The sequence below is a fragment of the Myotis myotis genome, unplaced genomic scaffold (assembly GCF_014108235.1).
Source record: "Myotis myotis isolate mMyoMyo1 unplaced genomic scaffold, mMyoMyo1.p scaffold_m19_p_22, whole genome shotgun sequence".
In the NCBI taxonomy this organism is placed as follows: domain Eukaryota; kingdom Metazoa; phylum Chordata; class Mammalia; order Chiroptera; family Vespertilionidae; genus Myotis; species Myotis myotis.
The window spans coordinates 2,034,873-2,279,660 of NW_023416327.1; the positions used below are offsets into that span (position 1 = coordinate 2,034,873).

General features: G+C 50.5%; 3 protein-coding genes, 1 long non-coding RNA gene and 2 pseudogenes across 12 annotated transcripts; 4 read left to right on the forward strand and 2 right to left on the reverse strand.

The window, feature by feature from the left end:
• Positions 1-30,044: 30,044 nt before the first annotated feature.
• On the forward strand, positions 30,045-67,980 carry VIPR2 (vasoactive intestinal peptide receptor 2). Its single transcript, XM_036355516.1, has 13 exons — positions 30,045-30,195; positions 32,624-32,723; positions 45,275-45,391; positions 45,976-46,073; positions 56,214-56,311; positions 61,393-61,534; positions 62,003-62,153; positions 62,731-62,791; positions 63,131-63,200; positions 63,625-63,716; positions 64,829-64,958; positions 65,036-65,077; positions 66,250-67,980. The coding sequence occupies exons 1-13, from the start codon at positions 30,133-30,135 to the stop codon at positions 66,421-66,423; spliced, it is 1,338 nt and encodes a 445-aa protein (XP_036211409.1). The 5' UTR covers positions 30,045-30,132; the 3' UTR covers positions 66,424-67,980.
• Positions 67,981-92,732: 24,752 nt separating this feature from the next.
• On the reverse strand, positions 92,733-153,816 carry DYNC2I1 (dynein 2 intermediate chain 1). Of its 8 annotated transcripts, none has more exons than XM_036355445.1 (25): positions 152,986-153,816; positions 151,474-151,527; positions 150,291-150,684; positions 148,772-148,863; positions 137,425-137,733; positions 136,468-136,523; positions 134,299-134,353; positions 129,785-129,853; positions 127,842-128,052; positions 125,036-125,138; positions 113,570-113,699; positions 111,950-112,061; positions 110,732-110,820; positions 109,313-109,442; positions 106,798-106,967; positions 105,952-106,114; positions 102,016-102,129; positions 101,868-101,929; positions 101,407-101,458; positions 100,302-100,362; positions 98,310-98,409; positions 97,996-98,127; positions 95,749-95,972; positions 93,616-93,754; positions 92,733-93,162 (listed from the first exon to the last, which is right to left on the reverse strand). In XM_036355445.1, exons 1-25 carry the CDS (start codon positions 152,998-153,000, stop codon positions 92,893-92,895), a joined length of 3,306 nt encoding a protein of 1,101 aa, XP_036211338.1. In that variant the 5' UTR covers positions 153,001-153,816; the 3' UTR covers positions 92,733-92,892. The 8 variants fall into 8 exon arrangements, 6 of the variants coding, with proteins under 6 accessions (XP_036211338.1, XP_036211341.1, XP_036211342.1 ...); XM_036355450.1 differs by lacking the exon at positions 93,616-93,754 and adding an exon at positions 131,428-131,493 and having other exon boundaries at positions 92,826-93,162; XM_036355446.1 differs by lacking the exon at positions 93,616-93,754 and having other exon boundaries at positions 92,828-93,162; positions 152,986-153,815.
• Positions 121,505-121,975, forward strand: LOC118679083 (annotated as a pseudogene).
• Positions 153,817-159,305: 5,489 nt separating the features above from the next.
• Positions 159,306-161,151, reverse strand: LOC118679036. The gene is made up of 2 exons (XR_004975095.1): positions 160,804-161,151; positions 159,306-159,667 (listed from the first exon to the last, which is right to left on the reverse strand). It is a non-coding gene; the product is annotated as an uncharacterized LOC118679036 (long non-coding RNA).
• Positions 161,152-161,300: 149 nt separating this feature from the next.
• Positions 161,301-240,792, forward strand: ESYT2 (extended synaptotagmin 2). Of its 2 annotated transcripts, XM_036355260.1 has the most exons (23): positions 161,301-161,734; positions 187,466-187,507; positions 188,537-188,671; positions 189,734-189,810; positions 191,317-191,389; positions 191,591-191,680; positions 201,194-201,249; positions 206,198-206,318; positions 207,228-207,404; positions 209,331-209,413; positions 210,255-210,303; positions 211,351-211,440; positions 211,825-211,920; positions 217,591-217,653; positions 221,216-221,290; positions 222,021-222,107; positions 226,922-227,071; positions 229,012-229,397; positions 230,441-230,539; positions 233,300-233,431; positions 236,975-237,080; positions 239,399-239,448; positions 239,535-240,792. In XM_036355260.1, exons 1-23 carry the CDS (start codon positions 161,423-161,425, stop codon positions 239,578-239,580), a joined length of 2,595 nt encoding a protein of 864 aa, XP_036211153.1. In that variant the 5' UTR covers positions 161,301-161,422; the 3' UTR covers positions 239,581-240,792. The 2 variants fall into 2 exon arrangements, with proteins under 2 accessions (XP_036211153.1, XP_036211154.1); XM_036355261.1 differs by lacking the exon at positions 217,591-217,653 and having other exon boundaries at positions 161,302-161,734.
• LOC118679071 lies at positions 181,672-183,880 on the forward strand (annotated as a pseudogene).
• Positions 240,793-244,788: the final 3,996 nt, after the last annotated feature.

The following is a 244,788-nucleotide window of genomic DNA, read 5'->3' on the forward strand; positions in this document are numbered from 1 at the left end:
TAAATATTTAGCATTCTTCAAATCAATACTTTTACATTTAAGGATATATTTCAAACAAAATATAAGGCATTTTCAATTAATAGATTAACTTCTATCATCTAGACTTCATACTAGGCATACTCAGAGTAACATTTCAGTATTATAAATTTCAATACTTTTAGATGATTTGAACTTAAAAGTTTTAAGTTTCCAGCCATAGCTATTTATATGTAAACTTGACTATCAACTTCCTGGTGGTACTTGCCTTAGGGCGGGAAATTTCAAAAGAGCTACTTTAAATCGCCTTGGGAAGCCTATCTGCATTTCTTTCTCAGGTTCATCTTTGCCATTTTTAAGACCAAAACAGTCTCGGGTTTTTATTCTGTACTCAGCAAAAGGTCAAGTTCAGCTCAAAACTATGCGCACTCGTTTTTAAACTGGCCTTTTCCCTTTACATGTGCACAGAAATCCCGGATGCATTTTTAAATTTGTAAAAGCTTTTCAGTTACAAGAAGGACTTTAATTTTAGAACACTTGGGGAGGGGGCGTCCACACTGGATCGCCACGTGCTTCTTCTTCCCTTCCCCCACATTCTGCTTTTGGGGGAAGTTTCAGCAAATGACTCAGATGGCGTATTTTTCCCAAAGTCATGCTTATAGAAAAAGACATTTTAAATTTTTTCCTATTTTGTTTTCTAAAGTCATGGCTAGCACCCAAGGTTATCTTAGCCAAAGTTTGGTTGTCATAAGATGTTCTCCGGTAATTTTTAAATAAAACATTAAGTAATCTCATTGCGGGAGAGCTTGTAACTCTGCTCTCTCTTGCCACCTTTGAATCTCTCCACACCAGAGGCGGATTCAACAGCAGGGTTTCATTTCTTATTACAGATTTTAGATTCCAAATACAAATTAAGTTAAGAAAACACATTAAGATGACCATGGCACTATTTTTTCAGCCTGATTTTAAGGAGTACCTTTTAATATTCCAATTTCTTTATAATTTGGCCTTTTTGCACAGGTGATTTTATTAACGGCAAATTTAACATTTCAGGATTAGGACATGGAGGTGGAGGGAGCCATGAAGGCCATTTCTCCCATTTTTTTTTCCTTTCTGCTCCTCTTAAGGAGCGGAGGGTGCAAGGGGGAGGAGATCCATTCTCCTTGACCTCTCCTAAAGCCTCTAGGAAATGAAATGCCGTGTTCCACAAGGGGAAACAATTTTTGGCAAGTTCTGATTTTTTTTGGCAAACTTTTAAGATTTAATGTACCTTTTTCAATAAACCAAGGGTTATGTTCTATAATAACATGCAAAACTATAAAAGATTACCTTCTAAAATTTTAACACTTTAAACATGCTAATCAAAAGTCTATAATAAACCATGAGCAAAGGTTAGTGACGAAAGTGAAAAAATTCTTTAAATCTTTCTTTTTAACCCGAAATCCTCGAGCCTTGAGGGACTCCCTGAGCCCTCTGAGAAATTCTTAAATCTTTCTCTTAACCCTTACTCCCCGTGTCCTGAGGGACTCCCTGAGCCCATCTAGAAATACCTCATGAGAGTCCAATGAGTTGCCCATTATTTTGGCTGGGTAGTTCTCAAGATTTCCTCCTCCACGTAAGCCTCTGGGACGTATAAACCCCATGCCAGGTCAGCTCGGAATTTCTTAAACCTCTGGTGATCCTTATGTAACCGCTCTCCTTTTACCTTACGGCCTCTGCTCGCGTGTCATAGGTCGGGATGTATAAGCCCCATACCAGGATAGCAACCACTAAGACTTAGCGAGCTCAGAGTTTGCCAGAGAGGGCGACACAGGTCGGGCCAGAGAAGAATTACTCTTCCAAGTGATTCAGAGTTTTCACTGCCGGTTTCGGGTACCCTTCACTCTTCCCCGAACGGCGAGGTGAAGCGCTTATTAGTGGACTGGAGGGAGATCAAGAAAACTAAAAAGGCCAGCCAAAGAGGGTGAAGGCTCTCAAGAGGTATTTTGAAATTCTTGTTTGAAAAGTTTCGTCTGCTTACCTTCACAACGATCTGTCTCACGGGTGGGTGAAACCGTGGCGATCAAGATGCCGAGTCTTCACTCACGAGTCAATACTGCGCGGCGACTCTATGGGGTGCCTGGCCAGGCGCTTCAAGCAGACGTTCTCGCAGGGGGTCCCCAAGTTGCCACGCTGGGCGCCAGACTGCCCCGACCCGTGGGACAACAACGGGGGAACGAAGAGACACCCTAGGAGAATGAAACAAACAAGGGACACGAAAGAATGGAGGCAAGACAAGTTCTGATCAAGCCTCAAACTTTATTCTCACAGCGGCAGGATATATACTGTTTTGGGGAAGGGGGGTGGGTAAAGGGGTCTATGGGCAGTAGCCTATTACTAGAGATTTATTAGGCTCCTGATGGCTGTGCTTATCAGTGGAGATGTGTGATTTAGCAGGCTCCGGATGGCTGTGTGTTTATCAGTGGAGATGTGTGATTTAGCGGCTGTGTGAGGGTAGTTTATCTTTAACTGCTGGCCAATTTGCAAGACACAGGTGGTTTCTGGTAATTAGGAGTTTCTGGAGGAACCAGAAACTTATAGTTCTTAAGATGGCTTTGTTTAAGCCAATATCTTTAATGGCTCCCAACATTATATCTACCTGGGTCACTGTTGGGATCGTATTTAATCGCCATTGTTACCTCTGTGGGAGCAATACCTTTTGCTGCTGCTTCAGATTGGGCTTCCTTTTCTACCTCATGTAGCATCTTGTACGATTTTGTTAATTCATTTATTTCATGCATGAGGTTGTTGATGTTGATCATGAGTCTTTCTGAGCAGCCCTGGTTTTCTGGCACTGCTAATCTTTTACTTGTAGCTTCGGCTGTATCCCAAATATAGAGTTGAGCAAACTTCCGAGAAACACCATCCGAAGGGTGTAAGGTTCCGGTACGGTGATAGACTGGTCCGTGTATTCTAAAACAGCATGGCCCATATCCTGATGGCGATGCGATAGTTGCACCCATGGAAGCAAAAGCAAAAGAACTATTTATGGGATGAATATTTTCCATCAAATTTTTACTGTCAGAATCTTTGTTTATCATTAATTTTTAAAAATATGCCGGGCATTCTAGAAAATTTATATCATTTGGACAGACTTTGCCTTTGCTGCAACATCGAGTAGATTTTCCATCAGATGGTTTTTCATCAGAGAAATTTAGTGATGGACAAAATTCACATCGAACAGTCATTCCACCACAGCTATGTTCAATAATTGTATCCTCATTTACTTCATTTTCGCTGTGAAGGCAGTTCCTACCAGTGTTGCAGAAGACCGGGTTAAAAACCACACTTTGAGAAAGGGAGTTACATTTTATTTATAAATCCTGCAAAGGCCCAGAGAAAAATGTGTCTTTCAAATTCTGGGCCCCCCAATATGGAGGAAACTTCTCTATTTATACTTTTTCCAGTCCTTTGTCTCCCGAATTTGGAATGAGACTTCCGGGCCCTCTGAGAAAGCAGGCCTGTGTGCTGGGAAGGGGCCAGGAGACCATATCTCCAGGCCTGGCCTGGTGCCAGCACTGCCAGCTCTGTCTGGGGCACAGTTTACGGCCTCTCTGGAAGGGGAGTGGTCTTGTTTTCCTTATTATTTAAGACAGAAGCCAAAATAGCAGGGTTGAAATTTCAAACCGCAGTTTTTATATAAGATGGGTGCTTCACCAGTATTGGTAGTATTTGTCGCTGATAGTTTTTTAGACATATTCTATCAATGACGACACTTTTTCTCGTCCGCAGAAGTACATTGTGCCAACAGTTGATCTTCAGACATATTCTGTCCACAATGCCGGCTTCTTTCCACTTCAGATGTACAATTGGGGCTGGATGGCCAGGGAGGGACCCCAGGAGATTGCCCTGCCTGGAAGAGATCGCAAGAGGGCTTCAGGGCGTGTACAGCCCCGTCTTGCCCATTCCTGATTGGGGTGATTGCGGCCATCTCGCCCAGTCCCAATCAGAGCAATCGGGACTGGAAGCCCCAGCTCGCGCCCGCAGCCTCACAGCCCAACAGCCCCACCTGGCACCCTGCCTTGGCCTGGTGCCGCTCCCTCAGCTGCTCCACCATCCCACCTGCAGGGCGATTGGCAGAGTGATAAGACGGGCTCCCTCAGCACCTGGAAGCCAGGTGGTGGTCCCGCCCCCACCACTGCCACTGGTCGCAGTCTGCTGTGGGGCAATCAGCAGGGTCATGGGGCCCCCACCCGGCTCCCTCAGTTTCCCACTCGCACCCGCCTTGGCCTGGCACTGCCAGCTCACCTGCTCCACCATCACACTGTGGTCACGCTCTCATCAGAGCCCATCGTGGTAGGCAGCGCCTCCACTGCTGCCCAATGCCAGCGCCCCATCACCAATACCTGCCATGTTCTGTGCCCCCCCCCTCCCCCGGTGGTCAGCACACATCATAGCGAGTGGTTGGACTCCTAGTTGAGGGAACAATTTGCATATTAGACTTTTATTATATAGGATGGGTTTTGGATTTTGTCAAATGCTTTTTCTGCATCTATTAATATGATCATGTGATTTTTGCATTTCAATTAGTTTATATGATGTATCATGTTTATTTATTTGTGAATATTGGACCAGCCTTGCATACCTGGATTAATCTCACTTGATCATAGTGTATAATCTTTTTAATATATTTCTGGGTCTGATTTGCTAATATTTTGTTGAGGATTTTAGCATCTGTGTTCATCAGGAATATTGGCCTGTAGTTCTCTTTGTTTGTAGTGTCTTTATCTGGTTTTGGAATTGGGATAATGCTGGCCTCATAAAAGGGGTTGGAAGTGTCCTCCCTCTTGGATTTTTTGGAATAGGTTGAGGAGTTTAAGTGTTAGTTCTTCTTTGAATGTTTGGAAAAACTCCCCTGTGAAGCTGTCTGGACCTGGGCTTTTATTTGCTGGGAGTTTTTTGATTACTGCTTCTATTTCATCCGTTGTTATTGACCTAATCAGGTTTCCTGATTCTTCCTGATTCAGTTTGTGGAGATTGTATTTGTCTAGGATTTTGTCCATTTCATCCACATTGTCCAGCTTGTTGGCATATAATTTGTTCATAGTATTTTTTACATAGTATTTATATTTCTGTAGTGTCAGTTGTTAATCACTGCTTTCATTTCTGATTTTATTTACTTGGGTCCTCTCCCTTTGTTTCTTTTTTTAAATATATTTTTATTGATTTCAGAGAGGAAAGGAGAGCGAGAGAGAGATAGAAAGATCAATGATGAGAGGATTCCCTCATTGATCAGCTGCTTCCTGCAGGCCCCCTACAGGTGACTGAGCCTGCAACCCAGGAATTGAACCTGGGGCCCTTCAGTCCACAGGCTGATGCTCTATCCACTGAGTGATACTGCCTAGGTCTCTTTGTTTCATGATAAATCTAGATAAAGGTTCATCAATCTTGTTTGTCTCTTCAAAAAGCCAGTTCTTGAGGACAACCAAGATGGCGGCATAGGTAAACACCTGAATTTGCTGCTGAGCACAACCACATTAAAACTACAACTAAAAGACAAAACAGATACCATCCAGAACCACAGTAAGGCTGGCTGAGTGGAAATTCTACAACTAGAAGAAAAGAGACAAGCGCATTGAGTCTGATAGGAGGTGCAGAGGTGTGGAAGAGCAGAGGTACGGAGGTGTGGGCAAAAGGGGCTGGCAGCTGGGTACTCCGTTGTCTTTTTCAATCGGGAGGGAGAAACAAGCTCCCAACTGCTCTGAACTCCAGTTCCGGGTGAGAATTTGGGGACCCAGACTCATACAGAGAGAAATTGGACTGTCTGGCGTCGGGCCAGAACGTGAGGGCGGCTTTCTCACAGACGTGCTCGCAGCGGTCATTGTTCCTGCACAGGGCCGCAGTACACAGACCCCGGGACCTTTCTGAGGCAGAGAAGACTGGCAGACATTGTGGTTTGCTCCTCCCTGGTGATTCCCTGAGACCCTGTGGGGAGCTGATATAGGGTTAAGCCTCGGACTGACCTGTGGGCAAAGTCACAAACAATTCCCAGCTTAGAGGGCACAGTCCTCTTAGCATAATTAGGCTTGACCTTGTAACACTCCCTAGATCTTATCTGGGAAGCTAATGGGCTGAGGAAGTGCAGGAAGTATAACCATGGTCAAAACAAGTGAAACTCACAAGAACTGTGTAACTAATGGAAACCACTACCTTGTTTACCTCTCACTATAAAATAAAGGCTCAGCTTGCCTTGGGATCTCTCTCTCTGAGGCCTCAGCCAGGCACAGGGAAGATCCACGGAGACTAAGGAAAGCTAGAGAGTTCTGAACGCTGTCTCCGTGTAAAACATTCTTCGCTGACTCCGTCCACACCTTTGGGAACCCCTGGACTCGCTGGGGCTGGCCCCCAGCATATGGCGCCTGAACAGGGACCCCTAGGTAAGCCCCCCACACTCGGGATGGATAGGACTCCACCATAGGGTGCTGCAGACCCCCCTATAGAGAATAAGTAGGGTAAGAAGGTGGATAGTACAGAACTTAGATTGAGAAGATTTGCCATACTTAGTCTAAAGGAAAAAGACTCTGTATTGATCTTTTAACACATATGCTTGCTAGCAGAGGAGTTACGGTTACTCCTAGTCAGACGGAACGTTTTATACAAGTGTGTCCATGCTTTTCTGAGGAAGGAAAGGTGCCGGAAAGGTAAATGTAGAGGCATGGGAGAAGGTAGGCCCAAGGAGCCTTATCCTTAACCCCACTGCAGCCTTTCCACCCCGGGAAAGCGCAGGATTGGCAAGCTCTCCCTGGGGTGATAGATCAGGACTCAGGTAATAGCGGAAAGCGCCAATCCTACTCTTAAAATGGATAGAAGAGAGCATTTGGGGTTTTTCTTTTTAATGCCTGCTTTTCATTGAGTAAATGCATTTTACTTAGTTTTAACACATCAAGTTAGCTCTCCGGATCTGTAAGTAGGCTGGGAACGTTTTCTTAACCGGGGCAGGATTTGGCTTTAAAAAAGTACATTCGGGTTTTTTTTTAAAAAAGTAAGAAACTTTATGATCAACTATTGATTTGCATGCTTAAGGAGTTAAAGTTTCAGAAGGTAGTCTCTTACAGTTTTTGCATGTTATTATAGAACATAACCCTTGTTTTCTTGAAAGAGGTACATTAGATATTAAAAGTTTGCCAAAAAGTTAATCAGAACTTGAAAAAAAAAAAAGAGTGCCATGGTTACCTCAATGTGGTTTCTTGTTCAAATTAATATCTTAATTTGTGTTTGGAATCTAAAATCTGTAATAAGAAATGAAACCCCACTGCGGAATCCACCTCTGGTATGGAGAGATTCAAAGGTGGCAAGAGAGGGCAGAGCTGTAAGCTTTCCCACAATGAGATTACTCAATGTTTTATTTAAAAATTACCGGAGAACATCTTATGACAACCAAACTTTAGCTAAGATAACCTTGGGTGCTAGCCATGACTTTAGAAAGCGCAATAGGAAAAAATTTAAAATGTCTTTTTCTATTAAGCATGACTTTGGGAAAAATATGCCATCTGAGTCATTTGCTGAAACTTCCCCCAAAGCAGGGAAGGGAAGAAAGAAGCTCATGTGGCCATCCAGTTTAGATGCCCCCTCCCCAAATATTCTAATTTAAAGTCCTTCTTGTAATTGAAACGTTTTACAAAATTTAGAAATGCATCCAGGATTTCTGTGCACATGTAAAGGGAAAAGGCCAGTTTAAAAACGAGTGCGCATAGTTTTGAGCTGAGCTTGACCTTTTGCTGTGTACAGAATAAAAACCCGAGACTGTTTGGGCCTTAAAAATGGCGGAGACGAACCTGAGAAAGAAATACAGGCTCGTTTCCCAAGGCGATTTAAAGTAGCTCTTTTGAAATTTCCCGCCCTGAGGCAAGTACCACCAGGAAGTTGATAGTCAAGTTTACATGTGAATAGCTATGGGTTTGCTTCTTGACTTCCCCAGCAGGAAAATTGTAACCATTTTGAAATTTAGCAGCTATGCCAGGCTTATTGGCTGGAAACTTAAAACTTTTAAGTTCAAATCATCTAAAAGTATTGAGATTAATAATACTGAAATGTTGATCTGAGTATGCCTAGTATGAAGTCTAGATGATAGAAATTAATCTACTAATTAAAAATGCCTTATATTTTATTTGAAATGTATCTTTAAATGTAAAAGTATTGATTTGAAAAATGCTAAGTATTTAATTTGCTACCTAAGATTTAAAGCTCTGAAAGTTTAAGGTCTCTTTTCTTGCCATTAAAAAGTTTAAAGCTACACCCTTTTTTAATGGAGGGAGGGGTAGACACCCCTTCCCCTAGCAGGCGGGTAATCCAATTCCCGCCAGCAGCCATCTTTAGGAATGTTAATTTGCATTTCAATGGCTACACCTTTTGCTAGCCTACTTTCCCAGAAAAGGTCAAGCAGCCAAGAGGTGGCTCCTTTGAAATCAGCTTTCCGCCAGTAGTCATTTTTTAATACCTACAAGTTTTCTTCTCAGTTTCCCCGGGCAGAAAAAACATGGTTTAAAGTTAATTATTAGATTTTAAAATTTATTCTTAAAAATATAAAAGTGTAGTTAATTAAAGAACTGCTAATATTTGACTTGTAAGCTCTGAAAGTTTAAAGTGCAAATTGAATTGGTAGAAATTAATTAAATATCTAATGTATAACTTGTTTTTGAAAAAATAAAATGTGTTTTCTCTGAAATAATCAGGAATTCAAAATATGTTACTCATTGGTCTGATTAAAACAAAAAAAAGGGGGGGGGGAGAATAATGTTATATGTTAGACTTTTTGGAAATACATTGCAGAGGGTTGTACAGCAGCCAAAAGGCATCAGGCCTCCTGTACAATAGCCTCTGCTGACTTAGCCCAGTGGAAGGACACAAACCAGACAAGAGTTTTACCAGCTCTAGTAATGATGTGGGGAAGAGGTTATGTTTTATATCTTTCCAGAAGGAGCAGCCTCTGCCTCCCTCCTGGGACCGTCACCCCTGGGAGGCTGAGTTAGCACACCTGACCAGTGCCTATCTGCAGCAGATGTGCAGCCCTGAGCTGGAACCACCTGTCCATTGTAAGGATTGCGTGTGCCTCCTATTTGTCTGTCCTTATGTCCCAGCTTTGCCCCACATCTCCTTTCCTTTTTCTTTTTTTCTTAATCTGACTACTTGTTTGCTGGTTCTCTGGCCTTTCTCCTTCTCTCCTGAACACAGCCTTTTCTAGAATCTCCCTACCCTACTGTTCCAGGAAGGGCACCTCCCTTTTCTGCCGTGACTGGGAGTGTCTGGTATATGCCCCATACGTGGAGTTGTCTTGTACCAAGAGCCTGACATCCTGGGCTGAGAAAGCCCTGTCCCGGGCCCACAGCTGTTGCCTGAGTTCTCTGTTCTTGCTGAGGTCATGGTGGCTGGTACCATGGATCTGTCTCTCGCCCAATGGAGTAAGCTGGGCCCTCTCTGGAGAAGAAACCTGGGTTTCCCAAGATATGTGATCAATGCCGGGGCCCCGCCAGCAGGCGAGGGGATCCCAAGGCAGTTGCTGGGCATGGAGGCCACAGGGGCATAGGCTACCAAGGAGACAGAACTGAACCTCACATCACCCTACTTGGTCCAGAGATGGCTGGTAGTCAAAGACGGGTAAGACCCCACAGGGTGGGGCAACCTAAGACAGGCACAGCCGGGGGCCAGTAGGAGAGAACTTGGGGTTCAACAGAGGTGGGGCACAGATCCTCACCCCAATTGTGCAGGTGCTTGAACACTCGCCCCTTCTGAGGAAGGTCTCCTGCCCCCATGGCTGCTTCTCACTTCCCATGTCCAGCCCAGATCGGGACCCAGATAACACAAAGAGACTTGGCCCAGCTCAGATCGGGAACAGAAAGAGACTTGGCCCAGCTCAGATCGGGACCCAGGTAAAGACAGAGACTGGCTGACAGCAGCTGCCCTCTCACTGCAACAGGACTTGTTTCCCATTTCTACCTTGGACCACAGGGAAAGGGGCAGCTGAAGGAAAGGGCTGTGTCAGGATGCTGCCTCCTTCCTTTCTTCTTCCTCTTTTTTCTAAACACTTCCATGCCTTGTAGTTCTTTTGCTTTCTCTTCTTTTTCTCTCTACTACCCTCCATCTCTGCCTCATCCTCCTCCTCCCCAGTATCATCCATTTCAGCTGACCCAGAGGTCACAGTTGACTCCTCCCTGGACACCGACACCATCATCAAACGCGGCCCTGATGGACCCTTTGATCCAGCCGTACAACACGGTGACACTTCGGGAAGCCCGTCGCCAGTGACACTGCCCGCTAGCCAGATCAACAAGGACAACCAAACCACCAACTTGGGGTCAGCTAAAGAAGTTAACAACTGAGGCCCAGCAGATGGTAGAAAAGCAAGAAGTGGAAGCTACTCTCTCAGCCAAGTCGGAGGACTCTTGAGTAAATCGGCAAAAGAAACTTTCATTTGGTAGAAAAATGTTACTGTGGTTTGATTTCTCACTTATTGCTGTTTTGCATTGCCATTGTTTTATTATTATTACTAGTTTTAAAAATGTTATGTTCAAGTTTTAAAATGTTTTGGGTTTTGCATTGGCATTGTTTTGTTATTGTTTTTTAATAGCCAGAGTTTTGTTCTTGATGCTTAAGTTTGATGCTTAAGTTTTACTGTCATTTTGGTAGCTTAAAAACTCTCATTATAGTAGCTTAAAAAATAAAAGAAGGGTGAGATGTGGGGAGCTGATATAGGGTTAAGCCTCGGACTGACCTGTGGGCAAAGTCACAAACAATTCCCAGCTTAGAGGGCACAGTCCTCTTAGCATAATTAGGCTTGACCTTGTAACACTCCCTAGATCTTATCTGGGAAGCTAATGGGCTGAGGAAGTGCAGGAAGTATAACCATGGTCAAAACAAGTGAAACTCACAAGAACTGTGTAACTAATGGAAACCACTACCTTGTTTACCTCTCACTATAAAATAAAGGCTCAGCTTGCCTTGGGATCTCTCTCTCTGAGGCCTCAGCCAGGCACAGGGAAGATCCACGGAGACTAAGGAAAGCTAGAGAGTTCTGAACGCTGTCTCCGTGTAAAACATTCTTCGCCAACTCCGTCCACACCTTTGGGAACCCCTGGACCCGCTGGGGCTGGCCCCCAGCAAGACCCCACCCCACCCAATTTACAACCCCACCGAAGCTGTGCACAGAGGCTTTTGCATATGAATGGCCTGGCCTTTCTCTGCCTAAAAACTTGGGCAGACTCAGTGAGTGCCAAAGCCCCACTGAAGCAAGTCCTGCCCCATAAGGGTGTCTCCAGCACAGAAGTTCTCCGATTGTAGATACAACTGGTCCTCACAGCCAATTGGCCTGGAGGTCAATTCCTCCCAGTGACACAAACAGCAATCAAGGCTTAACTACAACAAGACTGTGCATACAGCCCACAAAGGGGTACACCAAGAGTGTCCACCTCAGGTAATTAGGGAGGCTGAGCCACTGGGCCCTATAGGACACCTAGCACACAAAGCCACTCTATCAACACAGGGACGCAGCCAAAATGCAGAGACAAAGAAACAGGTCACAAATGACAGAAATGGAGGAAAACAAACTACTGGATATAGAGTTCAAAACCATGGTTATAAGGTTACTCAAGAATCTTCTAGAAACCTCTGAGAAATATATTGAGACCCTCAAGGATATGAAAAAGGACCAATTAGATATTAAGCATACACTGACTGAAATAAAGAATAATATACAGAGATCCAACAGCAGACTAGAGGATCCCAAGAATCAAGTCAAAGATTTGAAATACAAAGAAGCAAAAAACACCCAACCAGAAAAGCAAAAGAAAAAAAGAATCCAAAACTGTGAAGATAGTGTAAGGAGCCTCTGGGACAACTTCAAGTGTACCAACATCTGAATTATAGGGGTACCAGAAGAAGAGAGAGAGCAAGATATTGAAAACCTATTAGAACAAATGACAGAAAACTTCCCCTACCTGGTGAAAGAAATAGACTTACAAGTCCAGGAAGCGCAGAGAACCCCAAACAAAAAGAATCCAAAGAGGATCACACCAAGACACATCATAATTAAAATGCCAAAGGCAAACAACAAAGAGAAAATCTTAAAAGCAGCAAGAGAAAGACAGTCAGTTACCTACAAGGGAGTACCCATACGACTGTCAGCTGATTTCTCAACAGAAACTTTGCAGGCCAGAAGGGAGGGGCAAGAAATATTCAAAGTGATGAATAGCAAGAACCTACAACCAAGATTACTCTACCCAGCAAAGCTATCATGTAGAATTGAAGGTCAGATAAAGAGCTTCACAGATAAGAAAAAGCTAAAGGAGTTCATCACCGCCAAACCAGTATTATATGAAATACTGAAGGGTATTCTTTAAGAAGAGGAAGAAGAACAAAAAGGTAAAGATAAAATTATGAACAACAAAGTGACAAATATATATCTATCAACAAGTGAATCTAAAAATCAAGTGAATAAAAAATATGATGAACAGAATAAACTGGTGAATATAATAGAATCAGGGGCATAGAAAGGGAGTGAACTGACAATTCTCATGGGGAAGAAGGTATGGGGGGGGTGCAGGAAGAGACTGAACAAAAATTGTACACCTTTGGACAAGGACAGTGGGGGGCATAAGGGCAGAGGGTGGAGTGGGAACTGGGTGGAGGGGAACTATAGGGGGAAAAAGAGAAACAACTGTAATAATCTGAACAATAAAGATTTATTTTACAAAACAGTTCTTGGTTTCACTGACTCTTTTGTTTTGTTTTTTGTTTGTTTGCTTGTTTTGTTTTTTAGGCTCTATGTTATTTATGCCCTAATCTTTATTATTTCCTTCCTTCAACTTACTCTGGGCTTTTCTTGTTGTTCTCTTTCTAATTCTTTAAGTTTTAGAGTTAAATAGTTTATTATTAATTTTTATTGTTTGTTGAGGTAGGCCTATTGTGCTATGAATTTCTCTCTCAGGACTGCTTTTGCTGAGTCCCTGAGATTTGGGGTTGTTGTGTGCTCATTTTCATTTGTTCCCAGGAAGGTTCTGATTTCTTTCTTGATCTCATTGGTAACCCATTCATCCTATATAATAAAAGGGTAATATGCAAATTGACCCTAACAGCAGAACGACCAGAATGACCGCTCAACCAGTCACTATGAGGTGCACTGACCACCTCTAGGTTCCTTTCCCCAGCCTGAAGGCTCCAATTGCCCAATGGCAAACGGGGATCTGGGGGTGGGTGTCAGGGGATGCGGGTGGTGCCAGGACAAGGCCTCCGCCCCGCCAGTCACCCCACACATAGAGGGCAACCCATGGTGGGGGTGGGAACAGCCGATCTCTCCGTCCCTTCCCCCATCCAGCAGGCTCTGATCACCCAATGGCGAATGGGGAATTGGGGGTGGGTGGCGGTGGGGAGCAGGGCCAGCTGCAGGCAGCCGGGAAAGATGGCCCTGATTACAGGCCAAGCCTAGGGACCATGCCTGCACACGAATTTCATGTGCCGGGCCTCTAGTTGTTTAATAACATGCTACTTAGCCTCCATGTGTTTGAATGTTTTTGAGTTTTTTTACTGTAGTTGATTTCATTCCATTGTGATCTGAGAAGATGCTTGACATGATTTCAATCTTCCTGAACTTTTAAAGACTTGTTTTGTGTCCTAACATGTGGTTTATCTTTGTGAATGATCCATGTGCACTTGAGAGGAATGCAGATTTGGGGTGAAATGTGCTATAAATATCAATTACATCCATCTGAACCTTTAGAGTCACTGTTTCCTTGTTAAGTTTTTGTTTGGAAGATCTATCTAGTGAAGTCAGTGGGGTGTTAAAGTCCCCTACTATGACTGTGTTGTTGTCGATTTCTCCCTTAAAATCCTCCAGAAGTTTTTTTTTTATATGTTTAGGTGCTTCTATATTGCATACATATATGTTAACAGGATTATATCCTCTTATTGGATCAATCCCTTTAGTACTATGTAGTGACCTTTGTTGTCTCTTGTTGATGGCCTTCATGCTATTCCCTGCCGACCTGTAGAGTTTCTGGTGAAAAATCAACTGACAGCCTTATGGGAGCTCCTTTGTAGATAACCAATTGCTTTTCTCTTGCTGCTTTTAAGATACTCTCTGTCTTTAATTTTTGGGATTTTAATGATGATGTGTCTGGGTGTGGGCCTTTTTTGGATTTTTCTTCTTGGGGTCCTCTGTGCCTCCTGCACTTGTGTGACATTTTCCTTCACCAGGTTAGGGAAGTTTCCTGCCATTATTTCTTCAAACACATTCTCTACCCCTTGCTCACCTTCTTCCCCTTCTGGCACACCTGCTATTTGAATATTGTTATGTTTCACATTGTCCCACAGCTCCCTTAAGCTTTTTTAAATTTTCTTTTTGGTTCTCTAACTGAGTGATTTTTTCCTGCCCTGTCTTCTAATTCACTTATCCAGTCCTCAGTTTTCCCTAATCTCCTGTGCATTCCTTCCAATGCATTCTTTGTTAGTGCTGTGTCATTCTTCATTTCCAATTGGTCTTCTTCCATAGTTACTATATCTTTTCTCATGCTGTTGAGCACAGGAAACTGGGGTTGCTGCCTTCCAAGCTCAAACCCTAGAGCCTCCAACCCTGGATCTGCTCACACAGCTCTAGTCCACTGTGCCCTCCCTCTGCTGGAGCCCAAGGTGAGTGGCTGCACCTGAAATTTTGGGCATTGGCCCTTTAATAGGGTGCCTGTATTTCCAACTGTCTTTAGCTGGTAGACAGCAACTCTGCTGCTTTTCACAGCCAGATGTTATGTGGGCACCTTTTTCAGTTCTGGTGCTCTGTGCTGGAGGGCCCAGTTTTGGGTTTAGACCCTAGAGTTCTCAGTGGGAACTTCCACAGCAGAGATGTCCCTCTGAAACTTCAGCTTGTTTCTGTGGGAGCCCAGCCAGCCCTTTCACACCTCCGCCCCTCCTACCAGTCTCTGTGTTTGGTTCTTATGGTGCTCTCCAGCCAGTCTTCAGTTGATTACTCAGGATGGTTTTCCTGTATTTTAGTTCTAATTCCAGATTGGTCCTGGGAGAGTGTCAGTGTCTCTATCCAGTATTTTAAATTCAAAGGCTAGTGAAGTAATTAAATATGTGGAAGATGAGTTTTGCCTCTGATGTTTTTTGAACTCTTCTTTGTCCCTCTTGCAGGAAAAGTGTTGAAGTCCCTGCTGTTTCCAGAGTGAGGCTGAAGAAAACATGTCCACTTGTGGGAAATTGTTTATTGCCTTCACTATTTGATAAGCATAGACAGAGAACCCCCCGAAGGCTGGGTGCCTTTGAAGCCCTAGCAGAGGTCGGAGCTAGGTGCCACCTCTGTTTGTCCAGACAGTGGTAGCTGAAACTACTCCCCCAATTATTATTATGTAAATCCTTTCTGATGGACTAGCCAGGGGTCACCTGCCTAAGGGCTATGCTATGGGTGCATCCCAGAATCAATAAAAGCTTGGTGAGGCCTGAGCATGGGAGGAAGTCCTTCCCCTTGAGTTGGACTTGCCCGCCTGGTCTCCCAATATTTCCAATTATCTCTTGTCTTTTCATTTTCATTTGTGTGCGGCTCTGCTTCCAGTTCCTGAACCCTGATCCACGCGGGACGTGGGAAGGAAACACACAACATCTGGCGCCCAAAACGGGAAAACTGGAAGTGAAGGTTTCGCTAGAGCGAAAAAAGGAAGTTTCACCAAAAAAGGTGAGGAAGAAAGAATTCACCGAGAAAAGGTGTGGAAAATTCACCGAGAAAAGGTGTGAAAAAGTCACCGAAAAAAGGTGGGGGAAATCCACCGCACGAAATGCCCAGGATCAACTTCAGAAGTCGCGAGCTATAAGTAGGCTGGGAACGTTTTCTTTTGCCAGGCTAACGGGGCAGGATTTGGCTTTAAAAAAAAAGTAAGATACTTTATTATAGACTTTTGATTTGCATGCTTAAGGAATTAAAATTTTAGAGGGTAATCTCTTACAGTTTTTGCATGTTATTATAGAACAGGGGTGGGCAAACTTTTTGACTCGAGGGCCACAATGTGTTCTTAAACTGGACCGGAGGGCCGGAACAAAAGCATGGATGGAGTGTTTGTGTGAACTAATATAAATTCAAAGTAAACATCATTGCATAAAAGGGTACGGTCTTTTATTTTTTTTAGTTTTATTCATTTCAATAGGGCCGGATCCGGCCCGTGGGCCGTAGTTTGCCCACGGCTGTTATAGAACATAACCCGTGGTTTCTTGAAAAAGGTACATTAGATCTTAGAAGTTTGCCAAAAAGTTAATCAGAACTTGCCAAAAATTGTTTCCCCTTGTGGAAAACGGTATTTCATTTGCTAGAGCCTTTAGGAGAGGTCAAGGAGGATAAATCTCCTCCCCTTGCATCCCCCGCTCCTTAAGAGGAGCAGAAAGAAAAGAAAAAATGGGAGGAATGGCCTTCATGGCTCCCTCCACCTCCATGTCCTAATCCTGAAATGTTTAATTCTCCGTGAATAGAATCACCTGTGCAAAAAGGCCAAATTATAAAGAAATTGGAATATTAAAAGGTACTCTTTTAAATCAGGCTAGAAAAAAAAAAAAAGAGTGCCATGGTCATCTTAATGTGGTATCTTGTCCAAATTAAAATCTTAATTTGTATTTGGAATCTAAAATCTGTAATAAAAAATGAAATCCCGCTACCAAATCCACCTCTGGTGTGGAGAGATTCAAAGGTGGCAAGAGAGAGCAGAGTTATAAGCTCTCCCACAATGAGATTACTTAATGTTTTGTTTAAAAATTACCGGAGAACATGTTTGGAACACCTAAAGTTGGCTAAGATAACCTTGGGTGTGTGGACGGAAGGGGCCACATGCTGACCTGACAAGCTCAGCCTGGCCCCCTGGAAACATGAGTTTCCAGGCAAACATGAGTTTGCATGGCAGTTTTGCAGACCTAAAGTAACCACAAAGGATGCTCTGAAATTAAACCTTAACTAAAAGCAGTTATGGTGGGCAGTTACGTCCTAAGCCGATATCTTCACTGATAAGGTCAACCTTTACCGTAACTGAGCCTATAAGTCTTTTTGAATCTATGATAACATACCCTTGGGATGTCTGGGTAACTTGTGACTTCCCTGTATCTGGAGCCCCTTGGGGCACAGCCAGGTGTGCTGAGCCCAGGATAGATGCTGCAGATTCTTTCATTTATCATGGTAATTGTTCCTGCACCCACCTAAGTATGTGTCCATCATTTTACTTTTTATCCTATCACAGAGGTTTCCCTGCTTCGCTTAATCCCACCTCCTTAAATCTGTCACCAATGAATTTCATGTATAAATACGGATGTAACCCCGCCATTCTCCGGAGCACTATCTCAATTCGTTGAGGTTCTGCTTCCCGGCATATGTCGACAGTTTGGCTCAAATAAACTCACAAAAATTCTTTACAGGTTTCAATGGTTTTTTTTACGTTAACATTAATTGGCATAGTCGGCAGGATTCTAAAGAGGCTCACCCAGGACCATCCCTTGGACTTTGACTCGGTGCTAGGATCCAGCAAAGGGCCCATGGAGCCTGCCAGTTCTCCGCCCATTGGATGAACGTGGGTGAGTTTTCTCTTGGACCCAGAACCTTCCCTTCCTTTGGTCGAAGGTCGGACTTTATTTGAGCTGTTTTAAAATCCTCGAGGTGGAACCAGGGGTTGCTAAGACCCCAGGTTAAGGGTTCACAGCGGAACCCAGGGTAAGGCAGGATTGGAGGAAAAAATGGGAGGCTGGGTTTGATTTTGGCTTTTTAATTAAAACGGCTTTCTGAGAGTCTGAGCAAAAAAGAAAACCTTCTCTGTATAAATGGCTTATCTAGGGGGCCACCTTAAGGCTTGGTCTGCCTGGGCCCTACACCTTTCCTGTGGTTTTAGACAGCCGGGAGAGAAACTGAGGCCACATTTGACCCACTGCATAACATGTCTAGAAAGTTTGCTCAGACTACAGATATTCAATTAATAATAAAAAAAATTAACATGGGAAATTGTGCCTCCAAGGCCAGAAGCTCCTGAGACACCAGCCTTCATTTAATACTCCTGATAGGAAGCCTTTACTTGCAAGTACTTTAAAATATTAACTGAGAAATGGCTAAAATGCAGTTTGTTTGTGGTACCTATGTTAATATTTTGCATGCAGAAATTAGAAAATGCCGGCTCTGAAATTAAACTGATGAGTACATGGGAAGCATATCTTAATTTGGAAATTAGAAGCTTCTAGAGAAAAGCATAGGAAAAATTTATTCTAATAAGATGGAAATTAATAAAATTTTAGAGACTGTCTCAGAACTATTCTGAAGTTAATTAATGTGTACACCTTGTTTTTCCTTTAGCCCATTGTTTGTTTGTTTTTTGAATAGTCCATTGGGAATATACTGAAATTCTAGAGAGGGGAAGTTCCTGAACCAGGGACAAAAGACACTGCTTTGGTAGTTTCTAATGCTGGACTTTCTTTGCTGTAAACTTTAGTGTGTTCTGTGCACCTTGATGTTTTTGTGTCTTTGTTGTAGTGAAATAGGAAAAAAAAATTTAAAATGTCTTTCTATTAATCATGACTTTGGAAAAAATACGCCATTTGAGTCATTTGCTGAAACTTCCCCAAAGCAGGATTTGGGGAAGGGGAGAAAGGAACACATGGCGATCCAATATGGACGCCTCCTCCCCAAGTATTCTAATTTAAAGTCTCCTTGTAATTGAAAGTTTTATAAAATTAAAAAAAAATGCGTCTGATACTTCTGTTCACATGTAAAGAGAAAAGCTGGTTTAAAACTAATGAGCGCAATTGTCCTGTTTTTGGACATTTAGATAGAGTTTTGAACTGGAGTCTCTTCACACATGTACAGAATAAAACCCAAGACTGATTATTTCCTAAGAAAAATGGCGGATTTTACCCAAGAAAGGAATAGAGGCTGGTTCTAGCAACAAGATTGGTATTTTTCCATAATAAAGTGATTTTTGAAATGTTAATGAAGCCTGTTCCAAAGTTAACTCTAAGACCTCCAAAAGAAAAATTCGGTAAAAATGTCTCTGTTACAAAAATCTGCCAAAGTAAATGCCTTAAATAATAATTGGATTTGAATCTCAAGAAATTATGTAGCTACAAGTTTGCTTCTTGACTTTCCTCAGAGAAAAATGGTCGTTTTAAAGTCAAGGGCTGGGCCAGGCCTGTTTGCCAGCCTCAGGTATGGTTTTCCAGAGCTGCTGGGAACTTGAGACCTTAAAGTTTACTGAATCAAATGATAAAAACTTATGTCTATGCATTTTGAAGTGACATAATACATAAAAATATTGATCTGAGTGTGCCTCATACGAAATCTAGAGGGTAGAATTGAATCAGTTGGTTGATTGTGTCTCATATTTTTGAAGTTTATTCTTAAAAATGTTACTGATTAAGAAATGCTAAAAATTTGACTTGCCAGCTAAAAGTTTAAGGTTCGGATTGAATTGGGAGAAATTGTGTAGTTGTGGTATTTTTAAAAAAATAATTTTGGCTTTCTCTGAAATAATTAGGAATTCAAAATGTGCTACTTATTGGTCTGATTTTTTAAAAAAGGATTAACTCTGTGATCTCAACTGAAATTTTAATACAAAAACCAGTTTAAATTTAATTGCAAAGAACAGTGTAGAAAGCCACCACTTTTGGCTGTGTGACTTGGCAGCCGCCATGTTGGCCACATGGATGCCGCTCCCCCGGGGGCCGCCATCTTGAAACAGCAAAGGCCAACCCCTCCCTTTGAATTAGCCAATCAGGCAGAAGGAACTTGCAGAGATTCAGAGCCAAGTTCAAACAGGAAACTCTCAATGGAGTAGGGTAGCATGTGTCCCATTAGGGACTGGGCAGCCAAGAGTCAGGATCCCCGTGGGGGCGTCTGCCAGTGATGCTCTGGCATTTGCTTTTCACAGATTGGGAGTTTAGGAATTATTTTCAATGCTGAAAACACTGCTTGCAATAAGCCATGTGCCTCATTTTAAAATCCTACATATTATTTATTCTTTATGTGCTGAAATCCTAATTGAGTCTAAAGGCATACAAATTTTATATTCTCCATGTCATTTTACAGAGATTATTAGTTACCAAAAAAATTGTTGTCTTGGAATGTTAAAAGCAAAGTTTTTATCAAATCTATAACCATGCCACTTTTAAATTTTGTCATTTGTGGACAGCTTTATTCTGATGCATTTGTAGGTATATTATATGTTTGGAAAAAAAAATCCAAAGGACTCTGACTTAATCTAAATTGCAGGCTTGTAAGCAGGTCATATTTTTGAACTGGATGAAGATTTATAGAAATTCAAGGAATAACTGAATTCAAAACCTACTGGCAAAGAATCAGGATAAACAAAAATAACTATGGGACTAAATGAATTAAGGATAATTATTCTTATGACTGTTTAAAATATTGTTGACTTTTAAATCTTTTGTTTCCCAAATATAAGGAAAAGTAAAGAGCAGACATTCTGCATTGTAGGAACTAACAAATTGGTAACAGATTCATTTCACAGTGCACTCCCGGGTGACGAAGATTTCAAAGATCATGGCTTACAACCAGGAGATTTGGTGTGTTGGAAAAGATACCAAATAAAAGAATCTCTCCAACCTCATTGGAGACGACCTTACCAGGCACCTGACTGTGAATGGACATCTACTCCCATCTCTGACACCCATCTCCATCTGGAGCACAGATCAAAGACTTTTCAAGGACGAGAAACAGCAGAGGTCTTTCAAGGATGAGAAGTTGCTGACCACGGAGGCAGACAGCTATCCCAAGATGACTTCAACAAGGCCTGTATACTCACACACTGATATTGCTTGCTGTGGTGATTCAAAGTTTTTAATGGGGAATGTTATCTGTCTTTATTCTTTAAATATGTCTTTGTTTTAAAATTATTTAGCTAGTGAAATTTCTGTTTGTGTCTCTTAAAAAAATATGAATGTATTGCTAATCTGAGGAATGTTAATTATTTACATGTCACCTAAAAATTAAGGCTGAGTTCTAACTAACTGGAAAGTATGGCTTAGGTGTGATGGAGGAAGGTAAAGAGAAATAATTAATGGAAGGTCTGAGGCATAGTTATGCATTTTTGAAGGACACAGACAGAAGATTTGAAGGCTAATTTGAAAGTGTGAAATTTGTGAAGGTTTTGTATGTGATGAGAAGAAAAAGAGAAATGTTGAAAGAAAGTTGAATGCATGATAGGCCAGTAAGCTGGAACAAGTAGAATAGGGAAACTGAGCAGAAATCCTGTCTTCCTTAAACCAAGGACACTTGGGAGTAAATGATTTGCATTTGCCTCCCTAAACAAAGGTTAAATCGTTTATGTCAATCTGATTAGCATTAATTGCTGTCCACACCCAAGGACAAATGAAGTTAGAAAATAAGCCTTATTTTGATTAGTTCTTTTAGAATGTATGTTAAGGAATTTTAAAATTGCTCAAACCTTGCGACCTTGGGTCCGGTTCTGCGTGTGTAAGAAGGGACAGAGTAAAGTTTAGCAGCAGGAGCGAAGAGGCAGGCAGGGCAGGAGCAGGCCAGAAGAAGCCGGCAAGGCCATCCAAACCACCCAGCTGCTATTGGCCAGAGCCGCCTGAGGCAGACCTCCTCGGACTGGCAACAGCTGACTCTGACTGGGACAGACTGGGCTCTTTCCAAATGGGCCCCCATGAGCCGATGGTCGAAATGAAAATCGGGGGCCAGACTGTGAACGTTATGGTTGATACAGGAGCAGAGCACTCGGTAGTTACTCAGAAGGTAGCTCCCCTCACCATTATTGGAGCTACCGGGACCACAGCTGCAGACTGTTCTGCCGCCCCCGCTGATGTCAGTTAGGCGGCCACCAGGTGGTTCATGAATTCCTGTATTTGCCAGAATGCCTGTACCCCTTTCTTGGACGTGATCTCTTACAGAAACTACAAGCCACCATATCCTTTGAGGGGGACGGAGCACACTTCACCGTGGATCCAAGGAACCCAGACCCGGACCCATCCTCCCCTGGCCGCATTCTTCTAGCCTGTCCTCTCTCAGATGAATATCTCTTGCAGGAAAGGGCCAAGGTGACTCTGCTTACTTGGGGAAATTACGTCTCTTTCCCATGGTTTGGGCAGAAAACAACCCCCCCGGGGTTAGCAAGTCATCAAGCACCTGTAGTAGTCCAATTGCAAGCCACCGCCACTCCAGCTCGGGTTCGGGAATTCTTAGGGGCAGTTGGATACTGCCGCCTGTGGATACTGGGGTTCGCGAGATTGCTGAACCTCTGTGCTCAAGTGGTGGGGAGGCACAGCCGTTAAACTGGACAGAAGTGGAACAACAGGCTTTTGAGGAGCTAAGGAAGGCTCTCGTCTCAGCACCTGCCCTAGCTTTGCCAGACGTCAGGAAGCCCTTCCGCCTCTACGGGAGTGAGGTAAGGGGCATTGCCAAAGGGGTTCTCACCCAGACTCTAGGTCCCTGGAAGAGACCTGTGGCCTATCTGTCTAAGAGACTGGACCCCATGGCAGCAGGATGGCCAGCGTGCCTCTGGGCAGTGGCCGCCACAGCATTGCTGGTAAAGGAGGCAGATAAGCTGACTCTGGGCCAGGATGAATGTACCCAGTACCAAGCTCTTCTCCTGGACCAGCCCTGCATCTCATTCTGTAAGACACTGGCCATCAACCCTGCCAGCCTGCTCCCAGATGATGATCCAGAGGAGCCATCCATGACTGCATAGAGGTAACAGACGCAGCTCGCCCAGACTTGACAGATGTCCCGTTATCATCACCGAACAAGGTACTGTTATGTACAAGATGGGACAGTGGGAGGTGGTAGTCAGCCTAGACTGCCCAAGGAAACCGAGCTGCAGACCAAGCTGCCAAGGAAGCCGCCCAAAAACAAGTGGGGCCTTTACAAGAGAAGGTATTGGCAGAACAGAAGCATGCTACCAGAGGACCAAATGGTTGGTGGACTCTACCAGATGGCAGGCTGTTGGTCCCAGAGGCTCTAGGTCGGACTTTAGTTGCCCAGTTACACCAGGCTACCCACATAGGTGTCACCAAGACTTCTGAACTTTTGCGAGGCAGGTCACAGGTAAATGCAAGGTAAGAGGGTCCCCCTGGGAATTCAGGCCTGGGGAAACTCCCCAGGAGAGCATTGGGAGGTAGATTTCACAGAGATTAAGCCACCGACATCAGTGAATAAGTACCTGCTAGTTTTTTATAGACTCTTTCTCGGGATGGGTTTAAGCCTATGCCACCAGGACAGAAACTGCCTATACCTAGATTTGGGCTATCAGCAGTTATAGGATCAGATAACAGCCCCGCCTTGTAGTCAAGGTATCTCAAAGTACAGCTAAGGACTTAGGCATAAATTGGAAACTCCATTGTGCATACCGGCCACAGATTCAGGGCAGGTATGAACAGGACTCTAAAAGGACTTTAACTAAATTTATCCCAGAAACCGGTGAAAACTGGACCAACCTCCTACCCTTTGCCTACTTACAGGCCAGGTGTACCCCCAACCGGGAGGGGTTCTCTCTTTTTGAAATCATATTTGGTAAACCTCCCCCTATCCTACCCAAAGTTAGGGGAGAAATTAAAAGTTAAAAGTCATAACCGTTCCTTGCTCAAGTCCCTTGCAGGCTCTGCAGTATACCCAGAGAGCCACCCATAAGCTTGTTCAAGACGCCCTGCCAGTGCCCACCTCGGACCCTGTACATCCTTTCCAGCCTGGGGACTCGGTGTGGGTAAAGAAGTTCAGGACCCAAGGACTCACCCCAACTTGAAAAGGATTATACACTGTCGCCCTGATGACGCATCCAGACCTGGCTACACCACTCCCAGCTCCTGCACCAGGAAACGGCCTTGATCCCGGCAGCCAGCGCCTCACCCGTGAGATCCCTAGCCTGGGCTCCATGCAGGCCAGGAGGAGGCTCAATGCCGCAGGAGGGGAACTGCACTTCAGTGAGGACAGTACTGACGGGGACCGTGGCGCTAGGGCACTTGGTAACTGTAAGAACATGTTTTTTCTAGACAGTGAGAAAGTCCAGGGACAAGTGGGGCTAGATGCACAAGGGGACAGAAGAGCAGGAACAGAATAGAGAATGCCCCTAAAAGAAGTGGGGTGAGTAAATGAAAATTAAATGTGCCAAACTGGCAGTTTAGAAAAATTAATTCGGTCAAACTACTTGTAGTTAGGGGGCAGTACAATCCCCTAACCAGTAAAGATGAGTCCATGATTTGACTCATGTACATAAAACCAGTGGGGAATGAAGTATGGTACCTATTTGCTTTGCTTAACAGTGGAAAAGTTATTTTGATTTTCTGAATTGTATACATCATCCCATTCGATTGAATGACTATCCCATTGGTTGTTATCTTACTGGTTTTGGAAAGCACATTCTTCTGTACCTGGGAAACAGGACAGCGCAATTATCCTAGGTCGTTTTAGTGACCACAGATAATGCATTCCGGTTGACTCAGTGGTCCCAAGGCCAGGGCAGTGCAATTACTCTAAATTTAATAAATTCCTGGCAACTCAGTGGTCTCAAGACCCAAGGGCTCTGGATAAGGTGTTTCTGTCAATTCAGTGACCCTGAGACCCAAAACTGTAATTAACATGCTTAATTCTGCTTCTGTAATCTGCTTTTTTGGGAGCCAGGTTCCTCATTCCAAACCCTGGGATGTAATCAATACCTTTGTGACTTTTGTGTTCATGTAAATGTTATACTAGATGCAGAAAAGCAAAACTTAAGACAAACAGCAAAAACACTCGGATCATGATGGCTCAAAATTAGAAATGATCCAGAATACTTTTTAACCAGGACGTATAGGACCTGACTGCCTCCCATTTACCTGCCCTTTTTTAAATAATAATAACTCGACCTTAAATGCCATCTAAGGTTATGGTCTTGCCCCATCTCCAGTGGTCCACCTGTTCAGCAAGACATGCTGACACTGAGACATCCTAGGAATGAGCCTTCCTAGCACCGTGGGACTCCATTATCCAACCAAAAGGTTGGTCATCAATGCATCCTTTGGATTGATTTATGACCAAAAGGGGGATGTGTGGACGGAAGGGGCCACATGCTGACCTGACAAGCTCAGGAGAGGCCTGCATGGCAGTTTTGCAGACTCGGAGACCTAAAGTAACCACAAAGGATGGTCTGAAATTAAACCTTAACTAAAAGCAGTTATGGTGGGCAGTTACGTCCTAAGCCGATATCTTCACTGATAAGGTCAACCTTTACTGTAACTGAGCCTATCTGTCTTTTTGCATCTATGCAATCGTACTCTTTAGTATTTACCCAAATGAACTGAAAACTTACGTCCACACAAAAACTGCTCATGAACGTTCAGAGCAGCTTTATTCATAACTAGAGCCCTGATGCACGAAGATTCATGCAAGAATAGGCCTTCTTTCCCCTGGTTGCTGGCACCGGCTTCCCTCCAGCACCAGGGGTCCAGGCTGCTTCACTCCAGCTGCTGCTGCCACCCACCAGGACCCGGGCTGCTTGGTTTCTGCCACTGCCAGGCACCCAGGCTGCTTCACTCCAGCCGCTGCCGCCACCCACCAGGGGCGTGCTCTGAGCCACGCTCCCAGCCATGATGTGGCCGCTAGGAGCACGCCCCCACCCCCTGGTGTGTGTCCGCTGGGGCTGGGGGCAGCACCGGTCCCCTCCCGCCTATCTGCAGGCACAGCTCCTCCTGGGCGGTCCTGATGCCTGGCTAATTTGCATATTACCTGTTTATATACTGTATATAGATTGTTAAGACTCAGAAGCAACCAGGATGTCCCTCAGCAGGTGATGGAGAAATGGTGGTCCTTTCAGGCAATGGAATAGTGTTCAGCTCTAAAAACAAATGAATAATTGAGCCACGAAAAAACATGGAGGATCCTTACCTGTATACGACTGAGTGGCAGAAGCAGAAGTGACTGCAGGCTGCGTACTTCACTGTGGATTCCAACTCTGACAGTAGAAAAGACAAAACTGCTGACAGTACACCATGAGCCTGAGTTAGTGACAACACAGGCTCGTCAACTTTAACCACATGTCTTCATGCGGAGTGTGAATAAGGGGCAACTCGGGGAGTGGGTACAGGAACCCTACTTTCCACTCAGTTTCGCGGTGGACACCTAACTGCTGTAATAAAGTCGATGAACGAAGCCACGGTTTCCCACGCATCTGACCCACCACCGCCTTCCTCTGAGGACCCTGAGGGACAGGTCTCTGCAGTTTCTGAAGGCCTCTGGCCAGGGCGAGGTTACCCAACAGAGCATCCAAGGCGCTGGGTGGCTGTGTTGGCATTTGGCCCACAGGCGAGCACAGCTCTGATTAAATCCAGGGTTGCCTGCCAGGTGGGTTTGGGGGTTTGGCCTGAGTGCTCCTGCTGGGGGGCTGCAGTGACCCTTCAGCTGGGCCTGGAGAGGAGCTGAGCTCCCAGCAGGCTGCCTGCTTGGCCAAGCACAGGGTGGGTGTCATTTTCATGACACGGATGTTGGCTCGGCTTGAAGGTCTTTCTCCCAAGAGGCCCATCTGGACAGGGAAGGCGATCCCAACAGGAGAGAGCCTGTGGGAGCTGCAGGCACCTGGAGGGGCGCCCCTGCAGGTAGGGTGCCCAGCAGCACTGGGTGGAGAAAGGGGCCTGGCTGTGCCAGTAAGTGGGGCTTCCTGACCCTCTCCTAACCCTGGAGGTGGAGCAGGCAGAGACCCTAAGCTACCGCTGTGTCGGCCCCTAACCTGGTTCAGGGCCCCACACAGGACTGGGCTGGGGAAGAGCCTTTTTGTTTAAAGGGAGCAAGGGCTCTGCTGTCCCTTGGTGCCGGCAGTTTAAGATCCAGAAGAGAGAGCATCCCAGAGAAGGGCTCAGGACTGGGGCTTGAAAATAGGAGGGGCTGGAAGCCACTGGGCGGACATGCCCTGACGGCGCTGACCTGCGGAGGCTGGCGGGTGGCATGGGCGTCCATCCTGCAGGCAGCACAGAGCAGGGCACCCCGGGCTGCACTTCTCTGTGGACTTAGGAAAGTTTGCGAAGGCTTCCCACGGGCACGCAGCGTGTCTCCAGGACCACCTCGAGCAGCAGGGCACATTGCTAGGAACTCCTGGGCCATGCGGTCGAGGCGACAAGCAGCCCTGTTCACAGAGCAGCCGAGAGTGGTGGCTGCCAAGGTGCCAGGAAGCTGGGCGCTGTGGGAACTGGGAGCACAGAAGACAGGCTCTCAGATGCTTCCAGAGCCCAGGAGGTACGGGGGGGGGGGGGGCAGACGGGGTTCCAAGCGTGTTCCCTTGACCACCTGCTGACACCCCCTCCCCCGTCACAGCTGTGAGTGGGCAAAGGACCCCACGCTGCCGTCCCCTCCGACACCCAGGCTTCTTGTTGGGAGAGGAGCAGAGCGCCCAGCCTTTTAAAAACCACCGGCAGGAGAGCCAGGCCGGTGGCGAGTTCTTCACAGGCGCAAGTTTTAAATGGCCTCACGGGGTGTGGACACGTCCCCTCCATCCAAGCAGATGTGGTCCCCAGAGCTATTCATCCAGTGGGGCAGAGAGGCCAGAGGGCCTCAGAGTGTCGGTTACAAAGTGACTCTGCAGCGCCCTCGCTGTCCAGCTCCTGGCTTCCAGCTCCCTGGCTGGATCCAGGGCCCGAGCCCGGCCCAGGGCAGCACAGGACCGAGGCCACTTCCACCACCAGAGATGCGCTCCTCCGTGCTCTCAGCCCAGGTGTGGCATGCCAGGAGAGGGAGCTGGCCCGAAGCCCTCCCGCTGCCTCAGCGCACGCGGCTCAGGGCTGAGTGCAGGTGTGGTCAGAGTGAGGGGAGCTGGTGGGGCCTGGAGACTAGAGCCTGGCCGGGACCTTGAAGCATCTGAGGGGGGACACGGCCACACCAGCACCCCGGCCCTGAGGACACAGGCGCCCCTGCCAGGGGAAGGGGGGACTCCTGAAGAATGGTCATGTACTCCAAAGAGACAGTCACCTTCAGTGACAAAGGTGAGTCCGCCCACCCCAGCAGCCACGGGCTTCTCAGGAAGGTGGGGAAGGCAGGCTCTACAGAGCGTGTGCTGTCACTAACCCGGGGCGCTGCGGTGCTGGGTGTGCCCTCTGTGAGGCCCAGTGACCTCCCATTTGTTCTCAGGCCCCTCCACACTCCCAGCGCTCAGAACTGCCCTGCCCCATCCCTCCTGCCCAGGGCTCCCTCCCAGGACGCCTGCAGGCCAGCCTGGGGTCAGCATCAGTGGTCCCTCCCGGCACTCACTCCGCCCCCCCCTCCTCCGCCCGCCCTGTATCCCATTATTTCACACGTTTCCTGGCGCTGCCTTGTCTGCTGGACCACAGACTCCACAGCGAGGGTCCTGTATCTCCTGAGGTCAGGGCAGGCTGTCAATCACCCTGACTCTCAGCTCCCTGAGGCGGAGGATGGGAATCACATGGACAGACGGACAACCAGCTCAAAGGAGCTCCGTGGCTGGTCCAGGGAGGAACTGTGTGTAAAAGAAATGTTTGCCCAGTTGAACCCAGTCAGTGCCAGCTTCCAGGCCCCAAGCCACATACCTGGAGTCCAGACCTTGGCCCTGAATGCTGTTCCCACCAGACAGACAGGTAGATGACACATAGATGGACAGACAGACAGACAGGTAGACGATGATAGACAGATATGGATGGGTATTTAGGGGGTAAGTGGCCACAGAGAACAGAAGTGATACTCGGTGAGGGGAGCGCTCACAGCCCAGCGGGGATAAAGACAGAGGGTGCTGCTGTGCCCATCTTGTTCTAGCTGATGTGTAAGTTTGAAATTGTTTCCAAATAACTTACAACCACAACAAAAATTACCTGTTTTGTTTTTCATTTATGGTGATTTTCATTTGCTGGATAACAAATGACCTAGTTACAAAGCTACACGGATCCTCCCAGCGTTCGCCTGTGCCAGCCCTGGAGGCAGGTCCCGCCCCGCCCACCCACCTCTGGGCCCAGGTCTGGAGCTCTGCAGGGACAGGACAGAGACCTGCCACCACGCTCAGCCCCCCCCCCCCACACACACACAGACACACACACAGACACAGACACACACACAGACACACAGACACACACACAGACACAGACACAGACACACACACAGACACACACACAGACACACACACAGACACACAGACACACACACAGACACAGACACAGACACAGACACACACACAGACACAGACACACACACAGACACAGACACAGACACAGACACACACACACACACAGACACACAGACACACACACACACAGACACACACACAGACACAGACACACACACAGACACACACACAGACACACAGACACACACACAGACACAGACACACACACAGACACACACACAGACACAGACACACACACAGACACAGACACAGACACAGACACACACACACACACAGACACAGACACACACACAGACACAGACACACACACAGACACAGACACAGACACAGACACACACACAGACACAGACACACACACAGACACAGACACACACACAGACACACACACAGACACAGACACACACACAGACACAGACACACACACAGACACAGACACACACACAGACACACACACACACACACAGACACACACACAGACACAGACACACACGAACACACACACACACAGACACACAGACACAGACACACACACGAACACACACACACACACGAACACACACACACACACGCACACACACACACACACACACACACGCATCCAATTTTCTTAATTTTCAGTTGCCCCAACACAACCTCACGGGTTCCGCAGGCAGCCCACCATCCTAACTGGGTTTCTGCGTCTTTCTTGGGTGTCTGGGCTGTTCAATGAGGAGCCTGCAATAGGCACATGTCCTCCGCGGTTCAGCCGGCTGGCTCCCTGTCCCAAGCGGGTGGAGGTGTCACTCCCAGCCCCTCTCTCCGGACCTCTCCGCTCCGACTTGGCGGCAATGCGCGCCCTTGGCCACCGGTGCGCATTCCTCACCTGCTCCCCCGCTGCTGACCAGGGAGAGGGGGGGCCTCGGGAGAGGGAGCGCGGGGTGGAGGCGGGGGCCGCGGGGCGGGGCGCGGGCCAGGGGCGCGGAGGGGCGGGACCAGAAGCTCAGGCCGCAGGCGGCAGCTGCGGGGTGTGCGGTCCAGGGAGCCGCGAGCTGCGCGCCCATGTCGAAGCCGCGGAGCCGAGATGAGGGCGCCGGCGCTGCTGCCGCCCGCGCTGCTGACCTGCTGCGGCTGGCTGCTCGCCCCGGTGAGTGCGCCGCGCGCCCCGACCCCCGACCGCCGCCCCGCTCCCGGCCCCCCGCCACTCACCCCTTCGCCGAGCCCGGACCGCCGCCCCGCTCCCGGGACCCCCCTCCCCACTCACCCCTTCGCCGCGCCCTCCCGAGTCCGGGCAGCAGGACCCCCGGCGCCGCGAGGAACCGGACAGGAGCCGGGCGGGAAGCGGTGACCGCCTCCTCCCTGCCGCCCTCCCGGACCTGCGGGACCGGGACCCCGTGGGGCCGTGCGTGGGGATGGGCTGCGCCACCGGCGGGGGCGCGTTTCGGAGGGAAAAGGGAGTCTCCCGCCCGGGAACCTGCTGCTGGTTTTGCTGTTTTCGTCTCAGCGAGACGCGATGGGCCCAGGAAACTTTCCTGTTGGAATTATTCTGCTTTGATTTTGTTTATTATTATATAAGAGCAGGAAATGATACACTGAACTGAAATTTGTTCAATCTGTGCATTATATTACTTCTCAAGAATCGTCCTTTTCTTTGAAGACCTTTTAAAAAAAGCTGTAAGCTGCACTGCCCGGGGGTCACAGCCGGGTGGGTGGTCTCTAGTGATTCACGCACCTTCTTAGCGCTAAGAAGCTGGAATTGCCAGACATTTTTGGATTTAGGGGTGTGAACCTACACCCCCTGTGCTATAAGGCATCCATCCCCGCCCCCCAGTACTCAGTGTTGGCTGGAGCTGGGCCAACAGTAAAAGCGGAATTTTGTTCAGACGTCCCCAGCCAACCCTGTGAGTACTGGGGACGCGGGGGGGGGGGGGGGGGGGCGGCGGGGGTCGGCGGTCGGCGGTAAGAAAAGAGAGAGTCTGGGCCGCTGCACAGAGGACCGCTGTCCAGGTCAGCGCTTTGGAAAAGGCAGTCGCTTGGGTGGGAGCACAGCACAGGCACAGAGGAGGTGCCGTACAACTGTGCGCCTGAAACCTGTATAATTTTGTTAACCAGTGTCACCCCAATAAATTTAATAAAAAGGAGGAGCTAGTGTTAAAAGTACCCAGAATTATGGCTAATGTTGCTTTAACTTCTCAGATGCCCCAGAATAAGTGATCGCTCTTCATGTTCCACGAATGTCAGGCATTATGTCTTTTAATGCCTTAACAATTTTTTTTTCTTTTTTAAGTCAATAGAATGTCCCTAATCCTGAAATTTAAACCCACGACTGTTTACATGGGAAAAGCGTGGCCGATGGGAAGCCAGGCCTTTGTCCAGCTGGTGGCTGCCCAGTGCTGATCCTGGGGAAACCAGCTTCGGGCTTTTTTAAAAGATGCAGATGGACATGCTGAAAGCATCAGCATTCAGTTTCCTGTCCACTTCTCTTAGGAACCTTGTTCCTGGCGGGAAGCTTAATGGACTCCTTTCCATAGGGTTATCAGCAGTAGGATAACGAAACAAGTGGCTAGAACAGCCGTGGGCAAATTACGGCCCGCGGGCCGATCCGGCCCGTTTGAAATGAATAAAACTATTGAAATAAAAGACCGTACCCTTTTATGTAATGATGTTTACTTTGAATTTATATTAGTTCACACAAACACTCCATCCATGCTTTTGTTCGGCCCTCCGGTCCAGTTTAAGAACGCATTGTGGCCCTCGAGTCAGAAAGTTTGCCCACCCCTGGGCTAGAACGTGCCCAAGCGCATGACTTTCTTTAATAAAAGCAGAATTTTGTTCAGACGTGGGAGGGGTGCCCAGCCCCGGCCAACACTGTGAGTACTGGGGCAGGGGCGGGGGGGCCTCTGCACAGACAGAGCAGCCGTGTCTCAGGACAGAGGCCCTTAGCCAGCGCGGCCTCTCTCTGTGTCACGTCTCAGCTCCTCAAGGTCGTGTTCAGTGGCAGGGATGTGACTGCCCACCTGCCCTCTGCCCACCTCCCCTCTCATCTTTTTCGAAAAGCTCCTGCAGGCCGAGCGCTGAGGTGGAGTTTCTAACGTGACCTGCAGCCTCAGGATGAGGTTATCCTGACGGGCCGTGCTGTGCTGGGAGGCGGCCCTTACCCACGGCTGCTGGCTGCTGGGCAGCGCTGCTGGGGGTGGTCTCGCCAGTGAACACGGATTCACTGTCAGTAAATCAGGGCTACAACACGGAGGACGCGAATATTGAAAGGTTATTGGGTTAAAGAGCTCTATTGCCGCCAAATCGTACACTAACAACATGCCATGCGCTCTGTGAGTTGCTTCCTGTTCAGAAGACGTGCTGTTAGGTTTTATATCTGTGTTATGTTTCCTTCACAAAGGAAACAGTGTAGCTTTTCAAGATAATGCTGCCAGAAACATGCAGGTGATCGCTTTCAAATGAGTGTTAGTTTGGAAGCAGTTTAACACTCCAGTTTGGGGGTTTTTATGAACATTTGCTTGAGTGTCCGCTTAGGGTGGAATTTTTACTTATTTCTGTTTTTTTAAAACCTTGACCAGGTGAACAGCGTTCACCCCGAATGCCAAATTCATCTGGAAATACAGGAGGAGGAAACAAAATGTGCAGAACTTCTAACGGCTCACACAGAGACACACAAAGGTAAGGCGGGCTCGGCGAGTGAGGTGCCCGTGATGGGCACCCTGGCAGGCAAACAGCTCACACCTCACTCTGCAAACAGGTGCTTCAGGTCACCTGTATCTTTTTAAAAAGGTCTATTTTCAGGCTTTTTAATAAACTTCTGGTAAAACTCATATGGAGGGGAAGTCTCTCACATAAACTTTTAAAAAGAAAGCTTAAGTCCTTAACAGAAACTGTTTCCATGGTTTGAAACAATAGCAACTGTTACTAAAATAATTTCATGAATGTAGCCATGCTTTATAAAAGCAACTCCGTTTTCCAGGAGTGTTTATCTGATTTCTTGTATTTTAAATTCTTAGTGACATCACAGATAATTTTGGTCCAGTTAAAAACAATGGAAACTTATCAGAACTCAAACAGGAAAAGGAGATTTTTGTTCTCCTGAAGACAGGCCTAGTGTCAATGCAGTGAACATGGTGGTTTTATTTCCTTCCGATCAGAGCAGAGATGCCGGGCAGCAGGCCCTGAGCTGACACATGCACATGGTGTAGCCACAGAAGGTCTGGCGTGACCACAGGTTATAAACAGTAGCAAGACCTTCCTCATTCGGCTTTCCTTCTCTCTGGTCTGTGTCATTAGTTTATCCTCTTCAAGGAAAAAATTAAAGTCAAAGTAAGGCGATGTATTAGAACAGCCGGTGGGCTGGGAGGAGCACAGGCCATCGCTGGGAGGGCTCTGTGCAGACCGGGCTCCGTGCAGACCGGGCTCCGTGCACACTGGGCTCCGTGCCGACGGGGCTCCGTGCACACTGGGCTCCGTGCCGACCGGGCTCCGTGCACACTGGGCTCCGTGCCGACCGGGCTACGTGCAAAATGGGCTCCGTGCCGACCGGGCTCCATGCACACTGGGCTCTGTGCAGACCGGGCTCCGTGCACACCGGGCTCCGTGCAGACCAGGCTCCGTGCACACTGGGCTCCGTGCCGACCGGGCTCCGTGCAGACCGGGCTCCGTGCACACCGGGCTCCGTGCACACCGGGCTTCGTGGACACTGGGCTCCGTGCAGACCGGGCTCCGTGCACACCGGGCTCCGTGCACACCGGGCTTCGTGCACACGGGGCTCCGTGCAGACCGGGCTCCGTGCCGACCGGGCTCCGTGCACACTGGGCTCCGTGCAGACCGGGCTCCGTGCCGACCGGGCTCCGTGCAGACCGGGCTCCGTGTAGACCGGGCTCCGTGCACACCGGGCTCCCTGCACACGGGGCTCCGTGCACACTGGGCTCCGTGCACACTGGGCTCCGTGCCGACCGGGCTCCGTGCACACTGGGCTCCGTGCAGACCGGGCTCCGTGCCGACTGGGCTCCGTGCACATTGGGCTCCGTGCCGACCGGGCTCCGTGCACACTGGGCTCCGTGCCGACCGGGCTCCGTGCAGACCGGGCTCCGTGCCGACCGGGCTCCGTGCAGACCGGGCTCCGTGCAGACCGGGCTCCGTGCAGACCGGGCTCCGTGCACACTGGGCTCCGTGCACACCGGGCTTCGTGCACACTGGGCTCCGTGCACACCGGGCTCCGTGCACACTGGGCTCCGTGCACACCGGGCTTCGTGCACACTGGGCTCCGTGCAGACCGGGCTCCGTGCCGACCGGGCTCCGTGCACACTGGGCTCCGTGCAGACCGGGCTCCGTGCACACTGGGCTCCGTGCCGACCGGGCTCCGTGCAGACCGGGCTCCGTGTAGACCAGGCTCCGTGCACACCGGGCTCCGTGCACACGGGGCTCCGTGCAGACCGGGCTCCGTGCACACTGGGCTCCGTGCCGACCGGGCTCCGTGCACACTGGGCTTCGTGCCGACCGGGCTCCGTGCACACTGGGCTCCGTGCACACTGGGCTCCGTGCACACTGGGCTTCGTGCCGACCGGGCTCCGTGCACACTGGGCTCCGTGCTGACCGGGCTCCGTGCCGACCGGGCTCCGTGCACACTGGGCTCCGTGCCGACCGGGCTCCGTGCACACTGGGCTCCGTGCCGACCGGGCTCCGTGCCCACCGGGCTCCGTGCCGACCGGGCTCCGTGCACACCGGGCTCCGTGCCGACCGGGTTCCGTGCACACCGGGCTCCATGCAGACCGGGCTCCGTGCACACAGGGCTCCGTGCACACCGGGCTCCGTGCCGACCGGGCTCCGTGCAGACCGGGCTCGGTGCACACTGGGCTCCGTGCAGACCGGGCTCCGTGCACACCGGGCTCCGTGCCGACCGGGCTCCATGCACACCGGGCTCCATGCAGACCGGGCTTCGTGCACACTGGGCTCCGCGCAGACCGGGCTCCGTGCACACCGGGCTCCGTGCACACTGGGCTCCGTGCAGACCGGGCTCCGTGCAGACCGGGCTCCGTGCACACTGGGCTCCGTGCACACCGGGCTCCGTGCAGACCGGGCTCCGTGCAGACCGGGCTCCGTGCACACTGGGCTCCGTGCAGACCGGGCTCCGTGCACACCGGGCTCCGTGCCGACCGGGCTCCGTGCACACCGGGCTCCATGCATACCGGGCTCCGTGCACACTGGGCTCCGTGCACACCGGGCTCCGTGCCGACCGGGCTCCGTGCAGACCGGGCTCCGTGCACACTGGGCTCCATGCAGACCGGGCTCCGTGCCGACCGGGCTCCGTGCAGACCGGGCTCCGTGCACACTGGGCTCCATGCAGACCGGGCTCCGTGCAGACCGGGCTCCGTGCACACCGGGCTCCATGCAGACCGGGCTCTGTGCCGACCGGGCTCCGTGCACACTGGGCTCTGTGCACACCGGGCTCCATGCAGACCGGGCTCCGTGCACACCGGGCTCTGTGCACACCGGGCTCCGTGCAGACCGGGCTCCGTGCACACCGGGCTCCGTGCACACCGGGCTCCGTGCACACCGGGCTCCATGCCGACCGGGCTCCGTGCACACCGGGCTCCGTGCACACCGGGCTCCGTGCAGACCGGGCTCCGTGCCGACCGGGCTCCGTGCACACCGGGCTCCGTGCACACCGGGCTCCGTGCCGACCGGGCTCCGTGCACACCGGGCTCCGTGAACACCGGGCTCCGTGCCGACCGGGCTCCGTGCACACCGGGCTCCGTGCAGACTGTGCTTCCTGCTGACCGGGCTCCGTGCAGACGGCCCTGCCCAGTAGAAACAGTAGAGGAGCCACTTGGGTAGCTTTGGATTTTCTAGGGGCCACATTAAAACAAGTAAAAAGAAACACATGCGATTAGTCTAACAAACATGTTATGTGCCCAAATATGTCTAAATTGTTACCATTCCCACTGCTGATGAATATGAAATGTTAAGGGGAATTTTTACATTTTCTTTTGTGTCACGTTGGGACCTGCCGCTTGTGTTGGTGCCGGCCTCGCTCGGGGCTCCTCGGCCTGAGGACGGGTCCGCATCCTGCGGTGCCGGCGGCCACGCCTCCTCGGGGGCTCGCTGTGTCCAGGGAAAGGCTGAGGGAGCCGCTCAGCTCACAGCAGACAGGGACTCGGTCCTGAGCAAAGCCACGGACTGACCGTCGGTCCTACAGGATCAAAGAGACATGGGTCCCGCCAGCTGGGGCCTCGTGACAAAGCAGTCGTCATGTCCACTGGGTCCGCTCCCTCAGTGGAATCCCGGAGATGTAGGAAGAGGACAGACTGAGAGGAGACAGAGTCGGCGGTTAGAATCACCTAGTTCGTGGCCAGGGACCCCACCTCCTCTCCCCACACCCTAGTGCAGGTGGCGGTCGAGGGTCCGGCAGAACCCTCCTTCCTGTAGGTAAGCCTTTGTGAAGCCTCAGGGGTGGGGCGCCCCCTGACAGCAGCTGAGCTGTCCACAGAGGGCTGGGAGCTGCCCACACATGGCATGGATTTGCCCAGCGCAGCCATGAGAGAAAGCACTTCCAGGCTCTGCCTTCTCCTCCCGGGCAAGTATTTGAGTCCCTGCAGCCGCTCCCGGACACACCTCCCAGGCCCATTCAGCTGGACACAGCCACTGCGGAGACGGGCAGGAGGGGTGTCGCCGTGACATCGCAGCCCGCGGGAGTCAGTTTTATGGCTGGTAAACTCAGCACACAGCCGAGCCCTCAGAGCTGGTGCAGGGAGGCTCCTGGGAGAATCTCAGTGTTTCCTTCCTCGTTTCTCTGATCTCCCGCCTTCAGCAAGCACGTCTGGTCAACAGTAGCGCATTGTCCCCCGGGGGGCAGAGCGATGCCCAGGACAGTCCCTGAGGACACCTCTCAGAGGGGTCAGGTGGATGGGCTGCCGGTGAAAGCCTGTGCCATTGACGCCGGACGGATGCTGTGGGGGAGACACGGGCAGGCTCAGGGCGTGAAGTCCCTGCCGCCCGCGATGGGATGTTCTGGCCCACAATCACGATGTCATGCAAGAGACACTTGAGTTCTGGCCGCCTTGGTTTCTGGTTGGCGCGTGTGGATGGGTGTGGCATGCCGCTAACCTGTGACTCTGTGGGGAGCACAGCTGTGAGCCCGGGGCTGTGGCCAGCGGTTCAGGAGTGCGGGCTGTGGGCACAGGGCCAGGCGAGGGCGGCTGGCCCAGGAGAGGAGGGGAGGTGGCGGTGTGCGGGTGGGCAGGGGAGCCGACGGGGGCGAGGGATGTGGTGCAGGGGGGACAGGTGCTCCTCAGCCCGCGCTCATTACTCTGAGGAAATGCAGGCACCAAACTGTCCAGCTTCCACTTTCAGAAAACATTAGAAATGCAAACTTTACATAAAATATTCCAAGCTCTTAAACGTGTGCAAGCGGCACTTAACCAGCTCTGTGAGCGGGTGGCAGGCAGGCCTGTGTGGCTGCGCCTCCCTGGTGCAGGGGACCAGCCTGCAGTCGGCTCAGCACCTTCCCTGTCCTCATGCCCACCTCCCCAACCCCCCACCCCCCGCCTCGGGCACCAGCTGGGAGGCTTCGGCCTTCTCACAGTGACAGGCCCGTCCTTGGGCATTTCCCTCAGCGAAGGCTCTGGGCGTTGAGGTTGGTGCCGCAGCGGAGGAGGCACGCGCAGCTGGCCCCACCTTCCCGCCGGCAGGAAGGGCACGCGAGCAGCTCAGGACTTGGGTGCAGAACTCCTTTTGTTCTTTCACTGCTAATGCTGCTCAGCCCAGATGCCAGGGGCGTCAGTAGTGCTGACCAGAATGGAGACCCTGGAGACAGGAAGGCAGCCCCGGGAGCGGCGTGTGCCACGCCCTCATAACACTGCTGGATGGATGTCCTGGACCGATCCTGGACGTCGCCAAGCCCTGACATAAATATAGGGGAGATTACCCGTGAACACAGGGGGGAGCCTGCCCCACCCCCGCCCCCTCCCCCTCGGAGTCCCAGCCTCTGGGCCCCACTGGGCCTCCGCGAAGCTCCCCAGCACTGCCCACCAGAGTTCCTGTGACACAACCGAGTCCCAAGTCGGCACGGACGTGGGAGGGACGGTTTTGAGAATCTTCACTGTATTATCAGGAAGCAGGGATGGATGGAGGTGACACAGCGAACGTCCTGGGGTAAAAGGCACTCGCATCCTGGAAGCAGCTTGCACCTGCTCAGCTTCCTGAACAGGCGGTTGCGCCCCAGGCCCCCCGAGGTGTGTCCTACAGCGCAGGCCTGACCAGGGCCCCACCACAGGCTTCATCGCGTCTGCTCGGCACAGCTCCTCAGCACATTTGGATGTTCAAGGTTCCTTGCCCTCAGGGTGTTCTTCAAACAGACAGGTTCAAACTGGTTCCTCTCTGTTCCTATGAAAACCCTTGGCTCAGGGAGCAGCTTCAACGTCAGTTCCAGTCCCAGGACATGCTCCCCACAATAAGCCTTGCCACCTGCAGACTCGAGCCCTGAGGTGGTCACGCGGCTGCTCTTTGTAGCGCCCAGGGGAACGGGCCCTGGTCTTTCCTGGGAACTAACCACTTGGGGGTCCAGGAATGGTCAGGTGTTGAGGGGTCTCTCAGCAGAGAGTCAAATTAGCCAGTGTGTGCACTGTCCTGTGCAGGCCCAGGGCAGAGTGGGCCTGAGGCAGAAAGCCCAGGAGGACACGGGGTGGGTCTACAGCAAGCGTGTCAAGCTCAAAGGCTAACACGGCCAAACATACAAGGTGGAAGTGTGTGTGGCCACATAAAAACAGAAGCTTCAATTTTTCACAGAAACATAGGTTTATTTCAATAGAGACATGCTGAATACAAAGGGCTGAAATAAATGAGTCATTGTTAACATAAAATAATAGAACATTTTAATAAAAATTAATATTTTTTGAATGACAAATACACATCTATCAACAAGTGAATCTAAAAATCAAGTGAATAAATAATCTGATGAACAGAGTAAACTGATGAACATAATAGAACCAGGGGCATAGAAAGGGAGTGGACTGACTATTCTCTGGGGGAAAGGGGTGTGGGGGTGCAGGAAGAGACTGGACAAAAATCGTGCACCTATGGATGAGGACAGTGTGGGGGGTAAGGGCAGAGGGTGGGGTGGGAACTGGGTGGAGGAGAGCTATGGGGGGAAAAAAGGAACAACTGTAATAATCTGAATAATAAAGATTTAATTTAAAAAAAATTAATATTTTTTCTTGAACATTAACTTACCAGACACTGAATAACTGCACAAATTAATAAGCATAATGCAAATAAACCTATTTTTCTTGTTCTCCGAAAGCAAATTATTTCCTGTTGTGCACACGAAACAAGTCAGTATAAGACTAAGGAGAGAACCAAGATGGCGGCATAGGTAAACACCAGAGATTGCTGCCTCGCACAACCACTTCAAAAATACAACTAAAAGACAGAACGGACATCATCCAGAACCACAGGAAGGCTGGGTGAGTGGAAATTCTGCAACTAGAAGGAAAGAGAAAAGCACACCGAGACTCAGAGGAGGTGCGGTGCGGAAGTAAAATACTAAGGTGCGGAGTGCATGTGGAGCGGGCTGGCGGCTGAGGTCACAATTGTCTTTTTCAATTGGGAGGGAGTCTCAGGCTCTGAGCTCCAGTTCCGGGCAAGTCTCTGGGGACCCAGACTCATGCGGGAGAAACGGGACTGTCTGGCATCAGTTGGAACTCGAGGGCAGCTTTCTCTCAGGGGCCTCTGAGGACAGGCCTGAGAGCAACCACACTGCTTGCTCCGCCCACCCTGTTGATCCCTGGGACCCCCGCCCCGCCCAAGCCCTGCACAGAGGCTTTTGCATATGAAAGGCCCAGCCCTTTGTAATCTGAAAATTACTTAACAAACTACAGCTGCCCCAAGGCCCCAGGGCAACTTGCATTGCTTTACAGCTGGCTTCTGCTGGGTAGCCTCAGGCAAAGGCTAAATTAGCACCTCCTTAGATCCAAGAGCCAGTGTACCCAGTGGTCAGAGTGGGACCATCCAATTACAACTCCACAGATCCATAAGGGACACACTCAGGGGGCAGACTCAGTGAGCACCAAAGCCCCACTGAAGCAAGTCTTGCCCCATAAGGGTGTCTTCAGCACAGAAGTTCTCCCACTGCAGACACAGCTGATTCTCACAGACAATTGGCCTGGAGGTCAAATCCTCCCAGTGTTACCTACAACAATCAAGGCTTAACTACAACAAGACTGTGCACAAAGCCCACAAAGGGGTGCACCAAGAGTGTCTACCTCAGGTAATTGGGGAGGCTGAGCCACTGGGCCCTTTAGGACACCTAGTACAGAAAGCCACTCTTTTGACACAGAGAAGCATAAAAAATGCCGAGACAAAGAAACAGGACACAAATGACAGAAATGGAGGAAAGCAAACTACTGGATATAGAGTTCAAACCACACTTTTAAGGTTTTTCAAAAACTTTCTAGAAACCGCCAATAAATGTAGTGAGATCCTCAAGAAATCTAGTGAGACCCTCGATGTTGTGATAAAGGACCAACTAGAAATTAAGCATACACTGACTGAAATAAAGAATATTATACTGACTCCCAACAGCAGACCAGAGGATCGCAAGAATCAAGTCAAAGATTTGAAATGCGAAGAAGGAAAAAACACCCAACCGGAAAAGCAAAATGAAAAAAGAATCCAAAAATACGAAGATAGTGTAAGGAGCCTCTGGGACAGCTTCAAGTGTACCAACATCCGAATTATAGGGGTGCCAGAAGATGAGAGAGACCAAGATATTGAAAACCTATTTGAAGAAATAATGACAGAAAACTTCCCCTACCTGGTGAAAGAAATGGACTTACAAGTCCAGGAAGTGCAGAGAACCCCAAACAAAAGGAATCCAAAGAGGACCACACCAAGACACATCATAATTAAAATGCCAAGAGCAAAAGACAAAGAGAGAATCTTAAAAGCAGCAAGAGAAAGAAAGTCAGTTACCTACAAGGGAGTACCCATACGACTATCAGCTGATTTCTCAACAGAAACTTAGCAGGCCAGAAGGGAGTGGCAAGAAATATTCATAGTGATGAATACCAAGAACCTACAACCAAGCTTACTCTACCCAGCAAAGCTATCATTCAGAATTGAAGGTCAGATAAAGAGCTTCACAGATAAGGAAAAGCTAAAAGAGTTCATCACAACCAAACCAGTATTATATGAAATGCTGAAAGGTATCCTTTAAGAAGAGGAAGAAGAAGAAAAAGGTAAAGATACAAATTATGAACAACAAATATGCATCTATCAACAAGTGAATCTAAAAATCAAGTGAATAAATAATCTGATGAACAGAGTAAACTGGTGATTATAATAGAATCAGGGACATAGAAAGGGAGTGGACTGACTATTCTTGGGGGGGGGGAAGGGTTGCGGGGGATGCGGGAAGAGACTGGACAAAAATCGTGCACCTATGGATGAGGACAGTGGGTGGGGAGTGAGGGCGGAGGGTGGGGTGGGAACTGGGAGGAGGGGAGTTATGGGGGGAAAAAAAGAGGAACAAATGTAATAATCTGAACAATAAAGATTTAATTTAAAAAAAAAAAAGACTAATGAAGTGGCCATCAGCTGCTTAAAATATTCGTTGCTAGTATTAGTGGAGAGAAATGGTGCACCTGTGCGTAAGGGAAATGAACGCAACATGATTACAGTAATCAATCATTAGTGAATGTTGTAGTTTGTTATTAATAACTAGTGGCTCGGTGCACAAATTTGTGCACAGTGAAAGAAAATTAATTAGAAGAAATATTTTAATATTGCTATTTGCCCTTTCTCTGTAATAGAAGTGTCAACCAAATTCACGATCGGCAATGGCAGATGGAAACACACATGTGCAATTGGCGGCAGCAAGAGCGTTATATGTATCACATATGCGCGAGCCTTTTATAAATATAGAATAAACTTGCTTAATTAGACCTGTTTTCTAATGTAGCTAAACTTTTTCCAGCTCAGTGAAGCACCCCAACAGGTAATTGTCAGAAATACAGCAGTAAATATCAACATGAAGCAGATTATTATTGTAGATCACCCAGGGAGAACAAAGGGTGAAATATTTAACTGCAGCAGTGTTTGACTATATTCTGCGCAGTGAGAAAACCTGAAGTCATTTTCAAGGTTCACCATTTCTTATTTCTTTTCAGTCGGGTCAAGTTTCTAAGCTTTCTAAATCTCTGTTTTCCGGCTAATGAAAAGAAAATAGGATTCCACTGAGTCTTCTATCTACCTACTCCAGGACTTCTGTGAGGATCAAATGAGATGAGGCACAGGAAATGCTTCACAGACATTTGGTTAAAGTGTAAAATGTTTCCACCTGGCTATAAAGCAAGTCGTGTTCCTGGGCTGAAGAAACTGCAAGGAGGCTAGTTGCGAGGGAGAGGAAGCTGGGTGTTGCTATGTGATGTCATTACTGTTTCTGGACTGTGGGCTGCATTTTGCACCATGGGGTCTGGGCAGCGTCGGATGCAGTTTGGTGGGCTGTTGCTCTGGGGTGGTGGCAGGGCCTTTGTCCCACTTGGAGGAAGCCGAGTATTGCTTTGTGGGCACCAGGTCCACAATGCCATTTCTCTGTGTGTGTCACGGCAGCTCCTGCATTGAGCATCTGCCCCCTGGTGGTCAGTGCACGACATAGCAACCAAACAGTCAGACACTTAGCCTATTAGCCTTTTATATATTGCTAGAGGCCCGGTGCAGGAAATTCATGCAAGAGTAGGCCTTCCTTCTCCTGGCTGCCAGCACTGGCTTCCCTCTCAGCCCAGGCTTCATCTGGGAGGTCGTCTGGAAGAATGTCCGGTCTAATTAGCATATTATGCTTTTATTATTATAGATAGATTATGTATAATGGGATATTGTAAAAATTAAGTTATGAAATTTTTATTAAAATGTTTCTTACAGGCTGTTATATTGGCTTTGCTACAAAATATTCGTTGTGGGCTGCATGAGGCCTGCAGGCCATGAGTTTGACATGCTTGGTCTATAGGCCCCGAGGCCCTGAGGGAGATGGCTGCGCAGGGTGCACGGATCTCCTGCGCAGGAAGAGGTCATAGAACAGGGCACCCTGTCTGTGGTCTTTGGACACCCAGTGCCCACTAACCTAGGGCATCTGCTGTGAGGGGTGCATGCTGTCCCGCTTCCCAGCCCCGGGCTGGAGGACAGGCCTGTGTTTACTGCTCTGGGCGCCTCCCTGAAGGGACAGGGCAGCAGACAGCACCTCCTCCGGGCCGCCTGCATCCTCCAGCAGCGGAGTCTGCTTGGCTGGGAGTCAGGTTCCAGCAAATGGCCAGGTTCACGGGGAAGGACATAGCCGCTTTTTAAAAAGGAACTTGCCAACCCCATTGGTGAGTCACTCCATCTGGCTCTGAGGCCTTTAGGTCGGTGGCAGGCTGGGGTTCTGGGATAGGAAGCAGCCAGAGGCGCTGACCAACCTGGAGGTCACTCATCTTTCTAAAGACTGTCAGGTCGGAGGACCTTGGGCATCTCTTTGTTCAGCCCCTGGTGGGCGGAGAGGAGGCCCCTCTGCTTCCATCCACGGAGGGACTCAGACCCTAGCCGTCCAGACCCTCCTGGTGGCAGAAAGCGTGTGGGAACATCTGCTCAGCTTTGCTGCTGGTTTTTATCCGATTCAGGTTAAAAGGACGGAGGTGACTGAGACCAGCAGGCAGAGGGGCCAGCTGGAGGCCTTGCTGGACCGCGCGCGTGGCCCTGCAGCCCAGCCTCACTCCTCGCTCTCTCTGGGCCCTTCACTCGTGGCCTCCGTGGCCAGACAGGCCTCCCTCGGGGGACTCTTGGGACTTGGATGTAACTCCTTAGGGAGGACATCCTCACTGTCGCTCCCACCACACGTCCCACGACGGCCCCAAAAGCTGTTTGGTCCCTCGGGAGGTAGTGGTCCCTGCATGCTGACTGTAAAGCTGTTTTCCTGTGCAGTCGGCGGGGGGTCTGGCGCGGCCGTCACTGTTAGATTCTAGTTCACACTTTACTCTCTGTTGACGAGTCATGCCTGGGTTTACGTCACGACTCACCGTCACACAATGTCGGCCAGCATTCATGGGAGGGGCCTTCCCTTATCGCTGGACAAGGACAGGACAGGTCCAAGCCCTGGGGCACCTGTTAAGTCTGAATAACTAGACTCCCAAGGAACTCCCAACACTGTTTATGTCACAAATATTCTGGGTGTTGGTGGCTTGGAAATGGGGGTAATTGTGCTGAATCCACACCATGGAATATCAGGAAGCCTTTAAACATGAAGGTGCGCAGCATGAAAACACGTGTGACTCATTGTGAAGCAGGAGCAAGAAAGAGGTTGGTACATACAATGCCCTGCTTTGTAAAAACTTCGATGTGTACATGGCATATAACATGTCATAACGGCCCAAAGACAGGCCCCTCCCAGAGCTGGGACCAGGCGCCCTGCACCGGGGCGCGCCAGGGTCACTTCCCCAGCGGCCTCCCCACTGGGGAGGGCGGCTGAGAGGGCTGTTTGCGGAGAGGGTTTCTGTGGAGGGGGTTTGAAATGTTGCCTGTGGTTTATCACAGCTCAGCAACTGGGCTCCTCTTGGGACTGTACTCCTGGCTTTGGTCGGGGCCTGGCCGTGGCCACCTGGACGGAGGTATTGGGCTGCCGGGTGTTTACGAGTAAGTGCCCCCAGGTGACCGGCCGCACCAGGTCCTGCACAGGAGGGAGCTCCTCGTCAGCCCTGCTGTTTGCAGGCGGGGGCTCCGGGAGGGGCGCTGTAGTGGCGAGGCTCGGGGCACCTCTGCACCCCCTCCATCCCCCCCACCCCGAAACTCTGCTTGTGGTTCTGGGTGGAGGGGTACTGGGGCATTTGCTCTTAAAAGTGGCCTGACATCTTGGTGACAGAAACAGGCCCAGGGGACCCTGAGCCCCCAAACCTGAGACACAGAGATGCCTGTTTGATCACATCAGCAGGAAACATTTACTAATTCTATTGGCGCTCAGAAGGACTGTGCGGCTGGCTCACTCGGGACTTCCTACCACAGACCCAGTGGTTTTGCAAAGCCAATGAGAAGGAGCACACAGCTATGGCTATTCTCAGTAATATCATTGGTGCATGTTTATTTCACAGAAAAATAATTTGCAAGATAATTATCTAATGAACAGGCTTTCTGTTTGCAAAGCATTTACACAGACCCAATCCTCTGGGGCCACTGTGCCTCTGCCCCTCACCCCCGCCCTGCAGCCTGCAGCGGAGTCTGGGACAACCTCACGTGCTGGCGCCCCGCAGACATCGGCGAGACCGTCACGGTGCCCTGCCCCACGGTGTTCAAGGTGTTCAGCAGCCTCCACGGAAAACCAGGTACTTGGTCCGTGCGTGTCTGAGGGGCGCCTGGCGGTCGGCTTCTCCTTCCCTGCGGCCCCTGGGTTTAGGCGCAGGAGAGCTTCCGGCTGGGTCTCCCTCAGAGCAGCCTTAGGGGGAGGCGCCAGACCCGCAGACCAGAGCCCTGGAGTGGGTGTGGGGCAGGCAGGGGAGTGCAGTAACCTTGGCCATGACCCTGGAGGGAGGGAGGCGCGGGGCGTGAGGCTGGACGGCAGCGGCCTCGGCCCTGAACGGGCTCTGAGACGCGAGCACCTGCCTCCCCCTGAGTCTCCAGCACCTGGGAAGGGGCCTCCAGGCTTCCTCGCTGCACGGCCTCTGGGCCGCTCCCCGGAAGGGGGTTTGGTTTGGCCTCATCTTAAACGGCCCGGATTTTAGTAACATGAAGAAATCTGTCTGGAAACATAGACAGAGAAGAGCCTGGAGTTGGGAGGCTGCGGGAACCTGCTGTCGTCCTGGGCAGGTGTTCAGGGTATAGACTCGGAGAACAGACCGCTGGCGCCTGTACAGTGTGTGTGTGTGGGGGGGGGGGGGCGGGGGGCGGACGCCGGCACTCTCCCTTCCAGGGAACATCAGCAAGAACTGCACGAGCGCGGGCTGGTCACAGACCTTCCCGGACTTCATGGAGGCGTGCGGCTACCGTGACCCCGAGGACAGGAGCCAGGTGAGGCCGAGGCCCCGCTGCCTCTGGGGGACCCTCTCCTCGCCCGGCAGCGCTGCCTCTCCTGGGCCGGACGCCAGGTCGCCCGTGGGTGGGGGCAGGAGAGACAGCTCTCTCCACTGGCAGCCGTGCTGGGCGGCTCCACCTGCCTGAGATGAGCCCAAGAGCATCCTCTCGGCCGCGGGGTTTCTCTGCCGGGTTACCCTCCTCCTCATGTGGGCGGTGGGAGCCCTGAGCGGCGGAGGCAGATCCCCCGTGGCATCTCTGTCGCCTGGAGGCTGAGTCTGTCCGTCCGCTGGGCGGCTGCATCCTGGCCCGTCCCCTCTGCAAGCACCACAGGGCTGCACAGGTTCAGGGGCCAGGAGGTGGGAGCACAGGTCACAGGTCAGGGAGGCAAGGAGGGGGAGCACAGGTCACAGGTCAGGGAGGCAAGGAGGGGGAGCACAGGTCACAGGTCAGGGAGGCAAGGAGGGGGAGCACAGGTCACAGGTCAGGGAGGCAAGGAGGGGGAGCACAGGTCACAGGTCAGGGAGGCAAGGAGGGGGAGCACAGGTCACAGGTCAGGGAGGCAAGGAGGGGGAGCACAGGTCACAGGTCAGGGAGGCAAGGAGGGGGAGCACAGGTCACAGGTCAGGGAGGCAAGGAGGGGGAGCCCAGGTCACAGGTCACAGGTCACAGGTCAGGGAGGCGAGGAGGGGGAGCACAGGTCACAGGTCACAGGTCACAGGTCAGGGAGGCGAGGAGGGGGAGCACAGGTCACAGGTCAGGGAGGCGAGGAGGGGGAGCACAGGTCACAGGTCAGGGAGGCGAGGAGGGGGAGCACAGGTCACAGGTCAGGGAGGCGAGGAGGGGGAGCACAGGTCACAGGTCAGGGAGGCGAGGAGGGGAGCACAGGTCACAGGTCAGGGAGGCGAGGAGGGGAGCACAGTAGCCTTCCTGCGGTCCTGTGGCCTCCTAGCACCAGCACCGGCGTGCAGGGTGGCTTCCCTCGGCAATACCGGCCTCCGCCTCGGTCTCCCCCTGGTCCCACTGTGAGGGCGCCCCCAGCAAGACTGTCTGTAACACAGTGGGGCTCCTGAGGCCCTGCCTCGTGGAGCCAGGGCGTCCAGCTGATGCACCCCATCCAGTTTGAAGAGCTGTTTTCTTCTTAAACATTTCATAGATTCTGCAAATTTCATGAACACACAGTCCCTAACGGATTAGAAAGTCAAAACAGTTTAATGTATGAAAGTGGAGAAAACAACGGCCCAAAACCAAAACGATTGATTTTTTTTCCTGATGCAGCTTCCATGAATACTTTGAATACATGGTTGTTTGGGGCATTATTTCAAATGTGAAATCTGTGAGGTGCGTTCGCCCCGGGGCCAGGCCCATCCAGGGCAGGGGCGGGCCTGTCCGTGCCCGCCGGCTCTCAGTCCCCCTCACCTCACCCCTCACTTCTTCCCAGACCCAGGATTTCACTTAGGTTTCCTGCTCACACACAGCCAAACTCTGCCCTGGGTGTTTCGTGTGCAATCTTTGTTGGGTTAATTAAGTTCAAGGGAAAACAAAACAGCTTCCCCAAAAGCCCTCAGGGACAGCAGGCCCACAGCACGCGGGCACCTCTGCGGGCGTGCCAGGCGGTGCTCCCGGAGGCTCTGCAGTGTGTATGAGTTGCCACGGCTCTTGACTGAAGAACACATCTGCTAAATTTAGCTGAGAGCTGTCTGGCATTCCAGCCGACCCATGCATCAGGCGGACACATTTCTTCCATATTATGCCATAACCCTAAAAATACGGCCGCTTGCTCCCCGCAGCTTCCAGACACTGCCGTGACTCCCGCTCACCGCCACTGTCCCCTCCGGAAGGCCCCTCCCTGACCTGGAGCACACCACCCGCACCCTGTGCTCTGTGTCCCTTCGGGACGCGCCCGCCGGTGCCCAGCCGCCTGCGCGGGAGGCGGGAGAGGGCGGACTGGAGTGTCCTCGGACCTCACGTGGCTTCTTGCGGTGGCCGAGCTAGCTCAGCCGTGGCTCGGGCAGTGTCTCTGCTTCGCTTCACGGTGAAGGCAGAGGAACGGCCGGCCGCGGTGCTGAGGGCCAGTGAGCGCTGTCCTCATGCGCGGCTCCTCCGGGCGGGGTGGCCGGGAGGGAGCAGGGACCGGGGGTGGACAGGACAAGGCCGGCAGGCGACTCGGATGGGATGGGGGTGGTGTCCGCGAGGACCGGCCTGCACAGAGCCAGTGTTCACACTGCCCGCTGCCCGCGCCGCACAGCCTGGCCCCCCGGGAAACAGCCGCCAGGTCCAGGCGGAGACCTGGCCAGCACGCGAGAGACAGTTCAGAAGAGTCAGGAGGCGCCATCGTGAGCCACGCTGGTCTGATTTCAGTGGAGCCAGAAGAAAGACGCCCTGGACTCGCCTGGAGGAAGGGGTCTTCCTCAGCTGGAGAGACTCGCCGCCCCCAGGATGGGGGCGCAGGCGTCCCATGGAAGGTGCTCGCCCAGGAGGGAGATGGAGGCCCGAACCAGAGCTCAGCCTCGCCAGGCGGGACTGCGCACGGAGCGCGCGCTGAGAGGGTGCAGGGAGGCCCAGGGGCTCAGCCACTGTGAGGGGAACCTGAGGGCACAGCCGCCAGCGCCCCACTTGGACCCAGGCTCCCCTCCTTGGCTGGAGGCAAGGGAGCCAAAGCTGAGCCCAGAGCCCAGCTCTGGGGGAGCCCCACACTTTTCGGGGTGGCGTCCGGGGGAGCTGAAGGCTGGGCTCAGGCCTCTGGCAGTTTGTGATGCTGGGCCCTCGAGGTGCAGACCGGACGGAGGCAAACCTGGACCTTCAGGGGAGAAGGGCTGTGACAGTCACTCCAGGGCTGGAGATGCTGGCCGCTGCCGCGTCTCGGGGGAGGGCGCCCCGGGCAGGACGTAGGCTCATGCAGAGTCCATGTTGGGGACTGGACGGGGACTCAGTGTGGGGTCAGCCAGGGCCTCCGTGGGGGCTGGCAGCGTGAGGGGACCGGGAGCCCATCGCAGGCGCCCCTGCAGCAGGGAGGGCTGAGGAAGGAAGCAGCCCTTCCCCGCTCCCCCACCTGGGTGTGGTCCTAGGGGACACGCATCGAATCAAAGTCTCACACATGGAGCCCTGAGAGCGTCTGACTGGCAACGCGGTGCCATGACGAGGACCCGCCGGGAGCCCGGACGCCGGGAGCCCACGGGCGCCGTCAGGCCCACACGCTTTCCGCACGTTCACAACCTCCCCTGAGCCGCCCGGTGTCCGTGTGGCCTGAGCTTAAAGTGAGCCCTGGCTTTAGGAAAAAGAACACGTTAAAAATAGAGAATTAAGCATAGAAGTAAATGTTTGCTCAGGATGGCAAATGAAGTCACAGGTTATGGGGCGTCGAACCCAAGAGCCCTGGCTGAGAGCCCGCGGCCACTCGCACTCTCCCCAGCGCGTGTTGCTGGCGTGGAACCCGGGGCCTGGCGCCTCCTGCTCCGGCTTGGTTCTGATCTGGCGGCTGTTTTGGGCCAGAATTTGTGCTGCAGGTTTGAGAAGAGGAGACGCCTCGATCTGTTCAGTGGAGGAGAAAACAATGGGTGTTGGGGTGCCACCTGCTTGGGGACGACGGGGCCTGGATATTTCAGAGGCCGTGTCCTTGGACAGTTGTGTCTGCAGAGAGCAGGCAGCAGCCGCCGCCCGACACACATGCCACGTGAAGGAACCAGCTGCTAGTCACAACCCCTCAGTTAGAAAATAAAGGGAAAATGGACAAAAACCTAAATTAGAATTTTAAGGACATTTTCCGAACCCTCGCCCGTCATCTGCTTTTCTCCTGAGACAAAGCTGGGAAGCAATGCAGCCAGGACGTCAAAGACTGACAGCTCCCCCACCTGTCACCTGGGAGGGAAGGCACCTCCTAGGGCTCCCACAGCCTCTCTTCTCTGCCAGGACCGAATCCCGGGAAAAGTAAGGGAGAGGAGAGCACACATATGTTCACACTCACTCACCCACACAGTCACACACACACTCACCCACACAGTCACACTCACACACCCACACGCTCACACACACACTCACCCACACACACTCACACACACACTCACCCACACAGTCACACAAACCCACACGCTCACACACACACCCACACAGTCACACAAACACACGCTCACACACACACAGTCACACACACCCACACGCTCACACACACGCTCACCCACACAGTCACACTCACACACCCACACGCTCACACACGCTCACCCACACAGTCACACACACACACCCACACGCTCACCCACACAGTCACACTCACACACCCACACGCTCACCCACACAGTCACACTCACACACCCACATGCTCACACACACGCTCACCCACACAGTCACACTCACACACACACTCACCCACACAGTCACACAAACCCACACGCTCACACACACACTCACCCACACAGTCACACAAACACACGCTCACACACACACAGTCACACACACCCACACGCTCACACACACGCTCACCCACACAGTCACACTCACACACCCACACGCTCACACACGCTCACCCACACAGTCACACAAACACACGCTCACACACACACAGTCACACACACCCACACGCTCACACACACGCTCACACACACGCTCACCCACACAGTCACACTCACACACCCACACGCTCACACACACGCTCACCCACACAGTCACACTCACACACCCACACGCTCACACACGCTCACCCACACAGTCACACTCACACACCCACACGCTCACACACACGCTCACCCACACAGTCACACTCACACACCCACACGCTCACACACATGCTCACCCACAGTCACACTCACACACCCACACGCTCACACACACACACACACACAGTCACACTCACACACCCACACGCTCACACACACACACACAGTCACACTCACCCACACGATCACACACACGCTCACCCATAGTCACACACACACCCACACGCTCACACACACACTCACCCACACAGTCACTCACATGCCCACACGCTCACCCACACATCACACCCCCCACACGCTCACACACACACCCACACGCTCACACACACACCCACACGCTCACACACACGCTCACCCACAGTCACACTCACCCACACGCTCACACACACGCTTACCCATACAGTCACTCACACACCCACACGCTCACACACGCTCACCCACACAGTCACACACACCCACACGCTCACACACACTCACCCACAGTCACTCACACACCCACACGCTCACCCACACAGTCACACTCACACACCCACATGCTCACACACACGCTCACCCACACAGTCACACTCACACACCCACACGCTCACACACGCTCACCCACACAGTCACACTCACACACCCACACGCTCACACACACGCTCACCCACACAGTCACACTCACACACCCACACGCTCATACACTCACCCACACAGTCACACTCACAGGCTCACAAACACACCCACACAGTCACACACCCACACGCTCACACACCCACATGCTCACACACACGCTCACCCCCACACACTCACCCACACAGACACACACACTCACCCACACAGTCACTCACACCCACACGCTCACACACACGCTCACCCACAGTCACACACACACACACACACACGCTCACACACACACCCACACAGTCTCACACACCCACACGCTCACACACACGCACCCACACAGTCTCACACACCCACACGCTCACACACACGCTCACACACACAGTCACACTCACCCACACGTTCACACACACTCACCCACACAGTCACACTCACCCACACGCTCACACACACACACAGTCACACCCACACGCTCACACACACACACACACACACGCACACACACTCACAAACTCACCCACACGCTCACACATGCTCACCCACACAGTCACACTCACACACCCACACGCTCACACACACTCACCCACACAGTCACTCACACACCCACACGCTCACACACGCTCACCCACACAGTCACACTCACACACCCACACGCTCACACACGCTCACCCACACAGTCACACTCACACACCCACATGCTCACACACACGCTCACCCACACAGTCACATTCACTCACCACACAGACACCCACACTCACCCACACGCTCACACACATGCTCACCCACACAGTCACACTCACCCACACGCTCACACACACACACACACACAGTCTCACACACCCACACGCTCACACACACGCTCACACACACAATCACACATGCGCGCACACTCACACACACAGTCACACTCACCCACACGCTCACACACACACCCACACAGTCACACTCACCCACACGCTCACACCCACACTCACACAGTCACACTCACCCACACGCTCACACCCACACTCACCCACACACACACACACACACAGTCACACTCACCCACACGCTCACACATGCTCACCCACACAGTCACTCACACACCCACACGCTCACACACGCTCACCCACACAGTCACACTCACACACCCACACGCTCACACACGCTCACCCACACAGTCACACTCACACACCCACATGCTCACACACACGCTCACCCACACAGTCACATTCACTCACCACACAGACACCCACACTCACCCACACGCTCACACACATGCTCACCCACACAGTCACACTCACCCACACGCTCACACACACACACACACACAGTCTCACACACCCACACGCTCACACACACGCTCACACACACAATCACACATGCGCGCACACTCACACACACAGTCACACTCACCCACACGCTCACACACACACCCACACAGTCACACTCACCCACACGCTCACACCCACACTCACACAGTCACACTCACCCACACGCTCACACCCACACTCACCCACACACACACACACACACAGTCACACTCACCCACACGCTCACACATGCTCACCCACACAGTCACTCACACACCCACACGCTCACACACGCTCACCCACACAGTCACACTCACACACCCACACGCTCACACACGCTCACCCACACAGTCACACTCACACACCCACATGCTCACACACACGCTCACCCACACAGTCACATTCACTCACCACACAGACACCCACACTCACCCACACGCTCACACACATGCTCACCCACACAGTCACACTCACCCACACGCTCACACACACACACACACACAGTCTCACACACCCACACGCTCACACACACGCTCACACACACAATCACACACGCGCGCACACTCACACACACAGTCACACTCACCCACACGCTCACACATGCTCACCCACACAGTCACTCACACACCCACACGCTCACACACGCTCACCCACACAGTCACACTCACACACCCACACGCTCACACACGCTCACCCACACAGTCACACTCACACACCCACATGCTCACACACACGCTCACCCACACAGTCACATTCACTCACCACACAGACACCCACACTCACCCACACGCTCACACACATGCTCACCCACACAGTCACACTCACCCACACGCTCACACACACACACACACTCAGTCTCACACACCCACACGCTCACACACACGCTCACACACACAATCACACACGCGCGCACACTCACACACACAGTCACACTCACCCACACGCTCACACACACACCCACACAGTCACACTCACCCACACGCTCACACATGCTCACCCACACAGTCACACTCACACACCCACACGCTCACACACACGCTCACCCACACAGTCACACTCACCCACACGCTCACACCCACACTCACCCACACAGTCACACTCATACACCCACACGCTCACACACACGCTCACCCACACAGTCACACTCACCCACACGCTCACACCCACACTCACCCACACACACACACACACAGTCACACTCACCCACACGCTCACACATGCTCACCCACACAGTCACACTCACACACCCACACGCTCACACACACGCTCACCCACACCGTCACACTCACCCACACGCTCACACCCACACTCACCCACACAGTCACACTCATACACCCACACGCTCACACATGCTCACCCACACAGTCACACTCACACACCCACACGCTCACACACACGCTCACCCACACAGTCACACTCACCCACACGCTCACACACACACTCACCCACAGTCACACTCATACACCCACACGCTCACACACACACTCACCCACGCAGTCACACTCACCCACACGCTCACACCCACACTCACACACAGTCACACACACCCACACGCTCACACACACGCTCACACACACACTCACCCACACAGTCTCACACACCCACACGCTCACACACACGCTCACACACACAGTCACACACACACGCACACGCTCACACACACACTGTCACACTCACCCACACGCTCACACACACACTCACCCACACAGTCACACTCACCCACACGCTCACACACACACTCACACACAGTCACACCCACACGCTCACACACACACACACACACACACACACTCACACAGTCAAACTCACCCACACACACACACATGCTCACCCACACAGTCACACTCACACACCCACACGCTCACACACAGTCACACTCACACACCCACACGCTCACACACACTCACCCACACAGTCACTCACACACCCACATGCTCACCCACACAGTCACACTCACACACCCACATGCTCACACACACGCTCACCCACACAGTCACACTCACTCACCACACAGACACCCACACTCACCCACACAGTCACACTCACTCACCACACAGACACCCACACTCACCCACACACTCACACCCACACGCTCACACACATGCTCACCCACACAGTCACACTCACCCACACGCTCACACACACACTCACCCACACAGTCTCACACACCCACATGCTCACACACACGCTCACACACACAATCACACACATGCGCACACTCACACACACACAGTCACACTCACCCACACGCTCACACATGCTCACCCACACAGTCACACTCACACACCCACACGCTCACACACACGCTCACCCACACCGTCACACTCACCCACACGCTCACACCCACACTCACACAGTCACACACACCCACACGCTCACACCCACACTCACCCACACAGTCACACACACACACGCTCACACACACACACACGCCCACACACACACCCACACAGTCATACTCACACACCCACACGCTCACACACGCTCACCCACACAGTCACACACACACACACAATCACACTCACCTTCATATGCTCACACACCATAGTCAACACTGACATGCGCAGTCACATGCTCACACACACACACACTCACCCACATGCTCACACACATGCTAACACAAACACATGCACACACATGCTCACACACACACCCACATGCTCACACTCACACACACATGCTAACACAAACACATGCACATGCTCACACAATCACACGCTCACACAAACACACAATCACAGTCAAACACACAATCACACTCACCTTCATATGCTCACACACCACAGTCACACCGACATGCGCACAGTCACATGCTCACACACACTCACACTAACCCACATGCTCACACTCACACACACATGCTAACACGAACACATGCACACACACACTCACATGCTCACACAATCACACGCTCACACAAACACACACAATCACACTCACACACATACTACAGAACATAGAAAGAGGAACATTTTCTTCCTCCCTGGTTTCTAATTGGAAATTGGAAATGGGTCATTGCTGTCGGCGGGTGGGCTTGGGGAAGAGTATGGGGTTCAGCCATGCCCCCCGTCTTTTACTGCTGGATTCTCCTCTCTGCCTTTGGTATGAGTCATGGCATTTCAGAACCCTGTGGTCATCGGAGTGCTTGTATATTCCTGAGGTTAAAATGTTCACTTGGAGCTGAACATTTTCTTGTTGAAAGAAACATTGAAAGCACAGCAGGTGTTACTCCGGAGTGCAGACCCTGTGGGGACAGGGCTGGGCCGGGGGCCCCAGCCTGGGGTCTCCTGGAATGCCCTGCACACCCCTTGCTGTCCCTTCGGACAGACCTGCTTTACAGAACCATCCCAAGTCACCCACCGTGAACTTAAGGGAAAGGTGGTGTTGGAAGAGGAAATGTCACCTTGGGGTGGGATGGAGGTGGTTGGGAGGAGGGCGGCTCAGGCCGTCGGCAGCCGAGAGCAGTTCCTGAGCGAGCAGCGTCCTTGGCTGGGAGCTGCCCGGCCCCGCTCACAGGTGCATGTCTGTCTTTGTAGATCACATTCTATGCTCTGGTGAAGGCCACCTACACCCTGGGCTACAGCGTCTCTCTGGCTTCCCTTACTACAGGAAGCGTGATCCTTTGCCTCTTCAGGTAAGTAGCACAAATGAGCAATTCTGCAGGAATAGGAGATGGGGTTGTCCGTGTATGACAGCTGAGCCCATCTGGGGAGGAGAGGAGGCCACGGCCAGAGCACTCTGTGCTGAGCCCTGGCAGCGCCCGCCGTGCCAGAGTGAAAGGCCATGCCAGCGTCTATGGTTTTATTTCACTCTCCTGCACTCCTTCCACTGGCCTTCCACCGGCATTATTACCAAATACAGCGGCTGTGCAAATGCTGCAAAACACAGAAGCAGCACTTGCCATTGGGCTGTCAGTGTTCCACTGACAGACACTGTAATGTGTTTGAGAATAAAAAGGTGGGTCCAGATTGCCTGGGTTCAAATCCTGGGTCCGTCTCTTAGCAGCTGTGTGACCTTTGGCACATTACTCAACCTCTCTGTGCATCTGTAAGCATGGGTTCCAGTGGAACCCACATGGCATGTGGCAGGCTCTCTACATTTGGCCTGTGTTTTCCATGTAGTGTGGCACCATCTAAACCTCTGCAGCCTCGTTAGTAGCGAATGGCATATGTTGTTTGTCAGGGTGTAGGGTAGGGACTTTGGTCCTACAACAGATGCTTCTGTCTAGAAAACGCTACCAAGTGTATTTAGGGTTAAACCCATGTCAGGCATCATTGGCATGAAGCAGAAGGAATGATATTGAGCTTATTTTAACAGGGTCTCGATCGTCACATATCTGATGACTTTTTGCTGAGATACAGTTCACATATTGAGATGAATACATGATACAACAGGTGGAACGTCTTTAGAACCTCACACACTGGAGCAGATCTATGCTGCCATTAAATAAGTGAATGAAGAATAGAGCTGCGGCATCAGCAAATGGCACTAAATGGTACTTACCATTTTTCAGGCCTCTCACCTATATCAGGTGGCTGGTAATTCTCAGAAAAAAACATGTACTTCGAAAATGTGAGCAACATCTATCATATTCTAGTTCTTTAAAAAAAAAAAAAAAAAAAAGGCTGGTCCACATGAGCCTTTGTGTACTATCTTCTATGTTTTACTACATATATGGATACATTTTTAAATCTTCATTGTTGAATGTATTACATACGTCCCCTTTGTCCCCCCATTGACCTCTTCCAGCCGTTCCTCCCAGGCCCTCACCACCCCATTGTCTGTGTCCACGGGTTATGCATACGAGCGTACAAGCTCATTGGTTGATCTCTTCCCACCCACCCTCCCCCGCCTTCCCTCTGAGGCTCAACAGTGTGTTCCATGTTTCCATGTCTCTGGGTCCATTTTTGTTCATCAGTTTATTTGTTCATTAGATTCCACATGTGAGTGAGATCATGTGATACTTGTCTTTCTCTGACTTAGCATAATGCTCTTCAGGTCCCTCCGTGCTGTTGCAAACGGTAAGTTCTTTCTTTTTCCCGGGCGAGTAGTACTCCATGGTGTGGATGTACCACAGGTTTTTATCCACTCGTCTGCTGATGGGCACGTGGGCTGCTTCCAGACCTTAGGGGCTGTAAATGGTGTGCTGTGAACATAGGGTGCATACCTTCAAATTTTTCAGCATAAAAAAGAAAGGGAAATGTTAGGAAAGGAAGCTGACTCAGGGTAACAAACTAGAAAGAAATATTTCCACCCTAACTGGTTTGGCCCAGTGGATATAGCGTCGGCCTGCAGACTGAAGTGTCCCAGGTTCGATTCTGGTCAAGGGCACATACCTTGGTTGTGGGCACATCCCCATTAGGGAGTGTGCAGGAGGCAGCTGATCGATGTTTCTCTCTCATCGATGTTTCTAATTCTCTATCCCTCTCCCTTCCTCTCTGTAAAAAAATCAATAAATATATATTTTTAAAAATAAATATTTCCCCTTATTTTCCAAGAGCTGAACAACCCCATGTTTTTGTCGTCTGTGGTTGCATTCAGATTGGCCTGTGCGGGGTGTTTACTGAGCCAGACTCCCAGTGTTTGGGAATTATCAGAAACATGGAAGTGACTCTTTCAGAGGCTGGAAGTGGCTTTATGCTATGAATCAGCCCTCTGTGCATGGCCATCGGCAGTCCCTGCTGTGAGACCTCTTGGTTACACAGATGCGAGCCGTGGCATCCTCTGCTGCTAACAGGGCCACGACGGCTAGAAACGGCTCCCAGGGCTGAGCAGACTTCGGCTCTGCCCTGGCCTGGGCACGGAAATGCTGTTCCCTCCCTGTCTCCATCTGCCGGGTGGATCGGAGCCACTTCCCTGGACAGCTGTGGGAGAGGGGATTCTAAACTCCCAGAAAGAGAATTCTGTACTTTCTATCATAGCCCCACACACATCAACCTACCACCTCCTGGTTTTATGCAGAGAGAAAGGGGGCCACTTCCCAGGTGCCTTGTAGGCGTGGGTGCAAGCACAGGCCTGGCCCTCGCTGGGGTCATGGCAGGGGCTGCCCTGAACGTGTCCTGTGGTCCAGGCATTTGACTTGACAGCTCTGATCCCTACCGGCCCACAGTAACAGCCGCGATCGCCAGTACGTCCTGCACGCCGTTTACAGGTGTTTGCAATGCAGTCCTCACGGCCTCCACAGCCGAGCGCGCCCAGTGCCCGGTGGCCCCGCTAGCGGAGGAGGCCGTGTGCCCGTGCGGAGGCTGAGCGCGGCCTCCCCGCCGTGGTGGGCGCGGTCTCCCAGTCCGCTCCAGCGTCACGGAGGAACAGGGCGCAGCCGGCTTATCTGGAAGCCACACTTTGCTCTCGTGTGTGTTGTTTTTAATATGTTTTTATTGATTTCAGAGAGGAAGGGAGAAGGAGAGAGAGAGAAGCATCAGTGATGAGAGAATCCCTGATCGGCTGCCTCCTGCACGCCCCCCGCTGGGGACTGAGCCCACAACCGGGCACGTGCCCCGCCTGGGAATCAAACAGTGACCTCCTGGTTCTTAGGTAGACGCTCAGCGGCTGAGCCACTCCGGGGTCCATCCGTAGATCCGAACTCAGAGGTGACATGTTTAGATGAGTGATGAGTGACAAAGGACGGAGCTCGGCAAATGGGATGTGTGCGTGCTCGGCGACAGCGATAAACCCACACCCACTCGGTGGGAAGAAACAGGCGAGAGCGTGGGCAGGAGGAGAAAAGGAGTGAGGCAGAGGAGGCAGTTTGGAGAGACGAGCGCCACCCCCGCCCCAGAAGCCCCGGGAACAGCAGCATCGCTGTGGGGACTTAGCCTTGGGGAGCTGGGCCCACAGCAGTCTCCCCGTGAGGGGCAGCTTCCGGGTTGCCCTGGAGACACCCAGAAAACTCACTTTGTACTCGGCGTCCTCACTGACGAAGGTTCCACGGAGTTTTGAGCCTCCGGGGAGTGCGGGGCTCCCGGCAGCTCGGCCTCTGCGAGCGCGCGCCCAGGGAGAGTGGACGCTGGTCGCCAGGAGCACCCTGCGGCGGCCGGGCCCAGGCCAGCGCCCGAAGCAGCTCAGCCGGTGCCTGTGATGCTTTGTCGCTCTGCGAACGTGTGTTGGAGTCATGCAAAGAGCACTCCTCTGTCTGTGGGTTCTCTCACATCTTACAGGAAACCCATCCATCCTAAGTGCACACCTAAGATATGTGTTGTTTATACGTGTACACACTTACGGCAATGCTTACTTCACACGTATGCTACATGTACTGGTCGTAGACTATGCATGGGTTCAGTCTCTCTAGATCCTGCCCACTGATTTCCCAAAGTGGTGGCCTCAGCCATGCCCACCAGCTGGGGGGAGACTTCTATTCATGCCGCATCCTGTCGCCACCTCTCTCCATCAGTTTTAAAACTAGCCGTCCAGGTGGGTCTATAATCATAACATAAAATCGTGGGTTAATTTGCATTTCCCTGTGGTAATGAGAGCATGTGTTTGGAAATCTTTTCTGTGAGCACTGTTTGGTGCTGGCTCGTTTGCTATTTGTGGTGTCTCTTTATAAACGTGCTGCTAGGAGTCCTGCAGCAGGTCCTGCCCGACGCGGTGCTGGGAGTTGTCTCCCGTCTGTAGTTCGGCTTTACACGCTCTTACTGGGTCTTCTGAGGAAGAAAAGTTGTTGGTTTTAATGACGTAATTCTTTGTTGGCTTTAGGTCGGTGCCCCACGTCCTGTTTAAGAAATCGTGGGCATATTCTTTTGTTATCAAAGAGACATTTTATTCTCACTTCTCATGGTGAGGTTATCGTCCATCTGCCATTTGGTTTAGTGTGTGGCACGAGGCGGGGTCGGTCCTGCTTGTCTTTCCAGAGGCCCATCAGGGTGTCCGAGCGCCCAGTGCACACGGCCTGACGCTGGGCTGTGACTGCGTCAGCACCAGCAGGCCCGACGCCCTGCTGTCCGCTTGTCTCCCTGCCCGTCCCTGCCGTCGACGCTGTGATTCCTGCGCCTTCACCTGAATCGGGATCCTGCTGGTGGGAGCCTGTCACCTTCCTTGTTCATTAGGGAGAGTTTGGCCGTTTGCACTTAGGTGTGAATTTTTAAAAATCAGCTTGTCAGTTGGCATTTTAAAAACCCTCTGCAGGGTTCATTTTGATGGCATTGAATTTATAGATCAGTTTGGATAGACTAGTTAGTATCTTTATAATTTTGAGTCATTCAATCTGTGATAATAATAGATCCTCCTATTTAATTTTCTTTCATTTCTTTCAATAATGTTTTGTGATTTGAGGTAAAGTCTGCCTCTCTTTTGATAGTCATTTGTAGGTATTTGTTTATTTTGTTTTATGTATTTTGTTAGATACCATTCCATTTCTTTTTTTCTTTTTTTTTAAATCCTCACCCGAGGATATTTACAGAGAGAGGGAAAGACAGAGAAATATTGATTGGTTGCCTCCTGCATGAGCCTCGACCAGGGCCCGGGCCGGGGAGGAGCCTGACTGCCACTGAGGTACATGCCCTTGACCAGAATCGCACCCGAGACCCTCTGTCCTCAGGCTGACGCTCTACCCACTGAGCACACCAGCCAGGGCTCATTCCGTTCCTGGTTGCTTTGGGGAGGAGCTGATTTCTGCAAGTTAATCCTGCTCAGCAGCCTTGCTGTGCCCATGCAGGGGCTCTAACATTCCTGCAAATTCACCAAATCCATGTCTGAGCATCTCCCTCCTCCCCACAGGCGGCTGCACTGCACCCGGAACTACATCCACCTTAACCTGTTCCTCTCCTTCATCCTGAGGGCCATCTCGGTGCTGGTCAAGGACGACGTGCTGTACTCCGGCTCCAGCACCCTGCACTGCCCCGACCAGCTGGCCTCCTGGGTAAGGCCGTCCGGGGGGTCCTCAGAGGGAAGGTGGCCCTCGCAGCTGTCGGGGACCATTCGTTTGCTGGTTTCTCTTTACTTGCTTGTCTCTTGTGAAGAGAGGACAGTGGAAAAGAACAGAGAGAGAAGGGAGGCTGAGAATGGGACGAGGTAGAGGAGGCAGAAGGCAGGCAAGGAGCTGGGGCCACACATGCCCACAGCTCAGGGTTCAGGCTACTGTCGCTGGGGGACTGCATGACACCTGCCATGTTTGTGTCACCTTCCAGTGAGCTCTGTGCGCGGGCCGGGATGCGAGGGCCTCTCTGTGAGATGCACCCGCTGTCTGCGCCTCTGCTTCGTGTCCTGCTTCCTTACACGAATGCGGGGGGGGGGGGGGGGGGGCGGAACGCACTGTGTCCCATGGCGGCTGTGCCCGCCTGAGTGTGTTTCTCTGAACGGGACATGCTCTCTTGCTCTGACGTTCCAGGTGGGCTGCAAGCTGAGCCTGGTGTTCTTCCAGTACTGCATCATGGCCAACTTCTACTGGCTGCTGGTGGAGGGGCTGCACCTGCACACCCTCCTGGTGGCCAGCTTCTCCCCCGGCCGCCGCTTCCAGGCCTATCTCCTGATCGGGTGGGGTAAGGCCGCCCCGCCCACCAGCTGCTTGCTTGCGTGCCTGGCGCCCCTCAGCTGCCCACGAGCCCTCCAGGTCCCTGCTCCTGTCCCCTCGGGAGACACTGTGCTGCCCCAGGAGGTGCCCCTCGGGCCACTTGAGGAAGAGCTTTGCCAGGACAGCGAGGTCCCTGCAGCCAACGTCTCCAGGGAACCAGGGCCGAGTTAGGCTGGCCACGTCCACTGCTGAGCAAACCCAATGTGGGAGCCAGACAGGGCCCTGAGGAGGCACACCTTTAGCAAGCCGGCCCCAACCGGGCTCAGGAAGGCGGTCACGCCAGAGGACACCCACTCAGAGAGGGGCACCCCTCCTCCAGCCTGTGGGCACGTCTCCGTCCACCACACTTGCCAGGCATACTCACATGGGTCAGGCCGTGCAAGGTCAGCTTTCAGACACGTATGGTGTGACCGCCAGTGCGTAACAAGGAACACGCATGAACCCATACGAGCTTGTGAGGAGTTTCTGCCTCATTTCCTGTGGACAGCCCTGGTCCTGGGCGGCCAGGCAGCGAGGGGCTGTGGGTAACGGGCGTGTTTCTACAGGCATCCCCGCCGGATGCACGGGGGCGTGGGCCGTGGCCAGGCTCTGCTTGGAAGACACAGGGTGAGTGCTGGGCCTCTCGCTGGGAGCAGCACGGACGGTTCGCACTGGGCGCCACCTCCCGGTGTTCCTCACTGACCCCGCCTTGACCCACATGTCATGGGATTTTCGTGGGACTTGACCCACCCCTCGGGCTCCTGTGTGACCCTTGGTGTCACCTCTAAACATACAGCCGTGCCCCCGCACGGGCCTTGGCAGCAGGAGGGACGGACAGACCGGGTGGCGTCTGTGGGGAGGGCCACTGTCCTGCTGCTCCGGGGAGGGCGTCCCCCGGGCACGCGTCCTCGAGGCTCCACGGACAGACTCGGTGGCGACGTCATTTTCCTTCTCGCCTTCCTGCAGTTGCTGGGATACCAACGAGCACAGTGGCCCCTGGTGGGTGATCCGAACCCCAATTCTAATCTCAATTCTCGTAAGTAACCTGGCACGAGGCATCAGCCGCCCTCGGGGGGCCACACGGGCAGGGCCAGCCAGGCCTGCGCGACCTGGAAATGGCTATCCATCGGCCTTCCAGAGCCGCTCACAGGAGGGGCGCCGCCAGTCCTGGCCTCAGCGTCCCTCAGAAGGAGGCCTCAGAGAGCCTCCTGTGTCCTCCCGTGGGGGCCGCTGGGGCCACAGCCTGACCAAGGCCATGTCAGGGAGGAGCTGGTTCCGTTTGTCCTTTCACGTCTCCACGTTAATTTACGTGCCTGGCTGCAGCCGGGTCAGAGTGCAGGATGCAGAGAACAGACCGTGCCTGGCGGGACCCGGGGCAGCTCCAGGTGGGCAGGGCTCTGGCCCCAGCCCCGCCTCCGGTGCGAGAAATCGAGAACAAACGTTTGTCTCTTTTTGTGCAGGTCAATTTTATCCTTTTTGTGAGTATCTTACGGATTTTACTGCAGAAGTTGACGTCCCCAGATGTCAGAGGCAGTGAGCAGTCACAATATAAGTGAGTCTTGTTTCCATGGGCCCAGCTTCCCTCAGGGTCTCACAGCCTGGAAACCCAGAGGGAGGGGGCAAAGCCAGTGTGTGGGGAGCAGAACGGGCTCCAGGCACGGAGTCCTGGGTCTGGCGGCCCGTGGTGGCCGGCCGGGCAGCTTGCCAGGGCGGGGCCTCAGCGTGGAGCCTCAGAGCCCGCGCTGAGGTGTTTGCCACTGGCCTGTTTTCCATCTGACTTTTCTCCATGGTCACACTGCATTTGTATTTTATGTCTCTCTAGGCCCAGTGCATGAACACGTGCACGGGTGGGGTCTGGCCAGCTCACCCAGATTGGGCGGAACAGGGCCAGGCCTGCCGGTGATTGGCTGGTGGGTCCTGCCCCTGAATGGGGTGTGGGGGCCAAGGGGGGGCCAGCAGCCTGGGGGAGGGGCCACAGGGGGGTTGGCCAGCCGCCCTGTCCTCGACTGGGGTAGGAGAGGCTGATCGGGAGCGGGGCGGCGGGGGGAGGGGCCGCGGGAGGCTGGCCGGAGGTTCGCTGGCCGCAGTGGGCATCATAGTGACCGGTCATTCCGGTGGTCACGGCATTCTGGTCACTGGCATATGTAGACTCTTCCTCCCCCTCAGACCACAGTCTGTGCTGGCACTAGTGCCGGGCCTCACACTTCACAATGAAGATGATTCTGTGAATTCCTGACGAGAACCTGTGAGGGAGCCTGAAGTGCCCACTGGTGTAGTGCGGGCCCAGCCGCCAGCTGAGGTCAGGCGGGGGCTGGCAGTGCAGCTGAGAGCTGGGACCCTGGCAGCACCGCTGCCCAGGGTGGGCCTCACTGGCCTCCTTCCAACCCGGGGCGCGGAGCCCGATGGGGTGCACACCGCTGGAGCCGGCGAGGGGAACAGTTGTCACGAAGGTGGTGAGGGCTCAGCGAGTCAGGGGGAGAGTCCTCCAGGGCTGTCACCGGGAAGTGCTGCGAACGTGTGTACAGACACTGGGTGTGCCGGGCGGACAGACCGAGGCATTCCTTCTCTGCTGCCCCCCTGGCGCTGGGCTTCCCCGTGGGACAGTGACGGGTCAAGGGGCGTCGCCATGGTCACACCCGGCCCCGCTCGGTGCTCTGTCTGCAGGAGGCTGGCCAAGTCCACCCTGCTGCTCATCCCGCTCTTCGGCATCCACTACACGGTGTTCGCCGTGCTGCCCGCGGGCACCTCCTCCAGATCCCGGCTCCTGTTTGAGCTGTGCGTGGGATCCTTCCAGGTGCGTGCGGGCGGGGCCGCGTCCATCCGTCCTGCCGCCCGCTGAGGTGGAGGCGCTGACCACCTTTCTCCCTGCAGGGCCTGGTGGTGGCCGTTCTCTACTGCTTTCTCAACAGCGACGTGAGTCCTGAGCTCCTCAGGGGCCAGTCCACACATGCGGGTTGTAAGGGGTTCCCTAAAGTCCCCCCAACCTGGACACTGCCAGCGACTGTGCCAGGCCTGTGGCCCGCCCCCCTCCCCCGCCCCAACAGCCAAGGCCGAGCCCTCCCTCTGCACCATCTGAGCCCCTCCTTCTTGGCGTGGCCTCTCCACACCGAGCATCGACGACACCGTGAGCCCAGAGCGGCAGGGGGGACCCACCAAGGGCACCTGCTCCCTAAGCGCCTGCCCAGGGCGTTTCTCTCAGGCGGCCCTGCCCTCTGCTCTGTCCCGGAATGTTAATCATTTCCATGCTCCCTAGTGACACCTGAGCTGCAGGCACCTTCCCAGACTGTCCCATGGCCCCCCTTCCCCTCCCATGAGGACCCACACTTCCCCACCTTTCTGCCAAGTTCCACGTCCTGAGTCCCCACCCAGCCACAGCAACTGGGGTGACAGTTTCGGCCAGGCCACCCAGCTCCTGCTCTTGAACCCCCCTCTCCATTCACTGCTGCTGTGGCCCCTCTGGGCTCTCCAGTTCTGCAGAGGGCAGAGCAGGCAGCCGCCGAGCCCCCAGCACTGAGCCCCTCAGAGAGGGTGGCGACTGCGGGGGGACAGGGGTGCAGGCAGCGCTCACACAGCCCCAGGCGCTGGCCCCTGGCCAGCCCAGCCCTGCCTCCAGCTTTCTCCTGCTGGTGTGGAGGGCCCAGCACAGCGCCTCCCAGAGCCCAGCCATGGTCACCTGCTCTCTCCGTCCTCACACCTGCCGGCCCCTCCACACCAGCCTGTCCTCTTTCTCCCAACTCCCCTGACACAGGCTCGCTGGGGCTCTGCCCACACTCCCATGGGCCTTTGCTGAGGGTCTAGATTGCTGTCTGGGGTCCGGTGGGTCCACCACTGTCAATAGACTGACAGTGCCTGAAACCAGCTCCCAGCCGCGGCTCCCACAGTCAGGACTTTCCTCGGCCCCTGGTCGATGTCCCCTTCCCTGTCCGCCCTCTCCCTGAGCCTGTCCCGTGTGTCCGTCTGAAGGAACATGGAGGGATGGCACCAGGAGGGGCAGAGGAAGAAGTGTGTTCTGCGGAGGGCACCCCTGCCTGGGTGCACCCCGAGCACCTCCTGACTGGCTCCTCTTGCTTTGCCCGGACCCCCAGGTGCAGAGCGAGCTGAGAAGGAAGTGGCAGAGCCTGTGCCCACGCCAGCCCTCGGGGTGGGGCGACCGGCTCCACAGCCTGTCCATCTCCAGGAACGGCTCGGAGAGCACCCTGCCCTCCCACCGCGGCTCCCACTCCCCGTCCTTCCTGCAGATTGAGACCTCGGTCATCTAGCGCCGGCCAGCCCGCCCGCGAGCCGCAGCCACGTGGGCCCGGGCGCCGGGGAAATCAGCACCGGCTCAGCACCCTGCCCTGCGCCGGCCCAAGTGGAACCGGCCGCCTCCTAACTGGACGGGGTCTTAGATCGAATCATCGTTAAACTCCTGCATTTACTAGTAGCTGGCTTTGTTCATCACGTTAGGCTGTGTAGATGGACCCGTTTTCAAAGAGAATAGGGGACACCGAGTGACCCCTGAGCGAGATGTGCTGGCCCCACCGCTGTGGAAGGCTTCCCAGCCTGGATGTCTGTCCTCAGCGGGAGCCGGGCCCCTGCAGGCCCATCCCTGCCCCACCCGGTCCCCGGGGGCTGCGCACTCAGGAGCCAGCAAGGACTTCCCTGAAGCGGCCCTGCAGGCCCGGGGGACCCCCTCTCCTGCTTCGAGGCCACAGCCGCGGGGAGCAGCGTGCCCCCTCAAGGGGTCCTGCTTGATGAGGCCCCTCAGCACTAAAGGGACACTGCGGCGTTACTTCAGGCCCCTCACCCAGCGGCTCCTGGCCATTGGGCGACACCAGAAACACGGAGAAGCCTGGTCTCCTCATGGACATAGCCTGACTGCCCTCTCTGTGTAAGCGGAGAATTGTTTCCTGCGAGAAGTGTCCGGAGCACCTCTGTGCAATGCTGGCAGATGCGGCCCTGGCTGCCGGTCCGCCCACCTGGTGAACTTGGGGGCGCGTCTGGGGAGCGGCGGCCACAGGGCAGAGGGCAGAGGACTGTGCGACCACCCCCAGCCCAAGTGCCTGGCCTGCTGTGCGCGTCTTCACCCCGTTTACCACACGGCCCCCTTAGCATGGAGGCCGTGGATCCTTCCCATGCATCCCAGACCTGTGAGCACGCGGCGACTGGGATGATGGCGGGAGCGGCCGGGGAGGCCAGCAGGGATGCCCCTGGGCTGCACCCAGACACCCCTGAGCCGGGCCCCTCTCAGCCATCCAGTGTCACAGACGGGTTTACCTGGAGCCGGGCTGCGCCCGGGTCACCGGCTGACAGTGTTTCCCTCAGCGTCACCGCGGCCCACAGAGCCGCACGAGGCCTCTTGCCCGGGAGCGGGAGGGCGCTTTACTGACAGTCGACAGGAGCGCGTGATCAGCCCGTCTCGTTTTAAAACGTCGTAAATGTGTATGTGGCCCTGTGTAAGCAGCTCAATAAACCTGATGTCATATCTGTCCGTGTGTCAGAAGCCGCTCAGAGCCCGGGGGCCTCACACAGAGGACGGACCAGCGCCCGCATCTGAGGCAGCGCTTGGACGAGGAGGGAGAGGTCGGGGGCCCGCGCCCCGCATGGCCGTTGGACGAAGCCCTGCCGCCCCCGTGCTGGTGCACCTGGCAGGGCATCCTGCTGGGCGAGTGCCCAGCCCTGGCCCTCGGGCTCCCGGCCATCCTCGGTCTGCGTGTAGTCACCCCTCCACAGAAGTCAAGCCTGTGAGTGGACGCCGGTGAACATGTATGTGCGTGTGTGTGCACATCCGTATGTGTGCATGTCTGTGTGCAATCCGTGTGTGTGTGCACATGCGTGTGTGTACATGTGTGCGTGCATGTCTGGATGTGCACATCCATGTGTGCATGTCTGTGCACATGCATGTGTGTGCACATCTGTGTGTGTGCATGCCTTGAATAACCCCTAACCCCATTTCTGCCAGAAGCAGAAAAAAATCTATTTCTAAAAAACTCCATGCCCAACCAAACTGCTTCATTTCAAATTGAATAGTGCCCGCTGCTAAAACTTAAATGGTCAGGAGAGGGTTAGATGTGAGTGGATGGACCAGCCGCTGTGATTTTCCTAAGAGCAAAGCAGGTGGGAATAAGGAGAGAAGGCGGGGTCCAGCCTCGCTCCGGCCCCTGCTGATCAGCACTGTGTGAGCAGGAGGCACCTGGTGGCGGGCAGAGGGGGCAGCCTGGCGCCCTGCTCATAGGAGTGGCAGGTGGTTGTGGCTTTGTCTCCACGTTACAGATTGTACCGAAGAGGCTCACGCCTCAGTTACTACCGAGAGGGTGGAAACGCTGAGTCCGCCCTGCCACCCGCCTCCCTCTGCAGGTAAGTGCTGCGAGTGACCACACTGTTCCCAGGGCGTCCCTCGACATCCGTGCAAACCTCTCCCTCTGTCCCTCTCCGTATCCTTTTTCTTCATGGAAATTAGGTCATGTTGTATAGAAATTTCGGCCACCAGCTTTCTCAGTTAAGACAAATGGTGTGGGCCGTGCCTGCACCGGCTGCTCTGCTTGTAACAGCGGCACAATATTCCACAGGGACTCGGCTGCGGGGGCCCCGTCCCGCCCGCTCTGCCCGCCCCGGTGACAAACATCTGAGTTGTTTTACCAGTGCTTTGCGTTGGCCCACCTGTTCCCACAGAGCAAGCCCGGAAGTGGACCCGTCACTGGGCATAAGCGTGGGCTCTGGGCGGTGCACCACCCCAGGCTGCAGTGGCTCCTCACCCTGACACCGCGCCCTGTCCCCGCACACGCGGCCGCCATCTGCAACCCCGAGGCACAGAGCCTCCCAACGCGGCCTTCGCTCCAGCTCTGGCCTAAGGATTAGCCAGGGGTGGGCAGACTTTTTGACTCGAGGGCCACAATGGGTTCTTAAACTGGGTCCGAGGGCCGGAACAAAAGCATGGATGGAGTGTTTGTGTGAACTAATATAAATTCAAAGTAAACATCATTACATAAAAGGGTACGGTCTTTTATTTCAATAGTTTTATTCATTTCAAACGGCCGGATCCGGCCCGCGGGCCGTAGTTTGCCCACGGCTGGATTAGACTCTAAACTGAGCCCCACCTGCTGCAGGTTCTCTTCCTGGGAAACGGGACGCAGCTCAGAGAGGCTGCGACGTGCGTCCTCGCTGGCCCCCGGCCGGCACGCTTCGCTGTGGATGTTACAAAGGATTGAGGGCGCCTTTTATATGAAAGTGTCCTTGGGAAGATGGAAAGAAAAAGACTCTCGCTTCCTTTATCTTCTGAAAAGGTTCAGCAAGGACAGTGGGGAGGAGGGTGAGGGGCGGCGGCGCCTCCCGCATGGAAACAGCACTGCCCGCATAGCAGGCCCAGCAGGGGCACCGAGCCATTGTTGGGATCTTTTCTGAGCTGACGTCCAACACCTGGAACCGAGGAACAAGGAAATAAACTATGGTGACGTGGTCAGAGCAGTGGAGACTGGCAGGCCAATCTCTCCTTTTGAGGTTAGGGTTTCTCACATGTTGTGCTGCTTGAATCTAAGAAATAGCACAAAAACTCAGGCTTTCATGGTTTAAATCATTACAATTATGTCTCTAAAATATGCAAGGTTGGTGATTTTCAAATAACGTAATTCCAATCCTCTCAGATATACTAGTAAAAACTGTCACACCCAGGAGTCCCCTTACAGAGTGGCTCACAATTCTGCAGGGGTTTTGTTGTTATGGTTAATCCTCACCCAAGGATATTTTTTTCTATTGACTTTTTTTGAACTATATTTTTATTGATTTCAGAGAGGAAGGAAGAGGGAGAGATAGAAACATCAATGATGAGAGAGACTCACTGATTGGATGCCTCCTGGATGCCCCCCACTGGAGATGGAGCCTGAAACCCCTACATGTGCCCTGACCAGGAATCTAACTGTGACCTCCTGGTTCATAGGTCAATGCTCAACCACTGAGCCACACTGGCTGGTCTTCCATTGATTTTTAGAGAATGTGGAAAGGAGGAAGAGAGAAAGAGAGAGAGTGAAACAGCGGTGTGAGAGACACATTGCCACACACCACAACCCAGACTGGACCAGCCTGCAACCCAGGTGCGTGCCCTTGACCAGAAATGAAACCTGTGAGCCTTCAGTGTGCAGCCGACCTCCAACCTCTGGGCCCCGGCCAGGACAGCGCTGCAAATTTGACAGAGCAAGTTCCCCCAGGGAACCAACCTGCAGCGAAACCTTGGCTCCACCTGTTCTCAGCTCTGCAGAGGCCGAGACGTGTCCGGCACAGTCTGCACGTCTGTCCGACGCACACAGGAGGCGTGGCTGGCGCTCCCGGCGCTCAGGTGCCCACCTCCTCAGGAGGGGCGCCGTCCCACCGTCTTCCCCTCCTCCAGGGCCCGCGGGTCGCTCCAGGCTTGTGGGGAGGCCCGGCAGGAGGAGGGGGGTGGGGGCCTCCCTGGGGGGGGATGGCAGTTAGCAGATGGCACAGGAGACAGCGAGTCTCCCACAGACAGTGGCCTCGTGTGAGTAGAAAACACAAGTGGAAGACTTGAGTGACTTAGTTCCTATGATGCTGGACTTTGCTCTGTGGGTCACGGGGAACGCTGCCTGGGTCCGAAGGGGTGGGTCATGGGTCGACTGGCACATCGGGCTCGCTGTGTGTCTCCTTACCTGTCTGTGTGTCCGTCTAACCTTGGGCTGCACATGGCCTTGCAGGAGACAGGCCCGGGATCAGCCAGGAAAGAAGGGCTTCAAGGAGAAGGTATGGGGCTGAGGGGTCACAGGTTCTGGCAGCTGGGGTCCTGGGGGCGCACTCGCCTCAGCAGCCAGGCAGCCCAGCACTGGGAGCAGGGGAGCCAGTGGGCCTGGCGAGCGCCCAGGGCCTGGAGGCAGCAGGGCATTTGCACAGAGAGGCCCGCAGCCGCAGGACAGGTGCAGCGGCCGGGCCGGCACTGTTCACGGGTGGAGACCCTGGGTTTGCTGACCGCAGGCCAGACCACAGCTGTGGGCCTGAGAGGCACTGCGAGCTCAAGCAAGGTATGTCCCCACTGACCCCCAGGCCAGGACTATTATGCTTTGGGCTTATTTTCTTGAAAAATACATTGGAAAGTATTTAATTCTATCAGAAAAAAAAACTAATTTAAAATGAAGAGACTCCTATTTGTCCAGCAAGTGGCTTGGGCTCCTCGCAGAGGTGTGGTTGCCATAGCAACCAGCATGGTGCCTGCCTTCTCCCTCAGGGAATCTCTGCTTTTGTCCTGACCAGGTCTGTTCATGGCTGGTTCTGTTCAGCACCGCCAACGTCAAAGGAAGCACCTTCCCAGCCAAAACGCTCCCCCCCCCCGCCGCCCTCCCGCCCCTCTCGCCCCGGTCCCTTGTAACCAGCCACCGAGGGTGAGGTGGGCCGCCCCTCAGGGTCCGAGCTGCTGCACTGGAGCCCTGGGCAGACCTGGCTGGGGTCAGCGGCCCAGGCCCGTCAGGCCAGACATCTCCTCACTCAGGCTCATCGCCATAGGCCCCAACTCCAGGCCCCGCCAGCCATCTGGGGGCTGGGCTGCGAGTGGGCGGAGGGACTGAGTGCTCCCCGAAGCCAGACCTCCCGGTAGCCCACACGAGGCCCCGCCCCTGCCAGGTGCTCATGGTGCCTGGCATCGCCAGCAGGGTCTTGAGGCTCCTTGGAATGGGGAGGGAAAATGATAAAAATTCATCCTTAAAACCAAAAAGGAAAAAAGAATGAACAGATGCTAGTACTTCACATTGTAGATAAATATAAATCTCAGAGGGACTGAAGAGTTAAAATACACTAAAACCAAAACCAGAGATATTCGGAGGGGTGGGCCTACAGAGAGAAGGTAAGTCTTTCTGTCCTGAGTTGAGAAAGGTCTTCACCACACAAACGCTTCAACGCCCTGCACAGCGATAAAGGCCACAAACTAAATTAAATGGCGGAGAGAGCAGAACAATATTTGTGAGAACTAAGAAAAGGAGTTGGTGTTCCTGAGGTCCCGTCAATGAGGGGACCTCAATGAGGTCCCGTCCTCGAGTGATGCTGGGTTCTGCCGCGCGTCCCAGGGCGGGAGTGGCGCTGACAGGATGCAGCTGGTCCAGAATTTCAAGGGAGCAGCTCAGTGAACACAGCGATGCCTAGGAATGCTGTGGTTCTGAGGAGACACTCACTCAGAACCTGGCCCGGGAGGCAGCGCGGCGTGAGCCCTAACTCGCAACTCCACCCCAACACGCCCACTTACTGGGGTGCAGCTTGACCAAAGACATTTATGAATTTTTTATGATAAAAGATAATATTTAGGAGATTAAGTTTTTAAAAGTACTCACATTGTATCTAGAATCCTTTGTTCATATAAAATGCATTGCAAATACCAAAAACAAATACACAAAAAGTTAAAGGGATTCTCCCTAGGGAGGGGTATTATTCGTTCCCATGATGCTCCTTCTCTTTCTAAGATGTAAGTTCCCGAACCATGTGCTCAGCGGTTGAGCTGTGAACTATGAACCAGGAGGTCACAGTTTAATTGCTGGTCAGGGCGCATGCCCAGGTCCCCAGTAGGGGGCGTGTAGGAGGCAGCTGATCAACGATTCTCTCATCATTAATGTTCCTAACTCTCTCTCTCTACCTTCCTCTCTGAAATCAATAAAGATATATTTTAAAGAATAAAAATTAAAATGTAAGTGCCTTCCATGGAAGAGGCAAGGTCCTTGAGCTCTGGGAACAGAAAAGTGGACAAAACCAAGAGCCTGCTGTGCTGTGCTGCATATCTGGCACTTTGGCCAGACAGGTCATATTGTGTTGTCTGTTCCTAAAACACATAGATAGGAAGGTACTGACATCAGGCCAGGCCTTGAGATATGGTCTCCTGGCCCCTTCCCAGCACGCAGGCCTTCTTTCTCAGAAGGCCCGGAAGTCTCATTCCAAATATGGGAGACAAAGGACTGGAAAAAGTATAAATAAAGAGAGTTTCCTCCATATTGGGGGCCCAGAATTTGAAAGACACATTTTTCTCTGGGCCTCCACAATATCCTATCTAATAAAAGAGAAACATGGTAATTAGCGTACAACCGCTACCCTTCCCATTGGCTAATCAGGGCAATATGCAAATTAACTGCCAGCCAAGATGGCGGCCAGCAGCCAGGAAGCTGGAAGCTAACATGAGGCTTGCTTGCTTCAGTGACAGAGGACTCCAATGTTCCCTGCCTGCCGCTGCCGGCCTCTGAGCTGCAACTCTAAGCAACTATGTTACAAATATAGAAGCTAAACAAAACCCCAGAAACCTGCTTTAGTTGCCGGGCTTCAGCCAGCAGGATAGCAACATTGTTTCAAATACAGAAGGTAAACAAAGGCCAGAAACCTGCTTTCAGCAGCGGAGGCTTAAGAGCTGGAGCCTCAAAGCTAAAGCTGGCTCAGAATTAAAAATAAAGAAAATAAGGAGCAGTTGGGAGCTTCAGTCACCCCCAGCCTGAAAACAGCCCTCAGCCCCTCACCCAGACTGGCCAGGCACCCCAGTGGGGACCCCCACCCTGAAGGGTGTGTGACCAGCTGCAAACAGCCATCATCCCCTCACCCAGACTGGCCAGGCACCCCAGTGGGGACCCCCACCCTGATCCAGGACACCCTTCAGGGCAAACCAGCTGGCCCCCACCTGTGCACTAGGCCTCTATCCTATATAGTAAAAGGGTAATATGCCCCCCAGCACCGGGATCGGCGGAGCTGCGAGGCCTCCTGGCACCAGGATCAGCGTGACAGGGGGCAGGGCCCAAACCCCCTGATCGCCCTGTGGCTCTGTGTGTGACAGGGGGCGGGGCCACAACCTCCCTATCTGCCCTGCTCTGTTCCTGACAGGGGAAGGCGCCCCAACCCCCTGATCAGCCCTGCTCTGTGCCTGATAGGGAGGAGCTCCCCAACCCCCTGATCGGCCCTGCTCTGTGTGTGACAGGCTGCGGCGCCCCAACCCCCTGATCGCTCTGTGGCTCTGTGTGTGACGGGGTGCGGTGCCCCAAACCGCCCCCCCACCCCCGACGGGCCCTGCTCTCTGTGTGATGGGGTAGAGCCATAACCTCCCCATCGGCCCTGCCCTGAGTGTGACAGGGTGCAGCACCCCAACCCCTGATCCGCCCTGCTCTGTGTGTGACAGGGGGCAGTGCCCCAACTCCCCTATCGGCCCTACTCTGTGAGTGACAGGGGGGAGCTCCCCAACCCCCTGATGGGCCCTGCTCTGTGCGTGACAGGGGGTGGCGCCGCAACTTCCCCATCGACCCTGCCTTGAGTGTGACAGGGGTGGCGCCCCAACTCCCCAATGGGCCCTGCTCTAAGCCCGACCAGGGGCTGCACCTAGGGATTGGGCCTGCCCTCTGCCACCTGGGAGCAGGCCTAAGCCAGCAGGTCGTTATCTCTCGAGAGGTCGCAGACTGCGAGAGGGCACAGGCCGGGCTGAGGGACCCCCCCCCTTCCCCCGGAGTGCACAAATTTTTGTGCACGGGGCCTCTAGTTTAATATAAAATGTAACTCCTGTAGTCTGGGCTGCAGTTCAGCCTCTGCTTCGGCAGGGTGCTGTAACTGTAGTCAGCTGGCCAGCTAAATAAAGGCTCTTAAATTTAAATTCTGAGTCAGAGGTCTATCTCGCTGAGTGAACCCACAACATTTGGAGGCCCCAGCGAGATCCCCGGCAGGGGTGAGAGGGACCCCTTATTTAGGGCAGGAGGCTCTCCCCTGGCAGGAGAGAGAGGGACCCCCTATTTAAGGCAGGAGGCTCTCCCCCATTTATTGCCGGGCACGCAAAGAGATACCCCACATCCCTGTGGGGAACGACTACCAAGGAGGCCTCCAGTCTCCGTCCTGGGTTCCAAGGAGGCGGAGGAGACTCCACCCAAAACTTTCAATTCGAAAACCAAGCCACCTGGACTCTCGAGAGAGGTAAGGGAGACCGGTCGTTAAACTGGAATTGGGACATCCCATGGAAGGACCTATATGGAGGGCTGGATGCAGCAGTACTCCTGGTCCTGACCCATGGCCACGACGGTGGCTGGGGTCTCTGGTTTGTACGGCTGTAGGCTGCACCGGTTTGTCTGTCTGGTATTTGTTGTCTAGTGTTTGTGTTGTCTTTGTTCTTTGTTGTCTTTGTCTTTGTCTTTGTCAAAATGGGTCAGGGTCAGTCGTCTCTGTCGACCCTCTACCAGTCTGGTCCACTCCGAGCGAGTGGAAGGGGAGCTTGATCACTTCCCAGGAAGCCATAGAGCTCCCTTTGGCAATTAGTCAGGAATTAGTTGGATTGCTTAAACTCTGAGTAAACATTTGGTAGAAGTAAAAACTCAGACTGTCTGGTATATGAATGTAAGTGTGAGAGTCTGTGTGAAGCAAAAGCTACTTTGTGCTGTCTGACTGTACACATGAGAGTATTTGTTATCTTTTTCTGTTATTTTTTTAAAGATAGGGCAAACCCTCCTTTAAGGGGAAGACAGTAGAGAACTTTTAATTGCTTTGCTCTGATGTATGATTTTGCTGTGTTAGGTTAAAATTTTAGAAGTCTAAGGTTAATTTAAAGGTATAAGGTTGCAACCCAGAAAAGTTTAAACGAAGGCTTGTTAGGTTAAGATTAGTACATTTTCTCTTTACAGTAGGTCTCTGTTGGGGACAGCATCCGCTCTAACTGGGGGAGGAAGAGAGCTGAAAACTGCTCTGGAGCGGGTGTGAGATGGAGTAGTGGTGGTAGGATTCGCTAGATAGGGTGGTAGGCTCTCAGCCTGCTGAGATGGAGGAGCCCTAGGCTGGTGGACAGGAGGATAGTCAGAGAGGTCAAAAGTAGTAGAAGAGGAGAAGGATTTGAGCCTCTGGGGCTTAGTGTAAAGAAAGAAAAATCTAGGATGGAGAGCAGCTAAGGAAATGGTTAATGCAGAAAAGAGGGGGGCCATCGGCAGGGAAAGCAGACCAGAAGTTTTGTTGATTTTTACTTAACTGAACTATGCTGGACTCAGGGCTGCAAGCTGCTACTAAGCACAGTAAGTTTTTCTCTGTCCCGTTTTGTTCTCTTTAACCCTTCCAATACTAAATTAGACTGATACAGTATACTTGAAATTGCATAGGGAAGGAAGCACCTGCTCTTAGTAATCTAAGAAATACTGGCTGTAAAGGATTGAGGTTTCTAAGAATAAGGAATTACTGAGTAGAAGGTCTGAGGCATGGTTATGCATTTTTAAAGGACATAGAAGGTTTAAAGGCTAATTTGAAAGTATAAAATTTAGAAAGGTTGTGTATGTGATAAGAAGGAGAAGAGAAATGTTGAAAGGAAATTAATCAAATGGTACAGGCCAGTAAGCCAGAGAGAGTAAATAGTTATGCCAAAGTACTTAGAGGGGACTGATAAAAGAAATACAACAGTTACTATTTTGTTATAACTCTGGAGAGTCCTTAAAAAGGACTGACAAGGAAAATCAGAAGATCTTAAGGCAGGTCAGTGGCTTTTTCTCCTTATGTAATTCCTCCGAAACTTGGCAATGCTAAATACAGTCATGGCAATACATTTCTTAGCATAAATTCAATAATACCGGTTTCCAATAGTGGTTTTATTGACCAAAAACTTTGACTGGAGTACCATATTTTAAAGAGCCCTGTCTGAGCTCTGAAGACTTGAAGCCAATAAGAGTGCCACGGAGAAAGCCTGGTATCTTGCTTGGTAGCCCTGAAAATAGCTGGCGCTGGAGCGTCAGAACCATGCCCTACCATCACTGGCGGTTGGTCAGAGTAGAAGGGGAGCACGAAACCCCCACGCACTCTGGGCCATGACGAGTAGGAGGGCTATTAAGATGGGTCTTAAAGCAAGGACAATGGGCAGCAGATACTGCAGGCAGGCCTGATGGCGGCTGTATGGCTTGGCTTCCTGGCCCTATGGGGCACATTAAGATTCAATCATGAAATTCCAGCAAAGGTAGTCAGTTACCATTCTTGTTGTGTTTATGCAAACAATCAGGCCAAACTGAATACAGTAAATAAATTAGCATTTTAATAAACAGAGGGATAATTTTAAGGAGAAAAACTCTATTTCAATGGAGGTTATTAAAACTGAAATATTTTCTTTCCCTCCCACCAGACCATTTGTTACAGTTTGTCTCTGCCAGGTCACAAGCCCACCTCCTTCTGTGCCCAGGCCTCATCACCCCTCTGACAGACAGCAAGGATCTCTTGGCTCTGAGAGATACTTCTGACCCTCCTCAGCACAAAGCAGTTACAGAAGAAAATTCAATGCCCATTTTCCCTGAAAGAAGTCAGAGCCAGGATCCTTGAGGTAATATAATAGGCAGTTAGACAGACATGAGCAGAGCAAGGACGATGGGCCAGCTGGCACTGCCGGGTGTAACTACGTCTTTCCACCTCTATGTATGTAAGACAAGGGGACTCCCCAGAAGCAGGAGGGAACTAGGCTGCAGACGAAGCAGCCCGGGAGGCTGCCCTAAAACCAGTGGGGCCTCTACAGATTCTAGTGACTCTTCCAGACCCTGAACTACTCATCTCACCAGTTTACTCACGTTCTTTCAGGCTTTACAGTCTACCCAGAAAGCAGACCAGAAGCACGTCCGAGATGCTCTGCCTGTATCCGGTTCATCCCTTCCAACCTGGTGACTCTGTTTGGGTAAAGAAATTTGCCACCCAAGGACTGACTCCTACCAGGAAAGGACCGCCCCCACAGCAGTCAAGGTCGACAGGAACCTGATGTGGCTTCATCACACCCGGCTTAAGGCAGCCCAGGCAAAATAGAGAGTCCAGGACTCTTCGGACCCTCTAAAGATTACTCCTGGCCCTTATCTTATAAACAGGCGCACTGGCTTTATTCGGCAAAGAATTAATTCTCCTAAAGGGTCAATATAACTCCCTCCCCAACAATGACCCAAAAGAGTCAATGATTTGACTCATGTACATAAAACCAGTGGGGAATGTGCTGGGCTGCGTATCTGGCACTTTGGCCAGATGGGTCGCGCTGTGCTGTCTGTCCCTAAAACACACAGATAGGAAGGTACTGACATCAGGCCAGGCCTTGAGATACGGTCTCCTGGCCCCTTCCCAGCACGCAGGCCTTCTTTCTCAGAAGGCCCGGAGGTCTCATTCCAAATTTGGGAGACAAAAGACTGGAAAAAGTATAAATAAAGAGAGTTTCCTCCATGTTGGGGGGCCCAGAATTTGAAAGACACATTTTTCTCTGGGCCTCCACAGAATTTAATAATAAAATGTAACTCCTGTAGTCAGCGCTGCAGTTCAGCCTCTGCTTCGGCAGGGTGCTGTGACTGTGGTCAGCTGGCCAGCTTAATAAAGGCTCTTAAATTTAAATTCTGAGTTGGTGGTTTATCTCGCTGAGTGAATCCACAACACCTTCCTCTGAGAGACCACAGTGACAGGAACACAGTGCCCCGAGTCAGGGCGTCCACGCTCCCTGTGCCATCAGAGGCAAGGAGGATGGAGGCCCCGGCCTGATATTATAATCAGAGAGAAGAATACAGTGAACATTCCGGAAATGAAAATTCACGTGAGCTGCAGGGTTTTGCTGCAAATCTCAGCTCCTCAAGGCCACAGCACCCTGCCCGGGTGTGGCTGTGCCCGGGAAAGGAACAGAGAGCAGTCGATGCATATTCATCAAGATATGCATGCAGCAGGTCGTGGCCCTCTCCTCGTAGTTTAAGTGGAAATGATAGCTTATCATTTTGATCAACAGAACTTGTCTCTTATGAAGTGATTCCCACCCGGAGCTAATCGCAGGCACTGGCTTTATTCATGCTCCACAGCCGAGCCTGTGGGGTCTGCCCCTCCACGCATCCCCACGCAGAACGGAGGCTACGCTCCAGCCTGAGGGAGTGGCAGGTGAGGGTCGAGGGAGGGGAAGAAGGGCAAGCTCCTGTCTGACTTTAGTGATAAATAAAGCATTTGGTTGCCTTAGGTCTGTACTCACATAGCATCCCTGTGATACTTCATGCACGTGGCTTCAGGGAGAGGAGCGCTCTGTTCCAAAGGGGCAGGGATGAGCAGGTAATTTTGGAAATAGTAACCTATGTATTTTCTCACAGTCGAATCTCCTTCATATCATTCAGGTTGCCATCCGTTAGATTTTGTGACAATTCAGATAAAAACTGTGGAGAGTATACCTGGCCATAGTCATTAAACTTTAAATCACTCCTCTAAATTATATCAACTTTTTGTGAATTAAAATACTTCTAAAAGCATTAAAACAAATTACATTTAAAGGCCAAGAATCAAGCTATCCTCAAATTTCTCTGCTAAACTATATCCAGATTTTATACCCAGCCAAAGTCTTTCTCCTGTGTGAAGACAGAGATGATATAAACATTCAGAAATGTAAACGCAGATGCCCCCGGGACTCCGGTTTCTTTTTTAAATGAAGATGTATGCGGCAGCCTGACAAATGCAGAAAATGGAAAATCTCAAGAAAGTCATGGTATTGAAAAAACCCTGGCCAGCACCAGGTCAGCTCAAATAGAGAAGACCTGAATAATTAAATTGTGCTGTTAAATTAAATGTAAATGTGAAAACAGTCTCAATGTTGAATTACATTAGATTCTATAAAATAACAGCCATGATCATTTAAACAGCAGCTATTACACAAGCGCTGGGCAGGGAGCAGGGACGGGCGCAGTGATACATGCGCCTCCGGCAGCCGGCACAGGGGACCTCACTATTGACCCTGTCGCGGGGGAACACAGGCGTAAGGATGCCTTTAAAAACTAAAAGCCGCCCCTGCTAGGTGCTGGCCATGGTAAGTATTACATGGAAAACACAGAGAAAGCTACAGGCAAGAAAAGCCAGTCCACACACACAGAAGCCGCCCGCAGCCTGGTGGGACGGTGGGAGCAATTAGAGCAGCGTGACTTTAAATCCCTAATCAGTCAGTTTCTCTGTGGAAGAATAAACTTCAGATTGCATCTAAAAACAAAACCCAACTATGTCCTACTTTTAAAAATCACACTAAAGTAAATGGCATGAAAGCACTTCTACGTTGACACCTTGGCAGAGTGCAGGCACACACAACGAGAAGTTCCTCAAGGGTGGACTCGGGAATGAGGAGGGTGGACACAGCGCGGGGGCAGTTGCTCCCTTACAACCATTTCCTAGTGCCCCCTGCACACGCACCCTGTATTTCTGAGAGGCCCCAGGGGGAGCTGCTGGCCCCCCAGTTTCACCTGCTGACCCTCTGCGGCCCCTGCGGCCCCTCAGCACCCGCGGCAGCTGGGCCCGGGGCCCTGTCGGGACTAGCACTCGAGTGGCCACTGCTCCGCTGGGCGGGTCAGGTCTCCGCGCTTCCCACCACTGAGGACGGGGCCGGGGACCAGAGGAAGAGCCACTGGCTGGACCCATTCCCTGAACACACCCACCCCGGCAGCAGCAGCGGCACGGCTGGCTTCTGAGCAGGGCGCCTGGAGGAACGCCAGGGAGGGCTCTCGGGAAGGAGGGCGACCTCGGCTGCTGTGGGGGGAGGGGGTCTGGTTTCCGCGGGTATTTGGTGGGGGTCAGGCGGGTGACCACAGCTGGCGAGACCTCCCGAGACCCTGTCTCCTGAGCCCGCTCTTGTCTGAGAGTGTTTACTTTAACTGCTAGCTGAGCAAACTATTGTTCAGATAAATGGATTTTCAGGTGTTTGAAGCAAGCCATGCAGCTACTTGCAATTTCATCCTCCCAGGCGGTGTTCCCTGGGAAAGCGGAGTCCAGCTGCGGCCGCGCTCTGCCCGGGGCTCTGTCTCACGAGGGCTGGAGCCGTCCCTGACCCCGTTCGCCCTCCGCGCAGCCCCAGGTGACCTGGCGCAGGGAGCACAGCAGGAGCAGGTGGAGGCACCTGAGGAAACGCCCTCCGTCTCTGAGGTGCTGCCGTCAGCTGGGACAGACCCTGCCCAGGCCTGCCAGGTGCAGGCACAGGTGGCGCCCGGTCCATCAGCAGGCGAGGGGCCCTCAGGGCCACCCAGGCTCCCTTCCTGGTCTGTCTTCCTGCTCCGTCCACCCCGTGGCTTCTGGGGCTGCAACTCACTGTCCGCAGTGGTCTCTGCGTGTCCCCTGGTCAGAGAGAGGCCGGGTGGGTGTGTGGTCAGGAACCACAGCTGGGCTGGCCCGGGCTGCTATTTACAACAGCGCAGAGCCCGGCTGGCTCCTCAAGTGGGGCCTGTGTGCTGTGGGGCCCAGACCGCACAGTCACGCAGAGGATGTGTCCGCGCTGGGTTCTCACAGAGAGAGCACGGGCTGTGGCCATTAAAGAAATGCCCGAACCCGAAGCAGAGAGGCCTGGGACAGCCTCAGCCTGACACACCTCAGTGTGGGGGTGGGGGTGAGAAGAGATAAACCAAAGCACTTATCTGCACACAGAGAAGCCTAAGTGACCCAATGACTGAACGGCCAAATGACCAGTCGCCATGACGTGCACTGACCACCAGGGGGCAGACGCCCAACGCAGGAGCGTCTGCCCCCTGGTGGTCAGTGCGCTCCCACAGCAAGAGCACCGCTCAGCTGACTGGCAGGGGCCGACACAGGGCTCACTACTGGCGAGCGCCCTTGGGCAGCGTGAGCCTCTCCCTCGGGACTGACGGTGGGAGCCTGCCAGGGGCAGCGGGCTGGATGGGCGGGAGCTGCGCAGCACCAGGCCTGGGCTCGGGCTCGCCCGCCGCCTGCTGCGGTCCGATCCCTGCAGGCCTCGCTGAGAGACCCCACCGGTGCACAAACCCGTGCCTCAGGCCCCAGTATACTTATAAGCATAGTCCATGGACACGGGCTGGGTGAAGACCTGGGGTGGTCGGGGCTGGGAGGAGGAGGGGCGGTGGGAAGCGGGAGTATCTGTAATACTAGCAACAATAAAACAGACATTTAAAAAAATAGAAAAAATAAAGAAATGCCGGAATCTTCTCAGGGGAAATGGTGAACTGTGCAGAGAAACAGGGCGTGGCCCCAGGAATGCATTTGTTTTCTCTGAATTCCGGAGTCCAAGGGGACACACTGAATTTGTAGACACAGAGCAGCTGCCGGAGCAGCTGGTCCCGCAAGTCCAGCCGGGCCGTCCCTCTTGGAAGCCTGGCAGACCGCAGGCCTCCGTCCGGCTGGCGAGCAGCTGATGGAGCAGATGCAGCCGGCCCTGCACCGCGATGCCCGAGGGGCCGGTGCTGACGGGAGCCGGCACCCAGCACCCACAGGAACAGGCGTCAGTGCAGCTGAGGGGGCCGCACACAGAAAACACATTCATGCCGCCCTCCTCCAGTCACCCCACAGCCTGGACGGAAGGTGCTATCATTAACCCCCTTTCACAGACGAAGAAACCAAGGCTCAGAGAGGGCAGGCAGCTCGCCTGGGAGTGCCCAGCACATGCGTCAGCGGGGAGCTGGACCACAGCGTCTCGTGGCGGAGAGGGTGCGTCTCGCTGAGACACAGGTACTGGGTCAAAGGCTTTGCTTTGAGGTCGGGACACCCATTGCAGGGAGCAAGGGCTTTGGTGAAACGGCCCATTTTCACAATGGCGGCATAGTAAATATGGACGTCACTCTTCACCATATTTCTGGGCTGCCGGGACACCCCACCCAGTCCTAATGAGTGACTCAGCCAGCACACACTCGTGGCGAGAGCGAGAGTGACCACCTGCCTGTCTCGCCCCTGGCGCCTGTGCCATTGGGGGCCCAGGGTTGCGACTTCTAACAAATGACCCCCAGCTCCTCGGGCTTTGGGGACACCCAACCTGTAGGGGGGCAGGAGCCTTGCTCTGAGTCTTCTCATCAGAGTGAGAAGCACACGAACTTTTCTCCAGGATTTATGGGGCCACCAGGAGGCTCTGGCCTAGTGCCCTTGCTCCGCTTCTGCCCGAGAGCTGGTGTGGGGGTGCTGCCCGCTCGCTCAGGCAGCCCTCTGCAGGGGCCTTGCCGGCATGACCCCGGGGACAAATGATGTCCCTAATTTTCTAAGAAGCCATCTGTAATTAAATCAAAAAGGCAATTCTATACTCAGCAGAAGTGAATTCTGGGCCAGCAACTTGGAACTACAAAATCATTTCAAATAAAATCAAAAACCATCCCAAGATGTGTCAGCGGCTGGGGGGGCCTGAGGGAGGAAGAGCAGCTTGGAGTGAAAGCCGTGCGTGCAGACTGGCTGTCCCGGCTGCTTTTCTCTGCTCAGCCTACAGGGTGCTGTGCTATTTCCGGGCTTAACAGTGGCCTCTCTGCCGGCCGGTGTGGCTCAGCGGTTGCGAATCAGCCTAGGAGCCGGGATGTCACGGTTCAATTCCCCACCAGGGCACAGGCCTGGGTTGTGGCTCGATTCCCAGAAGGGGGCGTGCAGGAGGCAGCTGATGGATGGTTCTCTCTCATCGATGTTTCTCTCTCATTCCTCTCCCTTCGTCTCTGAAATCAATAAGAATATATTTTTTAAAAAGGGGGGGCCTCTCTGAGAGATCACGGGAAGGCTCAGCTCAGCCATGACTCCGCCCCCTGCCTGGAGGTCACACGTGCCTTCTGGGGACTCACCCCCAAGAGCAGGGCTGAGTCAAGGGAAGTCAGCCTCACGGAGGAGCAGGCTCAGAAGTCACCTGTCAAAACGCCCAGGAAACATGCAAACGTGCAAGTCGCTCTGCCCGTCAGTTAGTGATGAAATAACGTCTCGTCTGTGCGACCACAGGCGGCAGAGAGGAGGGAGGTTCAAACTCCTCTCTCGTCTCCACAAGGGTGTTCACGTTTGACACCCTGCCTTCCTGGTGCCCTGGACACCGGGCTGCCCACCCACAGGAAACTGACAAAAATCTCACACTCTGCAGAGTCCGAGTGCGACAGAAAAGAGCCGGGCCGTCTCATGAAGGTGGCTCATGAGTGCGGACCAGTGAGGGTTAGTGTCAGCACAGGGAGCTTCCCAACGAAGAAGCAACAGGACAATACGTTTCTTGGAGGCCACGGGCCCCTCGTTTGGGTGGGAAGGTTGGCCACTAGAGCTAGCGCTGCGGCCCTGCCCTGATGACCTCATGCGAGGCCCGGCTGGCTTCCCGTCCCTCAGAGGGGACACTCCGAACGGAAGGCCTATATCTGACACCCAGCTTTGCAGGCCCTGCCCCTCCGCCCCCACAGGGTCACAGCCCCAGGTAAAGGGAGGGTGTGACGTCACCACCACCCACACACCTGCTTTGGGGAAGCAATTTGAAATGAAGCGTTTACCAGACAGTTTCTTCGTGAAGGAAACTGTGACGCCTTGAGCCGGCTTGGTCTGTCCGTCAGACACTTCTTGAGAGCCTGCTGGCCACGAGGGCCTCTGGCTCAGAGCCTAAAGCCAGTGGGACTTCAGGGGCTGCCCTCCTGGCCTAGGGTTTCTGGTTTCCGTGGCCATGAAGGGCTGTGGGCCCTGTTTGGTTCCTGCGCAGATCTCTGTCTGCCCCTCTTACTGGCTCTTCCTGCGCCTGCCTGTCCAGGGCACTGATCTCATTTGGGGGGGCCCATCCTCATGACCTCATGACCTCCAGCAATTCTCAACCTGTGGGTCGCGAACAATGAAAACACATCCTGCATATCAGATATTTACATTATGATTCATAACAGTAGCAAAATTACAGTTATGAAGTAGCAACAAACATAATTTTATGGTTGGGGGTCACCACAACATGAGGGACTGTATTAAAGGACCGCGGCATTAGGAAGGTTGAGAACCACTGTGAGTCGGACAGTGTGGGGGCAGCGGCTCCAGCGGACGGTGCCTCGATCACACGTTCTGCTCCTCTTCAGGGCGAGCACTCCCCCCGGCTTTAAAGTGAGCCACGTGTTGCTTCGGGCGGTGCAGGGACACATTCGGGCGGGGCGCCCTCGGGCGGCGCGGGGACACCTTCGGGCGGGGCACCCTCGGGCGGTGCGGGGACACCTTCGGGTGGTGCGGGGACACCCTCGCAGGAGCTGCGCACGCCTGGCTGTCGCTGAGGCACGAAGCGTAAAGAGCTGCAATGATCTCTCCCCAGCCAGGGCGGAGGGGCGGGGCGGGGTGCAGCTTGTTCCCCAAAGTGCTTCCCACACTCAGTGTCCCGCGCTTGCGTCCTTCCCATCAGGTGGATGAAAATGGCGCCTTGTTTATTTGGCAAAATTCCCAAAATTCTAGCAAGTATTTCTTTTCCTGACTGTCCTGCCAGCGTCGTTCTGATTCTGGGGGAGCGTGTTCATCTTCTCCTCTAGGCCGAGCACAGTCTCAAAGTAAGGAAACACACCTTTCATCTCACACGTTGCAGGTATTTTTCATCTTAGCCTTTGTCTTTTCATTTTATTTTTGGCATTTTTGTTGCACTGAGCTGTCTATTTTCGTCAGGGTTTCTGTCATTCTTAGATGTGATTTTACCACATACCAGAAAATGTGTTCTTCCAGTAATGACCTCTCTCTTTATGTTGAGGCCGGTGGTCAACATTGAATGTGTTTGGATGTGCGCAGGGATGTCGGTCCCAGTTCACACTCAGAGGCACCCAGCAGGTGCCCGGCGCCTCCCAGCAACACCGGTTGTGTTTTGGAGTCAAAGGCTCAGAGGCAGCGAAATGTCTCTCTCTTCTGGGTCTGCGTCAGGGTAACACCTGCAAATGCGGAAGGGACGTGCACGGACTGTGTTCCCGAAATTCATGTGCAGAAACTGATCCCCAAGATGATGGTATTTGGAGGTGGGGCCTCTGAGGGGTCATGAGGTCATGAGGGTGGGCCCCCACAAATGAGATCAGTGCCCTATGAAAGGGCCCCAGGGGCCAACTGGCTCTTCCCAACCTATGGCCCTGGATCTCAGATGCCCAGACTCCCACACTGAGAGCGACACATGTCTATTGGTATGTGCTGGGTCCGTCTGTATTGGTTACAGCCGCAGAGCAGACAGATGGTGGCTAGATGTTTAGCTGCGGTGGTTTCCACACCAGCACAGGCGTACCCCGACATGCCAACGAGCACCTGCCACGGCTAAGGCGTACCCCAACATGCCAACGAGCACCTGCCACGGCTAAGGCGTACCCCGACATGCCGACGAGCACCTGCCATGGCTAAGGCATACCCCAACATGCCAACGAGCACCTGCCACGGCTCAGGCGTACCCCGACATGCCGATGAGCACCTGCCACGGCTAAGGCGTACCCTGACATGCCAACGAGTACCTGCTGCGGCTAAGGCGTACCCCGACATGCCGACGAGCACCTGCCACAGCTAAGGTGTACCCCGACATGCCGACGAGCACCTGCCACGGCTCAGGCGTACCCCGACATGCCGATGAGCACCTGCCATGGCACATGGCCCTGATGCAGAGATGGAGCCAGGCTTTTACCTGGGAAGGATCATAAGGTCCTGGAAGGCAAACAGAACCGCATGGCGACCCAGCAGCGCTGCGCACGCACCCAGACCTGGAGGCTTCCCAGAGACGGTCAGAGGGGAGGCCCCTCCGGCCTGGCCAGCCGCCCACCACCTACCTGCTTGCTCGGAGGTGCCGAGTCACCGAGCCTTTTCTTTCCGCATTGTTGTGTTAGAATACAGAAATGTTTTTAAAAGTTTTAAAATGTCTAAAAAGTGTTTAAAAAGGTCTTAAAATGTTTGAGTTAACTTTCTTGAAAGTTAAAGTGTGATATTAAGGACACATTCCCCGCTGCCCTGAAGCGTGTGTACCCCATAGGTAAGGATTTGAACTCCAGTTACTGACTCAGAGTGACTTGCCAAGATAACCACTTGTGTGAGTGAGGTACTCTCCCCAGATAACCCCATGTAGCCCTCGCCCTGTTTGCGATTAACATGTGCGCATTGACGTAATTCACTGATAGCCACCTGAACTGCTGCGGGTGCGAACAGGCTTTAAAAATGGGTCCTGACCAGCCAACAGTGCTCGCCTGTCGAGACAGCCACAAAAGCACGTCCTTTTGTCAGTCCAGCAAGCGACACCACTCCACATACTCTCTGCCAGACAACAGAAGAACAGCTAGTACCTCCTCACTGAGACGCTACCAAGCTCTTGGGTGAGTAACACCAGCCCCTGCCTCCGGCCCGGCCCGGCCCAGCTGCCAGACCCCAGAGGACAGCACCACCGGGATCCCACCAAGCCTGTACCCGCAGCATCAGGAACTGTTGTGAGTGATAAAGTGCTGTGTGATTTGCAACTGCATGTGTTTCAAGTGGTGTAATTCCTCCGGCAGTTAGTTGAATCATTTTGCGTATGCTTAAAACTGAAATTTAAGCTTCTGGTCTTTTGGGTCCTAGGCCTGCCCTTGGTCCTGCTTGCGTAGCGTAGCCTCTTTCCTAGCAAATACTTGGATGTCCCAACACCTGCAACGGTTAAAGTTTATCTCAAGAGGCGCCTCAGATAAACACCCCAGATCCTTTCCCGGGATCTCCTTGGGACACACATCTACACTGTGGGACTGTCCGCCCAGCGGCAGCGGCAGCTTACTGCTCCCTGAGGCACCTGGGATTGCTCTTCCCACCTTGAGCAGAAAGTGGCGTTTCGAGGTTAAATTTTTCATTAGAACTTTAGAAAAATGAGGGGAGACGAGTACCTTGTTTTGGTCAAGCAGCCACAGAAGGCTCTGTCTCAGCGTGAAGAGGCCCCACAAGGAGCATCACCAAAGCCACGGTGGGCCGGGGGGCAAACCCGGGAAAGGCAGGCAGCCTCCGGCCAGATGGCTCTCGGGGTGGTTCCTGAGTCAGGGAGGGGCCGGGTGAGGGGAGAGCAGGAGGGCAAGGAGTGCCCCCAAACCTGAGGTTCTGCTTGAACTTGGTGCCCAGTTCTCACCCTCTGGCTCCTGCCAGTCATGGAGAGATGGAGTCAGGCTCACAGACCCCAGAGGCGAGGTCTCCTCCAGCACACGCAGACCCCGCCGGACGCTCCCCCCCCCCCCCCTCCCCGCATCCTGGCTGTCATCTGCGAGTCAAGCCTCACCACCACTCCATGGCCGTCGCTCGGCCGCAGGGGTAGTTCTGGAGAAAGCCCAGCACAGCTTGTGGGTACACAGCCAGATGCCGCTGACCTGGCCCGGGAGCAGCGCACCTTGGAGGGAAAGCCGAGCGCACAGTGGCCCCCAGACGCTGCCAGAGCCTTCCAATGGCATGCTCACTGTGAGTCCCTCATTAAACTTAACATGGATTTTTAATTAGAGGAGGACATTGAGGCTCCGGCCGCCTGGGCGGGTTTGTGGACATGTTTTCTGAGTAATGAAAATCCAGGCTTCATTTCCAAGGACTTGAATCTGAGTGCCGCCTCATGGACAGGATGGGCCAGGGCTGTCCCGAGAGGAGCCAGCTTCGGGGACCGGGAACTTCCTGTGTCCAGCAAGAGCCGAGTTCTGCCCTGGCCTCAGGCCCATCTGGAGGGGGGTGGCCCTGCGGTTTCTGGGCTGACTGCTCGGGCCTCTGCTGCCACATTCGCATGGTGATGAACCGGAATGAAAACGCCCGAGGAGGGTGAGTGGGAGGCCGCGCGGGAGGTGTGGGCGGAAATGCTGTCCTGCCAGCAGTGAGCCGGGCCTTCCTGGGGGGACAGTGTCTCAGCATCTGAAGACCCCCGTAGTAGCCGGGGCCTCTGGGCTGAAGTGGGTGCAGGGCGGGTGTGTGGCCTCGGCTGGCCTCGGGGAAACTGAGGACACTGAGTGATGTCCCTCTGGGGACATCGGCCTCCGAGGATGCCCTCCCTCCCTTCCATCCTCTCGGTCCTGCCTAGAGGGCAGTGGGGATGGTTTGGGAGTGAGGCCGTGCCACCCAGGGTGCATGATGGGGGCGCTCTGTCCACCCATGTCCATGCCAGGTGCACTGTTTGCTTTTGCCACGTCAAATGTTGGGTCCTTAAGGACATGCCCGCTGAGTTTCCTCCCAGCACGGCCAGGCCCTGTGGGCAGCAGGATGTGTTGACAGGGAGACAGACAAAGGGCCTCCGTCCCTGAAGAACTCGTGTCCACGCAGCGTCCGCCTCTTCCCTCTCAGAGGGATGCTCTCCTCCGTCTGGGCCCTGGGATTCCTCCTGGGTTTTCTTTAACATAAACAAAGAAGCTGTCGCTCTTTGCTGTGGGGCTTTGGGGCCAGTCGGCCTGGAGTCCACGAACGGCAGTGTGGAGGGCCAGCGCTCGGCGGCCCCACGCTGACGGGGGCTGTCCACCAGGGGCCCACAGCCTGCCCCCTGTCTCACTGGGAAGACTGACAAGTTAACCCAACCTCTAATCCCAGCGGAGTGTGCGCACAACGCTCTGCAGGGCCTCTGCCACCACCATGAATGGCGGCGCTGCCCGGGTGTCAGCAAATGGGCCCTGGCCTCAGCTCTGCCCCGCTCCCAGATCCTTCCTGGCAGGAAGTCTTGAGCCAGGTGGCCACCCAGAGCACCTAGTGAGGGTCACCCACAGCACCTGCTGTAGCTCACCTGGACAGATGGCTTTCCCTTCAGGTCTGGGCTGGCTGGGGGAGCCAGAGGTGCTTCGGCACACCAGGAAGGCACTGGGTTGTGCAAACACTGAGCCACTCCTTCCCTCAAGGCCCGAAACACCACCCCCCCCCCCCCCCCACACACACTCCTGCTCTGCACCCCAGGCCCACTGCTCAGCACTGACGGGGCCAGGCCTGACCCCTTTGTCAGGCCAAACCTGGCTGCAAGCTCAGGGGTGCCATTCGCAAGTGCTCCCTCTCGGGGCTCATGGAGTTCCCTGCGCCGCCCTTCCCCAGGCCCCTGCTTTCTCTTACAGTTGGGGCGAAGGCTCTGGAAGGAAGCTCTTGGCAAGACACTCACCATGGTTTCCATGTGAATCCGCGTCAGCCTCTGTAGTGACTCCTGGGAACCTCAGTGAGAAGGTCAGATACTTAGACCAATTATCAATGTTCTGTTGTTTGGTCAGAGAGCCACAGGGCTGGCCACGGGGGCTGAGGCGCCCACAGAGGAGGCCCCCCCAGGGCAGGCCCCCCATGAAGAGGTGCCCAGGAGGAGACACCGGGGCCCATGTCCTCAGGGGAACCTGTGGGGCGCGGATACAGCGTTTGGACAGGTTCAAGCCTCGGACTGATGAGAGGACACAGTCCTCTCGTGGCCACATGCAAGTCCCAGCTTGGAGGGCAGAGCCTGCCCAGCACAAATATAGCTATGGTTGTGAGCTTGAACCTACGGTCCGAACATGTGGCCCCATGTGCCTGAGTGACGCGGGCTTGATAGAGTTCAGGTGCATGTAGTTGAGTAGGATTGAAACCCAGGAGAATGTTGTAAACATCTTGACCACGCCCTGACTTTGCCCCGTGGAATCTGCTATAAAATAAAAACACGGCTGTGGGCCGTGGTGCTCTCTCCATCAGAGGGGGCAGCATCCCACCCAGCCTCAGCTCTATTCTCGTCTGCCTTTTCTAATCCTTCGCCGCCCTACTCGGTTCACCCGTGGCCGTGCGGGCGCGGCACAGAGCCGAGCTGTGGAGGAAGGAGGGCGGCAGAGGCGGGTGTGAGGCTGGATCGCTGAGGGCAGCAGCAGGGAACCTACCATCGATCCCCGTCTGTACATGAACTTCCAGTCTTCAAGAGCCCATGAGTCTCAATGGTGGCCCTGGAGGTGGTGAGCTGAGCAGGACGCATGCAGCCCAGGAAGGAACGGGGCCGCTGGAGCCTCGGCTGCAGAGGAGAGCAGGCTCCCCGTGGCCCTGGTCCCTCGGAACCCATGGGAACCTGTCCCTGCGCACTGACAGCAGGAGGAAAACCCTGGTGGATTTGGGGCAGCGTGCTGGCAGGGTCTCCAGCTTTCCTTGCCAGCACTGTCCTGCGTACCAGCTGTCCCTTGCTGGAGTCCCTGGCTGCCAGGACTGCCATCCGGGGGACACCTGCTGCCGTTCACGCTGTCGTCCTGCCACACAGGCCCACCCTGCAGGCTGACCTCGTCCACCCAGGCCCCCTCCGAGCTCCCATGTTTACGCCCGAACAATGCCTGGCCTAGAAACACAGCCAGAGACTTCACTGAAGTTTTGTTACCTTCTGTGATAAAAGGCAAATAAATGTTCTGTCATTTTAGAAGATGAATCCAAGTTGATGAGCCTAGCAACATGGGCAAGCCATGCAGTGGGGAGTCGCCCTGACCCGTGCTGGGCTGGCTTAGTGCCCGGTGGGCTAAAGCATTAGGCACACAAATAAGCTCGGAACTATGTAGGGAAGCCACACAGTTCAGAATGGACTCTCTCAGCTCCGTGTTTTTAGGGACTCCTGAGAGGGACGCTCGCAGAATCGCAGACCAAATTGCCTGGTGACTCGGAGGGAACTCACAGCCACCAAGCAGACAGAGATGTGCCTCCGTGCTGGGCTGCGCCCTCGCCTGGTGTCCTCCTCTGGGTGGCGGGTGGCATTGTTTCCTGTTTCCTCTGCTTTCTGAGGGAAGACGGCCTGTCACCAACCCCCTGGAGGAGAGCAGACCCACTGCGATGTGACCAGGACTCACGCCTGAAGGGCCTGAGGGTGAGGCAGGGCAGGGATAATGGGCTAAATACAGAAACCTCACTCGCGACTTCAAGTCTAGATCCCAGCACACGACTGTGTGACCCAAAATGCACTTGAAATTTTAGCAAAAAGTCACCTCCTCGGCAGGATTTGGGAGCCTTGCAGGCCCCTGGACCCCACATAGCTCCCTCCCTGGGCACATCTCTGGCTGCACCCCTACCTGGCACCTCCCAGAAGGATGACTGCAACCACCTGCACCCCCAAGGGCTCCGACCTTCCCTCAGAACCGAGCACACACTGGAGCCGCCAGAGGTGCCACTCACAGCAAGCCCTGCCGCTGTGGCTGGGGGCGGGGCGGGTGGGCCTGGTGGCATGCAGCAGCTAGCGCCTCTGAGCAATGTCAGGGCCCAGCGCCCAAGCACTTACCTCCCAGGAAAAATGAATCAACAAAAGAAGAGGGTGTGGAGCCACAGTGGACAATACCTGAGACTTCGTGGGCACAAACACAGGAGGTGCAGAGAGAGAGGGACGAATGTAATTCTAATTTAAAGCAGAATCTGAAAGTGAAACACCTACAACTCATGTCCACCTTTAAATAGCCCAGACCAGTCTGTGCGCAGGTTACAGGGAGAAAAGAGCAGGGGTGGCCTGAGGGCTCCAGGCGCCTGCACGCCCCTCTCCTGTCTGGAAGCGACTGTCCGCGAGCGTAGGGATGCGGGGGGAGCCGAGTCCAGCGCTGCCTAACAGACCCACCGAGCATCCCCTGAAGGCCAGGCTCTGCAGCAGTGCTCGGGCTCGAGGACACCCAGGCAGGGAAAGGCCTGCGCCCGGATGAAGTCCCGTCTCATGCATGACTAAGAGAGCAGCTCATGGGAACACATGTTCATGGTGGACTGTTTACAATCTGGTAGTAGCCCAGCCAGTGTGGCTAAGTGGCTAAGTGGCTGAGCATGGACCTATGAACCAGGAGGTCATAATTCAATTCCCAGTCAGGGCACAGGCCTGGGTTGCAGGCTCGATCCCCAGTGTGGGCTGTGCAGGAGGCAGCCGATCAATGATGCGCTCTCATCTTGATGTTTCTCTCTCTCTCTCCCCCTCTCCCTTCCTCTCTGAAATCAATAAAAATAAATAAATAAATAAATAAATAAATAAATAACCTACAGTAGCGAATGGGTAATATTTTAAAGCTGGTCTAAAAATAAGCAGAAATATTCTCAGGAAAGAGTGTACTGGGCATGACTGTATTTCCTTTGAAGTTCAGGACACACTACAAATGTTTCCATTCAAAAATAGTAATTTATTTACTGGGAATATAACTGACATCCTGTAAAATGAATTAATTATGTACAGAATACATGTGTTCTCCTGCACACTACACACGCACATGGGTGACAGGCCCCTCTTGGACTGGCCCTTCACGTCTGGGTCCCCATGTGCTGTCCCCCGACAACGCCAGCTGCTCACCCCCTAAAGCGCTTTCTGCAGAAGCAGCCGCAGTCTCCTCTGCTCGTCCGCCACGGGGGTCGCCCACTTCCGCTTCAAGAACTGGACATCCATGTGGCCAGAGGCTCTGGCCAGCACCAGGGCCAGGAAGCCGCCGCTGGTCCTCTCTGGCTCGCCCACGACCGCCATGGCCACCAGCCTGGAAAAGAGGCTGCATGACTGCGAGGCTCCTGGGGCGTGAACGAGAGTCTAACCACCGCCATGAGTCAGAACGAGCGTCAGAACAGAAGCCAGCACAGGGAAGCCTCTAAAACCCATTTTGAAAACTTACTCCTGAACGAGAGTTGCTGCACGACCGCTGGTCACCGTCACTGTGAAGCATGAAGGACTTGCTCCCCGGACAGGCAAACCCACAACCCTGGGCTGCAGGCAGCCCTGCCCTGAGACCAGACCGGCGGCGAGAAGCCTGAAGCCACCCCAGCAGCCCCATGCGCCCGCGTCCTTCCCATCCCCATCTGTCCAGGCCTCAGAGACAGTCTGGTCCTTCTGCTGGGCCCCAGGTCGAGAGCCACCGCATCACTGAGGGGTGGGGCAGGGAGAATGAAGCCCTCCTGAGCCCACAAAGGAACAAATCTTGAGAATTTCCACCTACTGAGTATGTTAAGACTGCTGCTTGGTTATTGCCACAAGCTGGGAACTCCAGGAACGATGCAGCAGGGGGAGGCCAGGGAGCCGGGAGAGCTCGAGGGCAGCACAGCAGCTCCCCCTGAACTCTGCAGACATGGTGAGACCTGGTGCGGAAACGCCACTCAGCACTACCAGGCCCGCTCACTACTATTTGTTCTTAATCCTCACCCAAGGCTATTTTTCCATTGATTTTTCTCCAGGGAGAGTGGGAGGAAGGGGAAAAGAGTGAAAGGGAAAGAGAGAAACATCGATGTGAGAAAGACATCAACTGGGTGCCTCCCGCATGTGCCCTGGGAGTGAGCCTGAAACCCAAGTACCTGCTCTTAACCAGGAATCGAACCCAAGACCCTCTGGTGCTCAGGCCACCGCTCCAACCACTGAAAACACTGGCCAGGGTTGTCAGAGCCAATTTAATGTGCTTTGAAAAAACATTAAAATAAAATGTGCTTCAGATCTGGGAGCCCAACAGAATCCAGGCAAAGAGAGCAGAAAACAAAGCAGCGTCGGGTTTGATCCTGGCCGCCCAGGCCACAGTGCGCAGCGTTCATGATAACCTGAACTTAACTCTAAAAGGGGCAAATGCTTCCTTCTCTCTAAACTCCTGCCCTTAAAACTCTAGAGCAGCGGTTCTCAACCTGTGGGTCGCGACCCCTTTGGCGGTCGAATGACCCTTTCACAGGGGCCGCCTAAGAGCATCCTGCATATCAGATATTTACATGACGACTCATCACAGTAGCAACATTACGTTATGAAGTAGCAACAAAAATAATGTTATGGTTGGGTCACAACATGAGGAACTGTATTTAAAGGGTCAGAAGGTTGAGAACCACTGCTCTAGAGACAAATAATTGGGCACTTTCTTTGAATATTATCACTTCTCTAACTTAAACACTGCTTGCTGCTAACCTCTGAGGCAGGCGGTGTCTGGGAGAATGTTCTAGATCACGTCTGCCTTTTCTCCACTCCCTCGGTCTGCGCTGCTCCCTGCTGGCAGCCTCGGCCCAGCTGACTGACTGACCACCAGCCATGCAGCGGGGCAGGGGGGGGGGGGGGGCGGTTCAGGTTCGGGTCAGGCACAGTCGGCCCCAAGACCCCACGTCCTGAGTCTCTGCCAGACCTTCCTCCTGCCCACCCAAAGCCCCGCCTCCCTCTGGCACACACCTGGCCGTGCCTCCTCGCTTCTCCCCACCCCCCTGGAACCTCATTTATTTTATTGTGTTTCTCACCCATCTGGCCCCTCAAGGATGTGAGCCCACGGACTGGTCCGCCACATACCCTGGTGCCAGGCGAGCAGCAGGTGCTCAATAAATATTTGTTTTATTAAGTAACTGACAAGCCTTTTGGAATAAATGACATGCATATTATGTGTTTAGAAGTGAATCGCAGTCTGGATTTTGATGATGTATTTTTTAAATAATTAGAATAATGTATATACCTAGTGCTTTTCAGATCTTATCAGTGTGTCCCTCACACCCAGCAAGCAATTCTGTCTCAGTCACTCTCCAGCTGGGTGGTCCCCGCCCGCCCCAGGCACCTAGAGCCGTCGCCGTCAGGCAGTTACTAACGAGAAGTACAAAATCTCGGGGAAATAGTGAGCAGACAAGTGGGTCAGGAAAGAAGCCTTCACAGAGAAGGCTTTAGAAATAGTTCTAGTTTCCATGAATAAAACAAGACCATGATCATCTCCACATCACCGGGTCCACACAGAGGCCACACGCTGGTGCGACGGCGCCCCACTGTGGGCGGAGGAATGCGTCCACGCGACAGGTGTCAGTGACTGACTCCCAGGCATGGGTGCGGGACACTAGATGGAGGGCGGCAGGTGGTACATACGGACCCTGAGGGCATGACCAAGGAGCCCACGCGTTTCTTCTTTTCTTTACTGAAGAGCAATGATGGGGAACTGGCGCCGTGTGAATTCTTTAATCCATGGACTACTCTGGACTAAATTGGAATCAACATACCTTAAAGTGGTTTGTAAATTATCACTTAAATTGATACCATAGAAGCATTCCTTAAACAACAGAACACATGCTAACGTCACTACCGGGCAGCTCTGCGGGGGGGACTGGCGGCCAGCACGGTCCCTCACACCTACCTGTCCGGAGAGATGGGCTGCTTGGCCACGGGACCCAGGTCGCTCTTCAGGAGGTCCCAGATGTAGATGCAGGAAGTGTCGTCCTGGACGAAAAACACCGCTGGCCGGGTCGGGGACCACTGCAGGCCGGTGACGGCGCGGCCCGCGGTGCCGAGGCCCCACTGCAGCACCGGCCGCTCGGACGCCAGCTGGTGGAGCCTGATGCTCCCGTCGCAGCAGCCGGCCTACGGGCAGGAAACCAGGTCACGGCTGCTTCCCTCCAGCCAGCCTCACGGTGGGAAACACTTCCAGAGCGTCAACATTTTTCAGTTCGTGCAGCAAAAGTATCTTTTTATTTTTGAAACATAGAATTCTAACATTAAATCTGTCCTAACAAACGACAAAGATAAGAATTCACCTGGGAGGCTCTGGGACATTTTGTACTCCTGTCCCTTCCCAAAGTGGCCAATACGCAATGAATTCCGTGAATGTACAAGTAGGGGTTTATTTTTAGCAAAGTTGGATCTCAGTGATTCAAACACAGGGCATTAAGATTGGCTCCATGAAAATCAATAAGTCATCTTTAAAAAGATATGCATACATTTGCACCAATAATATAGTGATACATCCCCTTGGGTTGAAATTTCCATAAAATAAAACGTAGCTGGTTTAGTAAAAGACCAACATTTAGCTAAAAAGAGAAGCTTGTGCTCTATATACTAAGTCAGTCCATAAACAAGGCAGAGGTGCGGACGGCATCGCGCGAGGCTCAGGGCACTCGGGGGCCTGAGCACGTGGCCTGCGGTCGGTGTGTCCTGCACAGCGAGCACTTCTCACTGCCCGGATCTTGGTCTCCACGTGCTTTTTCCTAACAGGAGCCGGACTCCCTGGAGAAAGGGCTGACTCCAGGAACTTACCACGCCAAAAAGCAAAAAGGGCTCACAGAATGATGCCAGAGAGCAAAGGACCAGTTCCAAGGACCCCCCAGGGATGCTCTGAACAGAACAGGGGCAGCAAATGGCTGTAAGCCACTGAGGAGAGTAAGGAGCCATGTGCCCACACCTACGTTACACATACATGCCTCCATACATACCAATAAACATGCCTGCCTACATGTACACCTAACATACATATTTACGTACTCCTACCTAGCAGAAAAGACAGATAGCAAACTGGTAAACATGGAATTACCTACAGGATGCAAAGCCACCGTCGGAAATCACCAACATCAGATGGCAGCGAGGATCATGAATGGATGCAGGTAAGAATGTGAGCACACAGATGCGGAAGTGAGGGTGCAGGTGAGGAGGGTGCAGGTGAGGACGGAGGCAGGTGAGGACCTGAGGCTGCAGGATAGGATGGGTGCAGGTGGGGAGGGTGCAGGTGGGGAGGGCGCAGGTGGGGAGGGTGCAGGTGAGGAGGGCGCAGGTGGGGAGGGCGCAGGTGAGGAGGGCGCAGGTGGGGAGGGCGCAGGTGAGGAGGATGCAGGTGGGGAGGGCGCAGGTGAGGAAGGTGCAGGTGGGGAGGGTGCAGGTGAGGAGGGCACAGGAGGGGAGGGCGCAGGTGGGGAGGTGATGAATGGCAGGAGCGTAGCAGAGCATCCACTGGTCTCCCCGCGGAATGGTCATTATCAGAAAGGGAAGACAGCACCTCCTCAGTGTTCCCACCTTACCCAGGAGCCATCAGGTAGGCGAAGATGGAAAACGGAGTCTAACTCGCACACACTCAAACTGAGGAGCGCCGTTCAGGTTGTGAGAGACTGAAGCGACGCAATAGCAGAGGAGACGCGTGACCGGGGAGGTTACTGCAGCCACTCCCACTGGTGGGGGGAGGGGGGGGCACTGCACTGGCTTCCTGCTGATGCGGCTCTGTCACCAGAGCAGCCATCACTCAGCCACTTAGGGTGGGAGTCCCGCCTGCACCTCTGGGAGGACTTCAGGACTAAGTGCACCCGCAGGAGAGGGCCGAGCCGGGAGGCAAGGGTGTGCCTGTGGGGTACCCACAGGCTGGGCAGGCAGGGACCCCCTGCTCCTCCTGGGAGTCCCCTGTAACACTGAAACTAGGTCAGAACGCCAAGTGTCAAGAGGTCTAAGTAGCCATGTGATGACCTGCACAGCTGGGAGGGGCTTTCAGGAAACCTCGCGGTGACACGCGCGGACCGGCCGTCGGGGACTGAGGCGCAGTGAACAGCTGATGCTAAAAGCCGATCCGTCCCTCCAGGGGCTTTGCTGCCCCAATGGAACCGGTGCTGAAACACAGACTGCTCACCAAGAACGCCGGCTCTCCGAAGGGCGAGAAGTCCACCGCGGTCACCTTCACCGGCCTCTCGCCGTGCTGCTGGGGTTTGAAGAATCTGGGAAATACTCTCAGGTCCTGTCTGGAGCCATGGCCGACAAAACCCTGGTGATAAACATACAACAGTGACGAAAGCCAAGGGCAGTACAAGGGTGGGTAAAGCTAGTCTTCTCGAAACAGCTGAAGCAACATTGTAAAAGCAGTGAATTCATCTTTAGTGACGACACTGATCAAGCAACTCTAGGAAAGAAGAAGGGTTCCAGAATGAAGTTTAGAATATTCCTCACCATGTTGGTGCCGACAATAAAGTGATTAGGATCTGAAGGCAAAAATTTAACATTCAGTGTTTGTGCAGCTCCCCAGCGTCCGTCGCCTTTGTGGGAAAGGCTGGAAGAAACAGCAGAGGTGAGCGGACGGGCTGGAACCGCGGGCCATGACGGCGCAGCACGCATCACACGTGTCCTGTGACTGCTTCCCATGTTCTGTGCTCTGGATAGTTTCCTCAGATACGTCTCACATGCCATGCTACTCCACATTCTCCTCCTTTATTCTCACGGGTCAGTCTCGCTTCTAGAACTCTCTTAGATTGTGCCGTCATCTCCGCCTGCGAACCCGCGGGCTGTGCAGCAGGGTCTGTAACCTCTCCTTCAGCTGCACTGGTCAGGCCTGTGATGCTGGCGTCTCAGCTGCGGACTCTGAGCTTGGGGTTTCAAGTCTCCTCCTCCGCTATCTCCTGGGCTGGGGCGGGGCTTTCTGGTTTCTCTCTCATGAAGGGACAAGGACCCCAGTGCTGTGCGGGGTCCAGCCCCACCTTCCAGCCTCGGGCAAGCCCGCAGCACGCAGCCCGGCATGGGTGGAGCCACAGCAGCAGCGGGGCCCAGGGGCCCAGCCTCATCCTACACACACACACACACACACACACACACACACACACACACACAGACGGGCTGCCCCTGGCTCCAACCTCCACCCTGGACCTGGCACCGACAGGCGTTCCTCTCATTTAAAGACTTGTGTGCATAGTTGTAACAGCAGAAACCGCTCTGCCTGCGCCAGAAGCAGGAATCTGGCCACGGTCTCTCTCACCCACACTCAGGACTGCAACTGTCAAACGCAGACCCTCCTATCACTCGCAGAACAGAGCTGAGCCCGCCCCTGCCCCCCGCCCGCCAGGCTGCCCAGATCCTGCCTCAGATCCACTCCTCATCTGTGTGGGACCTGGACCCCGAGCCAGGCACTGGAGAGGGCAGGGCCTCCCTCTCACCATTCCTACGACCTTAGCTGAAAGGCACCCTCATCCCCATGACGGCTGCCCGGCCCTGACCCTGACCTTCCACACCAATCCCTGCAACAGCCCAGGCGTCTCCGCTCCAGTCCCCGCCTCTGTTCCACACTTTCCCTCTAAGCCCCAAACAGCTCCCGATCGCCATCAGGAATGGAGGACCGTGGAAACCCTCATGCAGCAAACACTGACTCATCCTTCTCTGGACGGCAAGCCTCCAGGTCCTGCCCTCACTGTGTCATGGCCTCATGCCCTGGCTCCACGTCCTGCTCCTGCTGATCAGACACTCCTGGTCCACCTCCCACCTCAGGGTCACCTCTCCAAGAAGTCACCAGTCACCCCACCATCACTCTGAGCTCCCACAAGCATGTGCATGTCCCACAGAGCGAGTCACGCATGTGCCATACCCATGGTGGACGAGAAGACATGCCGCCACCCAGGGTCACTCCCTCCTCAGACTCCCGAGTTCAGTGACGGATGGGAGAGAGGGCACAGGACCTGGCAAGGTCACTCGGGAGCTCCCAGGCCAGGGCCGTCTGCATCTGCGAGACAGTCACCTGCCCCTCGCGGCCAGGTCTGTGCCTCTCCCCTTTGTAGGCACGGGTCCCGGGGGACCACCATGAACACCCCTCTCACTGAGCGCTATTCCCCTGACACCGGGAGCCCACCTCCGTAACCACGGGGACTACGTGCCTGCGTGCTTACAAGAGCCCTGGGTCCCACCAGCCCAGGGGCCACCCTGGGCACGAAGGACTGGGGTCTGTGACCACCGGTCCTGTTTGACTTCATGGTTGTATTAACACTGAGTGAAAAATAGTCACATCGCACCGATCTGTACGATGGACCATATTTTGATCAAAGAAAAGCAGGTGGCTCTCCATTTGCGATGTGCCTTTACACTGACTCATGAATGACCAGGCATTCGGCCATCATCTCTGTCGCCTCCCCATGTGGGACATGGGCCTGTGCTGAGGGGCTGCCTCCCGGGGGCACTTACCTGTCGCTCAGCCGAGTCACAGAGCTGTGCACCAGCTTTATCCTCCCTCCGGGGATGAGCCCTAAAAGCAGGGAGACGGGGATAGATGTGCCTCTGAGGACAAGCGGCCAGTCCCTGGAATCCCGCTTCACCGCTCCACACCTGCATCAGGGGCAGACCGGGAGGCAGGAGGCACCCGGGGGCAGGTGCGGTTCCTGAACGCCCTCGGCACTCAGCCAACAATAAGGGTCTGCAGTCAGAGCCTGGGGAAGGGCTGTGAGTCACGGCCAGGAAGCCCTTGCCTCTCAGACCTGATCCGGCAGCACACTGAGCGGAAGACACATGAATGAAAACCAGCCTCAGCATCCCCCGCGCCCTCGCAGCAGCACAGGCCGGGCACCCCCCTCCGTGCCCCTGCCTCCTCCCAACGACTCGCACACCACCCTTCCTTCAGCGTCATCATGGCCACAACCTGCCCCTCAGCCAAGCGGTGGCTTTGCTTCCTGTCTATTCCCAATACCATCTTCCCGTTTGTCATTACTGCATCTTGAAACCCAAATTCTGGGCAAGGCACTGTCCTCAGTGTGCCCATAAGTAAGCTCAACCCGCAGACGAAGCCAGGAGACTGCCAATGCTGCCGTCACAGGTGGGAAGCCAGCCAGGCCTGAACGCGCCCTTCTGACCTGAGCCCCGGGGCTCTCAGCCCACACTCCCCATCCACTCACCTGCTTCCTGGCACCTGGGACGGGACCAGGTTGCTCAGAGAACGCTCATCAGTGCAGGACTGGCTCCCACCACAGTGGGTGCTCTCTGACCGGCCCCCAATCTAATGCACGAGCTAGAGCCTGGACCAGACACTGGTCCCTGATGTACAACATAGGGATTCAAGGGACACAGGCATCAGGGCACGAACGCGCTCGGCCTTGCCGCCAGCACTCGGCCCGCACGCCCTTCCTCACTGCGGCTGAGTTGCTCACACAGTGGCCGATGAGGTTGCAAGACACGTGACCTTCATGTTCATCTTTCAGGTAGCCAACCACTTATTTTCCAAGTAGTTAATGCTATCTTTAGTCTCTCATTTTCAGCAAACACTGACAGAAATTCACTTTTTTCATTTAATAGTTACCTAAATCACTTATCGAACCTGCAAGATCTGCCTTTGGTAATTCAACAACCACCTAAAAACAGAATATTGAGATGACCATTAACACATTTTCTAATGAGGAAGCCATCTAAGCACAGCACAGGTCTCACAGACACCAGCTGAGCGGGTGCTGGAAGCGTAACTGCGCCAGGCAGAGGGCCTCGCTTCAGAATCATCCCTGCGACGCTGCCGGCCCTCCCGCCCGCGCCCCTCCCTGACATCAGGCCAGTGCCTCGCCTCGGAGCATCACACGTCCTTTACCCTCATCCCTGACAGCCCATCCCTGGTCCACATGCGTCCGCCCCCACAGGACCCACAGCTCCTGGGACACTGCCCTGCCCTGCCTCCCCGTCACGTGGCCCTGGCAGCCTTCTCCCCAACAGCCACACACTGCTCCCAGAACCTGGGAGTGCAGGGGCGCAGTGCCCGCGTGCCCCACTCACCCACACGTTGAGAACCCCACTCTCGTCCAAGGAAGCGATGTGGAACGACAAACCCGACATTTCTAACAGAGAGAGAGAAATGGCTCAGCGAGGAGCGCACAGGCCACAGCCTGAGTTCGGGGTTCGAGGGCGGTGCAGGGTCGCGTACCTTCCTGAGCAGAAAAGGGCGAGAGGACAAAGCTCTGTTTCCTGTGGCCAGATGCCGCGACAGGCTCGATGGCTTGCAGGGGACTGCGGTGGTTCACAGGGGTGAGGACGCCATCTGGGGAGGCACAGCGCCAGGGAGCGATACGTTAGAGACACACTGCCGTCGGGGAGGGGCAAACACAGGTGCTTCTGAGACACATGCTCCCCACGGGACCACGCTGAGGCTCCCCGGGGCCACTGCCTTCCGCATGACCACGGAGCAGACCACAGCCCCCAGCCACCTGTGAGAGGAACAGCACATCCCACCTGCGGGTGGAGGGCCCTGGGACTCCCTCCCAGGGGGTGTGGGTCTCAAGGACGGACGGAGACCAGAGAGACAGCTCAGCTCCCAGGGCAGCCACCTGACGGGCAGGGCAGCCTGGAGCTGCTGCTTTGGGAGGGAGGGGCCACAGAGGCGGCCATGGAGGGGAGTCCGGGCAGACTCAGCCCAACCCTGTCAGACCCCCAACACCTGCGCTGACTACAGCCCCGGCCTACACACTGTCCAGGAGAAACAACCAAAGTCCACAAGGGCTCCTGTAAAAACAGTCAAAGCATTTAAGCCGATGAAAATTCTCCCCTGACAACAGACAGGAAACAGAAAACGCAAACTCTACCCTGCATCTCACCTCCTCAAAAAGCACGTATGTAAAACAAACACACACACAGAAACGCCTGGAATCAGAAACTCAGAACAGAAATTTTAACAAAACGAGCAAGAAATAAAGAGAGAGCGGGGGCTGAGCTCAGCAAAGATGACGCATAAACGACAGGTCTGTAGCCGATGGGCAGGACGCAGGCGGTGCCGAGATGTGGCTCGGACTTCTCCTGAGGTCCATGGACCCCTCACTCCCCGGAGCCCACTGAAGCCTCGTAGGTTTGGGGACAGGACATGGTGGTGAACTCAGAGGTTAACCAGTAACATGGCAGCACATGTGAAAGGTGTCTATTCCAACAGCATCACACTGACGAGGATCCTATTTTCCGCCAAGGGCTGTTTGGATATTAATAACATCATCTGTGGGCCACACCAGATCATCCACTTAAACATCAGCTGCTGTATTGGGTCAAACATTTAATGCCTTGGCCGGGCCAGCCCAAATGACTTCGCGGGCCTTACACGGCACATGGGCTGGAGGTTCCCCACCCATGCTATAGACTCACACATTCTCCCTCAAAGGGGCAAAATTGGTTGTTAGGAGACAAAAAAAAAAATACTTGCTCTTTTTATGTATAAAACACAGACACACATACAGTAAGATATGCCATGCACGTGTGGTGCTGACTCTCCTAGAGGGCTGAGCAGGAAAAGGAGTGTGAGAGAGTGAGAAGACAAGCCCTAGCGGGGAGGAAATACTTGTGCAGACACATCTGATGAAGGGCTGGTGTCCAAAATGCACAAAGAACCCTTACAACTCAGCCATGAGAAAGCAATGAATCCATTTAAAACGTGTAGAAGACCTGAACAGACACATCTCAGACAGAAAGCAAGCAAGCACCTGAGGCGCTCCACACCCCGTGTCATCCGAGAGCCACCGTGAGAACAGCGGGAGGCTGCCACACGCCTGTCCGTGGGCAAAAACACTGACGGCCACGTGCCGCCCGGTGCAGACACCCAGAGTGCCTGCGAGGAGGCCATGTGGTGTGAGCATGCGGAGCCCACAGAGCCGACAAAGCGCCTGGTGTTTCCTGGAGGGAACGGCCGCTCAGCAGCGGGAGCTGAACTGGGAGCTCACAAGAGCACAGGGGAGCCACAGAGACGCGACACGAGGAAAGAAGCCAGACGCGAGGGCGTATGCTCCACAGGGCCCTCGCACCTTCCATCTGGAGAAGCGGGACAGAGACAGAACGGACCAGTGATGGTGGGGAAGGGGGAAGGGCGTCAGGGTGGGGACAAGTGAGAGTGAGGACAATCGGGTGAGGTCCTGTGAGTGGGAGAGCCCTCATCTCTGAGCAGCAGCGGTGGAGGGTGAGACGGCATTGAACACGATGCCTGGGAAGCACTGGAAAGAGCCCACACACAAGACTCTGCCAAGTAGTGGGGTGCTGCTGAGTGACTGGTTGGTTTTGATTGCAGTTGTGCTTGTTTGCCTATGGTTATGGTTGGTTGTTTGTGGTTGGCTAGTTGTGGTTGTGTGGTTGTGTGGCTATGGTTAGTTGTGGCTGGGTTGTTTGGTTATAGTTGATTGTGGCTGTAGCTGGTTAGCTGTGGTTGCTTGGTTGTGGCTGTATTGGTTGGTTGTGGTTGCGTGGTTGTGGCTGTGTTGGTTGGTTGTGCTTGTTTGATTGTGGCTGTGTTGGTTGGCTGTGGGTGTGGTTGCGCGGTTGTGGCTGTGTTGGTTGTGTTTGTTTGTGGCTGTGTTGGTTGGTTGTGGTTGTGGCTGTGTTGGTTGGTTGTGGCTGTGGTTGTTTGGTCGTGGCTGTGTTGGTTGGTTGTGGTTGTGGCTGTGTTGGTTGTGGTTGTGTTGGTTGGGTGTGGTTGTTTGGGTGTGGCTGTGTTGGTTGATGGCGGTTGTTTGTTTGTGGCTATGTTGGTTGGTTGTGGTTATGTTAGTGTGGCTGTGTTGGTTGGTTGTGGTTGTGTGGTTGTGGCTGTGGTTGCTTGGCTGTGGTTGTTTGTGGCTGTGTTGGTTGGTTGTGGTTGTGTGGTTGTGGCTGTGGTTGTGGCTGTGGTTGCTTGGCTGTGGTTGTTTGTTTGTGGCTGTATTGGTTGGTTGTGGTTGTGTGGTTGTATTGGTTGTTTGTAGCTATGTTGGTTGGTTATGGTTGTGTGGTTGTACTGGTTGGTTGTAGCTGTGTTGGTTGATGGTGGATGGTTGTGGCTGTGTGGTTGTGACTGTGTTGGTTGGGTGTGGTTGTTTGCGTGTGGCTGTGTTGGTTGGTTGTGGTTGTGGCTGTGTTGTTTGGTGGTGCTTGTGGTTGTGTTGGCTGGCTGTGGTTGTGTTGGTTGGTTGTGGCTGTGTTGGTTGATGGTGGTTGTTTGGGTGTGGCTGTGTTGGTTGGTGGTGCTTGTGGTTGTGTTGGCTGGTTGTGGTTGTGTTGGCTGGTTGTGGTTGTGTTGGTTGTGGTGGTTGTGTAGTTGTATTGGTTGGTTCTGGTTGTGTTGGTTGTGGTGGTTGTGTAGTTGTATTGGTTGGTTGTGGCTGTGTTGGTTGTGGTGGTTGTGTAGTTGTATTGGTTGGTTGTGGCTGTGTTGGTTGTGGTGGTTGTGTAGTTGTATTGGTTGGTTCTGGCTGTGTTGGTTGTGGTGGTTGTGTAGTTGTATTGGTTGGTTCTGGCTGTGTTGGTTGGTTGTGGTTGTGGCTGTGTTAGTTGGTTATAGCTGTGTTGTTTGGTGGTGCTTGTGGTTGTGTTGGTTGGTTGTGGCTGTGTTGGTTGTGGTTGTGTTGGTTGGTTGTGGCTGTGTTGGTTGGTTGTGGTTGTGTGGTTGTGGCTGTGTTGGTTGGTTGGTTGTAGCTGTTTGGTTGTGGCTGTGCTGGCTGGCTGTGGTTGCTTGGTGTGCTCACAGTTATGGTTGCAGCTACAGCTGCCTGACATGAAGTATTCTTGGGGTCCAACCAAGGATGCTGCAGGTCCTGTTGTTCCAGTTCCTCTCGTCCCCCCTGGTGGAGGTAACTAAGCCAGGAGCACACTTACCAACATGCCTTAAGCTAATTTAAAACTAGAAACGTCATCTCACTGAGGATTTGGAATCCACACATTAACAAGAAAGATGTTATAATCTGTTGGCCACAGGCTAACTGTGGCCTGGGGGCATTTTTGTTTTCCTTTTTGTCAAAGGCCTCTTTTGCTCATAGGTCAGACCCCATCCTGTGGGGTAACCAGAACCATAAATGCCAAGATATTTCAGACACTCCTGGACTTGTCTAGACACCTAAGGCCGGCGGGCCTCACTGACCAGTGGAAAACGTGGCTGTCCTGAACGTCCAAAAGCAATCGCTCAGCTTCACATAACGATGCATCCGAGAGTCTTCTCTCAGGTCCCACACGATGACCGAGCCGTGCACGGTTCCAGCAAACAGCAGGAAGGCCTTGAAGGGGCTCAGGCAGCAACAGGTGACCTGGGAGGACAGAGAGCTCTGCTGCCACGGCGCCCGGGGCCTCCCCGAGAAGCTGCAGACATGAAGCAGGTCTGGGTGTGTCTGTGTCGGCTTTCTTACTGTGCGCCAGGCCCCACTCAGCCCCATCAGCAAAGCCAGCTTCTGTCTCTCCATTTACAGCCTGCATCACCAAAAGTTATCGTCAAGCCCCAAAACTGACATCAGTAAAAGTTATTGTTCTCTACTGTTTTGGTGAAATCAATGATTCTGAGGTCAAGGAGCATGTAAACAGGGTGACCTGTGTGGCCACCAGACCACGGCCTGTGAGCCAGGGGCCAGAAAATGCATGAGACTACAGACTCAATCTCAAGCATTAAGAAACCTCTACCATGTCCAGGACCCAGACAGCACAAGCAACAAGTCCACTCTGAACCAAAGCCGTGCCCAGGGGCCGTGTGTCCACTCGGCCTGGAGCCCTAACTGATACCCAGTTCCCACAGTGTGTGCCAACCAGGCTTCACGCTGTGGGTTTCTTCTGAACTTAAAATTTTTAGAGTCAAAACAGACCCGCTCATGTCCTGTCAGAGCTGCACAGACAGAGCTGAGGGAGGCTGGGAGGAAAGGGAAAGGAGCTGACAAGTCCCGCCCTCCTGCTCCCTGCGGCCCGCAGGCGCCCACCTGCCCGCCCTGCTCCCAAGTGATACCTGCGACTCGCACACCAGGACCTTCTGCGGCCCCGAGGGCTGCCAGATGTCCCACACGCAGAGCAGGTGCCTGCGGTCCAGCGGGGGCGCGCAGGCCTGGTCAGGAAGCCCGTGAACGGACACCACTTGCCTCTGTGCCGGAGAGGCGTGCAAGCTGGACACGTTGCGATCTGGGGACAGAATACGACAGTGCGCAGCATGGGAGGGTCTGCCAGAACCAGGTCAGATAACACACAAACATGTCAGTGCATTTCAGCCTCATGAGGCAGCAGACATGGCCTTTCAAAGCTCCACATGCCTGAAATGCGGGTGGTCAACGGCCACTGCTCTACAAGAAAACTGTCAAAGCTGACATGTGGTTTTGCTAAAAAGTGATCCTTCAAACTCGGTACAACGCCGCCCGGAGCCAGGCCGCCTCAGTGGGCCCCGCAGTCCCCGAGGTGTCACCCCGCCAAGCAGCTCCGTCAGGGGCCCTGCCCCACTTTGTTTTCTCCCAAGAGCTTGTCCAGTTCAGCCTACTGCACACGTCACTCATTTAGCAAGTTCACAGTCTGACCCACAAGGACTTCTGTCCCCTGCTGACTCTCACTAGGCCCGCGACACTGGACACACGCTGCACATGGGCCAACGCAGGAACGAGGGGCGCCCGCCGGCACCACGCTGCAGCGCCGGCGAGCATTCCTGGGCGCGGAAGCATCACTCCTTCCGAGGCCTCCTCACAGGTGTGACCAGCGAGCCCCAGACACCTGTCATCCACTCTCCCTTCCTCTGTCACCTCAGAGTTCATTTTACCAAAACGCAAACCCACGAGGAATCCCTCCCTGTCCTCAGGAGGGTCTCCACGCCCTCCAGAGGCCAGTCCTGTGAGGACACGCACGCTCATGTCCCCCACGGGGGACTCTTATGCCAGTGGCACTTGTACCAGCGCCTCCAGGCCTGCCGGTGCGTCACTGGGCAGCTCGGGGAGAAGAGGTGGTATGGTGCGTGCACACGTGTTTTGAATTCCACAGATACAGTGATTTACTATTTCCCGACAGGATAACTCATATCTTTTAAAAATAAAAACACCGCCCCAAAACACAAGCTTTTTAAAGCTAAAATGCCATTTTTGTTTATGTGAAACCCCACGCAGCGACGGACAGAAGCACCCCCCGACTCGCCGCGTCCCTCCTGCGCGGCCGCCTGCGGCCATCGTTCCACCGCGGAGCAGTGACCAGCCTCAGGCACTGACGGACTGCGCAAATGCAGTTTTTAAAACGGATCTAAACCATTACATGTGACCACCCTTCACGTCTGACAAACGTTTTGTGCTTTGAGGCCACGGGCTACCTGTGGGTCTACGGAGCGGAGCCGGCGCAGGCCGCGCGGCCTCTCAGCGCTGCGCTGCTCGGGTCTCAAAGGAACCAGGCGGCGCCCGAGCAGGGGCGGGTCCTGGCGCCTCAGCAAACACGCACACACGCACGCCGCACGCGTCTCAGGAGCGCCCGCCCCCCCCCCCCCCCCGCACGCGTCTCAGGAGCGCCTGTCCGTCCCCCCCCCCCCGCGTCTCAGGAGCGCCTGTCCCCCCCCCCCCCGCGTCTCAGGAGCGCCTGTCCGTCCCCCCCCCCCCCGCGTCTCAGGAGCGCCTGTCCGTCCCCCCCCCCCCGCGTCTCAGGAGCGCCTGTCCTCCCCCCCCCCCCCCCCGCGTCTCAGGAGCGCCTGTCCGTCCCCCCCCCCCCCCGCGTCTCAGGAGCGCCTGCCCCCCCCCCGCACGCGTCTCAGGAGCGCCTGTCCGTCCCCCCCCCCCCCCCCCCGCGTCTCAGGAGCGCCTGTCCCCCCCCCCCGCACGCGTCTCAGGAGCGCCTGTCCGTCCCCCCCCCCCCCGCGTCTCAGGAGCGCCTGTCCGTCCCCCCCCCCCCCCCGCGTCTCAGGAGCGCCTGTCCCGTCCCCCCCCCCCCCGCGTCTCAGGAGCGCCTGCCGTCCCCCCCCCCCCGCACGCGTCTCAGGAGCGCCTGTCCGTCCCCCCCCCCCCGCACGCGTCTCAGGAGCGCCTGTCCGTCCCCCCCCCCCCCCGCGTCTCAGGAGCGCCTGTCCGTCCCCCCCCCCCCGCACGCGTCTCAGGAGCGCCTGTCCGTCCCCCCCCCCCCCCCCCGCGTCTCAGGAGCGCCTGTCCGTCCCCCCCCCCCCCCCCCCCCGCGTCTCAGGAGCGCCTGTCCGTCCCCCCCCCCCCCCCCCGCGTCTCAGGAGCGCCTGTCCGTCCCCCCCCCCCCCCCGCGTCTCAGGAGCGCCTGTCCGTCCCCCCCCCCCCCCGCGTCTCAGGAGCGCCTCCCCCCCGCGTCTCAGGAGCGCCTGTCCCCCCCCCCCCCCGCGTCTCAGGAGCGCCTGTCCCCCCCCTCCCCCCCCCCCCCGCATGCGTGGGGCAGCAGAGCTGCAGGCTGAGCTCCGCCCGGCTGCACCTCACGTCACACAGGCGGCCCGAGACCACGACGTCAGCGTCACGCGTGGTCCCACTTAGGCACCGGCAGGAGGCTCTTACGCTGGAGGAAGGGCAGGCTGGTGTTCAGCTGCCAGGCGCTGTCGCTGAGGGGCAGGGTGCTGTCCTGGGCCCCGGGGTCCCGGCTGGGGGCAGCTGCCACGCGGTCCTCTTCCAGCAAAACTGCAACCACCTTCCAAAGACAGTGAGGGCCCGAATCAACACGCTGCCCGCTCACCTCCCCCGCATCTCACAGGAGCGGCCCCCCGCCAGGCACCAAGGAAGAGACAGGGTGCAAGGACCCTGTCCTGCGGGCACAGCAGGGGAACAACTCCTCAGGAAGCTGGGATCTCAGGGCACACGCCACTGTTTATGGCAGAGACTCTGCTAAAGTACCAGGACGAAGACACGTCCCGCGCAGGCCCCACGGTGCTCTCCCTGCGCTACGGGGACCCAGGAGGCGCAGGGAGCCGGCACCGCTGCCCAGCCGCCTGCCGCGCCGCCCTGCGCTGCCGGCCCTCAGCCTCCCGGACGCACACCGGGGAGCCGCCCTCAGCGTGTGGAAGGACTCACTGGAGGGGGGACAGCGGGCAGGCCAGCCTGAGCCCCGCGCCAGCTGCTTTACGCCAGCGGAGACGCGGGGGGCCAGGAACACAGACTCCCGACCCGAGGGCATTCGGAAGAGCAGGAATGTGGGTCCTTCTCTTTGGAGACTCAGAGGCTCGCGGGCCGTGTGGGCACTGCCCGTTTCACAGCAACAGGGAGGGTCTGTGGGGCTCAGAGGCGGCAGTGGCCGCGGCCTGCAACTGCGGAGGCGCCTCAAGTCCTCCACGTGCTCCCTGTCTCTCATGCCGCTTGACGTTTCCATGGCCAGTTTAAAAGTCATAAGTTTCTTAGTTTCAAATACTCTAGAGCTGTGGTTGGTAAACCGTGGTTCGCGAGCCACATGCGGCTCTTTGGCCCTTTGAGTGTGGCTCTTCCACAAAATGCCACGTGCGGGCGCGCACGTACTGTGCAATTGAAACTTCGTGGCCCATGCGCAGAAGTCGGTATTTTGTGGAAGAGCCGGTATTTTGTGGAAAAGCCACACTCAAGGGGCCAAAGAGCTGCGTGTGGTTCACGAGCCGCAGTTTACCGAGCGGCAGTTTGCCGACCACTGTGCTATCCCAGCGGTTCTCAACCTTCCGGCCCTTTAAATACAGTTCCTCATGTTGTGACCCAACCATAACATTATTTTCGTTGCTACTCCATAACTGTAATGTTGCTACTGTTATGAATCGTCATGTAAATATTTGATATGCAGGATGGTCTTAGGCGACCCCTGAGAAAGAGTCGTTCGACCGCCAAACGGGTAGCGACCCACAGGTTGAGAACCGCAGCTCTAGCGCTATGTCTGCCTTGCCAACTTCATTTGTGTTTTTCAGTCGTTTTTTATGTTAGTTGGTGGTGACCCAGGTGACGGGCCACGTCCCAGGCACCTACCTGGCAGGCCGCCCGGAGGAAGCTGGACAGTCTCAGCGTGTCCACCTTGGGCACAGCCGCTGCATCCGAGGGCTCCCTGCTCTCACTCCCTAAAAAGTCACAGAAAACAGCCAGGTGGGCTCTAAGCAGCCAGGTCAGAGTGCAGAGGCACATGAACATTAGGAAGCGGGAAGCGGAACTCAGGAAGTCCACGGTTACTCTGGATCTTCTCTAAACTGCACCTGATGGAGGAGGCTCGGCGATGAGCACACAGGTGCTGGGTCCCAGCACCGCTCACCTGAAACTCGTCACCTCGTGAACCGCTGTCCCCAGTACATGTAACTGAGAAAACCCACTGCATCTTGTTTCACATAAAGTCTGTGAACGGAACCCTACTTACAGACGTTAAGGAAAGCACAGGTGGACAAAAGTAGATTGACAGCTGTAACACAAATAACCCACTCATAATGAGTACTAATACAAGAAACTCTGTTTTGCGTGCTCACAACTGTAAACTGCCTTTGCCCACCCCTGAGCTCACGGCATCGGTGACGGTGTGAGTGTCACATGTCGGTGCCTGATTTCTTAGGGGGAGGCTTCCTCGGAATCAGCTGCAACAGGAAGGGGACATGGAGCACACAGGTCACGGAGGAAAGCCGCGAGCGTGGAGCCCGCCTTGGGGACCTGACATCTGTATTGACGCCACGTATCTGCAACCACACTCGTGTAGAAAATCTCTATTGTCAGCTGGTTGATTCCCAGAATCAAGAGTTTGCGGTTCGATTCCCGTTTGGGACACAGGACCGGGTTGCGGGCTCAATCCCCGGTAGGGGGCGTGCAGGAGGCAGATGAGTGATAATCGATATTTCTCTATCATCGATGTTTCTATCCCTCTCCCTTCCTCTCTCTCTAAAAATCAATGAAAAAGACATTTTAAAAAAATTAAAAACAAATCTCTATTAAGGAGAACAGGTTACCCCAAGTCAAAAGCAAAGCGCGCTCGAAGCGAAGCCCTCACGAAGCTGCGTGTTTGGAGGGGACTCTGCCCTGCTGACCGGCCCAGCTGGTGCTCAGGCCGCTGGTTTGCCCCACCGAGAGGGCGTGGCACTTCCAGCAGGTGCGAACCACCACCCCCGGGAGAAAGGCAGAAGGAGAAAGAACAAGCGATGCACTGAGCATAGCACCACAGGCAACGTGAAGAACCCGGCTCTCAGCAGGGAGCCCCTGCGAGCTGCTTACCCCCCGACACGGCCGCGCCTTCCCCGGGGTGCTGAGTCCACGCCTCCCTGGTCTCCATCTCCTCTGTCTGGATGTCTCGCTCCACAGTCCCTTCATTGCACTGGACGTACGCCTTCAAAACAAAGGGCTGCGTGAGCACTCAACCTCAAGTAATGCCTCGTTACTGACAAGAAAAACGTTTGTTCTCAATGGCAGTCTTCTTGCTCTTGTCAAAAATAACTATCATGGCCTAAATACCATCAAGCAAAGGCAGTCTGGGTCTTAAAAGTTTGCTGTGTTTAATAGGCCTGACTTTCTAAAGGGCTTTAAAAAAGTCACATCAAACAATTCAGCTTTGGTGTAAAAAACTACTGAGGAGCCCACCAACATCTATTTTTTAAAGAACATACTGACTTTGCAAACCAAAGGCAATCTAGCCCTAGCGGTTTGGCTCAGTGGATAGAGCATCAGCCCACGAACTGAAGAGTCCCAAGTTTGAATACAGTCAAGGGCACCTATCTTGGTTGCAGGCTCGATCCCAGGCCCTGGTCGGGACACATGCAGGAGGTAACCAATGGATGTGTCTCTCTCACATCAATGTTTCTCTCTCTCCCCCTCCCTTCCACTCTCTCAAAATATCAGTGGGAAATACCCTGGGGTGAGGATTAGCAACAGCAAAACAGGTGCAGTAATGCGCGTCGTTACGAGCAGCTCTGAGATGAGGAAAGGGGCAGAGGAGAGTCAGCAGGACTCGCCCAGCAGCTCCTGCAGGGCCATCCCGTGACCTCCTCCTATTGTCACCGACTGAATGGACCCAAGTATGTGCCCAACCGCACCAACAGGACATAAGAAAATGCAAGAGACAATCCCTGCCTTCAACTTCGGGAAGGGAGGGCGAGTTAGTGACTGCAGCACAACAGGGAGTCAGCTGTGTGGCACGGAGGTGGCGGCTTTGGAATAAGAGAGCTCAGTGTAAGTCATGAGGGAAGGCTTCACCTCAGGCCTCGACCCAGGCCATGGACACTGAGAAACACACGTGTGACAGGAGGGGCAGGCTCGGTGACAGAGAAAACACAGGTCAGTGACGGGGGCCTCGCACAGTGAGAGGGCACACAGGCAGGTGAGGGGGCCTCGCACAGTGCACAGTGAGAGCGGGCACACAGGCAGGTGAGGGGGGCCTGGCACAGTGAAAGCGGGCACACAGGCAGGTGAGGGGGCTTGGCACAGTGAGAGGGCACACAGGCAGGTGAGGGGGCCTGGAACAGTGAGAGCGGGCACACAGGCAGGGGACAGTCAGGGCATACAGGGGGAGGTGCAATGGAACAGAAAGGATGGGACGAGGTTGAATCACTTCAGGGGGAGCATGGGAATCACTGGGTGCACAGCACTGGGAGGCCCTGCACTATGACAGTCACACCCTCACTGGGACCCGAGCAAGGGATCCAGGGGACATTCTGCTCCCCATGCAGCCACACTGGGAGCGGGGAGCTGCCCTCCGTGTGGGCTTCTGTGGACACCTGCACACCGTTCAGGTTCACAGGCACCACGTGGTGAGTGAGGGGCCCTTCTCCCTCCCTCCTCCTCCTCCGCACATTCCCTGCCCTCAAGGTCCAGAGCGCAGTCAGTACCTGCTGTACTCACCTGCTTGGTGTTTTTTCTCCCGAAGTTCCTGATGTACATGTCATATTCATTTACTGGCGGCAGATCCAAGAAAGAGAATGTGAATGAAAAGTCCAGGTCAATGAGTCGAAGCAACTTCGTGCTGCGTGTCCTGGAAAATAAATTGGAAACAGACAAGTTAAACTGAGCAATGCACAGGGGCATGCGGGGAGCCTTTGGTGAGACAGAGCTGCTGTCCAGGACTCACCTGTCAGTGTCTGTCTGAGGCATTTAGCAGTCACGCGCGGACCAACGTGAGAGCATCATGAACCATGCTTCCCGAGTCAACACAGAACCATGTCAGGCTACGTCCCTAGAACTGTCACGGAAAGCAATTCACTTCACGACTTCGTGGGCCTGGACCAGCACTGCCTTTCTGTGATGTCGCTGTGCTGTGGCCTGAAAGGGCGTGTCATGTTCGTGCTGCCCACGGTCCTTGAAGCGCACACCTGTGTCCCACGGGACTGGACCATGCAGTCGCCTACAGCCAGCCGCCCTGCTGCCCACAGGCCGCCCAAACCCTGCACTTGGTCTTCCTCGGCTCACAGACTCCTATTTGACCGCCGGGCTGGTCTCCTTTCCTTCCGGACGCTAATGCCGGCGCCAGGCTCCCGGGCACCCCATCGCAGCAGCTCTGCTCTCCTCCCAGCTGGTGCTCCACCCACAGGTGTCCTTCCCACTCACTCAGGGTCATTACCCAAAACACCACCTTCCCGTCACCTTACTCCCTAGCCACCATCCCATCCTCCCAACTTACAGCTCCAGTCCGCCATCCCCACACATCTCCCAACACGGCACCCCCAACAGATGACCCACGGCTCACGCATGTAAGCCTTCACGGACATGAGTTGTCCACAGTGCCATCTTTTACCCTCAGTGTTGGTGGTAACGGCCTTTCCATTCCTGCTGTTTGAGTCTTTGTGTCTGGCTTTCTCTTTTCCCTTAAGTCAGACTTCTTAGGGCTTATAAATTCTATGAATGTTTTTAAATAATTCCTTTTGGCTTTGACAGCTTCCAATTTTATGGATTTCTGACATTATCTTCTATTATTTTGTTCCTTCTCATTTCTTACCGTCCTTTGCCCTATTGAGATAGGTATGTGGACATTGGTTTGCAGCCTTTTCCATTTCCAATGTGTCTCAGAATAGCTTTAACTGCATCCCACAGCTTTTAAATGCTGTTTTCCTTTATCTGTGGAAAACAGTTTCTAATTCCCACTTGACTTCTTTGACCCACAGCTTTTTGGAAGTATAATACTTGATTTTCAAACTTTGGGGTATTTTCTAATTACCTTTTTATTATTGATTTCTAGCTTAATTGCACTGTGGTCAAAACACATCTTCTGTATTTTTTCAATCCCGTGTCCAGAACATACGATTTTTTGAGAATGTTTCTCTGTATTCTTCAAAAGAACATAAAAATTGCACTTGCAGGTATGTGTGTTAGATGTAGTTTAACCACGCACTCAAACCTTTGTGCCTCCACTAAATTTCTATCAGCTGCCAAGGGACATGCACTGCCAATGCCCACCTGTGTCTGAGGCACCTGTGTGCTGCCCAGTGTGCCCTGTCCACTCTGTGCTCCAGCACTGGGTGCATTCAGGCCTCCTGGCAGGCTCATCTGCTGAGCTGACCCTCTCATTGTTATGAAGTGACTTTCTTGTGCTCTTCCTGCTTTCAAGTTTTCTTTGAAGTTAGTGACATCAGCATTGTCTAGTTAGTGTTTGCTTGGCATATTTCCTCTGTCCTTTCTGAACCTTTCTGTGTCCTGATATGTAAGGTTTGTCCCTTGAAAGTCACATATCTGGCAGGTCCCATTCAACATCTTTGCATCACACCCTTGAGACGCCACAGGGACCTGACTCTTCTCCATCTTGACGAGCCTGTGGGGAACTGGTTTCCTTACACGTCATTTCACTCAAGTCACAGAGCTACTGATGATGTGAAGTGAGGCCGTACTGTGCTGAGTTGTTTTTCTCCAGTTCATTAATGTGTTAGGCAGGAATTTGTGGTTCTGGTTTAATCTCCCATCTTCCTGTTGTTGTCTCTGTTCCATGACCTTTGTTCCTTTGTTGCTCCTTTCCTGACTACTTTTAAAAAAATATATGTATACATATTTTTATTGATTTGAGAGAGGAAGGGAGAGACAGACAGAAACATGAATGATAAGAATCAGTGATCAGCTGCCTCCTGCACACCCGCTACTGGGGATCCAGCGGCAGCCCCGGCATGCACCCTGACTGGGAATCAAACCATGACCTCCTGGTTCATGGTCGACATTCAACCACTGAACCCCACCAGCTGGGTTCCTGACTACTATTTGATTAGCCACATGTTGTTGTTTTTTATAATTCCATTAACTCTTCTACTTGCTTCTTAGTTATACATTTTTTTCATTATCTCTTAATGGTTACCCTAGACATTTCAACAAGCATTCCTGACCTATTAAAGTCTACCTTAAATTAAATACTTTTACCTCTTCCTGTCGGGACCTCATCACGATTTATTGTCGCCCTTCCCCTGCTCCAGTTCTTGGACTACGTCAAGGTAATTTAGTCCCATACACCTTTCAACCCCACGTGCAGTGACATGAGTTCCTACTTACACCTGCTGACCTTTCTTTTGCCACTGTTTCCTAGTTGAACCCGTGTGTTACAGGCAAGCATTCCTCTGCATTCTCATCACATAAGTAGCATCAGTTTTTAAAACCTCGCCTATTTCTAGAGAAGAAACTTACCACATTATTGTTTGAATAGCCACTTCTCTGACTGTTCACAGATGTAATTTATAGTGTGTGGGGGGGGATTGAGGGACAGTTAGATCTTGCAGGAGTCTCGGGGACTGGCAGGTCAGACTCTCATGGAAGGGGAGCCCCTGCTACTGCCACAGGCACCCCAGGCCAGGTGTAGCTTTGGCGCAGAGCCCATGCTTCTGATAGAGGGGAGCAGCAGAGGCCAGGAGCGCAGCCACACTGACACCAGGACTGGCTCAGACACCATCCCGAATCAGCGCAGGGAGCTGCTTACCAGCCATAACCCATGTGGGCCCACCATCACGCCTGGGCGTGAGTGGCATGGTACCGCGGACTCCCAAATGTCTGCAGTGAATGCACAACAGAGAGGCTTCCTGCGCCGTACCTCCTTGCTTGTGCACCCGGACCCTGCAACCCAGGACCCCGCACTGTGAGTACAAGCCAGGGGGACCATGGACCCCACCCCCACCCCAGGACCATGCTGCCAGTCTGACCCAAAGCCGCCTGACACACACCCCACTCCGGGCCCCAGGAGAGCACTGCCGCTGCAACCTGGAACCACATGGAGGGCTCAGCCCCAGGTCACAGGTCAATGCTATCATTGCAATCCGGAGACACTCGGCACATGCCCACCCTGGGCCACAGGACTGTGCTGCCGGTGCAACTCAGTGTGCCCAGCCACTGGTCCCAGGACCGCATTGCAAGTGCACTGCCAAGAGGGACCTAGGGCGCCACACTGCCGCAGGTGCCAGGGTGGCACAGTGAACTGCACACCAGAGGGCTCTGGCCCCCACAGGGAGTCACACAATAGAGGAACTGTGCACGTGCCCCCACAACCCAGAGCATCTGCAGCAGACAACTGAGGGACCAGGACCATGGTAGAAGTGGGTACAGCTCAGAGCAGAGACAATAAAGGCATGAGGTTCAGGCAGACCCAGCCTCTGGGCTAACAAGTTCCAGACCATTGGACCTCTAGGGACTTTAACCCCTTGGACCTTAATCAGGGTGCCCAGGGCCAGAAAGAGACAGCAAAAATGGGAGACAAAGAAACAATCCCCAAAGGAAAGAAAAGGAGAACTCATCAGAAAAGAAACTAAATGAAATGAAGGCAAGCAATATGTCACAGAAAGAATTCAGACCAGCCCTAACCAGTTTGGCTCAGTGGATAGAGCGTGGGACTGTGGACTGAAGGGTCCTGGGTTCAATTCTGGTCAAGGGCATAAATCTTGGTTGCGGGCACATCCCCAGTAGGGGGTGTGCAGGAGGCGGCTGATTGATGTTTCTCTCTCATTGATGTTTCTAACTCTCTATCCCTCTCCCTTCCTCTCTGTAAAAAATCAATAAAATATATATTTTTTCAAAAAGAATTCAGACCAAAGGTTATAAAGATGCTCAACCATCTGGATGAGAAATTCACCAACATGTGTAAAAATCAAGAGGAAATGAAGAATGACATCGCTGCAATGAAGAACACAATGGAAGGTTTCAACAACAGACTAGAAGCAGCAGAGGACTGAATCAGCGAGTTAGAAAATAGGATAGAAAAAACACCCAATCTGAAAAGCAATTGTAAAAAAAAGCAGGAGAGTTTAAGGGAGGTTTGGGACAACATGAAACGAAGCAACATCCTCATAATAGGGGTGCCAGAAGGACAAGAAGAGGAGCAAGGACTAGAAAACCTATTTGAAGAAATAATGACAGAAAATGTCCCTGACATGGGAAAGAAAAAAAATCACACAAGCACACAGAGTCCCAAATAAGATACACCCAAAAAAGACCACACCAAGACACATCACAATTACAATGGCAAACGTTAATGACAAAGAAAGAATCTTGAGGGCTGCAAGAAAAAAACAGAAAGTTCCCTACAAGGGATCGCACATTAGACTATCAACTGATTTCTCAACAGAAACACATCAGGCCAGAAGGGCATAGAATGGAGTATATAAAATAATGCAAAGCAAGGGACTGAATCCAAGAATACTCAATCCAGCAAGGCTATCATGCAAAATTGAAGGGAAAATCAGGAGCTTCACAGACAAAAAAGGCGAAGGGAATTTATTACCACCAAGCCAGCAATGCATGAAATGCTAGAGAGAATGTTGTAAAGAGAAGAAATAGACAGGGAATAAGGAAAACAGGAATAGAAAATAAAAATGGCAACAAACTACCTATCAATAATAACCTTAAATGTAAATGGATTAAATGTTCCAATCAAAAGACATAGGGTAGTTGAATGGATAAGAAAACATGCCCCATATATAAGGACTCACACAGACTGAAAGTGAAGGAGTGGAAAAAAATATTTTAAGGCAAAAGGAAATGAAAAAAAAAATTGGAGTAGCAACACTTATATGTGACAAAAATAGATCTCAAAGTGAAGGCCATAACAAGAGATAAGGAAGGTTACATCATATTACTAAAGGGATCAATACAACAAGAGGATATAACTCTGGTAAACATATATGCACCCAACACAGGAGCACCAAAATACATTCAAAGAAAACTTCAGGAAGATATCAAGGGAGAGATCAACAACAATATTATCACAGTAGGGGACTTTAATACCCCATTGACATCACTGGATAAATCTTCTAGACCAGGGGTCCTCAAACTTTTTAAACAGGGGGCCAGTTCACTGTCCCTCAGACCGTTGGAGGGCTGGAGTCGGAGAGTGCAGCGCACATTCCACACATGCACACTACGGGCCTGGGACGAGTCGGCTGCTAAGCAACAGGCAGCGGCTGCAAAAACACCCGGCAGGCCAGATAAATGTTTACAGCGGGCCGCATGTGGCCCGTGGGCTGTAGTTTGAGGACCCCTGTTCTAGACAAAAAAAAAATTAACAAAGAAACAGCAATCCTAAATGACTCAGTAGATCAGATGGAACTAATTGATATCTTCAGAACATTTCACCCCAAAGCTATGGAATATACATTCTTCTCAAGTGCACATGGGACATTTTCAAAGATAGACCGCATATTAGGATACAGGCTAAACCTCTTCAAATTCAAGAAGACTGAAATCATATCAAGCATCTTCTCAAATCACAATGGCATAAAATTAGAAATCAACTATAATAAAACCAATAAAAAAAATCAAACACTTGGAGGCTAAATAGCATGTTATTAAACAATGATTGGGTTACCAAAGAGATCAAAGAAGAAATTAAAAACATCCTGGAAACAAATGACAATGAAAACACAACAATCCAAAATCTATAGGACACAATGAAAGCAGTTGTGAGAGGGAAGTTCATAGCTATACAGGCCTACCTCAAAAAACAAAAAAAAATTAATAATAAATTATCTAACCTTACAACTTAAAGAGTTAGAAAGAGAGCAACAAGAAAAGCCCAGAGTAAGTAGAAGGAAGGAAATAATAAAGATTATAATGGAAATAAATGACATAGAGACCAAAAAATGATACAAAAGATCAAAAGAACCAAGAATGGTTCTTTGAAAGGATAAACAAGATTGATGAACCTCTACCCAGGCTCACCAAGAAGCAAAGAGAGAGGAGCCAAATAAACAAAATGAGAAATGAAAGAGGTGAAGTAACAACCGACCCCCCAGAAATACAAAGGATCGTAAAAAAAAAAATACTACAAACAACTCTATTCCAAAAACTAGACAACCTAAATGAAATGGACATATTCCCAGAAAAATACAATCTTCCAAAACTCAATCAGTAAAAATCATAAAATCTGAATAGGCTGATAACTACTGAGGAAATTGAAGCAGTCATCAAAAAGCTTCCAGCAAACAAAAGCCCTGGTCCGGACAGCTTCACAGGGGAGTTTTATCAAACATTCAAAGAAGAACTAACACCTATACTCCTCAAAGTATTCCAAATAATCCAAGAGGAACACTTCCAACCTCTTTTTATGAAGCCAGCATTAACCTACTCCCAAAACCAGATAAAGATGCAACAAAGAAAGAAAACTATAGACCAATATTCCTGATGAACAAAGATGCTAAAATCCTCAATAAAACATTAACAAATGTCATCCAACAATTTATTAAAAAGATCATGCACAGTGACGAAGTGGAATTTATTCCAGGGATGCAAGGATGGTACAATAGTCGCAAATCAATAAATGCGATACATCACATAAACAAACTGAAAGACAAAAATCAGATGATCATATCAATAGATGCAGGAAAAAAACATTAGATAAAATGCAACACCGTTTCGTGATAAAATACTCTCAGCAAAGTGGGAATAGAGGGATCATAACTCAACATAATAAAAGCCATATATGACAAGCCTACAGCAAACATTATACTCAACGGGCAAAAACTAAAACCATTTCCCCTAAGAACAGGAACAAGACAGGAATGTCCACTTTCACCACTCCTGTTCGACATAGTACTGGATGTTCTAGCCATAGCAATCAGACAAGAAGAAGAAATAAAAGGCACCTGTATTGGAAAAGAAGAAGTAAAACTGTCATTATTTGCTAATGACATATTGTACATAGAAAAATCCTAAAGACTCCATCAAAAAACTACTTGATTTAATAAATGAATTAGGCAATGTAGCAGGTTACAAAATTAACACTCAGAAATCAATGACATTTTTATACACCAATAATGAACTTCTAGAAAGAGAAACTAAAAAAAATAATCCCATTTACCACTGCAACAAAAAAATTAAGATACCTAGAAATAAACAACTATAGAGGTAAAAGACCTGTACTTGGAAAAATACAGGAAAAAAGAGATAGAAGAAGATATAAACAAGTGGAAGAATATACCGTGTTCATGGATTGGTAGACTCAACATCACTAAAATGTCCATACTACCCAAAGCAATCTATAACTTCAACGCAATCCCCATTAAAATCAATGGCACATTTCACAGACCTAGAACAAACTCTCTAAAAATTTGTATGGCGTGAAAAAAGACCCCGAATAGCCGCAGAAATCCTGGGGGAAAAACAACAAACCAAAGTTGGAGGGATCACAATACCAGACATCAAGTTATATTACAAAGCCACTGTTCTTAAAGCACCCTGGTATTGGTGCAAGAACAGACACATAGACCAAGGGAACAGAATAGAGAACCCAGAAGTCGACCCAAGCCATTATGCTCAATTAACATTTGACAAAGGAGGCAAGAGCATACAGTGGAGGTATGCATGGGGCTGGACTGACCTGAAAAAATGTCTGGATTTCTAGAAGGCTTGAGATGCTCAGAATGCATTGACTGGGGGGAAAACGCAATACTATTGCTTCCATTGCTGCTGGTGTTCTATTTTTTACAAGCCGGTGGATGGTCATAGACGCAGCTGTCATTTACCCCACGATGGAAGAGTTCAACCATTCATACCATGCCTGTGGCGCTATAGCAACCATTGCCTTCCTAATGATTAACGCAGTATCGAATGGACAAGTCCGAGGAGACAGTCACAGTGAAGGTGGCCTGGGTCAAACAGGTGCTCGCATTTGGCTGTTCATTGGTCTCATGTTGGCCTTTGGCTCTCTGATTGCATCTATATGGATTCCCTTTGGTGGTTATGTTGCTAAAGAAAAGGCTGTAGTACACCCTGGAACTGCTGTCTTTTTCCAAAATGCCTTCATCTTTTGTGGAGGACGGTTTTAAGTTTGGCTGCACTGAAGACTCGTGGCAGTGAGACATCTGACTTATTGCACCTGTACAACAGCCCTGAGTGGGTTTGTTCTGTTGTGTTTGTTTTTATTTTAATAGTCACTCCCAATCTTTTGTCATGACATTTTCTAAACTTATTTCTGAGTGTAGTCTCAGCTTGCATTAGTATTACATTTAGTGATACTAAAATCATGAGAAATCGCTATTTAAACAATAACAACAAAACTCTATTGTGGTATGCATTTGATTAACTTATCAAATGTTAAGGAAAAGTATTCCACGTGAGTAAGTTTTGTTAAGTTTTATCATGGTATAATTGTAAAAATAAAAAAAAATTATAAAAGAAAAAAAAAAGAGCATACAGTGGAGTCAAGAAAGTCTCCTCAATAAATGTGGCTGGGAAAATTGGACAGATACAGGAAAAAAATGAAACTAGACACCATCTTACACCATACACAAGAATAAACTCAAAGTGGATAAAAGACTTAAATGAAAGATGGAAAACCATAAAAATCTTAGAAAAATCCATAGGCAGCAAAATATCAGACATACTTCATGGCAATCTATTTACTGACACATCTCCTGACCTAGGACAATGGAAACTAAGGAGAAAATAAACAAATGAGACTACATCAAAATAAAAAGTTTCTGCACCGCAAAAGAAACCATCAACAAAACAAGAAAGCCCACTGCATGGGAGAACATATTTGCCAATCTTATCACTGATAAGGGTTTAATCTCCTAAATTTGTAGGGAACTCATACGACTTAACAAAAGGTAGATAAACAATTCAATCAAAAAATGGGCAAATGACCTAAATAGATACTTCTTGAAAGCAGACCTACAGAAGGCCAAGAGCCATATGAAAAAAATGTTCAAAGTCACTAATCATCCGAGAGATGCAAATCAAAACAACAATGAGGTACCATCTCACACCTGTCAGAATGGCTATCATCAACAAATCAACAAATGACAAGTGCTGGAGAGGATGCGGAGAAAAAGGGAACCCTCGTGCACTGCTGGTGGGAATGCAGACTGGTGCAGCCACTATGGAAAACATTATGAAGTTTCCTCAAACAAGTAAAAATGGATCTGCCATTTGACCCAGTAATCCCACTTCTAGACTATATCCCAAGAAATCAGAAACACCAATTAGAAAGAACATATGCACCCCTATGTTCATAGCAGCACAATTGTTCATAGCACACAATGGCTAAGATTTGGAAACAGCCTAAGTGCCCATCAGCAGATGAGTGGATTAGAAAGCTGTGGTACATCTACACAATGGAATGCTATGCTGCTGTAAAAAAGAAGGAATTCTTACCATTTGCAACAGCATGGATGGAACTGGAGAGCATTATGCTAAGTGAAATAAGCCAGTCGGAGAAAGATAAATATCATATGATCTCACTCATTTGTGGAATTTAATGAACAACATAAACTGATGAACAAAAATAGAGCCAGAGACAGAGAAGCATCAAACAGACTGTCAAACCTCAGAGGGAAGGCCGGGGAGGGTGGAGGTGGGGGAGAGGGGGATTAGAGGGGGTAAGAAATCAACCAAACAACTTTGTGCATATGAGCATAACGAATGGACACAGACAATGGGGGGAGAGTGAAGGCTGTGGCTGGGGGGCTGGGGGAGGTTGTGAGAGGACAATGGGGGGAAAGAGGCATATGTAATACTTTTAACAATAAAGAATTAAAAAATATTGAATGAGATAACATATGCAAGGAATGTAGCACAGAACTTGCCTATAATAAACAATAAATAGAAAAATAAAGAAGATGTAACTTATTTTCATACATTTAATGACAGCCTAGCGTTTTCTACTGTGTCCTCACCATCCTGGGTCCCTCTGGTGGAGGCGGGGAAGCAGGTATGGGAATGGGCTGGTTTCTCTGCCTTCTCTGGCTGGGGTGGCTGCCCAGCCCAGCTCCCTGTCCTGCAAAGGGGCCCACAGTCCTGCCCAGAGGCTCAGTCTCAGCACCTGTGTGGTCATCTGCGTCACACCCTCACGTCAGTGCTCCGACGGTTCCTGTTTTCCTGCCTGGATCTCCAGTTGAACTGACTTCTAGTGATATTTAGCTTTGTATACTCACTTATTAAAACAGTTTGTGCATTAGGGATAGTAGACCCCTATCATTTTGCAAATATATTTTCCCAATTGGTCAATCACCTTTAAATTTGGTCAAGTTTATGGAGTACTGCACCTTACAGAAATTTAACATTTTATCTGCTTTTTAAAAAATATATATTTTTATTGATCTCATAGAGGAAGGGAGAGGGAAAAATAGGGAGAAACATCAATGATGAGAGAAAATTATTGATGGGCTGCCTCCTGCACGCCCCACACTGGGGATCGAACCTAACAGCCCCGGCATGTGTCTTGACTGGGAATCAAACCGCGACTTCCTGGTTCATAGGTCGATGCTCAACCACTGAGCCTCACTGGCCGGGCTTAATCTTCTTTTATTCTCAGAAACTCCTTTCCTGTCACTGAGAAAACCACTATGTTGCCTGTGCTCTTTTATTCACTTTCCTCTTTACCTTTTATCCATTTGGAACTGGCCCTGGGGATACTGTAGGGCAGGTGGCTCTCTGCCTTCGCGTTGCTAGTTAATGCACTAAACTGACATCGAGTGGCATCGGCGCTATGCAGTTTGGATTCTCCTCCTCTGTGCCTTATTCCCTTACAGCACGATGACACACATCGATAAAGTGTCCCTACATTTTCCTCAAAAACTCTTAAATTATTATTTATCATTAAGCTATTCATGTTTCAGCCTTTGATTTTTTTTTTCTTTTTCAATCTTTAATATGATTTTTGACCCAGAATAATTCATGTGATGCGCGTGAGTGGGATTCTGCCTCAGCCAAACTGGGTGCCTCCCGTAAGCGCAAATCCCGCACGTTAGAAGCTGCGCATTGGGACACAGCGCACCTGTGCTCACATGACGGGCGCCAAGAAGCAGCGCAGACAAAGAACGCGCAGTCAGCAGTGAGACAAAGCTCCATTTTAAAAGTGTACTGAAGAAAAACACTGCAACTCCACAGACTCCGCCAATTCCCCAGGGCACCTACTTTTGCTTCAGGGCCTGAGTCCGACTCTTTTGGCGTTGTGAGGCGGTTGCAAAATCCACAAAAATTCCACACACAGGGGCTCTGGAAGGTGAACTGTTTGCATCTGTACAGAAAAAAAACAACAATTTTTTGAAACAAATATTTCAAGCAAAAAATGTCAAGTATAAAATTTTTAGAAGCATATTTAATAATTGTAGCCCATGACTAACATTACTTATAAACATTGTTCACGAGCAGTTAAGAGACCGCCTCTGCTACTTTCATGTAAAACTTTCAGTCAACAAAGCAAAACTTAGTGTGTATGCGCCAATCACACCAGGGAGAGTTAGCAATATTTCAGAACCCCTCTACCATGCAGTCTACACTTCTCCCCACTCCCCGGCCCCTCCAGAATGTATGCCCTAATCAGGGAGCTAGGACATGAACATACAAGCAGCAAAAACAGAGACGGAGGCAAGTTAATGTTGACCCTCTACAGCAGTGGTTCTCAACCTTCCTAATGCCGCAGCCCTTTAATACAGTTCCTCATGTTGTGGTGACCCCCCAACCATAAAATCATTTTCGTTGCTACTTCGTAACTGTGATTTTGCCACTGTTCTGAATCGTAATGTAAATATCTGATTGCAGGATGTATTTTCATTGTTACAAATTGAACATAATTAAAGCATAGTGATTAATCACAAAAACAGTATGTAATTATATAGGTGTTTTCCGATGGTCTTAGGCGACCCCTGTGAAAGGGTTGTTCGACCCCCAAAGGGGTCGCAACCCACAGGTTGAGAACCGCTGCTCTACAGGCTCAAGTCCAGGGCAGGGCCCAGACTGAAGGGCGGTCTTGGTGGGAGCTCCTCCCACTGCCCTCCTCCCCCTCGGCCCTCCAAGGATTTCTGTGGTTTCCTGTGCAGATTTACTGCCACACTTGTTTGTTCAAATGTTTATTTCAATTGCATCTCATGCCCTCCAGCCGTTTTATCGGATCCCCGGGGCCCATGGGCGGGAATGCGCGGGATCTGGGTTGGGAGTCCTGCCGGTCACCTGCTGTGACCACGAGCAGGTTGTTCGCGGCCCCTTTCTCCTGTGCTGTGCGACTTCCACACAGGACAGTGCGACATCCACACAGGACAGCACGGCACGAGGGTGAACGCAGGCGTGTGGACGAGCACGTTCCGCTCGCTGTACCACGTAGATGCCAGGAGCCTCCTGAACAATGAGGAGACTGGACGATGTTTCACGGCACAGGGTTAAGACGGGAATGAAGGCATCTTGCCACACGGCTCACAAATGCCAGGTGTCAGCACCCTCACCAACCAAGTACACAGTTCACCTCTCAGAGGTTAGAAACGCTTTCAAATGCCTCGGCATAACCTCATGCCCTGGAAAAAGGTATTTACCGAACGGTTTCCTACTGCCCTGAGAAGGCAGCGAACAGGACAGTCAGCACAGGCGCAGCGGCAGCGCTCCGCAGTAACGCCAGCACAGCTGGGGCTGGGCAGCAGGACACAGGGAGTGGCCCCTCTCAGCCCAGGTGGTGGTGGCTGTTAGCACTAACAGTCACTGTGCTGAAGACAAGCACCTTACATGCATTAGCTTATTTAATTAACTCTCACAGCCCTAAAGAAGGCCTTGCCCTTATTTTGCAGGAAGGAAACTGAAGCACAGAGAGGGTAAGGTCCCACTCAAGACCACACAGCTAGTGACAGAGCCAGTGCCATTGAGGCCACTCCACGGCCCCTACCACAGGCAGGACGGCGCTCCGCTGGGCCAGGCTGGCTCAGTGTTAAATGGGTCCTGGAGGGCAGCGCCACCTGTCTGGGTAGCAGTGTAATCATAGTGAATAATTCTTTCAAATAAAAAAATACAACAAAAATAATGTCTTAATGGGGGTTCTAAATTCTTGTAAATCAAGCTATTAAAGCCCACAGTGCCCGGAACAATAAAGGACATGAATAAAATTTTTAAAAAAAGGTAATTCAAGGGTCTGCTAAGAAAACCAGGAACTGCAGAACAAAAGCTCGCAGGCTCTCAGTCACACCACAGCAGGCCCCCAACCCACACCTGCTGCTGCAAGGCGAGCGTCACCACCGCCCCGGGACAGCTGCTCCGGCTTCAGAGACACAGGTTAGCTGTGCATTTGGAGAACAGTCCATAATACTCAGGTTTTCTGCCTCTACAACAGGCACAGATGTGAGGGTAATAACCATTCTGCTCGACCTTCACTGGATTATTGCATCGCATCAACTATTAGTCATAATGAATTGTACCTATTACTTATGACTTGTTTTACTAGATAATTTACGGAGTGCACCATCCAATAACGTTAATACTGTCCTAGCTGACACGCTGTGTTAATTGTAGTATAAATTTATCAAGAGGCTACGGTTCCCTGTGATTTAGAAATATTTACTCCTGCTCTTATAAGTATCATTATTATAACACAATGCCAAGAATTTCTGAGCAAAACACACTCTAACGTCACAAAGAAACCCCCTGAAACACACTCAACGGGCCCCATTCTGAACCTTCCCCACTGCGCCGGCTCTGCGGGTGCGCCTGAGCCTCCGGTGGACACGCGAGGTCGGTGGGCAGACTGACAGGCGGGCGGGATGAGCAGGATGTGACCCACGTGAGCACCTCTGCACCGACCGTGCACAGCCACCCTCCGGCCCACCTGGCCCGGGCCCGAGCAGAAGGCTGTCGGAGCTCCCGCTGCAGACGCCCCGCACACTGGTCTCTGAGTGCCGCCTGACGGGAGTCGCAGGGACGAGGCCCAGCTCCCGGGGGCACAGACAGCAGCCCCACCACGTACCGGCCCCTGGCTCCCTCTCCCGCTCCGGTCGACCTTGCTTCTGAAACAGCTTCGACGACAGCTCGCCAATCCTTTCATTTTCTGCATTGATGGCGTTTTGAATTTCTTGTATCTCCTTTTTTCTGGCTGGAGGAAGTTCTTCCATTTTCTCTCTTGGTTCTGGCTCATTCGTGCTATCATCATCACAAACCTCAAAGTCATCTTCATAGTCCTACAAACAATAGTCATGTTTCCGAAAACTTTAAGACAAACTGACTTTAAAGAACACAAAGCAAAAGGTGCAATTTACCATTTAAAATAGACAGCCGCCGCCGGCTCCTGGCGGGCAGAGAGGACCCTTGCCTGTCTCTCCCCTTACATTTGTCAGGCAGACATCTCTAATCCAGCTGGCTCCCCTGCCAGCTCACCACATCTTCAACTACGAGATATTTTATACAAACCCATGGTAACCACAAAACAAAACCCAGAGCTGGGGCCAAAACATTAAGAAAGAGGAAATGAAGAAAAACATCACAGAAAACCATCTGACTGAAACAGCAGACAGAAAGGAAAGGGAAAAGAAACGGGGTCACAGAGCGGCCAGGGCACAAAGGGTGAAAGGGCTGCAGGGAGTCCTCGTGTACCGGGCCTCACCCCAAGCGTGAATGGCTGAACTCGTGGATTAAAAAACAAGACCCACCAATATGCTGCCTTGCAGAGGCCGTCACACCTGCAGGCGCAAACTGGCTTCCAGTGAGGGGAGGCGACACTCCCAGCAAACAGTGTCCGGAGAAAGGCGGGCCGAGCCACATTCGTATCAGACAAACAGATTTCAAGACAGAAGAGATAACACGATGAAAAGATGGACATGTATACCGATAAAGGGGACAATCCATCAAGAAGACATAGCGTTTACTAATAAATATGCACCAAAGATACTTTCAAATGATACTTCCAACAAGGATTACTATCCAAAATGTAAAGAACTCAACAACAACAACAAAAAATCTGCTTAAACAATGGGCAGAGGATCTGAACAGACGTTTTTCCAAGAAAAACACACAGATGGCCACAGCCATATGAAAAGATGCTCCATGTCACTAGTCATCAGAGAAATTCAAATCAAAACCATGAGATACCACCGCACACCTGTCAGAATGGTTCTATCAAAAAGACAAAAATAACAGGTGTGGTGAGGATGTGGAGAAAGGGACCCTGTGTGCTGCAGAAACAGCGTGGAGTTTCCTCAAAAACTAGGACTTGATAGACCATATGACCCAGCAATCCTACTCTGGTTACTTATTTAGAAATATGAAAACGCACTCATACATCTATGCACTCCTGTGCTCGTTGCAGCATTAGTCACAATAGCCAGGACACGGGAACCACCTGGCCATCGGTAGATGATTGGGGAAAGAAGACGTGGTGCATGTACACAAAAGAATGCGACTCAGACATAGAAAAGATGGAATACTGCCATTTGGGACAACATGGGTGGCTCTTGAATGTATCATGCTAAATGAAATAGGCCAGACAAAAAGGACAAAAACCATATGATTTCACTCCTATGTGAAATATAAAACAAAAAAGTAACAAATGAACTAACAAAACAAACTCCCAGGCCAAGACTATGAGGATGTGTGTATTATATATGCTCTACATATACACACACATACAAATATGCATTCATATGCATACATGTATACACCCCTGCATACATGCATATACATATATATATGTTTGGATGCAGTGCACTTAACAATGAATTATAATGTCATTCAATTACATCATATTGGTAAGCATTAGTAGACATATAACAAACTTTTTATAGATAACAGACCTGAATCAAACAGATATGGAATCTTAAGAGTAGTAAAGAGAGAAAAAAAAACTGTTATTATACTTAAGCTGATTTTAAGGACAAATTATGTTAAGCCAAGAAAAACTTTAATGTTTATACATACTTCAAAATCATCTTCAAAATTGGCCATGTAGTCAACATTTTCTAAGTCAATGTCTTCCTTTTCAATTTCCTATAGGTAAAAATCACACATAACAAAAAAATCAACCATAAATTTGAATCTTGCAAATAGGTTGGGAAACCACATGTTGTCTGAGATTCACTTGAAATCACTAACTTAAAAATGTATTTATAAAACTAACAACCTACCTCCAAATTCTTTAAGAATTTGCGAACTAATTAATTAGTATGACCAAAAAGAGAAAGCAGTTAATAAACATATGCTTTTTGAGAAACTTTTGTAATTCTGATGGCTAAAGAAAAAAAGTTTTATACAAAGAAATTCCAAACTTTAGCACTGCCTCTCCCTAGTCTATGTCCTACCCATGAATAGATCCCTATGTTTGCAGTCAGGAGCACACTCACACACGCACGCACACACGCACACACGCACACACGCTCGGCAGCCCGTGTGAACTGCCGCGTGCTCCCGTGGCTGAAATACAAGAACGAGGTCTCCGGTGTGGCGCTTACTCGGCACGCCCCCCACCCCTTTCCATCAGGGAAGACAGGCTGCCCTTCAGCACCAACTTCAGCACCTGCAACTTGGGGATAAAGAGAGGGACCCGCCGGTGGGCGGTGTCTCAGTCGTGTCCTGGAGGCCGCACAGTCACCGGAAGGCCACCTGGTCTGGGTCTTAAGGATGAGCAAGGGCTGCAGGAATACCTCAGTGCCCGGGGCTGCGGAGAGCTATCTAGAGCAAATAGTTTAGAGGAAAAACTGCCCCACGAAAAGGTCCTCCTGGCACATGGTCATGTGCACTCACTACACTGTAGGGATAGCACACGACATTTACTGCACAAGTAAGTAGGACGCCTGCTGACGGTCAGACACACCGGAGCCAACACCAGGCCCAGCGCTGCCCTGCTGACCCACCGCGTGCAAGCTGTGCGACCCGCGTGCCGGCACCACGTCCGACAGTCTGCGCCCAGCAAACACGCAGTGCCCACCACGTGCCAGGCCCTCTGCCAGGGAGGACAGGTGACATCTCACTTCTTTGCACAGCTAGAACCAGCTGGGGACAGTGACAAGACGGGCCATCACAGGAGTCTGCCACGTCGGCAGTGTTTCCCCGTCAGTTTTGGAAAGAACTTCTGTGATCGGTCCTTGCGGTAAGAGGGCATGCCACTGCTGTGGTCCCTGGAGCAGCATCCATTTCCCAAGTGACCTGTGACCTGGAGTCTCTCTCCCTGACATGGCCTGAATCTCATGTTTTGTGATGTCTCAATTCAGTTGCTTCAATTCTCCACAAACTTTTGAACTTAAATGCAGAGCAAGGATGAGGAGACTGGCCACTCACGCATCCTGAACCTGTTCCCTGCAAAGCGCTGTGCAAAGCCTCTCCCGGGCCTGCGGAGGAAGGCCCTGCACTCAGCAAGCCCATCTCCCCGCAAGCCCCGAGACCAAGGCTGCCTGCGACCCACCGAAGGGTTCTCAGACAAGCGAACACAAAGGTCATGCTCAGACCTCTTCCCCCTTCATTCTCGCCTTCTGCTATCCAGAGGAACACTCACGCCCCTAATGAAATGATGCTGGGAGCGAGGGAACACGAGTGCGGTATGTCTGCATCACAAGAGCACCCCTTACCACAGTGCCCTCACCTCCTGGCCTCGGAGCCAGCTTCCACACGGCGGGGCCCTCATCGTGGCTGTGCTGGGGGACAGAGCACAGCCAGGTCAGCAGCCAAAGGATGGTCTCTTGGGCACCCCCAGGCCCACCTGCTCCCCACCTCCCTGGAGGGGCTGCCCTCAGTGGTACTGTGCCTCGGTCTTTTCTCTCGGAAGTGAGGAGATGATGGTGCCTACTGCCTAGTGCCAGTGTTAGGGGCGGGTACAATGAGACTGCCCAGCATGGGAACAGCTGATGGCCAGCTCTGCTGTGGTCACTGGTACAAGGAAGACAGGACTCCAAGCACCATAGCCCCAAACTACTCAGTGCATAACACTGGGGCCGCACAATATCACCAGGAAGGAAACAGAGAGCTTTCATGCAGCTCTCTGCAGGCTGTAGGCTCTCTGCAGACACAGGCGTTCCCCAGGAGGCCAGGGCAGTGCCACAGACAGAAGACCCCCAGCCCAAGGAGCTGCCCAGGTCTCCAATGTCACTCCTGCAGGCTTTAGGTCGCTCCTCCGGTAAAAAGAACGTAAATGTCTCTCTGATCATTTCTTATATTGATTACATGTCAAAAGGATAATGTTTAAGAAATAGTGGATCGCACTGAAACCGGTTTGGCTCAGTGGATAGAGCATCGGCCTGCGGACTGAAAGGTCCCAGGTTCGATTCCGGTCAAGGGCATGTACCGGGGTTGCGGGCATATCCCCAGTAGGAGATGTGCAGGAGGCAGCTGATCGATGTTTCTCTTTCATCGATGTTTCTAACTCTCTATCTCTCTCCCTTCCTCTCTGTAAAAAATCAATAAAATATATTTTTTTTTTTAAAAAAAGAAAGAAATAGTGGATCGCTCTTGTCAGTTCGGCTGTGGGGACTGAAGGGTCCTGGGTTCGATTCCAGTCAAGGGCACATGCCCAAGTTGCAGCTTGATCCCCAGTAGGGGGCGTACGGGAGGCAGCCAATCAATGATTCTCTCTCATCATTGATGTTTCTATCTCTCTCTCCCTCTCCCTTCCTCTCTGAAGTCAATAAAAATATATTTAAAAAAATAAATAGTGGATCATATATTATTAAAACTAATTCTGTTTTCTTTTTATTTTTTTACTGGGACTACTAGAAAATTTTAAATTACAAATGTGGCTCATATTATAATTCCAGTGACCCACACTAATCTAGAGCTTACCAAAAACTTGGGAGACATAAGGAAAATATTAAATCTATATGTTTTCATCCAACAACTCTACTTCAAGAACTTTATCCACAGAGAGTATGGGGGGCTGTGCCACTAGAAATGGAGCTTTTCCACATGACTGGGAGGAACAGCCGGCTACATGGGGGGTGAGAGGGCAGGTGAAACAGAAAAAGGTGCTAAGGTCCCAAATACACATCAACATGATTGAAAAGGATTTCATGAAAAAAAAGATCCTATGGGAATTAGTGTGGGTCAGGCTAACTTTTCCTCAGGTGTGGTCATAGCTGGAGAGTGAGTGACCCACCACCCCCAAAGGGCCCACACGCTGCACAAACTAGTTCATGTAAATTGTGTGTTTCTGTGTACATGTATGAAATAACAGAGGCCAAAATCTGCCATATTATCTATAACTAGAGGCCCAGTGTACAAAATTCATGCATGGGTAGGGTCCCTAGGCCTGGCCGGCGATCAGGGCCCATCAGGGCCTTCCGGCTGCCGGCCAGGGCCTCCTTCCCTCGCAACCTGCACGCTGCCACTGCAAGGGAAAGAGGAGGCAGGGAGGTGGGGAGGCAGGGAAGCAGGGAAGCTGATCATCGGACAGGCCTAGGGACCCTACCCGTGCCCAAATTTCGTGCACTGGACCTCTAGTATATAGATAACAAAAAGCCTAGGAAAAATGGTTTCACAGCATTGTAACTGGTGTACCACTGCAGCTACAATAATCATGATGAAAACTGTTCCGTGTCTACTCTTCTGACGGCACCAACATGGAGGACTGGGAAGGGCGTGGTCTCTGATTCTCACCGTGCTGATACCACAGTGACAAGAGGAAGAACTTCACTCCCAGGAGAAACGGGCCATGAGGTCACCTGACCTGGGCTTCTCTTTGGGAAGACTTCCGTTTTTAAAAAATATATATTTTATTGATTTTTCACAGAGAGGGAGGGAGAGGGACAGAGAGTTAGAAACATCGATGAGAGGGAAACATCGACCAGCTGCCTCCTGCACACCCCCCACAAGGTACATGCCCTTGACTGGAATCGAACCCGGGAACCTTCAGTCCGCAGGCCGACACTCTATCCACTGAGTCAAACCGGTCAGGGCAAGACTTTCAACATTAATGCAATTTCTTACTCACCATAGGTCTGCTCAGACTTTCTATTTCTTCTTGAGGCAGTTTCAATAACTTACACCTTCCAGGAATGTGTCCCTTTCACCTGGCTGTCAGGCTAGATTGGAATGCTGTTGCTGCATCCACTAGTGAGAGTGGGTGCTGCAGTCTCAATGACACACAATTTTCTATTTCTCCCTTTAATTCTGTCACTTTTGCTTCCTGTATTTTAGGGCTCTTTTGTGAAGTATGTGCTCACAGATAATTGTTAACCTTCCTGCTGAGCTAATTATTTCATCCTTATGAGACGTCCCTCCACCTCCCGATACTCTGTGTCCAGTCCCTTCTGTGACACCAGCACAGCCACTCCAGCTCTGTGACAGCTCCTGTTTGATGGCTTCTTGTCCATCTTCTTGCTTCCAATCTCTTTCAGGTTTTTAATCTGGAGTGTTTCTTATGTGCCTCCAGGAGCCACATTCCAGTGACCCAGCAGGCAAAGCCCGGCTAGCCTTACTGCACAGAGAGGTCGGCCTGACATTCTTACCTTCCTTCTCGAGTCTTTATCTTTCCCACTGCTCCTCACTACATCCTCTGCATGCCTAGAAAGAAAATATGATCAAAACCAAAATTAATTAAAAAAAAATAGATCGTTTTAGATGCCAGCAAAGGCTCTTCTCAATATTTGACAAGATGAAGTACTCCTGTAAATGGCAAGTTTTCAAAGTGCGCTTTATCAGAACTGCAAACACCAAAGTGTTCCTAGCACTTTTACTATTTCAGGAGTAATCTAAAACACAAAATATCTTCAGTGGAGAGAAGAAACTGGGTTTTAACAAACTTGTGTATGAATCTCCAACCTTATACAAGTTCTAGAAAATTCCTATAATTTTATTAGTCAATCCCAAATGTTATTTTATGCTTAATATAATAGTTGGATTTCCAAAAGAAAGATTTACCTTACAATATTCTATTTGTTAATCATATGCTATATGTTAGTTGGGACCTAAAATTAAGGCTTTCAAATTTTCAAATTAATTCTCAATTTTCGGAACTTACATTCACCCCAATTTGCTGTAGCATATGGTCGAGGAGGCCCACAGCTGAGCACAGCTTCCCTGTGTGTTCCAGCAGACTGGCAGCACAAAGGCCAAGAATTTGCACACCTGGGTTTAAGTGCTAGCTTTGCTCAAACTTGTAAAAATTTGGGCAAGGCATTTAGCCTGAATTTTCCTAATCTGTGAAAACGAATTGTCAAATATGGCTGCCATAAAGAACAAACTAAAATCTACAGCTTATATACAAAATGAGGTTATACATAAACTCTAATCTGTAATCTTCACAAAACCCACACAAAATAGGTATCATTTTTGTGAAGAAAAGGCTCTGAAGGGCCCCCAACATCCCAGAGAGAGGCAGACCGGCCACTCCTGCCGACTGGTGCCAACAGCCTTGCTCTAATTACTGCAACCAAAGACCTGGGGCTGGGGATGGGGGGCCTCTCACATGTTTATCGGATGAGGACCAAGAGCCCTCCTGCAGACATTCTTCCCTCCAGGCTGGACGGCCCCCCATGGAAGGGCCATCTTCCAAATGAGTTACTCCCCCAAAGTGAGTTCTGATTCTCTAGCTTTGATGAGCAAATACAAAAAGGCAGAATAAGAGCTATAATTTGTAGCAAGTCTCCAGGTCCCTAGTGTACTTCAGGCATGATTTGGAGGACTGAGTAAGTAAAGTATGTCTATCACTTATTGCCATTTCCTGGCTATAATTAGGCCCAATAAGAAAAATTCAGCATTCATCGTGTTATCTATACTAATAATAGAGGAATATACAAATTGTCTGGGATACTGTCATAGTAATAGTAACAACCGAACAGCAGGCTGCGTGGGGCAACCAGGCCAGCAGGGGGGTTAGTGAGGGACGACCAAACGACTGAACCAGGGGTGGGCAAACTTTTTGACTCGAGGGCCACAATGGGTTCTTAAACTGGACGGGAGGGCTGGAACAAAAGCATGGATCTAATACATCCACTGTGTGAACTAATACATGATAACACCGCTGCTGGTGAAGGAGCGGAGGGGAGAGCAAGAGAACCCTCCGCTCTTTCGGCTCCGCGGGCCGGACAGAACAGCTGAACGGGCCGGATCCAGCCCGCGGGCGGTAGTTTGCCCACGGCTGGACTGAACAGTAGGCTGCGTGGGGCAACCAGGCCGGCAGGGAAGGCAGTTGGGGGCAACCAGGCTAGCGGGGGGGGGAGGGGGGGGCAGTTAGAGGAGACCAGGCCGGCAGAGCGGGGCAGTTGGGGACAACCAGACCGGCGGCGGTGGTGGGGGGGGCAGTTGGCGGCAACAGTTGGGGGCGACCAGGCCGGCATGGGGAGCAATAAGGGGCAACCAGAATGGCGGGGAGCGCAGTTAGGGGTGACCAGGCCGACAGAGGGGGGCAGTTGGGGGCAACCGGGCAGGCAGGGGGCGGGGGTAGTTATGGGCGATCAGGCAGGCAGGCAGGTGAGCAGTCAGGAGCCAGAGGTTCCGGATTGTGAGAGGGATATCTGACTGCCGGTTTAGGCCCAATCCCAGGGATCCCCCGAGGGGTCCCGGATTGGAGAGGATGCAGGCTGGGCTGAGGGGACCCCCCCCCCCCGGCCTTGCATGAATTTCATGCACCGGGCCTCTAGTGCATAATAATTAGCCAAAGAACACGTATTCCTTACTGGCCACCTGTCCCATCTCTCTTTGAACTGCCACCCTGGTTTCTGTGTTCAACATTCTGTAAAAGAAAAAAATTTCATAACCATTAATTAGCACATCAAAATGAATGGACTGTAATTAATAAACTGTAAAACAAGTATGGACTCAAAATTTAGCAGCAGCAGCTATGCCATACGTATTTTTAGTCAGTTAGGTAATTAAGAGGGATGAACAAAAGTAGCTATATTAAAAGGTGATTATGTAGTAGCTTAGTAAGTAATTGAAAGTTATACTTATCAATTTCATATTCTTTTTAGAAAAGTAAGACTAGTTCCTTACACTGCTTAAAATTAAACTTTCAAATATATGGAATGTGGCTATTTCACAGATCTATGCACCTGTAGAAAAAGAATTTTAATGATCTTCTCTTACATTAACAAATGGTTTAAAATAAAATGCATTAGATTGTAGAAATGGCCAAGGATAGGCAGGCTGACAGGGGGCCCTGGCCGATGTTGTTCAGTAGTTAGAGTGTCGGCCCACGCACCAAAGGGTCAATCTCTGGTTGAATTCCCGGTCAAGGGAATATATCTGATTGCAGGGTCGATCCCTGGCCCCAGGGAGGAAACCAATCAACGTTGTCTTTCTCGCATCGATGTTTCTCTCTTTTCCCTCTCCCCCTCCCCCTGTTCCTTGCACTCCTTCTAATAATCAATGGAAAAAATAACCTCGGGTGAGGAATAAATAAACAAATAAAAAATATCAGCTTCCTCTGTTAAATTTCAAAATTTTATGACAGATTTCTGAATGCGTCAAAAATGCTTCCTACCTCCTAGGTCAGGAATCTCTATGTACTGACCATGCAACACAGACATGAACCATGTCTTACACGGTGGTGACTCAGCACAGTCCCGCCCGGGCTATAGTCAGCTGTGCTCCTGCTACAGGGTGCCCAGGGCAAGCAGCACCAGGACACGCACCTTGAGCTCTCTTTTCCTATGCTCCTCTTTCGATGACCTCTCTTTTCTGTCCATGCTACCTCGGTGCCTCTCGTCATCAAAGTGCAAGCCTTCTTTATGTGCTTTCTCTTTGTGTCTTCTCTCCCCTTCATTTTTGGAGAGCGAGTTGCTTTTTTCTTTTGAGTACTTCTCTCTCTTTTCCCTGGTGCTGCTTTTATCACGATGCTTCTTTCCTCGGTCAGCCTCTTTGTGCCTCCTGTGTCTTCTTTCGCCCTCCTCTTTATAAAGCCAGTAATTAAGGGGGTTGTCCTTGCTGTCACCGTACTGCAACTATGAAAGGACACGGGGAAGGTGCATGAGCACAGGAGACGCACACACTGTCTTTCGTGCATGTTCTGACAAAGGCGAGGAAGGCCAAACCACACTTCCCGCAGCCCTCTCTCCTGCTGCAGGGACCTTCCACACACTCCCTGACGACACGCTCCACAGAGAAAAACCGCTGCTTCCCTGGCTGCCCACCTGCAGGTGGCACAGCCCTGCAGCCCACCGCCCTCCTCCTGATGTGGGGACAAGACTCAAATCCCTGTACATCCAGACTTCTCTATGGGCCCCTCATCAATCTGTCATCCCCCCAACTCCAGCACATCCAGGCTGCACCAAGAGCAGGCTCTCCTGTGACAATCGCTCCATAGGCTGCCCCACAGGCTGTCTCTGAGGCAGTTCACACCCCTGGGCCTCACACACGGGGACATTTAAGACCAGGCGCCGTGGTTTCGCCATCACTGTACCTCAGACCACGTGGCTGCTCAGTGGTAACATGACGCCCACCTCCGGCCGTGGTTGCTGGTACGCAGGACATGTTGTCAGTGTGTAGTGTTTGGGCTCAAACTCCCAGCTCTGGGAGCACCATGACCCCACAAACCTCTGCTCGCACCAATTAGCACTCCCTGGTCGCCTGCTCCAGGTCCAGGCTGTTGACTGTGTGGCTCCCCCTCGTCCCCATGCCCCATGCTTCTCTCCTCCGGTGGTCGCTGGCAGTCCCCATGCCCCCACCCTGCTCATCTCCAGGGGACACACTTTCCAAGAAAACATGCAGATAAGCCCTGGACAAAACTCCTCAGTTTCATCAATCAGATGCCTGATTGATGAATAAATTCTATGGGATTAAAGATTCAAGTGCTAAAATAATTATAAGGACCCAAAACAAAACACAGGTGACTATTCAATTATAAGGACTCAAAACAAAACACTTGGTGTGGGGAAGGTGCACTATACTTCGACCACTTCATAACTTTAAACTTAAAGTGTGAAAATTCCACAAATGAAATTCAAAAAACACAAAGAGTAGTGACAACAATGAAAAGCAGAGTTAATCCTTAAAGTGCCCTTAAATGAAAAGGACTTGAGATTAAAGTGGAGGTGGAGTAAGTAGATGCTGCACAGACACACTCTCAAGACTAAACTGGAATTACAACTAAAATCCAAAAAGCTTCCTGAATAAGCAACAGAAGAGACAGGAGAGAACCCTGATACCTGAGGATGAAAAGTGGAGACGGCATAGAGACTGGAGGGGGGGCAGAGACTGGTAAAAGGGCTGGACGGGCTCCCACAGACAGCAGATGAAGTCCCGGAGAGATATCTCAGCTGTGGGGGGAGCCACTGAGAACTCTGGGGTCTAATCCCCAAGCTGGGCCCCCAGCAGAGAGCACCAGAACTAAGAGGGTACCCACCTAACATCTGGCTGTGAAAAGCAGCGGGCTGCTGTCGGCCAGGAAGAGAGCTAGAAATTCAGGCATTCCCTTAAAGAGCCAACACACAAAATTCCCTGTGTAGCCACCCACCTTGTGCTCTGGTAGAGGGAGGGCGGACTGGACTGGAGCTGTGCTAGAAGCCAGGATCAGGGGCTCTGGGCAAAGAGCTCAGAAGGCAGACACCGCGGTTTTCTATGCTGAGTCATTCCCTCATGCTATGGAGGTCATCTTTCTCAGGAAGACATTTGCTATACAGATGGCTTTGCCTGGGGGAAGAGAGTTGACCCACCCTATTGGAAAACACCTTGCCCCACAGAGCAGAGAAGAGACTGAGAATAACAACTATCCTCCAGGTAGAAGCAATTGCCCCACCCTGTTGAACAAAACTCTCACCACACCTGTAGACAATTGCCTGAGCGCAATTCAAGACAAAATCCTATCAATCTGTAGACAGAGGCAATCTCTAGAGCAGCGGTTCTCAACCTGTGGGTCGTGACCCCTTTGGGGGTCGAACGACTCTTTCACAGGGGTCGCCTAAGACCATCAGAAAACACATATATAATTACATATTGTTTTTGTGATTAATCACTATGCTTTAATTATGTTCAATTTGTAACAATGAAAATACATTCTGCATATCAGATATTTACATTAGGATTCATAACAGTAGCAAAATTACAGTTATGAAGTAGCAACGAAAATAATTTTATGGTTGGGGGTCACCACAACATGAGGAACTGTATTAAAGGGTCACGGCATTAGGAAGGTTGAGAACCACTGCTCGAGAGGCTTTGAATCTTTGCCTGATCTAATTAGTAAGAAATGGCGTTTGACACTGTCCTACACTAGAGATTGAGAGGAGAAGCAGATCTACCTAATACATAGCCACAGGCAGCCAAAATGAGGAGACAAAGAAACAACCCTTAAATGAAAGAACAAGATAATTCTCTAGAACAGTGGTTCTCAACCTTCTGGCCCTTTAAATACAGCTCTTCATGTTGTGACCCAACCATAAAATTATTTTCATTGCTACTTCATAACTGTAATGTTGCTTCTATTATGAATCGTAATGTAAATACCTGATATGCAGGATGGTCTTAGGGCAGTGGTCGGCAAACTGTGGCTCGCGAGCCACATGCGGCTCTTTGGCCCTTTGAGTGTGGCTCTTCCACAAAATACCATGTGCGGGCGCACATGTACAGTGAGATTGAAACTTCGTGGCCCATGCGCAGAAGTCGGTATTTTGTGGATGAGCCACACTCAAGGGCCAAAGAGCCGCATGTGGCTCGCGAGCCACAGTTTGCCGACCACTGTCTTAGGCGACCCCTGTGAAAGGGTCGTTCCACCGCCAAAGGGGTCACAACCCACAGGTTGAGAACCACTGCTCTAGAAGAAGAGATAAATGAAATGGATATAAAAAATTTATCTGATATAGAGTTCAGAGTAATGATGATAAAGATGCTCGGTAGTATGAGATAAGATATAGTAACCATGAAAACAGAAATAAAGAATGACACAGCACAAATAAAGAAGACATTGGAAGGAATACACAGCAGATTAGGGGAAGCTGAGGATTGAATCACTGAATTAGAAGACAGGGTTGAAAAAATCTATCAGAGAACCAAAAAGAAAAAAAAGAATTTAAAAACAGGAGAACAGCTTAAGGGAGCAATGGGACAACATGAAACATAGCAATATTCAAATAGCAGGTGTGCCAGAAGAGGCAGAAAGAAAGAGATATAGAACATGTTTGAAGAAATAATGGAAGAAAACTTCCCTAACCTGGTAAAGGAAAAAGTCACACAAGTTCAGGGGGCACAGAGAACCCCAAGCAAGAAGAACCCAAACAAGCCCATGACCAGACACTTCATAATTAAAATGCCAAAAATTAAAAACAAAGAGAGAATCTTAAAGGCAGCAAGAGAAAAGCAAAATGTTACCTACAAAGGAGTTCCCATAAGACTGACACCTGATTTCTCATCAGAAACTCTACAGGCCAGAAGGGAATGGCATGAAGTACTCAAGGTAATGGAAAGCAGGGATCTGAAACCAAGATTATTATATCTAGCAAGGCTATCATTCAAAATAGACAGTCAAATAAAGAGCACCCCAGACAAAAAAAATTTGAAAAAAGGTTAACAGAGTACATCATCAACAAGCCAGCATTACAAAAAATGCTAAAGGGACTGCTGTAGTGAGAAGAAGAAACAGAGAGAGAAACCTAGTCATACAGAATTAAAATGGCAATAAATAAGTACCTATTAACACATTGTATGCGGGAAACGTATTTATACGTTTTATGTATTTATACATTCTATCAGTGTAGTAGAGCGCGGGACACGTATTAATACGTTTTTTATAGACTAGCGGTAGAATGCGGGTAATGTATAAATACGTAAAGTTATCGTAATTTTACTGAACGTTGCCATTTGCACAAAAAAATTACCAAAAATGGCCCGCGCCACCTGTTAGCGCGCGGTGAAAACCACCCGCAAACAATGTGTTAATAATAACCCTAAATGTAAATGGATTAAATGCTCCAATCAAAAGGTATAGGGTAGCTGAATGGATACAAAAACATGATTCAACTATATACTGTCTACAAGAGACCCACCTCAGAACAAAAGACACACACAGGATGAGAGTGAGGACTGGAAAAAAGTTTTCCAGGAACATGAAAAAGAAAAAAAAGCTAAAGTAGCAATACTCAGAGCAGACAAAATAGACTTCAAAATGAAGGGTATCACAAGAGACAACAAAGGTCACTACATAATACTAAAGGGATTGATCCAACAAGAGAACATAAACCTGATAAACATATATGCACCCAATATAGGATCATCTAAATATATAAAAAACTTCTAACAACAATACAGTCATAGTAGAGGACTTTAACACCCCACTGACTTCACTGGATAGATCTTCCAGACAAAAAAAAAAAAATTATCAATGAAACAGTGACTCTAAAGGACACACTGGATTAGATGTATTTAAATGACATTTATAGAATATTTCACCCCAAAGCTGGAGGATATACATTCTTCTCAAGTGCACATGGATCATTACCAAAGATAGACCACAAGCTGGAGCACGAAACAAGTCTCTACAAGTTCAAGAAGACTGAAGTCATATCAAGCATCTTCTCAGATCACAGTGAAATGAAATCAGAAATCACCTACAGTAAAAACACCCAAAAACATTCAAACAGATGGAGGCTAAATAGCATGTTATTAAACAACTAGTAGCCCGGTGCACAAAAATTTGTGCACTCGGGGTTGAGGGTGAGGGGTGGGGCCAGACCCCTCAGCCCGACCTGCACCCTGTGTCCTGTTCTGGGACCCCGGCCACTCCTGGACTAGGCACAGGCCTACAGGCTTGGGGCGGCCTGGCTCCTGAGGCCCCATTTTATCCAGAGAACAAAGTCGGTGTTTGTTGGGGGTGAGATGTAAGCTGGCAAGGTCCTTGCACCTGAAGGGGCTAGCAAGGCTGGGACCCTTACCCACACAGTTTTCCCAGACTTGTTTGGATGGCGATTATCAGTAGAATAAGAGCAACCTTTGCAGAATGAGAATAGCCTTTCACGGCTTACCAGAGAGTCTGTAACTATTTACTGAGATATGCTGTACTGAGAACTTGTCTTTCTGTTCTGTCCCTCCCTTAGAGATTAAGAGGAACAAAGAATACATTCCTCTTGACAGACCTCCTATTCAGTGTGTTGTGTATAAATAGGATTGTATAGCTAATAAACTTGCTTCAGTTCCTCAAGAACTGGAGTCCTCCCGACCCCGCTTTCCTGTCTTTCTTTCTTTTTCTCATTTCCCACCTCCCTGCCTCAGCCCAGCTCAACCCTGTCAGGCTGGCCCTGACAGGTGTTAGTTACAGCCCTCACCGAACCCAGTACACTGCATCTGTGCATACAACTGCCTCGTTCATGTGCCTGCTTTGCCCTACTGAATTACTAACATCTTGAGGACATAGCTCTGTCTTATCCTGCTTCACCTTCAGTGCCTGGCCTGGTGCCAGGGACCTGAGAGGGTTTGCTGAGTGAGTGAATAATGAATGAGTGAATGAGTGAATAAATGAGCGAGTAAGTGAATGAGCAAGCAGCTAAGGGGCGGGAACTTCTGCCGCGTTGCCATAACAACATGGCAGAAGTCCCCCCCCCCCCCCCCCCGCTGCCTGAAGCCCACCCCGGGAAAGTTCCCGCCCTGCTCCCAGCGGCCTGGCGCCCCTCTCCTGGCTGCATACTGAATTACTAACATCTTGAGGATATAGCTCTGTTTTATCCTGCTTCAACTTCAGTGCCTGGCCTGGTGCCAGGGACCTGAGAGGGTTTGCTGAGTGAGTGAATAATGAGTGAGTGAGTGAGTGAGTGAGTGAGTGAATGAATGAGCGAGTAAGTGAATGAGCAAGTAAGTGAATGAGCAAGCAGCTACCAGTTGGGATAGTTCACACTCCACTCTGGGCTGCCTGACGCAAACCCCGGGAAGTTCCCGCCCTGCTCTCAGCGGCCCAACTCCCCTCTCCCGGCTGCATAGTTCATGCAGGGCAAAGGCGGCCCGGGTGTGCGTGTTGGCAGATCGGTGCATTAGCACCTGCCAGCCTCGGATCCCTGCGGGAGGGCCGTTCGTGGGCGTGGCCGGTGGCAAATCTGTGCTTAGCACCCACCAGCCCGGGATCCCCACGGGAGGGCGTGGTCGGTGGCAGATCGGTGCATTAGCACCCGCCAGCCTTGGATCCCCACAGGAGGGCCGTTTGTGGGCGTGGCTGGTGGTGGATGGGTGCATTAGCACCTGCCAGCCTCGGATCCCTGCGGGAGGGCCATTTGTAGGCATGGCCTGTGGCGGATTGCTGTGGTCTCGCCCGCCAGTCCTGGGTCAGGTCCCATACGGGCCACCTGCCGCCTGGGTTGCAGATAGCAGGCCCGGATGGCAACGGGGCAGGCAGGATGGCACTGTCCCGCCCTGCCTGCAGTATGCAAATTAGCCGCCATCTTGGTTGGCAGTTAACTTGCATATCATCCTGATTAGCCAATGGGAAGCGTATCGGAGGTATGGTTAATTACCCTACTTGTCTTTTATTAGGATGAATGGGTTACCAACAAGATCAAAAAAGAAATAAAAAACTTCCTAGAAACCAATGAAAATGAGCACACAACAACCCAAAATCTCTGGGACACAGTGAAAGCAGTCCTGAGAGGGAAGTTCATAGCACTACAGGCCTACCTTAAAAAACACGAAAAATCAACAATGAACTATTTAGCCCTACATCTTAAAGAACTAGAAAGAGGACAATAAGAAAAGCCCAGAGTAAGTAGAAGGAAGGAAATAATAAAGATTAGAGCAGAAATAAATAATATGAAGAGTAAAAAAAAAACACAAATAAAAAAATCAATGAAACCAAGAACTGGTTCTTTGAAAAGATAAACAAAATTGATGAACTGTTAGTCAAACTCATCTAGAAACAGAGAGAGAGGACCCAAATAAATAAAATCAGAAACGGAAGCAGAGAAGTAACCACTGACACCACAGAAATACAAAGGATTGTAAGAAAATACTATGAACAGCTATATGCCAACGAGCTGGACAATGTAGATAAAATGGACAAAGTATTAGAAAAATACAATCTCCCAAAACTGAATCAGGAAGAATCAGAATACCTGATTGGTCCAATAACAACTGATGAAATAGAAGCAGTAATCAAAAAACTCCCAGCAAATAAAAGCCCAGGTCCAGACAGCTTCACAGGGGAGTTTTACCAAACATTCAAAGAAGAACTAACACTATACTCCTCACTCTTCCAAAAAATCCAAGAAGAAGGAACACTTCCAAACTCTTTTTATGAGGCCAGCATTATCCTAATTCCAAAACCAGATAAAGATACTACAAAGAAAGAGAATTACAGGCCAATATTCTTGATGAACATAGATGCTAAAATCCTCAACAAAATATTAGCAAATTGGATCCAGCCATACATTAAAAAGACCATGACCAAGTGGGATTTAATCCAGGGATGCAAGGCTGGTACAACAGTCACAAATCAATAAACGGGATACCTCACATAAAGAAATTGAAAGGCAAAAATCACATGATCACATTAATAGATGCAGAAAAAGCATCTGACAAAATCCAACACCCATTTTTTATAAGAACTCTCAGCAAGTCGGAATAGAGGGAGCATATCTCAACATGATAAAGGCCATATATGATAATACTACAGCCAACATCATACTCAGTGGGCAAAAACTAAAACCATTTCCCCTAAGAACAGGAATAGGAAAGGGATGTCCACTCTTATTCAACATAGTATGGAAGTCCTAGCCACAGTGATGAGATAAGAAATAAAAGGCATCCAAATGGGAAAGGAGAAAGTGAAACTGTCATTATTCACAAATGACATGAATACATAGAAAAACCTAAAGACTCCACCAAAAAACTACTAAATTTAATACATGAATTTGGCAATGTAGCAGGATACAAAATCAACACCCAAAAATTGATGGCATTTTTATATACCAACTAGAGGCCCAGTGCATGAAATTTGTGCACAGATAGGATCCCTAGGCCTGGCAGGCGATCAGGGCCAATTGGGGCCTTCTAGCTGCTGGCTGGGCCTTCCTTCATTCCACGCCCCACCCATGGTCAGCATACGTCAAGCAAGTGATTGAACTCCCGGTCTCCCAGTCAAACTCCTGAGGGAACACTTTGCATATTAGCCTTTTATAGATAGGAGATATGAATTCTCAGAAATAGAAAGTAAATAAGCAACCCCATTTACCATTGCAACAAAAAAAATTAAATACGTAGGAATAAACTTAACCAAAGAGGCAAAAGATCTGTATTCAGAAAACAGATCTTTTTTCAAGAGGTTGAAAAAAGAGAAAGAAAAAGATATAAACAAGTGGAAGAATATACTGTGTTCATGGATTGGTAGAATCAACATCATTAAGATGTCCATACTACCCAAGGCAATCCACAGATTTAATGCCATCCCCATTAAAATACCAACAGCATATTTCACAGATTTAGAACAAATACTCCAAAAATTTATATGGAGCCAAAACAGATCCCAAATAGTTGTAGCAATTTTGAGAAAGAAGGACAAAGTTGGAGGAATCACAATACCAAATTTCAAGTTAAACTACAAAGCCACCTTAATCATAACAGCCTGGTACTGGCACAAGAACAGGCATATAGATCAAATAGAGGCCCAGTGCATGAAATTTGTGCACTGGTAGGGTCTAGCAGCTGCCAGCTACCATCGGGTACAACCTCTCTTCCCCTGGCCGGCCCCGCCCCCTGGTCATCATACTCCCAGAAAAACTTCTGGTCAGGGGGATAATTTGCATACTATACTTTTATTATATAGGTTGGAATAGAAGAGAGACCCCAGAAATTGACCCAAGCCAATATGCTCAATTAATATTTGACTAAGGAGGCAAGAGCATACAATGGAGTCAAGGCAGTCTCTTCAATAAATGGTGCTGGGAAAATTGGACAGATACTGGCAAAAAAATGAAACTAGACACCATCTTACACCATACATAAGAATAAGCTCAAAATTAATAAAAGACTTAAATGTAAGTCATGAAGCCATAAAAACCCTAGAAGAAATAATAGGCAACAAAATCTCAGACATCTCTCATAGCAATATGTTTACGGTATAGCTCCTAGGGCAAAGGAAACTAAGGATAAAATAAACAAATGGGACTACATCAAAATATAAAGCTTCTGAACAGCAAAAGAAACCACCAACAAAACAAAAAAGGAGCCCACTGTATGGGAGAACACATTTGGCAATGATACATCTGATAAAGGGTTAATATCAAAAATATATAAGAAAGTCATACAACTTAACAGAAGGAAGACAAACAACCCAATGAAAAAATGGGCAAAGGACCTAATAGACACTTCTCCAAAGAGGACACACAGAAGGCCAAGAGACATATGAAAAATGCTCAGTCACTGATCAGCAGAGAGATGCAAATTAAAACCACAATGAGATATCACCTCACACCTGTCAGAATGGCTACCATCAACAAATCAACAAGGGACAAGTGCTGGCGAGGATGTGGTGAGAAGGGAACCCTAGTACACTGCTGGTGGGAATGCAGACTGCTGAAGCCATTATGGAAAACAGTATGGAGTTCCCTCAAAAAATTAAAGATGGAACTTCCATTTGACCCAGTGATTCCACTTCCAGGAATATATCATAAGAAACCCGAAACACCAATCAGAAAGAATATATGCACCCCTATGTTCATTTATACTAATGAAAGGGTAACATACTAATTAGACCAGGTTGACCAGACATCTTCTGGTTGTCAGTCCTCCTTCCGGACAAAGCCATGGTGGCGGGGTCCAAGGCAGAGGCAGTTAGGGGCGATCAGGCCAGCAGGGGAGCAGTTAGGGGCGATCAGGCCAGCAGGGGAGCAGTTAGGGGCGATCAGGTCAGCAGGGGAGGGCAATCAGGTGTGATCAGGCCGGCAGGGGAGGGTGGTTAGGGGCGATCGGGCCATAGGAGAGGGCGGTTAGGGGCGATTAGGCAGGCAGGCAGAGGGGTTAGGGGGTGATCAGATAGGCAGGCAGGCAGGTGAGTGGTTAGGAGCCAGCGGTCTAAACCGGCAGTCAGACATCCCCCTAGGGTGCCCGGATTGGAGAGGGTGCAGGCCAGGCTGAGGGACCCCTGCTCCATGCACAAATTTTGTGCAATGGGCCTCTAGTAGCAGCATAATTTACAATAGCTAAGATCTGGAAACAGCCCAAGTGCCCATCAGTAGATGAGTGGATAAAAAGCTGTAGTACATTTACACATGGAATACTATGCAGCAGTAAAATAGAAGAATCTCTTACCCTGTGAGACAGCATGGAGGGATCTGGAGAGTATCATGCTAAGTGAAGTAAGTCAGTCAGAGAAAGACAAGTGTCACATGATCTCACTCTTATGTGGAATCTAAGTAACAAAATAAACTGATGAATGGAGTGGACCCAGAGACATGGAAGCCTGGAACAGAGTGCAGAGTCTTTGAGGGAAAGTCGGGGAGGGTGGGTGGGTGGGAGGTAATCAACCAAGGACATTGTATGCATATATGCATGGCCCATGGACACAGACAATGGGGCGGTGAGGGCCTGGGATGGGCTGGAGGGGATCTATGGGGGGAAAAGAGGACATATGTAATTCTTTCAAAAATAAAGCATTTTTTTTTTTTTTTTAAAAAAAAGGACTCCACTAGAAAGGGAACAAATGCAGCAGGTGGGTTTGCCACAGGTATCAGACATCAGCTTGCAGGACACACCTGCCACAGGAGTACAAATGCCACGCGCCCGTCCTCCTGAGTCAGGACACTGCCTGGGACACATCTGCTGAGGACACAGGGACAGGACCCTGAGGACATAAGTAACTAAAGCCTTTATGTAAGGCAAATGGGGGCGTCTACATTTACCCCGATCCAGCAAGTTCGCTTCCAGAAATGATTATAAGGACATAATTATGACTTAATGCAGAACTTACCCCCTGGGTGTCTTCCCAAGCCTCAAAGTCTATGTTACAAAATTTCCCCAATGCCTCTAACACTAACATGTCATTGCTTTGCAGTGGTTGGGGCCTGGTATGCATACCTTCCTTTCTCGGTATCTTCTTTCTCTCTCTTCATCTCCTCTTTCAGAGTTCTCATCTCTCCTCTCATTCTCGTCAGTTCTTACTTTACTTACTATAAAAAGAAAACATACTTTTATTGTTTGTTTTTTGTTGTTAATCTTCACCAGAGGACATTTTTCCATTGATTTTTTTAGAGAGAGTGGAATCGAGAGGGAGAGACAGAGAGAGGAACATCAATGTCGATCGGTTGCCTCCCGCATGCGTCCCAACCAGGGCCAGGGATTGAGCCTGCAACCGAGGTACGTGCCCTTGACTGGAATCAAACCCAGAACCCTTCAATCCACAGGCCGACGCTCTATCCACTGAGCCAAACTGGAGAGGGCAAGAAAACATACTTTGAACATTCCCAAACTTCAGACATCTTGCTGCAGTCTTTGTAAATACTGCATTACAAAATTATGTATTAACACGTGAAAACATATTCTTCTATTAGACCACATTCTACAATCTCAAGAATGGAAAGTCCTGGAATCTAAACTAAAAATGAATCTCGGAGAGGCAACAGGGGTGGGTGGGTGGCTAGGAAGAGATTAACCAAAGACCTTGTATGCACATGTGCATACCCCCTGGACACAGACATAGTGCGGGGAAGGCCGGAGGAGGGGTGGGGGGGCTACAAGCGGTCAATGGGGAAGGAAGGGGGACATCTGTAACACTTTCAACAATAAAGATAAATTAAAAATTAAAAAATCACATACAAAAATGGAATAAAGGAGACAACAGTGGCACCTGCTAAGGAGGCAGCCTGGCAGGTGCAGCCTCGCTGCTGGAACTCAGAGGCACCGGCCCAACGCACGCACCTTCCAGCCCTGTGTCGCCAACAGAGGTGCTGGGGCAGCACAGCGTCCAGAAAAACACCCGCTGGGCGGACATTCCCGCCAGTGCTCAGCTGCAAGAGAGTCAATGCGACCTCTGGACGAGTGGAGGAGGACGCCACCTACAGCCGGTCACTGCCCCCCCACCCGTGAGAGGCCAGAGAGACGGGCAGAGCCCCACACACCCGGTGACAACACACACAGCTCCCTCCAATAGTGAAAAACTAGACTTTCACTTTTGAATCTGCCAAGACAAAAGTCATTAGGCTTAAAATGAAGAGAATCAACATTTTCAACGATAAGGACAAAATTAAACATTCGGACAAACTGGTAAATATTGCTTAAAATAAAACTGATACTTCTGAGAAACTCCTTTACCAAAGAGCATAATGTTTGTTTATCTAGAATGTGGATTGAGATTTACGAAGATAATTAATCGGGAATGTTTCAATAGTAAAGCTCTAGCACAGGAGAAAATCGTTACTCCTTTCATTCACTGAAATGAGTTCTAAAATACCCAAAAGGCAACCATCTTGCAAAGCACACAGTTCAGCAGGGGCACAACCGAACGCAAAGCCAGGGCGAGGCCGACGTGGGGAGTGAGCCCCGCAGAGGGGCTCGCCCACATGCCTGGCCCCGGGACGGCCACAGCCCAGACACGCACCTGACCGCATCCTGTGCTCAGGCCAGTGGTGCCTGGCCGCCGGCTTGGGCTCCTCCCTCCGCACCCGGTGCTCTCCCTCACGCTCCCGGCCCCGCTCCCGGTCTTTGCCTCGGCTCTGGTGCTTCTCTGTGTCATGCTCTCGGGCCTTGTCCCTCAGCTTCTCTCTGTCCAGGTCCCGGGCGTCCCTTCTCCTCTCCCGTGGCTTCTCCTTGTCTCTGTCCCCACGAGGATGCTCCCTGGAGCCATGGCGGTCTCTGTCTGCCACCCTCTCCCTGCGCTTGGCATCCCGGTCTGGGTCCCTGGGCTTCTGCTCCTTGGACTCTGGGGCATCCGTTTCCAAGTCCTTATGTAGCTTCTTTTCCTTGTGTTTCTTATCTTCTCTAGGAAGTGTCGACTGTGCAGCCAAAGCAAGAAAAGGAAGGGTTTTCTGAGCGTGACAGCCTCCAAGCCACCAGCTGCCACGTGTCCTGCTCTCCGCCAGCAGGAAGGGCAGGAGAAGCCCCCACAGCCACAGAGGTGTCACACTTCACATTTCTATGACTGCAGACCAGCGCCCACTTGGGAGACACAGTCCCATGTGTTGTCAAGTCAAACCTAAAACACTACCCAGATTAGAAAGAAACAGGATACTGAAGGGGAAAAAAAGAAATAGCAGAATAAATATGCAAATCAATGACTAAATGGCACACAGGAGTGGCTTGTGGAAGCCCTGAGGTGAGCCTTGAGAACTCACAGCTTCTTTCAGTTTAGATTTTCATAAAGAAAAAAACACATAGAGAACAAGGTACTGAAGCTGTGTCAGTCTCTGAGACTAGGCCCATCCAGGTCCTACTCAAGAACAAGGACCTTCCTTATAAAACTCTCAGGGGATCTCTCTCAATCCCCAAGCCTCTCTCCACGCATGTACACACACACACACACACACACACACACACAGACACGCACAATGCACACACCACACATGTACACACACAGCCTAGGCTCTGAACCATGAAAGAAGCCAGAGTTGGTGACATGCAGGCTGGGCTAGGAAACCCTTTCCCACCACAGACCCAGAGCTACTAACCACATGAGTCGAGAACACCCCTGAAATGAGACCACGTGGGAGCAAAGTTGTGTAGGGCTGAGAACCAGGAGAAACTCTCCAATCAGACCCCAGCTCAAATCTTTGAAATACATTTACCCAAAGGTGTTTTCGGAGGTCATCTGCTGTCCATGTTTCATCTTTGGTTCTTCTCTAAAAAGCAAAGTATAAAGTTGGAATTTTCCAAGTTTAAAATAATCATTTGGCAAGCTCTAGTAAGCTGCTTTTCATAAGGCCATTCTAGTCAATGGCAATTAGCCCTGAATACGCAAGAATTTACTGTCTATCGACCAGAATAAATGGTAACAGATATACAGATTTTTAAAAAGTATTCACTAGTCTAAAATGACCTATAAATTATTACGGAATGTGTTTCTTTGGCTACTTCACAACATAAATGTCCATTCTGCCTCAAGGCTCTGCGTAAGCATAGGCAACACAGTCCCCCCTTTTCCCGGCCCTCTGCGGCCTGTCAGTGCAGTCCCAACACTCAGAAAGCTTACTTTAAGGAGGCTGGTGCTTCATTCATAAATATGAAGGGTCAGGCAGGCATTTAAGAAAAACCAACATCAGAAAGAGAAGAGTCACCCTGGCCGGTGGCTCAGTTGGTGAGACTATTGTCCTGTACACCAACAGGTTTCGGGTTCGATTCCCCATCAGGGCACATACCGAGGCTGCGGGTTTCCTCCCTGGCCCTGGCGTGGCAACCTATCAATGTTTTTCATTGATGTTCTCTCTCTCTCCCTTCCTCTCTCTCTAAATTCAATAAAAGCATATCCTTAGCGGGGATTTTAAAAAGAGAGAGAAAAGAATCAAGACAAACAAATAGAGAAAATGACTCAAGAAAATGAACAGAAGTATTTATTTTATTTTTGTAAAGGCATAAGAGTTATATCCTCTGGAAGATATTAAAAATCTTTTAAGCACAAATTAAAACATGCTACAAAAGAAGCAATATGAGAACAAGAATTCTTAATATTAAATGTAACAAACTAAAACATTTACGTAAATAAAGCTAACGATAAAGCTGGAGAAATCCCCCTAATATATCTATATTTTTAAAAAGGCAAAGAGATGGGAAATACAAGCCGCCAGTCCAACACTTAACGAGAGACTGAATCAGAGTTCTAGAGAGGACGGAGGGAAAAAAAAGGGAGTGGGGGGGGGGGGGGGGAGAGAGAGAGAGAGAGATCCCCGAACTGAAGGTAAACGAGAGCTTTCCTTTTGAAAGTGATCATGAAATGTCAACAACAATGACATTCTCGGCCCATCACACGTAGGTCTGCAGTGGATCCTGCGCATGTAATCATATAACATGATTGGTTTTCAGATTTAAAAATCAACCTACTAACAAATCACCTTACGCTACAGGATAACTTAAGAAAAGGAGAGGGAAAAGGACAGAAGACGGAGGTCGGGGAGCCTGTGCACGTTAGGCGCTGGGTAAAAGGAGGCGGTAAACCGCACACGGACCCCGGCCCATCCGAGTCCCCGAGGCTAAGCGGTCACGGGAGTCCGGCCCGAGCCCAGGGCCGCCGGGTGCCGGGACACTGGGGAGCCTGGGCCACCTAACCAAGGTCCGCGAACTCCCCAGAGCCCGTGCGCACCCACCTTCCCCGGCTCCATCGCCGCTCGCAGGGGCGTCGCCGACTCCTAGCAACCAGCGCGCGGCGACCCGAGCGCCAGCTACCGTTGGCCGGCCTGCGCCGCGGCCTCCCCAGCGCGCATGCGCGACGCGGCTCCGGGCCACCGGGAGGCGCGAGCAGCAGAGCGCAGAGCGATCGCTGGCTGGGCCCGCCCCGGCCTGTGGCGGCGGTCAGATGCCCGAGGACGCGGGGCCGACCCCGCTGCGGGGCCGGCAGGAGCGGGGCGAAAAGGGAAAAAGGAGGCTCGGCTGCCGGGTCAGCTGCCGCGTCACCGGCTCCACTGAGCCGGGTGGCCCCTGGGTCGTCGGAGGCCCGGCCTGGCTCCCGGAAAGGCGGTGTGTCCGGGCCGGGGAACGCCGGGCCTCACTGGTCTGCCGTCCGTGATGGAAAGGGCCTTTCATCTGGATAAGGCTTCGCACTTTACAGACCGTTTCTCCGTGTGTTGTCACTTGATAAAACACTTGTAAGAATGGCAGGAGTCGATGCATTTGAAAAAGCAGTCGTGAAAGGATGACTTTTCATGCGACACGAGAGGTGAGAGCTGAATCCTGAAGGCGAGTGGCCTGCCTCTCGGGTTGATTCTCTCGTGCGGGACGGGGCGGGGCGGGTCCCACTCCTGTGAGGGGCCACGTAACGCACACCCAGCTGTTCCAAACGCTGTTTTCCACTTGTTTAGTATACAAATGATGCTTACAAAATATTACACTTAATGTTCACACACACACACACACACACGCACGCACGCACACACATACACACGCACACGCACACTCACACACGCGGGCACACACACTCACACACACGCACACACACTCACACACGCGCGCGCACGCGCACACTCACACACTCACACGCGCGCGCAAGCGCGCACACACGCACACTCGCATACTCGCACACACGCACACACACGCACACACACATATATACACACGCACACTCACACACGCGCGCACACACGCACACACATATACACACACTCACACACACATATACACACACGCACGCACACACACGCACACACACACACACACGCGCGCACACACACGCACGCACGCACACACACGCACACACACACACACACGCACGCACACACACGCGCGCGCACGCGCGAGTCAGTTCTTGCCCTGGCCGGGCAGGTGACGGGCAGAGCAGGGTGCAGACACTCGAAGTTTGGGCTCAGTCCCCGCTCAGGGCACACACCAGAAGCAGCCATGAATGCATGAAGAAGTAGGACAACAAATCGATGTTTCTCTCATCTCCTTCCTCTGTCTCTAAAATCCATAAATAAAAATGTTAAAAAAGAGTAAACTTGAAAATCATGTGTTAAGCAATACTTCAGTCTGTACTTTTGATATGGTTTTTCTATAGATACAAATTTTATTTTTCAGACATTGTATTTTTTAGTTATATACTATTATGAACCGGTTTACAGTTTTATGGACCCATCTATGTGTTCCAGATACAAAGGCCGTTTACTCAGTCCCTTGCCTTAGACAAAGTAACAGATCCATTAAGCTTTTTGTATTTAATTATACTCTGGTTTTTAACATACCACTCCTACCTTTTTCATTTCTACTCATCCGCACTTAAGAAAGAACATAGAAGGAAGTTAGGAAAGGTAATCTTGGTGATAGCTATGATTTATTCAGGGACTGCTCCAAGTGAGGCATTTAGTAATTCATTTAGTTCTCCTAGCATCCCGCAGGAGCTAGGCATGTTACAGCTTTTCAGAGGAGAAGTCTGAGGACCAGAAAGGTTAATTTGCTTGCCTGAGGGCACACAGCTAGGGTGGTGGGTGATCTGACGCTGAATCATTCTCTTTACCACTGTGTCCTTCCGTCAACAAGAAAACAGTGGATATTGTTTCCACCTACACCCATACTGCAAGAATGACCCTCCTCCCTCACCTCCCAAGTGCAATCACTAACTCTTGTCAAGATAATATGTCTTTGTCAATATTTTTTCATTCTAGCCCCTACCAATCCATTCTGCATTGCAGCCAGTCATCTAGCACATGAATCTCATGGCCCTCCCTGCCTCTATCTTTTTCATCACCAAACAGTCACCCAAATGCACCATATTCACAGGCTTTGCAAATGCTAGTTCCTCTTTCTCACTATCTCCCCCGTGTTTGCAAAATAAATGCCTATAGATGAAGATAAAACAATGTTTCCTCAGACTTCTTAAAACAATTATTTTCTAAATAACTCACTTGCCAATCAAATATTACATTTTATCTTGTAATATTATCTTTATTCAGGGGATACCTTACTGAGTTCATGTGATGATGTGGGACTATAGAGTGCTAGAGATAGCTAAAATACAGTCTGGGCCTCCAGGAGCTTGTAATTACTAGGAGAGAGAAATATGCACACAACTACCAAATAATCTGAATGAGAGTCAGAGTGGCTTGCACCTCTACAATGAAACCTCTGTAAGGGTATAGGGGATGCAGCTGGGACAGGGAGAGGTAGACAAGATGGACAGAACAATTGATCAGGCCCAGATCTACCAGATCTAGGCAGGAGGGGATCTACAACAAAGTGGAAAGAATTGAACTTAAACAGAAGGCAGCACTTTTAAAAATATATTAAAAATATACATCTATTTTTTATTGATTTCAGAGAGGAAGGGAAAGGGAGAGAGATAGAAACACCAATGATGAGAGAGAAGCATTGAACGGCTGCCTCCTGCATGCCTCCTTCTGGGGATCGAGCCCGCAACCCGGGCATAAGCCCTTGACTAGATTTGAACCCAGGACCCTTCAGTCCAGAGGCCGACACTCTGTCCACTGAACCAAACCAGCTGGGGCCAGAAGGCAGCACTTTAATCTGAAACCAGAAAGGATGAGAGCAGAGGCTGAACTTCACAGCTTGTTGGTGGTGGTGGTGGTAATCCTCACCCAAGGATATTTTTTCCATTGATTTTTTTTTTTTTATTTTTAGAGAGAGTGGAAAAGGGGGAAAGAGACACAGAGAGAAACATTGCTGTGAGAGACACACATTGATTGGTTGCCTCCCACAGGGCCCAGGCCCGGGGATAGAGCCTGCAACCGAGGTACCTGCTCTTGACTGGAATTGAACACACGACCCTTCGTTCTGTGGGCGTACGCCCTAACAACTGAGCCAACCCAGCGAGGGCCACAGTTTTGTTCTAGAACATGCACAGTGATGCTCCCCTTTCCTCTGAGAAACCAGAGCCTTTCATTGGAAAACTTTGCAAAAAGAGAAGGAAAGAGGTAACATGAAGGTCATGGAGATTGAGGCGTATAAGGAATAAAATACTAGTGAGGACCTAGGGGCTGAGCTGGGCCTGTTATTGACTCAGTGCAGACAGATGCATTCTGCCTCTGGTGTGACCACATGCAGGGACGTGGGCTCACAAAGGCAGCTGAGGCCAGGAGGCTGATGGACACTTCTCTTCGATGTATTTTACATCCCTAGGCCCCGGGTCAAAGACTTCATCACAGACGTGCAGGATTCCTTATGTGGCTTGTGTTCACACAAGTCTTATCTATAGGATGTGATTCTACAACTCTAGAGAAAAGGCTCACGCTCCTTTGTGTTAACAAGGCAATTGCTGGTGAGGCCGCAACTGAGTCATGAGTGGAGGGTGGCATCTGAGCATTAAACAGTTGCATAGGAAGAGAGTCGAGACCCACCATTTTACACATAGCGGTGAGCAAAAGTAGGTTGACAGTTTTTCATATGGAAAATAGTGCAATAATCCTATATAATAAAGAGCTAATCTGAAAATGGTCGTCATGCCCTCACATCCTCACACCATCACTCTGTAACTGCTCAGACACTCAACACTTGGGAGAGAGGAATGGGGACCAGCCAGGCACAAATGAGTTCGTGAGAGAGGAATGGGGACCAGCCAGGCTGCAGCCTGGGAGAGGGTCAAGCCGTCCGCCCATGGTCCTCTGTGGCTGCGGCCGGCCCAAGCGAAGCTGGCCCTGGTCCTGGGTGCCTGCGACCGGCTGAAGGAGGGAATCCTGGGTCTCTGGTGCAGGGCAAGGCAGAGGCAGTTAGGGGTGATCAGGCCAGCAGGGGAGCAGTTAGGGGTGATAAGGCAGGCAGGCAGAGATGGTTAGGGGCGATCAGGCAGGCAGAGGTGGTTAGGGGCAGGCAGGCAGGCGAGCGGTTAGGAGCCAGCGGTCCCAGATGGTGAGAGGCAGTCGGACATCCCCTGAGGGGTCCCAGATTGGAGAGGGTACAGGCTGGGCTGAGGGACACTCCCCCCCCCCCCGTGCACGAATTTTGTGCACCAGGCCTCTACTCTTCTATATAATAGCCTAGGTCAGTGGTCGGCAAACTCATTAGTCAACAGAGCCAAATATCAACAGTACGATTGAAATTTCTTTTAAGAGCCAAATTTTTTAAACTTAAACTATATAGGCAGCTACATTGTTATTAACTTAATTAGGGTCCTCCTAAGCTGGCCTTTGCTAAAAACGTCCTCAACCTGATTGAGGTATGTTTGCTGAGGTCGGCCCCTTCCAACTCCCCCATCCTCAACTCCTGCATGAATCGCACGAGCCTGCCCCACGCTGCGCATCCCATTGCTGGGCTGACCGACACCCCCACTTCTTCTAACGCCACTTCTTCAAAACAGACTCGCCCAGGCCGAAAACCGACTTCTGCGCATGGGCCACGAAGGTTCAGTCGCACTGTACGTGCGCCCGCACGTGGTATTTTGTGGAAGAGCCACACTCAAGGGGCCAAAGAGCCGCATGTGGCTCGCAAGCAAGCCGCAGTTTGCCGACCACTGGCCTAGGTGACCGTCGGGCCCTCCTGCTGTGATGCCCTCGTGCCCTCACAACCCATCAGCAGGAGGCTGCCTGCGCAGCGGGTGCGCGCTGGCGGGGGTGGGGGGGGTGGGGGGGTGGGGGGGTGGGGGGGGTGGGGGAGGCTGTGCGAGGAGGCAGAATAGGCCCTTGATGTCAGGGAGGGGTGGGACCTGAGCGCTTGGTGTGGAGGGAATAGGACAGGCTCCCTGGGAGGGAGCACAGAGTGGAGCTGCGAGCAGAGCTGGTTGTGTTCAGGTGCAGTGGCCTGGCTGAGAGGGAAGGGGCGAGCAGATGCTCTGAGTGCAGTCACCATGGACCACCCGGATGAGGGGCCTCCTGCCAAGGCCTGCCGCCTGAGCAGCTCGGAGCCCTCTCAAAACGAGGGGCTGCTGCTGCTGCCGCCTCCGCCGCCACCACGGCTCCTGCGACTGCCCCTGCCTCCACTGGAGCAGCGCCGAAGCTCAAAGAGGAAACGGAAGCGGCACAGGTGAGGCTGACAGGCAGGGGATGGATTGCGCCTCACTCTCCCCCGCCGCCCCCCTGTCATTCTGGAGGAGGGGGGAGCGGGCGCACTTCACCCTGGGTGCCAGGTGTTGCTACTGGGATCCTGATTTTGAGTCTGGGTGTGGGGAGGCGCCCCCTCCCGCGGAGAGCCTGGACACATTCTCTCCTGAGGAGGTTGTGGGGGGACGCCTGGAGATGGACATTCAGGTTACGGAGCCGGAGCCATAGCCCAGCGGCTTTGGTGGAGAGGCCCTAGACACCTGTAGCAGAGGGGGATGGGAGCACCAGGTGTTAGCCGGTCTACAGAGAAAGGAAGAGGCCATTATCACAGTGGAAGATGACAGAGAGGAGGTGAAGGAGAATGTGAGGAAGAAGAGGAGGAGGAGGAGGAAGCAGAGAAAGAGGCCTGGCGCTCGGGGAGCCTGCGGCTCCAGCCTACCTCTTTGGGGCATTCCATCGAGGAGCCCCAGGGTCCCAGGTCTCGCGCGATTTTGCTTGTCAGATTACTAGTTAATAAATAATAATACAAGAACAAACTGTTTCTCGTCCTCACAACTGTAGCCCTACTATTGCCCATCCCTGTATTTACAGCTTACATAATGTACTTTAGTGAAGAGCAAGAAAGGGGAAACTACTTCCTTTGTTTGAGATTTAGTCCCCTCCACTGAAGTTGAGTGTTCTAGACCCTAGAGCAGAGGTTCTCAACCTGTGGGTCGCGACCCCTTTGGCGGTCGAACGACCCTTTCACAGGGGTCGCCTAAGACCATCCTGCATATCAGATATTTACATTACACTTCATAACAGTAGCAACATTACGTTATGAAGTAGCAACGAAAATAATGTTATGGTTGGGTCACAACATGAGGAACTGTATTTAAAGGGCCAGAAGGTTGAGAGCCACTGCCCTAGAGCAAGGTTTTTATGAGAAATGTATTTATGTCTCCATAGCAACACATACACATGCACACATAATTATATACAGACTCAGATGAAGGGAGGAGAGGTTTATTCATTCAGTACTTGCTATGTCAGGCACTGTGCCAGCCTGATGATACGCTGATAACCCTAATAAATATGATTCTTGTCCTCAAGGAACTTAAAGCCTAGTGGAATTACTAATGAGACTTTGGCAAAGAGGAATGCATGCCAATGCTTCCCCCCACCTCAAATTCCATGTTAGGAAGTCTGATTCCTCCAATCTAACAGGGCTGATTGCAGCTTAGCCTTTAGTTGGCAGTCCTCTTCATCTCACACAGCAAGTGGTCTGTGGGATAGCACTGTTTTGTCCTGAAGGCGCCAGGCTTTGTCCCTGCAGCCACTGTGTAGTAATCAGGTTGTCATTCCAGAATCCCTGCAATATGGCAAGGAAGAACGCATCAATCACAAATGTAAAAACAAGCATGCTCGATTTCTCTCCTATAGCCCCTGCTCTTCCTGAAGTTGGTAATTCAAGGCTACCAGTAACAAGGTTTAAAGATTAAGAGGGTGTAAAAAACAGCCCTGTCGATACAATTTAATTAAAATTTCCTTGGAAGTCGGTGCATGTGCTGAAGGACAGTTAACTAGGAAGTATTGGCTGAGTTTCCTGGAAAATAAAGTGATCAGGGGCTGCTGTGCTGCTCAGAAATCACGAGCCAGGTCTAAGCGAGTCCTTTCAGCGCTGAGTCGCCAGGATGTGACCGTCTTCCCGAGAAGCTGAGCAGCATCCTGCCTCCAGCTGAAATCCCACTTTCCTGTCTGCTTCGCATCCCACACATTAGCTGGGGCCGAAATTCCCGTGTTTAACACTCAGGTAATGATGGGGCAGAGGCCATGTGCTCAGAAAAGTGCCTTCTTCCCGAGCCCAGGCCCCTGCTGGCCACGCCCAGGATTTAACAAGACCCGACTTGCGCCTGGCCAATCGGCAGGGCCCACAGCGGGCTCCCCTCCCCTCACTATTCTCACGGGTGGCACTCGGTTTCCGGTCGCTGCGTGGACTGGAGGCCCGGGTCGGGTTAGCTAACTCAATAAAGGACCTTCTGCTTTTGCATCGGACTGACTCCCTGGCATGGTTTCTTGGGGATCTTGAATTCTGGGCATAACAGTAAAAGGGTCCCATCCTGTTGAGTTTTTCTCATGTCTTAGCTGGCTGCGATTTCCAAAACAACACATCTTGCCCTCGCTGGTTTGGCTGAGTGGCTAGACTCAGAGCCTTGGCCTGTGGACTGAAGGGTCCCAGGTTCCGGTCAAGGGCACCCGCCCTGGTTGCCAGCTCGATCCCCACTAGGGGCCTGCAGGAAGCAAGGATCCATGGTTCTCACTCATCATTGATGATTCTCTCTCTCCCTCTCCCTTCCTTTCTGAAATCAATAAAAAAATATATTTTAAAAAACACACAAAAACAACACATCTTTATGCTGTGGCATCATCCGCACGACTAGAGCGGTAACTGCTTTGCTTTACGTTTTTAACCTGTTAAAAGTCTACGAAACAGCTAATTCCCCAAACCTGCAGGTGGAAGGAACACGCAGGAGCGCGCACTTCTCCTTCCACACCAGCCCTCCAGGAGCCGCGCCCTGGCCGATCCACCGGGCTCCGGCCCCCCAGGCAGGCGACAAAGCCGTCCCCAAGCCCAGGGCGCTCCGCAGTAGCCGGTGCCGCAAAGGCCACTGCCACGCCGCCAGCCCGGCCCGCAAAACTGCTCCGCAGGTAGGTAGGCAGCCGGACATCCCGGGCGCCGCCCGCCCGGACCCGCGCAGTGCGTCCCACGCTGGGCTCCGCCCACTCCCGGAGGCGGGCCCACCACCCGGTGAAGTCCGAGCGGCTAGCCCTTCCAGGGCCGCCCACACCGCCCCACCCACTCAAAGCCCCGCCCACATCTGCCTCACCGGCGCGACGGCCTCACGCACCGGCCCCGCCCACCCCAGGAGCGACGTGCCCCCAGCCCGGGCCCCTCCCGCCTAGGCCCCGCCCCACCGCCCTGCGCGCTGACGTCACACGCCGCCTGCGGGCGGAAGCGCGCCCCGGCGGTAGCGGAGGCGCTGTGCCCACAGAGGGGCGCTGGCGCTCGGGTGGAGGCACCTCAGCTGGGACTGGACGCGCTGGCAGCGCGGCTGGGCGGCAGACGATGGGCGACGCCGGGGGCCCGGGCCCGGTGGCCGGCGCTGCACGGGCCGAGCCGGCTGGCTCGGCGCTGAGCGTGGACGTGGTGGGGCTGTTGGCGCAGCTGGCCCGCAGCTTCGCGCTGCTGCTGCCGGTGTACGCGCTGGGCTACCTGGGCCTGAGCTTCAGCTGGGTGCTGCTGGCGCTGGCGCTGCTCGCCTGGTGCCGGCGCAGCCGCGGCCTCAAGGCCACGCGCCTGTGCCGCGCGCTGGCGCTGCTGGAAGACGAGGAGCGCACTGTGCGCCTGGGGGTGCGCGCCTGCGACCTGCCGGCCTGGGTGAGTACGGGTGCCCGAACCCGCGTCCCGCCCGACCCGCTTCCTTCTCCACCTCATTCCTGCCCTGACCCTGCTCCTACGCCCATTCCTGCCTCCGTCTGGGGTGCGCGCCTGCGACCTGCCGGCCTGGGTGAGTGCCGGCGCGGGTCCCGCCCCGGACCCAAAGCTAGACTCGGCTTCCTTGCGGGCTCTAGTGCCCGCCCGGCCCTGCCCGCCCCCTGCCGACCTGTCCGGTCAGCTGTGCGCCACGCCTCTGCACCGCTGTCACCCCACCTGCCCACGCCGGGGTGACCTGACCACCGCCTCCTCCCGGCCTGGTTGGGGCCGGTGTCTGTCCGGCTCGCTGTCCTCGCGCCCGCCGGGTATGAGCCGGCGTCCGCGCCTGTGGCCCCGCTGTCCCCATCCGCGCGGGCGACCCGCAGCCCCTCGCGGAGGCGCCTTCCCGCGCGACCTCCCGCCCGCGCCTTGGCGCGACCTCTGCCGCTGCCCCGGGTCGGGAGAGGAGCCCTCGGGGCGGCGGGGAGCGGGGTCTCCAGGAGCCCGGCCCCACCTGCGCCGGGCGGAAAGGGAGTGGCCGCGGGTGCCTCCGGAGAAGTCGGTTTTCCTTCTTCCCCTGGAGACTCATTTCTTGGGTGTTTCTGACTAACTGAAGAGCAGTGTGGGTCTCCCCAAAGTTGCTGATGTTAAGATAATGGAAAGTTAGTTCTTTTGGAAGTAGCATTGCAAGACAGCACTTCATGGAAGGTGAACTGGGTCCAGGGTGCAAGGCGGGAGTTTGGGGAGAGCTGCGCTACTGGGAAGCGGCAGGGTATCGATCGGTGTTATTTTTACCTCGGGCCATTCTCTGCATAAGCTATTTATGCAGAATGGAAACGAATGGGGTTGGTTGGCTTCCTCGTCTTTTTCTCCTGTTTCCTAATGCTTTCCTAACCGTGAGTTGGTGGCACGGTTTCAGACTTCCCGGAAATAGCATTATTTTAAGATAAGTAATGCTAACATCAGGGTTGGGGTAAACTTCGTGTGGAAATGGCCAGCCAGTGTGTCGGAAGAGTCGTTTCCTCTTGGAGGAGAAAGGGCTCGGAGACCAGGAGTGAGCCCGAGGCGGGGAGGTCGGAGCCGCGGTGCGCAGGGCCGCAGGGACAGGAGCTGCGGGAGGAGTCCCGTCGGGGCCCTGGGGCGGCGGCACGGGCGCAGCATTTTGGAGAGTCAAGTCACTAGAAGCAGGAAGGAGGGGGCGCCCTGTGGATATGCGGGACTCTCAGATGGCGTCTAGTATCTGTCACACCTCCTTAGATGATGCCAGAAAGAAGCTAAATACAGAGAGTAGGTAAATCACCCAAACCCAGGCCTAATCGGGCTGAAGTTCACAGGAACCCATGTGCTGACTTTCATAAGTATTTGGTCATCGTGCTGTTGGCTAATATCAGTTGGCTTATACAAATCCTTGGGAAATGTACACTGTTTTCACATGCGGAATGAACAAATACAGTCGCTACTACACTGGGGGCAAGACAAGTTCTGGAAGGAAGGGAGGGAGGGAGGGAGGAATTTATATTTTCTCCAAAATTTTTCACTTGTTTACTCCAAATTTGCATTTGCACTTATATCATAAACACACACACACACACACACACACACACACACACACACACACTTAAACATACCTGCATTGCTTAGAAAACTTGTGGAAAGATTCACACGGAACTTGACAGCGAACACATGCAAGAAAAGCACTTAGGAGTTTGGAATTTGAGGGGGATTTTTTTTTAAGGGAAATATTTTTTATACATTTTAAAAAATTTTACTTTTAATTATAGTTAATGTACAATTTTATACATTTTTTATTATCATATTGTTTTCATAATGAAACCAGTGGATTACATTGTCTAAAAGGATGTCTGCTATTTTGCTTTTGCTAGGGAGCAAAACAACAATAGAAGATTTCTGTATTAGTATTGATTTTTAAGTGCATGCTTGGGTTCTCGGGGTTCTGAACTTTGGGCTGGTATTTTGCTTTGAATGAGATATATTTGTGCACATTTTTTTTAATACTTTTTAAAATGTTTTTTAATTGATTTCAGACAGGAATGGAGAGGGAGAGAGATAAATATCAATGGTAAGAGAATCATTGATCTGCTGCCTCCTGAACACCCCTTACTGGGGATCCAGCCTGCAACCTGGGCATGTGCCCTGACTAGGAATCAAACTGTGAGCTCCTGGTTCATAGGTTGATGTGCAACCACTTAGCCACACCTGGTGGGCCTGTACTCATTTTCATAGTATGTCATTAATAGTTTGATTCATAGCAGGGTTGGAAGCAGAGAAAAATATGAATCGATGTGGTACCCACTTCCAACCCCGCTTTTGGCTATGTTCACTTACAGTTTTTCATTTTATTTAGTAAAATAAAGATTTACACTGGATATGAAAAATGAGATAATTACTTTAAGAAAAAGTATATATTGTTTTGAATTAAGGCTACTAGGATGTGAAAACTACCTCTCATTTAACATGTGATAATTCTGTAAGACTTTGGTCCTGCAGCTTCAGTGTAAACTGTTATTCATTCATCACTCCTTTTTTTTTTTTTTTTTTTTAAACTCACAAATGGAGAAGGCCTGGCAGGTTTGGATTGATGGGTTGAGCACTGGCCTTTTTTGTTGGACATACCAGTGTCTAACCTGTGTTGTAAAGTTAGGACTATGGGTGAAGAATATTCTTGAAGAGTTTTTGTGGAGATACATAAGAACAGTTTTACACTGGTATTTTCATTTAGTTGGAAAATTAGAACTTGGTAGGGTGCAGTCTGCCCCTTTCCTGTTTTTTTTCTGCTGCCAATAAATGCTAATTCTATGGCTGCAGGTAAGTAGAGACCCGAGCCTGTCCTGTTAGTGTTACTCAGTTGTTTTGATAGTTGGTCTCATTATCTCATACTTTGATGATGGAGATTTAATGCTCTTCTATACTATTGTGTACAAGCTCTTCCGTGGAGGGAGCTTTCTTATCTGCATTCTGTGGTGTTCAGGAGACTTGAACTCTAGCCAACACTGTATATGTATAGTCTAAGAACCAAATGAACAAAGCAAAAGAATATATTCTGGTCTCATGTCATAGAAGGACAAACATTTGCTGTTATTCTCAGTGTTAAACATTGACTTACACTTTATGGAAATTTTGTGAAGACAAAATAGTTGATGTAGCTAAATCAGGAACCAGTTTAGCTATTTTAAACTTGGTTGCAACTTTACTACTTAGATCCTAGCCCAGCCGTGGGCAAACTACGGCCCGCGGGCTGGATCCGGCCCGTTTGAAATGAATAAAACTAAAAAAAAAAAAAAGACCGTACCCTTTTATGTAATGATGTTTACTTTGAATTTATATTAGTTCACACAAACACTCCATCCGTGCTTTTGTTCCGGCCCTCCGGTCCAGTTTAAGAGCCCATTGTGGCCCTCGAGTCAGAAAGTTTGCCCACCCCTGGGCCAGAGTGATAATGTGCTTTGAGAAAAGGTTAGAGTCCCCCTCAGGCTGTGAAGGGGACACGGAGCTCTTTGGATTCTTGTTCACACACCTGCTGCTGCTGTAATTCAGAGAGGGAGTGACTGAGTGTTGCCTTGCCATGTGGTCTAAATGCTTCATTAAATTAAAAAAGAATTCCCCGCCGAAACCGGTTTGGCTCAGTGGATAGAGCGTCGGACTGAAGGGTCCCGGGTTCGATTCCGGTCAAGGGCATGTGCCTGGGTTGCGGGCACATCCCCAGTAGGAGATGTGCAGGAGGCAGCTGATCGATGTTTCTCTCTCATGGATGTTTCTAACTCTCTATCTCTCTCCCTTTCTCTCTGTAAAAAATCAATAAAATATATTTAAAAAAAAATAAAAATAAAAAAGAATTCCCCAAGGTTGCTCGACAAAAAGCAGTAAATATCTGCCTCACTTTACATTTCAAGATGGGAGAATATAGACCTAGGACTGAACTATAAATAATTTAAATAAATATGAGTTGAACACGTGTAACCTATTTATATTAAATTAACATATTGCATTAATTATCCTAATATATAAAAAGCCATGGGCCCTCACGACCGAAACAACCGGGTGGACAACCGCGGGCTGCATGGGGCGACCAGGCCGGCAGGGGGTTAGTGAGGGATGACCAAATGACTGAACAGCGGGCTGCATGGGGCGACAAGGCCGGCAGGGGGTTAGTGAGGGATGACCAAATGACTGAACAGCGGGCTGCATGGGGCGACAAGGCCGGCAGGGGGTTAGTGAGGGATGACCAAATGACTGAACAGCGGGCTGCATGGGGCGACAAGGCCGGCAGGGGGGTTAGTGAGGGATGACCAAATGACTGAACAGCGGGCTGCATGGGGCGACAAGGCCGGCAGGGGGTTAGTGAGGGATGACCAAATGACTGAACAGCGGGCTGCATGGGGCGACCAGGCCGGCAGGGGGTTAGTGAGGGATGACCAAATGACTGAACAGCGGGCTGCATGGGGCGACAAGGCCGGCAGGGGGGTTAGTGAGGGATGACCAAATGACTGAACAGCGGGCTGCATGGGGCGACAAGGCCGGCAGGGGGTTAGTGAGGGATGACCAAATGACTGAACAGCGGGCTGCATGGGGCGACAAGGCCGGCAGGGGGTTAGTGAGGGATGACCAAATGACTGAACAGCGGGCTGCATGGGGCGACAAGGCCGGCAGGGGGTTAGTGAGGGATGACCAAATGACTGAACAGCGGGCTGCATGGGGCGACAAGGCCGGCAGGGGGGTTAGTGAGGGATGACCAAATGACTGAACAGCGGGCTGCATGGGGCGACAAGGCCGGCAGGGGGTTAGTGAGGGATGACCAAATGACTGAACAGCAGGCTGCATGGGGCAACCAGGCTGGCAGGGTGGGCAGTGAGGAGCAACCAGGCCGGCAGAGGGGGGGGCAGTAAGGGGCGACCAGGCTGGTGGTGGGGGCAGTTAGGGGCAACCAGGCCGGTAGATGGGGGGGTAGTTAGGGGCAACCAGGCCAGCAGGGGGGGGCAGTAAGGGATGACCAGGCCGGTGAGGGATCAGTTGGGGGGCGACCAGGACAGTGGGGGGGGGGCAGTTGGGGGCGACCAGGCCAGCAGGGGGGGGCAGTTAGGGGAGCTCAGGCAGGCAGGCAGGTGAGCAGTTAGAAGCCAGCAGTCCTGGATTGTGAGAGGGATGTCTGACTGCTGGTTTAGGCCTGATCCCAGGCAGTCAGACATCCCCCGAGGGGTCCCAGATTGGAGAGGGTGCAGACTGGCTGAGGGGACCTATGCCCCCTCCTGTGCACGAATTCCATGCACCGGGCCTCTAGTATATTTATAAAATATAGATATCAATCCTGTGAAGAACCTACTATGAAAACCTGACTAGTATTCACTAGTAATTTAGTGTTCTTGTTAGGCCTCATGAACCTCTTTTCTATACTTTCCATGATTTCTATGTTGGTCAGAGCATTGAACCTTGAATAGACATTGCGACTATACTAAAAACTATCGAATTGTATGCTTTAATGAGTGAATTATCTGATATTTGAATTATATCTTAATAGCACTGTTAAAATGTAGGCATTGGATTTCTTTTAAAAATAAAGTGAAAAGGGTGACCAACTGTAGTTCAAAGAAAGCCACACATACCTTCTTGCTCATAGAATTCCAGCTAAAACTATTAAAACTTTTAAAAATTATTATGCTGCCCTGGTTTGGTAGATCATTTGGTTAGAGCATCTATCCCAGGGGTGGGCAAACTTGTTGACTCCAGGGCCACAATAGGTTCTTAAACTGGACTCAGAAGAAGGAGCTGCGGCCGTGTTTCCCGACGTTGCCATGTTAACGCTGCTGCTGGTGAAGGAGCGGAGGGGAGAGCAAGAGAACCCTCCGCTCTTTCGGCTCCGCGGGCCGGATAGAACAGCCGGACGGGCCGGATCCGGCCGCGAGCCGTAGTTTGCCCACGGCTGCTCTATCCGATACTTCAAGGCTGCGGGTTCAATACCCGGTCAATGCACATGCAAGAATCAACGAATGAATGCATAAATAAGTGGAACAACAAACGATGTGTGTGTGTTTTTCTCTCTCAAAAAAAATTTATTGTTCCAACTTAAATTTGGAGACATTTACATTTTAGAGAATATTTAAGGGGTGGGCTTATGAATTAAAAAGTAAGTAAATATTTTTACCTTAGACCTAATGTTACTTTAAACATTATTATATTGGCTAAACAAATTCTAATTGAATAACAATAGAAATCATGCTTCATAGATATAAACAGCCTAAATGTGTTTTTTTTCCTGTGAGTTATTCTAAACTCTTACCTTTAATTCAAGGTTATCAGTACAAACTTATCATGCCTATTTGAGAAATTGGTTTGTTTTATATTAGATGCATTCGAATATGGCGTGATTTTAGAATGCACTGCTGGTGGTCTTTTGCATTTCATTATGATTTGTTAAATGGTTTTGTAGTTTCCACAGCTGTGCTGCCTCGGAGGAATGTTCTTCCTGCATTTAAAGATCTGTGGAAGTACAGAGGTCCTCCTGCCCTCAGTATACTAGCCCTCCCCCCCACCCTAGTGTGAGGGGTGCATAGAGACACATTTGCGGACATATAAGAATAGAAGGACATGAAATTCTACTAGGATTGAGAAATCAGAGGCATGTGCCAGTATTGCATGAGGCTCGGGACTTACTCTGAACCCAGGGCTGAGGAGTGGATGTGCCCAGACTGGCAGCCCTCCCAGTTCACAGGGAGCCCGCCCTGGGCATGAGTACGGAAGCTACTCTTGAGTGGTGGAATGGAGTCTGGTCATTGGAGGAGGAGAGAGAGTGACGTCTTCAGAACTAAGCTTGTGAAATCAGAAAATGGAAACTCCTGTGCAATGCAGTAGAGTTCTCATCTTGCTTCAGTTGCCAAAAAATTTGCAGCCAAGGTTGTTGCCAGATGCTGTGCTCTGTATCGTTGAGGTATCTGGAGGCACAGCCACCTTCCTGCCGATACACTTTTTCCTCCTGGGCCTTAAACAGAGTCACCTGCTGTTCTTTTGGAAGTGGGTGGGGCATAGTTCTTACACAAATAATGTTCATGGAAATACCTTTCCACTTAACATGTTTTATTTACAAGTTTTCTCTTGGTCTTTCCCTCTGCCGCTGATTTTTCTTCCTCATTTATTTTTCTTAAATAAATCAAACCACCCTTTGATTCATCTATTCACTCAGCCAACATTTTTTAGGCGCTTGCTATGTTCCAGGTATTGTGATAGGTGCTAGAGACACAGCATGAGTAAGACAAGGTGTTAAACTCATAATTTACCAGCTAGCAATAATACAAACCTTAGGCCTTTCAGTTGATGTAATGGTGTGTTCATTTTAAAAATTATGACATTTAGAGCATTTTATACACTTACAAAGGTAATAGCCCAACTCTTTAAATCAGCCTATTATAAAAACAGATTTTGTTGCTGAGGATTAAATCTTTTCTTGGGCTTGTAGATCTAGCTATGCATAAGAGTCCAGTTTCATGCCCTGCTACCTTTGCCTCCTTTGTGAAAGGCACTTTATTACTGCTCTATGTGGACGACTCTGAGCCCTGAGTTCCCTGTTTCATGCTTTTAAAAAAAAAAAATTTTTTTTTGATTGATATCAGAGAGGAAGGGAGAGAGAGAGGGAGATATTAGTAGAAACATCAATGATGAGAGAGAATCATTGATTGGCTGCCTCCTGCACGCCCCTACTGGGGATCCAGCCCGCAACCCAGGCACGTGCTCCAACCAGGAATCAAACTGTGACCTCCAGGTTCATAGGTCGATGCTCAACCACTGAGCCATGCTGGCCAGGCCTCATGTTTTTTTTTTTTTAAATCCTCACCCGAAGATACTTTTCCCATTGATTTCTAGAGAGAGTGGAGAGGGAGAGAGACACATAGATGGTTGCCTCCCGCACGCACCCCAACCAGGACTGGGTAACCTGCAACTGAGGTATTTGCCCATGACTGGGTATCGAACCCAAGACCCTTCGGTCTGCGGCTGATGCTCTAACCACTGAGCAACCAGCCAGGGCTGTCTGATGCGTTTTTAGTGGCGCACAGAAGGTTGTCTGATGACAGTATCTATGCACAGTAGCAGCACCCTGTGTGCCAGGATTTTCCTTTTTAACGCGTTTCTGTGCCTGGGGACACACTGAGAGTTAGTGATAACCATGGAAATGGACCAGGGGAGCTCTTTTGCTTTCTTTTGTATTTGTAAACCTGCCATAAGAGCTGGGCTTTTGAATTTTTTGTTTGTTCAATCACTTAGTGAAGTTCCCCTTATCTTTCTATTTTTAATGAACATGCAGTTGGATTTTTCTTTATTTCTTATGTTATAGCTAGACAGGTTTTAAAAACACTTTTTCCCAGTATCAGAAGAATGTATGCTCATTATAGAATGTTTCAAGTTTTGGAGAAAAATAAAAAGTCACTAACTAGTAATAAGCATTGTTAACATATTGGTAATTTTCTGAATCTTTATGTGGATGCATGCATGTGTGTGTTATGTCCAGCTTCATTAAGCATTACATGTGGACATTGCCATTCTTTAGAAATATGACTTTGTTATTGCAGTATTATCCACCTTATAAGAGGCAACCAATGGATGTGTCTCTCTCACAGAACAAGATTGTTAGATATTCCATGCTCAGAAAAGATATAACTATAGAGTTTGAGATATTTAATTTTCTGCTCTTTCAAGTTATGAAAGATTATTTGCTTGAACTAGTATTTATAGTATTCAGATCTGTCCAGGATATAGGAACCATTTTTGAACTCATGAGTAGCATGATAATTTTATAAGCAGAAGTCTAGCTTTGGAGGGCAGTGTTTGTTTGTTTTTTGTTAATCCTCACTCGATATTTTTTCCATTGATTGTTAGACAATGAAAGGGAGGGGAGAGACTGAGAGAAACATCGATGTGAGAGAGACACATCCATTGGTTGCCTCCTGCAGGAGACCAAGCCTGCAACGGAGGCATGTGATCTTGACGGGAATTGAACCTGGGACTCTTCAATCTACAGGCTGATGCTCCATCCACTGAGCCAAACCAGCTAGGGCTGATTTGAATGGTATGGTGTTAAAATGGGTAGATATATCCAGACCTCCTCTTATGTAAGTCATCTTTAGAAGAAAAGCATTCCTCCTACGCAGACTCACAGCTTTAATAGCTTTTCTCCCTCTGCACTGAGTTTGGATATTGAAGTTTATTAACAGGAGAAATATCTCACACTGAAGTAGCGCTGTCCTAACTACTTTGCAGATGGCCTAGAACAGCGGTTCTCAACCTGTGCGTCGTGCCCCTTTGGGGGTCGAACGACCCTTTCACAGGGGTCGCCTAAGACCATCGGAAAACACATATATAATTACATATTGTTTTTGTGATGAATCACTATGCTTTAGTTATGTTCAATTGGTAACAATGAAATCGGGGGTCATCACAACATGAGGAACTGTATTAAAGGGTCGCGGCATTAGGGAGGTTGAGAACCGCTGGCCTAGAAGATAGTAACTGTCCACGTGACTAGCGTCAGTGCCACAGGCACAGGCTCCCGCCTGGTACCAGGCTCACGCCTGAGGGCATCACTGCACTGGCGCACACTCGGGAGCCGGCTCTGCATCTGCTAGGTGGAAGTTTCTGTCTGAGAGCCCCCTTCCTGCTGCCTGTGCTCCTGTTGGGCAGTCACACCTTGTAGACCCTTAGCTTGCTTCTCATTAGATAGGCATTGAAATGAGCCTGCCCGGGGTGAGCTTCTGAGGCTAGACCAGCTGGCCCTGGGCCACAGGGCTGGGAGTGGTGCCTCCAGGCTAGTGTTCCCTGCCGAGTGCTCCCTCTGAGTTTCCTGGTGTTGCTGCCAGCTTCCTGCTCCCCGTGCTTCTCTTATCCACCTCACGGCTCCTGCCCTGCATTGCTGCTATTACACATTATTGCCATGACTGCCTACTGAAAGCGTATTTGTGCTGTTAACATTTACTAGGTGTACCAGTTAATAATGCGGATTCTTTTCAATAGATGGAGTTACACAGATGTTGATATATATATATATATATATATATATATATATATATATAATCTGATATGTATGCTATTTTGTTGTATTGACAGCAAGCTTCAAAACTTCACATGTCAAATTTGCTAAAGGTGTTAACATCATAGATATTTTTACGCTTAAAAATGTCGAGTTTCATGCCAAAAAAAGAGCATTTGCGGGAAGTTTTAATTCATTACTTTATTTTGAAGAAAAAGTTATCGTATACTTCGGGAAGCTTATGGTGAACATGCTCCATCTCAAGATACTTGTGAACGCTGGTTTAAATGCTTTAAAAGTGATGATTTCGATGTGAAAGACAAAGAACGTCCAGGTCAACCAAAAAAGTTTGAAGACCAATGTCCCAATTATGCCCCAATTGATTAATTATCTGTCTAGTCTAGGGACAAACGCAGGTGACCAGGAGTCAGCAATAATGGCCTATCCCCTGGTACTTAAATGTCGAGCCGAACCAGAACACATAAACACACAGACAGAATTAGTATGCAATCATACAAGGTTTATTTACCTATTCCTAGTGGGTCCTAGGCTCCAGCAAAGGCCACCCGGCGGTGCACACCGAAAGACGGACGACGAAGATGGAGACAGACAGGCGGCCGCAGTTGGGTCAGGCTCACACAGCAGGGCAGTCAGTCGGGCTTGTCTCACGGAGCGACATGGAGTCCTCCTCTCATCGGGCAAGAGACGTCCACTGGGGAAAATCTGGTCTTATATAGCCGGTGGTAAACAACTTGTGTCTTATCAGTGTGGACCAGACGGTGTGTCTTATGTTAGGAGCAGGGTGTTTACACTTTAAGGGCTTAGGGCATTCACATCAGGATAGTGGGGCGTTCACCACATTTTGGAAGTTACAGAGCATTGGGGTCTTCACACAGCAAACATTTCACACATTAATCATTTCACACAATAATTATTTCCACACATTAGAGGGGTTTCCTTATGACCATAACATTATTATAACAACCAACAATGACAAGCATTATTGGATGAAGGTGCGTGTCAAACTCAAAAACAACTTGCAGAAAGATTAAACGTTGCTCAGCAAACAATTTCCGATCGTTTACAAGCACTGGGAAAGATTTTAAAGGAAGGAAAATGGGTGCCACATCAACTGAACGAAAGACAAATGGAAAACTGAAAAGTCATCAGTAAAATGTTGCTTCAGCAGCATGAAAGAAAGTCTTTTTTGCATCGAATTGTGACTGGCAATGAAAAGTGGATTTATTTTGAGAATCCCAAACGCACAAAATCATGGGTTGATCCAGGTCAACCATCAACATCGACTGCAAGGCCAAATCGCTTTGGAAAGAAGACAATGCTCTGCGTTTGGTGGGATCAGGAAGGTGTGGTGTAGTATGAGCTTCTAAAACCAGGTGAAACCGTTAGTACTGATCACTACCGACAACAAATAATCAATGTGAACCACGCTTTGATCGTGAAACAACCAGAATGGGCCAGAAGACACAGCAAAGTAATTTTGCTTCTGATGACGCACCATCGCACACTTCAAAACCAGTTAAAGACACGTTAAAAGATCTTGCCTGGGAAGTATTAACCCACCCGCCGTATTCACCAGACCTTGCTCCTTCAGATTACCACTTGTCCCGATCGATGGCACACGCACTTTCTGAGCAGCACTTCAAAACATATGAAGAAGTGGAAAATTGGGTCTCTGAATGGTTTGCCTCAAAACAAGAAAAGTTCTATTGGGAGGAATCCACAAATTACCTGAAAGATGGGGGAAATGTGTAGCTAGTGATGGGCATTACTTTGAATAAAGCACTTAACGATGTTTCTCTTGAAATTATCGTGTTTTCTTTGATTACAAATTCTGCCATTATTAACCGGTACACCTGGCAAGTGAATTCATAAGATCTGTTAATACTTTCTAAGTTAATGAGGACTGGGTTTTTTAAACCAAAACCCCAAATGTAATCCAAAACAAAAATGACAGTACCACTTCTAGTTTCTTTTCACATACATTAAGATTTTGAAATCTATCCAGTAGCTAATAGAAAATGTTGATTTTTACTTAATAGTTGAGTCAGATTTTGTGTTTTTAAAAATTTAATTAAGTTTTAAAAAATCCTCACTTGAAGATATGTTTATGGATTTCAGAGAGAGGCAGGGGAGAAAGAAAGAAACATCAATGTGAGAGGGAAACATCAGTCAATTGCCTCATATGCGTCCCAACTGGGGATCGAATCCGCAACCTTGGTATGTGCCCTGACGGGGAATCGAACCCAAAACCTTTTTGGTGTCCAAGGTGACACTCCAACCAGCTGAGTCACCCGGCCAGGACCTCAGATTTTAGTTTTACATTGGGGGAAATAAGGGCGTGAACTTTGCTGTGTGTACAAAGGAGTTTTCAAAGGAATTGCCTGTAGATTGTAATTTCACAGTGAATGGAGCAAAAGGGGAAAGATTACAACCTGTCTTTGCTTACTGCCTGCACTAGGTCCACTGTAACAAAATACCACAACTCGGTGGCTCAAAAAACCACCAATTGATCAATTTTATCAAAAACCAAAAATTACAATTTGGGAGGCCAAAAGTTTGAAATCCATCACTGTGGGCTAAACCAAGAAGTCTGCAGAGCTGTGCTTACTGTTTTCAGTATATCCACAAGACTGTAATTATTACCAGAATCTAATTTTAGAACATTTGTATCTTCCCAAAGACTCCATCCATTCCTGCTACACTCACTGCCCATTCCCTTCACATTTCTCACAGCAGCCCTGGACAACTGCTGAGTCACTTTCTGTCTTATAGACGTTCCTGTTCTGGACATGCCATGAAATGAGTCAGGTAGTCTGTGGTCTTTGTGACTTTGCTTGTTTGATAAACAGATGACAGAGGGATGGTAGAGAGATAGACGATCGACAGTGAGAGATGTTAACTGACAGGTGGATGGATGGTGGTCGTCTCCCTGCTGCGATGCTGTGCTGTCATTGTGTCAGATGTGGCCATCGGTGGATGCCATGTCTGCCTCCTGGCTGTGATGTATTGTATGATTACAGTTAATGACAAATCAACATCAAGGGGTATGCACTGAAATCTTGTTCCCAAAATCCAGTAAAGGTAAATGATTATATTCAGGAAAAAGTCCTAATGTTTTAAAATGCCTGGTTACCTATTGTTCTTCATGTATACAAATAAAAGGAGAAACAAGTAGATTTTTAAAAAAATATCTTTTTATTGATTTTTAGAGAGAGAGGAAGGGAGAGGGATAGAAACATCGATGAGAGAGAAACATCAACTTTCACCGGCTGCCTCCTGCATGTCCCCCACAACCCGGGCATGTGCCCTGATCAGAATCGAACTGGTGACCTCTTGGTTCTTGGGTTGAGGCTCAACCACCGAGCCACGGCAGCCGGACACAGGTAGATTTTAAGTTGGCAAATTTCTCTGACTTAATTCTTAAAAGTCTTGAGATATTTACTGTCTGTGTGTGAGGATAAATGTTAAGCTCTTACAAATATCATACAAACTGATTTTTTAAAAATATTTTTTTATTGATTTCAGAGAGGAAAGGAGAGGGAGAGAGAGAGAAACACCAATGATGAGAGAGAATCATTGATGGGCTTCCTCACGTTGGCCCCCTACAGGGGATTGAGCTTACAACCCAGGCATGTGCCCTTGACCGGAATCAAACCCAGGGCCCTTCAGTCCACAGGTCAGTGCTCTACCTACTGAGCCAAACCATTCAGTACTAAACTGATTTCTTAAAAATGAAAAATTTCACTGTAAAATTTGAAACATGTGACTTCTGAATCCATGTAGGTGTTTGGTATTCCCGTTGGTTCTGTAATGCTAGAGGATTTTAACCCCGACTTCAGTCTCATATACGTAGTTTCTATTCTTTATAGTAGAACAAAGCTGGATTAATTTCACACAATATACAGAACATATGTAATTACTTCAGTGCTACAATTACACATCTGTCTTGTATTCCTGCAATTTTCAACCAATGTGCTCCAGGAATTTTAAAATGCATACCTGACCAAAAGGGCACTGACCTTTTTCCCTGAGATTGTCAAATTAAAAAATGACAACAGCCAACACAACAATAACTGTCTGGTGTGAATGCCCTGTCTTGAACCATAAATATGAAAGTCATATAATAGTGTTGCATCTTATTGGTCACATCACATAATAAGGTTGCATCTAATTGGTTAATTCTTGGTCCCAGAAATCCTTATACAAGTGTAGGCACCTTACTTTTTTATTTTTTGGAGCCAAAAGGGTAGGTAATTACTATTATTCTTTTGTAAATCAATCAAAATGATACCTATTTTTTTTGTCAGATTGGCAAAAAGTATGTTTTTCAGTGTGCCACAGAATTTTAGTGATTTGCTTATGTATATCATGAGATGAAGAAGGTTTAAAATCACTATTTTAGTTCGTTCCAGTTAAAACATAAGTATGGAAATTTGAATAGTAGCATTTGATTTGGATTTAAAATGACAAATGACCAGATTGTCTTACGTGTTTCAGTAAAGGAGATGAGAAGGCATGTTTCCTATTCTTGGACTCATTTTAATTTGTGAGATAGATGAAGCTCATGCCAGAACCTCACCTTTAAATCAAGACTGTCAAATAATTATATGAATTTTCTTTCTTTTAGCAGTTACAGAATGTCTAGATGACTTTAGAATTTTAAAAATATGCTTCCAGTCTTAGAAAAATATCTGTAGACATGCATCTTTAGTAAGGTAGTAAGTAAGTCTCTTTTTTAAAAAAAAAAAAATATTTTATTGATTTTCTACAGAGAGGAAGGGAGAGAGATAGAGAGTTAGATGAGAGAGAAACATCTATCAGCCGCCTCCTGCACATCTCCCACTGGGGATGTGCCCGCAACCCAGGTACATGCCCTTGATCGGAATCGAACCTGGGACCTTTCATTCTGCAGGCCGACGCTCCATCCACTGAGCCAAACCGGTTTCGGCATAAGTAAGTCTCTTGACCTTAGTATTGTGATAAAGGGATGTTGATGGTTCTGTCAGGTAAAGTTAGGATGTGTCCCTGTGTTTACGGTGCATTGAATGTTAGTCCTGGCTTAAGCTCCTTCCACACATACACTGAAACTTGAACCACCCTTCAAAAACAAATGGACACCCATCCATCTAACATAGAGTACATCTTGCCGGGGTCCAACCCCAGCAGGTCCAGGGGTCCCCAAAGGTGTGGACGGAGTCGGCAAAGAAGGAATGACATGGAGGCAGCGTTCAGTTGATCAACAGCCTAGCCAGGATCTCTAGCCAGGATCTCCAGCCAAGTTCTGGTCTGGATCTCCAGAGAGGTTCTGCTTAGGATCTCCAGCCAGGTTCTGTGTCCATGTTCTCTTGCTAGGTTCTCCAGGTTCTCCAGCCAGGTTCCGTGTCCATGTTCCCTCGCCAAGTTCTCCAGCCAGGTTCTGTGTCCATGTTCCCTCTCTAGGTTCTCCAGCCAGGTTCTGTGTCCATGTTCTCTTGCTAGGTTCTCCAGCCAGGTTCTGTCCAGGTTCTCCAGCCAGGTTCAGTCACCAGGTTCTAGTCAGGTTCTCTTGCCCATTTCTGTAGTCAGGTTCAGTCCAGGATCTTTTGCCATGTTCTCTCCAGCGAAGTTCTTCTGTCTCTAGTTCTGTGTGAGTTCTGTCTTCTTACATCTGTATTTATACCAGCTGATTCCAATCCTATCAATCTCTATTTCAAAGGTTAGGGCGTTTCTTATCTCCATTCCAGGGAGTAAAGATTATGTAGCTTAAGCATGATTGTTCGTAGTTAAAGTGATTAATTAATCACCTGGCACTTAGTTAAGAGGTTTTATTCCCTCCCTAACTTCAGGGGAAAATCCCTACCTGGGGAAACAACCTTTCTCAGAGACCTTGGTTAAAACACGTAGTGCCAAGAAGGTGAGCAAACATATTAAGAACAGTATGCCATATATGCCAGGTCCCTTGAAACAGCAAGGATGGACCGGCTCCCGGCAACATCTAACATAGCAGATACATTATCTGAAATTATAGAAGGCCTCCATAGAATTCCTTAGAAGTGTCCATTCTTTTAGAGAACTAGAAATAATTGCTTGTCAGATCATTCAGACAGCTTTGTTACTTATGGGAGATATGCTGGAATAAATACGCCCTAGTTTTAAATTTTCATTTTACTCTTTCCCAATTTAGAAAAATAGGTGGGGTCATCATATAACAAAGAGACAGTAGTGAATTATTTAAGTTGAGCACACTTCAAACAAGTGTTTGCCAGAAGCAGCACCTAAATGCTCCCCCCGCCGCTCCTGCCGCCCTGAGCCAGAAGGGGCCTCGCGTCCGTGGTGGCGTCTGTGGCCGGCACGCTCTCAGCCAGCTCTCCGTCAGCAGCCGGTTCTGATTTTGAACGGTTAGTTTGAGATGACAGAAGAAAGCATCAAATGTACCCTGACTGGGAGCTTTGTGGTCAGTATATAAAGGGGAGGGATCGTGGTCACTACCTGTGGCCTCAGACAAGACTGCAGGGATGTCAGTGCTTCTTCAGATTCCCTAGTGCAATTTCTTGTTTTTTTCTCACATAAAAGGCACCTAGGAGTTTCGAAAGTGTTGCTGGTAGGAAAACCCTTTACACAGACGGATTTGCAGCACTGGCACTGTATTCAAGGTCTTTGTTCCCATGGTTGGTGCTGTGTCTTCAAGGTACAGAGCAATCAGAATTATGGTGAGGCTGTCACAAACCATTGAGAAAATGATAACTGGATTTTGAAGAAGATTAATTGCTTTATTTACTCTTTGAATTGATTGTCTACTTTTATGTAGACTTGAAATAGAGACACCTAGTTATTTTGTGTAATTTCTTTTTGCCATACAAAGCAGTAATTTGACCATCTGTTAACATTTTATTCCAGGATTGGCAGGTTCTGAGAGAGACATTGTCTCCTACCCTTTAAACCTTGAATACTTTCTTCTTTATAGAAGTAGCTGCTAGGAGAAAGCATCCCAGTATCTTAGGGAAAAACACGGTATTGAGATTTCTTGACCCTGTTTTTTCACTTTCCTTGTGCCCTGAAGCTGTGGAAAGGTGAGAGGGGCAGACTGGGATTGGGGATTTTGAGGAAAGAGAGGGATGGCTTATCTTACTCCTGTGGGAAATGGGTAAAGAAGTTTAAGTATAAAAAGGTCAGAGGGCACAAATTTATGTTGGTACCAATTTACGTTTGAGTCCTTTGCTCCTGATACTCTGTAACAGCGAACCTGTGGGCATGCTCAGAGCTCTCCCCTGTGTGCCACAAAGAGGTAGCATGCACAGTGCCCATGGCTTAGTGTTAAAATTTTAAAAAATCCTTTTATTTAAGGGTTTTGGCCAATGTCATTATTTAATACACATAATTACACAATGTGAAGAAATTGTAATGAGTTTCTCCAGGTCCCCTCCAGCTTATCTCAGCAGGCCACACACCTAGTGCTACCTGTGTCTGTGTGCGTGGGAAGCACCGGTGTGGGGAGCTGTAGGTGTCTCGCTGATCTGAGGCAGGCCCGTGAACCAGGACCAGAGGCATGGGGCAACAGCAGGCAGCTGAACACGCTGGCCCAGCAATTGCAGCGGGTACAGAGGTCACCTCCCTAGAGACAGCATCTAGGCCTCAGTGGCATTTCAGTTCCAGGCCCAGAAACGCAGCAGAATCAGGTGGGCAACACCAGGACCAGCTGCAGTGACTCACGAGGCCCTGCCCTGGCACTGATCAATCAGTAGAGACCACGACCCTGAAAGAGCACCCCTGGAAAACTGATGAATCTTCTGCTGCAACACTGCCCGAAACCTCCCCTAAGATCCCCGTCTGCAAGAGAGAAAAACCCTCCAAAGGACCCAGCACGTGCTCTCCTTCTGGGGAGCACGCCCATGCCATTCCCTTCCCCTGCTTCTTCCCCTATCTTTAGGATGCATGTCCTGAACTCTGAGGGACCCCATGAGACTTGCAACCAGGGGAGCAGTGAGCAGTGGCAGCACACCCTGCTCCATAAGTCAGTGTGTTGACCTGTGTATAACTCACTTTGTGGCGTAGGAGGGTTGGTGTTTGGGATTGATGATGAGGGGGCAATCCCCCTCAGGTGCTCTGGGTGGCGGGTGAGGCAGAGCCCCTGAACCTGGAGGGCCTCAGGCCCAGCTGACAGGTGGGACTGTGTTAGTTGGGACCCTATCCCCAGCCTCAGAGGACACAGTTAAAATTGCTGTACCAGGTGAATTGAATTCCTCTTTCCTTCTCCCCAGGATAGTGAAAGAATTCTTCCCCAGGGAGCTGATCATTGTTCCACTAAGAAGTTGGTGTTCGTTTGTTTTTTTGGTTAATCTTCACCTGAGGAATTTCTAACATTGATTTTTAGAGAGAGTGGAAGGGAAGGGGAGAGACAGCGAGAAATATAGATGTGAGAGAGACACATCGATTGGCTGCCTTCCGCACATGCGCCTCCAGGCACCAGGGATCAAGCCTGTAACGGAGGTTTGTGCCCTCGATGGGATGGAACCCGAGACCCTTCAGTCCTTGGGCCCACACTCTAACCTCTGAGCAAAACCAGCTCTTTGTTTATTTTTCTTGGATGAGCACCTAAAGACCCATGCAGACGTGAGCAGAGCTCAACTCCTTCTTGGAACAAGGAAGAATACGAATAAATGAACTTGATATTGATAGACCAGTTTATTACGTGAGGTTTAATGACATTTGGTTTCTAAAGTGATCATTTTATCCATTTTTCTTTTAAAAGTATTAAATCGTTAATGCTTCAGGTGTAAGGGATAATGTATCTTCATATTTTCTCAGACATGGATTGCCTTGTTCTAGATTTTGTTGATGAAGGAATGCCTGGACAGCACAATTCATGCTGCAGGGAGGTTTTTAAAGGCTGCCCACGCCCCGTGACAGACCTGCTGTCCTGCCTGTAGCTGGAGGTGCTCAGTTAAGTCCACACAAGTGCTGTTGACATCGTTTTCAGGGGGGTGCTGTGTGAAAAAAGACAGTTCCTTTATTTAATTTTAAATGTTACCCCATATTATTTTTTAATGTTGAGAAATGGGAAACATGATTTCATCAGAAAATATTACTTAGGTGTAAGTGTGTCTCATCCTTTTACCTCAGCATGGTTTAACAGGGGCCTGAGGGCCTCGGGTCTGGTCCACTTAGTCCCCCTGTGACTGAACAGATTTATTTCCTTATCTATTAGATGAGCCGCTAATTGTTCAGAGGGTTGTTGTGAGGATGAAACAAGATATTGCACGTAGAGTTCCTGGCATACAGTTAATGTTCTGTCTTTGCATATTTAATTAATTTTTTCTAAGCAAAACAACTTTGGTAATATCAACATATTAGAATCCCAAATATGCCTTTGTTCTTCTTAAAGATAAGATTTAAAAGATTTCTTGGGTAGTGTCAACTCTTAAATATAATCAAAACTTGAACAATCAAACTGATTACTTCTATTTTGTGGAGCCAATATAAATAAATATGAAAACTTGTTTTATAAGTGGACTTACAAGGGAGATTTAGTGGGGGGTTTTGTTTCTTTTTTTAGTTGAAAGATTAATATTTGAAACTAAGTGATAAGTGTTCATGCATTCCTATATGATTTAGAAACATTTTCTATTTCTCCTGTATATCCCAGTCTTTGTGATGTTTTTACTGTTTTAAATTCTGTTTTGTGGAACGTAAGCTGATGTTTATGCGTATATATTAGTGAGAACTTGATTTTAAACATAGTTGAACAGAATTAAGGTTTGGTAACAGATTTACTTTCTTCAGTTTCCATATGCTCTGTCTTTGGCGCTTCAAAACTTATATGAGTTGAAGGCCGACTAGGTTCCATTCCCTAACTTACATACTTGTCTCTTCTACCATGTCCTCTCCCTCCCCAAGGTAAACAGTTTTTTAAAGTTTTCGTTAATTTTTTATTTTAAAAAATTACAAGCATGCTAGTGTATTAATACACACACACACACACACCCTCTTCCCCTCTTGTGACATGAATGGTATAGCCAATTGTATATGGTTTTCTCCATCTTGTATTTTCACTTTAAAACAGGCCCTGGAAATTATCCCATAGCGTTATCCAAATAATCCTGCAAGTGTGATGATGGAAGCCTTCCTCATTCCTTTCGCTGCTGGCAGTACTTCGTTGTGTGTGTGTGCATAACAGCTTGTTCAACCGGTCCACTGTTGTGGCTGCTTGGTCATTTCTGGCCTTTGCTATTACAAATGGCGCTGCACACACGTCATTTCATATTTCTGCCAGTCTGTTTCTAGGATAAATTCTTAGAAATGGGATTGCTGGGTCCCAGGGTGAATGCATATGGAATTTTGCTATTACTGTTTAGTTATCATAGCTCTTTCATGTGAAGGAGTGGGAATATTAAGTAAAACCAGTCTTTACATCCTTCTCTTAGTCTTGGATGAAATATTGGGTCTGATAACAGTGGTTTAATGTGAATTGCTATTATGTTTGCTGGGCTTTTTCAGCTATTTCAGGACTTGTACTATATTTAACCTCTAGAGTCTAGATAAATAGATCACTATTAAACACAAAATTTCCTACTTCTGGCTGTCACCAGAACCTCGTACAATTTAAGGCATGCCATCTGAGTTTCAGGCTTCGCTCTTTGATTGGCGTGTCCTGTGAGAACGTGGTGGGCTCTGTGGACTGTCTGTATCCACAGCCTTGCCACGGGCTCAGTAACAAAGTGGCCGAGAGCACGGGTACACAAGGCCGGCCTTCATCCCCATTCTGTCACTGAGCAGGTATCCTGTGAATTGTGGATACTGTTAGTTCCTGTGTGTACATTGTGAGAATGAGTGAGCTCAGATAATGGACGCGACAGAACCTGCACATGCCTGCAGTACACTCAGAAAATGGTCACTACTTTTAGTATTTCACACAGTACAGTTGGGTGTGAAGACTCGTTGCCCTCGCTGGTCTTCCAGGAAGCCGGTCTCTGGTCAGCCTTCCCACGTCTTCTTCTGCCCCTTTTACACGAGAGGCTTTGAAGAGCTCAGCCTTACTGACCACCTGATGCCATGACTTTAACCTTCATGGTTCCTGGACCCTGTTGACAACCTAATGGTTTGGTCTCTAAGCTGGTTTGCACACACAGTTTCTGCATGTGGGTTCCCAGACAAGACCCAGTCTATGAGCCTTGCTTGGATTTGAAGTGGGTAGAAAATCTGGGTCAGTCAAAGCTTTCTCTGTGTGAGGCACAGCACTTAGCATACCGGTTATGGGCTTTCAGAAGTGAATAAGAACCCAGTTCTTCAGAGAAACCAAGGCTGCTCTTCCAGTACGGTATGACTGACGCTGCCTAAGGAGATGACCCCCCCAGCCGTGTCCAGGCTCCCCTGACAGTGTCCAGTCCCCCTCCCCAGCAGTGTCCAGGCTCCCCTGGCAGTGTCTGGGCTCCCCCAGCAGGTGTGATGCTTCAGCACATCTGTGGTCAGCCGTTTGCCAGACTTGTGAGACCACCTGTTCAGTCGAGCGCTATCAAAGGGCACTAGGGCATTCACTGCTCTTTCTTCTACTGCATCCAACAGAATAAACTAGAGCAAGTAGGAAAGGAATTGTTGAGAGCAGCACAAATCTTGAAGGAACCCCGAATAGCTGTCCAGCACAAATCTCTATAGAAAGCGTTCCATTACAGTGAAAAGCCTGAATGACATGACCGCACCCTCCCGTCCAACCTGATCAGTTTGCTGGCTGAAAACAGTACCCTTTTTAATGCGACAAGTGTCCCCGGGGAGCATGCCATGCAGTGACCACTGCATCACTGGAGGAAGAAGCCTTGTTCTGAATTAAAAATGGTCCTGTAGAGCTTCCTAAGCAAAAGCCAAATACTGAAATTGGAAGTTAAGATTGACCCGTTGATCATGGGTGGAGTGATTGTTCGTACTGGAGAGAAATATGTTGATGTGTCTGCAAAAACCAATGAGCTGCAGACTCAGGAACAGCCATTGTTTTCACATGGTTTTTCAGTTGTTTATTGGGGATAAGGTAAACATGGACATATTCTGTTATTTAATAGTACTAGAGGCCCGGTGCACAAAAATTTGTGCACTCGGGGGGGAGAGGGGGGGTCTCTCAGCCCGGCCTGTGCCCTCTCGCAGTCTGGGACCCCTTGGGAGATAACGACCTGCTGGCTTAGGCCTGCTCCCGGGTGGCAGAGGGCAGGCCCAATCCCTAGGTGCAGCCCCTGGTCGGGCTCAGAGCAGGGCCGATTGGGGAGTTGGGGCGCCGCCCCCTGTCATACACAGAGCAGGGCGGATCGGGAGGTTGCGATGCCACCCTCAGTCACGCTCAGGGTAGGGCCGATTGGGGGGTTGGGGCACCGCCCCCTGTCACACTCAAGGCAGGGTCAATGGGGAGGTTGCAGCGCCACCCCCTGTCACGCACAGAGCAGGGCCCATCAGGGGGGTTGGGGCTCCGTACCCTGTCATGCACGGAAAAGGGTCGATCAGGGGGTTGGGGAGATCCCCCCGTCACACACAGAGCAGGGCCGATCAGGGGGTTGAGGAGCTCCCCCCTGTCACTCACAGAGTAGGGCCGATAGGGGAGTTAGGACACCCCCCCCGTCACACACAGAGCAGGGTAGATCAGGGGGTTGGGGCGCCGCCCTCTATCACCCACAGAGCAGGGCCGATCAGGGGGTTGGGGCGCCGAAACTGTCACACTCAGGGCAGGGCCGATGGGGAGATTATGGCTCTACCCCATCACACACAGAGCAGGGCCCGTGGGGGGGTGGGGGTTGGGGCGCCACCCTCTATCACCCACAGAGCAGGGCCGATCAGGGGGTTGGGGCGCCGCCACTCTCACACTCAGGGCAGGGCCGATGGGGGGTTATGGCTCTACCCCGTCACACACAGAGCAGGGCCCGTGGGGGGGGGGTGGGGGTTGGGGCGCCGCACCCTGTCACACATAGAGCAGGGCTGATCAGGGGGTTGGGGCACCGCACCCTGTCATACACAGAGCCGCAGGGTGATGAGGGGGTTGGGGAACTCCCGCCTATCAGGCACAGAACAGGGCTGATCAGGGGGTTGGGGTGCCTTCCCCTGTCACGAACAGAGCAGGGCGGATAGGGAGGTTGTGGCCCCGCCCCCTGTCACACACAGAGCCGCAGGGTGATCAGGGGGTTTGGGCGCTGCCCCCTGTCACGCTGATCCCGGTGCTGGGAGGCATATTACCCTTTTACTATATAGGATAGAGGGCTGGTGCACGGGTGGGGGCCTGCTGGTTTGCCCTGAAGGGTGTCCTGAATCAGGGTGGGGGTCCCCACTGGGGTGCTTGGCCAGTCTGGGTGAGGGGATGATGGCTGTTTGAAGCTAGTCACACACCCTTCAGGGTCGGGGTCCCCACTGGGGTGCCTGGCCAGTCTGGGTGAGGGGCTGAGGGCTGTTTTCAGGCTGGGGGTGACTGAAGCTCCCAACTGCTCCTTTTTTTCTTTCTTTTTTTATTCTGGGCCAGCTTCAGCTCTGGCTCCAGCTCTGAGGCCTCTGCTGCTGAAAGCAGGTATCTGGTTTGTTTGGGTTCTATAATCGAAACACTGTATCAACTCCAGCTCTGAGATCCCGGCTGGCTAAAAGCAGGTTTCTGGGGTTTTGTTTAGCTTCTGTATTTGTAACAATGTTTCAAACTGCAAGCTCAGAGGCCGGCAAGGCAGGCGGGGAACGTTGGAGTGCTCCGTCACTGAAGCAAGCAAGCCTCATGTTAGCTTCAAGCTGCCTGGCTGATGGCCGCCATCTTGGCTGGCAGTTAATTTGCATATCGCCCTGATTAGCCAATGGGAAGGGTAGCGGATGTACGGCTAATTACCATGTTTGTCTTTTATTAGATAGGACTAGAGGCCTGGTGCACGAAATTTGTGCCTGGGCTGGGGGGCGTCCCTCAGCCCAGCCTGCACCCTCTCCAATCCTGGACCCCTCGGGGGATATTTGACTGCCTCTCACAATCCAGGACCGTTGGCTCCTAACCGCTTGCCTGCCTACCTCCCTGATCACCCCTAACTACCTCTGTTTGCTCCCCTGCTGGCCTGATTGCCCCTAACCATCTCTGCCTGCTTGCCTGATCGCCCCTAACGGCTCCCCTGCTGGCCTGATCGCCCCTAACCATCTCTGCCTGCCTGCCTGATCACCCCTAACTGCTCCCCTGCTGGCCTGATTGCCCTAACCGCCTCTGCCTCGCCCCACACCCAGAACCCAGGATTCCCTCCCTCTGGCTGGCCGCAGGCACCCAGGACCCGGGATGGCTTCACCCAGGCTGGCTGCAGCTGCAGGGGACCGTGGGCGAGCTGGCTGCATGTGCCCAGGACCACGGGGCGGGTGGCTTGGCCCTCTTCTGGGCTGCAGGCGTAGGTGCTGGCTCCCGGGACCGCGGGGCGGGCGGCTTGTCCTTCTCCTGGGCCGCAGGCATAGGCACAGGCGCTGGCACCCGGGACCACGGGGTGCACAGCTTGTCCCTCTCCCAGGCCACAGGTGCAGACGCAGCTGCAGGCGCCCGGGACCACAGGGCGGGCGGCTTGTCCCTCTCCCGGCCGCAGGTGGCTGGTCCCCATTCCTCTCTCTTCAGTGTTGAGTGTCTGAGCCGTGATGGCGTGAGGGCATGATGGCCATTTGCATATTAGCTCTTTATTATATAGGATAGGATTTTTGGAGAAGAAAAGGATCTGAAAACAGGTAAAAGGAAGGCTTTCATGGCAGATTAAACTCATCTTTCTGTAATTCTATCAAAGGGCTCTTGACATTTGGGATATTTCTTTACGAAGTAGAGTAGCAGTTTATGTTTTCTGGAACTGATGTCATGGACTGCCTTTTGGGCCCTCTTGTCCAGTGGCCCTGTTCTCTGTACCTGAGGCAGAGGTGGTCAAACAGTATCTCCCTGTGATAATGTTTAGTGTGCAGTGACAGCACCACAAACTACCCTGACACTGTGCTGAGGTTGTAGACTTGGGTTGACTTTTACAGTAGCGCCCAAACAGTAATTATAGTAATACTAGAGGCCCGGTGCACGAATTTGTGCACGGGTGTGGTCCCTAGGCCTGGCTGGCAATCAGGGCCAATCAGGGCTAGGCGGATCTGGGCCTGCTTCCCAAGGGGAGGGACGGGGTGTGGGAGGTTGGCCACCGGCCCTGAGGAGGGAGCCGCCCTCTGCCCCCCCCACCAAAGGGGCCACATCCACTGCCACCCGCCCCCGGTTCCCCGTCCCAGCCTGGGGCCAAAGGGAGTGAGACGTGGGCAACAGCAGCATGCCTGTGGCTGGGGTGGACCAAAGGAAGGCAGAGGGAAGGTGGGGTTTTGAAGGCTTTGGTCTAGGTCTGTGGAACACGGGACAGTGCTGAGCCCCATGGGAAAGCGATCCTGTAGAAAGGGCTCCATTTGAAATGCTTGTTGGGAAGGTCCAGGTACCCACGCACATTCCTCTGGACAGCAAGGCTGTGGGGAGGGCCTGGGGCATTTGCTGACATTCCACGCTTCTGCTTCAGGCTGTTCTTAGAATATAAATCAGAGTGCCCCACGGCCAGTGTCTCCTCCGAGGCCATTCTCCAGGCTTCAGGGCAGGGTGTTTAAAGAGGCTTTATGTAAACAGCAGGCCTGCAGTGAGAACATCCGTGCCTACGTGACGAGTCAGTCACATCCCTGTGCTTTCCTCTTAGGTTCACTTCCCAGACACGGAAAGAGCAGAATGGCTAAATAAGGTAAGAGCAGTGTCCCATTCCCGCTGCAGTGGGGCTGGGGCGGGACGCACCCTCCATATTTGGGAGTTGGGAGAGTGACACTGTGTGAACTCCTTTGGATTTGGCTTCTGCTCCCAAAAGAGCTCAGTCATAAATGAGACGTTACTTTCCTTTTCTAAACAGTGAAAACTGTCTTAGACGTGAGAAAAGTAATAAGCTATTCATAGTCGCATCTTGGTCTTCTGTCTTCTTTCCCCATCGTCCATCCACTGCTCAGGTCTATTTTATGATAGTCGTACACAAAAATGTTGGAAACATTATTATGAAGAATGAAAAACTCCCAAGAATTCTAGTAATAGATAATTATCTAATTTTTTTTATAAAGCTTCTGTTTTTAGATCAGTCTAGTTTGAAGTGAATCTCTGTCCCCTCACATTTTTTTAAAATATATTTTTATTTATTTCAGAGAGGAAGGGAGAGGAAGAGAGAGATAGAAACATCAGTGATGAGAGGGAACTATTGATTGGCTGCCTCCTTCAGGTTGGACTGAGCTGCAACCCAGGCATGTGCCCCCAACCAGCATTGAACCTGAGACCCTTTGGTCCGCAGGTCAGTGCTCTATCTACTGAGCCAAACCGGCTAGGGCACCCCTCACACTTTATGTAATATCCTCAGAGCTGTGCAGGCAGGGGTCACCTTGCAGCACAGGAAGGTAGTCCATCACTGAGGAAAACTCATTCATGTTTATTAAAATCTCTACAGTTTTAGCAGTTTATTTAGCAATGAGTTGAAACCACAGGGTTTTCTGATTTTTTTTAGCAATCATTAAATGTGCTGAGAATAACTAATTCCTGCAATATATGGTTAATTAGTAGTTTATTGTTGTGATACATTTTAAAATTTAAAATTGTATTGATTTTTGCATAATAAAAAGGCCCTCCCTTTAATTTTTAGAAATTCTGATAAGCTGAAGGGGCATAATTTTTACCATGACTTAAGTGCAATGTGTATTAAAATGTTTTGTCTTACATGAGTTCTTTTTCCTTTCAGACTGTAAAACATATGTGGCCTTTCATTTGCCAGTTTATAGAGAAGTTGTTTCGAGAAACCATAGAGCCAGCTGTGCGGGGAGCAAACGCCCACCTTAGCACCTTCAGCTTCACGAGGGTCGACGTGGGCCAGCAGGTCAGTTTCTTCCTAAGTACCCTTACGTGTGTGCGCAGTCAGATCGCTGTGGAAACTAAAAAGACACGTTACTTCCCTGGATGGTCTGGGGCGGGTTGTGCAGCCACTCCAGGTTCTGCCTCGCACGTGGTGCCCTCGCCTGGTCTGTCAGGGGTCCTCACCTGCCCTCACCTGTCCCAGGCGGCCTTTTGGCCAGTTCAGGTCCCCTGGGGGGACTTCCCTTAGTTCCAGCGTGTCTTTCTCCCCACACTCTTCTGTCAGAATTACCTTTGCACAGTTTTCAACAATCCGTTCTGTTGGAAAGGAGTTTGACATGTGAACTCACACTGAAGGTTCAGAAGTTGACAACAGGCATGAGGTATTTACCCTCAAGTTGTTTAAAACAAGTAAAGACTCCAGTGCCAGTCTTGTAGGCATCACCTTAGTCACACAGGTGAAGGGATAGGTAGGCGTTGTTACTGGAACAATGTTACAGGCATACATCACTGTATTGCTCTTTGCTTTATTGCACTTTGCAGGTAGTGTGAGTTTTTTTTACAAATTGAAGGTTTGTGTCAACCCTAAGTCAAGCAAGTCCATCGGCACCAATGACAGCATGTTCTTAAGCAAAAAGTATTTTTGAATTAAGGTATATACATTGTTTTGTTTTGTTAATCCTCACCTGAGGATATTTTTTCCATTGTTTTTCAGAGACAGTGGAGGGGGGGTGGTGAGAAACTTCTATATGAGAGAGACACATATAGAACTCCCGAACTTTCCCCGACAGGGCCGGGGAGCGAACCCACAACCCAGGTACGTGGTCTGGACAGGTATTCGAACCTGCGGCCACATTCCTCATGTCTGTGGTTTCACGGTAACCTTGTCCGCATTTGAGGAACAGGTGAAGTAACTCGCTGATGGCGAACCGATCGGTGCACCACGAGGGCAGAGTTGTGATTCCCGTGGCCGGTGCCAGAGCGTGTCTCCTCATCTCGGTGCCGCCTGGGTGTTTTGCCATTTGGTTGTTGTGTTGTTTGTGTTTTTACCGTCCCTGCATTGAAAATAAGCCACTTCTTGCTCCAGCCCCTCAGGATCAATGGTGTCAAGGTATACACTGAAAATGTGGACAAAAGACAAATTATTTTGGACCTTCAGATTAGGTAAGTTTTCATTTGTGTCCTACTTGTGTCCTAGTTAATGGCGTACAGTGTCACGTAGCTGTTCCCGTAGGTGAATATACCTGATGTCGGTGGGTTTGACTGAAATCTTGATGAAGAACCAGATGTTGTGCTCGGGCGCTTAGACACTGTGCACTGCTCAGCGGGCCTCCGGCAGACGCTCTCAGGCAGGGCGAGACCTCCTGCATCTGGAGCCCAGGGTTGGGGGTCAATTCATACAGATTCCACCCAAAAGGTAGCTGCCATTTCATGGTTTTTTTAAAAAAACAAATGCAAGCCCTGGACAGTGTGTTTAGTGGTTAGAGCATTGGCCTGCGCTGGAAGGGTCACAGGTTCGATTCCCAGTCAAGGGCATGTACCTGGGTTGCAGATTTGATCCCCAGCCCTGGTCAGGGCATGTGTGGGAGGCAACCAATCAATTTGTCTTTTTCACATCCATGTTTCTCTCTCTCTTTCTCTCTCTCCCTCCTTTCCACTCTCTTTAAAAGTCAGTGGGAAAAATAGCCTCAGGTGAGGACTAAGAAAAAACAGCAACAACAGAAAACACAGATGCAAGTCTTACATTCCACATCACACTCATTCATGTTTTTCATATTAATGATTGAAATGTCTTTTTTTTAAAGTATTTTTTTTATTTCAGAGAGGAAGGGAGAGAAAAAGAGAGATAGATGCGTCAATGATGAGAAACATTGATCGGCTGCCTCCTGCACGCCCCTCACTGGGGATCCAGCCCGCCACCTGGGCATGTGCTCTGGCCAGAAGTCGAACCCATGACCTGGAGGTTCATAGGTCAGCACTTAACCAATGAGCCACGCTGTCCAGGCCGAAATGTCTTAATCAGTGAGAAAAATGATGCCCCAAACAGATACGGTTTTATACGTTTCTAATCTTTTTATCCTCACCCGAGGGTATTTTCCATTGATTTTTTAGGGAGAGTGGAAGGGAGAGGGAAAGACAGGGAGAAACATTGATGTGTTTAGAGAAACACATCAGTTGGTTGCCTCCTGCACGAGCCCCAACTAGGGTTCAGGCTGGGGAGGAGCCTGCAACCCAGGCACATGCCCTTGACCGGAATCGAACCCGGGACCCTTTGGTCTGCAGGCCGACGCTCTGTCCACTGAGCCACACCGGCCGGGGCTGCGTTCCTAATCTTCACGACAAAGTCCATGAGCTCTGTTAGTTCTCTCGGGACTGGGGAGCAGATAATCTTCACTTTATTGTTTTAAACAAGCAAATGAAAACCACATTCCATCAAGGTGCTGCTCTGGCCTGCACGTTGGAGGGGCATTGGTAGCAAACCCTTGGTCTGCAGGAGGCCTCCCAGGAGGTGTGTCTGCTGCCCGGCAGGGAAGCGGCCCGCCACGCCACGGGGCAGCTGTGCCTGCAGCCTGTGCTGATCACTTTACTGTTTATTGCTTTAGTCAGATTATATGCCTTGCAGGTCTGTGGTGATGAGGAGAATGTAATACAGAACTTTTTCTTTGCTAGTTTTGTAGGAAATTGTGAGATTGATTTGGAGATCAAGCGATATTTTTGTAGAGCCGGTGTGCAAAGTATACAGGTAAGGTTTTTTTTATTTCAGTCCTCTAAAATTTTCCATGCTCTCTTTGAAAAGAAAGTGGCGAAGCTTTTATTAACCGAGAATTTCTTTGAAGTTAAGTATTTTTCTGCAGGTCCTACCTGGTGCAGCACTGGGTCGCCTGCGTCTCCATCCTGCATCAGTGACTGGCTGTTACATGTCTTGGTTTCCGTTTGCACTTAGATTCATGGCACAATGCGAGTGATCCTGGAACCGCTGATTGGAGACATGCCCTTAGTGGGAGCCTTGTCTATCTTCTTCCTGAGGAAGCCAGTAAGTTGATGTTTATTTTGTGTCTGTCTTCCTTCTCACTGACAAGCACATGACCATATTGGAGATATACACAGTGAAGGAGCAGTCCTCTCCTTAGCTCACTTCTTCCCTCTGATGCGTGAGTCCTGTAAGTTCCTACCACTTTATGCCCTAGCGGAGGTTTCGTCTCTTCCCATAGACAACTTCTTTTCCTGACTATAAAAAGAATATGTTTGTTACAAAAATTTGAAAATAATAGACTGGGGTTTTTTTTTGTTGTTTTTTGTTTTTTTTTTAAAATATATTTTATTGATTTTTTACAGAGAGGAAGGGAGAGAGATAGTCAGAAACATCGATGAGAGAGAAACATCAACCAGCCGCCCCCCGCACATCCCCCACCGGGGATGTGCCCGCAACCCAGGCACATGCCCTTGACCGGAATCGAACCCGGGACCCTTCAGTCCGCAGGCCGATGCTCTATCCACTGAGCCACACCAGCTTCGGCTAGACTGGTTTTTAGTGTGGGTTTGTAATTAACATTGTCAATGAGTATGATTTGTAGGTGTTTGCTCATTGACGCCTCATTCTCCATAGTGAGTACCACATAGTTTCCATTTACTGACCAGGAATTGAGTCTAATCTTTCCAAGACCCCAGACCAGTAAGTCCGGGAGCCTGCACCCAGCCCAGCCTGCCGACAGGCTGCTCTCACCGTCCTCACTGCTGCCACAGGCAGAGCTGCCGTCACGCTTGGCACTGCCTGGCCCAGAGCCTGCTTATGAACTGCAGTTAGTGCATGAGGGCTTAAAGTCATAGAGTCTACTTTTTTTTAATAAGAATTGTCTCAGGTGTTTTGTTTTATTTTTAATATATTTTTATTGATTTAGAGAGGAAGGGAGAGGGAAAGAGGGTTGGAAACATCAATGATGAGAGAGAAGCATTGATCGGCTGCCTCCTGCACATCCCCCACTGGGGACCGAGCCCGCAACCCAGGCATGTGCCCTTGACCAGAATTGAACCCAGGACCCTTCAGTCTGCAGGCCAACGCTCTATCCACTGAGCCAAACCAGCTTCAGGCATAAAGATTCTTTTTACTGAATTATATTCTAACACTTGGATAAACCATAATAAATGTTATCACTTCACATGGTTAGATTTGTATCTTAATCCATTTTTTTGTTATAAGTAGTTAATACCTATTATTAGCCACAGAAATAAGACAACAAAAATATCATTCCTATCTAGGCTCCTCCTCACCTCAGCTCCTCCTCCTCCTCCTCACTGAGGCTCCTCCCCTTCACTGAGGCCCCCTCCTGGAGGCTCCTCCCCCTCACTGAGACTCCTCCTTTTACTGAGGCTCCTCCCCTCCTGGAGGCTCCTCCCCTTCACTGAGGCTCCTCCTTTCACTGAGGCTCCTCCCTTCACTGAGGCTCCTCCTTTCACTGAGGCTCCTCCTTTTACAGAGGCTCCTCCCTTCTCTGAGGCTCCTCCCTTCACTGAGGCTCCTCCCTTCACTGAGGCTCCTCCTTTCACTGAGGCTCCTCCCTTCACTGAGGCTCCTCCCCTTCACTGAGGCTCCTCCTTTCACAGAGGCTCCTCCCTTCACTGAGGCTCCTCCCTTCACTGAGGCTCCTCCTTTCCCTGAGGCTCTTCCTCCTTGCTGGGCTCCTCCCTTCACTGAGGCTCCTCCTTTCACTGAGGCTCCTCCTTTCACTGAGGCTCCTCCCTTCACTGAGGCTCCTCCCTTCACTGATCCTCTTCCCCTTCACTGAGGCTTCCCGTCACAGAAGCTCCTCCCCTAATGGAGGCTCCTCCCCTTCAGTGAGCATCCTCCCTCTCCTGGTGACTCCTCACCTACATGGCTCCTCCACATGGGTCCACAGCCTCCGAAAGGCATTCGACTTAGCTCTGTCCTCAGTAGGCTTTGCTCACCACTAGGGCTTCTTCCCGAGGTGCAAACTGACCACAGGGGGTAGTCTCTCGGCAGACAGTTATTGTGGTCTAGGTGGGGTCTCTGTCCTCCTTTCCTGGCACTGCCCCATGAGGATCCAAGTTCCGACCACAGGAGCACTGTAATGGGGGAGGGTACAACCCCTTCACCCCTCACCACCTCCCTCACCTGTCCTTCTCCAGAACGCTGCCCTCTGCCCTGGGCTGTCCCTTTCCAGTACAGAGGTGGTCAGTGTCCTCCTCACGCCCACACAGTCCTGTGCAGGTAGTGCACTGCTTGTGAACTGTTGGAAGGCACAGCCATGTCTGTCTCCACACAGCTCAGTAAGCGTCTGATGGATGAATTGATCTGTTTCTCAAATAGCTCTTCACAAATGCTGCTCTGTTACCTTAGATGAGCTCTTTCACAGGCACCATTGCTATCATGTATTGTTTAAAATGGGAATCTTTATTGTATAATTTGATGCAAATAACTTAATACAAATTGTTGTTGGGTTTATCTAGACAAATTATAAGTGGTACTTTTTTTGCATAAAAACACAAGAAGAATTAAGTATCTTCACTTTCTATTTCCACTAACATTATTCTCACTTGCCTTCTATTGCTTAAATAATGGGCTTATTTTGAATGTATTGTAATGACTATAGTCCCCCCCTTATCCACAGATTTACTCTCTGTGGTTTCAATTACCTGTGGTCAACCTTGGTCTGAAAATAATTAAATGGAAAATTCCAAAAATAAACAAGTCATAAGTTTTAAATTGCATGCCATTCTGAGCAGCGTGATAAAATCTCATGCTGGCCTGCTTCGTCCCACCTGGGACATGAGTCATCTTTTGTCCAGGTCTCCAGGCTGCATAGCTCCCCACCAGTTAGTCACCTGGTAACCGTCTCAGTGATCAGGTCAGCTGTCATAGTGCCTGTATTCAAGTAATTATTGTTGTTAACCTCTTACTGTGCCTAATTTATAAATTAAACTGTATCATAGGTATGTATTTTTTTAATCATCACCTGAAGGCATTCTTAGAGGAAGGGAGAGAGAGAAAAAAAATTGATGTGAGAGAAACATTGATTTGTTGCCTCCTCGACTGGGAGTTGAGCCTACAGTCCAGGTACGTGCCCTTACCAGAAATAGAACCTGAACCTGTATTTACATACAGGAAGAAAACATAGTATATACAGGGTTCAAAACTGGCCACCTTTCGGCGCACGGTACAGCGCACCACCCAGCTGAGCCACCGGCCGAGAAAACAGTGTGTACAGGGGTCAGTGGTAGCCACACTTTCAGGCATCCACTGGGGGTCTTGGAACGTAGTCTCCTCAGATTAGGGGGAATATGCACAGAACATGGTGAAATTCAAAAGCTACTAAGGAACTTTTGTGTTAAATTTTAACTTATTAAAATTTTGAGAAATGAAATCCATAAAAGATTTTATATCCATGTTTTTTTCACATACAAATTGTATAAAAGCCAGTGTATTTAAGAAACTTTCATTAATAAGTATAAAATAAAACACCTAATCTTTAGCAAATTGCTGAGTATTTTTAATTTACAAGGAATTTTTAACAATTTAATGAAGGGCTCCCTTTTTTTATTTTAAATTTCAGAATCCAAATCTTTAAATCTCCCTCAAAACTTAGTAATACTCTTCCTTAGTGTGGATATTCTAGGTGTGTTTACCTTAAAAATAACATCATAGTATTAACTTCCAAGCGAAATTCTAATGCTGAGAGAAGGAAGAGGCTGTGAAAAGTCAAGTTACTCATTTATAATAATAAAAGCATAATATGCTAATTAGACCAGACAGCCAAACGACCTTCTGGATGTCCTTCTGGACAAAGCCACCAGAGATGGTTAGGGGCAATCAGGCAGGCAGGCAGAGTGGTTAGGGGTGATCAGGCAGGCAGACAAGTGGTTAGGGGTGACCAGACAGGCAGGCAGAGTGGTTAGGGGTGATCAGGCAGGCAGGCAGGTGGTTAGGGGCAATCAGGCAGCCAGTGGTCCCGGATTGGGAGAGGGATGTCTAACTGCCGGTTTAGGCCCAATCCCAAAGGGGTCCCCGATTGCGAGAGGGTGCAGGCCATGCTGAGGGACACACACCCCCTGCATGAATTTCGTGCACAGGGCCTCTAGTTTCTTTATATGGTGAGTAAAGTCACCACACATGCTTTGGAGAGAGGGAGTGTATTTTCAGTTACTTTCAGCTGGAAAATATGGGAACAGAATTCACTGCCTGCTGCCAAGTAATTCTTCTCACCAGGGGCAGTCCAGCCAGAGAGATTTGGGTTTCTGATTATCGAGATGATTTAGACTCGAAGTGTCAGAGAACCTTATGATGCCTTTGCACATCTTCCTGCTTGTTGGTTTCTTTGGACTAGTTTGGATAATGTGTTGCTTGTTCCCAAAAACTAAACAAAACCATGAGGTGCTGAGCTGTGGAGCACCGCTGTCTGACGGTGCAGCCAGCGCGGCCTTCATTCAACCTGGTTTTCCTCTCCTGGTTCTTTCTTTTCCCACTTTGTGCTTTGAACAACTGACTTCATTCCTCTAAGCCTCAGTTTCCCCATTTGTAACAAGGGGATTACAGTAATACCTGTGTCACAAGGTTACATGTGAAGATTAAATGAATGTCAAGGGATGTAAAGCATGTAATACAGTGCCTGGCCCATACAAGTTCTTGGATTTTTAAGAAATTACACGCATTCCTACATGTAGGTTTAGCATTCTGGTGGGGTCCTGACATCAGAGATCAAGTACTGGTAAGCACACGCGCTTGGGTGAAGGTTCTGGTAGGAGCCAGAACAAACCAGTGTCTACCCCTGCGCGGATCCGTGGACCTGGTGGCCACTCCCTCCTGCCATCAGGACCGTTGTTGGCATGGCCCCGGCACGCTCGTAGGGTGTTAGAATCCTCAGGTCTGTGGCCCCTGTCTCAGGAGGACTGATCAGACTAGAGTGAGTCCAGAACGTGTCCAGGAGACGGTTCATGTGCTCTGAGTGTGTTGACCCTCAGGGGCTCCCAGCCAGCAGAGGGTGGGCCTCCCATGTTTGAACCAGAGGTTCCTTTCTTCATCTGCAAGATGAAAGTGACATCATTCTTTCAGAGGGAGCGGGAGAAGATGTTGAGTCCCATTAGCTGGGACTCCAGCAGTTGAGGTGCCTTGAGCAAAAGAGGGGCTTTCTTTCACACGGTAGCCTGTACTGGGTCTCAGGAAGCCTCAGCAGGGGCTGCAGGTGAGGGAGCCGTGTGACATCTCCCCACCCATGTTCCACCTTCGCTCTGTTCTCTCCCGCTGAGGCCAGCGGCCTCTGGTCTCCAGTCCACGTGCCACAGTCATGGCTGCCAGCGCTCCCAAGAGGCAGTGAGTCTTCCCACCTCTTTCCCTCCGTCCTTCTCTGCTGAGCAGGTCAGACACGGGCCCTAGACGGATGGGAGTGGGAAGGTTGCAGTTGGAAGCCAACCCTACAACCCTGGGGAGGAGGCAGCAGTGAGGTGGAGGGCAGGCCAGGCAGACAGGCCCACGGGAATCCCCAGGCCAAGAGGGTCCTACCCACCCCTCACACTAATCCTGGGAGCATTGGCGGTGTGGGTCTGCCAGGGTCTGAGCGTCTGGGTCTGTGGTGCTGACAGCTCTCACGATGTGGACAGTCTGGCCCCATCCAGTGGGGGGTGGGAGCTCCGCATTGTCCTGCCCGTGTTGGCTCTCAGGCTGGTGTCTCTCAGCGACTCTGCCCACCTCATGCCGTGTCTTTGGGGGGGCATGTGCAGGTGGGTTTGCACATGTTGGTCCAGCAACACGGGACCTCTGGCGGGCAGGGCCTGCAATGGTGTCCTAACCTCCCCAAGGCACACATATGTCTTCTCTTTCCCTGTCCCCCAGCTGCAGGGGGCCTTACCTGTGTGTCCCTCCCCTGTGGCTTCTGCTTCTTACAGTGGAAAGTGGGTGCTGTCTTTCCAGCAGTGGCTGCTCCCGCCCCACCTTACCCCTGCAGCGAGTGTCGCCCGGGCCCCCGGCTCTGCAGCCAGCACACTCTGTCGCTCCGAGTGCTGGCACATGCCCTGTGTCTGGATCTCAGAGGGTTACCCTGTCTTACCCACACTTTGCCTTTAGCAGTTAAGATCTAACTGGAATAGTCCACCTCAAGCTGCCTGTGAGGAAGGGTTTCAGGCTGGCTGGCACCTGCCACCTCAGCTCCTGTGCATTGAAGAGTGATGCTCTTTCTGGTTTTCTGTATCCCAGGTGGAAGCTGCAAGTCCTGGGAGCTTTGAAACATAAGGAAAATATTCTTGACCTTTACCACTAGCCAAAACCCACTAATTCAGAAACACTGGATAAGGGCGGGAGCCACAGTCTGTATTTTTAAGGGACTTCCCAGGTGATTCATAGTCTGTACCGCAGAAATAATTCACGTAGGACGGCTGGTGTACAGTAAGTGCTGAAATAAACAGTTGCTATTGTCGAACTGCGTCCATAGGTTCAGGAGATGGGAGAGCAGGGGGCGGCGTGTCTGTTCATGAAGCTCGCACACGGCCGTCCTGTTGCAGGTGAAGCGTGGCCGCTCACTGCTTGTTCTGTGTCTCAAGGAAGGGCCGCAGCAGCCCTTGGCAGTTTCCTCCCTTGGAAACACGACTCCCTGGCTCTTCAGTTTCCCGAAACAGCTCTGAGTCATCCAGGCTCGGGGGCGAGGCACTAATTTTAGTTGCTTGTCCCTCCTTGTGGGTTCCTCCTGTGTCCCTGTGTGGACTCTCCAGCCTCAGCTCTCAGACCTCTCACACTGGATCCCACATGCACTCACACTCATTCTCGCTCCCTCACACTTGTCCTTACACACTCACTCGTCCTCACTCACTGCTCCCTCCTTTATCCTCTCTGGGCCCTCCTGTCCCCAGCTCCCCCTTGCTCAGGGGCATGTCAGCTCCCTCTTCAGGGCCTTGGACAGGGGCCTTCTGTCTGCACACAAATCTCTCTTCTCCAACCCGCTGAGTCCTGTTCCTCCACGAATCCTGCACTGCCCTCTGGCGTTCTGTTTTTCTGAACTCCGTAGCCTTTACACAGGCGCATCTCATCGTTTTGACAAGGGTCATGGGGTTCGGCCCTGTGTGGCCTGAGGAGTTCATCTCTCCGTACCGTCCTGCCAGGTGCCCTGCCCTTGACAGGGCCTCTCGTTAGCCGTTGGCTGTTAGCCAAGGAGGGTTTCCTAGCTTCCTGGTTCTACCTGGTGCCCTGGGCCTGGAACGGCTGTTCCTCAAATCCCTGGTCCTCTTAGTGGGAAAGGTCTGTGTGATGATGAGGGTGGGGCAGGGTGCTTACTTACTCTGGCGTTGTTTTGCTTCTGGGCCTCCGGGTGGGGACGAGGGGGGCATGATCTTTACTGCTATTAGCCTTGCGAGTTTACATCTTGTTTCTCTTCTGCTGAAAAATCTCAGTCTTTCAGGACTTTTAAAACTAGTTGCTTTTTAGTTTGGTCTTTTCAAGAGAACCTGGACTCCTCTAGTTCATGCTTATTTAAAACCACTTCCCAAAGGGATTGGAGCCAGAATGCGATACTCCAGCTATATGGGTAATGAGATCATGCAGTTTCACTCAGCTTTCCCCCACAAATATAAAACACAAGTAAGTGCAGTATCCATTTTGATAGGAAAAGCTGTGTTTCTAATCAATAGTTTTTACCCATCCCCGTCCACCTAATGCGGTGATTCCCAAAGTGGGCGCTGCCGCCCCCTGGTGGGCGCTGCAGCGATCCAGGGGGGCGGTGATGGCCACAGGTGCATTTGTTTTAACTTTTTTTGTATTACCTTTCTATTCTGAGTTCAATAAATAGTTTCATAATTTCAAACTTCAATGTTTCTAATTTACACCTTTCTTTACTATATTTTACGAAAAAGGTAGAAACATTAATACATATATCTTTCTGTTTAATTGCTATTAAAATTAAAAAAAATTAATTTCCAGGGGGCGCTGAGTAATATTTTTTCTGGAAAGGGGGCGGTAGGCCAAATAAGTTTGGGAACCACTGACCTAATGGAATCATAGCCAACTGTGTAGGAATTATTGTAAGATAAATATCCACTAAAAAAATGAGCAAAACCCCCCCAAATGTTGAATGAATGGAACATGCTCCACTAATATCAGGGAAATGCAATTTGAAACAGTGATAAAGTACCATTTTTTAACGGCCAAATGGATTGATTCTTTTTTAAAAATATATTTTCTTGATTTTTTTTACAGAGAGGAAGGGAGAGGGATAGAGAGTTAGAAACATCGATGAGAGAGAAACATCGATCAGCTGCCTCCCACACACCCCCTACGGGGTACATGCCAGAAACCAAGGTACATGCCCTTGACCAGAATTGAACCTGGGACCCTTCAGTCCACAGGCTGACACTCTATCCACTGAGCCAAACTGGTTAGGGCTGGATTGATTCTTTTTTTTTTTTTTACGATTTTTTAAAATATATTTTATTGATTTTTTACAGAGAGGAAGGGAGAGAGATAAAGAGTTAGAAACATCGATGGGAGAGAAACATCGATCAGCTGCCTCCTGCACATCTCCTACTGGGGATGTGCCCGCAACCCAGGTACATGCCCTTGACCGGAATCGAAACTGGGACCTTTCAGTCCGCAAGCCGACGCTCTATCCACTGAGCCAAACCGGTTTTGGCTGGATTGATTCTTAATATCTCTTTTTGTTGAGGTTATGAAGAAGAAACATTTTCATACACTTCTGGTGGGAATATAAGTAGGGATAGCCTTTCTTTATGGTAATTAGGTGGCACTATCAAATAACAAAGTGAATATGTATCTTTGACCAGGACATCTACTTTTTTTAAAAATATTTTTTATTGATTTTTTACAGAGAGGAAGGGAGAGGGATAGAGAGTTAGAAACATCGATGAGAGAAACATCGATCAGCTGCCTCCTGCATACTCCCTACTGGGTATGTGCCCGCAACCAGGGTACATGCCCTTGACGGGAATCGAACCTGGGACCCTTGAGTCCACAATCCGACGCTCTATCCACTGAGCCAAACCGGTTAGGGCTGGATGTCTACTTTTTAAATGCCGGTTTGCATGCACAAATCAGAACATGATGTAAAAAAATATTCACTGAATATCCTAAGTGCCCATCCATAGGAGGGTAGATGTATAAATTATTATATGATTTTACTGGAGAAAACTGTGACATCAAAAAATAAAACAATAGGCAGCTCTCCAGGTACCCACAGGGCACAATGGCCTTGATGGTTTACAAAGTGAAAAGCAAGGTGTAGAACAGTGTAATGAAACAAATCTCTGCCCTCGCTGGTTTGGCTCAGTGGATAGAATGTTGGCCTGGGGACTGAAAGTCCTGGGTTCGATTCCAGTCAAGGGCACATGCCTGAGTTGTGGGCTTGATCCCCAGTGGGGGCGTGCAGGAGGCAGCCGATTATGATTCTCATCATCGATGTTTCAATCTCTCTCTCCCTCTCCCTTCGCTGAAATCAATAAAAATATATTTTTTAAAAAGAAAGAAATCTCTGTGATTTGGTTTGATTTGATAATTGGAAATAACTTGGATAACATTTTTTGCCCTGCTTTTAAACAGCTTTTAGAAATCAACTGGACAGGACTGACTAACCTTCTGGATATCCCGGGACTGAAGTAAGTATGATGCCATGTGCTGTGTTAGTTTGCTGATGGCGAGACATGCCTCTGGGCTCAAATGCACTGATGCAGAGGGTCGTAGGACTTCAGACTACATCATTCACCCTTCCGTTCACCTTTTGTTCATCACAAAGCTGCCTTCCAGTATAAGTGTTTCAGAGTAGTGGCAGCCTTCTAATATCCCACAAATTAATTTTTAAATTTGGTTTTTCTTTTCCCAGAAAAATAAAGACAACTTAAAAAGCGAATGAATGTTTTAAAACTAGCCCTTTCTGAGTTCTTTCAAGCTGTGGCCACGCCTCCTTGGGGGTGGATGTCAGTCCTGGGCCTGGGAGCCAAGGGGGAGGGAAAGCCTACGTTCCTGCATCATCCCTGGGAGTCCCTCCCCTCACTGGTAGCCATGCAGGGTCTTAGCAGGAGACTTGCCACATGAGCACGGAGTCCGTCAGCCTCACGTCCCTCCTGGGAGAGGTTCTGCTTGGGTCACATCCATCCATCTTACCTGGTGGGAGGTGACTGGCCATAGGATGTGGCCAGTGTGCAGCCCGACCTCAGCTGGGAACTGTGGCACCTACTGTGATCTCAGCCAGCCATCCTGTCTGTACTGACAGATCTCTGCCAAGCTGGATGGGCTGCAATTAGAGCCTCCAAACCTGCTTCTGCTGGCTTTACTAAGGGGGCACCATCAGGAGGTTAAAAGTGCCTTTCTGACATGTTAGAGTGGCCCCATGGTCCTCAGGTGAGCGCTCTCATCACTGCCCTGGACACCCACCTGCCGTGAGTGCTGCACTATTGCCCACTGAGTGGTGGTGGTGTTCCTGCTGCCCAGTGGGTGCTCTTATAGGTACAGTTACTTTACATCTGAGAAGTGGGATTCTCTTAGCACCTAGTAGGCCCAGAGGTGACTTCTGTCGCAGGGATGCTCACTTGTGTAGGTTGCAGAGGCATGCACATGTACGTTACCTGATTCTCACATTTACCCCAAAGAGTAGACAAGAAACATACTAAAAGTGTGTTTGTTTCTTTAGCCTCCACAATTTTATTCAAATCCCTGAGTTCTCTGTGCAGTGTATATAGTATTTCAAAATTATTACAGTATTGAACCTCCAAATGCAGTGTGAAAAACCTGTAAATTTCTTTACTGCCCTGGGAACTGTGCATCTACTTATATAAAAACCCTGGGTGTAACATCATGGCCAGAAGCTCGACCAACCGGAATGAAGTCAGTCCTGCAGGGGTCGTCTTGGAAACGGCTGCGCCCTCCCCCAGCTGTTTCCTGGAGGGCGAGGTTTCAGGCAGGAACCCGCCCTCAGAGCGGAGTGTGGAAGTGAAATGATTTTTAATGGATCTATTATTGAAGCTACCTTTGGAAATACTATATCTATAGATAAGTAGTTCTCAACCTTGGCTGCACATTAGAATCACCTGGGAATCTTTTTAAAATCCTGATTTCTGGGCCTCATCCTCCGGAAATTCTGTTTCTTTTTTTTTTTTTTTAATATATTTTATTGATTTTTTACAGAGAAGAAGGGAGAGGGATAGAGAGTTAGAAACATCAATGGGAGAGAAACATCGATCAGCTGCCTCCTGCACACCTCCCACTGGGGATGTGCCCGCAACCAAAGTACATGCCCTTGGCTGGAATCGAACCTGGGACCTTTCAGTCTGCAGGCTGACGCCCTATCCACTGAGCCAAACCGGTTAGGGCTGGAAATTTTGTTTCTTTGTTACTAATGTTGTGGCCCCAACCCATAACAAAGAAACAATTTCCGGAGGATGGGGCCCAGGAATCAGAATTTTAAAAAGATTCCCCTGCCAAAACTGGTTTGGCTCAGTGGATAGAGCGTCGGCCTGCGGACTGAGGGGTCCCAGGTTCAATTCCGGTCGAGGGCATGTACCTTGGTTGCGGACACATCCCCGGTGGGGGGTGTGCAGGTGGCAGCTGATCGATGTTTCTCTCTCATCGATGTTTCTGGCTCTCTATCTCTCTCTTTTTCTCTCTGTAAAAAATCAATAAAATATATTAAAAAAAAAAAAAAGATTCCCAGGTGATTCTAATGTGCAGCCAAGGTTGAGAACCACTGCTATAGATAATATTAACAATATATCTAAATGTGCAATTCTTTGTCCAAAAAATGAGCATGTTCAAAAATTAAATGAAGAAAATTTGGGTATACTCGATGGAGATTTTCACACATATTTGAGTGATGATTCCATTGATTCCACAGATGATGCTGAAAAGGAAAATTTTCCCATTGAGTTTCTTAATAGTATTACTCCTTTGGGAATGCTGTGTCATAAATTAAAATTGAAAGTGGGTGCAATCATCATGCTATTGAAAAATCTCAATAGTAAATGGGGTCTTTGTAATGGTACCAGATTTATTATCAAAAGATTACGACCTAACATTATCAAAGCTGAAGTATTAACAGGATCTGCAGAGGGAGAGGTTGTTCTGATTCCAAGAATTAATTTGTCCCCATCTGACACTGGCCTCCCATTTAAATTGATTTGATGATGGTTTCCCGTGATGCCAGCATTTGTGATGACTATTAATAAATCACAAGGACAAACTCTAGACAAAGTAGGCATATTCCTACCTGAACCCATTTTCGCACATGGTCAGTTATATGTTGCTTTCTCTTGAGTTTGAAGAGCATGTGATGTTACAGTTAAAGTTCTAAATACTTCATCACAAGGGAAATTAGTCAAGCACTCTGAAAGTGTTTTCACTCTTAATATGGTGTACAGGGAGATATTAGAATAAGTTTAATCACTTTATCAGTCATTGTTTGCATCACTGTTGTTTTTATATCATGTTTTTGTTTTCATATCATGTTTTTGTCGTTTTTATATCATGCCTCTGTTGTTCTTATATCCTTTTGTTACTGTTTATTTATTAATAAATTTATATATTATTTTCATATACATTTTACTAATTTCCTTTCATCTCTCACACTTCTTTTATAGAGAAAGGGCAAATAGCAATATTAAAATATCTCCGCTAATTAATTCCCTTATTTTAAAAAATATATTTTATTGATTTTTTATAGAGAGGAAGGGAGAGGGATAGAGAGTTAGAAACATCGATGGGAGAGAAACATTGATCAGCTGCCTCCTGAACACCCCCCACTGGGGATGTGCCCGCAACCAAGGTACATGCCCTTGACCAGAATCGAACCTGTAACCCTTGAGTCTGCAGGCTGATGCTCTATCCACTGAGCCAAACCGGTTAGGGCAATTAATTCCCATTTAATGTGCACAAATTTTGTGCACTGAGCTACTAGTATCCTATATAATAAAAGAGAAACATGCAAATTAACCATCCCTCCGCTACGTACAAGCCACACCCACAAGCCAATCAGGAGCGGGTATGCAAATTAACCCAATTAAGAAGGCGGCGGCCACGGAGCTGGAGAGAGCAGGAGGCTTGGGTTGCCCCAGGCAATGGAGGAAGCCAAGCTTCCCACCTGCCCTGGCCGGCCCTGGGCTCCACTCAAGGCTACAAAGTTTCAATTATAGAAGATAAATAAATCCCAGAAAAAAAGGAGAGGCTGGGAGCTTGGGTCGCCGGGGGGCGTGGCCAGCCTGAAAACGGCCATCAGCCCCTCACCCAGGCTGGCCAGGAACCCCAGCAGGGCCCCCCTACCCTGAAGAGGCTGTGGGCAGCCTGATCATGGCCCTCAGCCCCTCACCCAGGCTGGCCACACACCCATGGGGTGAGGGTCCCCCCTGGGGGGCTTGGCCAGCCTGCAAACTGCCATCAGCCCCTCACTCAGGTGGCCAGGCACCCAGGTGGGGACCCCCACCCTGAAGGGGGTGTGGCCAGCCTGAAAACGGCCCTCAGCCCCTCACCCAGGCTGGCCAGGCACCCCAGCGGGACCCCCCCCCCCACCCTAAAGGGGCTGTGTTTGCCTTCAGGGCAAACCAGCCGGCCCCCACCCATGCACCAGGCCTCTATCCCAGTGGTCAGCAAACTGCGGCTTGCAAGCCACATGAGGCTCTTTGGCCCCTTGAGTGTTGCTCTTCCACAAAATACCAACTTCTGCGCATGGGCCACGAAGTTTCAGTCGCACTGTACATGCACGCCCGCACGTGGTATTTTGTGGAAGAGCCACACTCAAGGGGCCAAAGAGCCGCATGTGGCTCGCGAGCCACAGTTTGCTGACCACTGCTCTATCCTATATAATAATAGGGTAATATGCAAATTGATCCTAACAACAGAATGACCGCTGGACCAGTCACTATGAGGCACACTGACCCTACCCCTCTTGGTCCCTTCCCCTGGCCTGCAGGCTCCTATCGCCTGATGGCCACCTGCTGCGGGGGTGGAGCCGGTGAGCAGGCGAGAACGGCCGACCGCTTGGTGCCTTCCCCCAGCCATCAGGCACCGATCACCCAATGGCGAATGGGAACTGGGGGTGGGTGGCAGGGGGGATGGGGCTGGCTGCGGGCAGCTGGGGAAGATGGCCCTGATTGCAGGCCAGGCCTAGGGGCCATACCTGCGCACAAATTTCATGCACCGGGCCTCTAGTATATTATAAGAGAAACTTAATGTAATAAACATAGATGGAGTAAAAAGATATTATAGTATTCTCTTAACTTTTATGGATGTTTGAAATATTTTATGTTAAAGAAATTTAAGGAAACATATTAGTTACTCAGTATTAAATCAATGGTAGAATTATGTAGGAAATGTTATTTAGGACTTACAAAATGTAGCCAGATGCTGCCTCTGTCCTCAGAATAAACCCTCCATAACTGCGGTGGTAGCACCGCAGCTAATGGACTGACCTGCTGGTTTTAAATGTGTTTTGGGGAAGAGACCGCTCGTACCCTGTAAATGGGGGGGGTTGTATCACATTTGTGGTGTGTTTACTGCAGAAGGTGCTAACGAGCATGGAAGTGTCTGATAATGGACTGTTCTTTTTCCTCCACCTCACAGCGGTTTATCAGATACCATCATTTTGGATATAATATCAAACTATCTGGTGCTTCCCAATCGAATCACTGTTCCTCTCGTCAGCGAAGTTCAAATAGCCCAGTTGCGGTTTCCGATACCAAAGGTAAGCGTGTCCTGGCCTCCGTTACCACTTACACATAGACGTACCCTCCCACCACTTCGCACTTCCTCCTCACAGCCCCTGGCACGCGGATGGTGGTGCAATAGGTTGCTTGTCGCACACTCCATAGGACGTGGCCAGTGTGCAGCTCGACCTCAGCCTGGAACTATGGCACCTACTGTGATCTCAGCCAGACATCCTGTCTGTACTGACAAATCCTAACAGCTTCGTCTCAGTGATGGGGACGGCTTCCTCTCAGTCTGAGAGGTAATGAGGAGCACGGTAGAAGATAAAAACGCATACCTTCCTGTGCTGACAGCCAGGAATATGACCCAGCATGTTCTACAGAGGGCTCTTGGGGAAAGGCTGCCCTACCAAAAGGTGACCTTCCCATCTTGGTTTGCCTTGAAAGAAATGAGTGAATATTTCATTTTATCAGTTAAACATTTTAGGAAAAGAGTCTGTGAATAGTATGTATTGCAGAGTTTCAGTTTCCTGTCTACAAATAGGGTTAATGACAGCATTTCATAGGGTTGTTCTAAAAACAGGACAAAGTAATCTGCACATCACAGCTTGGGCACAGGTCTGACCTCCTGTAACGTAGTGTCACTTATGTGGAGTCAAAGCAGGACTGTCCTGTGGCCCACGAGGCCTGTTTGATCTGACTGCTCTGACCCCGCTTGGGTCTGGAGCGCAATGTCCCTCGGGGCCTCTGCAGAAGTCGCTCACCCACTCCCCCCATCACTGGCCTCTTGTCTGAGGGGTCCCACCAGATCCTCTGTCCTGCCTGCTCTGTTTTCCCGACATTTCACATAGCTGTCAGCTCCGCGCTGCGCTCCTGGAACGGACGGCCAGCACCAGCCATGTCCTGTCTGATGACCCAGAGAGCGGCGGCACTCTTGTCTTTTGCAGGGTGTTCTAAGGGTGCATTTCATTGAAGCTCAGGACCTCCAGGGGAAGGACACTTACCTGAAGGGACTTGTCAAGGGAAAGTCAGACCCCTATGGAGTGATTCGAGTCGGCAATCAGATCTTCCAAAGCAAGGTCATCAAAGAGAACCTGAGTCCAAAGTGGAACGAGGTGTACGAGGTAAGGCCTGCCTTGGCTGCCACGGCTTCATCCTGATCCGCGCTTCCACTCCCGTCACCCAGGCTATAGTTCATCTAGGTGGCGATTTAAATTCTCTTTGCTTCAAATTCCCATCTTTAAAAAGTATTGCACCTTCTGTCTTCCCCACACTACATTCTTGTCATACCAACACTTAACATTTTAGATCTTAATTACATAAAATGATCACAGTGAATAATTGGCAAAATTTCTCATAATGTGAATGTTTTATGTTGTTATTAACACATACATATGCAAAAATGAGATTAGGTACTGTCTTGTAAATTATCATTTAACACCTGAACATTGATACGTGCCAGTGAATACAGACAGACCTGTCCCTAACTGGTTTGGCTCAGTGGATAGAGCGTCGGTCTGTGCACTGAAGGGTCCCGGCTTTGATTCCAGTCAAGAGGGTGTACCTCAGTTGCAGGCTACTCCCCGGACCGGACCCTGGTTGGGGCTCATTCAGGAGGCAACCAATTGATGTGTTTCTCTCACATCGATGTTTCTCTGTCTTTCCCTCTCTCTTCCACTCTCTAAAAATCAATGGAAAAATATCCTCAGGTGAGGATTAAATACACACACACACACACACACACACACACACACACACACAACAACTAGTGGACCTGCGCACGAATCCGTGCGTGAGTAGCTAGCTGCTGCTTGCCTCAGCTGGCCGCCCTGCTCACCATCACTCATAGCCCACCCCCCTGTAGCTCTCCGCCTGCTGCCCTGCCCCCCTGTAGCTCTCCGCCTGCTGCCCTGCCCCCCTGTAGCTCTCCGCCTGCTGCCCTGCTCCCCTGTAGCTCTCCGCCTGCTGCCCTGCCCCCCTGTAGCTCTCCGCCTGCTGCCCTGCCCCCCTGTAGCTCTCCGCCTGCTGCCCTGCTCCCCTGTAGCTCTCCGCCTGCTGCCCGGCCCCCCTGTAGCTCTCCGCCTGCTGCCCTGCTCCCCTGTAGCTCTCCGCCTGCTGCCCTGCCCCCCTGTAGCTCTCTGCCTGCTGCCCTGCCCCCCTGTAGCTCTCCGCCTGCTGCCCTGCCCCCCTGTAGCTCTCAGCCGCTTGCAGCTCGCTGCCCTACCCTCCTGCTGATCAGTCATTAAGCATCGCAGTGTAACAACCATTTGCATATCACCTCTTTATTACATAGGATGTATATATATTAGTATGCTAAAGGCCCAGTGCACAAAACTCGTGCACTGGTAGGGTCCCTAGTGGCTGCCAGCTGGGTTCTCCCTCCCTTCCCCCCGGCCAGCCCTACCCCCTGGTCGAACTCCCAGACGAATTGTCTCCCGGTCAAGGGGACAATTTGCATACTACACTTCTATTATATAGGATAGAAACGGACTGACTTACAATAGCCATTCACTGAGTAGATGCTGCCATTTCTTTTCCTGGAGAAAGCTCAGCTGCTAGTTCAGTAGGTACCTAACTGGTGCTGTGCAAGTGTCAGCCACCTTTCCCCAGGCAGAGCTCCTCAGCGTGGAACTGTTGCACCACAAGCTACACGTGCCGGAAGCAGAGCGACCCCCAGGTTTAGTGCAGGTCACGCTCCACCAGCCCCAGTCCTGCCTGTCGCCGAATTCCTTACCTCCGAGTGGTGCTTGTGGTGGTTGGTTACCCGAGGACAGCGTCTAGGTGGGACCTGCACATCTGCAGGCCTGTCCTGTGCTGGAGCCATTGACCTCGGCCCCCTGAGATGTACCCCACCTGAAACAAGCACAACAGGCTGGCACTATGTGGGCGCACGTTTCCATGTGGGAGATGTACTCGGTTTACCTTGAGAAAAGGGAAGCGCTTCCTGAGGACGTACACTGGGGCAGACACGGTGCTGTCGCTGTGACCGCCGTGCTCAGTGGGTGACACTGTTGGTAAAATGTACGTCACTGCCGTCACTAACCTTCCAGGCCTTGGTCTACGAGCACCCTGGGCAGGAACTGGAGATTGAGCTCTTTGATGAAGACCCAGACAAGGATGACTTTCTAGGAAGGTAAGTCCTTCACGACTGAGCAGAGCGCAGGACATGCTTTGTTTTTAAAAATCTCTTAAAACTACCTTCACTAACAGATTTGTGTACATGTTGTGTGGGTTTTTAAGTGGCTGTTAGATATAACATTTGCCTCACTTAGGTTTCCTAACACGTTTAGGGCCTAACAAGTTCTTGTGTAAGAGAAGGCAAGCTTCTAGCTCTGTGTCCGTCAGCAGCCACCAGCATAGGCAGCCAGTTCAGTTAAACTGACTGAAGTTAAACACAATTCAGAAATCGCTTTTGTGGTTGCACTTGCCCATTTTCAGTGCTCAGTAGCCCCGTGTGGCTTTGGCCCTGCAGGCCAGGACAGCTCTCTGCACCAGACAGGCAGCCTTGCTGTGGCTTGTAGGAATGGGTTTTCAAACATTATTGTTAACGTAAAAACATTCAAATCTGTAAAGAATTTTTGTGAGTTTATTTGAGCCAAACAATTGCTGGGAAGCAGTATCTCAACAGATTGAGATAATGCTTTGGAGAATGGCCGGTGTTCATCTATTTTTATACATTGCAATCAAAGGAGGGGATTTAGGTGGTTTACATGAAATCCATTGGTGGTAGACTAGAGAGGCAGGAGAAAACAAAGTGGGGCGGGGGGGGGGGGCGGGGGAGACCTCTGGGATCGGATAAAAAGTAAAATGATAGACACATACTTAATGGGTGCAGGAGAGCCAACAGTCTGCTTCTTGATAAACTGTAGCATTTTGTTGCGTTTCTGAAGTCCTTTTTCATAGACAAATGCCTAAGGTCATTGGCTGAAGAAGTGTGCTTCTCTGCTCTGAAGTTGTGTGTGTTGTTTCTCTAGTCTCATGATTGATCTGACCGAAGTGGAAAAGGAGCGCCTTCTAGATGAAGTAAGTTTTCTGCAAGTCTTGTTCTACTTACTGAGCACTGGCTATTTCCTGCCCCACCCCATCCTGAAAACTCAACATTTGCCTCTCAAATAGGAGAACTTAAGCTTGTTCGTAATAGCAAAGTAATAGAAAAGGAGTTTAAGAACCAAATCTTAGCATGTGTATGAGCACCTACCACACACGCTGGACAGTTCCTTCAGGCAGGCGGTGCCCTTCCTGGGCAGGGCAGGCTGCAGCTGTCAGGTCAAGCGCATTTTAAAGATGCTGGCGCCACAGCAGGTGGCGCTGTGCTGTGATGGGAGGTCGTCATGTGAAAGCGCCTGTGAAGGCAGGGACTGCAGCGAGCAGATGCCCCTCAAGCAGGATACTGCTTTTGGAATAAAAGTAGGAGGAAGGAGGGTTTGTGGTGCTTGTAAACGGTGTGTGAGATTGGCCAAGGAAAGCGTCATTCACCAAGTCGCGCTGCGGTCAGAGTGGCCGAGCGCTCGTGGCCATCGCCCACCAGGGAGCGCGAGCCGCCTGTGTGTGCAGGGCCTGGGTCATGGCGGCTCTTCGAGCACAGGGCCTCAGCCGCCTTTGGTTCATTGCTTTGTGGTTTTTAAGCTGAAATAACTGTGTACTATTTTGCTATTAGTATATAGTAATGAATAAAAACAAACATGTTAACTTGTTTGATATTGAAATTCAGCATTTGGGTTTGATGTTATATTAGGCCCATAAGTTCTAGAAGCTGATGGAGCTGATAGACATTTGAATCCCTGCATATAAATTAGGATGAAAGTTACCTCACAGGGCTTTGGTGGTCTCGAGGAGTTAGTGTTTGTGAAGCCTTGAGATGGTCCCAGGCAGCAGGCAGGGGTGGGGGTGGGCCACGGGTGTGGGCCACATGCCTGTGGAGAGAGCTTGGGGCTGGGTGTGGAGGGTTCCGTCCTGGGCTTCCGCGAGCCGTGTTGGTGCCGCAGGCAGCTGCCTCTTGGGACATTATGCAGACTGTTGACTCGAGTGTCGATTCAGGAGAACTGCTAACCCTGCACCGTTTGTCTTTAGTGGTTCACCCTGGACGAGGTCCCCAGAGGAAAGCTGCACCTGAAACTGGAGTGGCTCACACTGACGCCAAACGCTGCTCACCTGGACCAGGTGTGTGACGCGCTCCTGCCGGCTGAGACCCGCGCCTTTCAGAGGACTGCAGCAGCTCCTTGGGTGGTTGTGCTACAGTCACTGCGGTGGCCTCAGGGATAAATTAAAGATGATGGCATTTTTTAAGAGATTTGAAGGCCATTTACACCTGTTTTACAGGATCTTCAAATCTTGTGCTTGATGCAGAGCCGGGGTTTGGAGGGCCACAGAGCACTGGTCCTCCCTTTGATTTGTAGAGAATCTTTCCTACTTCCACTCTGCTTGCACGTATTGGGGTTCTCTGCTCCCTCTCTCCCGTTTGCTGGAGCGTTACAGCCATCATTGGGTAGCAGGAGTCTAACGATGTGGAAATGTGCCTGCTGAGACTCTTCTCCTTCCTGGTAGGTGCTGACAGACATCAGGGCTGACAAAGACCAAGCCAACGACGGCCTTTCTTCCTCCTTGCTGATCTTGTATTTGGATTCAGCGAGGAACCTTCCGGTAGGTAGCACTGTGGGAACTCGTGTGTGCTGGTGTCCACACTGTCACCCGTTCCTGTTGCTGTGTCTTCTCTTCACCCCAGCCCAGAGCGGTGTGGCGTGGGTGGTGCAAGTGTGTTAAACTCCTTTTTATCATCAAGATGGCCCTTTACTCTGACATGTTTTATGAGTAAATCTTCAATACAGAGGAGATTCATCCAACTCCCTAGTAGTTAGGGAAGAGGATGTTCTGTAGGAAATCACTGAGTAGTGACATTTCATTCTCTACTTGGGGTGGGAGTAAAATGAAGCAGCTCTGATGACAGACCCAGATTCATCCTGCAGCTGCCTGGCCAGATGGCGGCGGCCCAGTGGTGGGAGGACTGAGCACTGAGTGCCCTGGGTGTGGGGACACACTGCCTGGCACAGACACGCACTGCCCCTGGCGGTCTCCTGCCGCACACGTGGCTTCTGCAGCCCAGAACAGTGCACCTTGTTAGCATCGGAATTGTTTTGCTCTTAGAAAAAACCATAAAGTACAGTTTTTATGGGTAATGACTATAACTTGGAGAAGAAAAACCATATACATTTTCAGTCGTGGGAGGCCTGCTGTGATCCCCCACCACCATAGTCTGACCCTACTGTTCATTATAAATGTCCTATTGCTTTGACATATTTCTTAAAATATATTTTTATTGATCTTAGAGAGGAAAGGAGAGGTGGAGAGAGATAGAAACATCAATGATGAGAGAGAATCTTGATCGGCTGCCTCCTGCACGCCCCCTACTGGGAATGAGCGCGCAGCCTGGGCATGTGTCCTGACCGGGAATCGAACCATGACCACCTGTCTCAGGTTGATGCTCAGCCACTGAGCCACGCCAGCCGGGCTGTTTTGATAATTTTTTGAGGGCCCACCACTTGTTCAGTAGATGGCCATTCTTGCTTTCTTTCATTGTGCTGAAGGCCAGTTTTGTTGACAGAAAGACGGCTGCTCCCAGATGCAGTGCCCCCTCCCACGATGCTGATAATGCTCACCCTCCAGGTCATTAGTGTGTCCCCGTCCCTTCCCGTGGACACGCAGGGAGCAGCGTGCCGCTCGGCCCTTAGCTGCACCTCAGGGTTTCACTTGGCCTCCATTCTGGTCTCAGCTCAGCGGCTGGATGGTGTGTCCTTTACTTCATGAAGTCACACACCTCATTTCAGTTAGGGCCTCTCAGGGTTCAAAACTGCATTACTTGGGCTTTGTGCCACAGCACAGTCGTGTACTCAGTGTAACAGGACGCTTTATTTAAAGCTTTCACAATTACAGTCTGGTCAGTCTTCTATTTTTTTTTCATATTGGGAACATGTAATTGAACTCTGTCTATGTAATTGTATATATAGTTGGCCCTTGACCAACATGGGGATGAGGGCTGCCAACCCCATGCCGAAAACTCACGGGTAGCCTAATCCTCCGCTGACGAGGATGCCCTGCCCGACGGGAACCAGCGTCCCGCACAGCCCGGGCGTGAGCACTGGGCCCGCCGCTGCCCGGGGCCAGCTGTCCTGCGTTCCTGGGACAGTTTCTTTATCGATGTAGCTGACTTTCTCTTAAAGTGCTCACCTTTTGGCCTGTCTCCCAGTCTGAGGTCGGTGGCTTTATCTGTTCTAGTTTCAAATTGAGGGAAGTGTCATTATTATTTAACCTTTCTACAGAATTTCTTGTATGGTAGAATTTTTTGTTTTTAGCCACAATAATGTTTGTTGTCAAATCTTTATCATGCCTGATGGAAATGAATGTGGTATCTTTTAGGATATACAGAATAGTGTATCAGAAGAGACTAGGCTGCTCTTCAAAACTGTGTTTTATTACATTAAATTAAAATTTGAATGATGTCACAGAAGCAAAAGAACCAAGTGAATCTATTAACCTCTGTTAAAGGGCACTCTGTGCGTGAAGCGTGTTCTGGCCAACGGGCAAAGGGCCTCCGCGGCGCTGCTGCTGGGGTCACTCCCCACGGAGCGTTGCCGGCGCTCCCCGTCCGTGGCTCTGTGGCTGCCCTTTGCACTCCTGTTATTGGTGCTTCTTGTGTGTGTGTGTTGATCACAACCCACCATTCTTTGCTTTCTCCTCCCATTTCCACTTCCTAAGAGTATCTACGAGGGAAGCTTTGGGTGTGGCCACTTAAAAGAGAGGCGGGCGTCAGGACTCGTGTTCTGTGAGAACACTGCCTCCGTCTACAGAGCACTGTTTGTGAGTCCCCATGCTGTCTTCCTCGTGTGCTGGTGGAGACTGCGAGAATGTGGCTGCAACTCCTAGTGCTCTCCTTGGTGGGGGAATGGCGTGGCATGCGTTTCACTTTTCTTGCGTGATTTCAGTGACTGTGTGTGCTTGCTTGGTGCTTGTTTTGTAAAATGTGCCACTGCTGTGACTAACATTGGTGACTACATCTGATGATGAGATGAACAAACCTGAGTCATGAGGAAGCCCAGGAAAAAATAAAATAACTCTTCCATGGAAAAAGTGAAACCACAGCGATTCATTGGGCTTTCTTGTGGTTCATCTCACTGTGAGATGGAAATTTTCTTTGCAAGCTTTCAGAAACCTCCCTCCAGTCTGCTTTCTCCTCCTGACCAAGCAGAAGCCTTAGAACTTGGCTTTCTTAGAGCCCCTCTGTGCCCTGGGTGGTCAGCGCAGACAGACGTGCCCTCGGTACCCGAAAGCATGCTCTCCCTCCTGCGAGCCAGCTCCTCAGGGCGGACAGACACTGAGTGCGTGACTCAGATCCTCTTGGGAACGGAAAGCATTTCCTGGAGCGGACAGTGCGCGTCTGACCTTGCTTGGGAAGCTGATCTCGTTCTGTCTGTTTCCCAGGGTCTGGCTGTAGCACCTTGATTCATGGCACTGTTGTTGGCGCCTTTAGCAAACACTTATTTTAGTTTCTTCGGGGTAAAAGGAAGCCACCCATGGCTTAGTTACTAGTCCAGAGGGTCACCCTTTCTTGGCTAATCACTGACTTACTAGCAGCTCAACAGCTGGTGAGACTCTTCGAGCCATTGGTCCTGGAGGCTGATGGGGTCAGGCTTTGCAGCTGTGAGGAGTTCTCATTTCTGTTTCCACCTGAAAAAGAGGGGCAGGCAGAACGTCAAGAGTAGGTGTATTGTCCCAGGTCAGTGATGGCGAACCTTTTGAGCTCGGCGTGTCAGCATTTTGAAAAACCCTAACTTAACTCTGGTGCCGTGTCACATATAGAAATTTTTTGATATTTGCAACCATAGTAAAACAAAGATTTATATTTTTGATATTTATTTTATATATTTAAATGCCATTTAACAAAGAAAAATCAACCAAAGAAATGAGTTCGCGTGTCACCTCTGACACGCGTGTCATAGGTTCGCCATCACTGTCCTAGGTCATAGAGGAGGAAAGTCAGGACCTCAAGGGGTGGGCGAGGTTCAGGCACCCCGACCGTATGCGCCCCTCCACCTGCACTGTGACCCACGGTGGTGCTCATGGCACCTATTTTGCACCACTCTTCAGTAAGAGTTTTCTGTGGCAGAGCTCCAGGACAGCTGCATGGCCGGCTGCGTGATGGCGGCGCCTCCGCCAGCGGCCTGTGCTTACGTCTTTTCATTCTGGAAACGCTCTGCCCTGCGTCAGGGCGCTAGTCGCTTTGTCAGGTTCTGCTGTGACCCTGCTCCGTCGTCAACACTGCTTTCCGCCTCCACTGTCACAACCACACGCTCTGCTTTGTGATTCTGATGTTGGCGGTCACAGGGTGCTCTGTGAACTAAATTTGAACAAAGTGATTGTATTTTTAGACCCATTGGTTTTCACTATGACGTTGGATCTGTGTTTTCTCAGTTTCCCTCATGCCTGAGCCCTTTCCTGTTTCTAGGAAAGGCCTTAGCTGCCTGCCCCTCTCAGTCCTACCTTCTACCTGCTCAGAACACTCTTAATTTCCACGTGTAAGTGATTACCACTCGTGACCCCCTGTGGAAGCTCTAGAGCAACAGGACTCTGTCCAGACGAGATGGCCCTTCCATTGCTGCCTGGAACTCTGCTCTCCTCCTTTTGGTCAAGTCCTGGGCTGCAATTTCAGAGGGACGCCATGGTGCCCTCTGACTCCTGGGGGTCCCCTCTAGACCTTTGGCTTCCTGATAACTCATGTCTGCACAGCACTTTCCAGGGGTTCTACGTGCACTGCTCCCTTAGTCTCAGGTAGGAGACAGCAGGGAGCTGAGGGACTGAGGTGAGAGCCAGGGTCCTGGCTGGTGAGTGTCAGAGCTGGGGGCTGAGCTGGCATGTGCCCTCCCTGCGCTCCGTCCTAGTGTGAAGGGGCCTCTCACTCGGCTGTGGACGGGGTTTACCTGAGATGGCGTTCACGCTCATGCCCACTGCCTGGGAAAATGCCAGCTGTAAGGTGGAGCCGGGGGGGGGGAGAGGGGTTGAGGCTTGTGCTTCCTCACTAACGGGCACAGGTGGCAGTGCTGCCCCGTTTAAGATGAGTGGCCCAGGTGGAAGGTGCCGTCACGTCTGGAGGCCTCATGCTGGGCCCCTGCCTAGTGCACCTGGACAATCCAGCCTGTGCCACCCCCAGGCCTGTGCAGCTTCCACGACCTCACACTACTCCACTGTCCCCCACCCCTACCCCACCCCACCACCTCTGGCCCCGCTTTGCCAACATGGATGCACGTTAAAGTGATGTGTACATTTTGTACGCAGCCCACTGTCTAGAGAACTTCAGGGAGGTTCTTGTCATCCCTCACACCTCAGGGCAGCGGTTCCCAGCCTCACCTGTCCAGACTCCCCCCAGAGATGCACCTGGTGGGTCCAGCGCCCTAATGCTGAGCAGCTGGCCACCCGGCCGAGGCTGGCTTTCACGTCCCATTCATTCCTCTTGGCCAGATGCTCGACCTCCTTGCCCGGCCCAGCCTGCCACAGTCCCATTTCTTCATTATAAAATCTACTCTTTATAAAAAAATAATCAAATTCAGTTTGTCACTTGAAGTTAATTACAATGAAAATGATAAAATTTTTAATCTTACATGTTAGTCTTTGAAGGAGCTTGCAAAACAGCTCAGTCTTGTCCTTTTGAGGGCCAGAAAGTAATGAATTTACAGACTAAGATTTAATAAAAGCAGGACATCAAAACTTTAAAGCCAGGAGAAACTTGATGAGCTAAGCTGCCTCCCAGTTTATACTTGGGAAGGAAGGAATGAGGGGAGAAGCAGAGAAGGCCCATCTCTGCTGTGGGCCGGCACACAGAAAGGAGAAATGTGGCAGCTGCTCTGATAGGATAGAATTTGGCTTGAGAGTAATCTGGGCATCTATGGCCCGTTGGTTGATATTTAGAGAAAACCTAATTATAGATATTTTAGGGGTTCATTCAAGCAAAGGATAGTAAATAGAACCCTTTCTTAAAGTAGCACTTGGATTTTTCAATCCCGAAGTTCAGAGGAATAGTAACCACAGGGGAGAAGCACATAGGTTTGATACTGACAGATTAAAGGTTCCTTCTAAGATAAAATCGTGAGCATACAGAAAAATTTTACAAATGGGTTTTTTTAATGTTTCTGTATAATTCTTGCTGGTGTTTTTTGTTTAAAGATATTTTTGTTCGTTTGCATAAGTTTCCATGTCGTTAACCTTCCATAATCTCCTCATTGCATGTGTGATTAACCCTTGGTGTGTTCATCTTCTGCGGGAAAGAGCACCCCGTTAGGGTGTAACCCCGGTGTCTTGAAGAAGACTGCAGTTCAGAAAGCGTTAAAGGTAAACAAATGGCTTCCCTTTGAAAGTTCATGAAGACATATTGAAAGAGATGGTGCTTCAACCCTCATGGTGTATTGCTAATTAGTAATTAGTGGTCGTTAGAGAGAGCCTACTTTTGTTGACCAAGAATTAGTAGAGAATTTAAGTCAGCTCTGAAGAAAAATTTTATAAAGTTCCAGTATGATAAATTAGACATCGTCTTGTTGACCTTAGGTAGCAATATCTAAGGTGGTTTTAAATGACCTGTTTCAGTTGGATTTGAATTTGTGAAAATGATGAACTAGAAGTTCTGTCTAAAGTCTTACCCCATCCTCAGACCTGTTTGGCAGGTGCCCCTTGTCACCGTGGCTGTCTGTTTACACATCACCTCTTCCAATATGCTGAGTCAGGCCGGCTCCGCGGGTGACCTGGAGCTTCTGGCGCTGTGGCGCAGGGCCAGGTCTTTGGGGAAGCTTTACATTTCATTCAGTGATGGATACTGAAAACTGAGCTCCACTCCCTAAAACACCAGGAACATGTACTTTCTGGCTAAATTGTTAAAGTTTTCTATGACTTACGACGTTTTATTATTTTTTCTTTGATTTCTTTCAACATTCTAGACTTAAATATTTGAGGGGAGAGTTTAAATGTAATTATTTTAAGAAAATTCCATATAAAGGAATCAGGAATGTTTTTAAATCAGTTTCATCTGGAGGATAAGTTAAATTTCAAAAGTGGGAAACACTAATAAAGCCTGTTTTGTTTTGTTTTTTGATCCTCACCCGAGGGTATTTTTCCACTGATTTTTAGAGAGAGTGGAAGAGAGAGGGAAAGACAGAGAAAGAAATACCGATATGAGAGAAACACATCGATTGGTTGCCTCCTATACGTGTGCCCTGACCAGGGCCCAGGCTGGGGAGGAGCCTGCAACCGAGGTACATGCCCTTGACCGGAATCAAACCTGGGACCCTTCGGTCCACAGGTCAATGTTCTATCCACTGAGCCAGGCTGGCCAGGGCAGATAAAGCCCGCTTTGATGTAGCTTTTATTAAGTCCTTGCTGCACCTTGTTCGCAGTAGTTGAAATACTGCCCCTAAAACACTGTAAGGAGTGTATCAACAGGCTTTCCTCCCATTTCTGTGTTATGGTTGGAACAAAGCTGAGAACTGAAGACGGCTTGGGTTGGAGTCCAGCATGAATTAATAATTTATAGGACGGAAGTGACAGTGTCTTTTTTGCTGGAGGAGTGAGTACGTTAAATGAGATCATGCATGGAAAGGATTCCATGCAGCTTGTCCAATATGTTCATTTTAATTGTTATTACTTCACCTCATTTACGCCTAACAGCTAGCTTCTGGAAATGGTATCATGCCCATTTTATAGAACTGAGAACCAGGGTTCCACTAGATGAACTGTGGGTCTCACTAATCAAGGGGTAAGGAATTGAGCTGTAAGTTCAGGGAAGTCGTGACTTAGCTTCATGATATCTGTGTCTCTGAGTTGTGCCGAATGTGGAATCATAGTAGAAAACTTAGTGATTTGGAATCTAAAATGTCATTTATTTTAAGATACATCATTACTTTACGTACCACAAAGAAAGAAAACATGTCAGTAAAGGTTTGTTAGTGTTTATTTCATACTTATTAAAGACTTTTTAGGCTTAGGATACACAGATTTCCACCCTGTCACACACATGCACGCACAGAAGGAAAACAGAAGCAAGCTAAGTGGGCCAAGGAAGTATCCATTCCCCCAATACCTCGATTTTCCCAAAAGCAGGCACATAAAGTCAGCAATTGTGAGTTTCATTGCTTTCAAAGTAGAAAGTTTAAAAAAAAAAAGTCTTATAAATATTATAAGTTTTTAGGAATGAATGGCTACTTTTTCAAAGATGAAGTAAGTATATTAGTTAATACACTCAGCTTCTGAGGCAGATTCAGGAGAAGTTGTAGTTTCAGCAAGACAGAGGTAACTTCCCTCCAGCATCCCAGAATCTGGCAGGGGCTCTGCCTGCTCGCTACCTCCATCCAAAAGGGGGTCCCTGGGAAGGGGCGGGAGATGCCTCCCCTTTTCAGGCCAGACTGCACCTGCCACACCTGACTGCAAGGGAGGTTCAGAAATAGAAGCTTTGTTTGCAGAGGCCTGGGCCCAGCTCACATGCCAGGGCCCTGTCGTCCAGGGAAGAGGGAAAGGGCTTACGGGGCAAGCGGTGTCTCCCACGGTAGCCTGTAGCTTTTGAATTGTTTAACAGTATTTATTTCGTTTTACAGAATTCATTCACATCAAAAAGATGAACCAGAAAATAGATTATCGCAGTAGGTGTGGGCTAGTAATATTTTATTCCAATAATCATGAATTTGATGCTTATTTTTATCTTTGCTGCAGTGTTGTGGATTGACTTTAAAATTGTTTAACTAAAAACATTTTTGTGATCTAATTAATTTCCACTAACAGATATTTAATTGAATCTTCTGTGAGACTAAGTTATAAATAAACCTCATGTGCCATATAGTTGTGTTTTACTATGTTTTCTTCTATCAGCTAAAATTTGTGCTTCTTACAATTTTTAAAATTATATTCATACTGCTTAATTTAATGCAATTCTAGATTGCTGTTTATTCTTCCAGTCAAAATTACTTAGGCGCTGGCCAGTGAGACTTGATATCTGATAGCTACATGTTTGAACAGAAGATACTAAGTTTAAAATGTGAAAACATGTTTCTGACACTTTGTAGTATTTGTATTATTCCAACTAGAGAACTGTTCTGCATTATATACTCTTTTTTTTAAATGTATATTTTTGTTGATTTCAGAGAGGAAGGAAGAGGGAGAGAGAGATAGAAACATCAATGATGAGAGAAAATCATTGATCGGCTGCCTCCTGCAAGTCCCTCACTGGGGATCAAGCTTGCAACCTGGGCATTGTGCCCTTGACCAGAATCAAACCCAGGACCCTTCAGTCCACAGGCCAACACCCTATGCACTGAGCTAAACTGGCTAGGGCTATATACTCTTTTTAAAAAATATCTATTTTTATTGATTTCAGAGAGGAGGAGAGAGATAGAAACATCAATGATGAGAGAGAATCATTGATCAGCTGCCTCCTCTTGCATGCCCACAGTGGGAATCGAACTGTGGCCTCTAGATTCATAGGTCAATGTTCAACCACTGAGCCACACTGGCCGGGCTGGATTATATACTCTTTTACGTTTGTCCTTGCTCATGTTTTTGTATTCATTAATTTCACTTTATTTATTTTGTTATCCCGGTCAAATAAGTTTTGAGAGCTGGAATTATCAATAAAATAGTCAGAAAATTTCATGTTTTCAAAGTAGTTTGCTCTAAAACTAAAAGACTTAACACTTAAAAAGTGTGTATAAATAGAACTTCTGGTGTATTTTATGGTGGATACAGTCATAGTTTGGGTTGTGCTTAGTGATTCTTTCCCAGTTACTCCCAGATAGTCCCTGTAAACTGCAGTCTCCGAAGCAAATAGCAATGACTTAGTGTAGCCAATCGTTTCATGATCAGCAGCCTCTTTCAGGGTATTTGTTACTGATTTTGTCTTTTTGTTTTTGGATAGTCTGGGAAGAAAATAAACAGCAGCCCCAACCCGCTGGTGCAGATGTCAGTTGGTCACAAGGCCCAGGAGAGCAAGGTGAGGCCTTGTGTGCTGACCACTTCCTGTGACGTCACTGTCACTCTCACCTGTCAGGTGGTGACCCGCGTCAGGGGATGGTGCAGGAGTTGAGACCCCCATTTTCCATATCTTTCTTTTTTCTCAAATCAGTCATTTCATAGATTACTAGCTACTTAATTTGGTAACAAATATATTGTTCACTTTAAAAAACAACATTAAAAATATCATGAATATGCTTTTGCTTGATTTCATGGGTAGGTGAAAGTTTTCTTCGAATGTTCTATAAATATTTTGTTTAAAATGTAACAAATGCAATTCTGTCGGGAGTTGTTGAGAGGACGTCGCCGTTGCTGCAGTAGGTCCCACTTTCCTGATGCAAGAGAAGCATTTCAGGAACTGTTTAAAGTTACAGGCCTTTGTTCACACTCACCTGCTCACAGTTCGTTAGAGAAGCTTCCTGAATGCAGAGCTGTGCAGCCTACGGGAGCCCAAGGAGGGCCAAGCCACACAGGGGGGCCTTTGCCACTGGGAGGGCACACGGCTGGGGGCTCTGGGGTGCTGCCCGGCACACTCTAAAAGCTCGGGACTGTCTTTTGAGTACTTTCCACAGCTGATACATAACAGCACGTGCTCAGTAAGTATGTGTCTTGGAGTTAATTAAAGTCACCCCTAGCTTCCAAACACACAAACTGATAAACACAGAAAGGAGCCACAGAGCTAAAAGCTGGTTGGGGGATATTTCTTTCAGATCCGGTACAAAACCAATGAACCTGTGTGGGAGGAAAACTTCACTTTCTTCATTCACAATCCGAAGCGCCAGGACCTTGAAGTTGAGGTATTTTATTTGCATTCTTAAAAGATTTATTGAAATATAATTAACATGCAATGAACACATATTTAAAGTGTATAATTTATGGATCCATCACCATAATCAGTAATTTTTCTTTAACTTTAGACTGTTGATTGAATGTTACTGGTATCTAGAAATGCAGTTGATTTTGTACGTTGGCATCATATTGTCAGCCCTGCTGAACGTATTAGTTCCATAGTGCTTTTGCGGATACTGCAGGATTGCCTTCTACACAGGGAGTCGTGTCGTCTGCTAAGAACGACACATCTGCTTCTGTGTTTCCAACCCGCTGCCTCTGCCTCCCTTGTCTTGCCTCGCCCTTCCGGCCTCGGGCCTCCCTGTGAGGAGCCCCCTCTGCCTCCGCGGGTCCAGGGGAGCCTTAGACCTGCAGCATGAAGCCTACCACTAGATTGCTGAGAGTTTTGTCATAGTGAACGTGGAATTTTATCAGAGGCTTCTCTGCAACTGCTGAGGTGTCATCTAGCTTTCCCAAGTTTGTAAATAATGGTGACTTTCAGACGTTAAATAATGCACACCTTTATTTGGTTTTCAAGATTTAACATTAGGGAACCTCACAAGCAAACCTTTATTAGGGGATGAGTTCACTTGGTCATCACGTTGTATCCTCCTTATGGATTCTATTTAATTTGCTAAAATGTTGTTAAGAATGTTTGCACCTGAGTCCAGAAGGACACTGTTTCTCCAGCTTGTGGATCAGGATGATGATTGTAGAAAGAGTTGGGAGGTTTTCTCTCCTCTTTATTTTTCCAAGAGTCTGTGCAGAATTATAATGCCCACCTGACGAGTTGATTCCTTTATCATTATAAAAATTTCCTTTACGGTTCAATTAAATGATATTCTTTACTCTGTAATCGACTGCTTGATATTAGTATAGCTATCCCATCTTTCTTTTTATTGAAGTTAACATGCTTATTTTTTTCATCTTTTTTTAAACCTATTTGTAATTTATATTTAAAGGTGATGTCTTATAGACAGCATACAGTTATTGTTGATGTGGTTGGATTTAAATCTGCTACCATGCTATTTGCCCATTTGTTATCTTTGGCTTTTTTAATCTGATTTCTTTGGGAGTGAGCATTTTGTATAACTGCACTTTACCTCCTTTTTGGTTTATCAGCTGTAGCTCTGTGCTTGGTGTCGCGTGGATTAGTGACTGCTCTAGGGTTCCGGTCCCTCTGTTCCGCACACTGGCCTCCCGAGGTACAAGGACCTTCCAGGGCATGCTTCTGTTTCCACTCTCCCAGAATATATTTTATTATTTTTGCCTTAAACAGTCAATTATATTTTAAAGAGCTTTCTAGAAATCTAGAAAGTAGTTCTTCCTATTTAGCCACATATTTGCCATTCAGGTTCTTGCTCTGTTCCAGCAGAAGCAATTTTCCTTCCACCCAGGTCCTGTCACTGTTCCTGCAGGGCCGGTCAATGGGCTCTTCCAGTTCTGTGTGTCTGCAAAGTCTGTTTTGCCTTCATATTTTCACAAGATACAGCATTTTGGCTACCTGTTTTTTTCTTCCACTTTCTGCCCTCTCACATTGTTTCTGATGAGGAGCCTGAACATTCCTTCTCCCATTTTTCCCCTCAGATGTCTCACCTGTCAGCCCCATCCTGTGTATTGTGGCCTTCCCGGTGTTCATCTTAGAAGCTGAGTTTGGATCTTCAGTTTTCCATGTCTTTCCTCTGCCTTCCTGCGTGTGTGTAGCCTGGGTGTGACAGCTTCTGTGCATGTCACAATCCCATTGTCTGTGTGGTTGCTGGATCTGTGGATCAGATATGACTGCTTCTTTTGTTGCCTGGTAATTGTACATGTTTGCGTGCGGGGTTAGTGTGTCTTTAAATATTTTGGAGCTCTATTCTCATCTGGAGGGAAGGTACTTGGGAATACTTGGAGCTTTATTAGGCAGCCCGACAGCCTCTAGCCTTGGGATCTGGGGGCCCTAATCTGATGCCCCACGTCACCAGGTTTTCTGCAGCCCCACGTGCTCTGGGATTGTCCTCTGCTCCTCCTGGGCTTGCGTCCTCCTGTGGTTGCTCCCTCGCATGTGCCCATTGGCTGAGATGCAGGGGTCCTCGGGGCCTCCAGCTCTCTGGGGCTCCCCCCTCCCTGGCACCTCCTGCTCTATGACTGCTTCTCCCTGTGTCCTCAACACAGGGGGACCGCTGGCCTCTGTGGGATCCCCATCCCAGCACCATGGCCTGGACTCTCTAGGCCAGTGGTTCCCAAACTTATTTGGCCTACTGCCCCCTTTCCAGAAAAAATATTACTCAGCGCCCCCTGGAAATTAATTTTTTTTAAATTTTAATAGCAATTAAACAGAAAGATATATGTATTAATGTTTCTACTTTTTTCGTAAACTATAGTAAAGAAAGGTGTAAATTAGAAACATTGAAGTTTGAAATTATGAAACTATTTTTTGAACTCAGAATAGAAAGGTAATACAAAAAAAGTTAAAACAAATGCACCTGTGGCCATCACCGCCCCCCTGGATCGCTGCAGCGCCCACCAGGGGGCGGTAGCGCCCACTTTGGGAATCACTGCTCTCGGCAGTGACCAGGTCAGTTGTCAGGCTCACCTCACTTGTTTTTAAGCTGAGGTGGGATGGTGAATCGGTTCCTGTTACTCCATCATGCAAAGCAGAAATCACCTCCAGCAAATGACACCCTCAGGAGGAGCTGGCGGGTGCTCCTTGGATTCCGCCTGCAGCCCCAGGGCTGTGTCCGTCCTCCTCTCACCTCACCTTAGCATAAAGGACAGTGGGTCACCAGCTTGCACGGTCATCCCAGGGGCGGGCGCATGAATACCCAGGCTCAGCTATGCTGGTTTCCATGTTTCTTTTTGCAGGGCCTCCTTTCCAACATTCAGGCTTTGAGAAGTTGAAGGGCCTCTGTCTGCTCTTTCTCTTGTGCTGCTCTGATGGGTTCCTCAGCCCCTGAGACCTGAGGCCCGAGGGTCATGTCCTGCCCTGGGGGCCTCACGTCTCCCCCACAGAGTGCCTGGTCACTGCCGTGTTCATTGTTCTCTGCGTGTTTTATGTTTTCAAATCCCCCCCCCTTTTTTTTTTATAGAAGAGAGGTTTTATTTATTTTTGTTATATTTTTATTGATTTCAGAGAGAAAGGAAGAGGCGGGGAGAGAGAGAGAAACATTAGTAATGAGAGAGAATCATGGATCGGTTGCCTCCTGCACGCCCCTTACTGGGGATCGAGCCTGCAACCCAGGCATGTGCCCTTGACCGGAATCGAACCCGGGACCCTCCAGTCCATCCACTGAGCCAAACCAGCTAGGGCCACATTCCCTTTTATACAACATGTATCTGTCTAGCTAATTTTTGTATTTGTTTAGCTCCTTTTTCCTTCATAAGTTGCACCATGTTTAAAACAATCTGTATTTACTGGATCTTGAATTTTAAAAAACAGCTTTTAAAGTTCAGTAAACAACATCACAATTATTTCTTTTTTAAAAACTATTTTTATTGATTTCAGAGAGGAAGGGAGAGAGAGGTGGAAACATCAATGATAAGAGAGAATCATTGATTGGCTGCCTCCTGCATGCCCCCTACTAGGGATTGAGCCTGCAACCTAGGTATTTGCCCCAGGAATCAAACCATGACCTCCTGATTCATAGCTCAATGCTCAACCACTGAGCCACACCAGCCAGGCCACAGTTATTTCTTTTAAAAATGCTTTTAGCCTTGACCAGTGTGGTTCAGTTGATTGGGCATCATCCCATACACCGAAAGGTCACTGGTTTGATTCCTGGTCAGCGCACATGCCCAGGTTACGGGATCAATCCCCAGTTAGGGTGCATATAGTAGGCAACAAGTCAATGTTTCTCTCTCCCCCTTTTCCTTTCTCTATAAAAATCAATAAAAACACATTTAAAAAATAAAAAAGCTTTTGGATTACAGGTTATAGAGAAATTAGCAATCAGGCATCTAGGTTTTCATCTTGGATGACTCCTTTGACCGTCTCATGTAGCCTGTGAAGGCTCTTCCTCTTTTGGTTATGAACTGTTTTGTGTGACAGCGGTCTAGCAGGAGCCGTTCCTGCTGCAGAGGTCATGCCGCAGAGCATGGCTCAGGAGGCAGGAGTTGCCCTGCATTTAAAGGAGACACTATAAATTTTCTAAACCAGGGGTCCTCAAACTTTTTAAACAGGGGGCCAGTTCACTGTCCCTCAGACCGTAGGAGGGCCGGACTATAGTTTAAAAAAAAACTATGAACAAATTCCTATGCACACTGCACATATCTTATTTTGAAGTAAAAAAACAAAACGGGAACAAATACAATATTTGTATTTGCATGTGGCCCGCGGGCCGTAGTTTGAGGACCCCTGCTCTAAACAAATGTGTAGATTTTGAATAGAGAAGGCTTAAAAGATACCGAGAAATTTTTTCTCCATAAACAAGTGTCATCAGTCAAACTTGACACATTATACAAATGTGCATGGTCATCATTTTCACAGGGTTTAAGACGTTTCTTTCTATTCGGGTTTGTTCAGATTGCTGCCTCTTAACTAGAGGTCCTCCTAATGGACTCCTAACCATGGTGTCATTTTTCGCTCACAAATGTGTGATGAGGAAGTGACAGACACATGTGACGCAGATGCAGTGTAGCATCACTCATTCCAAGGTGCCCTGTCTTCCCAAGGAGGTTTTCTGTTATCATTTAAGGAAGCACTGCCTGAGGAGACGGTTGAAGTGTGTTTTTAAAGACTGGATTGGGACCTTTCTACGTGTGTCTTTACCCGCAGAGGTCAGTGTGTGCTGTGGTGTGTTTCTAGGTCAAAGATGAACAACATCAGTGTTGCCTGGGGAACCTGAAGATCCCACTCAGCCGTCTGCTCACCAGCGATGACATGACCATGAACCAGCGATTCCAGCTCAGTAACTCAGGTCCAAACAGCACTCTGAAGATGAAGGTCGCCCTCAGGGTACTGTAGTCTCCCAGGGGGGCACGGGGTGCACGGGCACAGGCTACCATGGCAAAGCTCTCAGGTGCAGTTCCACAGTGGACAGTACAGCCACAGGGCTTAGGACAAGGTGGACACGGTGACAGCCATGGGGCTCAGGACAAGGGTGGACAGTGATCACAGTGACAGCTACGGAGTTCAGGACAAGGTAGACACGGTGATAGCCACAGGGCTCAGGACAAGGTGGACGGTGATCACGGTGACAGCCACAGAGCTCAGGACAAGGTGGACGGTGATCACGGTGACAGCCACAGGGCTCAGGACAAGGTGGACAGTGATCACGGTGACAGCCACAGGGCTCAGGACAAGGTGGACGGTGATCACGGTGACAGCCACAGAGATCAGGACAAGGTGGACGGTGATCACGGTGACAGCCACAGGGCTCAGGACAAGGTGGACGTGGATATGGCACAGGGGAGCATGGATAACACTGCCCATGTGGGAACTCAGGGAGATGATGGAGGCCTGGACTCGACTTCCAACAGAAGCAGAGTGTCCTGGTGGCTTGAGCAGCCCAGGGGTCCATTCGCCTTCAGGTGGGTGCAGTTGACCGCATTTTAGACTTTGGCCCAGAAAGTATGCTGTCGGGGTCAGCAGAGTTTTCTGCTAAGATTAAATCTTCAATAGTCATTCAGAAGAGAATTTAATAAAATTCTACAAGATGGTAGAAATTACCCCAAATTTTTTGTCCAAAAAGATAGTAATTCATTTGTAAGCACCTAAGGAAGTATTAAAAATAAAACTGGCAAACATGAGAGAATGCTGAAACTCACTAATTTTAAAAATGCAAATTAAAATGGAGAACCACCTTTTTAAGGAATTAAGACAAACTTGGTGTGTGGGGTGCTGTGGAATGTGCTCCGTGGTCCCAGTCAGGACCTGGTGGGCACAGCCTCTCCTGACAGTGTCTCCAGGCCATAGGTCATAGAGCCCTGGGGCCAGAGCCCCTGGAAATCGGACTTTCAGTTAAAATGCACAGTGTGGGGAGACCATGAATATGAAGCTGGCTGCTGCAGCTTTACTTTGTAAAAGCAGGAAAAAACTTCCAGCCGTCACAGTGACCGCAGAATGAGGAGTGTATGGAGTCTGACTCTGCTCAGTGGACTGTTGTGTATGTTAAAAGTAAATATTAAGCCCAACTTGGCTCAGTGGATAGAATGTCGACCTGTGGACCTAGAGGTCCCAGGTTTGATTTTGGTCAAGGGCACATACCTCAGTTGCAGAGTCCTCCCGGCCTAGGCCGTGGTCAGGACTCATGCAAGAGGCAACCAATTGATTTTTCTCTCTCACATCGGTGTTTCTCTCTGTCTTTCGCTCTCTCTTCCACTCTCTCTACAAATCCATGGAAAAATGTCCTCGGGTGAGGATTAAAAAAAAAAAAGTAAATATTAAAAACTAGCAAAGTGAATGTGGGCATGGGCTGCTCCCCCATCGATGCTAGGAATTTGGGGTAATTTTGCTGGGTAGAGGTGTCCGTGACTCTCATCCTTCCCCAGGGTTGCTGATGGAGGCGAGACTATTCCACCTGGGTAGGGCGAGGGACCAGCCCACCTGGGTAGGACGAGGGACCAGGCAGTGCAGGGCAGCAACTCAGGCTCTTCCAGTGATAACATCACCCACAACTGTGCAGAAATTTGTGCAAATGGAAGAGGCTGAAGAGAATACACAGAAATGATGTGTGCATCATAGAAGTGATACTTTGACCACTTAAACTTTGTTTTTTAAAGCTTTCTGTAACATCGTATTACTTTAATAATAGAACAGGTGAACAGGTAGACCAGATTGTCCATATAGTTTTATGCTAAGTTTTAAATGAATTGGCAAGTGAATAGATCTAAAGCATTCATGTATCAGGCTATTACCAGTGTCACTGATTTTAACTTGTTTATTTCCACCTCTAGGTACTCCACCTCGAAAAGCAAGACAGGTCTCCAGACCACCAGCACTCAGCTCAAGTAAAGCGACCCTCAGTTTCCAAAGGAGGGAGAAAAGTATCTGTCAGGTCTCAGGTGTCCATGTCACCAGGCGCTGGGGACAGCAGCCCAGCCCCGTCCACTCCAGTCCTTGGAGGCGGTGCGAAGTCCAGCGTGGAGGACAGAGCCCAGCCTGCGGAGACCAGCCCTCAGGGGCCTCGAGACCTGGGCAGAAGCGCCTCTAGCCTCCATGGCGGCGGCACCGGCTCCCCCAGCCACATCTTCATCAAGGAGCCCACCCCCAGCATAGCCTCGGACATATCGCTGCCCATCGCCACGCAGGAGCTTCGGCAGAGGCTGCGGCAGCTGGAGAAGTAAGGAGATGCTCTCTTGCTCTCGCCCAGGCAGCGCACGCCCATGTGCTGTGAGGCTGTCTCAGCAGCTAAGGGGCTCAGGGGCGGCACCCTTTCAAAGGGAAGCCTGCCGTTTTCCAGGCCTCCCTTCGGCTCATTAACGGTTAGATGGCGATGGGGTTGCGGGTCCCCTGAACTGCAGAGGCTCTAGTGCTGCTGCCCTCAGGGCAGGAAGGCGGGTCCAGAGCTGAGCTGCCCGACAGTGGGAGCAGGCTCTATTCGTTCCGGTTTGCTCAGCACCCACTGCTGGTCCCCGTCGCTTTTGATTTCTTACTTAAGCCCCACGATCCCTAGATAAGGAGGAAAAACAGTCTGCAGGCACCACAGCTTCAGATGGTAGTCTTGTCCCCTCAGTGGAAGGAAGGAAGTTGCCATTGAGGTGAAGCATGTGTTGTTGGTGTCGGGACGCAGGCATATGTGTGACCTTCTGTGACATGCTCAGTGCACTGGTCTCCTTCGCACCTTCTCACCTCCACTATTTTTGAGAAAAGAAATCAGTCCCTCCCCTTCTCTTGCTCTAAAAGGAAATAAAATTTTAAATAAGAAACCACTTTTTCACCGGAGCTGGTCTTGGGGGACCCTGAGCCAGGCAGTCATTGGTTACCTTAGAATCTGTGCTTTGACCTTGAGAAGCAGAAATTGAGGGGGGTGTTGTGATGTCACTGATGCCCTGTCGGTGAACATCAGAGCCAGGATTATGGGGTTCTGAGAAAGGGTGCGTAGATGTGGGCAGTGACAGGCCCAGAGACCACAGCATCGGGGTTTGTAATTAGGAGACGACCATGTCTCCTTTTACTTTGGACCTTAGATGAAAAAGCTCTCAGTTTTGAATCATTAAGTTATGTTAACCTCAGCTGAGTAGGATTTGACTGGTTGATTTGTCCTCAGGTTCGGTGTGTCCTCTAGTCTGCATGAGTGAGCTTGGCTTTCCTACTGAGTCGGAGCGGTGACTCGGGGAGTAGAAGGTCCGGGCAGAGCTGTGACTTCCCGCTTTGTTTCCTCAGTGGGACGACGCTGGGACAGTCTCCCCTGGGGCAGATTCAGCTGACAATCCGGCACAGCTCGCAGAGGAACAAGCTGGTGGTGGTCGTGCACGCCTGCAGGTGAGCGGCGCTCCCTTGGGGGGCCTCCCTCCGGGGCCTCCCAGTGCTCGCAGTTGGATCTCCTGTGCCCAGTGTTTATTCCTTCTTCCTTCTCAGTATTGCTTCCTAGACATTCATAACCACTGGGTTGCTTGGCAACACACCCTGGAACTGTGGGTACGTTGCTACTCCCTGCTGTGGGTGTTTAGATGGTCTAAATACTGAGTACACTCAATAATGAATGTATTTTCTTTTATTGAAGTGTTCTTTGAGGGTTACATTTCTAGGAGTAAACTTATAATTCAGAGGACCTAACAATTGATGGGTCATGGTCAGTTTTGCCGTAGTCTTTCCAGGAGACCTGGGCACCGAGGGGCTTGGCTTGCCTTTCCCCCTGTCAGGAAGGGGTGTGACGTGAGGTGACAGTGTGACTAATGATGATGGTCGGGAGCTATTTATGTGACTTGCCTGTCTCTGTAGTAGTTGTGATGTAAGTGTGTTTACATAAATATTTGATTCTTAAAAAGCTGTTAAAAACAGAAAAATAAAATTAGTGACCTTAGGAACATGACTGTATCGCTGTGGAGTTCAGCTCAGTGCGTATGTGTTCAGCACCTTCTGTGTTCTCCACCTGAGAGCACCACTGGGAAACACAGCCAGGAGCTGGGTTAGAGGACGCCAGCCCAGTCCCTGCCTAGATCCTCAGGTCTGTCAGTAAGTGGATAAGGTGAAGAGGCTGCATACAATCCATACAAACAACAGTCAAGTTCCTGTGGCTTATTGCTGGTCTTAAAAACATCACCGAAGTTCTAAACAAAGACCCAAAACACTTCTAGGAAGCATTGAGATAAATGTGAGCTCTACACACATTTACGAAAGATGAATAAAAACAAGTGAGATCATTAATTTCCCAGCCCGCTTATTCCAGTTTCAGGTCATGAGTGACCACATTGCCTTTCCTTGCAGCTCAGGGCACAAGGTGGGCACCAATCCTGAGCAGGATGCCCCTCCATCTGGGGGCCACTCACACCTGCACCTGTGCTCACTCAGACACATTAGAGAGGCCACTCACGCCGGCACCGGTCTCACTCAGACACATTAGAGAGGCCACTCATGCCGGCACCGGTCTCACTCAGACACATTAGAGAGGCCACTCACGCCGGCACCGGTCTCACTCAGACACGTTAGAGGCCACTCACGCCGGCACCTGTCTCACTCAGACACATTAGAGAGGCCACTCACGCCGGCACCGGTCTCACTCAGACACATTAGAGAGGCCACTCACGCCGGCACCGGTCTCACTCAGACACGTTAGAGAGGCCACTCACGCCGGCACCGGTCTCACTCAGACACGTTAGAGAGGCCACTCACGCCGGCACCTGTCTCACTCAGACACGTTAGAGGCCACTCGCGCCGGCACCTGTCTCACTCAGACACGTTAGAGGCCACTCGCGCCGGCACCTGTCTCACTCAGACACGTTAGAGGCCACTCGCGCCGGCACCTGTCTCACTCAGACACGTTAGAGGCCACTCGCGCCGGCACCTGTCTCACTCAGACACGTTAGAGGCCACTCGCGCCGGCACCTGTCTCACTCAGACACGTTAGAGGCCACTCGCGCCGGCACCTGTCTCACTCAGACACGTTAGAGGCCACTCGCGCCGGCACCTGTCTCACTCAGACACGTTAGAGGCCACTCGCGCCGGCACCTGTCTCACTCAGACACGTTAGAGGCCACTCGCGCCGGCACCTGTCTCACTCAGACACGTTAGAGGCCACTCGCGCCGGCACCTGTCTCACTCAGACACGTTAGAGGCCACTCGCGCCGGCACCTGTCTCACTCAGACACGTTAGAGGCCACTCGCGCCGGCACCGGTCTCACTCAGACACGTTAGAGGCCACTCACGCCTGCACCGGTCTCTCTCAGACACGTTAGAGGCCACTCACGCCGGCACCTGTCTCACTCAGACACGTTAGAGAGGCCACTCACGCCAGCACCTGTCTCTCTCAGACACATTAGAGGCCACTCACGCCGGCACCGGTCTCACTCAGACACGTTAGAGAGGCCACTCACGCCGGCACCTGTCTCACTCAGACACGTTAGAGGCCACTCGCGCCGGCACCTGTCTCACTCAGACACGTTAGAGGCCACTCACGCCGGCACCTGTCTCTCTCAGACACGTTAGAGGCCACTCACGCCGGCACCTGTCTCACTCAGACACGTTAGAGTCCACTCGCGCCGGCACCTGTCTCACTCAGACACGTTAGAGGCCACTCGCGCCGGCACCTGTCTCACTCAGACACGTTAGAGGCCACTCGCGCTGGCACCTGTCTCACTCAGACAGGTTAGAGGCCACTCGCGCCGGCACCTGTCTCACTCAGACACGTTAGAGGCCACTCGCGCCGGCACCTGTCTCACTCAGACACGTTAGAGGCCACTCGCGCCGGCACCTGTCTCACTCAGACACGTTAGAGGCCACTCGCGCCGGCACCTGTCTCACTCAGACACGTTAGAGGCCACTCGCGCCGGCACCTGTCTCACTCAGACACGTTAGGCCACTCACCTCTTGTGCACATCTTTGGGATATTGGAGGAAACCAGAGTCCCCGTAGAAAACTTATAAGACACAGTGCAAGCTCCACACAGTTCTACTGAGGGAATTTTTTTCTCGGGAACTTAACAGAACAACAGTCCTCGAGGACCTGCTGTAGAAAGTATGATGTGATGCTAATTGTCATCTTCCTAGAGTATAATGGCTGCTGTTCTTTGGTTTGTTTTACAAGAAACCTCATTGCCTTCTCTGAAGACGGCTCTGACCCCTACGTCCGCATGTATTTGTTGCCAGACAAGAGGAGGTCAGGGAGGAGAAAAACACATGTGTCCAAGAAAACACTGAACCCCGTGTTTGATCAGAGGTATGGACTTCACTCACCTGGGGCAGGTGTTGGGGTAAGTTAGGAGGGCCTCCCAGTGACGAAGCATTGGCACACACCCAGCACTGAGAAGTGGAAACTCAGATTAGTAGGTGTGAGTACTCTGAATTTCATGCAGAAGTGACAAGTTGTGAACGTGGATGGCGAGACGAGTGATTAGATAAAGAGCTGAGTTATACATCAAAGCCGAGAATATTAAAATGCATATATTTCTCAAAATAATAAACCTCTATAACATCTTAAAATATAACATTCTTATGAAAACAACCAGTTTCCAAAACAATTTTAAAAGTGAAAAGAATGGCATAATTGTTTCAGATTTGCAAATCTTTTTTTTTTTTTAATTAAATCTTTATTGTTCAGATTATTACATTTGTTCCTCTTTTTTTTTCCCCCCATAACTCCCCTCCTCCCAGTTCCCGCCCCACCCTCCGCCCTCACTCCCCACCCACTGTCCTCATCCATAGGTGCACGATTTTTGTCCAGTCTCTTCCCGCATCTCCCACACCCCTTTCCCCCCCAGGAATAGTCAGTCCATTCCCTCTCTATGTCCCTGATTCTATTATAATCACCAGTTCATTCTGTTCATCAGATTATTTATTCACTTGATTCTTAGATTCACTTGTTGATAGATGCATATTTGTTGTTCATAATTTGTATCTTTACCTTTTTCTTCCTCTTCCTCTTCTTAAAGGATACCTTTCAGCATTTCATATAATCCTGGTTTGGTGGTGAGGAACTCCTTTAGCTTTTCCTTATCTGTGAAGCTCTTTATCTGACCTTCAATTCTGAATGATAGCTTTGCTGGATAAAGTAATCTTGGTTGTAGGTTCTTGGTATTCATCACTTTGAATATTTCTTGCCACTCCCTTCTGGCCTGCAAAGTTTCTGTTGAGAAATCAGCTGACAGTTGTATGGGTATTCCCTTGTAGGTAACTGAGTTTCTTTCTCTTGCTGCTTTTAAGATTCTCTCTTTATCTTTTGCTCTTGGCATTTTAATTATGATGTGTCTTGGTGTGGTCCTCTTTGGATTCCTTTTGTTTGGGGTTCTCCGCGCTTCTTGGACCTGTAAGTCCATTTCTTTCACCAGGTGGGGGAAGTTTTCTGTCATTATTTCTTCAAATAGGTTTTCAATATCTTGCTCTCTCTCATCTTCTGGCACCCCTATAATTCTGATGTTGGTACGCTTGAAGCTGTCCCAGAGGCTCCTTACACTATCCTCGCATTTTTGGATTCTTTTTTCATTCCACCCCTCCGGTTGGGTGTTTTTTGCTTCCTCGCATTTCAAATCATTGACTTGATTCTTGCGCTCCTCTGGTCTGCTGTCGGGAGTCTGTATAATATTCGTTATTTCAGTCTGTGTATGCTTAATTTCTAGTTGGTTCCCCAATATAAGATCGAGGGTCTCATTAGTTTTCTTGTAGATCTCATTAAGTTTATCGGCGGCTTCTAAACAGTTCTTGAGAGACCTTAAAAGTGTGGTTCTGAACTCTATATCTTCCATTGACAATTTTGTCCTGTTTCTTTGTCTCCGCATTTTGTTATGCTTCCTTGGTGCACCCCCTAGTGGTCTTTGTGCACAGTCTTATAGTTAAACCTTGATTGTTGTAGCTAATACCAGGGAGGGTTTGACCTCCAGGCCAAGTGGCTATGAGAATCAGCTGTGTCAGCAGTGAGAGAACTTCTGTCCTCTAGGGAGGTGCTAATCTAGCCTTTGCCTGAGGCTATCCGGCGAATGCCTGTGTGCAGGGTTTGGGCAGGGCGGGTCGCACAGGATCAACAGGGTGGGCCGGAGAGAGCAGTTATGGCGGCTCTCAGTCCTGTCCCCAGGGGCTCTGCCTCTCTGAGTCCCAGCACCCGCTGCAAAGCTCGGAGAGAAAGCTGCACTCGCTCTGACCAAAGCCAGACAGTCCCGCTTCTCCCGTTTGAGTCTGGGTCCCTAAAGACTCGCCCGGATCTGGAGCTCAGAGTCTGCGACTCCCTCCCGATTGAAAACGCCAACCGTGCCCTCCGCCGCCAGCCCGCTCGCGCACTCCGCACCTCAGAATTTGACTTCAGCACTGCACCTCCTCTGAGTGTCCGCATGCGTTTCTCTTTCCTCCTAGTTGTAGGACTTCCACTCAGCCAGCGTTCCTGTGGTTCTGGGTGATGTCCCTTCCGTTTTTTGGTTTCACTTTTGAAGTAGTTGTTCAAAGCAGCAAACTCCGGCGTTAACCTATGCCGCCATCTTGGTTCTCAACCTTTGCAAATCTCTTTCATGGTCTGGCTTAACAGAGGCTCATATCTGCTTCTGTGGTCAGTCTGACATGGCCGCCCCTGAGAGGTGCTCAGGCACTTAAAGAGTCTCCATCTGCAAGTTTGGTGTCTTACTCAACAGTCCTGTAGCTCAAACCACCAACATCTGGGGAAATAAGATCGCATGGTATTGATGTCTGCTAATTCAGTTTACACTTCCCCTTTAAAGGCACTAGACCCGTGGTCAGCAAACTGTGGCTCGCGAGCCACATGCGGCTCTTTGGCCCCTTGAGTGTGGCTCTTCCACAAAATACCACATGCGGGCGCGCACGTACAGTGCGATTGAAACTTCGTGGCCCATGCGCAGAAGTTGGTATTTTGTGGAAGAGCCACACTCAAGGGGCCAAAGAGCCGCATGTGGCTCGCGAACGCAGTTTGCCAAGCCGCAGTTTGCCAACCACTGTACTAGACACATCATATTTTTACTGACAGGAACACACCAAGTGCTGATGTGGGCACCTTGTATTTGTCAGTGTTCTTACTCCGCGGCAGCAAAGAATTTGAGATCCACGTGCAGCTTTGGGTCTCTAGCTGCCGTGGCTCCGTGGCAGCACCGGCCACGTCCCGGCTACGTCCTTGCCAGAGACCCTGCCTCATGCGAACCACACACACCACTTCGAGGACCTGCCTCCCTGAAGGCATTTTAGTTTGCGGCCTCTGCCTTCAGCCCCTCACGAGGCTTAGAAGTTGCTCTCCTTTAGGCTTTAGGGAGAGAGAGCCTGGCCTTAGCTGTTGAGTCGAATATAACATCTGTGATCCCACATCCTAGCTGCCCACCTTGTGCGTGGGAGCTGCAGGCCAGAATCTTCTCTTACGTTCTAAACCAGCCGTGGGCAAACTACGGCCCGCGGGCTGGATCCGGCCCGTTTGAAATGAATAAAACTAAAAAAAAAAAAAAGACCGTACCCTTTTATGTAATGATGTTTACTTTGAATTTATATTAGTTCACACAAACACTCCATCCATGCTTTTGTTCCGGCCCTCTGGTCCAGTTTAAGAACCCAAGGTGGCCCTCGAGTCAAAAAGTTTGCCCACCCCTAAACCCTGGAAAATACTTTGATTTTGTGTTTTTATGAAATGCAGGCCCCAAACATCTAGCACAAGTACCCTGTTTTATAATAAGAAATGTGACATTTGGAGTGGTCTCGTAGGCAGGAGTGTCATGCTCAGTTACGGGAAACTGCAGCAAGATGATGGAGAAATTGAGGGAAGGGCCTCTTTCTCTGTCAGCTTTGAGTTCAGCGTCTCGCTACCGGAAGTGCAGCGGAGAACGCTGGACGTCGCCGTGAAGAACAGTGGCGGCTTCCTGTCCAAAGACAAAGGGCTTCTTGGCAAAGTAAGTCTGAGCGGACCCCTGTGAGACCTCAGCCCCTCCCCCTGCGCCTGGTAGACCATAGTACATAGGTAGGTGGGGTGAGCATGCTCTGCGGCTAATAGGAGACCAGGAAGACTGCATCAGCTAAGATGTCAGTACATTGTGAAGACATTTTAACTGATTCTGTTGTTTTTACTCATTCATGTTATTGGCTTATTAGTCATAGTAATACCATCTACACTAATAAAAGAGAAAAATGGTAATTGGTGTATGGCGCTACCGTTTTCATTGGCTAATCAGGGCTATATGCAAATTAACTGCCAACTAAGATGGCAGTTAACTGCCAACAAAGATGGCGGTTAATTTGCATATGTAGGCACAATGCAGGGAGGCGAAAGGGAAAGCAGGAAGTGATCGGAAACCCAGGGGGGAGCCACTGACAGTGATCGGAAACCCAGGGGGGAGCTAAGAGCTGGGGGGCAGGGCAAAGGCGGCCCCAGGGCCGCCTTTGCCCTGCCCCCCAGCTATGATCGGAGAATCAGGCGCCTTTGCCGCCCTGGCCAGTGATAGCAGGAAGTAGGGGTGGAGCCAGCGATGGGAGCTGGGCACAGTCGAAGCTGGCAGTCCCAGGAGCTAGGGGTCCCTTGCCTGGGCCTAAAGCGGAGCCCACGATCGCGGGGCCGCTGCAGCTGCGGGTCCCCGCTGCCCGAGCCGGACGCCTCAGCCAGAGGCGTCCTGCAGGGGCAGGGGCGGAGCCCGCACGATCACGGCAACCCCCCGCTGCCACTGCGGGTCCCCGCTGCCCGGGCCGGATGCCTAGGCCAGAGGCGTCAGGCCTGGGCAGGGGCGGAGCCTGCAACCGTAGGGAGCTGGGGATCCCCTGCCCAGGCCTGACACCTCTGCCGGAGGCCTCAGGCCTGGTCAAGGGGCCGATCTGGTGATTGGTGATCGGAGGGTGATGAGGGTCAACTCCTCTGGCCGAGGCATCAGGCCTGGGTGGGGGGCGGAGCCGGGGATTGGAGGGATATGATGGTCCCCTTGCCCAGGCCTGAAGCCTGGGTCAGAGGCATCAGGCTTGGGTGGGGGGTGGAGCAAGCGGTCAGAGGGAGATGGGGGTCCCCTGCCCAGGTATGAGTCCTGGGCCAGAGGCCTCAGGCCTGGGCGGGGGTCAGAGCCAGTGATCGGGGGGAGATGGGGGTCCCCTGTCCAAGCCTGACACCTCTGGCGGAGGCGTCAGGCCTGGGCAAGGGGCCGATCAGGCGATCGGAGGGTGATGGGGGTCTACGCCTTTGGCCGAGGCATCAGGCCTGGGCAAGGGGCAGAGCCAGCAATCGGAGGGGTCTGGGGGTCCCCTGCCCAGGCCTGACACCTCTGTCAGAGGCGTCAGGCCTGGGCAAGGGGCCCATCCTGCGATTGGAGGGTGATGGGGGTCAATGCCTGAGGGCTCCCAGTATGTGAGAGGGGGCAGGCTGGGCTGAGGGACACTCCCCACCCCCCACACACACACATCCAGTGCATGAATTTCGTGCCCCGGGCCCCTAGTGAACTTATAGTTGAAGAAAAGGTTATTTTAAAAATATTTTTTCAAGTATCACAGTGAAAGCAAACCCAAAGGGAACACATTCTCTTCCAGTCCTACCTCCTGACTAACCAGCTGTGGTTTTTCCTAACAAATAATTGGCTTTATTTCTTTGAATTATTTTTTTAATCCTCACCTGAGGATATTTTTCCATTGATTTTTAGAGAGAGGGGGAGAGAGAGGGAAAGACAGAAATATCGATATGAGAGAGACACATCGATTGGTTGCCTCCTGCACATGCCCCAACCAGGGCCCGGGCCGAGGAGGACCCTGCAACCGAGGCACGTGCCCTTGACCGGAATCGAATCCGGGACCCTTTAGTCCACAGGCCGATGTGCTATCCGCTGAGCCAAACTGGCTAGCGCCCTTTGAATTTCTTTTAGTCTTTGTCCATATCCACATGTAATTGTTGCATAAGAATGTACATTCTTTAATAATGTACACAGAAATAATTAGGGAAGAGAAGGTTTGAATTGTAGGTGCCATTTGTGGCCAGTGCACATCAACTTTAGTGCCTTCACTGGCCGTGAACCTCTGTCCCCGCAAAGGATCTCCCCTGAGCTTTCCTAATAACCTAATGTTAGACGGGTGGATAAGGCAGACTCTTGGGTAGGACCCACCATCCTGGGGTGAAGCGCACTGAAAGGTCAGAGCCTCACACTAAAGGAGCACACAGTGCTGATGAGACAGGGAGATGGGCGAGAGCAGAGGTGCGGGTCCGAGGGAACGCCCCCGCCTCTGACACACTCCCTCCCCACAGGTGTTGGTCGCTCTGGCGTCTGAAGAGCTCGCCAAAGGCTGGACCCAGTGGTGAGTGTCCTTTCACAGGCCACAACTGATAGACTGACTGTCTAAGGCCGCCACCCTGACCTGTCTGTCGCTTCCTGTGCCCTCAGGTATGACCTCACAGAAGACGGGACGAGACCCCATGTGGTGACGTAGGCCACGCTGGTCAGGGAGCTCCCTGGGTGTCTGCCACCCTGCGTGCTCGGAAGGCGCCTTCCCCACACACCAGTGCTATTTTTATACTTCATGTTCTTCGCTTATCGTTTTATATAACGTGGACATTTTAATCATATTTGGCCAATGTTACTGTTAACTTTTGTATGTCTGACTTCCTGTAGTATTTCAGCAGTTATCACTGTGTACAATAGGACGTAGTCACTGCGGTGTTGTGCTGGGCTGTGTCCAGGAGGCAGGTGTGTATATGCTTCGTTGTTACCTTGTTTTGTGTGCCACTGAGGCACACTGTGCCATGTACATAGACTCTATTTTTTATAATCTCTATAAACTGGTTTGAATTCAGAAAAAAAATGGTTTAAGGAAATATATATTTTTTTCTTCTAAGTCTTATTAAATTCTTATGACAAATAATCATTTTTGTCTTTGCAAGAAAAGTTCTCAGTGACTTATTTTGCGCTGTTTCTTTTTTAAAAGAAAAGCTGAAAGATTATTAAATATTTGTATATCTCTATCCATAATCAGTGAAAGAAAGTATTCAAAAAATTAACTTTCATAACTGTAAAATGTGTTATTGAGAAGTTGGTTGAAGTGTTTATAAGAAAAAATGTTATATATCTAAGTTGCATAGACTATGAAGAGAATTATCACGGTTCATTAATCATAGTGTCCTAATTTGAAACTTCTTACACCCATGAAAATGTCAAGTTTTTTTTAATTGCTTGTAACTTATTCATGAAATAGTGCACATAAACACAATTATACTTTTTCTAAAATATAATACAGATTTTCAGTGTTAGCTGTTAGGTCATTGTGAAATAATCTATCATGAGCTTTGTGGGTTTTCTGTGTTTTCCCAGCCTGCAAAGAAAGACAAGCTTACGTTGTCACCATAAAGGTTGCGAGGTAAATCGGGGTGAGGAGATAGGAAATTGCATTAAAAGCCGATCACTGGTTCACGCGTTCGTCGGTGTGACATCGCGCAGGACAGAGGTCTGAGCTGGTCCTCGGCTCCATTCTGCTCTGGCGGGCCGCAACCAGGGTGTCAGCACAGCGGCGCTTGGATGAGAATCACCATTTCCTGGTTTCCTTACTTCATGCGATGACTGACCTCAATATTGAAATATTGTGACACAATTATTTTGGAATATATTTTTCTTCTTAGATTATTAAAAGCATGTTTTATATCCTGAAGCGTGTCCTTGGGGGTCACGACTGTGTCGCTGTGCGCAGAGGCTGCGCTGTGCAGAGCAGGTGTGAGTGGTATGTGCTGCAGGAGCAGGTACCTCCTTAGCTGTGTGAACATTCTAAAATTAGGCATAAGCATCTCGGGAAAGAGTTTGGTGGTTGAAGTGGGAGATCTCACCACAAATCCCAGGGGCCCTAGGTGGCTCAGGGGACCAAACATCAAAGTGCCTGTGGTGGATGCTGATGGTCCCTTCGCCCACACCTGCCTGTCAGTGGACTTTGCTTGCTTTACTTCACACACTGACCCATGGCTTTATTTATAACTAGAGGCCCGGTGCACTAAATTCATGCAAGGGGCTCAGCCCTAGCAGCCGTAGAAGGACATCCAAAAGGTCGTTTGGTAGTCTGGTCTAATTAGCATATTACACTTTTATTATTATAGACTAGAGGCCCGGTGCACAAAAATTTGTGCACTCCGGGGGGTGGGGGGGGGGTCCCTCAGCCCGGCCTGTGCCCTCTCGCAGTCTGGGACCCCTCGGGAGATAACGACCTGCTGGCTTAGGCCTGCTCCCGGGTGGCAGAGGGCAGGCCCAATCCCTAGGTGCAGCCCCTGGTCGGGCTCAGAGCAGGGCCGATTGGGGATTTGGGGCGCTGCCCCCTGTCATGCACAGAGCAGGGCGATCGGGAGGTTGTGATGCCACCCTCAGTCATGCTCAGGGTAGGGCCGATTGGGGGGTTGGGGCACCGTCCCCTGTCACACTCAAGGCAGGGTCGATGGGGAGGTTGCGGCACCACCCCCTGTCACGCACAGAGCAGGGCCCATCAGGGGGTTGGGGCTCTGTACCCTGTCACCCACAGAGCAGGGCCAATCAGGGGGTTGGGGCGCTGCCCCCTGTCACCCACAGAGCAGGGCTGATCAGGGGGTTGGGGCACCGCCACTCTCACACTCAGGGCAGGGCCGATGGGGAGGTTATGGCTCTACCCCGTCACACACAGAGCAGGGCCCATGGGGCGGGGGTTGGGGGGGTTGGGGCGCCGCACCCTGTCACACACAGAGCCGCAGGGTGATCATGGGGTTGGGGAGCTCCCCCTATCAGGCACAGAGCAGGGCTGATCAGGGGGTTGGGGTGCCTTCCCCTGTTACGAACAGAGCAGGGCGGATAGGGAGGTTGTGGCCCCACCCCCTGTCACAGAGCTGCAGGGTGATCAGGGGGTTTGGGCGCTGCCCCCTGTCACGCTGATCCCGGTGCCGGGAGGCCTTGCGGCTCCGCTGATCCCGGTGCTGGGAGGCATATTACCCTTTTACTATATAGGGTAGAGGCCTGGTGCACGGGTGGGGGCCGGCTGGTTTGCCCTGAAGGGTGTCCTGGATCAGGGTGGGGGTCCCCACTGGGGTGCCTGGCCAGCCTGGGTGAGGGGATGATGGCTGTTTGCAGCTGGTCACACCCCCTTCAGGGTGGGGGTCCCCACTGGGGTGCCTGGCCAGTCTGGGTGAGGGGCTGAGGGCTGTTTTCAGGCTGGGGGTGACTGAAGCTCCCAACCGCTTCTTTTTTTCTTTTCTTTTTTTATTCTGGGCCAGCTTTAGCTTTGAGGCTTGGCTCCAGCTCTTAGGCCTCCACTGCTGAAAGTAGGTTTCTGGCCTTTGCTTACAATGTTGCGATCCTGCTGGCTGAAGCCCAGCGGACTAAAGCAGGTTTCTGGGGTTTTGTTTAGCTTCTATATTTGTTACATAGTTGCTTAGAGTTGCAGCTCAGAGGCCTGCAGCGGCAGGTGGGGAACGTTGGAGTCCTCCGTCACTGAAGCAAGCAAGCCTCATGTTAGTTTCAAGCTGCCTGGCTGCTGGCCGCCATCTTGGCTGGCAGTTAATTTGCATGTTGCCCTGATTAGCCAATGGGAAGGGTAGCGGTCGTACGCTAATTACCATGTTTCTCTTTTATTAGATAGGATGGAGTCCATAGCTTCACAACACAGTTCATGTAATCTGTTTCCCACTGGAGGAAGTTTATGAATATATTGATAAAACACGTGAACATATGTGCACACAGAGCACTTAACTGTGATGTTTTAGTAGCATGAGAAAGACAGGATACTGCGTACTAAATCTAGTTGCTGCCCATGACATTTGATTCATTGAAGATATTTTAAAAATTAGGTCTGTTGAAGGGCTTCTTGCATAATCTATAACAGAGAAGAAACACTCACTGAAATTTAGTCTGCCAATAGTTTCTGCTATCATCTTAAACTTTTGGCTTTTGCAACATGTGCTTCACCTATTCGATGTGTATTTTACTTGATGGAACACTTTATTCGACCATCAGGCCAAGTGAAGTGATGGAAAGCAAAAGGCCCCTGCAAAGCTGTGTGCCACTCGATGCCCCGCTCCTGACACAGTGACCTGCCTGCAGGTGCCCAGGCGACTCTCGAGGGAAGGAAGCAATAGGGGTGGTTCTCAGGGCACTGAGACCCCTCCCGGGTGGGAGTCTGACTTATTGTGGCAACATGAGTGTTCAAGGGAAAACTCTTCCTCTGTAGGACTCACCCTGGAGACCAGGATCAGCATTCCAGGGCCCTGGCGATGGAGGACACTGGGAGTCTAGTTCTTCATGATCAACATCTAGGAAAGGGGAACTTGAACTTTTATTCTACATGCAGCCAGACCAGGGGAGGGAAAGTCACTTAACTGAAGTTGAATTTTGTTAGTTTGTACATGTGTTGTGCTTGCCCTCTGCCTTACAATAGAAGTGTAATGGCGTTTGCAGCTTCCGATGAAGACAGAGGCCTTGTAGAATTGACCTTCTGCCCTGAGAGTGCCTTCTTAGGGTCTCTTCACCCAGAGCTCAGCCCTGCTTTTTCAGGAACCACAGCCAGTGCGGGGCTGAGTCTGCGTTTAACCGGTGGTCACTCTGACCCGCTTCCAGCGTATCCCCGATGCAAATGGAGCCTGCAGAGGGCCTTACAGACAAGGTCCTGTGTGTTCCCTAACCTTATGCAGCGTGGCGTGTTTATTCAGTAGGCGTTTATGTTTGCTCGCTGGTGATTTGCTCCTCCTTGGCCTTTGAAAATTCTAATGTGGGACCAGATGACCTGAAAAGTAAGTAGAGGGTACTTTATATTTGCTCTTTGTGAATTCTTCCTTTTTTAAAAGCACTGCATCTGCCTGGCTGGTGTGGCTCAGTGATTGAGCACCGAGCTATGAACCAGGAGGTCACGGTTCGATTCCCAGTCAGGGCGCATGCCTGGGTTTGGGGCTTCAAGAGAGATCATCTCATACCTTGTTCATTTATTCAGAAAACATTTTCTTCCAGCATCTCAAATGTGCCAGAGTTAAGAGGCAGGCCCTGGGGAGACCCAGCGCGGGCCATGGTCCTGGGAGGGTGGAGCTGAGGGCGTTGGAGGAGGCTGGGAATCACAGTGCACTCAGGGACCCTAGGCACACTGCCCTGCCCTGCATTGTGTGGCTGACTACAGTGAGGTGCAGAATCATTGAGTGGCCTGTCCAAGGTCACAGGGCAGCCAGGTCTCCCAGGCATTGTGGCTTCAGAACCCACCTTGTTTAATCAATTTCTTACCCAGGAACAGAGACAGCGGGTAGAGGTAACTGAATGAACTGGGATCAAAAGAGTGGAAGAGATGGGATTCAGCAGAGGGAGGGGCAACTGCAAGATGGAAGTGGACACCAGGATGAGTGACAGCGCTGCGAGTGGAAGGTGGGCGGGACCTGAGGGTTGTGAGCTCAGGGATGCAGGGGAGGGGCTAGGCGGGGCCTGAGCGCGCGCGGGAGGGCGGGGCGTGTGTGCCGGGACGGAGCGCGGGCGGGCGGGCGGGGCGTGTGTGCCGGGACGGAGCGCGGGCGGGAGGGCGGGGCGTGTGTGCCGGGACGGAGCGCGCGCGGGCGGGCGGGGCGTGTGTGCCGGGACGGAGCGCGGGCGGGAGGGCGGGGCGTGTGTGCCGGGACGGAGCGCGGGCGGGCGGGCGGGGCGTGTGTGCCGGGACGGAGCGCGG

What these genes read in the sequence shown, in the direction of transcription:
- VIPR2 (XM_036355516.1), top strand. Translation starts at nt 30,133, where the DNA reads ATGAGGGCGCCGGCGCTGCTGCCGCCCGCGCTGCTGACCTGCTGCGGC. An exon ending in CCGACCAGCTGGCCTCCTGG is followed by an intron (nt 61,535 to 62,002) that starts GTAAGGCCGTCC and finishes CTGACGTTCCAG; the next exon opens with GTGGGCTGCAAGCTGAGCCT. An exon ending in TGTGCGTGGGATCCTTCCAG is followed by an intron (nt 64,959 to 65,035) that starts GTGCGTGCGGGC and finishes TTCTCCCTGCAG; the next exon opens with GGCCTGGTGGTGGCCGTTCT.
- DYNC2I1 (XM_036355445.1), bottom strand. An exon ending in ATAAAGACTCGAGAAGGAAG is followed by an intron (nt 129,854 to 134,298) that starts GTAAGAATGTCA and finishes TTTTACCTATAG; the next exon opens with GAAATTGAAAAGGAAGACAT. An exon ending in TCGGAGAGCCGGCGTTCTTG is followed by an intron (nt 95,973 to 97,995) that starts GTGAGCAGTCTG and finishes TCCTGCCCGTAG; the next exon opens with GCCGGCTGCTGCGACGGGAG.
- ESYT2 (XM_036355260.1), top strand. Translation starts at nt 161,423, where the DNA reads ATGGGCGACGCCGGGGGCCCGGGCCCGGTGGCCGGCGCTGCACGGGCC. An exon ending in CTGGATATCCCGGGACTGAA is followed by an intron (nt 201,250 to 206,197) that starts GTAAGTATGATG and finishes TCCACCTCACAG; the next exon opens with CGGTTTATCAGATACCATCA. An exon ending in AAGGATGACTTTCTAGGAAG is followed by an intron (nt 209,414 to 210,254) that starts GTAAGTCCTTCA and finishes TTGTTTCTCTAG; the next exon opens with TCTCATGATTGATCTGACCG.